This window comes from Fusarium redolens (genome assembly GCF_020744475.1).
Source record: "Fusarium redolens strain MPI-CAGE-AT-0023 chromosome Unknown BKA55scaffold_33, whole genome shotgun sequence".
NCBI lineage: Eukaryota > Fungi > Ascomycota > Sordariomycetes > Hypocreales > Nectriaceae > Fusarium > Fusarium redolens.
In genome coordinates this window covers 5,705-270,897 of record NW_025763696.1, presented here as the reverse complement: position 1 = coordinate 270,897, position 265,193 = coordinate 5,705, and the positions used below count along the sequence as shown (strand labels likewise).

The 265,193-nt window shown below is 46.0% G+C and overlaps 87 protein-coding genes across 87 annotated transcripts; 36 read left to right on the top strand and 51 right to left on the bottom strand.

Annotated features, from left to right (window-relative positions):
• Positions 1-512: 512 nt before the first annotated feature.
• Positions 513-1,265, top strand: BKA55DRAFT_628467 (uncharacterized protein; the record flags this gene model as incomplete). The annotated part of the gene is made up of 1 exon (XM_046196899.1): positions 513-1,265. A coding segment is annotated over exon 1 (675 nt), but the record flags the coding sequence as incomplete, so codon positions are not given.
• Positions 1,266-2,503: 1,238 nt separating this feature from the next.
• BKA55DRAFT_487616 (uncharacterized protein) lies at positions 2,504-2,728 on the top strand (the record flags this gene model as incomplete). The annotated part of the gene is made up of 1 exon (XM_046186235.1): positions 2,504-2,728. A coding segment is annotated over one exon (225 nt), but the record flags the coding sequence as incomplete, so codon positions are not given.
• A 15,026-nt stretch (positions 2,729-17,754) lies between these two features.
• BKA55DRAFT_628459 (uncharacterized protein) lies at positions 17,755-20,885 on the top strand. The gene is made up of 6 exons (XM_046196898.1): positions 17,755-18,220; positions 18,277-18,641; positions 18,736-19,075; positions 19,132-19,451; positions 19,507-19,866; positions 19,931-20,885. The coding sequence occupies exons 1-6, from the start codon at positions 18,047-18,049 to the stop codon at positions 20,556-20,558; spliced, it is 2,187 nt and encodes a 728-aa protein (XP_046041398.1). The 5' UTR covers positions 17,755-18,046; the 3' UTR covers positions 20,559-20,885.
• Positions 20,886-21,204: 319 nt separating this feature from the next.
• Positions 21,205-22,086, bottom strand: BKA55DRAFT_720340 (uncharacterized protein; the record flags this gene model as incomplete). Its single annotated transcript, XM_046200989.1, has 2 exons — positions 21,205-21,913; positions 21,973-22,086. Coding segments are annotated over 2 exons (327 nt in total), but the record flags the coding sequence as incomplete, so codon positions are not given.
• On the bottom strand, positions 21,807-22,592 carry BKA55DRAFT_263070 (uncharacterized protein). Its single transcript, XM_046185432.1, has 2 exons — positions 21,973-22,592; positions 21,807-21,913 (listed from the first exon to the last, which is right to left on the bottom strand). The coding sequence occupies exon 1, from the start codon at positions 22,446-22,448 to the stop codon at positions 22,212-22,214; it is 237 nt and encodes a 78-aa protein (XP_046041396.1). The 5' UTR covers positions 22,449-22,592; the 3' UTR covers positions 21,807-21,913; positions 21,973-22,211.
• A 1,774-nt stretch (positions 22,593-24,366) lies between these two features.
• BKA55DRAFT_487331 (uncharacterized protein) lies at positions 24,367-24,618 on the top strand (the record flags this gene model as incomplete). The annotated part of the gene is made up of 2 exons (XM_046186234.1): positions 24,367-24,426; positions 24,481-24,618. Coding segments are annotated over 2 exons (198 nt in total), but the record flags the coding sequence as incomplete, so codon positions are not given.
• Positions 24,619-25,525: 907 nt separating this feature from the next.
• On the top strand, positions 25,526-28,107 carry BKA55DRAFT_586218 (uncharacterized protein). Its single transcript, XM_046194539.1, is given in 5 exon segments — positions 25,526-25,998; positions 26,009-26,014; positions 26,058-26,473; positions 26,543-27,666; positions 27,720-28,107. 5 exon segments carry the CDS (start codon positions 25,559-25,561, stop codon positions 27,810-27,812), a joined length of 2,079 nt encoding a protein of 692 aa, XP_046041394.1. The 5' UTR covers positions 25,526-25,558; the 3' UTR covers positions 27,813-28,107.
• Positions 28,108-28,134: 27 nt separating this feature from the next.
• On the top strand, positions 28,135-28,376 carry BKA55DRAFT_600083 (uncharacterized protein; the record flags this gene model as incomplete). The annotated part of the gene is made up of 2 exons (XM_046196476.1): positions 28,135-28,139; positions 28,190-28,376. The coding sequence occupies 2 exons, from the start codon at positions 28,135-28,137 to the stop codon at positions 28,374-28,376; spliced, it is 192 nt and encodes a 63-aa protein (XP_046041393.1).
• A 322-nt stretch (positions 28,377-28,698) lies between these two features.
• On the bottom strand, positions 28,699-30,161 carry BKA55DRAFT_546904 (uncharacterized protein; the record flags this gene model as incomplete). Its single annotated transcript, XM_046190969.1, has 2 exons — positions 28,699-29,789; positions 29,873-30,161. 2 exons carry the CDS (start codon positions 30,159-30,161, stop codon positions 28,699-28,701), a joined length of 1,380 nt encoding a protein of 459 aa, XP_046041392.1.
• Positions 30,162-31,148: 987 nt separating this feature from the next.
• On the top strand, positions 31,149-31,307 carry BKA55DRAFT_495045 (uncharacterized protein; the record flags this gene model as incomplete). Its single annotated transcript, XM_046186276.1, has 1 exon — positions 31,149-31,307. A coding segment is annotated over one exon (159 nt), but the record flags the coding sequence as incomplete, so codon positions are not given.
• A 9,614-nt stretch (positions 31,308-40,921) lies between these two features.
• Positions 40,922-42,053, bottom strand: BKA55DRAFT_720314 (uncharacterized protein; the record flags this gene model as incomplete). Its single annotated transcript, XM_046200988.1, has 2 exons — positions 40,922-41,898; positions 41,951-42,053. The coding sequence occupies 2 exons, from the start codon at positions 42,051-42,053 to the stop codon at positions 41,186-41,188; spliced, it is 816 nt and encodes a 271-aa protein (XP_046041390.1). The 3' UTR covers positions 40,922-41,185.
• Positions 42,054-42,399: 346 nt separating this feature from the next.
• BKA55DRAFT_668659 (uncharacterized protein) lies at positions 42,400-43,575 on the top strand. Its single transcript, XM_046197910.1, has 2 exons — positions 42,400-42,655; positions 42,715-43,575. Exons 1-2 carry the CDS (start codon positions 42,568-42,570, stop codon positions 43,488-43,490), a joined length of 864 nt encoding a protein of 287 aa, XP_046041389.1. The 5' UTR covers positions 42,400-42,567; the 3' UTR covers positions 43,491-43,575.
• A 174-nt stretch (positions 43,576-43,749) lies between these two features.
• BKA55DRAFT_529764 (uncharacterized protein) lies at positions 43,750-44,907 on the top strand (the record flags this gene model as incomplete). The annotated part of the gene is made up of 1 exon (XM_046189098.1): positions 43,750-44,907. The coding sequence occupies one exon, from the start codon at positions 43,750-43,752 to the stop codon at positions 44,905-44,907; it is 1,158 nt and encodes a 385-aa protein (XP_046041388.1).
• On the top strand, positions 44,691-46,380 carry BKA55DRAFT_586205 (uncharacterized protein). Its single transcript, XM_046194538.1, has one exon. It carries the CDS (start codon positions 45,123-45,125, stop codon positions 46,143-46,145), a length of 1,023 nt encoding a protein of 340 aa, XP_046041387.1. The 5' UTR covers positions 44,691-45,122; the 3' UTR covers positions 46,146-46,380.
• A 607-nt stretch (positions 46,381-46,987) lies between these two features.
• On the bottom strand, positions 46,988-47,930 carry BKA55DRAFT_529686 (acyl-protein thioesterase 1; the record flags this gene model as incomplete). The annotated part of the gene is made up of 4 exons (XM_046189095.1): positions 46,988-47,105; positions 47,169-47,566; positions 47,627-47,665; positions 47,739-47,930. 4 exons carry the CDS (start codon positions 47,928-47,930, stop codon positions 46,988-46,990), a joined length of 747 nt encoding a protein of 248 aa, XP_046041386.1.
• Positions 47,931-52,689: 4,759 nt separating this feature from the next.
• BKA55DRAFT_668656 (uncharacterized protein) lies at positions 52,690-53,898 on the top strand (the record flags this gene model as incomplete). The annotated part of the gene is made up of 4 exons (XM_046197909.1): positions 52,690-52,852; positions 52,959-53,485; positions 53,552-53,669; positions 53,741-53,898. 3 exons carry the CDS (start codon positions 52,690-52,692, stop codon positions 53,567-53,569), a joined length of 708 nt encoding a protein of 235 aa, XP_046041385.1. The 3' UTR covers positions 53,570-53,669; positions 53,741-53,898.
• A 5,124-nt stretch (positions 53,899-59,022) lies between these two features.
• BKA55DRAFT_628440 (Six-hairpin glycosidase-like protein) lies at positions 59,023-61,831 on the bottom strand. The gene is made up of 2 exons (XM_046196897.1): positions 59,303-61,831; positions 59,023-59,251 (listed from the first exon to the last, which is right to left on the bottom strand). Exons 1-2 carry the CDS (start codon positions 61,637-61,639, stop codon positions 59,180-59,182), a joined length of 2,409 nt encoding a protein of 802 aa, XP_046041384.1. The 5' UTR covers positions 61,640-61,831; the 3' UTR covers positions 59,023-59,179.
• Positions 61,832-62,462: 631 nt separating this feature from the next.
• On the top strand, positions 62,463-63,539 carry BKA55DRAFT_586186 (uncharacterized protein). The gene has a single exon (XM_046194537.1). It carries the CDS (start codon positions 62,804-62,806, stop codon positions 63,353-63,355), a length of 552 nt encoding a protein of 183 aa, XP_046041383.1. The 5' UTR covers positions 62,463-62,803; the 3' UTR covers positions 63,356-63,539.
• Positions 63,540-64,603: 1,064 nt separating this feature from the next.
• Positions 64,604-66,695, top strand: BKA55DRAFT_586184 (uncharacterized protein). The gene is made up of 5 exons (XM_046194536.1): positions 64,604-64,715; positions 64,768-64,950; positions 65,025-65,357; positions 65,408-65,557; positions 65,613-66,695. Exons 1-5 carry the CDS (start codon positions 64,650-64,652, stop codon positions 66,420-66,422), a joined length of 1,542 nt encoding a protein of 513 aa, XP_046041382.1. The 5' UTR covers positions 64,604-64,649; the 3' UTR covers positions 66,423-66,695.
• A 936-nt stretch (positions 66,696-67,631) lies between these two features.
• On the top strand, positions 67,632-68,028 carry BKA55DRAFT_586183 (uncharacterized protein). Its single transcript, XM_046194535.1, has one exon. The coding sequence runs from the start codon at positions 67,735-67,737 to the stop codon at positions 67,942-67,944; it is 210 nt and encodes a 69-aa protein (XP_046041381.1). The 5' UTR covers positions 67,632-67,734; the 3' UTR covers positions 67,945-68,028.
• Positions 68,029-68,316: 288 nt separating this feature from the next.
• BKA55DRAFT_600075 (uncharacterized protein) lies at positions 68,317-69,081 on the bottom strand (the record flags this gene model as incomplete). Its single annotated transcript, XM_046196475.1, has 1 exon — positions 68,317-69,081. One exon carries the CDS (start codon positions 69,079-69,081, stop codon positions 68,317-68,319), a length of 765 nt encoding a protein of 254 aa, XP_046041380.1.
• Positions 69,082-76,029: 6,948 nt separating this feature from the next.
• Positions 76,030-77,484, bottom strand: BKA55DRAFT_529525 (uncharacterized protein; the record flags this gene model as incomplete). The annotated part of the gene is made up of 4 exons (XM_046189084.1): positions 76,030-76,611; positions 76,664-76,794; positions 76,853-77,140; positions 77,205-77,484. 4 exons carry the CDS (start codon positions 77,482-77,484, stop codon positions 76,030-76,032), a joined length of 1,281 nt encoding a protein of 426 aa, XP_046041379.1.
• Positions 77,485-83,982: 6,498 nt separating this feature from the next.
• BKA55DRAFT_586164 (uncharacterized protein) lies at positions 83,983-84,967 on the bottom strand. The gene has a single exon (XM_046194534.1). The coding sequence runs from the start codon at positions 84,920-84,922 to the stop codon at positions 84,065-84,067; it is 858 nt and encodes a 285-aa protein (XP_046041378.1). The 5' UTR covers positions 84,923-84,967; the 3' UTR covers positions 83,983-84,064.
• Positions 84,968-89,929: 4,962 nt separating this feature from the next.
• Positions 89,930-91,206, top strand: BKA55DRAFT_681620 (uncharacterized protein). Its single transcript, XM_046198261.1, has 2 exons — positions 89,930-90,130; positions 90,198-91,206. The coding sequence occupies exons 1-2, from the start codon at positions 90,050-90,052 to the stop codon at positions 91,071-91,073; spliced, it is 957 nt and encodes a 318-aa protein (XP_046041377.1). The 5' UTR covers positions 89,930-90,049; the 3' UTR covers positions 91,074-91,206.
• Positions 91,207-96,249: 5,043 nt separating this feature from the next.
• BKA55DRAFT_494152 (uncharacterized protein) lies at positions 96,250-96,633 on the bottom strand (the record flags this gene model as incomplete). Its single annotated transcript, XM_046186270.1, has 1 exon — positions 96,250-96,633. A coding segment is annotated over one exon (384 nt), but the record flags the coding sequence as incomplete, so codon positions are not given.
• A 1,525-nt stretch (positions 96,634-98,158) lies between these two features.
• Positions 98,159-99,622, bottom strand: BKA55DRAFT_546892 (uncharacterized protein; the record flags this gene model as incomplete). The annotated part of the gene is made up of 4 exons (XM_046190968.1): positions 98,159-98,257; positions 98,501-98,615; positions 98,669-99,426; positions 99,563-99,622. The coding sequence occupies 4 exons, from the start codon at positions 99,620-99,622 to the stop codon at positions 98,159-98,161; spliced, it is 1,032 nt and encodes a 343-aa protein (XP_046041375.1).
• A 561-nt stretch (positions 99,623-100,183) lies between these two features.
• Positions 100,184-100,951, bottom strand: BKA55DRAFT_529604 (thaumatin; the record flags this gene model as incomplete). The annotated part of the gene is made up of 2 exons (XM_046189089.1): positions 100,184-100,563; positions 100,615-100,951. The coding sequence occupies 2 exons, from the start codon at positions 100,949-100,951 to the stop codon at positions 100,184-100,186; spliced, it is 717 nt and encodes a 238-aa protein (XP_046041374.1).
• A 738-nt stretch (positions 100,952-101,689) lies between these two features.
• On the bottom strand, positions 101,690-102,332 carry BKA55DRAFT_586149 (uncharacterized protein). Its single transcript, XM_046194533.1, has 2 exons — positions 102,014-102,332; positions 101,690-101,959 (listed from the first exon to the last, which is right to left on the bottom strand). The coding sequence occupies exons 1-2, from the start codon at positions 102,292-102,294 to the stop codon at positions 101,953-101,955; spliced, it is 288 nt and encodes a 95-aa protein (XP_046041373.1). The 5' UTR covers positions 102,295-102,332; the 3' UTR covers positions 101,690-101,952.
• Positions 102,333-102,929: 597 nt separating this feature from the next.
• On the top strand, positions 102,930-103,223 carry BKA55DRAFT_489117 (uncharacterized protein; the record flags this gene model as incomplete). Its single annotated transcript, XM_046186244.1, has 1 exon — positions 102,930-103,223. A coding segment is annotated over one exon (294 nt), but the record flags the coding sequence as incomplete, so codon positions are not given.
• A 763-nt stretch (positions 103,224-103,986) lies between these two features.
• On the bottom strand, positions 103,987-105,046 carry BKA55DRAFT_681619 (uncharacterized protein; the record flags this gene model as incomplete). Its single annotated transcript, XM_046198260.1, has 3 exons — positions 103,987-104,581; positions 104,636-104,938; positions 104,996-105,046. The coding sequence occupies 3 exons, from the start codon at positions 105,044-105,046 to the stop codon at positions 104,333-104,335; spliced, it is 603 nt and encodes a 200-aa protein (XP_046041371.1). The 3' UTR covers positions 103,987-104,332.
• Positions 105,047-105,897: 851 nt separating this feature from the next.
• BKA55DRAFT_546889 (uncharacterized protein) lies at positions 105,898-106,662 on the bottom strand (the record flags this gene model as incomplete). Its single annotated transcript, XM_046190967.1, has 1 exon — positions 105,898-106,662. The coding sequence occupies one exon, from the start codon at positions 106,660-106,662 to the stop codon at positions 105,898-105,900; it is 765 nt and encodes a 254-aa protein (XP_046041370.1).
• Positions 106,663-114,245: 7,583 nt separating this feature from the next.
• BKA55DRAFT_529536 (DHS-like NAD/FAD-binding domain-containing protein) lies at positions 114,246-115,169 on the top strand (the record flags this gene model as incomplete). The annotated part of the gene is made up of 1 exon (XM_046189085.1): positions 114,246-115,169. One exon carries the CDS (start codon positions 114,246-114,248, stop codon positions 115,167-115,169), a length of 924 nt encoding a protein of 307 aa, XP_046041369.1.
• A 1,719-nt stretch (positions 115,170-116,888) lies between these two features.
• On the top strand, positions 116,889-117,071 carry BKA55DRAFT_529671 (uncharacterized protein; the record flags this gene model as incomplete). The annotated part of the gene is made up of 1 exon (XM_046189094.1): positions 116,889-117,071. A coding segment is annotated over one exon (183 nt), but the record flags the coding sequence as incomplete, so codon positions are not given.
• Positions 117,072-117,946: 875 nt separating this feature from the next.
• Positions 117,947-118,918, top strand: BKA55DRAFT_668648 (glycosyl hydrolase catalytic core-domain-containing protein; the record flags this gene model as incomplete). Its single annotated transcript, XM_046197908.1, has 3 exons — positions 117,947-118,085; positions 118,140-118,723; positions 118,870-118,918. Exons 1-3 carry the CDS (start codon positions 118,023-118,025, stop codon positions 118,916-118,918), a joined length of 696 nt encoding a protein of 231 aa, XP_046041367.1. The 5' UTR covers positions 117,947-118,022.
• An 84-nt stretch (positions 118,919-119,002) lies between these two features.
• On the bottom strand, positions 119,003-119,979 carry BKA55DRAFT_586145 (uncharacterized protein). The gene has a single exon (XM_046194532.1). The coding sequence runs from the start codon at positions 119,961-119,963 to the stop codon at positions 119,025-119,027; it is 939 nt and encodes a 312-aa protein (XP_046041366.1). The 5' UTR covers positions 119,964-119,979; the 3' UTR covers positions 119,003-119,024.
• Positions 119,980-120,810: 831 nt separating this feature from the next.
• BKA55DRAFT_600067 (uncharacterized protein) lies at positions 120,811-121,942 on the bottom strand (the record flags this gene model as incomplete). The annotated part of the gene is made up of 5 exons (XM_046196474.1): positions 120,811-120,852; positions 120,951-121,058; positions 121,130-121,359; positions 121,502-121,561; positions 121,615-121,942. 5 exons carry the CDS (start codon positions 121,940-121,942, stop codon positions 120,811-120,813), a joined length of 768 nt encoding a protein of 255 aa, XP_046041365.1.
• A 1,367-nt stretch (positions 121,943-123,309) lies between these two features.
• On the bottom strand, positions 123,310-123,606 carry BKA55DRAFT_493917 (uncharacterized protein; the record flags this gene model as incomplete). Its single annotated transcript, XM_046186267.1, has 1 exon — positions 123,310-123,606. A coding segment is annotated over one exon (297 nt), but the record flags the coding sequence as incomplete, so codon positions are not given.
• Positions 123,607-124,852: 1,246 nt separating this feature from the next.
• BKA55DRAFT_600066 (uncharacterized protein) lies at positions 124,853-125,806 on the bottom strand (the record flags this gene model as incomplete). The annotated part of the gene is made up of 4 exons (XM_046196473.1): positions 124,853-125,123; positions 125,348-125,370; positions 125,469-125,522; positions 125,627-125,806. The coding sequence occupies 4 exons, from the start codon at positions 125,804-125,806 to the stop codon at positions 124,853-124,855; spliced, it is 528 nt and encodes a 175-aa protein (XP_046041363.1).
• Positions 125,807-126,774: 968 nt separating this feature from the next.
• Positions 126,775-127,677, bottom strand: BKA55DRAFT_529663 (uncharacterized protein; the record flags this gene model as incomplete). The annotated part of the gene is made up of 3 exons (XM_046189093.1): positions 126,775-126,910; positions 126,967-127,469; positions 127,522-127,677. 3 exons carry the CDS (start codon positions 127,675-127,677, stop codon positions 126,775-126,777), a joined length of 795 nt encoding a protein of 264 aa, XP_046041362.1.
• Positions 127,678-127,925: 248 nt separating this feature from the next.
• Positions 127,926-128,789, bottom strand: BKA55DRAFT_529630 (uncharacterized protein; the record flags this gene model as incomplete). Its single annotated transcript, XM_046189090.1, has 1 exon — positions 127,926-128,789. The coding sequence occupies one exon, from the start codon at positions 128,787-128,789 to the stop codon at positions 127,926-127,928; it is 864 nt and encodes a 287-aa protein (XP_046041361.1).
• Positions 128,790-128,963: 174 nt separating this feature from the next.
• BKA55DRAFT_720259 (acyl transferase/acyl hydrolase/lysophospholipase) lies at positions 128,964-130,510 on the bottom strand (the record flags this gene model as incomplete). Its single annotated transcript, XM_046200987.1, has 2 exons — positions 128,964-130,008; positions 130,137-130,510. Coding segments are annotated over 2 exons (1,419 nt in total), but the record flags the coding sequence as incomplete, so codon positions are not given.
• An 885-nt stretch (positions 130,511-131,395) lies between these two features.
• Positions 131,396-134,299, bottom strand: BKA55DRAFT_600065 (uncharacterized protein; the record flags this gene model as incomplete). Its single annotated transcript, XM_046196472.1, has 6 exons — positions 131,396-131,428; positions 131,491-132,312; positions 132,346-132,359; positions 132,570-133,162; positions 133,255-133,703; positions 133,781-134,299. The coding sequence occupies 6 exons, from the start codon at positions 134,297-134,299 to the stop codon at positions 131,396-131,398; spliced, it is 2,430 nt and encodes an 809-aa protein (XP_046041359.1).
• Positions 134,300-134,828: 529 nt separating this feature from the next.
• BKA55DRAFT_600064 (uncharacterized protein) lies at positions 134,829-139,558 on the bottom strand (the record flags this gene model as incomplete). Its single annotated transcript, XM_046196471.1, has 9 exons — positions 134,829-134,923; positions 135,134-135,175; positions 135,227-135,317; positions 135,396-135,577; positions 136,538-137,427; positions 137,490-137,621; positions 138,405-138,586; positions 139,159-139,452; positions 139,535-139,558. The coding sequence occupies 9 exons, from the start codon at positions 139,556-139,558 to the stop codon at positions 134,829-134,831; spliced, it is 1,932 nt and encodes a 643-aa protein (XP_046041358.1).
• A 138-nt stretch (positions 139,559-139,696) lies between these two features.
• On the bottom strand, positions 139,697-140,874 carry BKA55DRAFT_546880 (uncharacterized protein; the record flags this gene model as incomplete). Its single annotated transcript, XM_046190966.1, has 2 exons — positions 139,697-140,698; positions 140,755-140,874. 2 exons carry the CDS (start codon positions 140,872-140,874, stop codon positions 139,697-139,699), a joined length of 1,122 nt encoding a protein of 373 aa, XP_046041357.1.
• Positions 140,875-141,869: 995 nt separating this feature from the next.
• BKA55DRAFT_262568 (uncharacterized protein) lies at positions 141,870-143,118 on the bottom strand. Its single transcript, XM_046185431.1, has 4 exons — positions 143,083-143,118; positions 142,618-142,713; positions 142,373-142,464; positions 141,870-142,310 (listed from the first exon to the last, which is right to left on the bottom strand). Exons 2-4 carry the CDS (start codon positions 142,661-142,663, stop codon positions 142,083-142,085), a joined length of 366 nt encoding a protein of 121 aa, XP_046041356.1. The 5' UTR covers positions 142,664-142,713; positions 143,083-143,118; the 3' UTR covers positions 141,870-142,082.
• Positions 143,119-144,517: 1,399 nt separating this feature from the next.
• Positions 144,518-147,061, bottom strand: BKA55DRAFT_628411 (uncharacterized protein; the record flags this gene model as incomplete). Its single annotated transcript, XM_046196896.1, has 5 exons — positions 144,518-144,789; positions 144,847-145,691; positions 145,910-145,988; positions 146,076-146,411; positions 146,617-147,061. The coding sequence occupies 5 exons, from the start codon at positions 147,059-147,061 to the stop codon at positions 144,695-144,697; spliced, it is 1,800 nt and encodes a 599-aa protein (XP_046041355.1). The 3' UTR covers positions 144,518-144,694.
• A 5,268-nt stretch (positions 147,062-152,329) lies between these two features.
• BKA55DRAFT_668644 (uncharacterized protein) lies at positions 152,330-153,153 on the bottom strand (the record flags this gene model as incomplete). Its single annotated transcript, XM_046197907.1, has 2 exons — positions 152,397-153,153; positions 152,330-152,366 (listed from the first exon to the last, which is right to left on the bottom strand). The coding sequence occupies exons 1-2, from the start codon at positions 153,080-153,082 to the stop codon at positions 152,330-152,332; spliced, it is 723 nt and encodes a 240-aa protein (XP_046041354.1). The 5' UTR covers positions 153,083-153,153.
• A 403-nt stretch (positions 153,154-153,556) lies between these two features.
• BKA55DRAFT_586139 (uncharacterized protein) lies at positions 153,557-154,366 on the bottom strand. Its single transcript, XM_046194531.1, has one exon. The coding sequence runs from the start codon at positions 154,266-154,268 to the stop codon at positions 153,597-153,599; it is 672 nt and encodes a 223-aa protein (XP_046041353.1). The 5' UTR covers positions 154,269-154,366; the 3' UTR covers positions 153,557-153,596.
• Positions 154,367-156,603: 2,237 nt separating this feature from the next.
• Positions 156,604-158,161, bottom strand: BKA55DRAFT_586136 (uncharacterized protein). The gene has a single exon (XM_046194530.1). The coding sequence runs from the start codon at positions 157,912-157,914 to the stop codon at positions 156,721-156,723; it is 1,194 nt and encodes a 397-aa protein (XP_046041352.1). The 5' UTR covers positions 157,915-158,161; the 3' UTR covers positions 156,604-156,720.
• Positions 158,162-159,433: 1,272 nt separating this feature from the next.
• Positions 159,434-160,213, top strand: BKA55DRAFT_720238 (uncharacterized protein; the record flags this gene model as incomplete). The annotated part of the gene is made up of 1 exon (XM_046200986.1): positions 159,434-160,213. The coding sequence occupies one exon, from the start codon at positions 159,434-159,436 to the stop codon at positions 160,211-160,213; it is 780 nt and encodes a 259-aa protein (XP_046041351.1).
• Positions 160,214-161,042: 829 nt separating this feature from the next.
• On the top strand, positions 161,043-162,098 carry BKA55DRAFT_698165 (uncharacterized protein; the record flags this gene model as incomplete). The annotated part of the gene is made up of 1 exon (XM_046200488.1): positions 161,043-162,098. The coding sequence occupies one exon, from the start codon at positions 161,043-161,045 to the stop codon at positions 162,096-162,098; it is 1,056 nt and encodes a 351-aa protein (XP_046041350.1).
• Positions 162,099-162,311: 213 nt separating this feature from the next.
• On the bottom strand, positions 162,312-164,198 carry BKA55DRAFT_668642 (uncharacterized protein). Its single transcript, XM_046197906.1, has 4 exons — positions 163,980-164,198; positions 163,580-163,781; positions 163,340-163,497; positions 162,312-163,277 (listed from the first exon to the last, which is right to left on the bottom strand). Exons 1-4 carry the CDS (start codon positions 164,070-164,072, stop codon positions 162,555-162,557), a joined length of 1,176 nt encoding a protein of 391 aa, XP_046041349.1. The 5' UTR covers positions 164,073-164,198; the 3' UTR covers positions 162,312-162,554.
• A 3,372-nt stretch (positions 164,199-167,570) lies between these two features.
• On the bottom strand, positions 167,571-168,495 carry BKA55DRAFT_262456 (uncharacterized protein). Its single transcript, XM_046185430.1, has 3 exons — positions 168,414-168,495; positions 167,768-168,287; positions 167,571-167,721 (listed from the first exon to the last, which is right to left on the bottom strand). The coding sequence occupies exons 2-3, from the start codon at positions 168,263-168,265 to the stop codon at positions 167,677-167,679; spliced, it is 543 nt and encodes a 180-aa protein (XP_046041348.1). The 5' UTR covers positions 168,266-168,287; positions 168,414-168,495; the 3' UTR covers positions 167,571-167,676.
• Positions 168,496-169,022: 527 nt separating this feature from the next.
• BKA55DRAFT_720223 (uncharacterized protein) lies at positions 169,023-169,975 on the top strand. The gene has a single exon (XM_046200985.1). It carries the CDS (start codon positions 169,357-169,359, stop codon positions 169,915-169,917), a length of 561 nt encoding a protein of 186 aa, XP_046041347.1. The 5' UTR covers positions 169,023-169,356; the 3' UTR covers positions 169,918-169,975.
• A 1,038-nt stretch (positions 169,976-171,013) lies between these two features.
• On the top strand, positions 171,014-173,148 carry BKA55DRAFT_262193 (uncharacterized protein). The gene is made up of 2 exons (XM_046185429.1): positions 171,014-172,279; positions 172,324-173,148. The coding sequence occupies exons 1-2, from the start codon at positions 171,302-171,304 to the stop codon at positions 173,116-173,118; spliced, it is 1,773 nt and encodes a 590-aa protein (XP_046041346.1). The 5' UTR covers positions 171,014-171,301; the 3' UTR covers positions 173,119-173,148.
• A 505-nt stretch (positions 173,149-173,653) lies between these two features.
• On the top strand, positions 173,654-174,876 carry BKA55DRAFT_529765 (uncharacterized protein; the record flags this gene model as incomplete). Its single annotated transcript, XM_046189099.1, has 2 exons — positions 173,654-174,054; positions 174,111-174,876. 2 exons carry the CDS (start codon positions 173,654-173,656, stop codon positions 174,874-174,876), a joined length of 1,167 nt encoding a protein of 388 aa, XP_046041345.1.
• A 2,210-nt stretch (positions 174,877-177,086) lies between these two features.
• BKA55DRAFT_262173 (uncharacterized protein) lies at positions 177,087-178,219 on the top strand. Its single transcript, XM_046185428.1, has 2 exons — positions 177,087-177,726; positions 177,773-178,219. The coding sequence occupies exons 1-2, from the start codon at positions 177,120-177,122 to the stop codon at positions 178,120-178,122; spliced, it is 957 nt and encodes a 318-aa protein (XP_046041344.1). The 5' UTR covers positions 177,087-177,119; the 3' UTR covers positions 178,123-178,219.
• Positions 178,220-179,829: 1,610 nt separating this feature from the next.
• On the bottom strand, positions 179,830-182,910 carry BKA55DRAFT_262159 (uncharacterized protein). Its single transcript, XM_046185427.1, has 2 exons — positions 181,181-182,910; positions 179,830-181,132 (listed from the first exon to the last, which is right to left on the bottom strand). The coding sequence occupies exons 1-2, from the start codon at positions 182,694-182,696 to the stop codon at positions 179,952-179,954; spliced, it is 2,697 nt and encodes an 898-aa protein (XP_046041343.1). The 5' UTR covers positions 182,697-182,910; the 3' UTR covers positions 179,830-179,951.
• Positions 182,911-184,107: 1,197 nt separating this feature from the next.
• On the top strand, positions 184,108-185,714 carry BKA55DRAFT_657168 (uncharacterized protein; the record flags this gene model as incomplete). Its single annotated transcript, XM_046197475.1, has 3 exons — positions 184,108-184,494; positions 185,010-185,441; positions 185,621-185,714. Exons 1-3 carry the CDS (start codon positions 184,406-184,408, stop codon positions 185,712-185,714), a joined length of 615 nt encoding a protein of 204 aa, XP_046041342.1. The 5' UTR covers positions 184,108-184,405.
• A 944-nt stretch (positions 185,715-186,658) lies between these two features.
• BKA55DRAFT_529577 (uncharacterized protein) lies at positions 186,659-187,264 on the bottom strand (the record flags this gene model as incomplete). Its single annotated transcript, XM_046189087.1, has 1 exon — positions 186,659-187,264. The coding sequence occupies one exon, from the start codon at positions 187,262-187,264 to the stop codon at positions 186,659-186,661; it is 606 nt and encodes a 201-aa protein (XP_046041341.1).
• Positions 187,265-188,395: 1,131 nt separating this feature from the next.
• On the bottom strand, positions 188,396-189,531 carry BKA55DRAFT_657166 (uncharacterized protein; the record flags this gene model as incomplete). Its single annotated transcript, XM_046197474.1, has 2 exons — positions 188,396-189,305; positions 189,366-189,531. 2 exons carry the CDS (start codon positions 189,529-189,531, stop codon positions 188,581-188,583), a joined length of 891 nt encoding a protein of 296 aa, XP_046041340.1. The 3' UTR covers positions 188,396-188,580.
• An 828-nt stretch (positions 189,532-190,359) lies between these two features.
• BKA55DRAFT_681603 (uncharacterized protein) lies at positions 190,360-191,635 on the top strand. Its single transcript, XM_046198259.1, has 2 exons — positions 190,360-190,896; positions 190,988-191,635. The coding sequence occupies exons 1-2, from the start codon at positions 190,605-190,607 to the stop codon at positions 191,242-191,244; spliced, it is 549 nt and encodes a 182-aa protein (XP_046041339.1). The 5' UTR covers positions 190,360-190,604; the 3' UTR covers positions 191,245-191,635.
• Positions 191,636-193,080: 1,445 nt separating this feature from the next.
• BKA55DRAFT_586104 (uncharacterized protein) lies at positions 193,081-194,615 on the top strand. Its single transcript, XM_046194529.1, has 2 exons — positions 193,081-193,414; positions 193,464-194,615. Exons 1-2 carry the CDS (start codon positions 193,233-193,235, stop codon positions 194,137-194,139), a joined length of 858 nt encoding a protein of 285 aa, XP_046041338.1. The 5' UTR covers positions 193,081-193,232; the 3' UTR covers positions 194,140-194,615.
• Positions 194,616-196,038: 1,423 nt separating this feature from the next.
• BKA55DRAFT_546862 (uncharacterized protein) lies at positions 196,039-197,718 on the top strand (the record flags this gene model as incomplete). Its single annotated transcript, XM_046190965.1, has 1 exon — positions 196,039-197,718. One exon carries the CDS (start codon positions 196,039-196,041, stop codon positions 197,716-197,718), a length of 1,680 nt encoding a protein of 559 aa, XP_046041337.1.
• A 452-nt stretch (positions 197,719-198,170) lies between these two features.
• BKA55DRAFT_600053 (uncharacterized protein) lies at positions 198,171-199,107 on the bottom strand (the record flags this gene model as incomplete). Its single annotated transcript, XM_046196470.1, has 2 exons — positions 198,171-198,215; positions 198,409-199,107. 2 exons carry the CDS (start codon positions 199,105-199,107, stop codon positions 198,171-198,173), a joined length of 744 nt encoding a protein of 247 aa, XP_046041336.1.
• A 1,379-nt stretch (positions 199,108-200,486) lies between these two features.
• Positions 200,487-201,604, bottom strand: BKA55DRAFT_262080 (uncharacterized protein). Its single transcript, XM_046185426.1, has 5 exons — positions 201,557-201,604; positions 201,422-201,502; positions 201,269-201,358; positions 200,879-201,218; positions 200,487-200,825 (listed from the first exon to the last, which is right to left on the bottom strand). The coding sequence occupies exons 2-5, from the start codon at positions 201,448-201,450 to the stop codon at positions 200,595-200,597; spliced, it is 690 nt and encodes a 229-aa protein (XP_046041335.1). The 5' UTR covers positions 201,451-201,502; positions 201,557-201,604; the 3' UTR covers positions 200,487-200,594.
• BKA55DRAFT_262071 (uncharacterized protein) lies at positions 201,398-202,288 on the bottom strand. Its single transcript, XM_046185425.1, has one exon. It carries the CDS (start codon positions 202,150-202,152, stop codon positions 201,754-201,756), a length of 399 nt encoding a protein of 132 aa, XP_046041334.1. The 5' UTR covers positions 202,153-202,288; the 3' UTR covers positions 201,398-201,753.
• Positions 202,289-203,019: 731 nt separating this feature from the next.
• On the bottom strand, positions 203,020-203,609 carry BKA55DRAFT_586087 (uncharacterized protein). The gene is made up of 2 exons (XM_046194528.1): positions 203,360-203,609; positions 203,020-203,312 (listed from the first exon to the last, which is right to left on the bottom strand). The coding sequence occupies exons 1-2, from the start codon at positions 203,411-203,413 to the stop codon at positions 203,130-203,132; spliced, it is 237 nt and encodes a 78-aa protein (XP_046041333.1). The 5' UTR covers positions 203,414-203,609; the 3' UTR covers positions 203,020-203,129.
• Positions 203,610-204,119: 510 nt separating this feature from the next.
• Positions 204,120-205,992, top strand: BKA55DRAFT_698152 (uncharacterized protein; the record flags this gene model as incomplete). The annotated part of the gene is made up of 3 exons (XM_046200487.1): positions 204,120-204,236; positions 204,284-204,945; positions 204,996-205,992. The coding sequence occupies 3 exons, from the start codon at positions 204,120-204,122 to the stop codon at positions 205,990-205,992; spliced, it is 1,776 nt and encodes a 591-aa protein (XP_046041332.1).
• Positions 205,993-206,081: 89 nt separating this feature from the next.
• On the bottom strand, positions 206,082-206,635 carry BKA55DRAFT_529569 (uncharacterized protein; the record flags this gene model as incomplete). The annotated part of the gene is made up of 2 exons (XM_046189086.1): positions 206,082-206,429; positions 206,480-206,635. 2 exons carry the CDS (start codon positions 206,633-206,635, stop codon positions 206,082-206,084), a joined length of 504 nt encoding a protein of 167 aa, XP_046041331.1.
• A 2,350-nt stretch (positions 206,636-208,985) lies between these two features.
• BKA55DRAFT_529739 (uncharacterized protein) lies at positions 208,986-209,195 on the bottom strand (the record flags this gene model as incomplete). The annotated part of the gene is made up of 1 exon (XM_046189096.1): positions 208,986-209,195. One exon carries the CDS (start codon positions 209,193-209,195, stop codon positions 208,986-208,988), a length of 210 nt encoding a protein of 69 aa, XP_046041330.1.
• A 738-nt stretch (positions 209,196-209,933) lies between these two features.
• Positions 209,934-210,624, bottom strand: BKA55DRAFT_261989 (uncharacterized protein). Its single transcript, XM_046185424.1, has one exon. It carries the CDS (start codon positions 210,429-210,431, stop codon positions 210,057-210,059), a length of 375 nt encoding a protein of 124 aa, XP_046041329.1. The 5' UTR covers positions 210,432-210,624; the 3' UTR covers positions 209,934-210,056.
• Positions 210,625-211,346: 722 nt separating this feature from the next.
• BKA55DRAFT_546857 (uncharacterized protein) lies at positions 211,347-212,134 on the top strand (the record flags this gene model as incomplete). The annotated part of the gene is made up of 2 exons (XM_046190964.1): positions 211,347-211,403; positions 211,541-212,134. 2 exons carry the CDS (start codon positions 211,347-211,349, stop codon positions 212,132-212,134), a joined length of 651 nt encoding a protein of 216 aa, XP_046041328.1.
• Positions 212,135-214,209: 2,075 nt separating this feature from the next.
• On the bottom strand, positions 214,210-215,943 carry BKA55DRAFT_529662 (peptidase family M1-domain-containing protein; the record flags this gene model as incomplete). The annotated part of the gene is made up of 1 exon (XM_046189092.1): positions 214,210-215,943. A coding segment is annotated over one exon (1,734 nt), but the record flags the coding sequence as incomplete, so codon positions are not given.
• Positions 215,944-219,294: 3,351 nt separating this feature from the next.
• Positions 219,295-220,133, top strand: BKA55DRAFT_681596 (uncharacterized protein; the record flags this gene model as incomplete). Its single annotated transcript, XM_046198258.1, has 4 exons — positions 219,295-219,316; positions 219,366-219,416; positions 219,469-219,832; positions 219,967-220,133. Exons 3-4 carry the CDS (start codon positions 219,532-219,534, stop codon positions 220,131-220,133), a joined length of 468 nt encoding a protein of 155 aa, XP_046041326.1. The 5' UTR covers positions 219,295-219,316; positions 219,366-219,416; positions 219,469-219,531.
• A 3,604-nt stretch (positions 220,134-223,737) lies between these two features.
• Positions 223,738-225,331, bottom strand: BKA55DRAFT_681595 (Asparaginase/glutaminase). The gene is made up of 2 exons (XM_046198257.1): positions 225,060-225,331; positions 223,738-225,010 (listed from the first exon to the last, which is right to left on the bottom strand). Exon 2 carries the CDS (start codon positions 224,891-224,893, stop codon positions 223,787-223,789), a length of 1,107 nt encoding a protein of 368 aa, XP_046041325.1. The 5' UTR covers positions 224,894-225,010; positions 225,060-225,331; the 3' UTR covers positions 223,738-223,786.
• A 2,961-nt stretch (positions 225,332-228,292) lies between these two features.
• Positions 228,293-228,895, top strand: BKA55DRAFT_586067 (uncharacterized protein; the record flags this gene model as incomplete). Its single annotated transcript, XM_046194527.1, has 2 exons — positions 228,293-228,602; positions 228,656-228,895. Coding segments are annotated over exons 1-2 (239 nt in total), but the record flags the coding sequence as incomplete, so codon positions are not given.
• BKA55DRAFT_586066 (uncharacterized protein) lies at positions 228,896-230,421 on the bottom strand. Its single transcript, XM_046194526.1, has one exon. The coding sequence runs from the start codon at positions 229,972-229,974 to the stop codon at positions 229,156-229,158; it is 819 nt and encodes a 272-aa protein (XP_046041323.1). The 5' UTR covers positions 229,975-230,421; the 3' UTR covers positions 228,896-229,155.
• A 25-nt stretch (positions 230,422-230,446) lies between these two features.
• Positions 230,447-231,236, bottom strand: BKA55DRAFT_586065 (uncharacterized protein). The gene has a single exon (XM_046194525.1). It carries the CDS (start codon positions 230,801-230,803, stop codon positions 230,507-230,509), a length of 297 nt encoding a protein of 98 aa, XP_046041322.1. The 5' UTR covers positions 230,804-231,236; the 3' UTR covers positions 230,447-230,506.
• Positions 231,237-231,840: 604 nt separating this feature from the next.
• On the bottom strand, positions 231,841-232,263 carry BKA55DRAFT_529752 (uncharacterized protein; the record flags this gene model as incomplete). The annotated part of the gene is made up of 2 exons (XM_046189097.1): positions 231,841-232,032; positions 232,180-232,263. The coding sequence occupies 2 exons, from the start codon at positions 232,261-232,263 to the stop codon at positions 231,841-231,843; spliced, it is 276 nt and encodes a 91-aa protein (XP_046041321.1).
• Positions 232,264-234,230: 1,967 nt separating this feature from the next.
• BKA55DRAFT_586062 (uncharacterized protein) lies at positions 234,231-235,455 on the top strand. Its single transcript, XM_046194524.1, has 3 exons — positions 234,231-234,517; positions 234,567-234,916; positions 234,964-235,455. Exons 1-3 carry the CDS (start codon positions 234,379-234,381, stop codon positions 235,168-235,170), a joined length of 696 nt encoding a protein of 231 aa, XP_046041320.1. The 5' UTR covers positions 234,231-234,378; the 3' UTR covers positions 235,171-235,455.
• A 1,656-nt stretch (positions 235,456-237,111) lies between these two features.
• BKA55DRAFT_586053 (uncharacterized protein) lies at positions 237,112-241,899 on the bottom strand. Its single transcript, XM_046194523.1, has 6 exons — positions 241,824-241,899; positions 241,607-241,718; positions 240,114-241,544; positions 239,558-240,034; positions 237,913-239,503; positions 237,112-237,855 (listed from the first exon to the last, which is right to left on the bottom strand). The coding sequence occupies exons 2-6, from the start codon at positions 241,639-241,641 to the stop codon at positions 237,430-237,432; spliced, it is 3,960 nt and encodes a 1,319-aa protein (XP_046041319.1). The 5' UTR covers positions 241,642-241,718; positions 241,824-241,899; the 3' UTR covers positions 237,112-237,429.
• Positions 241,900-242,130: 231 nt separating this feature from the next.
• Positions 242,131-243,343, top strand: BKA55DRAFT_586051 (uncharacterized protein). Its single transcript, XM_046194522.1, has 2 exons — positions 242,131-242,779; positions 242,840-243,343. Exons 1-2 carry the CDS (start codon positions 242,427-242,429, stop codon positions 242,940-242,942), a joined length of 456 nt encoding a protein of 151 aa, XP_046041318.1. The 5' UTR covers positions 242,131-242,426; the 3' UTR covers positions 242,943-243,343.
• Positions 243,344-246,881: 3,538 nt separating this feature from the next.
• On the top strand, positions 246,882-248,212 carry BKA55DRAFT_261890 (uncharacterized protein). Its single transcript, XM_046185423.1, has 3 exons — positions 246,882-247,506; positions 247,565-247,801; positions 248,059-248,212. Exons 1-3 carry the CDS (start codon positions 247,042-247,044, stop codon positions 248,062-248,064), a joined length of 708 nt encoding a protein of 235 aa, XP_046041317.1. The 5' UTR covers positions 246,882-247,041; the 3' UTR covers positions 248,065-248,212.
• A 3,053-nt stretch (positions 248,213-251,265) lies between these two features.
• On the bottom strand, positions 251,266-251,802 carry BKA55DRAFT_546846 (uncharacterized protein; the record flags this gene model as incomplete). Its single annotated transcript, XM_046190963.1, has 1 exon — positions 251,266-251,802. The coding sequence occupies one exon, from the start codon at positions 251,800-251,802 to the stop codon at positions 251,266-251,268; it is 537 nt and encodes a 178-aa protein (XP_046041316.1).
• A 4,369-nt stretch (positions 251,803-256,171) lies between these two features.
• BKA55DRAFT_600047 (uncharacterized protein) lies at positions 256,172-257,530 on the bottom strand (the record flags this gene model as incomplete). Its single annotated transcript, XM_046196469.1, has 3 exons — positions 256,172-256,357; positions 256,406-256,841; positions 256,893-257,530. The coding sequence occupies 3 exons, from the start codon at positions 257,528-257,530 to the stop codon at positions 256,172-256,174; spliced, it is 1,260 nt and encodes a 419-aa protein (XP_046041315.1).
• Positions 257,531-262,989: 5,459 nt separating this feature from the next.
• On the bottom strand, positions 262,990-263,184 carry BKA55DRAFT_485523 (uncharacterized protein; the record flags this gene model as incomplete). Its single annotated transcript, XM_046186218.1, has 1 exon — positions 262,990-263,184. A coding segment is annotated over one exon (195 nt), but the record flags the coding sequence as incomplete, so codon positions are not given.
• Positions 263,185-265,193: the final 2,009 nt, after the last annotated feature.

The following is a 265,193-nucleotide window of genomic DNA, read 5'->3' as shown; positions in this document are numbered from 1 at the left end:
GACTGTCTATTCGAAAAGCCGCTGCGGCGTTGGATAAGGTTGCGATGGAGGTTATACTAAGGGACCGTGAGATCGAACGCTTGCGGGTGCAACTCGCCCAGGCAAAACCGACTAAACGTCGTAAGATCGTCCAAGATCCGAACGAACGCTTTGCAAGCCTTGCGCAGATACTTGCGCAAGCTAATCGAGAGCCTCAACAACGTGTTCGGAAGGCAAGAAACGCGGTACAAGAGGTCATTATCGTGGAGGGGGAGAGTAGCTCTGAGTCGGAAGAGGAGCCGGCACTGGCTCGACGGTCGGCACGCAATCGGCGACCAACAAAATGCTATATGGAGCGAGATTCAAGTGCAGACGAAGAAAGCGACTAAAGAGCGCCAAATGCGATTTTCCTTGTATTTTTACCATTTAATTTGACTTTGTTGCGACCTAGTTACGTCGATATACCAGTTGTGCGATGTAGGCTAAATAGAGCGGGCCAAAGCCAGGGGTGGGCCAAAACTAGGGTGGGCGACTTACACAATCACCACTACCACCATCACCACCACCACAAGACCCCAAGGCCGACCTAGTCTTACAATTCTGCCTGTTTATGGCAACTGAGGATTTTGCAGATGGAAACTCAAAGTCGACAATGCTTGTTTACTTCAGCGCTGTATGCGGACTTACATTGCCTACAGGGGCCAACTTCCTCCGCCCAGCTCAATTCACTAGCATCCTATCCAGCCTGATCTATTGTACTCGGCTTCTCATCATGGAATCAGTGCTGCCAAGATTCTCACATGACTACATTAGTTTGTCAGAAAGGCCTCGCTATGGGCAACTAGATATACTAAATAATGTCCGTAAGAAGAAGATGTGTGATGGAACGCTATCGCCACTCGGAGAGTTCATCAGTCTTGCTGCCTACGGCCAGTCCCTACGTCGATCGGAGGGCCCGACAATCCAGTTCGAATGGAGCGACGATGGGGAGGAGATATCATGGGATGGGTGCTTTCGAGTTACTATGGATGGGTTTCGGACCCTGGCCCACAGCGCAATCCAGGCAGCAACCCGCCAGTGTGAGCGGTTGATGTATGACTGGGTGCCTCCAACCCGCGATCTCAGAACGCTGCGGGACCGACTCTCGACGGCTACGGCTGGGTATTCCTTTGTCTCTGACCCGGCCAACGGGATATCAAATGCTTATTTAGAGCTCCTTACGAAAGCCTGCCTCTCGCCTGTCAATCTACTTACTCTTATTGGGAAGAATGAATGCAGTTCCTGGGATAAGAAAGCAGTCTGCAGCTATATCGATGCACATAACGATCTCCTCCGGATGATCCTACTATTATGCCACTTATCATCGGGACAATGTGCACGTGCAACAGAGCTTTTAACAATTCAGCATGGCAATACAGCTTCACAGCTCCGTGGCATCTGCCTATATGGTGGGCGACTTTGTCTAGTCACAAGGCATCATAAGACTCGAATCACCACCAATAACGAATTCTATGTTGTCCGTTTTCTGCCTCATCAAGTTACGGATATTATGTATCGGTATCTCGTCTATATACGGCCGTTAACATATATGCTTCTGCGCGTCTGTTTCGTGAACCACACCACAGCTCCATTACTGTTCACTCCGGCTGGAACCAAGTCGGCATGGACCACCTCCGTATTAACCAGAGAGCTTCAGCAGCTTAGCCAAGCAACCCCTGGCATTTCCATTAAAATTGGAGTCCAATTATATCGGCAGCTCTCCATAGCTATTACTGAGAGGCATGTTCGGGATATTTCGGAAAGTTTCAACCGACACAGCAGGCATGCCGTATACGGAGACGCGGATACAGCATATGCGTGGCAGAGCGGTCATATGCAACTACAGAGGTCAATCACATATGGGCTCGATGGCGCGTTTCCGAATCAACTGCAACCCGCTCTCCTGCAGTTATATCTACGTGTCTCGAAAAGGTGGCATGATTTCCTGCGGCTAGGGGATGGATACAATGGTAATGCTGTCATCTTAGATCGGACAAATACCAAGGACCAGCAAGAAATTAACCCAAGAAGGCGCCCACGGTCCCCAAATTCCACTAAAGTACTTGAAATTGCTTCAAAGCGCAATAAAGTGGCTGATTCTTGTGGAAGCTACGCCAACGCAGCTAACATCAGCCCATCTCTTAGCCCTACTATGACTATAGAAAAAGTTGCCAACGAAATGGACCCGGGACATGATAATACCTTGATTCAATGGCCGCCATCTGATAAGGGACCAACTGCAGACCCAGGCCTAGCACTCAGCGCAGACTACTGGGTTAAGGCCATGGCAGACGAGCTGCTTTACTACCCAGAATACCGATATTTAGTCTGCAAGACTCATGGCTATGCTGTATCAAACCTCTACAGTCACTTAAAAGCTCAGCATGCCCATATTGATGCTAAGGCTCGGCGTGCCATCTCGTCCCACTATACCGGGCTTGAACTACAGGGACCATCCAAGGATAGTTTCCCACATAGCCCACTAAACCCAATCCCAGCCATTAAGGGCCTACCTCTACATACCGGCTTTGCATGTATGCAATGTGGATTCCTAACTAAAAGCTGGAAGTATCTAAAGGTACATCACAATCAGGTTCATGGAGTAAAGGAGATAGGACACCGCTTAGGACTCTGGTCTAGCGTCCAAATACAGACCTTCTTCACGGCTCCCAGGTCAGCTATCCATTACTTCTGCGTCACAGCCTCATCTAGAGATGGGGTCTGAAAGGCTGGGGATTGACGGCGAGACGGGGCAACTCCGACCTGCCCACCTATTCACTTACGTACTTGCAGGCCTTGTGTTTACAGGACGGGCGCTACTAGCGGAGTGGGCTATACCTACCCGGGAGCGGGCCGGGATGACGGACCTCGCGCAACGGTCACCTTCCTTTGTCATCACACTTTCTTGGCATACAAGTGTTAAGAAAGTGGCCCTGTCTACACCTAAATCCTTAACAAGTGCACAACAAACATTCCAATCTGCGCTTTGCGCAGTCGCAAACCGCGGCGATGGCCTCGTCTACGACGATCCCGCCCGCTGCCTTGGATCCCTTCGATCTGGGGATCCACACTCCCGTCAACCTGAACCGGGGAGCCCGTGCAGCCCTCTTGCAGAACAGTCCGGCAGCCGTCAACGGCACCATTGGTGTTTCAACCGGTCCCGGCCGGATGGCCCAGACACCATCCTCACCACTCAACCCCGCCACCATCGCCGCAGTTACGGAAGGAGCTGAGCGTGCCAGTCCCGCATCCATTTTTGAACAACGACCAATCTCTATCGTTGAATCAGCCAACGATCTCGCGCGAGAACACGTGGAAGAGTACAACATCAAGCTGGGGGTTTTCCAGGCCTTTTGTGCCAAATTTGAAGAAGCGGCCCAGCAATTCGTCACCGGACCGCAACGACGTTTCGCTCAGCAATTTGCCGATGATTTCCTCGGTTTTTGGAAACGAGAGCTCTCCTGCTCCGGACCTGCGACCCCAAAGCCTACATACAGCAGCGTGGCCGCTGCCGCGCCTCCCACTGACCATGACCATCTGACCCACAGACAACAACAACAACATGGACGCCGACAAACAGATCCACCTCATCGCCAAGGGCAACAGACGACTATCGCCCCACCCCAACAAGACCTCCGTGTCTTCATCCGTCTAGAAGCCGGAGCTCCGGCCAGGGCCCACAGTAGCTATGCCATCCGGACTCTGATCCGGGAAAAACTCGGCGCCGTCTCGGACAAAATTCGACAGGTGTTCCCGGTCAGATCGGGATGGGCCGTCCTGGCCGCCGACTTTGTCACACGCGACCTTCTGGTAGATAAGCAAGCTGAGTGGGCCGCTGAACTGGGAGCTACAGCAGTAGAAACGAACAAGGAATGGTTCACCTATGTGGTCTCAGACGTTCCTGCAAGGCTGACTGACTTTTACGGTAATGAGGTGGATAGTGACACCGTCGTTAGCGACGAGATAGAAATCCAGACTGGGCTCAAGCCCATTGATGTACGTACCGGAAGACAATTCTCGGATAACCCCTTGACCAAGACCCTGCTCGTGTCCTTTCTGAAGCCCACAAAGAGATTCTGGTCTCTTTTCGGCAGCAGCGCAGCCAGGCTTGTTGACAAAACCGACCGACCCAGACAGTGTGAGACGTGCTGGGGCTGCCACTTTGCCCGCAACTGTCACAGACAGCCAGTTTGCCGACGCTGTGGTGAGGCTGGCCATCTTGTAGACGATTGCATCGCACGAGAACAGTGTATCAACTGCTTAGGCCCCCACCAGGCCAACTTCCGTAGGTGCCCAGCTCGGCCGAAGACAGTGCACGGCGTGCTCCGCCGACTCACTAAAGAGCAACGAAAGCATGTCCGGACCGTAGGTGCGGAGACATACCGACAACGACATCGAGAACGGCATCTGGAATCGCACCAGGAAACGCAGCAGGGCATGGCTGAGCGGCGAAGCGTGGATGTCACATCACAAGAACAGCCTAACCATCGTGCTCCCAGCCCAGCTGTATCAGGAGCACCCTCGTGCATCATGGTGGCCACGACCCCTCATGCTGGCTATGAAGCAGAGGAAGAACCCGAACAGCCCAGACCAGGCTCACCGCGAAAGCGCCGAATCGTACTCATCACTCGTCCTCATGACCGGGAATAGATATTCTCAAACACGAAAGAACGACAGGAAGCCGCTCAGGATCTTCCAGGCCAACGTCGGCAAGATCCCTCCGGCCCACGACTGCGCCCTGGCGCTGGCCGACTCGGAACAATATGACGTTGTGCTCTTGCAAGAGCCGTGGACGGCTCACACAGAGACCCGCACTTTAACTAAGACTCACCCTGCATACGACACATTTACGCCGGTCGACATGTGGAACAGCAACGACACTCGGCCTAGAGTGATGACATATGTCCGACGAGACCCAAGACTTCTTGCTGACCAGATTCGGCCTTTTCAGACTCGTGATATCCTTTGGCTCACAATCAACGACCTGACGATCGTCAACTTCTATCGTCAGAACGACGAGAGGGACGCCCTAGACACGCTATTTCAATGGTCTGTCCCGGAACGTTGCCTCGTAGCTGGCGATTTCAATGCCAGACATCGTAGCTGGCAAACAGGCCAAACTACGAACCGGGGCCAAGAGATAGCAGGATGGGTGTCTGAGAATGACCTCAGCCTTCTCAACACTTTAGATATCCCAACAAACCCGTACGGCAACACAATCGATCTTGCCTTTACTAACCTACCACTTGCTGAAGCTATCGTCGAGGACCATCTCGCCACCAGCTCTGACCACTTCACGCTCAGCCTGACTTTCCCAGACGTCAGATCGACTCCGGTGCAGCCAGGCAAGATTCGAGTGACGACGGAAGACGAGCTTAAACGATTCGTCGAGATCGTAGAGCTTGGCGCTACAGGAATACCCCTGACAGATTCGACCCCCGAGGAGCTGGACGAGCTTGCGTCTTCACTTGTGAGTCTACTAACATCAGCAGCAAAAGCGTCTGGGAGGCCCGCACGGAAAGGCGGACGTCCGGCTCCCTGGTGGACGGAGGAGTGCGCCGACGCCGCGGCTGCTTTTCGAGCCATCAGAAGAAGCTACCTGCTTGGCTTCAACCAGGACGTTCAGATCGCCAAAAGAGGCTTTCATCATGTGGTCCGTCGGGCCAAGAGGCGCTATTGGCGGGACCTCATCGATAGCTTCTCCAGCAGTAGCGCTGTTTTCAAAGCTGTCCGGTGGCTGAAATCACCGGGCGCTTTTCAGCCTCCGCCCCTACAATTTCGCGTTGCGATGACTAATCCTTTTGTAGCCAATAGCATTCTGCGACTAGCGTATAGATAGATTCTTTAGCCCAGCACGTCCTGTGCCCCAATAGGGGACTTTCTGGGCCTACGGCCCCCCGGACGAAAATATACATAACATAACATAACATAACTAGGATTCGATTCGATATTCGCAAGGCTTGTCATCGAATTAATTGTTCAATTCGATTTCCCTTCGTAAGATGTCCATCCTTAGTATTAGAGAAGTGACATGGATGATAGTGTTGCATAGGTAGCCACAGGAAACCGTGTTACGATTACGCGTGAATCTTCAGAACAGTGTTACAGGTCTAATGCAGGGTCAGCTGATCTAGTATCATAGCCTCGCTTCTTTACTTATAAAGAGGAGAGCAAGAAGACAACGATTCCGATAATCATTAGATTATGAGTTACCTGGGGAGAGCGCGCTGTCCGACACTTTCAATATTGACTTATAAGTTCATCTTCAAACATTATCACTGATACCCTTACTCGATCACAGACTAGAGCATCACCCGATGATCTGCCCTTCGAATCATCTAGCTTCGACGTCATTTTCCGCACCACTCATCCAGAGAAGGCCAAACTAGGCCCATCCGGAAAACGAAGACGTCTGGTAGTGTTATGTATGAATGCCTTCATTGTCCCCCAAGTAGCCCATGATCAAATGGAAAGCGTGGCAATGCTATTTACTACGCGAAAAGGAAACATGCCTCTATTCTTCAGACGGAGGCCAGTACTGTAGACGAGCACGACTCAGACATTACTACGCGGCCATCAAAGCAGCCTCGGATGGACAGTTTTTTTCACAGTCGGCCATCAGGTACCACTTTATGCCGCGTCTTTAACCGACAGCAATATATAGAATCGATTGTCGGTCTTCTCACACGCTGTCGTTTACCATTCTCCGCGGTGAAATGGGATGAGATGCAGGATATCGTATTGGCATGCAATCCGGCTATTGAGGAACTTCCCCTGATGTCCCGTGATACAGCTATGCGTCGCATTACCACTACTTTCGACTTATACCGATCCCAATTGAAAGCAAAGCTTCAGGCGTCCGTATCGAAGATCCATCTCTCGACCGATCTCTAGACATCGCCTCATCGTCATAGCATTTTAGCAGTATGTGCTAGATAAGTTGATAATAGCTATCAACTTCAAAATGCCCTGCTAGCTAAGTCTGAATGTCGATACAGCCACAGTGGCGAGCGTCAAGCAACTCTAATGGCGGAAGCAAATCGGCTATCATACCGGCGATAATGCTACTTCAAACGATACCTGTTTAAAGCATCTCTCTCAAATGCTACAGGATAAATACAATGCATCTTATTTAGGACGATGATTAATAGGTAGTTGGTTAACTGAGTCTAGGTATTTTTCCATCCCAACCAGCGTCGAATCCGACGCATCGCTCAAATCATAAATCTCTCCCTTTAAGCCTTCCTCCTTGCGTCCTCGAAAGAAGCTTTACGCGCAGCACTTGCCGCTGCTAGCGACGTAACCGGCGCCGAGATGTACGAACAATTCTACTTCACATTATATGATATATCCGCCAATGAGCCAGCATCGCGGTCTGAAGCTTCGGGACAGCAAGAACAGTCCTCTAGTAAGATATGGAAGGGAGAGGCTAAAAAGGCCGCTCGGAAGCCCCCCGATTACAAGGATGTCAAATTCAGAGGTTGGCAAACCATCCCGGCGACGTGTAAACTACATAACATTGCGGTCTGACTTCAAAATTCATCTATCCACAGTGATCTATGGGAGGATCGAGTAGGCTTGCGGCTTGGGATCGATAACGACACCCGATGGAACTCTTGGTATGGGCTGATCGATAATCTTATCCGAAGACAATCACAGATCAAGCAATTCTTGCTTGATTACGATAAGGAGATAAACGATGATATCCTCAACTCATCAGATTGGGATTATCTTAAAAAAACAGATATGTCCACCCATTGGCGTCGGCAACTTTATGGGCTGAGGGTCAGAATTCTACAATGTCACAAATATTGACAATTATGGATGGTTTATTACGCCACTATGAAAAGTACAAGGTTTGCTGTCCCTTGATAGACTCAAAACCCGAAGTTGGTTAATTATCCGATCTAGGGACATTACTCGAAGCCAGAGATGCTTGATCGCCGCATCTTTCATTCAATTGAGATGTTCATTCTCGACAAGTATTATACTATGACCGAAGATGCGCCTGTTTGCGCTGCTGCCCTCCTTCTTGATCCTTGAAAGCGAATCAGGTACATTGAGCTTCACTGGCCAGAGTCATGGCACGAGAACACCATCGCTGGTGACCGTACAATTTGGGAAGAAGAGTACAAAGCTCAGCCTGAGACTGGACCTGCAGAGTCGGTTGATGAGGTATCTGCTTCGAAAATGCGGCAGCCGAACGAGTGGGACGCTTTACTTGAAGAGTTGAAAGTCACCGAGGATCCGGGTGATTGTATGAACGATCTTGAAGACTTTTATCAAGTCAACACCCACCAAAATAAGTGGATCACTACTTCAATGGTGGTGTCATAAGGACCAGCGGAAGACTTATCCTCAGCTAAGTCGAATGGCTATTGATATCCTCCCGATAGTGCCTGAATCAGCTGATCCGGAATCTGCTTTCTCTGGTGGTCGACGTACTCTCTCCTGGGATAAAGAACGAATGACTTGCGAGAATATTGAGAAGGTTGAATGTATAGGTAACTAGCTGCGTGAAGGGCATATCCAGAAGGCTGCTGATGGTGGTATGGGTGTAATTACTGATACGGGTTTTGATAGTGGCGGCGATGAAGACTCTGATGTTAATTTTGATTGATTTGTGGATGTCTGACAGTATAGGTGCTAAAGTGCTATAGTAATATCAATCGTGCAAAACTGCTAGGGCGATATTCTAGCACACTTTTTGCGAATATGTGAATATGAATATGAATATTACTTTACCGCGTGATATCGCAATACGCAAGTCTGCATCCTGGTGCAACTACGAACGAGAATGGCACGGGTCAACAGGTATCTGCACAGGATAGGTGCAGTGGAGATCGAGACATGCGACTGCGGCCAGGAAGAAGAAACGGTCGGCCATTTCCTCTTCCGATGTACACGATGGGACGAGCAACGAGAACACATGCGAAATGTCGACCGGGAAATGATGGGTAATTTATCATTCTTCCTGGGAGGCAAGACGGCAGAAGACGGGCATAAGTGGAGGCCGAACCTGGTAGCAATGCGAGCAGCGATCAAGTTTGCGATAAGCACAGGCCGTCTGGATGCTACATAGACATGAAAACATACAAGGTATACTAACAAACCAAACAACATCAGCGCTGCCCTCAAATCAAACAAATCAAATCCGGGGTCATATTTGAGATATTTGATAACTCTCAAGACTGGATTTGTTGTTTGAAATATTTATTCAAATATTTCAAATATTTCAAATCTTACACTCTATGCTTCCATGCTAACATCTCCAATCTCCCATTGGACCTCGTCCCCCCCACCTATTGTCGCCCCTAGCTTCACCGCACCATGTCTGACCCAGTTCTTAAGGCATTGTAACTTCTCCAGCGTTTCCGTCGTCATCGAAAGCCTCTGCGTCGTCAGCGTTAACTTGGCTAGGCTGAACGACCTCTCGCAATTAGTCGCCATCGCCGGTATCGCGAGTATATCGAGAGCCAATTGGCTGATCATCGGGAATTGTCCCTGATGAGCCATCCACCACTCAATTGGGTCCTCAGTCTCTTGCGGCTCTAGCCGTAGATACCGCTCAAGCTCACTTCCCATCACCGTGGTCTTCGCCGTCCTGCTTTTAATCCATTGCTTGAACACGCTAGCTTCAGTTGTCTTCCTTAGTACGCTTAAGGATGTCGATTTGTCCGTGACCATCTTCTGCTGCTCATCCACCGGCCGGTCGCAGCGGTACCAACGGTCCAAGTAGTCAGACAGCCCAATCTTGGCATCCCTCACCCACACAAGCTGCTCTTCCGATGCCCAGTTCACCTCCAGATAGTTCATGCCGAGTGATGGGTGGAGGATGATGGATGCAGCGAATAACGGTGAGTCTCCAAGCTTGGTGTAGTACTCGTTTAGTTTCTGCCAGGCAGTCATGATGGACAGTCTTAAATAGTGTCGGTGATCCTTTCCCATGTCATCGATTCCTAATGATCCTGATGGCTTGCCTGATCCATCATCGCATTGTCTCGAGCCACGATCTGACAAGGGGCCTTGCCTGGACTTTCGCGGATGGATACCCGTCTCGCAATCCCTAAATCGAGCAGGAAGCTGCCGGTTACGGTCTGGTCGCCCTCGAGCCAGCTCGGCCTGCGAGTTGGTGTCCTGTCCCCCTGCCTCGTCTGGAACGGCATGATGGAATAGCTTCCGATCCTCTAGGTGTTCCAGCAAGTACTCCATACCCGCCATCACTTCCCAGAGCCGTCCGTTACCTCCTTCGCTGCCCCAGCCCTGCGTTCTCATAGTCTGTAGATAGAATGGCTCAAGAATAAGTTTGATTTCTGCCAACAGTCTCCAGTCATCTCCCTTCAGCATGTCGGCCTCCGGTAGCCATTTCTCCACTTCTGGGTGGACCAAGAACGCTCTGATGTCTCCCTGCTTGACGAGCGCTCGAGAGATCATGAGGTAAGTGGAGTTCCATCTCGTATCGTTATTCATTACGACCTCTAGCTCCGCCGTTGACTCACCCGCCAAGAGGTATTCTTGTGCTTCGTCGTTCTCGCGTGAGATCCTTTTGAAGAGCTCACACCTCTGAGGGGAAGACCTGATGAATTTGACAACATTGTGGAGCTTTCCCACCGGCCCTTTCTTTCTCCAGTGTCGTAGGTCATCCTCGCGCCGGCCGAGAAGGTTAAATACCTGCGATTCGGCCTCGAAAGACTCGAAATCTTCGCCGTAGAGAAAGGCGCGAGCAACCAGGTTCAGGATATGCCCATAGCAGCGCATACGTCTGGCCCGAACGTCCGCCAGACTCATCTCTGCGTCGAGATCTCCGTAGAAGTTCACGAGACAGCTATCGTTCGAAGATGCGTTGTCCGAGATCACGGTTCCGACTCGGTCCTCTATCTTCCATTCTCGCACAACTTGCCCGAGCGTCGCCGCAAGACTTTCTCCGCTATGACACCCGAGCTGGCGACGGAGTGCCAATAGGCGCGACTGGTGCTTGCCCTGGCGGTCAAGAAAATGAGCTGTGACTGCCATAACAGCATGCCGATTAGGCGATGTCCACAGGTCGAACCCCAGATGGATTTTAGTAAGGGCATCTGAGAGCTCCTGCTTGATCTCATCTTTCTTAGACTTGTACGTGTCATCCAGCAAACGGCCCATCGATTGCCGGCTCCATGGTATCTGGTCAGATAGGTCAGGGTCAAGCTGCCAAGCGAGCTGCTGAAAGAATGTATCGCTGAAGAAGGAAAAAGGAACATTGGTGTTAATCAGAAGTCCCAGGCTCAATTCTCGGATCGTCTTGACTCTGGCGCGCGGCACAGTACTGTACTGCAAGCGTCGTCGCTTAGGCCGTTCAGATTCATCGGTTGACAGATCTGGATCAGCTGCTTGACTGCTCTCGAAAATCCTGTGAGACCTGGCGTTGGTCAATAGTGCTCAAGCTCGCGACGTCACATTCACATTCACATACTTGCGGAGATGGTCCGCTGCCGAACTCGTAGCAGCAGCGGCGAAGAACTCAGGCTGACCCTTCGCGTCGCACAGACGACAGGCCCAGTAAGGACTCAGCGGACTGTCGTTAGTGTCAATCTCAACAAGAAAAATTCCATGGCGCTTGATCCAGCTCTTCCGACCCTTTGAGCCCTTCCGGGATAAGGACTCTTCCAAAACATATCGTTTGTTCCTCCACACTGCTCGCGGAAGATCTGCAACAGTAGGGTGGTCTGGCAATGCCGACTGCGTCGTCAGCTCGAATTGACTCGCCAAATTCCTCGGTGGTCGAAGAAAAGAAAAGGCAGAGGGTGGAGGCGAAGGAAGCATGATGTCGTCGGATTCCATCGGGTTAGGCGTCGACTCGTGGGAGGAATGGTACGCGTTGAAAGGTAAACAAACTAGCACTGACGCGACTTGATATCGCTAGGACGGGGCGTAAAAGTTAAGGAGCTACTTTCTCCCCCACCAGCCTGACAGTGGTATTGGGGTAGCTCACTAATGGAGGGCTTGATGGATGACTTTGATTGGCTGGGGTTGCTCACCAGCCAGGTTCCGGGTAAGCTGTGAAAGCGCGGTCGACGGTTTGGCAGCATGGAGGCTAGATGGCATGTTGTGTATCAAATCTATCAAATGTTATTTCAAATCGAGGACCTTGTATTTGTTTGATTGAAATAAAATTTTGGCATATTTGATTGATTTGTTTGGCAATTTGTTTGATTGGATTTGACCTGGGGGCTGCGCTGAACAACATAATACAGCAAGAACTAATATAGTACAGCCTCTAGCAGACAGACCAGGGTTCAGCCGCTGAAGATGGGACGCTGAACACTTGGAGAAGTTGGCCTTCAAGCAGGCCTGTCGCAGGGACAAGCGAGGCTGGGAAATGTGGCGGGGAGTAGGGAGTGGTGAGGTTTGAGGGTCTCAGGACCAGAAGTCGGAAAAGAATGTAACGAGATTCTGTGTTGTGGGCCCAGTGAGGCGTATCCTCCGAGGCGAAATAAATTCATTCATTCATTCAAAGAGATAGTGATTCGTCCCTGGCTGGCACGTTATCGCTGTGGAATGACGCGAAGGGGCGAGATGAACCATTGCCACAGGCTTCCGATATTGAGGACGTCCATTGGCCACTCCCACGGACTACCATTCCGAAGGCTGCCATTGGCTACTTCCCCTCCGTCGGCTCCGTGCCCACTTATGTGCAGATTCTCTCCGGACTGCGCGTCAATCACGTTACAGAGCCAGAGCCTAGCCTGAGTGTTGGCGTGAACTGAGGTCAAATGCCTATCGTTGTGATAACAAGCCATGAGGAATCTCACTTTACCTGCAGAATCCCCTAGTCTCAGTCGTCTTGCCCTCAAGGCCTACAAGAAGACCTCTTTCGTTGGTAAGTCAAACTCAGTTCCTTAAGTATTCACAATGTCTAACCGTAACTAAGAAGCGTGTTTCCACCCAGAATCGTCAAGCGCTTTAAATCGTTATTGAACCTTTTGGTGGCGCCATCATGCCATGTTTCAACTGCGAGAAACGGGGTTTGTCCTGTCTCGTGTCTCCCATGTCTTCTGGTCGATGCGACAGTTGTATCAAGGCGGATTATTCGTGCGATAGTGAAGGTTTGTCGGTTGCGGCTGGTAAGTTTCTCTACTCCCGGTGGTTTGCGTACCTTTGTTGAGATGACGTCAGCTCGAAAGGTTGCAAAAGAACAGCGTCGTCTGGAAGAGGCGGAAGAGAAGGTTGAAGGGGAGTTCATGTTGTTGCAAGCAGAATCTACTCGTATCCATAACGAAATGAACGCGAAGCTCGCGCAGATTACTCGGTTGCGCCGTCAGCGACGACAGGTCGAGTCCAAAGGTTTGGACATGTTGCGCAGAGGGCTTAACTCGATCGATGAGTTGGAACAGGCGGAGAAGGACGAGAACGCTGCTTTTGAACAAGCTATTTCTGAGGGTACTTTTCATGACTGGTCAGCGATCGTAGAACAGTCCGAATGGGATTCCCTTGGTCTGGGGCAGTTTATCGATCCACCCTTCGTTGTCGGTGGAAGTTCTTCAGGAGTCGCTGAGCATGGATGAGGTGTTTTGTTGGTTCCTATGTGTTCTCGTTTTCAGGGTAACGTACCCCACAAGCGAGTCGGACAAAATCCCTCAGCTTCCTCTTTTTACATTCAATCAATTATTTCTTAACCACGAAATATGTCACAATCAAATAAAGAGGCGGAAATTATCCTTGCCCTTCAAGCTCTTCAAAATAATCCCAAACTACGTATCAGACCCGCTGCACGGCTTTATAAAGTCCCTCCTAGTACCCTCTATGATCGGTACCATGGGAAACCTTTTCGAGGCGATATTATCCCTAATTCACGAAAGCTATCTAATCTAGAGGAACAAACTATTAGTGACTATATTCTCGACCTAGACTCCCGAGGACTTCCCCCGAGACTTCGTGGTTGCGGGCCAATATCATCTCACCAGCTGGTACCAAGAAAGCAATCTCCCAGGCGATTGGGCTACCGCTACGACCCAAAATGGCTGAACTGACAACAAGACAGACCTTGAGTGGTTAAAGCACTTTGACCGGCATACAAAGACCCGATCAAATGGTCGCCATCGCCTTCTGATCCTCGATGGGCACGAAAGCCGACTTTTCCCCAGCATTTTACGCCGTCTACCAAGCCACGATGACAGAAAATAATATCAAGAGAGGTTTTAGAGGGGCCGGATCTATCCCTTTGGACCCGGAAAGTATCATATCAAAGCTTGATGTGAAGCTACGGACCCCAACGCCTGTTGAGGAGGAAGCCAGCCTACCCGGTCCTTGGGCATCAAAGACCCCAAAGACAGTCCTCGAGGCTAGCTCTCAGTCTGAATACATAGCAAGACGAATCAGAAGGCATCAGAACAGCTCCCCGGCATCGATTCTTGAGGCTCTTAAGTCATTTTCTAAGGGAACCAAGGCAATAATGCATGAGATGGCATTATTGAAGTCTGCGATGCAGATCCATCGACAGTCAAATGAGACCCTTAGCCAGCGGCGAAGAGCAAAAAGAATGCGCCTACAGAATAGAGGGAAGATGGCTGTAGAGGAAGGAAGGGAAGCAATCGATCAGATGGATACCAATACGCAGATACAGGCTGAATCGTCGGGAAGTAGTGGTCGAGGAGGGTCGGCGCGACTGAAGGAAAGGCGCTGTGGAACGTGCGGCAAGGCCGGCTATAACACAAAGACATGTCAGATAGTTGTAAGGGTAAGTGGGGAAGAGTACAGTAATTGATTTTAATAGATGAGATGCTTTGTTGTGTTTTTATCCTACGGTTTGTGTCGAAGTTTAAAAATCTTTTGTCCGACTCGCTTGTGAGTACGTCATTTGTATCCGAACGTCAGCCACAGCCAGCCATTTTCGGCAGTAGTACTCACAATTGAGAGAGCCTCAAGGGCACGACGAGGAAGTGACACATACAAGGTACGACTTCTTGTAAAATCAAAAGATACATCCAGCATGATTCTGTTCCAGGGTCTTTGAAACGATTGTTAGTACCAAGTACGAGGATACGGTCAATCGTCCGATTGGCGTAAGATGGTTATTTATGTGTGGTGAGAACTGTTCCTCGTTAGTTTGGGATGCTTAGACCAGATATTTGCAATTGGAAGCCAATGATCAATACAGGTGGTATCCTAAAACTTTTCATGGCACGTGAAGAAGGGTATTAGAAATCCGACTCCGATTTGTGGGGACTCGTCGCAATATATGAAGCGTGGAACCTACGGTGGCGATGTGTTCGCCTGGGTGACTTCCTTTGGGTCAAGCTGGATGGGTTCTCTACTGTCCTTTTCGGTGAGCCTAAAATCGAAATTGTGGTGTATAGCGATCGAGCAGTATTGTGTGCTCCTTATTGGCCGCGGCCCCCATTTATCTGCGTCATGAGCAAACAAACACCCCGCGATTCAGGATTCCTATAGGACTATCAAAATGGGGCAAATTACTAGTTTGCCATCATGATGGGGAGGTGTCCAAATTTGCGGGGGAACAAAGTGATCGTCAATATCCCTTATCTCTTCAGGCGGCATAAAGCTCCGGCGGGGTCACGACAGGGGTGTAGGACCTATCAAAATGAGCGCTACTTGAAGTACATTCTCACACACCTAAATTTGCGTGTGATAGAAGTACCAGCAGTCAGCCGTGTTACAAATAGCTACATCACATACTTTGCAGCCGTACACGGTCTGCACCCTTCGTTCATTTCCTGATATCGGCTGTAGATAACCTCCTTTTTCCTTCTTCCTTTTAAAGGGTCGGGCCTGACCCTGCCGGAAGCCTTTGCAAGCTAGGCAGCTTGAATGTATGCCCCGATGGACATGATTGATATCTCTTTGTAGGTGAATTTGCCGTGCTTCTGTATCCTCGATGTCTTCTTCCATTCCTGTACGGCCTCTCTTCCTTATGTGACTTTCAGTTGCGTATCTGTTGAAAATGGCATTATAAATGCACTCCTTCCAAGCTTTAAGCGTGCTATAGGGCTTCCAACGAGGCTGCCGTGTTTTCTTCTGTAAAATGAAGCTATTCGCAAGTGCGACTTCAAGGAGGAAAGACCAAAGCAACGCTTGCCAAGGACCGCGCCGGAATCGGTGCTGATATGTTGTATAAGACCGTATCTGATCGCCGCGGTCAACGTGATTCATTTCATCGTTATACTGAGCGGCAACAGTAGGAATAGGGATTATCTTGAAGCTATCACCATTGAAGACCTGCTGCAGGCGCTGTGACTCTGCCTTTGTGCCTCTTTTGGCGGGCTTTTTCCTCTTTTTTGGTGTGCGCTCGTGAGGGGCTCCGCTAAGCACAGTTGAAAGGAAGAGCACGATGCTGCTATCTTTCCAAGCGATTTGGATGACCTAAGGAGAAAGGAAAAGGACAAATTAGTAAGGGAAATACAGGTAAAGCTGTCCATACCTGTTTATCTTGTGTCGGGATCAAATATACCTTATTATATTGCAAAGCTATGCCGTCAGGAGCTTTTCCGGTCTCTTTTATATGCTTCATCTCGGTGGTGATGCCGCAGTTAGGGCGTGCCGTGCCTGTGGCACCGTGGCCAAGCTGCCGAAGAAGGCGGAAGAGCTGCGGCGACGAGAAGAGGTTATCCGTGAAGACGTGATGTGTCTGCGTTGACAGCCTTTTTAGTAGGTGAACCACGACGCTTTGTGTATTGTTGAGAGGAATCTCGGTCCGTAGCTTTCCCTTCTTGCCATACGGCGTTGGTGTAGGTAGCTCGACTATAACAGCCTTATATGGTGATGCCTTCACGTGCCAAAGCCACTGCAGAAAGAAGCCCTGTTGGGCGATAACCCAGACTTTGAACCCCACGGGCGTGGGTTTATTCTTGACGACTGTTGTCTCTTTTGATCTGCCTGTAAAAGGGATCATACACTCATCTACAGTGAAGTTAGTCCCTGGAGAATAGAGCTCGATAGACACGCTTTGTATGTGATTAGACCACTCTTCAGCCGCTTGGAAGGTCTTTGGAAGGTCGCTCTCATCCCTCACATCGAGCTTGGTGTAGTCAAAAGTGCGGAAATACCTCGTGATCAGCTCGAACTTCCGTAACGGCATGAACTTGATGATTGAGTGAAGAGGGCGCTGATCTCCTAGGCTAGGGGTCTTCCAATGGTCTTTGATCGATATTTCCCTATGAATTCCTAGGTAAATAAGGACCCCAAGCCATACATAAGCTGTTGCAGTAGAGATGCCTTCCCACTTGAGAATGCGGGGCTGTTTGGAAAGGGGGGTATTCCAGTTGTCAATAATGCCATTTTCAAGTAAGTGAGTGACCCAGCTGTTGGTGTATTTAATCCATGACTGTACAAGGGAAATAGGTACGAAAAGCTGGAATAATTCAAGTGGTTCCTTGGGTAGAGGGTTGATCTTGAAATCACGATATTCTAGGTTAAAAGGTTGAAAATCATCACCGCAGCCCTCTTCGGGCGGAAAATTAGGCACGCCGGTGGGGTCATCAGCCGCCCTCAAAGGCGGGGTATCAAAGCTGTGATCATCTATATAATCAGGTATCTCTTGGGAGCTCATCGTTTTAATTAAGACGCGTTAGGGTCAATTTGTATGAGGATTTTGATGATTTTGGCTGTGTTGAATGAAGAAGCTGTCTGACGAGAACTTCACGTACCCCGCAGGTACTAGTGTTGTTAGTAAGCAATGTGGGGCGAGTGACCTGCCGGAGCCTTATGCCGCTCAAAGAGATAAATAAGCACCCCGCTTGACAGGCCATCGATGGACCCTCATAGGACAGCAAATCGCCAGTTGTCGCTGGTCATTCAGCCAATGAGACCCCAACGGAGGATCCGAAACTATCGAGCCAATCATTGGGCGTGTACATTTCTCAGAAATCACGATTATCAGGGCCACGTGAATCCCACTCGAGGACAGTACCTGGCAGCCTGGGGCGCAATGTATCTATCCATCATAATTACCTCCTAGTTTTACCTATTCGACGCGATCGAAAGATATCTTGTTCCTCGGCTATAGCCATCCCCAGCTAGTATCTAACCCTCAGCAATGTCTAAGAGATACCGTCAGCTACTCCCTACCCCGGATACAGACGGCGTAGCATCCAACTCGCACCCTTCTGGATCTTCTTCTACTTCCGGATCCTCAAGTAGTGAGCCGTTCAAGCGACAACGGACCGGAACACAGATAGCATGCAACACATGCCGCAAAAGAAAGATTCGAGTAAGCTGCATAAACACCAACTTCATCATTATCTTTATCTCAACATTGGTAACTAGTGCGACGGAAAAAAGCCTCATTGCGAGGCTTGTCGACAACGAGGCGTACAAGAGCTATGTGTCTACGTCGAAAGCCACATCCAAGGCCAGACGAGCAAAGAAACGGAGCAAATTCTTGACCTCTTCGACGTTATGAAGTCAGGACCCGAGAGCCAGGCCATCCACGTCCTACGAATTCTACGATGTCACAGCGATCTTGACACAGTCTTCTCAATAATCCAACCGAGAATAAGTCCAACACGACATATTTCTAGCCAAGAGCGGACTCGTGGGCCTACTCGACATTTAGGTTTAGAGTCTGAGCTTATGGCAAGGCATTCATTATCCTTCCCGTCGCTCCAACCCCTCGAGACTAGTATCTTGAAGTCAGTTAAATCACGCCGAGGCAAACCCCAACATTCAGCCTTTCGTTGTCAAATTTCAACTTCCTTCTTTTCAGTTTCAGCTGACGCCCTGTAGGGCAGTTCTCAGCACTGGCCGCATATCAGCCACCGACAGCGAGAACGCTGGCTCGCCGTTTGACTTCGAATCCAATCCATTTCAAACCCATCATCCTCGGCAATATCCAACACCGATCTTACGCCCTTGTGACGAGCGATTGGAGAAATTGAACATAAGTTTCTGGACTACCGTGCCTATTCCTTCCGATTTGGCTGCCAAGATTATATTGTTATACTTGGAAACAGATCACCCCCTGCTGGGTACCTTTGATCCGGATCTATTTGTGAATGACTTGATTAACTGTGAAACGAGGTTTTGCAGCCCATTTCTACTTAGTGCCGTCATGTACTGGGGTTGTGTAGGTCGCCTGAACTACTCATAGCAGCATCTGCCTCGCTGACACAAATACAACAGCAAATGTATAGTGCGCTCGATCCGACCGTCAAAAATTATACGCCTCAGTTCAGTGACGAGACGGAAAAGCGTTGGGCAGAAGACAAGTCGACAGATTCTCTTTTAACTCTCGCCGGAATACCGTTGCTAGGCTTGGCATATCTGGGCGATGGAAAAGATCATTATGCCTTGACGTATGTGTCAGAAGCAAACTCCATGGGAACACGTATGGGCTTTTTCGGAACCGAACACACTGTTGCAATGCCCAAGGTACGAGAAGTAAACTCTGAACTACATAGTGCAACATCCTATGCCGCCTGGGGCAGCTTCAATTGGGTAGTGTAAGTTGATACGCTGAGAGTAAGCGCCGAATATCCAGAGGCTTAACATCGTCAGGCTTATGGCTCTATTTTACCAACAGCCCGGCCTTTCATACCCTGAACACCCTCCCGTATGGCCCATACCGGGAAATGGCTGGCATGAAACCTCTGAAGGCAGCCCCGAGTCTATCCGCCAAACTTTGCAGTCGACCTACATGGGCGACACATTTCCAGTCCTTTGCCGATTCTGGCGAATAATCCACCAAGTGACTTTGCGATACTATCGCGATCAGCCTTATCCGCGCGAGGGCCTGAGCGATCATATCACACTTGCATTTGCCGAATACAAGTATCGCGAGCTCATAGCTTGGGCAGAAACGCTGCCACCGTCGATGGTGCGCTCAGAACAAAGTCCACATCATGTTCTGATCTTTCAGTATGTTGCAATTCTTTGTTCCTTTCTGAACGAAGTTCTTAAAAGACTTCTAACAGTACGACAGTATCTGGTTTCACGTAGCAATTCTTAGTATCTTGCACCCCTTCACGGTTCGAGCGAGGGACTCTTCGAGGTCTTTACGATTCAAGACATTTCCTTGTAAGAGGAGCTCGCCCGATGCGGCTTATAAAGCGTCTGTAAATCAACTCAAGCGCCTTATAGTGGTATACCGCAAGAATTATATGTCTTCAACTTATACGATGCTATGGCATACAGGCCTGATTCATGTCGCAAACGCTAATCTTGGCGCCACAAAGGACCCTACTTGGCGTTTCTATCTCTTTTTCTGCATTCAATGCTACGGACGTCTACGGCAGGCATACCGCTTTGCAGAAGCCATCGGCCGAAGTTTACTATCGATGGCACTGCAGCAAGGCGATTTACCAGCGAGCGAGGCGCGACACATAATGGAACAGTTCGAGGAAAACCGGTTAATTAACCCATCATATGACATCCGGGCCACATTTATGGCGGACTTGAACCTTGCCATGACGAACCCTTCGGAGGCCAGCGTGGAGAGCCTGGCCGACAGGTTTGATGATATAGCGTTATTCCAAGAGTTTACGAATGCGGGGGGCTCAAGCGAGGACGAGCAGATGGAATCGGATGACAATGCTTGGGATACGCTGTGAAAATCCTTTGCGGTGGAGGCACGCGGTGTGTTACGGTTGATCGTGGTGAACCTTGCAACAACTTTTAGCTTGGGGTTGTTCTCAATAGTCCTGTGTCGTTCCCAGTCAGTCTCTGGATCTGTTGGTATCGCACGATGCCGGATGAGGCGTGTCTCAGAGCTAATGCCGGACACATCCACCCGGGATCGAGCATCGGCGTATCACCATGTTTGTTCTTTGTCTCATCGCACTCGTTTTAGTCAGTCCTTTATCACAACAGACCGTTCAGTGTAGCCTCCTCCTCCTCCTCTTCCTCCTCCTCCTCCTCCTCCTCCTCCTCCTCCTCCTCCTCCTCCTCCTCCTCCTCCTCTTCCTCCTCCTCCTCCTCCTCCTCCTCCTCCTCCTCCTCCTCCTCCTCCTCTTCCTCCTCCTCCTCCTCCTCCTCTTCCTCCTCCTCCTCCTCCTCCTCCTCTTCCTCCTCCTCCTCCTCTTCCTCCTCCTCCTCCTCTTCTTCTAGTAGTAGTGCGATTACATGTAGCAGTTGGTTTGGAAATAAGTTCTCTCGTAGTGCTATCAATCATTCATTCAGCCATGCTCTTGAGAAGGATCAATTGAAACAGAGTTAGAAGAGACAAAGAATGGCATTCTGTTCGATACAGCTAGCACTACAACATGTCGTTCTGACGATGCTATCCGCAAAGCGATGGGCTTAGCTGGGCACGTTGATGGAACATCTGTACCTTGCCGGCTGAACATTATGTCGCCATGCACCTGCAGGTTTGTTGTACCGCCGCCATCCATCACACTGACGAATAAGCAAACATATTCGCGAACAGGAGAGAAGCAAAATTAGATACGCTCTTGCCATTTAACTCCATCAACCATCAAGACCATTCAATCCCTTTTATGGCCGACAGGGTTCTGCCGGTTGCTTTTCGACAGGGGAGCTCTATTCTAATATGAAACACAAATCTTTATACCGTGCCGCCTACTTTCACACTTTCCCTTTTGCTTCCTTGGCCCTGCGCTCCTCGCGCTCACTGAATCGATCCCCAAACAAGTCAAAATGGGGTCTCATGACGATGGTATACTTCACAAGCTCTTCCATGCAATCAACGAGGCGGTCGCGGTTTGAGCTGGCAAGCATACGGCTGCCCTCAGGCTCAGATGTGAACTGCGTGTATGCCTTTGGCACCGAGCTCTGGTTGGGAATGGCAAACATGCGCATCCACCATCCGAGTATCCGAAGCGAGTCGACAGCGTTGAAAGACTGATCCTTCGCTTACTTGGGCAATGGCCAAAGTTCTTCCATGAGTAGGACGCACTGAGCCGGAGCATAATGGGATCCAGTCAATCTGCTGCTTGAAGATGCCCGTCTGTGACGTTGATTAGGTTCATATTTCTGCACATATTAATCACAGCTGAGGGGGCCAACCAAGTTGCCATGCTGCTCAGGGCTAATCCATATATGCCCGTCGCTCCACTTACTTAATTCCCGCAATTCTTGTACTCTGGGATGTTCACCAGATTGTGTCGGTCTTCCGGGTATCTGCGCCACTAATTGTGTATTCCGTGCTCATCTTCTTCGTCACGTTATGGATCAGCTGACAGCTCAGCTTCCGGTTCTCCATGGTGGCTACGCAGAGCTTCACTGCTGCGAGCAACAACTTCGAGTTAGCTATCGCCGTGGCGGTCGCGACCTTTGGCCCCAACAGCGACCAAGCCCTGGCATCGACCGTTGGGCCGCTCATCGAAGTCCCAGTCTTGGTAGGCTTGGTGTATGCCGTTCGCTGGATGGCCAACAGATGGGGTTGGAAGTAAAGGGATGAGCCAGACTTGCATCGACAACGCGGCTTCGGGGATCTGGTGAAAATGCTTCCGAATGTCACTAGATAGACTATTTAGGCTCATGTAATCTTCTTGGCGTGAATTCTCTGAGAATCGAGCAATACTAATATGCTTCCAGTGTTCTCTTAGGTAGCAAAACTCAACATACTCGTCGACGTGCGCCTAGTCGAGATGATCCATGAGCCGAAAGATTTTCGTGTTCTTGACAGAGCAGCTGCTATCTCCATGACACCCCAGGGCCAAACGAGCCCACGATGGATCTGTATGGTTGTGAAGTTCGACGAGCCATTTTCGCCGCTTTGTCGCACGAGGTTTCTAGCGGTTCCGAATGGTTAGAAGAATGGATGATGGAATCTGATGAATCGAAAGAGTCAGAGAGCGGAGAGAGCACGCCTGTTTGGGCTGAGGAACTATCAGCAGTTGTGTTGTCAAGCCTGTTTGCCGCATGCATTTGATGGTGAAATCCTTGTTCCTCTACTTGAAGTATGAAGACTCCTTCATTTTCTTCTCGGGTTGTATCGATTCGATCGATGGCTCGGTAGATGACGGCTGTTTTCGGCCAGGCGCCGGCAGAGTAGGATTTGACAACACCGACGCGAAGATCGGCACCGGGTCTCCAGCCATGCGTAATACAGGCCCAAAGGAGCTCTGGGACGGATCATCCGTCGACAGACTCTCGTTTGCGTTATTCCAAGTAATAAACGTCCACATGTGTTGCATCGGTGTCGAGCATTCAATGCCTGATGATCTTCCTCGGGGGAGGGTAGATATCGCTCAATTTCATCTTCCGAGACCCTGTACACGCCAAGTAAGCTCCTTAGGCGTTGATTCTTGGCGTTGACGGCCTTCAACGCCGGGTACACGAAGAAAAGAAAGCATTTATTTTTCATAAACTCGATATACTATCGGGCTAGCCTGATGCCCTTCTACCACGTGAACTCTTATTTAATTTAGTCGAGTACCGAACTTGGATCGTGCCCTGGGAACGATGAGGAAGGGCGCGCTGGATCTCTGCCCAAGAATGGCCGCCTTGTCTCATCCTGCGCACAGCATCTTCCTCTTCTGACGTCCACTTATCACCAGGCGATCTTGTAGCCGAAAGGGAGGCCTGAGGTGGTCCTCTTCCCTTTTTAGGATACGATATGGACCCATCATCACACAGCTGAATTGAGTCAGGGGTCCATTCAAACTGCAATTGAAACGTCATCTTGCCGCTCTCAGTGATACGCTTCAATGAAACATCTTTGAGAGGCCATTCCTCGAATCGAGCAAGAAACGTGCTAGCGTCGGAGGAGACTGGTCCTGCTTGTGATGGTACTGGACTCTCACTACCGCATACTGATGTTCGACGCCCTCTGGGTAGTGGCGCGGTACGTCTTATCGATCGTCTCTGGCGAGAGCTCCGAGCACTGGCGGGGGTATTGCGAGTCGAGGTTGAGGGGATGGGGACACCCTGCGACGCTTGCGACAATGCAGTTCGTCATCTTCGGAATCGTCTCCAGAATCATATCCTTGAGCCTCTGACAACGAAGGGCAATACTCCTCGTCATCAACAACTGTAATGTTGAGACCATCTACGCTGTCAGACCCAGCGCCGTCTACATCGCTGTCCCCATCTTGCACCGGCGTACCACGACCAATATCGACTTTCCATATCACAGGTTTGCTGCAAGTGCAAGCCGTGTTGACTATATCTTTCGATTCCATCCTAAACGCGACTCTACCATCTTGACTGGGGATGCACCACTACCATCGCAACAAGAACCACAGCAAATACAACCAGACATAGCGCCATGCTTCAACTGGACATTTGACAGGATGCTACAACAGTACCCCCTAGGCATCTCCATCGAAACTAAGCGTCACGGTGGCGACCTAGCCAAAGGCGAACAGCAGCTCGCCATCTGGCACGCAGCCCAATGGGAGTTCCTCCGCTCACGCGCTGGTCCTTCTGCCGTCGATGAACTTGGTTTTCTTCCTGGTAGTGGTACAAGGCCGCTCGTGGTCACTTGTTATCACGACCTGGAATCAAGCTATAACAGTAAGTGTATTGTTTATTTGAATGTGAGGAATGTGTATTGATATTTGTGGATAGACGGTACTACCGAGTGTGGAGTTTGGAAGTACGGATTCGACTGTTGGTGTGCTTCAGGTCATTGCTGGGTTACGGAAACTGAGGGCTTGGTCGATGGATACGCTTTGGCCGTGGTATAAGAGGAATTTGCCCGAGCTACGGAACTCGACTGCTGACAACTTATCTCCCTACCATACATATGACTATAATTGATAATGAAGAGCGATTTTGTGCATGGCAAACCGCTAAAACATAAATAGAGTGGTCTTCTGTTACGACCCTAATCAAGCATGTAGACAAGAAATGCACCGCATTTCCACTTCTGCACCAATCAAAATCTCCATATTCTTGCCCCAAATTTCTCCCCTGGAAATGCGCCCCGTTTCCAGATCACTGTTGAGAGTCAAAATCAGGAACGGGCCCCGTTCTCATGTAGCATAAACCTTGCTAGAATGGAGACATATGATTGGATGAAAACCGGGAACGGCCCCGTTTTTGTATTTAATACTTGAGTAGGATAGGATAGGGGGTGTGTCACGTTGTGTATTTTACATAATGGGGCGTGCGATCGTTATAGCAGTGATACTCCAGTCAGACCCCAGTATAAAGATGTATATGGGACTTAGAGCGGGGAAGCAACTCAACCAAGAACATACACACATCCAATAAGACACATTAGAGAACCAGGACTCGTGACAGGCTCCTGGATTATCATCATTTGTAACAGTCTTGCTAGGTCATGACTTTATTTGCCACGTAATGTCTCGCCGAGGGGTGGGTTACATTGGCTGAAAAGCGCCACGCCTCGCTAAGCTAGGAAGCTTGTGCATTAGCTGCTGCTCATAGAATTCTATCTGTTCTTAGAGTTGTCGAAATGTCGTCAGCGGTTACCGACTCCACTATATAGGCTGCGCTGGTCTCCGTCCACCGGCTGCTGCATCGAAAGTCTTGCCTCATATCGCTGCTGCGCCAATACCCCTCCGCATTATTTCCCTCCGACTCCATGTACACAATCATACCCGTCTCTTTTCCATAGAAAAAGTTCTATAGAATAGGTTGAGCTTCTTTTGACCCCGACCGTACTCCCGAGGTCACCATCATGGATTACACGTCGGGCCTCATACCCTTGAACCAGGTACATAAGCCGCCGTTCACCATCGAAGCTCCCGGATACGCGAAGGTCCCCGGCGAGACCGTCCCGCGTCGCCACCCCCGAGCCAAGGACGGCCTCATCAACCGTCCCGTCAACGACGTCCACACCGTATTCGATATCGTCCGCCGCAGCGCGCGCGTCTACCCCAACCACCGCGCAGTCGGCTCCCGGGAACTCGTAAAGTTACACAAGGAGAGAAGGAAGGTCCAGAAGAACGTCGAAGGGGAGATCCAGGAGCTCGAGAAGGAGTGGCAATTATTCGAGCTCTCCAAATTCTCTTACTTGACATTCAAGGAGTACGAGCAGCTTGTGCTCCAGGTCGGCTATGGCTTGCGCAAACTGGGCCTAACGCCGAAGCACAAGCTTCACCTCTTCGGTGCCACAAGGCATGTTTTTCCTGTGGTTAACCCACGCCGGATTGCGCTCACAACCTCCTTAGCATAAGCTGGATCTCCATATCCCATGGCTGCGCCTCCCAGTCTATCACTATAGTCACCGCCTACGATACACTCGGCGAGAGCGGCCTTGAGCACTCCCTCCTCCAGACTAAGGCCGAAGCTATGTACGTCGACCCTCACCTCCTCCAGACTGCTGCCCGCCCCCTAAAGAAGTCCAACGTCAAGACCATCATTGTCAATGAGCGCTGCATATTCGCGACTGGGGATGAGATCGAAAAGTTCAAGCAGGCCCACCGAGAGTTCAAGATTCTGACTTTCGAGGAGCTGCGAAAGATGGGCGAGGACAACCCGCTCGATCCGGTGCCGGCAAAAGGCCCCGACCTTTGCTGCATTATGTACACCTCCGGCTCTACCGGTCCTCCCAAGGGGGTCTGTATCACGCACGAGGCGCTCGTTGCTGGAGGTATATTCTCAATCCTATCCACACACTACTTGCCCTATGTACAGACTTGACTAACTCCATCGGGTGCAGTTACCGGTCTCTATACCTGTGTTGAGGAATGCGTTAGCGACAAGGAGGACGTGCTTGCCTACTTGCCTTTAGCTCACGTCTTCGAGATGGCACTCGAGAACCTCGTGTTGTTCATTGGCGGAACCCTTGGATACGGTAACCACAGAACACTCGCCGACTCCTCAGTGAAGAACTGCGCTGGTGATATGCGGGAGTTTAAGCCCACTGTCATGGTCGGCGTTCCTCAGATCTGGGAAACCGTCAAGAAGGGAGTCATATCCAAGCTCGACGCCTCTAGTCCTATCATCAAGGCGCTTTTCTGGTGCTCCTTCAACTATAAGACTTTTATGTCTAAAAATAACCTCCCAGGAGCTGGGATATTTGACGGAATCGTCTTCAGTAAGGTTCGAGAACTTACTGGTGGCCGAATTCGATTCACCATGAACGGGGCTAGTGGCATCTCCGATGACACCAGGCACTTCCTGTCCATGGTCCTCGCCCCTATGTTGGCTGGTTATGGTCTCACTGAAACTTGCGCCAACGGCGCCTTGGGTTGCCCACTTGAGTACTCACCCAATTCAATTGGCCCCGTCCCTGCTGCTATTGATGTGAAATTGGTCTCCATTCCTGATATTGGATACTCGACGGACGCAGAGGTCCCTCAGGGTGAGATTTGGCTCAAGGGTGTTCCGATCATAAAAGAGTACTATGACGACCCCGAGGAGACAGAGAAGGCCCTTACTCACGATGGTTGGTTTAAGTCAGGTGATATCGGCGAGTTCGATGAGAACGGCCATCTGCGAGTCATCGACCGAGTCAAGAATCTCGTCAAGACGCAGGGCGGTGAGTATATCGCCCTGGAGAAGCTCGAGTCAGTCTACCGAGGCACCCAAACCATAACCAACATTATGGTACACGCCGACTCTGAACACTCACGCCCCATCGCCGTCATCGTACCCAACCAGACAGTTCTGGTAGAGAAGATTAAGGGCCTAGGCGTAGATGAGCATAGCATGCACTACACCCCTAAGGTCCACAGCCTCATCCTCAAGGATCTCCAGACCGCCGGCAAGCGCTCTGGCCTAGCCGGCATGGAAATTGTGTCCGACATAGTTATCACCGATGAGGAGTGGACCCCACTAAGCGTAAGTCTCAAACACCTAGACCTGTATAGGTGCAGCCATTGACCTATTTCCAGGGACTTGTCACTGCCACGCATAAACTGAACCGGAAAGTCATTCGTGAGAAGTTCAAGAAGGAAATCGACGAGTGTCTGAAGAATTCGCCCTAAAAGAAAAGAGATAAAGCAAAAGGATGGTAGCATGCAAGGGAGAGGAGAACAATGACACCGCTATTATGATTCATACCCTAGCTCGAATGCTTTATGTGCCTGTATGGTAACTTTAAATGTTCACTCGCCCCCAATCACGCATATAACGTAGGTAGACTTTGCATGATAAGGACCAGGGCCCATAAACAATTTGGCTACAAGGATTCGCAAGGTCTACCATCAGAGCATTTAGCGCCGGGCGAGCAGGATGATCTAATAACGTTCTACATCACGCGAATACACTACAAAATACAGAATTTCTCTCCAGTTAGTGAGATTTCCCATGGAGTATGTGGGATAACTACGCTATAACCAGAACTACCATGAGAAGCATCCAGCATCTCTCCGCCTGCATTCATTGCCAGTCTCGGCCTAGAACTTCTGGCCTGCTTGGACAGTCCGGTAGCCGCCATCGACGGCAACTTCACTACAATGGCACAGAATATATACAGCAAGTTTCCCAGCGGTAAAAGGAAAGCCAACGACTCCAAGAATGAAGATGCACCGCCATCAATGAGACGCTGACCCCTCACTCGAGTGGCAACGCCCAGATGTTGAACGGACTCCTCGAAAGACACACCTCAGATCAAGTAATAGTGCAAGTGAGCCGACTACAACAGGAGTCACAATAAAACATGGCCGTCGATACCTCAGACATACTAAAAAAGCTGATTGGCATCACTAACCCTCCGGTCTCGGCACCAGTCTCGCCAAGTCAGGAACCAGAGCCACCGACAGTGCACTGGTCAGCCGGGGCAGGTCCAGCGCGCTTTCTGGGAGAGATCAAAGCTTGGAAACCATCGGACACCTGCGCGGCACTGGCCATGAGATAGGTGACTTTGGTGGCTTATGCACCGGCTCGGACGAGGTGTTGGCCGGCCGAATTGTTCATATAGGAAACGTCCTCGTTCTCGAATCGGGCACGCTTCCAGATCTCAACCTCGCAGCCACCGCGGAGGATACCCACACGCATGGTTAACAGGAGGTTATGGGCGGCGTTGGAATGGTTGTAGACACCGCCGTTGAAGATGGCGGTGGCATCTTTACCAATAGCAGAAGAAATGAGGGCCTTACCGCCGGGGTGGTCCTTGATGAAGTCGGTGACGTTATGGATGACTCCAGCAATGGCAACGAGGGCCTTTCCGTTCTTGGAATCTGCAATGAAGTCGTCCCAGTGGATAACTGGGAGCTGCTCCAAGGGAATACCCCAATCAAGGGTAGCACGTTTCTGGTCGAGCTTCTTTTGCAACTGCTGGACACGACCCTTCTCGATCTCGTTCTGGCGAAACTGCTTCAGGTTATAGGCAAGGCCAAACTGCTTCCAGATCCAGATGGACCACTTCGTGGGGTCATATTGATACCACTTGATGGCATTTCGGTAATCCGAGGGATACTCGTGGTGGAAGTTGTGGTAGCCCTCACCCAGGGTGACGAAAGCGGTAATAACGTGGTCACGGGGAGAGTTTCGGTCGTCGAAGGGCTGCTCACCGAGCCAGTGGGCGAGGGAGTTGACGCAGAAAGTGGCTTGCTGGAGGAAAAAGGTTCGGAGGACGCCAGCATAGACGAAACCGCCGAGCCAATCACCCCAACCGAAACCAGCGACGGTGGTAGGCATGACAAGGGCCATTAAGATGACGCACTTGAAGTAGTTGCGGTGCTGCCAGACAACGATGGGATCCTCGTTAAGGTCGGTGATGTCGGTTCGGCCCTGGCGCTTGGGGTTCCGCTTGAAGATCATCCATCCGATGTGGGAGTAGAGGAGACCTTTGCGGACGGAGTAGGGGTCCTTCTCGGTGTCGGTATATCGGTGGTGAGAACGGTGGCCGTGAGACCACCAGCGGATAGAACCCTGAACAGCACCAGCACCGACGGCAGCTAGGTAGATCTTGAGGGGAGTAGTGGCCTTGTAGGAAGTGTGAGCCCAAAGACGATGGTATCCTGAAAAAGGCAATATTGTCAGTATCAACAATCATTGGAAGGAGTGTACACTTGATTAGAGGACATTTGCACAACAAACTCACCAGCAGTGATTCCAAGACCGGTGTTGAAATAGAGAATGACGGCCCAGATGCCGGTATAGAGGTGGAGAGGAATCCAGTAGGCAGAGATAAATCCAATGATGGGAATAATGACGATGAGAATTGTGTTGAGCCAGTTAATGTGGAGATGAATGTTGGGCCAAGTCATTGGAGTGTCGGCAATGTGAACCCTCCCGGGATCATCCTTGGTGTTACTTCGGAGCGGCTCGTAGTCGGTGGTTCCGTCTGGGAAGGCCGCGGCCTCCTTGCTGGCCCAGGGCGACGATGACATCTTGATCGGTAGTCAGACAAGTAGTGAGACTGCTTGAGAGAGTCGTCCACAACGATGAATTAGCAGGGCTCTTCTCGCAATGCGAAAATCCTCGATGAGAGTGGTATTACGAAAGTGAAATGGGAGGAGGAAGTCAGGATATAGATAGGTAAGGCGGACTAGAGGGAGGAAAAGGATAGATTGGCGGGTCGTCGGTTGGCTGGGGTGGTGCCAAAGGCTTCACGTCAGACTGAACCCAGAGGAGTGGATGGATTACAGGATGTAAATTTTCCCCTAGGCGTTGGATTTACGGTACAACCAGAACGGGGAGTAGTCGAAAAGGGCCACCCGTATTCGTAGTGCTGTTCAAGAATGAAGATGATAGAAAGGAAAGACGAAAGACAGGGGCAGGAAGGGGACTTGAGAGTAAGACGATGCGAGATCGATCGCCCACGGATTTACATGTATGTGAGCAAGCGAGCGAGTGAGTGTTTGAGTAAGTGACGTGTGTCCCTATGATATTCCTATATTTTTCTTCCCAATTGCTCTCTTCAGAAGCCTATCTTGCTGTCAAGGCCGATGGAACACGTTTCGCTCAAACACCCAACAAAGTCGCATCTCCAAACTTTAATGGCCCCACGCTGGGCTGAGCCGGCAGGTCTGGGTGGGAAAAGCTCCCGCTGCTGTGACGAAAGGGTTAAAACCGTAACACACAGCTTAGAAACCGAATCGTCCGCAAATCGTCCGCATTATATATAAGTAGAGGTCGCATGTTCGAGGGCGGGCGATAAACCTGACAGTCCGGTATCTAGGTGGCTAGTGCGGCGCCTGTGTGCAAGAACTTGCAAGAAAGCGGGATTCCTGACCAGAACTCTTTCTCTAGGCCTTTAAGATCAGTGTCGTTTCTGATTATCATCATGTCGGGCGAGTAAGTAGTCAGTCCTGACCAGATGCCGAAGTCAAGATTATTCACCGCGAATGCAACATCTCCAAGACAAGGTACATAGTTCTGCCGCTGGTGCTGATGCTGGTGATTGCTCGTGGATGATGTATACAGTCGACTCAACACTTTTCCCAACCATCCCCAACCATTTCCTCGCCGCTGGTCACATCCCGCCCCAACATTTTTCCACTGATCGCTATCGCACCGGTATCGATGCAATGGATCGATCATGTTGCATTCCGCTCATTATACGCTCCCAGCCTAATAGTAGATAAACAAATAGATCACGTCATGGTGGCGTTGAAAGTTTTTTTACCGGGCTTGCTTATACGGTAGCTTGGGGTAATTGGGGTAGGGTCGGCAACCGCCTATGCATAGGTCTAGGTTGGCATGTGACGATGATTAAGTGGCAAGGTGAAGATAGGCTTTTATTAACTGTTGGAAGATCCGGGAATCCCTCTTCCCTTCAGGATTCAGACTGCTAGTCTTAAAGTCCTAAATTTACAGTTCAAAGTTCTAGATGAAATCTTCTAGATATATAAACCCGAGAAGAACTCTCATCTCAATAATTAACAACCAAATTCAAGCAATATTTTCACTCAGCACTAATGCGCAATATAAGCAACATTAACTGTATCTCGCTTTCGTTCACTTGGCCTTCCGTAGATCTGCTCCAAATGGAGCAGGCGTCGGCGCACATCGGAACTGGTCGAATCCTTCATCCACCCGTTTCACCTACAAGATTGTATGCTGCTTTTCTACCCTTGGTTGACGCTGACTAGGGACAGCCTGCCACGGGGTCTTCAAACTGTCTCTGTGGTTTCTCCCTAAGGACTGAATGCAACCCCCCCGGGATGAACAAGTTCGATGGGTTAGAGCTCACATCTGAGGCTTATTAAAGACACTGTTAACAGGGACGGATGGTTTCCGAGACCTGAGGCCTAACTGGGACGGCAAATGGGCTCTACTCTCCGTAAACGTGGATAGAGGAAATGTGGCTCTCGGCCGACCCTAAATCGCGAGATTGGACCCAGGAGTCAAGGAAGGATCGCCCAGAGTTGGATACTAGGCACCCCTAGCTAATCGGGGATCAGAATTCGCGTCTGGAAATCAAGGCAACAAGCCGACGGAAATGAAGTCTTAGCTGATCCGGCGTCTCTAGGAACCTTGCCCTGCCATTGCCACCGAGAGGAATCAAATCCTGATCATGGGGGAGTTGGTAAGGCGAGAAGGATTTCCAACATCGCGTTGGTGTGACTCGGCAGTTAAGTATGGGCTCAAGAGAAGATAACGGCGTTGTCTGTGCTATTATTGTATGACTCCATACCATGGAAATGAGGAGAACGCTACGAATGGATCGGACAAGCGTCCAAGCAGCTGTGAGGCAGAACTGCTTTCTGGCCGCGCGTGATGAATAGCCACGCAAGAATCCTTCATTACAGCGTATTTCCGAAAATAACAAAACGACGTTTAAGGTGAAGGTTGAGGAGAGCGAAGAGGCAATACGCTGGAGTAGATGGATGGTCCTTGGCCGAGGTGCAAAGCTCCCTTCCACCTTGTTCCGACGGCAGGGTTCAAGTTCCCAATGAGGCTCAAAGATTGACCCGACTGGACGATGGCACCCGAGCTAGCGATCTATTGGGGGTTGTTGATGCGGAACACAAGCGAGCTTTCCCCATACTCGCGGACCCAGATATTCTTCGTAACATGCTAGATGATTGGAATTGTTTATTTCCTGTCACTTTAACTAGGAGTACGTCCCTCACTGAATGTTCTGGCTGTAATCGCTGTTCCGGTTTATAATCCTCTACTTTTGATGAAGTGATTATGACAGGTCTGCTCCACCAGTGCAAGGTTCATTGGGTACGAAGACTGTAATTGCAATTTGGTAGAAGATACTATCACTAGTTATCGTTTTCTCTCGAGGTAAACGTTTTCTTAAACAGAATGGTTCGCAATCTATTTCCTGGTCCTCCCAGCGTCAGACAGTCCTTCGCTGTTTTCTCTTTGGATTGTCTGGACGCCCGGCGCTCTTTATTTTTCTGTGATCCGATTGACCAAACGCTGCTTTGAAGCCTGTACGAGTCTGCCTACTGAGGAGGGCAACCTGCTGTATTGCACGGTTCCGATGCGATTTGCTTTAGGCTTATAGCGAATTTACTATCCGTATTCAATTCCACCTGTTTTCGGAAGTTTCTGTCATTTTCAAAGCTATCGTTATCGACAACCTTAACTTCTGGCCAGCCATTGATCCAGAAATGAGCTGAAGTTCTAGATAGATGATCACAGTGGAGTGAAAAAGCTGGATCCTTGTGCCGTATTGAACACAAGATATGGTTCGTTCTTAAATATTTTTATCAACTCAAGGTTGGGGAAAGTCTTATTCAAAATAGAACAGGGAAGCTATAAAACAACTTGCTATCCTTTTAATCTTTTCGGAAAAGGATCCATCTTCTTCGGGTTTCTACCTTAACTCCAGGATTCTATAAATATTATCTAATCTTGGCTTATTCCTATTAAATTGAATATTAAGGCGGTGATACCTGAGGTGTGCTTGGAAGCCTTGTCTTAACTATTTGTCCTTCATTTTTTCGGGGAAAAAGAACATAAACTGGGCAAATTCTAGAACTTTCAGAATGTTAGTCAGAATCCTGAAGGGAAAGGGGTTCCTCGGATTTTCCAATATTGACAGGGGATGACAGAGTGGTGCCATATGAAAAAACCCTCGCTATTTGCTCAACATTGCTCCACTTCCTAGATGCTCATCCCTGGGAGTGGCTAGGCTCTGCATGGTGCTCATGGCCGCCTTGCAGCTTTTGGCATAATGGTAAGTATCTGCAGCCCATCCGCTTAGAGACAAGCATAGGCCGCTTCTTTGGGCTCTTGTTAGTAGATAACATGCTTAATAAGCGAGCGCCGCACTTTTCTTAGCCTTCAAGCTAGGATTTAATTTAGAACCACTATAAACTATCTAATTAATTAAAACTACTTATTATACTCTTCCCTAAAGGTCTTAATAACTACTTAGTAAGTCCTTGTATTATGCCTAGCATTATTATATATACTATAATATTAAATACCTAATTATATTAACCTTCCTTAGCTATTACTTTTTAATAATTTTACTACTACCTATATATTAATATCTACCTAATTAATTACTTATTATACTTCCTTTACTATTATTACCCCTCCTTTTTATAATTTAATCCTTTTTATACTTTAATACTAGCTAAGTATCTTATTTACTTATTAAAGATCTTAGTTCTTAGCCCTTAATAAGGCTCTTACGATTGGTTACCGTAACAGCGCTGTAAGGCTTCTATAAGGCAGCTGTAGCACACCTATAATTGCTTGCATAGCGATTATGGCCCGATCTTTTGCCCTGTGGTTTAACGGCTTGTGCAACCATTACAAAGGCATTCTTATGTATAATTATATTTATTATTACAACCCTCGCAGCCACGTCACATACACCCTACAAATTCCACCCAATCACGGAAGGATCACCCTGCTACTACAGTGATCCCTCCAGATAGATCACTTAGATCACCATAATCCCTGCTAAATTACTTAAGGCTTATATATAATCCAGAGTAATCCTAACCATAGATTACTCTTTCTCTTTTAGTAATCCCTAGAACCACTTAAATATATAGGATATATTTATTAGTACTTTTATAGATATTAACTTACTAGCTATTAATAAGACTTCCTTATATTAATAAGCCTAATATATATTACTTAATTATCAGGTGACGTAACACTTAACTATTGTGACGGTTGCGGCAAGCATTCCAGGGTAAGAGGTCTAAGCTTCGTTAGTGGGGTCAGATGGATGTCTGTGGTAACAGACATAAAGGGACGGATTCCCCCGAGGACTTTAGCTTTTCATGCTTTTCTTTTCATATATAACTTTTACTCTTTTCCTTCGTATCAGATATCATTGAACTGATCGTTTAATTCTCTATCTTATGACGAAGACCCTGTCTCAATTGAACCTAACTGGCAGTCTACACTTAGCTTGCAGTTGAGAGTATTGGAAGATATCGTCTTGTGCAGTCTTTTCTTTGTTGTTGCTCTTCATCTTCAAACTATTGCTTAGCCTTTGCCCTATAAATCTACTAACATAAACCTAGTACGGACTAGTTTATCCCTTGGGAAACCTAACTATTATACTTATTTCTTTCTTAAAATATTTTATAACTTAAATAATTAACTTTAGGGAGCTATTATAATACTACTTGATTTATTTATTAAGGTATTTTAACTAAGATTAGGCCTTTATTATTATCTTTGGTATCTTTAAAATCTATAGGGTTAAAGGTTTAATATCCTCTTCTAGAGGCATTGGGGTCTTTAGCTGCATATTAAGCTTTAAGATTAGATTTTCTAGATTAAAAGGAGAAAATCTAACAGCTCTAAAACCTCCCTGGATATTCCTTTCTATTATAATAGCTTAAAAAGTAGCATAAAAGGCAGGAAAGAACTTAGTCTTAGAAATATAAGTTATAAAGCATCTAATTAGATACTCTATTTCTTAGCTATATACCTTTTTAAGTACTCTAAAGCACCTAATATTAAGTAGCTAGAGTAGGTAAGATAGATAAGCTGATATATAGAGTATAATAATCTTATTATCCTTATAGTATCTCTTAAAATTAGTAGAGTAGTAGCTTTTATAACTATTAAGGATTAGAAGATAATAAGGACTAGTTAATTAGTTAATTATAAACTAATTAAAATAATTTAGCTACTTAAAACTTAGCTTATTATCTATCTAGCTATTTTAGCTTATTATAATAACCTAATTATCTAAAAGGTTGCATTCTTAGTACTAATTAGCAAGGTAATATTGGCCTATATTAATAATAAATAGCGCGATTAATTAACCTTCTGTATTAATTGCCTAAATAACTGTAATCTATTCCCGGTTTCTAGGCTATACTAATTTTAATCTTCCTTGCCTTTTTAAGCCTATAATAGCTATTCTAGCTATAATAATACCTATTATAAAGCCAGTCTTATTAAAGTTCTAAATATTACCTAATTAGATATTATATTTTATAATTATATTTTATATAACGTGTTTGATAAGCGAGTGACGCAGTCAAGCGAGTGACGCAGTCAAGCGAGCGACGCACTACCCTATACACCTTAAATCCCATTTTTAAAAAACTCTTTAAAAATCCAAACTAAGTCTAAAATAGCAATAATTATAATAACATATAGATAAGTCTTAAAATAAGGTATTTTATCTTTTTAAAAAATTTAAGAAAATCCTATATAGCTATAAACTTTAAAATCTATTTACACTGTAAATTACACTGTATAATTAAGCTTTTCTTTATAAAAGAATTTTTATAAAAGTCTAGTAAAAATATATATTATAGCTATTACTATACTATTACTAAAAATGCTTTTTCTATATTTTTAGCTATTTTATTTAAGGTATAAATTACTATAGGGTAAGCTATTTTTAGCTGTACAGTGTAGTGCGTCGCTCGCTTATCAAACACGATAAGCCTAAACTAATTATAAATAATAATTAAATCTTTATATTTAGCTCTCTAGTATTTATTTCTAAATTAAATACATCTTTAGCTCTAGTTATTACTTTATAAGGTTATAAGTCTAGCACTTACTAATAAGTAATATATTATAGTTAGCTAGCAGAGAATTAGCTAATTCTTTAACAAAATGCAATTATAAGGGAAATCCTTATAAATTTAAATCTAAGATAAATTAGATTATTATCTATTCCTCTAGATTAGATAGTTTCTGCAAATTCAAAATAATATTATATTATAATTAAATACCATTCTAGCAACAATATAATTACTGCTTATTAATCTTATAAGTTATTGTTGAACAGATGCTGGGGTCTCACGTGCAAGCAGGGATATTTTAAGATTACAACCGAAATGGTAAAACCTCTAAGGGGTAGATTTCAACAGAACACAACATGAATAGTTAATATAGAACTAGTTAATTTAAAGTAGACCTTTTAATTAGAGGAGTTATACCTAGCATTTATAAGTTATTAATTCATTATGCAAAGGTTAATATAAGCTCTACTAATAAACTAACTGCAGAGAGTTAATAGGGAAGAACTTGAACACTTAAGCGTGAAACTAATAGCTACATCCCCCAACCGCATGGTCCCCAGCCAAATTGGGAGAGATATACATTACAGGAGGATTGGCAGAAGTGCATTTCAAACGCCTTCTTTAACACATAGATCAAGAAAGCTAAGCAAGAAAGAGATATCAGTCGGGAGCTGAAGAGGACATCGATGATCAGGAAACACGGCAAAAACACATAGATAGGAACATCAACCATGACTATCGTGGTCCAAGGTGCCTAGCTTGTCAAGGCTTCCGGCAAGGGCAGATAAGGTCAAAAGGCCCAAAAAGGCGTGCTTTCGCTGAAATCAGCAGCAACGCAAGAGGAAGGCATCACGGTCGGCAGACTAGATACGGGTAGTAAGATATGTGATGTACCGATTTGTAATAACGAAACCTGCTGATACTTCTAACACCGCGTAATTAAGGAAGCGATAGAAGTACCTCTTGTTCTTTGCATTTTAATTGGCTACAGCCCCTCTCGGTACCGTGTTGCAGCCTTATGACCTCTTAGGCGATAACTACCTTATAACGTGCTTGATAAGCGAGTGAGCCAGACAAGCGAGTGAGCCACATATCTTAACCTTCCAAATTAAATTCGCAATAAAAACACCACAATCTATCTGATCAATTAAAATTAATTGTTATACTATTCCCTATTGACCTCAATTGCCTCCTGACAGGTCCTTGCATTATGCCCGGTCTTTCCGCAAATACTACACTGCCGAACCTTTGCTCCTTGTGACCTTCCGCGACCACCTCTCGAGGATTCAGCTGTTAGCTGCGCATCAATATCTATCTGATCAATTGCTTGTAATGCTTCCCCTATAGTTAAAGGCCCTTCTTTCTGTACCTTAGTCCTTTTTCCCCTCCGGCGTCGCCCTACTGTCTTATTCTCTTGTTCAAGTTGTCGAACCCTATCATCTAGTAAGACCATCTTATGCATAAGAACAGTTGTTGCCTTCTCAAAATGCTTTACGGCTTCAATTATTGACTCAGGGGAGCTGCTCTTATGATTTCTGATCCTTCCTTGCAGATACTTAGAATGCGATTGGGCCTCTAGCACTGTCTTTGGGGTCCTTGCAGTCCAAGGGGTCGATGGTATTATGACCTCTACGGGAGGCGTCGGAGTCCGTAGCTGCACATCAAGCTTCGAGATGACATTTTCTGGGTTAAAGGGAGCAAGCCCAGCTCCTCTGAAACCTCCCTTGATATTGCTTTCTGTAATAGCAGCTTGGTGGGCGGCGTAAAAGGCAGGAAAGAACTCAGTCTTCTTAATATAGGTTATATTGCATCTGATCAGATGCTCTATTTCTCGACCATATGCCTTTTTCAGCGGCCCAAAGCACCCTACGTCAAGAGGCTGAAGTAGATGAGAGGCATGAGCAGGCATACAGAGCGTGATAATCTTGTTCTCTTTGCAATATTTCTCGAATTCGACGGAGTGGTGACTTTCGTGACCATCAAGGATCAAGAGGCGATAGCGACTGTTCGTTCGCTTAGCTGTAGCCCGATCAAAGTGCTTTAGCCACTCGAGACCCAGCTTATTATTAGTCCATCCATTTTCGCTCAATGCAATAACCCAATCGCCGGGGAGGTCGCATTCTTGGTACCAATTGGCAAGGTGATCCTTGCCTGCACCAATGATAAACGGCGGGATCGATTGACCGTCCGCATTGATCCCCTCGATCACAGTAATCCATTCGCGGTTTCCAGGCTGTACTTGCTTTGGTCTTCCTTGCCTGTAAGAGCTTGTGACGACTGTTCCGGGCTCAATTACGCCCATCATAAAGCCGGTCTCATCAAAGTTCCAGATATCATCTGATCGGATACCGTATTTCGCGATTGTATTCTCTACAAGCCGAAACCAGCCACGAATAATAGTCGGATCTTCGCATTTAGCTCTCTGATAGTCATACCTCCGAGATAGACGTGTCTTTAGCTCTGGTTGTCGCTTGACGAAGTTATAAGCCCAGCGCTTGCCGACGTATGGCGCGTTGCGGTTGGCAAGTATAGAATTAGCTATATCTTCCACATATGATAGTCGCGAGGGAAAACCTCGCAAATCTAGGTCTAAAATGAATTGGACTACTATCTGCTCTTCCTGATCAGATAGTTTCCGTGACTTTGTGGGAGTATCACGCGTTGAAAGAATGCCATGCTGGCGGCGACCTAAGGTACTACGGTTGACATTGTAGATATTTGCCGCCCGTCGGACTGTAAGTTTTGGGTTATCTCGAAGGGCCTGAAGGGCAAGAAGGATTCTAGCTTCATTTGAGGACTGTGGCATATTTGTTGGTTGTGAAATAGCTGATTGAATTATAATGTTGTAAGGTGAGGGATTTTTGGCTCACTCGCTTGTCTGGCTCACTCGCTTATCAAGCACGTTAGGTTATAGGGATTATAAGTGGCCTAATTAAGAAAAAATAGGGATTAAGTGTGACAGTTGGGCTAAATGGCACTGGAGCAATGCTACGAATGTGAGCGAGATGATCTCAACCAAGGCCATTTTTAGCTTCTGTCTTTTCGGGAGAAATAGCATATTTGTCTCGCCCGTGCAACGAAGTAAGTCGCCGCGCTGAACGCATGTTTTCATGACTTCTGGCTTGCTTCATTTTTGATTTTTGGTTGCCTGTTTCCCAATTGTAATTAAATGCCTTGCGCCCCATAGACCCCTTGAAAATGATCGGCTCTGTGTATCTAGAAACATTGATAAGGGCAATTCCACTAGGACGACGGTGGTTCGGTGGCTGGGGTCAGCTGGTCGGTTACGTGGAATCTTTAACCAATGCCTTAGTTGCGATTACAAGGCAAGCTTACCTGCCGCTATTTCTACAAAGGGCTGGAAATGCAAACTCTACAAATATCATACATGGTTGGAAGCAAAGAACCAATCAGGCTATGAAGCGCCAGCTCTGTGACTGAAAGTGGAGCTGCGGCTGTTACATTGTCCTCTTTCAAGTGAAACAGGAAAACAGGGGTAATGGCCCAATCAAGACGCGTAAAAGGCCTTTTTCACTTGAATCTAGAGCTGCAATAATAATGTAGCGAGTTTCAGTAGATGGCAATGAATGTTGTTGATTAGGTCTGGAGTAGTCAAGTTGTTGAACTCGACAAGGGTTAGCCGACGGAAACGCGACGCGTTTCGTGTTTTAGGTTTTCTGATTTCATTAGTGCGGTACGAGAAACGCAGTGCGTTTCCTTTGGGGGAAACATGGGGCGAAAATGCTAGACGGTGATTGGTCAAAAACAGGAAACGCAACGCGTTTCTGATAATTTTTGAGTAGGGGAGAGCACGCTTTAGTAGCCACTTACCCTATCTCTTTGAGTGCCACAGCCCTTTAGGAGCGTCACAACAGGGATATATAACCAATCAAAGTATGTAAATCAGCCGCTACAAGCCAACTTGTACTCAAGCCGCTATAGAGGGTTGTCAGCCAATTGAAATTGCTGAATTAGATGGCTATACCGCAAAAGAGGTAGCCCAGTTACAGGAGAAGACAGCCCTTTCAACTGCGCTTGCGGCGGAGCTTTTGTCACCTTCTTGTACGTGGGGTCAAGTGGGTCGAGATACCTACTGAAGGGCTGTGGCACTCAAAGAGATATATTCTTCAAAGTCATCCTTTTGCTCGTTACAGGTCGCCCCAGATAGAAAAAATGTAATTTCTTCAATTAAATTAACTTATGGAAGTTTTCGCTACATTAGGGTATTCTTTTTAGCTCACATACCGCTATGGCTGGGGAGGTGTTGCGTCGGAATTTGTTTTTTGTTCTTTTCGAACGCAAAGGTCAACCTTGACCCCTCCAACCATCATAAATCACCACTTGCATCCGCCATACAATCTCGGCTAACCTAAGTGTTGTTCTGGCAGAACAACGGCTGGACTGGCGACTAGGTTACCAAGATCAAACTAATAACGACAGTAGGATTTTCACGTGTTTTGTCGAAATTCTAATCTCCAAGTAATTAGACCATCCTAATAGGTCAAATACACACACTTCCCTTCCCAGCCACCCTGAACGACGACGTTATCAAACATCCACTTCCCAACATCCTTTCGACTGACAAAATAACCAATCTCGGGACCTGGCTCTTCACATTCACCCTTGCCATCATCAGTGCCCCATTCCCAGCCTACTCTGAGCTGGTTTTCACCTTTCGCCTCTCCATCTGTCAAAATCAATGGCCGCATGATAACGAAATCCCGGATATAATCGTTCTTCCCTGCCATGATCACATTTTCCATGCGTTTCTTATCGGCCAGAGGTCCCCCAAGAAGGTAGTGGTACGGAAGGTAAATTGGTAAGGGAACCCCTCTATTTCGCCCACAGCCTGCCGTACTAATTGCCACTAGAAGAGGTTTCTGGCCGGCACTCGTATTAGTGATAGAAGAGGCAGAAAGGCTGGACAGAGCGGCGTATATGGTGTTCATAGCATCTTCGGTGATGGTAGGATCTGTGAGTGGAAAGGGTCTCATGAGGCTCCATTGGAAAGTTGGATAGGCGCCAACACCACTCAGAATAAAATCGACAACGGAGGCCGTGTGAGTTGGGCTGATAAGAGCTTTTTGGACGATGGCTGGATCCTTGATATCTCCTTCGTAGATCGTAAGATATTGGTTGATGGTGGCCAACGGGATTTTGTGCTCGTCAATTAGGATACTGCGCAGCTTCTCTGGGGTCCTCGCAACTGGACATAGTTAGCTATAAGCCATCCTGGAGGAGTGAAGCTGAGGGCGTACGAGCTGTGCAATAGAAGCCATCTTTCAGTGCGCTTGTTAAGGCCGCGGCTACGCACCCGCCGGTAGCTCCAAAGCATGCAATAGTTGGCTTTTCCTGAGGCATGATTGGTGTTTATTCTAATGAAAGAAGTCGAGATGCTGGATCTGGTATTATAGGAATATGTTGGGTTGTTGAGTCTGGCATGTAAATGTTCAGACTAAAGTAAGGGCTCATTTTCAAGTCGAGAATTTCCGGGTATTATATGTTCTCTTCCTTGAACTCGTACATACGTGGCTTGAGCAAGGTCCCTTGCATCTACTCTATGAGAGTATATATTGAAGATTGGTAATACTACATCGTGTCTCGAATATAACCCTTGCCAATCCGGATTTGTGTTAGCGCGTAACGCACTTGCAGCTGACGACCCCAACCGCAAAGAATAAGCAACCTTCATTTCAGCAACATCTCACTCACAACGTAATCATTTAATTAATGCCTTGAAATCTCTAGCTAATCAGTCCCCAGCCACATCCGCTTCATCGTCGTCCTCGGACCAACTGGACGATTTCTAAGCCAGGGCAAACTCGGTCTTCTTGTTGTCCCGAGCATCAAGCATTGTCAGCACAACCATTTTGGGATGAATTGCAATAAGTATGATTGGAGCGGCATTACTGACGCAGCCGAGAGAAAGAAGAGGCAGAGTCGACTAAGACAGAGAGCATGGCGTAAGTTGGACTCTTCAGCGATAGAGTGAAACATTGGGACACTTCTGATGGACCTTTAGGCGATAGAAAACGAGCTATTGACCGTTTAAACGCCCCTGCAGACTGGAAGAGTCAGAAATGGGAAGGCTATGGGATGCTGGTTAGTTTGAAGCCAGATCAATCAAGTCATCCCAGCTCTTCTTCGAATCATCCACAGAGGGTTGAGGTAATGAGCCCAAGACACCACGATCTACCCTCATTGGATACTGGGGAACTTATACCGCCACTGCTACCTTACTCGACACTCAATGCACCAGGAGAATCACCTCACCCAATTGTATTTCCACTTTCGGCAGACCACTGCCTCATCACACTTGTTCAGTACAATGTTGTCCAAGCCATCATACAAAACATGAGCATTCTTTCAACCTTACACCATCTCCCGCCAGGTTGCCAAAACGCGTTCGGCGTTTCCAAAATCAATTTTGTGGCACAGCACCGAATTCCAGAGGATCTCCAACCAACGCACATACAGCGCGTAATATCCGCTCCTTTCTGGATCAACGCTATCCCATTCCCAGGCCTCCGTGATAATCTCATTCTTATGGCCGATAGATACAATCCTCGTGAGCTTCTCCTTGACCTGGGGCTGAGGGTGTATGAGGGCTTTGATGATACTGAACGATGTGGCTTCTTGGTATGGGATAGTCCATGGAGTGGACACGGATGGGAAGTAAGTGAGGGATTTGTGAGAAAATGGGGTTTCTTGCTGAAGGGGTGTGAAACGGTACTTGAGTCAACGAACCGCTGGAGACAGATGCGTGGAGAGGATAAACTAGTTATCAACCTTAAATGAGGTAATATTCTACTCAAGTATTCTTGATCAAAACGCGCCGCGTTTCGTCTTTTGGGCCAATCAGAGCCTTTAGATTTCTACCCCCATTTGGGGGCTCAAAACGGGGCGCGTTATTGTCTAACGACGTTTAGCTGCAACTTAAAACGCGTCGCGTTTTCTGTCCCGATGTCCCGTGCCATCCCTGTAGAAACCAATTGACCTCTAGCTCATCCGTATCCTCCTTCCTAGCTAGTGCTTCTATATCAACTGGTTGACAACGATGCCAGACGACGAGTATTCTACTTACGCAAGGCTTTACAGCCAACTCTCGTTAGAAAAACTTGCTGAGCTTGATCACATTGGCCTGCTCCTCAACTCGCCCGAGCCTGCTATCATCTGTAAGCAATGTGGCTATGCTATAACGGCAGATAAGGATCGCGTATCTCGACATCTCGGGGAAATCCACAAAGTCGACAAAGCAACTCGCAGGGGTTTGAATAAGCTGATTCGTTCCTTGAATCTTCCCGACCCGAAGAGTCTTCGTTTGCGACCTGATGGTAGCGCACCGCATCCTCACCTGAAAAGTCTGACGGGTGCAAGCTCTTGCAGGCACTGCGGTCTGCGATCGACCAGCGATGTTGTTCTTCAATCACACCTCAGAGAAACGTACCCTGTGGAGATAGAGCTTGCTAGAAAATCAGGGCGACATTGGTTACGAGACCACATTAAGACGGGGCTGACCCTCCAGAGTTGGACGGCTCAAGGCGTCCACAAGTCTTGGATTATCAAAATCGAAGGTGCTCAGACATCTGAAAGGCAGGCGAACGCCAATATTCTGCTACAGGAGACGCCAGATGCTATCAGAGACTTTGCCCAGCAGCTCTTTGCCGAAGAACGGCAAAGATTAGATTTGCGACCTAGGGGGCAAGACCTGCTACATGGCGCTACACAGGCGAACTTGATGACCAACTGGATGCGCCGTACTGGCTGGGAAAATCTGCTTCAAGACGCCCGTCGCGATATTCTCATCGCCATGTCAGATTTACCTGCCCTGACTGGTCGGCCGTTTTGCCTGGGAGTGCACGCGGGGGAGTCGCTTTTTAGCTCAGCCGCAGTTGAACAGCAGTTAGCGTCAATCATGGAAGCAACTGATCGTCTGTTCGATCGATGCGGTGATACCATACGGTGCACCGATGTCTGCGTGCGTAGATGGCTCCGGGGTAGATTTCCAGACCGTCCATATAAGGCTCCTTTCGACCTTGTCTCCAAACATAGCTCTGAGCGTATATATCGGAAGGAGCTGAAGCGCTGCTTATGTCTCTGGCTCCGGCTACTGCAGCTGCCGCACGAAACAACTAAGTCTATCTTGGGTCGAGGTCTGAGAAGAAGTCAACGTAAGGAGTTAAAGCGGCTTGGGAGGATCCTGCTTGGCGTGTGAATCAAGCTGTATGCTCGACTAGTACGTCACTATTGAGTGATATATCCGGGTCAGATGATCGTAGCGATCTAGACCAAGATGAGGATGTAGATGATGATGCAGAGGAGGATGAGGATGAGGACGAGGGTCAAGGAAGCGGCTACGGAAGCGACAATGACTATGCTGACTGGTCGGGAGAAGATATTCATGATGGTTCCGACGGTTATTCCTCCACAATGGATTCTCCGGGACGACGTACTATTGCTCCAATGGATCCCGCTGCCGACCTTGTCCTACGTCTCGCTTACTACATGGTAACCGAAGATTTCGAGGACGGAAGATCTAGTTCCACCATGTTCGTCTTCTTCAGCGCCATCCGGGGACTCTCTGGCACAGACGGGGAAGAATATCTCCGCCCGCATCGATTCACGCCTATTCTATCAAGATTGATTTACTGCGTGCGGCTCATATTTATTGAAGCGACACTACCACAATTCGAACATTCCTACGTTAACATTGCATGTCGACCACGGCACGGTCAGCTAGAAACATTGAATGCCGCTCGCCGAGACAGAATGTGTGATGGAACAATGTCACCGATGGGAGAGTTCTTCAGTCTGCTGGACTATGGTCGTGCCCTGCGCCGATCTGAAGGGCCAGTGTACCACTTCTACTGGAGCGAGGATGGCCAAACACTATCATGGGACGGCCAGAATTATCTGACGATAACCCAATTCCGGAGTCTCGCACATGAGGCGCTCAGACAAGCTTCAGCCCATTGTAAGCGCTTGATGTACGACTGGGATCCTGGTGATGTGGACCTTGCGAACGTTCGGGATCGACTGTCGAACACAACTAATGGCTACTCTTTCGTGTCTGATCCAGCCAACGGATTAGAAGATGCTTATTTGGAGCTCTTCATGAGGGCTTGCGTCTCTCCTGTAGATGGTTTGCTGCGAAAGCAAGGCAGGGATCAAAGTTCATGGGATGCAAGAGCAGCACGAGCATACCTGAGCGCGCATGACGATTTACTGCGATGCTTCATGGTTCTGATCCAGGTAGATTGGGGCCAAGCCTGCCGCATCTCTGAGCTACTGACGCTGGAGTGCTGCAATACGGCCTCAAGGCTGAGGGGTATTTGCAACTATGGAGCGAGACCACGGCCGAAGATGGTGGTACAAAAATCCTGGCATGGGCTGACTTGCTTTGCCCTGACTTTCTTTTGTCCCAACGGCATTGAAGGTCTTAACGTGCCATAATAAACTTAGTTGTAACGTTAACATCCAAGCCGGGCATTAGGCCATCTTTAGAATGTGAGCTGAAAAACATGGTGTTAAATTTTCAGACCGGAGGTCAAGTGTCCCCGACTTCCCCGTCTTGCATTTGGCGCATACATCAGCCTACATACAGAGGTTGCTGACATGCATATGCCACCCCGAGGTTATCATAATATCGCTCGGCAACTAGAGAACTCGTTGCCTTTCTCAAGTTGGGTTCGTGAGGATTCTATGACATGTCAGACTGCCTGAGCATCGTGCCAGGTAGCCAAGGCTTTACTGGTGTCTAGAGTACCATGAGAGCAAATAGCCCTGCCGTCCCGGGAGGACTATACAGGTTGAGGCGTGCGGCTGGGATCCGACATACAGAAGTTTAAGTAATGTTTAAAGCCATCTACTTATCAAGAACTAAAGTGGCACTCAAAACCTTCCTTAAGCCACCGTAACATCATTTATGATATACAGGATGAATACGAAGTGTTGACCAATAGTATATATTGAATCAAAGGTCAGGATTCACGTCATGTATCTCTCTGACAGCATCACATGTTCGATAATTTCGCAAAGTTTCCCCTCGGACTTCCGACAACTGCCCTTCACCACGTAAATTGATTTGCTGAGAACCATGTGAATAATTTACCAAAGTTTACACTCCTACCTCCGAGAACTGCCCCATGCGCCGCCAAGAGCAGGCGAGGTGTCATCGTCATAGAAATTCCCTATCCATCCCGGGACGACGGGCCTGTTCACTTTCATACGATGAACACGAGGTCGGGACACACAAAAATAATACCACGTATATAGACCATACAAATTCCCTTTGTTTAGACTAGGCTCGTCAAAGTTTTCTTATCCTCCTTGCCTGCATTAGGAAGGAGTCGCGCCCTCAAAAAGGCCTCCACATCATCCAACTCCTTTAAGCTAGTAGAGTGACCCATGCCGCTGGATAGAAATGTCAGCTTAATCTGTCACATAGCTCGAGTCTTCTAATTCGTCAGCACTGACGGATATGTCTTCCAGGTCACATTATATCCCAACCGTGTAAGCCTCTCCGCATCACGCTGGGCTCGGTTCGTAGGCACGAAGGGGTCCTGGTCACCGTGTAACATGATGACGGGCGTCTGGCGACTCGCGTGGGTAGGTGAGATCATGTTAGGGAAACTCTGAGAGAGAACAAGCCAGGCGGAGAGGCCGATGATACCGGCAAGTTTGGCCTTAAAGGTCAGACCGGAAAGGAGAGACATGGCACCGCCCTGGGAGAAGCCACCAAGGACGATGCGGTCTGCAGGAATGCCGGAGTCGATCTCCTCTTGTATGAGCTCGTGGAAGTACTTCTGGCTGAGTTTGATACCCTCGGCATCCTCCTGGCGGAGCAGGGTGTTGACATTACCATCAAGAGCGACCTAGTTTCACTGTGTGATTGAAGTTCATGATAGAAAAGCCAGTATTCAGGGTAAACATACCATCATATCAAACCATCCCGACGTCTTCATTCCCTCATGCTAGTTAGTTCCTCTGATGTTAACGCTCAACGTCGAGCTATCCGTCACACCAATGGCAAGGAAGCACACTTACAAGCGTAAAGGGGATTCTAGGAGCATGAGGCAAGATAAACTTGACCCCATCCAACTGTTGCCCTCGCCGCCAGTTCTCAACAGCTAAAGCCCAGCCATGGCCCGTGTCGCCAAGTCCATGGACGAAAATGACAGTGGCCGTGTGCTGTTTAGCGGCCGGGACGACGAGCGGGGCTAAGCGGTTGACGGACATTGTGGCGGACAGGCAAGCGCAGTAGGCGATCGATGATGTACCACTGGCGGAGCTCGGGAGAGATATGGGATATATCAGTGTTCAGCAGCGAGGTTGAAATGTTGAACCGGCCTGATATATTTGGATTGGCGGCCGATGTGAAAGTTTAGGTTGGGGGTAGTCACGGAGATAGGTCCAATATATAATCAATTAGGTGACTGTCCAATTTCGTCAGGACGCAATAGTAGTAGTCAAATTCCGCGGAAAAACCTTGATGCGCGAAGCATTCACGACGGGGCAAAATGGAGACTCGCGGCGGTGTTGACGCAGCTGCAAACGCAGTTAGATACGCGGTACGTATCTTGAGCGCGCGATGGGGTGAATTCAACGGATTATGAAGCAAAAACTGGTGATCTTATTGATTGAAGTCTTGATGATGCCTTGTCTTGCTTCCGTACTCTTCGTGCGGGGGCAAGCTCCCTTCCTAATGTGACTGTAATGCACGTAAGCTCTCAACACCAGCAAGATTCAGAAGTGTGTAAAAGAAATTCAGCCAGCCCACCTTCAGCCTCCACGTGAAGCCGAACCACAACAAGTCTTCTCGTGTTATGGTGCCCCGTCGTGTCAACACTTGCAGGGATAGCCTTGAAGACTGCAAATTCAATTAGACTACCTTTAAACTGCGAGCTCAAACTGCTATTAGGGTTTTAATAATTCAAACCATAGATTCTAGCTGTTTAGCTGGCAGGTGGGGTATACTGCCCTACAAGCAGATGTTACTGACATGTGATGGCCTGGGAATGGGAAGTTCCGCTCACTTTGGTTTACATGCGACCAAAAAGACTGTCTGGTAGTTCAGCAGGAGGCATTGGGCACCCCGTCGATTGCCTTCCTTTACATCTTGGGTTAATCCATTCATGTTTTTTTTTTGGCACAATGAGCCCGAATCTTCCGAACCTGACGCAGAATGGTGCCGCACGCTCGACACTTTAGTCCATCCGGCTTCGGTGCGCCCCCCCAAACGCTAATTATAACGAGCTCTTACCTTACGCAACGCGTACTGGCGTTCCTCGCCTATGACGCGCCTCATTAGATGGCAAGCTTCATGGCCAATTATAAATTCAACTCTACGCCTTGCTTAAATTAACTCTACCCCTGGCAAAAACCAACTCTACCCCCTGCAAAGTGGGGCAAAATAATCAACTCTACTAAAGTTGATTTTGGTATGTAGGACTAGGGAATCAGCACCGGTCCTGCAAAGTTGGAGAGGGCGCACGGGCCAAATATTCTTGTATTCCGACCCAGACCCACATCCCCCAGAAAAACGAAAAGAGGGAGGTGCACGGGCCGCAAAAAATGGTATTGGGTGCCATTACCAGTGGTAATTGGTACAGTAGGACCTGGTTGCACAAGCGGCAGCTTCTATAGTTAAATCCAAAAGCTCTGCCTTTCAGCATCACGAGAGGCCTCAATTTCCCTTAATTCGTGACTTCATAACGACTCTGGACGGCATGAGAACATCAAAGCATAAGAAAGGCGGCAAATCACAGCCAAAATCGGGCCCCGCCAATGTCCCAGGGTCTTGGGGCCAACTTAGCAAGCTAAGTTGGCTCGCCCCGCATGGGTCAATGGCCAATAGCTTTTGTTGAGTAGATAAGCAAAGAACCCTAGCAGCCAGGCTCAAATCATCTGATTTACGGGCTTTGCGGCAATTGGAAGTGGGGCGGGTTTCGCCAACAATACAAGACATATTACCGGTCTGGCCGTTCGAACAGTCTAGAACCAGAAGAGTCGAGGCTTTCCCGGATCGATCGGTCTAGACCTTGCGACCTTTTTTAACTCAGCTAAGAAAGGGTCACTGTCACATGCCATACCAACCAATAGCAGACGGCCGTTGATCAACGCCGGTGAGAGGTTAACATCTGTTGGTTTTCGGCCACCCAAGCTCCCCTAAAAAGTCATGTCATGCCTATCTTGGTGTCCGACATGGTCAGATGAGTGTAGAGATTAATTCTAGGCACGTTTAAACGAGCGATAGCAAGGGCTGAGTCAATGCATAGCCGTCGTCAAGTAGACCGCCAGCATATAATGAAGACTAGAACTGCTGTTGCGTTAGAACCACTCCATACTCTATATCCAGGAACCTTCTTTAACCCGCAAGCTCCTTATACGCTATCAGATCCATCTATAGGATGCTGCAGCAAAGAAACAATCCGTCAATCCCAGGGGTCAACGAAGAAAATAAACAAGAACAAATACCGCTATCCCAAACAAGTTCCCATAGCTCGGCGACGACAATCGGGAGTAATAATACAGCATTGAGTGCCACAATTACTAGCTGTAGCCCAAGGCTCAATTCAGCCAACCTATAGAGAACTCAAAATCGTCCAAGAAGACCATACCATACAGTGGAGTCCTTTCAAATCGTGGAGATGAAAGATGCAACCACAGACATGGCATTACCCTGCATAACGCGCCAATTTTGCCGCAACAACTCTTCTCTCGAATAAGCCAAGTGCAAGCAATAAGTCACTGCGGAACGACTGGAATGGATGGAAACATTTCGACGGCGGTAGTATTACCTCTTGCACTGCTCTTACCAAACCAGAGATTCATACATACAGATGCAGCTAGGCATGAAGACGACTCGGAGATGGAACAGTACTCTATAGGGGATGCGGCTATTGATAAGATCCGTAAAGATTTAGCTCAGCTGGAGGTTAAATTGCAGGAGAATGCCCGGCAGCAGATTGGTTTTGTCGGTGAAGTGGAGTGGCCGGATATTATTGATATTGTTGAGACCGTGTGACTAAGGTGGTCCGATCTGCTGGTGGCTGGGATGTGGACACTACGTAAGGAGCTGTGCTCCTCTCGAATATATGTAACTTAGAACTAACAGCAACACAATCAACCCATTTTGTTTTATCCATAACATCAGCCGGTCTATTGCCCAAGTATATCATCCTCCGTCTCGCCACGGAGGAATGCAAAAGCTATACAAGAGGGTCGTTAGAAAACATCGATTCTAATCATATCGAGGAGCGGCATGCTATGCTTGTTTATCTTGCATGTACGGTCTAGTAATAGCATGTCGGGGTAAGCCGAAAGGGGAGCTAAAGAATCCGGGCGAGCTAACAAAATAGCCGTAATCCAGCCATCTAGGCCGAACTGTATTTAGCTTAAAAGCGTTCCTTATCTAGCGGATTGGCGAGCGTATGGATGGAGCTCTGTCTTTCAGATTTTTCGTCGCGTAGATGCAATATAATGGTAGAACGAAAAGCAGTCCCACGGGTATATGTAAACCTAGTCGTTTCCGCCTCTTCCTGGCTCTGCGTGCATGTCGGGACTTTATAAGGTCGCAAACTAGTCCTGGATTGCAATAAGCGAGGTCCATAAGGCGCCGAGTATTAACCCACCTGGCTCTATATTCTATTAGAGCACAGAAGGGTGTCCGGGACTGGTCAACGGGCTTACCCACCCTCTCCATCGCCTCCTCTTTAACGTCGCGCCATGGCTCGCCCGCTGCTTAGCGCCCGTTACTCAACACCCAGGAGATCACTAATTGGAAATCTTCCACCATGGCTGCGTTCGTCTTATCACCTCCAGCCTCATATCCTTTCGGTCTAGCATGCTACGATTCCAAGCACAAGCTTCGCCTATGTGATACTGACTCGCGCCACACGACGCGCGCCAAAAGTTAAGCTACGTGGTAGTTTAGGTATCTAGTAATCAGCTTGAGGAGGCGTTCGGGGAATTTACCTATTGCAGGCCTAGTTGACCGATGGAAAGAACTTCATCCCCACTTCTCCATATCATATGCCGCCTCCAACATACCCCAGGCAGGTGTCGTCCGATGTTGAGCCGCATTAGGCAGCACTTCTGCTATCTGAGCCCGTTACGCCTCTTATCTCTGCCTCTTACTAGGTTATTCAGTCTCTTATCCCCCCGTGATGAGGAGTCCCGGAGATCGAGCGCCTCTTCGTGACTCGTGCCGCCCGCAATGCAATGATAGACTGCTTTGGGGAGAGCCCCGACCGTATCTACAGATTGGAGTCTCGATCCCATCATTGTCACCTCCATCTTCTTTGTCTCTTACTATAGCTCTAATACCCTAGCATATAAGCAAACTATCGGCAGTCGCAATGATGTCGCGCTATATTAAAGGTACGCTTTGGCCGGTGCTCTTTATTACTTATTCACCTAGGCCTTCCCCACGCCGCCTCCAACTCTCTTCCCTACATTGGTGACTAAGAGACTCCGATTTACATCCCATAAACAGGTGCAGTCGCCTACTTCCCCTTCCAGTAGCAGCCAATCCAGGGTGGTGTGCAGAAGGTGGGCTTGGGTGCTTCCATTGTGCCTGCTTCCACAGCTCTTGGGATGTTGAGAATTTGTAGCCTCTTTACCCCAACTTACCGTTCAATTTAGGTCTGCCTTCGAGTCCATCCTTGTTTTCAGTAGCTTCAGGTTGCATTTACTCTTCCATCGTCCCCCCACATACCCGCCGTCAGGCCCAATACCCCCTATATATAACAACTACCGCTAACCTCCAGCTATTATTGCTAGTCAATTGCAAGCACCTAAAGATAGACAGGCGGAAGAGGACAGACAGAAACGAGACAACGAGACATCAATAGACAGCTCAGGCAGATCCCCAACCCGTCATCTCAATCGTGCCCGGGTCGTCCATCGCCCCATCGTTGGCAGCAACGACAAGTACCATTTCCACGGCGCCTACCTCCTCAATCCCTCTACTTAACCAGCTATAACCACTTTCACAATGTCCATGTTCATGTCACTACCCGCCTACGCGGAAGCTCCTCCTCGCCGACGCTACTCGAGTACCAGTAGTGCATCTGCTGACCCTGATGAGGACTGGACCAAGATCTCTGACACTGCTGAGCGCCGACGGATACAGAACCGCATTGCTCAGCGCAACTACCGTACGTTCTCTCCGCTAACTCGGAGAGGCTGACTTCCACCGGACTGGGCTCCCGAGGATTCCAAAGTTGATTCCCAACCATAGCTGACATAAATACCCGCTTATAGGCAAGAAGCTCAAGCGACGCCTCGAGGACCTCGAGCGCCGTGCTAGCTCTTCTGAACCTGCCGGGTCCGATAAGCAGGCCCAGGAGTCCACCAAGTCGAAGCAATCCTTCAAGTCCCAAAAGTCACAGCCCGCTACCTCCACCAAGCTAGTCGTCTCTCAGAGCCAGTTTATTCCTCACAGGGAGCCAACTAACAATTTCTTCTTCCTTAGCACCCACAACAACCAGGCTCGCTCCAACAGCCTTTCCCAGTTCACATACTCGACTTATCCGACTCCTGATGAGATATTTGTCACTCCCTACGATTCCCCTGAGACCTCCTTGGCCATAGCTACTGGTGACGCACACCCCAACTACCTGAATACTTCCGCCGTGCCCATGATACTTTCCCCAATGACGCATTTTAGCGATACCACCAAGCAGGAGTCATGCCCCAGTGACGACAAGTGGACCCCTTATACGACATATGGTTACATGCCGCCCATAGACTTCAACACTTCAAGCCCCTACGACCAGTCTGACCCTCATGTAAGTTGCGCCAGCCAAACGCCCCGCAGGGTAACTCGAGATCCATGTTGCTGATATGGTTTGTAGACTCCTCCGCTCTCGTAATTTTGGGACAACTAAGCCAACTACTTAGAGGGCGAATAGGAATATCCCATTACATGTCGGTCAATGCCCGATTCGCCAAGACTGATTCAGCTTTAATAGAGTAAGTGAAAGACTACGTCTATATTCTTACCCGCCTAAATTAAGATAATTAATAGTTATCTTTTTCTCTAGGTGCTAGGGACGGTCCAACACAGTCTGTGAAAAGTAGCTACCGAGGCACGATTGGGCGACCATAAGCTACTTTGCAGCTGGTTTAGGCCCTAGAATCAGCTCTAAGTGGCATAGCATGGCGGGATTGATTTTTGGACTTTTTATTCTCTACTTCTTGGATACAATGAAAGTCTGAGACATTATTTAGTTTTATTTCGTCTGCTTTCGTTTTAACCACCAACCGGCCAAAGGGTTTGACTTGGTTAGGTGACCTCCTCGGAGTCGAGCGATGGGAATCTACCTTGCCAAGGATGGGGTCGCTGAAGGCCCAAGATTGGAATGGATGAGAGTCCAGGCGGACAAATATTTCTCTTGATCAGTACTGATATAGGTCACTGTAGCTATCTTGATCACTTTTTCGTCCCGCCCGAACTAGGGACTTACCTGAGATAGCCATCAATTCGTTCGATACTACCATAAGTAAGCAGTGGGTGCTCAACCAGGCTCGCACGAGCACTGTAAGACTTGGATAGCCGTTTGCGTACGATTAACTTACTATGCATTGTTTGCGACAAAGAATTGTTCGAGAAGAATGGCCTATTATCCGAAGCTTAAGTCGTCAGCAGCTCGTTATATATCCAACGAGCGTGCTACATGACATGAAGGCGAGCATTTTGTGTTTTCTCAGAGCTTACTCAACAGCGTAGATGCGCGATCCTGCCACTGCCTACGATGCTGTCCTTGAAAACGTTTTGAAGCATGAGGCCGATCGGCTTCTCAGATCCGGCTACGCACCTACATCCAAAATCTCAACCGAGGTACTCGAACGGAGACAATCCGGTCATGAGCCCTTTCACCTAGCAGACTCACATGAACACGAATAAGTGTTGAACAAGACCTTTGATACAGGATTGAACTTTCCATTTGTGAAGAGGCTGCCACAACAACTAGTCTGTACTTTTCCTACTCGGGTTTGCTAAGGGAACTTGGTGTTGTTTACTTACTCTTGCCATTTTGTAGATCGATACTTAGACTGTCAAGGTTGTAGAAGGTTAACGAACGAAGCCAGCCGCCCAGGCGTCAAGAGTGGCACGACTTAATAAGATGTCCTATAGTTATATTTTGCCTTGTTGTAGTGTGAAATGAGATTATGGATGATAGGTTGCTCTCTAACAATTCTATTTGTTCGGAGCCATGGCACTTGACCGCTGACCAAGAGAAAAGCCTGTCATCTCCATCGCATGGCTCCCTTTCGCTTCTGCAAACAATGGCAATGAAAGCTAGAACCCCCTAAAAGAGGGCTAGCCAAGGGTTGCGTTTCTAACAATGAAGAGTGAAAGAATACAAGGCCCATGCATCTCGAAGATGGAGCAAGTGATCCTCTCACTTTCCTCTTCAGCCGTGTTAAGGTGTGAGCGTTCCCATCATTGAGCTAGTCAAGCCTGGAAGAAGCCATTTGACATGTCCGCAATTCGAGGCCACGACGAATCCACATTCATGCTTGGATCCACCCTGAGAAGAGGCAACGAATGCTGGAGGCAAGCCCGAGTAGGTATATAGTGAAATCGCCAGTCATTTTAGGACACTTGACAATGAGGCAAAAGGATAGACTACGTATTTTTTTGTGGGACGGTGTAAATTGGACTTTCGCAGACCCTGCATTCTCTTTCCAGGCGATGGACTAAATCGGCCCTCGGCCGGCTTGTCTAAATCAGCCGCCGTGCTGAGATTGCGATGGGCCACCACCCAGTCCGTTTGCTCCAAATAAACTTCTATTTTTCTCTCTGCGTTCGCTGGAAAAACCGTGTCCTTCGGCCCTTCCTAGGCTGTATCAGTAATCATATAACGGACACACCACCCTGACATTAGCCGCAATTGCGAAACTGCTACAGTACTGTCGATAAGCGTCATATAAAAAATTTAGCATTCTTCTCTATAACGACCCTATATCAAACCTTGCTCCTCAAGGTTCATTTGGCAAACAGTTTGCGGCTCCTGTAGAGTTACTTAACTTTACCTAATATAAACTCTAAAGGTTGGCACGGGCTCTCGTGTAAGGAGCGCGCTGCATTTTGGGTTTCCGTTAAACATGCCCAAACTGGAAGTGCGATGCATTTCCACTCTATAAGCTTGGGTAGGTGCACAAGCCTCCCTCAGGCCGTAAGATATTGGAAATGCACCGCACCGACCCTTCAGATGACTTACTGTCGATAAGCGCGCTTTATCAATAGCAAGAGCCATTCACTAAACCAGGTAGAGAGGATAGAGAGGATAGAGAGGATAGAGAGGATGAAAGGGATATCCCGCCCCCAGCGACTGGTCTATGGCCTGTCCAATGTCTAGGCTGTGACTCGGAACTTCTCCCCGGAAACCCGGACCCACAGCCCCCTTTATCAGCGCTCAAACAAACCTACTGACACAACCGTTTTTAGAAGGTAGGTGTAGGTAACCTTATCGTAGCTCCAAACGCCAATTCTTATCACGAATGCTCGCCGGATGCTGCTTCAAGCACATCTGAGGGTCCCCATGCTTTAGTTATTAGTACTGGTAATAAAATAGATGTCTTCCAGGGTTAAGCAATATTTCAGGTAGTTCTGGGTTAGGTCTCTCGGGTCTGTTGGTTCTTGCAGTCTTTAAAGCTAGGTACAGTAGTTTGTATGCATAGTTAGCCTAGCACACAAATTAGCAACGCGGCTAGCGTACCGTTGTGTCGGGATGGTGTGGTAGCCGTTGTCCAGTAGAATAAGCAGCTTATACTGGTCTCGTTTAAGATTTTGCAAAAGGTTCCATGTCTTAAATTACTCTGTGATAAACATCAGAATGCATCGGGTTTATTATCCCGATCTGTGGCTAGCTGTGTGCGAACTCCATCATGTAATACCAGCCTGTTACGCATGACAGTGTCGAAAGCACCTTGTATATCCATTGTGACCAGTGTGGCCACTTTCTTGCGTGCAAATGCCTCTTCGATATCGTGGATCAGGGCGGCTACCAGGTCTGTTGCCGACCTTTTAGGGAGTGCCCCAGCCTGTTGAGGGTGAAGGGCGCTGTAGTGGATAGCTGCCCACGCTAGAAGGCGTGCGATCAGCCGTTCTAGTCCCTTACCGAGGAAACAGAGCAGAGAGACAGGTCGCCAAGCTCGTGGCGACGCGAGATCATGGCGTCCGGGCTTGGCGATCATGACCACTTCTGCCTCCTTGAACGGTTTTGGGTGGTGGCCTGTAGAGGCATCTTTCGAACAGACGGCGAACGTGTGTCCCGATGATGTGTCATACGGCTTTCAGGAGATCGACAGTAATGTTATCTGATCCACGTATAAACACCCTTCCTCGTTACAACCTAACTTATCGTTTGTTAGCGGTTAGATATATGGGATCGGATCCGTTGTAGGTGGCGGCTTTTGCCATAATAATAATCCCCTTTAATTTATAATAATATTAGGTATGCCCTGAACTTGCTTTGCAATCTCCATCCTTACTGCTGCTTTGATACCCTTATAATATTTCTTTAAATATAACGTGTTTGATAAGCGAGCGACGCAGTCAAGCGAGCGACGCACTACCCTATACACCTTAAATCCGGTTCTTAAAAAACTCTTTAAAAATCCAAGCTAAGCCTAAAATAGCTATAATTTTAATAGCATAAGTTACCCCTCTTTCCGAACACTTACGCATCCTTAAGTGGGAAGGCCTCTCTTCTGCAACGGCTTATGTATGGCTTGGAGTTGTTATTTACCTAGGAATTCATAGGGAAATCTCAATAAAGGACCATTGGAAGGCACCTAGCCTAGGAGATTAGCGCCCTCTTTACTTAATTATCAAGTTCATGCCTTTACGGAAGTTTTAGCTGATTAGCCGGTATTTTTGCACTTTTGACTACACCAAAGTCGATGTAAGGGATAAGATCGATCTTCCAAAGACCTTCTAAGCGGCTGAAGAGTGGTCTGACCTTATACAGAAGGTGTTAAATGAGCTCTATCTTCCAGGGACTAATCTGATTATAGATGAGTGTATGGTGCCGTTTATAGGCAGATCGAAAGAGATAACGCTTATTAAGGGAAAGCCTACGCTAGTAGGCTTTAAAGTCTAGGTTATCGCCTAACAGGGCTTCTTTCTGCGGTGGCTTTAGCACATGAAGTCATTACTATATAACGCTATTATCATCAACCTACCTATGCTGAAGCTGCATGGCAAGAGAGGAAAGCTACGGACTGAGATCCCTCTCAGCAATACTCAGAGCGTCGTTGTTCACCTAGTAAAAAGGCTAATACCTTAGACATATTACGTCTTTATAGATAACCTCTTCTCATTACCGCAGCTCTTCTGCCTTTTTTGGCAGCTTGGCTTTGGTGCCATAGGCATAGCATGCCCTAACTGCGGCATTACCACCGAGATGAGGCGGATAAAAGAGACCAGGAAGGCTTCTGACGGCATGCCTTTGAAGTATAACGAGGTCATACTGATCCCGACGGAAGACCAACAGGTATAGACAACCTTTAGCTGTATTTCCCTTACTAATTTATCCCTTTTCATTCCCCCTAGGTTATCTAAATCGCTTGGAAGGATAGCGGAGTGGTGCTCTTCCTTTCAACTGTATATAGCGGCGCCTCTCACGACTGCACACTAAAAAAGAGGAAGCTGCCGGCTAAGAGAGGCACGAAGGCAGAGGCACAACAGCTGCAGCAGATTTTTAACGGGGATAGCTTTAAGATGATCCCTATACCTACTGTTGCCGCTCAGTATAACGATGAAATGAATCACGTTGACCGCGGTGATCAGATAAGGTCCTATATAACGTAAGAGCATCGATTCCGCCGCGGTCCGTGGCAGGCGTTGCTTTGGAGCTTCCTCCTTGAAGTCGCACTTGCGAATAGCTTCATTTTGCAGAAGAAGACCCGGCACCCTCGTTGGAAGCCCTACAGCACGCTGCAAGCTTGGAAGGAGTGCATTTGCAACGCCATTTTTAACCGCTATGCAGCTGAAAGCGGCACAAGGAAGAGATACCGATCAGGGAAGGAAGAAGACATCGAAGATATAGAAGCACGGCAAATTCACCTACAAAGAGATATTAATCATGTCAATCGAGGCCGCCTTTCCCCCTGCCTAGCCTGTAAAGGCTTAAGGCAAGGGCAGCCTCGGCCGGCTAAAAAAAACAGGGCAAAAGGAGGTTATCTATAGCCTATATCAGGAAATGCACGAGGCCCGCAGAGCAGGTACGGTTGTAAAGTATGTGATGTAGCGATATGTAACAATGCTGACTGTTGGTACTTCTATCACACGCTAATTTAGGTGTGTGTGGAGGTACCGGTCGTCGCGCTCATTTTGATTGGCCCTACACCCCGGTCGTGACCGTCTTGAAGTCTTATGCCACTCAAAGAGATAACTATCACACCGGTATATGTGGCCAATCACAGAAAGGAAATCAGCCTAAGTTTCGCATTCAAATGATACACGCTCATAGTCACTTCGGACACCCTTCCGCAACGGCTGGCAGGATGCTCCATAAGTGATCTTTGGTACCGCTATCGTCGAACTGAACGACATTAGCACTATTGGCAGTCGACATGCGGTCAATACCGGCTACCTTTTGACTATTTTTATTCCGAATCAAGAACAAGCCATCTCCCTTGGACTCCAATCTCCATAGATGATCTTCAGTACTATTATCTGCGTATTGTTGTAAATTTGCGCTGTTGGCAGTTGAGGCGTCTTGAACGGCAAGCAACAGTCCACTATTCAGATTCTGAATCTTCCACCACCCACCAGGACTCGGAATGAACCGCCAAAAGTGATCTTTTGAGTCGTTGTCCTCATACTGTTGTATGTTGGCGCTATTTGCAGTCGACATGTTCTCCACGCCCATAAGCTTACCGCTATTCTCGTTGCGGATGTGGAAGATGGCTGGTGTCCAAATTTCGAACTTGGAAAGCCCCCAGCCTACGCCAGCTCCAGCATTAGGTGCCACAACACGAATTTGAGATGCGGATATCGCAGGAAAGGTAATCTTGGTCTCAGAATTTGAAGTGGTTGGCATTGGGCTGCGGGTCTGTCCAGGGATAGTCTTCCAAGTGTTTCCCGACAAGTATTGAAGATTAAACGTTGAAGGGATACGAACACCGCCGGCGTCGTCATAAAAGAACAGATGCACATTGCATACAACTTGATTCCTGCGTAGATTGACACCAAAGTGGTCTGATGGGTTTGGACTATTGTATGAAGTCCAGCGACTATTCTGTGGAATTCCAGTTCGCCAAACGATACCATCGATTGCTCGCACTGCGTCGTCAACAGAAAAAGTATAGGAAGCGAAATCAGTGGTAAGCTGAGGAAATCGCTGACCATTGGCCGCGATGTTGACCGAAAAAGAGGTGACTGATTGAGACGGCGGACCGACATCAATTTTGAGGGATCCTACGGTGTCACGACTGCCAGCCAATTTCCCATCGACATAAACTCGTAAGCCTTTGCCTTGGTTGTAGAACGATCCAGTCTTGTCCCAGAGTACAGTGATTGAATGACCATGATACGCTGCGTTCTCAACAGCAAAATGGTCCCAAGATGCAGGGACCAGAGGATTAACGACAAGTGTGTCATCAGACTGTGCTCGAAGACCTATAAAACCAGCCAAAACATTATCAACAAACGTTGAGTGATTGTAGTCCTCGCTGTGGTTTGCTCCATCATAGATCCATGCGTCCGTGTCCGGATGATGTGCTTCAGCGACATAAGGCTTGCCATGTTTGTATTGTGTTCTCGCGTATCCCTGAAGCATGCTGAAATAGTCTGACGAGGTGATGTAGCTCTGCGCAGGATAATCGTGGAGTACATTTTCGACGGCAGTTAGAGTTTGCGCAGTAGCAAATGGCCACGATGGTCCATCCCAGCGACAGCAGTTTTCTGCCTCGTGCATGAACCACTTGCTCCGTCGCTCGGCTGTAGTAGGACCATAGTTGGCAGAGAAGCCTTGAGGGTCCATGAGCTGTGAAAATGCGGCCATCTTGGAATCGCCACTGGGCATGCTGAACGTCCAAGGAAGATATCCCATGATTTCTCGGGTGCCCAGCAAGGTACCGGACGGGTTACTGTCGCGAGCCCGATGCTTGTAGAATTTGCTGTTGTTGTCCCAAAGATATTTTTGCATGGTAACTCGCAGACTTTCAGCACGATTTCGGTATTCCTCCTCCAGATTGGAGTCGCCCCTCAAAGCAGCGATTCGCGATATCGCTACAGCATCACCATACTGGTAAGAATTGATGGTGGGTCGAAAGCCAGCTCCACCATGGTAGGGATCACTGGACTCATAGGACGCGGCCGTATATTCTGTTGCATCCCAAACGGGAACCTGCCAGTAAAGACCAAGAGCATCGTTGAAGTGGTTGTCCCAGCCTCGATATTGCTTCACGAGATTTTCGAGCTGGCCAACGATGAAGTCACGGTCTCCTGTTACCAAGTACTGCTTCCATAAGGAACTGGCAGCCCAAAAGCTGTACTCGTGCGCCCAGTCTGACGTATCTTTATTGACTTCGTCCCTCATTGGTTTGGGGAATTGGCCAGGCCCTGACAACCAATAATTTGCGATGTCCTGTCCGTACTTGGTATCACGCAGCCAGCGACCTTCAGTGATGTGATGACCAGCGGCAGCCACGATACCACCATAAGTAGCGCCGTAGCTGACAGGGCTCAAGAACTCGCTGGCCATATAACTATATTGGGCTCCAGTGTAAACAAGATGCTCTTTGTAGACTTGCCAGCGGTAGTAGTAGACTTCCTGTATTTGCTTATCAGGGACATCCAGGATAGGTATGTTTTTGTCAAACCAATCACGATCTTCCAAGTCTTTGAGCAGTTGGTCATGATTGAGGAAATTGGTCGCTACTGCTGAAGAAGCCATGGTGGTGAAGAGAACTGAAGGGAGGAACATGATGACAGCCTTGGAAGGGGTTGAAAAGTGGAGTGAGACTTGTGATTAGCCAATTGGGAGGCCAGATGTTCAACAGCAAGCGAGCCACTGCGAGTGGAATGCGCAAAGCTCATCAGGGGTTTGACAAAGACGAACGGTATTAGAAATGAGACTCGACAAATATTAACCTCATACTCAGTGCTAAGCTTTGATTAGGGATTTTTGAAAAATTCCTGCGGAACAAAAGAGGCTGCCCATCATGACTTGATTACAACAAGGTCGACAACCAGATATTGCGCTACTCCAGAACCAGAAGGTGTACTCTCCAGCGGAGTCTTAACGCCTGAATGGTGCGATATACACAAAAAGCTCTCATTTTACTAGGTTTTAATTTAGTGATCATACGTCGGACATGAAGAAGGTTTACTACGAGGGCATGTGATGCTTGAATGCAACAGAGCACTTTGCTCCAAAGGCCCCTTTGTGGGTGAATTTGCAAGGGAAATTTAGCCTCCAAAGGCCCCTTTGTGGGTGAATTTGCAAGGGAAATTTAGCCCCCAAAGGGTCCGATGTGACCATATAATGCAACTTCGCACTCCCTTCCCAATTAGGCAATAGACTATAAATAGACTATGGGCACAGACTTCTGCCTGTAATTTAACCGCGATGCATCAAAGTGGCATCGTGAACTAGTCACCTTCCCAATGAGTAGAACCTGGAGCCGCCAGCTACCTGAATGGAAGGCACTTTTGACTGACTAAGTTCTGGAGGATCTCTGCAAGCAAGGTATAAACCATCTTTCTCTACGGATATGCTTGGAGTTCCACATATCTCTTCTGCTTGACAACACAGCTGGGCAAGATACGGCATGCTGCCGAGGCACGGAGAGTATCATTTTGAAGGCATAGAAAAGAGTGCCGACATAGCAATGTGCCAACGAATAGGATGAGCAAACGATACTTGTGTTCACCCTGGTCAGAGAATTACCATAGTGTACAATTGAGGCATATGTCTACATCAGGATGAAGGCAGCGAACATGCCTTTGAGTTTCTAGCGCAGTAATATATGCTTGGGAGAACTATAAAGAGGCGTCTACATTCTGCATCAATCTATCCCAACTCACCCACTCCATCAACCTCTCATCTCACACAAACCCTTCACCAACAACTACCCCACTCAGCAACATGCAGTTCAAACTTCTGCCTCTCCTCGCCCTCGCCGGCTTCACCACTGCCACCACTGGCTCTTGGCTCGGCATGGAAAATCTCCCTGATGGTCCCTACATGGGCGTCAACCATGACGATGGCTCTACTACCGTCACCAACCTGAAGACTGGCGAGTCCTATGAATTCGGACTCGGCAACGAATCTGCTGCCAATGAAAAGCGATCTGTTGTCTCCATTGAGAAGCGTGAAACCTCATGCTGGGGCTACGAGCTCGACCACAGTGGTGTGGACTCAGCTGTTGTGCAACTCAAGAACTGGGCTGGTACAGGCCATGATTGGGGTGCCGGCGACAAGCCCGACTACTTCGGCTACAACGCCCGAGGCGTTTACGTCTACTACTGCATCAACGCTCCTTTCAGTGTGGGCAATGTTGATGTTGCTGATATCGACTTTGCTCTTAGCCAGATGGATGGACAGTGCAAGCGATATGAGGCTGGTTACTACCGATGGGACGGCTCGCCTGAGCTTATTGGCAAGGTCCGTTCTGGTACTGCTGTCTGCTTGGGTTAAGTCGGCGTTTCGACAGATGGATTATTGGAGGAAATCAACAATTTACTGTACATAGTTATACGCAGGCGGTGAGGACTATGAATGCCAGACCCCACGCCCATTATTTCCATTCTCGTCGCCTCTTTTGACAAGGAGTGTATCTCAAATTAGCCAGTTACTCTGGGAAATACATTCAGTTTCTGCCAATTACTTCTCTCGAGTGACATGTCATATAGCATGCGAATCAAAAGTCTTTGCAGCAGAGCGAATATGGATAGTAAGTGCTTATTCAGCCGCATAAGCTTTTTGACTCTATTAACATCCGCCTGTCACACATCGGTATGTATTGTACAGGGTTTCGAAGGGCAACTCTATTGGTCAATACTTAACCACAATCTTGAAATCGTCGTAGGGAGACAAGTAGATATGTCCATATCCAAGCATATGTAAATAGGTGCCAGTGTATTCCAATGAAAGATTTCTCGCTATCTTTCCATCCCCCAGTCGAGAGCATCAAATGATCGACAGTGCCCACCGAAGGAATGCCGCAAATGCCGCCCTGCACTTGCGGCCATAGCACCAGGTGGATTACAAGGTAAGGCTAGTTATAAATACAGAATAACCTTAGGCTAAATTTAGCCTTGAGATGGTCTAATATTTCTATCACTATAGCTCTAGAATGCCGGTCATTTTGCTACCTACCTAAGCACCGACTGTTAGCCCAATCTACAACAAGGCTTGCTGGTCTTTGAAAGGCCGTCGAGGCGGGACAGAAGACGGATATACGGTTATAACAGAGGAAAGGAGGATACTGTTACGCCGACGGAGGTGAATTATGGGTTCATTTGCATATCCCCTCCAATCAGGTTAAAGCTGATTGAAACTTTCGTATTATTTCCGTAAATCCTGGCAAAACTGCCGTAAAAAGACCCAATGAGCTGGGTGGGTGGCCTTGGCTGTTTCCACCAAGCTAGTGCCTTATCCTCCAAGATAAGCGGTTAGATCAAGGAAACCCTTGTCATTTTAGATCTCACCGCGTCAATATGAAAGGTCAAGGGGCTGACTGTCAGGGTTTATATGCAGGTCGGCCGCTCCTAGTTCGATTTGATAGGTGACATCGTAATGTTCATCGTCATGTTTCGCCGGATCAACGAGGTTTAGCATAGCTTACGGATCCACGAAGTGCCGTGCTACGCCCCTCATCCCGCTTGCCACGAAGCTTAGTTGGCTTCCCGCGGCAGAGCAGGGTTATCAATAAAAACCCGATCAAATCCTTTGATTGCTCGCACGCATTGCCTAATCCGATATTGAGACAATGGCAATCAGATCGAGAGGCTTACCGAGTGCTGGCTGCAGCCGTTGCCGCAGCAAGAAGATCAGAGTTTGCACCACTTTTACTTGTCGATCGTAGGGCTAAGGCTGATTTGATGTAGTGCGACGAAACGAAGCCAATTTGCGGGCAATGTGCCAAAATTCGGTCCGTGGATTGCAAGTATCGTGATGAGTTTGAGCGGACATGGCGATGGCAGACTGAACTGGTAGTCGAAAAGGCCAAAGCGAAAGCGTTAACTACTAAGAATGTTGCGATGCCCACAGCAGACACGAACTGCGATATGGTAAGGCATTGAGTCCGCCATACACACTATACTTGTTCACCCCCACAAACTCGTAGGGCTGACCCATTATTCAGCAGCTAAATCCTCCAAATCCCCATATCTTGGAAAGATTCTTCTTTGATTGGGTCGTTAAATCGGATGGCGGCTCCGAGAGTATCATCTCTTGGTTCAACTCACTTCCTTGGATGTATGCCAAGTCTAGTGTGAATAGCCTCTTGCATAACTCTATCAACGCCTTGGCCAATGCAGGCTATGCGCAAAGATTTAATTGCTCTAAAGCACTGACAGAAGCAGCTGAATGGTACGGAGAGTCTATACACATGTTGAAAAACACACTGAGTAGCAATGTGGGACTGGCATCGAACCAAGATGTTATGGCCTCGATCGTACTCCTCTGCATGTATGAGGTAAGTGAATGAAACTGGTCATCGAAAGTTCTCACTAACTTCTATACTAGCTGTTGATAGATGAATCTGTTGCCTTGGAAGGCTGCTGGGTTTCTCACCTGGGCGGTGCAACCCTCCTTTTGAAGATGCAGGGGCAAGAGACGACAGAAGAGTCTTCTGCAGCCTTGGAGGAGGTTTCAATGGTTATATACTTACAAATGGTATACCCCAAAATTCTCCTTTCCCATTAAAAATGCGACACTAATATCAGTCAAGATCCATAATAGTCTCTTGACTGGCCAAGCGCCTTCTGTCCCGGTTAATGAACTCAAGCTCCGAAAGCTACCGCATATCGACGACCACATGGAGCTAATCTACAAAACTGCATGTTTGTGCGCGGAATGGAGAACCGCACTCTTCCTCCCTCAATCAGAGCATGGATGGAAGCAATTATCCATCATTGCAGGTAAAGCCATGTCACTGGACAAGCAGCTTGAAGAGTGGTCTTGGAGTTTGCCTTCATCATTGAGATGCACAGTCGAGGCAATATCTATTAATTCTCAACCTGAGTGGTTGAAACCTTTACTCATCGGTACATGGACTCCTCTCAACACTCACAACAACCCATCTCTCACTGTCAAGATCATATGGAGATTTTATTGGCAAGTTCGATTGATTCTCAACCAAGCGCTTTTGTTTACCAACAGCATCCTCGAAAGAAGTGAAACCATAATCAACCCCATCTCATCTCATCAAAAGAACATTGAGTCTCGAATTGTGTCGTTCGTCGATCGTTTATGCGAATCTTGTCTTTCAACCTTTGTCGTTGACACCACAAAGCATTCGCGACATTACCGAACGGAGGATATTCCTGGTATTCTAGGATACCTCCTCATGCAAGGCTTACCAACTATTGGTCTGTGCCTGGAACAGGTTGTTCTTGTTGATTTTGATCTTTCAAGTCGAAAAGATTGGCTGGCCAAGATGAAGCGATTTCTACGAAATACTCTTGGTGTCGGAAAAGGTGCGGCAGCAAAAGAACCCTCTCAATATGGAAAAATTCCGATCCAGATTTGGGGCCTTTAAGAAAGAGCCTAAAATCATGTGCCTGGGTTCAAAGGATGGAATGATATTGTGCGGCTATTCAAGTGAGGATATCGTGTCCTCTCTCACACACGCCGGAGTTAGCGTCATATTTAGTTAGCCACGAATGAGAATTGTGCGCTATGTGCGAGGGACTCGAGCAAAGTTCCATTGTCATACAATTGGACAATTAATTCGCTGTATGCTGCAGTGCTACGTATAGAGTCAGCTGAAAACCTGGATATGGCTGGCTGTGATGGGGTATATACTAACTGCTTTAATCTATCACATGATGTCTCAAAATAAAAGACATGGACTGAAATTGGCGGATGATTTGGTAGAAACTCGTCCGAACTTGCTGGCTGATACCCCACAATCACCCAACGCCGGGCCAGAATGATCTATCTACGCCATGACCAGTCATCTCTGCAGAGCGTAGGACAGACCATCATGTGAGTTTCCGTAAGGCGTCACATCGGGGCCACCAGACGACGAATCCTACTGTACCAATTACCTCCCGTATCAGGTCCTAATACACGAAATCGTGGCCCGTGCACGCAACGCAGCCCTGTCACGGCAGATCAGATGGTTTAATAACAGTAATTTCCCCCTAGTTATGTATAGGTTATCTCCTTTCGAATCTTCTTTCTTACTACTTTGCGCTTAAGCAATAAAGTTCTAAATATGGATGGTTGATGATAATATCTTTTCCCGCCCCCAGTTCTTAATCGATCCAAGGTAATCATTCGCAGGCGATTTAAGTCAAATCCTCCATCAAATTGGGCATGCGGGTCAAGGCGCTAGGCCATGTATTGCCTCAACCGTGATTCTGTAAGTGCATCTTGTAAGAGTATCCTTTGTCTGACTAGGTCATATGCCGCGAAATTCCATGCTTAAAAGTGCATGAGACTTGTGACGTATTTAGGACGGCAGGAGTCGCGGTAAATGGCGGTGGTTGATGCGGCTGTGGTGTGCTTTTGTCTGCCGAACCTGGGCCAATCTACCCCTCACGCGTGCAATCCGGCTTCCTATCTATTCCCTCTCCTCGCTTCCTCGTCTTTCTTAATTGCTCTAATAGAAGATCATTGACAGTTAACTAACTTATTAGCGATTCCCGGTGACTAGGCTCCTCAAAGGACCACTAAACCGCCTACCATGTCTACTCTACTGGAAAGGATTGTGCTGCTAAAGCCCGAGATCTGCCTCGCATAAGTGATCAAACAGTTCGAAATAGACCTCTTTGATAAGCAAAAGGCCGCCTTCTACTCAAATAAGCGCCAATTATGTCACTCCTCCCCCGAATATCCATGATATTATGCGGCTGATGGCCGAAATTGATCGTCGTGTTGCAGGAAATGTCAGTGGTGGCTGTTGTTTTGGAACCCGTCTCGTCAACATCTTAGAGGCTGTCCAAGCCGCCACCTTGAATTTATTTCTAAAACCTCCTGAATTAGGCATTAGAAGCAAGATATTAGCTATTAGTGAAGATGGTTTGCGTGGCGAGATTAGCAGAGCAGGTATATGAGCCGAAGGCTGTCTAGACGTAACCCACACATCTAACTTGTTGTAAATAGAGAATTCCTGTATACTCGCTTACTGTACCGGCACACAATACCCTATACTACAATCACGTATAGCTCGAAATGTGTTTCCTAAAAGGAGATTACATCGAGTGATTGATTAAGCGTAGTATTTAAAGCCCGAATAGTCGTTTGAGAACTTATGTCATAGGCGCAAAAGATGAGCACATGATCCAGTTAAGTGCAAGCAAAGAGTCAAAGAAAGTCGAGTACATGCAAGAAATTATTTATGTTAATAACCGCTAAGAAACAGGAGCAAATCCGAACAAAGGAACTTTCTGGCTACATGATACCTATCATATCGAAGGAAATTTCAACTACCATCCATGCCTGAAAGTGAGCTCCATTACTCGTATCTCTTTCTTCCCAATCACCATCCATTTATCCCCATCCTTCATCTGTTGGCCTCTTCCCATTGCATAGCGCTTGTAGTAGTCTGTCCCGCTACAATCTTCCAACGCGCACACTCCGCCAGCCCAATCAATGGGGGGCATTTTTTCAGCGTACATAAACACAGTCAGCTCAAGAAGCTCGGGAAACATATGTTTAACAAGCATTCTAATCGTATCCCCAGCTCCTTGATGATACGTCCAGCTAGCGCTGACAGCCAATCTCTGCAAACCTTTTCCCTTCGGATCACGAAGACTCAAGCCAGATAGTAGTCGCGACATTCTGCGGTAGTCCAGATCACCAAGTACAACGAGGGTATCAACCGCAGGATTAATATACAACACACGATTCAAGTCGTTTATGCTATCGCCAGCATGCTCATATGGCGCAACAGTCGCAAGGGGGAGCTTGACGGGATAACAATCCAATGCGGCGGATCTCGCCTCGGAATTTACTGACAGCGCAACAGGATTTTTACATCGGCTTTGCCATTTTGGCACACCTCCATGTTGGAAGTCATCGGCGTAATGCGACCTGCGGGCGTGAATTTCGACGCAACGGGGAACGAAAGAGTAGCGCCAGATTTTTAGCCGGAGCTCGACAGGGAGGTAGGGAAAGACGTGAAAGGACAAGGATGGCACAGAGGCTGGAGGCGCTGGCTCCACTATTAATTGCAATCTGCCGCTGGCCATAGTCAGCGCCCTTAAGGAAAGTCTGACACGGGTCAACAAGATAGAGCAAGAATTAAATAAATAACGCAGGTAGAAGAGAAGCGGGGAAGTCGGCGATGTGATTCCTAGAATCGATCTGCTTACGAATGAAATGTGGAGACAAAAGTCATAAGCGCAGGATAATTAAACAGGCTAAAATTAGTGTCTAAAAGAATCTGAACACTTCACCCAACACCACCATAAGCCATTAGATTGAGACAACTTCACTTCTAAAGAAGACAACGAAATAAAGTTTAATTTTAATATTTTATATATAAAGGTTAAGCCCTACTACTTGTTGTAATGGCGAATTGGTTAATTCACCTTTTATTTGCACGGGGCACTAACGTGGCGCTATTAGGTCATTGGTCAATTTATCTTTTTGGGAAAACAGCCTTCCCGCGGGTTAAGTTCAAATCAAAGTATGTACTGTATCTGGTCAAGTAATTAAAGCTTCCTTTACACGTTTATTTCACCAGCTGCAACAATGTTCAGTTAACCCTGAGATTTATCTGATTCTTATTACAATAGACCCTAGTTATAGCTTTACTGTGTTTAGTCTAGCTAAAGCTTTATAATTAGCTAATAATTAAAGGCCAGAAGATCTCTATAATAGAGCCGATTGCCAGATACAGTCATGGAGTTTGGGATTTGTGTTTGGAGAAGGATAAGGGGCCAAAAACCTAAAAAAACAGCCAAAATGGCAGAAAGCCATGGGTCAACATGAGACGTTTAATGATAATGGCCTTCCCAAGCATCCCTGCTGCCATTGAGTCTTTGATACTTTAGACTTCGAGCCAATAATGAAAGCTTGCATAGTTATTTACGCAGGGGCTGGTTATTCTACGGGAGACTTCGATCAAAGGTAACTTGGTTGTATATTGAATCTCAAACGGAACGGAGAGGAAGTGTGAAAAATGGGTTAGAAAGAATGATACCGAGGATCCGGAGGGCCAGGGTATAGATTCTTCTTGATACAGCTCCCAACGCAACACAGCTGCAAGGATAAAACATCATTTATAAACAAATCAACGACCCAACACCTGTAGCGTACGTCATTCTGATAACAAAACTCGCCAGCTCGTACCGCCGTGGTTGCAACCAGTTTGGCTGTATGAGTTATGCAATTCTTGCGTTTAATTGGCGGGTAGCCATTTACGCTAAACGTGGATATTGGTTCAAGAGCTGCCTTATGTTTTGTTCGCAGGGTAGTAAAAAACCTACTCTAGTAATTAATAACTAAATTAACTCTAGTAGAGTTGATTTTATTAACCTACTTTAACCCTAGTAGGGTTGATTATTACCATAATATAGAGTTAATTTGATATTCTTCTATATATAGGAAAGTAGTGCTAATTAGAATAGGGGTTTACCCCAGAACGCGATGCATCTTTTTATATAAAGTGCTATAGGTATAATATACTACCGGTACTGCAAGCCATAATACAACATGACGATATCCGGCATCACGCAGCTGAGTCTCGACTTAGAGTACATTGCGGAACTCGGGGCGATCACTGCACCGGTCGGTTAGTGGGGCTCAACTGAGAGCTGTATGCTCCCTTGCTCTGTGATCTTCATCATCCACTCGGTACCTGGCCGGGACGAGGAGTTACCCATGTTCCCTTGCTCAGATCATGTTTTTCCATCTCCAATTTCTTACAGGGATGTTGCATTGTTTCAATATACTTTTGCGTAACAGTACGACTCTAATTGCCTATGCCACTAATATTTTAGTATTGTAGGACGAAGTCCTCTCGTAAATTTTCACGGATAGCCCCGTTATCTTGATTAGCGCCCGTATTATGGGGATTCAGAGCATTCAGGTCCAATTTCAGGGCTTGAAGTACTAAGAATAGTATGAGCTTCAATTGAGCTTCAATAAAGCCGTAAAACAAGATAATAACATACCGGAACAATCCCGGGACATTCGCTCCGTGACAAGACGTGGCATCGTCATGGATGCACCTCCCCTTGCGGTTCCGCGAATTCCGCGGTTAACTGCAGTGATCCACGAGGCCCAAAAGTACTACTCTGCATGAGAAATGACACTCTTAAAGCTGCAAGCCTGAAAATGCACAGCATAAACGTTGAGTGTAGTGGATTGCTCGTGTGTGACACAAGGATCTCGGGATAGCCACGTCGTCAAAGAACCACCCGCATCAAGCGCCCTCATTTATCTCTCCTCCCGGTCCTGGCTGGAGCTTAGTTATGGGTCAAGTCAATGGGGCCACAGCCATCATGGGGTTAACCCGCAGTAAACTTGGCATAATTACTTTTTTTCATGTACGACCCGCTAACAATGTCCTAGACCGAGACAGCCACGACAACCACGCGTTCCTGGTTCAATTCTCTTAGCTGCCCGTTATTGGATTATGTAGTGATCGGCAAAGGGCTAGTCTAGCCTCAAAGTTACAGCACAATGCCTTATTGCCGGTAGCCCGGAGGGAGGCTGAGAGTGAGTTTTTATTGGACTCAATTGCCGTAGGTCTCAGCCCAGTGGCTTGACCCCGATGATCATTGCTTCTAATTGCAATTTTATGGGACGGAAATATTAAAGGGCAGAATTAGCTGAAGATATTATGCGGAGAAAACGCACGGGCCAGAAAGAGGGCAAAGAACGTTACATCTGGCGTCTGACTTCAAGACCTACTGACGCTATTTTCTGCGTCTACTTTTTGAGTTGAAAATCCCTCCTCAACTTAGTAAAGCGTCCTCGTAAATGCTTACAGGGAGACCCAAACAGGCTTTGTCGGTCGAGAAGAGAAGTGGATAGATGCATGTGCCGCAACAATACCTCAATTTAGCCCCCCCCCCCCCCCCCCAAAAAAAAAAAAAAAAAAACTAGGACATTTCTATCAAAACGTTAACTACTAAATGTGGCAATACTGACATGCGGCTATACCCCTGTCATGGATAGCCAAAGCCCATTGAATGTCTTAGAGGCCCTTGATCACCGTGGGCTCGATTTACGAAAGGTTAATTGCTAAGGGAGGTAAAAACAAGAGTGATCTGCATTTCACCTACTCTGATAAGAAGTTCCGTGTTTTCACGGAGGTTGATTACACTTCAAAAAGTCCAACCAGCCTCACGATGTGACAATTAGGCTGGGACTCGGTCTGATAGTCTGCATTTCGATATCCCTACTACTCATCTAACCAACGGTCACAACAAGGGGATCCAATAGGGTAACAGCACCTGTTCAGCCACTTTTTTTTTGACTATTGAATACCTCGAGGATCACTACCTAAACAATTATCGCGTGCATATTTTAGTAGATAGTCCAAGATCTACAATATGCAATATGGTTTTCATCGGCGTACAAAAATCGATATCAAGAATCTTTTCCATAGTACAAGGTCGTATTGAACGAAATGATCGTCGATCGCCACAACCTTGTTGCATCGGGTTTGTGTAATGGAGTGACAAACAGCAAGGCAAACTATGGATCGGTATGATGGACGGTGATGCAGCAGTAGTTCTTTTGGAGATAGAAGGCCTTATTTTCAAGCCTCAGATCAGATCACCGACTTCATCGACTTCAACAAGATGCAGAATCTTGTTTTTCCTCTGCCACATTCCAATTCGTCATGGTCTCGTGATGGTGTTGGGCTCTGGATATAAATCATGATTATGCATCGTGGTCTGATGCCTGGATTTCTATGCCAAGAGCATGTACTCTTTTCAGATCCAGCCTAGTCCTACATACCAAAATCAACTTTAGTAGAGTTGATTATTTGTTAGATACGCACGAATACGATAGGGTGAGTGTATCCAAGTGTGGACCAGAATGGGGTGATGTTATTGCTTGTCGACTTAATTCTTTGATCAGTCTGTCTGTGAGGGGTTTCACCGCTCTTTTGGATACTAATATTGCAATAAGAGAAGTGGAGCTCATTCCCAGCCGCCAATCTAACAGTAACGGGGCCCGTTACGAGTTTTGGAAATCCCTGTTGATTTCTAGACCGTTAATTGGCGTAAAACCCGTAACGGGCCCCGTTACCGACTTGAATACTAGAGTAGAAGCCTCTTTCAAGTGAAAGTGGAATGCGGGGTAAGTACAGGGATTATCAGCCAATGACAATGCGAAACGTCCACTTTCAGTGAAAGTGGGAGGATCAATAGAGATGTAGAAGATTGGTGTAATTAGGGCTACTTTCTTAACATCTGCATGCCAAGAAAGTAAGATGACAAAGGAAGGATGTGCTCACCGCCGAATAGCTGTTCTGACATGCGGGTCTAGGGTAACCTAGTCTTGCGCTGTGACACTGGTAAGAAAATTTAGAGCCTGGTGCTCTAATAATTTCCCTCTAAATATTACTAGGTTAACTAATCTAATAGCTAGATAAATTCTTAGCCGTTATTTAATCCTCTATTAAAATCATTATTAATAAGCCTATTTCTATATTACTCCCTTTAGTATAAAATCAGTACTGTTTATTTATTTGGTATATATATTAATGCTATCTATGCTTAGGTTAATGTTATTAATCCTATTCCCTTTCTACTAATTTTACTAGCTCAAGTGAGAAAATTTGGGTAGATATAGATATTTATAATGCCATCCGGGATCACCTAATGGATAACCAAAATTTCGCTCCGTCCATACAAAATCCAAATTTTCAATTACACCGTATTCGGCCAGGAATAAAGATACTTGCAAAGTAAGACCTGTACTATATTGCTTTTTTCGTAGAATTTTACGTTGGTTTAAATTTTCCTCGTTCCGCCCCGTGGCCTGGTTCCATAGTCGTTTGAATTCTTTTGCATTTCACCTCATGTACCCTATGCGGCGCCATGTACTCAAGCCGAGTTTTCACCTAATTTACTCAACGGAACTCCCTCCGCAATGGTTCGTCGTAACTATACCGAAGATGACGTAGCTGAGGCTATATTAGATATCACTTATAGAGGCCTCTCAGAGAATGAGGCGTCTCAGAAACGTGGAGTGCCTCAGGCGACCCTTTCTGGGACGACCTTCTGGTCAAGCGAGCAGGAATGAACATATCCGGGCCCACCAGCGTATTTCTAAGACCCAGGAGGAGACCCTCATTCGTTGGGTGTTGCGACAAGAGTCCCTGGGCTATGCTCTCTCGCACAGCCAGATCCGTGCCTGTGTCGAGGCCATCCTTCAACAACAAGGCGATAACAAACCTTTGAGCAAGCACTGGACCACCAGGTTCGTCAAGCGTCACCTACAACTATCTACCAAGCTTGGAAAACGCCAGGAATCCGCCAGATTTGAGGGATTTACTCCGAAGGCGGTCAATTGGTACATCGATATCTGGGAGAACGAGTACGGCTGGATCAAGCCTGAGAACACAGATAACGTGGACAAGGGCGGTATAATGGCGGGTTTCGGTAAGTCTTCTACAAGTACTCTATGGGTTTTTATAGGGCATAGCTAATTGGTTATCCATGAGGCCTGGACAGCCTCATAATCGGGAGCTCTGACCCAAAGAAGAAGGCGATGTTGAAAGGCGTTCAGTCGCGCACGTGGACCTCGGTTATTGAGGCTGTTACTGTAACTGGCCGCTCTTTAAAACCGGGAATTGTCTTGAAAGGAAAAGAGCTTTAGAAGCAGTGGTTTCTGAATGAATTCGAATTGATAGCGGACTGGCACTACATCACATCCCTGAACGACTGGACCGACAACCATATAGCTCTCGAGTGGTTGAAGGACGTTTATCTACTTCAAACGGAGCCTCGTGATGCACCGGATGCGAGACTCATTATCCTTGACGGTCACGGGAGCCATGCACAGGTGAGTCTTTCGGAGTTTTCGCCGCGGAGTCACCCGCTATAGGGTCGTTAACGAGCAGTCAGGACGAGTGGATAGCGACGTGCTTTCTGAACAACGTCTACTGCTGTTACCTACCAGCGCATTGTTCCCCTGGTTTGCAGCCGTTCGATAATGGAATTTTTAATGCCATCAAAGGTGCGTATTGGAAAGAACTCTAAAAGCTGGCTAGTTTGACCGATTCTGCGCCGGTTGACAAAGTCACCTTTATTCGGGCATATGCGAAAGCCAGAGTGGCGGGCGAGAGGGAGGAGATTATCTTATCCGGCTGGAGGTTTGCTGGAAATTGGCCAATAAATCGTTACAAAGCTCTAACACATCCGGAAATTCAGCCGGACAAAGAAAAACTGCTGGAAGAGCCCTCCTCCACTGCACTCAGATGATACGCCGAAAACGAGTCTGCAAGTGAGGGAAATGGCCAAACACCGAAGTCACCCGACCAGGCAGAAGTACAGTAAGATCGCAAAGGGGCTGGAAGCTTTAGAGATGAAGGTGGCCGTTCAGAATGCGCGGATTACTGGCCTCGAGGAGCAGATGGCCCAGCTGCGGCGAGGGAAGAAAAGAAAGGCGGTACCAATCCCAAATAGACGATTCATAGCTCTGGCGGCGAATCTAGTGGCTGGAGAAGCTTTTCCTGACTCAAAAGAGGTAGTAATAGAGATGGTTGTGGATGAGGAGGTCGAGTCGGTAATTGAAGTGGGCGTCAGGTCAGAGGATGAAAGTGATGACTTTATGGTCGTAGCAAAGCGCTGCCAGTGCACACGGAGCGGTCGGGAGGTCAAAAAACCACGCAGACAGTAAAACTTGAGCAATTTTCTAGAAACTTTCTCCAAAGCCTCATTTATTAATTGAGAATCGGGCCTGTTTTTGTGGACATGAAAATTTGGATTTTGTATGAGAGGAGCGAAATTTTGGTTATGCATTAGGTGGAGTTATGCGTTAGGTGGTCCTGGATGGTATCGAGAAGGCAACTTGGTCGAGCTGGTGATATTGCAGGTGTGAGTTTCCCACAAGCCACGTAGGGAGCCAAACAACTAGCCTACGCAATCTCAAATTTCACCTTCGAAAGCACAATGGGTCTGCTCACCTGAACAGATCCAGTGTAGTTATGGGGTCCCTTACTTGAGTAGTCATTCGATACCAGTGCCGCATATCAGACAGTAGGCCTTCTCCGTCCAGGACTTCTCGACACCCGTTATATTTTCGCGTAAGTCACGAATCTCCCACGCTGTAGGCCCTTCTTGCATCTTGAGGTTAGCCTCAAAGAGTCCTGCGTACGGCTTATAATCCCCAGTCTTCTTCTTGCGGCCCTGCTTGGCTGATCCCTTGGCTGGTGCGGCAGTGATAGATCTCGATGGCGTTGGTCTAGGCGTTGAGTTTTTGGTCTCTAGAGGTGTTTCTCGAACAACCTCCTTTACGTGTACATTATCTTGAGTCTCTCCAGAGCGGACATCGATCGTGGGCTGGGTCTCTTTCTCCTCGGCATCAGTTGGTGATAGAGGACGGGTAGCTTCTTTGGCCTTTTCCTCATTCAAAATCGCACCCTCGGTTCGATGAGGCTTGTCGGTGCCTAGTCGTTCATAAACTTGCATGAGAACATCATGAGTCAAACATTCGTGATGCATCCATTGCCCACACTCCGAGCTCGTGCATCCTATGAGCGTCTTATCGGGGTTCGCGGGGGTTTCACATTTGCATATGATGCTAACGGACTGTACATATATTAGTGAACGCGAAGGTAAGGGGAGCTATCGCGCAACATACCGAAAGTTGTGGTTTGCGGCAGTCGTATGCTTGACGCCAATAAAGCGCGTCTTGGATTTCTTCGTCATCTGACTCAATCCATTGGTTGACGATTGCGGGTGCTGATACACTGACGACGTTGATGATATCCACTGAAGTAATCGGTTAGTTGCGTTGCAGGACGATATTGCTAAGCATTCTAGAACGTACTGTGGTTGGAGGCGATCAGTTCGTTAGTACCATGATACGGTTGGCGGCCTTGAACTGTCTTCTTGCGGTCGATGGTACCAGGAGGCAGTTCGTCGGGCCAGTACATCCAGTAAACGCGTGCATAAACATGGTGCTCATCGGAAGCGCGAATCTCGAGGATGCGCGCAACCCACTCATCATTAGACTTTTTGTAACCACCTTTGCCATCATTTGTGGCCTTTTGGTGCTCGACGGTTGATTCATTGGCGACATAGACGAAGCCCTCGCTGTAGTACTTGATGCTGTTAACTGCCAAGAATTAGCCATAAGCCCCTCACAGTTTGGAAGACGCCGGGATTCATCGGATACTTACGGACGAAGCTGTTGTAGCGCGTCATATCTTGCCATCGCTTTCCAGGTTCGACTGTATAATACAGGTCCATAGTGTCGTGGGTTTTGAAGCTGCCTGTGGGAGAGAAGGGAGAGATTTGAATCTGAACTCGTTTATTGTCATCTTGACCGTCGCGCTTCCGCTTCTTGTTCTTATGACGTTCCTGATCTGCGCGCGATGGGTCAGGCGCGTAAGAAATTGTAAAAGGACACTCTGCGCGATTCTCCTCCCCGACGGAGCGCGATCGCTTTCGATTGCTCATTGTGGCGTTTTGATGCGGTTGGGTATGCCCGTGTCGGGAGTGGAGAGAAGGAGGGGTTTCCAGAGGCAAACAACGAGTCGCACGATGAAAGGGCGAAGAAAAAGAATGAGAGATAATGGAAGGATGAAGAGATGATGGGTTTGTGTTTAGTATAGTAAATTTGCGATGTCGCGTTATGGCTGAGCCTAGCCCCTGTTGTCTTTGAGTAACAAGCCGTGGGCCCTGCGATGTCGTGTGCGCGCTTATCCTTATGTCATCAAATCACGATCTACGATTGGTCGAGCACAGCCCTGAAGTGGGGTTTGTTCATGTTAGATTGGCGGCTGGGAATGGGCCCCACTTTCCTTTATCACGATATTATTCTTGTATCCAGAAAAGGAGGGGAACTGAACCAACCCCTCCCTGACAGACTGATCAAAGAATCAAGTCGACAATCAATAACATCTGTCACGAGCCCTGATTCTCTCATGTGTCTCATTGGATATGTGTATGTTCTTGGTTGTGTTTCTTCCCTGCTCTGGGTCCCATATACATCTTTATACCTGGGTCCGACTGGAGTATCACTGCTATAACGATCGCACGCCCCATTATGTACACTACGTGACAGCAGTGTTCTTGCTTGTTCTGTTCGTGCGGGTACGGCGGTCTTCTGACACGTTCGGACAACAAACCGCTAGTATCCTTATAACCGGGAGGCATTCAATCTAGCGCCTCCTGCAATGCATATTGACGTCAACCTAATATCATCACGCTTCACAGCATGTAACTCCAAAGTTGGGGGATAAAGAGTGACGCAGAGATTGTGGTGAAGTGGTTGTATTAGGGCTTACAGTGGAGGGCGGGTTATAGCCATCGATCTGTCAAACAACGGACCTCAACACTGACCCGCAACCCCCCGACTCAGTGACTCCAACGCGTCTAAGTACGCGTCTATTTTTCCCTCCTGATCACTTTCCATTGAGCACCCATCGCTCTCTATATTGTACACAATGGTTCCACGAGCACCCTAGGTATTATCCGCAAGCGATTTGAGTCAAATCCTCCACCAAAATGGGGTTGCGGGGTCAACAAATTGCGCCCTTATCGCTTTAGTCGAAGCCGAGTCGCTGATTGGTGCTTGGGGTTAGCTAGCGCCGACTTGGGGTGTGGTTATGCAGCATACAGTGGCTCATGAGTAGGAACGTAAGCATAATAACTGTTGCACATTACGTGTATTCGGTCCTTTGATGCAGATTTGTGTATTCATCTTGTGATGTGTTAAAATCTGTCCCTGACTGTTTCCATACGCAATCTTGAAATCCCTGACCTGCACGTGACATCCCAGCTATGCCTTCCATTCAACAGTAACATCTACTATTTTATTATATCTAGTCGCAGAGAATAACCATATGAGATAAATTAATCAGTAATAATATGGAGGGTGATATTCAATTGAACGAGCAATACCAGATGCTGCTCTGGCGGCTTTATAAGGCAGCTATTCAACCCGGCGCCGGCATTGAATCCGACTTTCGGTATCAACGTCAGCTGAAAGGTAACCTGTCGAGGGACATCAGAGACTACTATAACGCGATGGAGCTAGCTCGCCTAAAACTCTCTGCATTACCGGCCGGTTTGGACAGTTTCTGTAGCTCTTAGGGGAAAGAGAAAACAACCTCGGTCTAACGTACATGATAAGCGAGTGGATCAGATAAGCGAGCGGATCATCCCACTTTTCACCTTAAAGGCTAATTTTAAAAAATCTATATAAAATTCAGACTAAGCCTAAAATAGCTATAATTATAATATAAGACACTTAAGTATATGAACTTTTTATAACCTTAACATTAAAATTTTAATTAAATTCCTCAGGGTTTTATTAAAGAAAGTTTATTTACACTGTGTATATTAAAGCTTTCTAAACCAAAAAAACAGCTAAAATTCCTATATAAATATATGAAGATAAAGCTAAGTATACTATTATTAAATGTCATTATTTTACGTTTTTAGCTATTTTATTTAAGCTTTAAAGTGTTATAGGGTAAGCTATTTTTAGCTGCACAGTATGCTGATCCACTCGCTTGTCTGATCCACTCGCTTATCATGTACGTTATTGCAGTTTTCGGTTTTGATCCAAGCCCTGTCGAAGGCTTAAATACAGCTTGCTTGACCCAACAGCCCTCTCGATGGGGTAAGCAAGGCAGACTTCGACACATGCGCTTCCGTACACAAGGCTTAATAGCGGGCAGCTGACCACGTAGCTAATGCACAGGGCCATCGGGCGTGCAATGGCACTTGTCACAAACTAACTAACAAATACAGGCGGGCAATTCGAAAACAGGGGCTTGAATGGGCAATCATTGGCTGGCAAGTTCCAGGCTGGCGATCAATTCAATTCAATCACACATCTGGTGGACAAAAGATGCACCAGTGAACCGTGCGAGCGTGCACGTCCCATAAAACACACCGTGCCACCCCTGCTTCAACTCAATCAACACCCCAGATTGAGTTGATCGCCACCCTGGTCAATGGCTCAAGTCGTTGTTGGGCAAACCGGCCCGCTCCGCGGAGATCGGTGAGTCCTGACTAGGTGATCTGTATTACCGATTCGCCTTCAAAGAAGAAACGTCCTGCTGAATTACAGGTGTTGGCCGTAACCGAGCTTTCTCTCTCGCCTTATGATAAATACCGACGAGTCGCTTTAAGTATGGCGACAGATAAGGTGGATGAAACCGGCAAGATACGGCAGTTTTTTAACTTAGATTTCTCAAAGGTTATTAAACTATTGCTGCCTGGAACTTAAAACTGCGGCAACGCTAACGCAGCTATGCACTTTGCCAGCCATATTGCGCATTGCCTCTGTCGAGCTGAGGTGGCTAACTGCAAGTTTGCAGGGGCATCCCAACAATTGCCATACGCTCGAAGGAGGCCCGAGCGTTGATCGTTGACCAAATGATCTTCTTTATGTTTCAAGAGACATAATCCGACGTGACGTTGGGTCCGGGGAAGGGAGGTGATTCCGTCGTTACAGCCTGATGGATCTTGACATTGTTGATCAGACCATTGCTAAGTGGGACTCTGATCGCAACAGCGTGTCCGCGATTACTATCTCCTAAGAGCTCAAGGGGCTCCAATCCGTACCCCGCCCCACCTTATCCCTGTCATCACAGAAGTACAAGCGGGGTACCAAAAGCTTCAATTTCCAACCTTTCACAGCTAAATTACTATACAATCTATGGCAATTCAAACAATGAATATATCTTCAGATCCCGATCAAATACAAGAGGTCGATTCCTATGATGACAAGAGCTTCTATAAGCAACACAAGGGACCCCGCATGGGCTCCAAGGAGCCGGTCGGAGCTAATGATTTTCCGGCCGATGAATCTCGCGGCTTCAATTTCAGCCCTTTCATCGTGCAACCTCGCAATTATCACATTAGTTATTTACCCAATACACCACTTGATTTTTTCCAGCTTTTTGTGCCTAAATCATTGCTTTGGCGATGGATTGAATACACCAATAGCTGGGTTTATTACCTACTTGAAAATAGCGTGGTTGACAGCTGGAATAACCCTCTTCACGAACGGTCACAGCTCCTAGCATGGAAAGGGGTCTCCACTGCACAGATCTATATATGGCTTGGTATGCTGATTTATATAGGAATTCATAAGGAAAGGAAGCTCAGAAGCCATTGGAAGACCCCCCGGCTAGGAGAACAAGCCCCTCTACACTCAGTTATTAAGTTCATGCCCTACTGGAGGTTTCAGTTAATCCATGGCTACCTTCGTCCCTTTGACCATACCAAGATTGATGAGAATGCCCCCCTGCCGAAGGTATTCCAAGCTGCTGAAGAGTGGTCTAACCACATACAGAGAGTGTCAGCTGCACTCTTTCAACCAGGCTCTCATCTCGCTGTAGATGAGTGTATGGTCCGCTATACAGGCAGATCAACAGCGACAACCGTTGTCAAAGGAAAGCCAACCCCGCTAGGCTTCGAAATCTGGGTTATCGCCCAAGAAGGCTTCTTTATTCGGTGGCTTTGGCATTTTAAAGGCTCAAATTATGATGCCCTAAGAACGGGGCCAAGGCGAAAGAGAGGTCGCCCTAGCACACAAGAGAGAGAGGCAGCTAGCAAAGAGGCAGCTGCTCTCACACAACTAGGTAATACGCAGGGCGTCGTTATTTCCCTATGTAATATGCTGCCAAAGCAGACATATCACGTCTTTGTGGATAACCTCTTCTCAACACCACCTCTTTTCCGCAAGCTTCGTGATCACGGCTACGGGGCTACAGGCACAGCCCGCCCTAACTGCGGCATACATAAGGACCTAAAGAGGGATAAGGCACTTGATAAATTAGGGCGCTGTGGCTATGCCGTCAATGAAGTCAGGGCTATCCCGACGAGGGATAATAAGGTGAGAAGCTATGACACTTTTCTATATATTTCCTTTACTAATCTGTCTTCTCCTCTCCTTCCTAGGTCAATCAAATAGCTTGGAAGGATAACAGCCTTGTGCTCTTTATTACGACTGTCTTCCGAGGCGATGAGCGTACTGAGAAGAAGAGGAAAAAGCCGTCCGTAGAGCACCCACGGGCCCGGCCAATACAGCAGTTTTTTGGTGACGAGACCGCTAAAGTCGTTCCAATACCGACAGCAGCTGCTGCTTATAACGATGAAATGAACCACGTAGACCGAGGTGACCAATTGAGGTCATATACAAGCTATGATCACCCCTTTCGCCGGGGGGCTTGGCAGGCTCTGACCTGGACCTTCCTTCTTGATGTTGCACTTACTAATAGCTATATCCTTCAACTACATGATCCCCAGCCAAATTGGGAGAGATATAAGTCACAGGAGGATTGGCGGAAGTGTATTTCAAACGCCCTATTCAACACATATCATCAAGAAAGTCAAGCAACAAAGCTCTATCAGTCAGGGGCTGAAGAGGACATCAATGATCAAGAAACACGGCAAAAACACATAGACAGGAGCATCAACCATGTCTATCGTGGCCGTTATTCAAGGTGCCTAGCTTGTCAGGGTTTTCGGCAAGGGCAGATAAGGTCAAAAGGCCCAAATAGGCATGCTTTCGCTGAAATCAGCGGTAACGCAAGAGGAAGGCATCACAGCCGGCAGACTAGGTACGTGTTACGATTCGTGCCCGTAACAGCGCTGTAAGGCTTCTATAAGGCAGCTGTAGCACACCCATAATTGCTTGCATAGCGATTATGGCCCGATCTTTTGCCCTGTGGCTTAACGGCTTGTGCAACCGTTACATATCTGACCTATGGGAAAGAGCCGATATCCTTATAAAGGAAGCTATTATGACCTTAGTGGCTAGGAGCCCAGCTGAGCATCCTGAAGAGCCTGATCCCTATCTCTTATCTCTTCCTGTAAGGGAAGGAGGTCTAGGGCTTCCTTTGCATAAGGAATTAGCCCAAGGCCTATATCAGGCAGCTAAGGAAACAGCTAAGAAGATCCTAAAGGATATTACTAGCTATTTTACTTCTTATCCCTCTCTACATACCTCTCAAGTCCAAATCCCTAGTCAAGACCAAGGGAAATCAGCTAAAGACGTTTTTAAAGAGGTAAATGAAGCTAAGCTGGAAACCTTCCTCCAAGACCTCCCTATAGCCTATAAGCAAGCTAGGCTAGAAAATGCTAGCTATTTAGGCCGAAAGTGGCTTAGAGTCTTACCTACACAAAAACCTCTCTCTTTTACAGACTCTGAGACTACTGAAGCCCTTAGAAGCAGGCTTTTCTATCCTATCAAGCCTCTAGACCTGCCTTGTAGCGCCTGTGGAGCTATAGCCAGCCTAGGTCATGAGGATACCTGTAAGGGAGCTAGCAGAAGGTGGATTGCAAGGCATAACGCTGTTAATAGGGCCTTTGTGAAAGCCCTTGGCAGCCGGCCTGACTTAGAGGTTGAGATTGAACCCCTAGTCCAGCAAGACTCCTCCCTCCGGGCCGACTTTGCAGTCACTATTGGAAACAGCCGCTACTTCTATGACATCCAAATCGTAGCTATCTCCAAGGACTCTGCAAGAGATGACCCTTATAGCACCCTAAAGGAAGCTGCTGATGAGAAACGGCGGAAATATCAGTCTCTTGGAGCCTTTTTCCACTCTCTTATCTTCTCAGCAGGTGGCCTTATGGATCAGGAGACCTCTCAGACCTATAAGAAGCTCCAAGAGCTCTTAGGTCCCTTTGCAGCCTCACAGCTAGACTCAACTATAGGCCTAGCCCTAACTAAGACTAGGGCCATCTCAGCAGCTTCTATAGCCCGAGATCTGCCTAGGAGAACTCATTCCTAGATAGCCTCTTCCTATCCTCTCTATCTCTCTTCTATTCTTATCTCTCTTTTATCTCTATCCCTTCCTTATCCCTATCTCTTTCTTTTATATCTATCTCTTTCCTATCTCTCTCCTTCTATCTATCTTTTATCTCTTTTTATTTCTCTATCTTTTTTCCTTATTATCTCTCCTATCTCTTTCCTATTTCCTTTATCTATCTCTCCTTTATAGTCTTCGTAAATCCTTATATAGATAGCATTCGAGCAAGATAGCTTTCCATAGCTTAATATAACCCTATCCTAACCCTAACCCTTGCCTTTACGGCTAAACGGCACGCCGCTCGGGGTCATTGATGTAATGCTGCCAAGCCACTGCAACGTCTCGGTCGGCACGCTATCGAGCCGCCAGCAGCAACGGTCCACCTCACGATCAAAGCTCTGTCCGAGTCGGCTAAGCAATAGTCGTTCACGGGCTGCTTCCTCGTCTTCTTGCTTCCCAGCTAACCTGCCTGTTGCTGCCCTCGCCCGTAGCCACTCGGCTGCGTCGTGAATACTGATCAAGTCCCGGGAGCCAAAGTGTCGTACCCAGCCTAGCCTCTTGACCCACGGCGAATCACGGTCGATATCTTCCTTCAAGTCACCCTTCCGTAGTCGTGCGGCATCTTCCTCTTTCAATCGAGCCTGACTCGCAGCAATAACCTCATCCATAGCGCTCTGACTGCTAGTATTAGCTGCATCAGACAGACCGTTACTATCGCTATCATCCCGAATAATCCAGTAGCGCGCGTGACTCCTTCCTCGCATCCACGTCTGTAGCCGCACTTTAGTCCATCGTTCCTCTACTGCACCATGCCCTGCCTCTCGCCAATGACGGACAATATTATCCCGTGCAATAGTAAGATATCGGCATGCATAACAGCTATATCCATCTGAAATAGCAAGATGTTCAATTGCCGGGCTGTTATCTTCGGGTACTGCAATGAGTTTCGGGTCAGCTAGTTCCAATATGCCAAAATAGTCCTTGATATCCTTAAGCACTTGGCCCTTCAGCTGATGCTCATGTCGGAAGTGTGACTCGATGCCAGCGCCCGGCCGAACGGCTGCTTGACATAGCCTGCAGATCAGTATCTGATAGTCGTGATTAAGCTGTATGATGTCCTCCATTGCTGCTTGATATTGCCTCTTTCTTCGGTAATAGAAAGAGAAGAGATTTGTTTTTTCTGTTAATTGAAGTCCCCTTTCCTCTGCATTACTCTAACCCCAAGCTCACGCTAGCTAACCCCAAGTGTGGAGTTGGGGTTATTTTTAACCAATCAGCGACTCGGCTTCGCTCCAAACGATATGACTCCAAAACGCAAGCGAAATGACCTATTTTGGTGGCCGATTTGAGTCAAATCGCCTCTTAATAGTACCTAGGCTCGGGTAGGTTTTCTGCTGCGTCTCCTCTAGCCACCATGCAAGGGCGCTTGTAAAGCCATAAACCCGTTCAGAATTGCAATATCGCTCGTATCCGTCCATGGCGAGTGACGGCTGCAGATGCTTGTTCCTCCAATTCAAGAACTCGTTCGTGGTTGTCGATGGGACCTCGCAGAGAGGAAGCGGTGATTCCGCAGGTTTATATTCGTTCCACAGCGTCTGAATCAACTTCTTTGATGACTCAGCCCACTCCTTTCTCCAGTTCTCTTGGATGCAGTGCCATTTGTGCGAAGGGTGGAGCACAATGGCTGCAACATACGCAGGCGATTCTTCAGTAAGGCGATAGTACTTATCCAACTTGGCCCAGCCCGAGTTATACATCGGTGCCATCACCGGATCGTCGATAGCTGCCTCCTTGCCGGCTTCGAATTGTGCCAATACGAAATCCATCGCCAAGAGGACATTATCGAGTGTTGCAAACGATGACTCGGGAGCCTTGGTCGTCATCTTCAGCTTCTCCAAGAAGGACTTGATCTTCTCCAAGATGATCCAGTCCTCTAGAGAGAGCTCGTCTCCAGCGCAATCTGCGTCCATCCATTTATTAAAATAGCCGTCAATTGCATCTCTAAGATTCAATGCCGCCCTCAACATAGTATACCACGAGCTCCATCTTGTGTCATTGTCTCGCGCAAGCCTACGGTTGTGGCTGATAGCAAGAAACTTTTGGCTGCGCTGAACACTCCGTTGGATGTAAATGACGAAGTTGTGAAGCCTGCCAAGAGGACCCTTCTTCCGCCACGCTTCAATATGCTTTAGTGCCACATTATGCAGGCCAGCATCGTCGCGTTCGAGCTTCTCATTGTCGGTGACGAAGAGGAAAGCTTTGGCGGCGAGGTTGATGATATGACCTTGGCAGCGGAGTCGGTGAACTTTGGGATCGTATTGAATGTCATATCGGCGTAGGAGGCCTGTGGGATGTTAGGGACAACCATTAGAAATAGTAAGTTGTACTGACCAAGCGAAAGGGATCTCATCATTGTATCGTTATTGCCAGCATTGTCCATCACGAAATACCCAAGCTTCGAAGCAAAGCCCCATTCGTCAACCACTTCCAAAATTGCCGCAGCGAGGTGAGAACCGCCATGCTCACTGTCGATGTCTTTCAACGCCAAAATATGGTGCTCCAGCTGACCATCTTCCGTGATATAGTGGCCAACTACGCCTAGCATGGCCAAAGAGTTGGGAGAAGTCCAGAGGTCGCAGCTGATGTGAATTCTTGACTTCGCCGACTGTATGCGCTGCTTGACCTTCTCCTTCTGATCTTCATACTGCCGCATGATCCATTTCCTGATGGTCTCGTGCGTGGCTGGAAGCCAAGTATCGATATCGTTATTGATGACGCCAAGAGTGCTCGGAACTCTGGATATTCCACGAGCTGAAAGGAGAGAGAACAGGCCGTAATAAACCTCACATATAACACTTCGAGCTGGTCAGGGTCGATCGAATGTCCGGATTGATCGTTGAGCCGACGGCGTTTGCGGGGATTTTCTTCTGCTGCAGCACGAGCTTGTTCGAGAATCGTTCGTATCGTTGCCACTTTAGCTGTGCGCGGGGCTCCTTTTGGCAGACCATGGCCGTCAGGAGGAGGGTCCATAAGATGTTTTGCGGGAGCTGCAGTACCCCCGGAACAGGCATATGCTCTGTCACAATGTTTGCAGCGCCACTCTTCTTTTCCGGTCCGCTGATTGTAGTACCTCGTCTCTATCTCCTCGTTTGGCATATGAGAGAAGACCCATGATGTTCTGGGCTTGGTGGAGGAGGTTGTAGAGGCTGTGCAAGGTCGAGATTTGGACGTTTGGCCTTCGTCTAAGCCATGTAACTGCTGGCTGGAAAACTCCGAAAAGTCGACTGAAATTGACGACTCTCTTCGTTGTGACGATTTTACAAACGGGAGGCGTTGTTGAGGCATGACGATACGGTTAGTCAGTAGGCTCGATAGTGATAAAGAAAATGGGCAGAGGTGACGATGGCCAATATCGACAGGCAACCACTGGTAGGCCCAGCCCAACATGGTCCGTACCAATCGTACCTCCCCTGACGCGTGAAGGAAACGCGTGGTCGCATGTTAGTAGTATTTATTATGCCCGGGAGAACGGACCTCATAGGGCCTGTGGCTACGCTAAGCTATTCACGTATTCCCCACTTTTCGTCCATTCTACACAAAAGAAAGCCCTACTGCTCTTCCTGTTCTTACTTTTCTAGCCCCGTTTGCTTGACACTGCTTGACAGACCTGCTTGAAGGCCAACCAATACCATCTCCAAGTGTTCAGCATCCTATCTTCAGCAGCTGAAGCATGGTCTGTCAACTTGAGGCTGTTTGTTGTTAGTAATCAGCTGTGATGTTAATATTAGTAGTCATTTGTTTTCTCCTTCTCAAACTCCTTCCTGGCTCAATCTTCCTGTCGCCATCGCAAATTTGACTGTCGCTCGCACCGCCTCCAGGTTAGGTCTCCACTTTGCTCCGTCTGACGCCGACTTTCCACCTAGAAAGAAGGAAAGGTTGCCCATCATGTTTTGTCCTACTCGACGCATGGCATCACGCTCTGCTTCCCATCTTGTGCATCGGAACAGAAAATGCTCCATTGTCTCTGGTCCACATCCACATTCACACATGTCCGACTCTGCGGCCCCGATCTTGTTGAGGTAGCTGTTGGTCTTCGCCATTCCCGTGCGGAGCTGCGAGAGCACTCCGGCTTCTCGTCTCTTGCAAATGTCGTATAGTGCTTGCGTATGTTTGCCTGGTAGGGCCCGATCTATCCGTTTGGAGTAGTTGCCTACATTGTTGGGTAGTTTCCGTTGCTGATGCAGCTGCGACACTGCCAGCCTGAGCCGCGTGGAGCGGGCCTGGTACGGTAGCGATTGCGGCGTGCATCCCGCTCTGGTAGCCTTCTTGGCTTGTCTCTTTGCTTCACGACTCATGCTGAGGTCATCGTCTCTGGATGGTACCCAGATCATCTTGACTCTATTGTTTCCCTTTCTCAGTCGCTCGATGTGCTCGTAGATCTGACGGATGGAGGTCTGGCCTGATTGCTGTTGCGGTCGGGCAATCGCCTTGAGTGACGACTGGCTACTTGACAGCACCGTAAGCTCTCGACATTGTAGACCATCCGGCATGCATCGCAATGCCATCGCTATCGCCTCCAGCTCGGCGGTGTACGGGTTCTGATCGTCTCGTGACCCGAGCGTGGCCGAGTACCTGGCCACTATCCTGTCTGTTTGACCAGGCGATCTTTGGGCCACGATGCCGCCCATACCCACTAGACCTCCCCTGTCGGAAGCACTGGTCGCGATGACAATGTCGTTGACGTTCTTTGCAGCTATTTTCGCCGCTTCACGATCGGCCTCGCGTACAAGCGGCACCCGGTTGTACCACGGTGGTACCGCATAGGCCTCAATCGTTTCCATCCGCTCCGTTCCGCTGCCTTCATACGCAAGCGCCAGCTTCTTCAACGGTGACATGTATCTTCGACTCGCCGACACCTTGAGGGCTGCTAGCGGGTGCGTCTTTGGCACCGTCTTGATGTTGATGTACATCCGCATGCCTGCTTGAGCATGTCGCTCGCATACCGTCTGTATGTTGGCTTCTGCCTCCATCACTGCTGTCGCGACTGTCCGGAAAGCACCCGTGATGGCTCGTGCTCCTATCTTCTGAGCCCTGTTGAACCAGCTCAGTGCTCTTTCGTTTCGTGCATGCGACCACACGACCGAAGCGTAGTCCATCGCCGGAGCGACGGTCGCCGTAAACAGCTGCCTAGCCGTGCGTGGAGATAGCATCCTCAGGGTCGCATGTTATGTCTGGTTGTCAATAAAGACGCGTGTTGAGGTGAACGCTCGCCAATAAAATGCCAAGCATCCTTGTCGCTGGTGTAGGGTAAAGCGTGCCTGGCTACTGTCAAGAGGCAATTTCGCCCCAGGACCAACAACCCAATAAAGTAATATATTGACAATATGGACACCCTCATATTATATTGTCACAATATCGAAATCTTCATATCATATTGTCACGATATGAGAGAGCCCATACCATATGGGTTATATTGTAATATACTACTTTATTGCCATATTATTAGCAACACTGACCGTGGTTTCAATCGTGGAGGAAGGAGGGCGTCTTCGGGGCTTATTGATATTGCGGGCATCTCTGTTAACGCGAGGCAGAATGTCTTGGGAAAACATACCAACTAAGAATAAGTTTGTGATCCATCTGAGGAGTCGTAGTGTTCGGACTAGAGCAAATAAGAAAAGCCATGTACGGCGGGGTCGACGCCATGTTTTAACTCCGCCGAATATAGGGGATGTCCAAGTCCATCTCGACCGCACACGGCATCCACACATTAATGTCCTCATACTTAAGAGGAGTCAAGGAATTTGTACTACTCAAACACGCCCGGGATACGATGCGTCTTCTTTTTTTTCCGGCCAAGATTGGCTGACGTGGCACGCTGTGATTGTCATGTCTCAGCCCCCAAGAGTGTTATCTTAAGACAAAAGGAGCACATGAGCTGAACAGCCCACTACAGCCAATCGCAAACGCCAGTTGAGTATTGAGGAACAGTCTGGGCCCTGCAGTGGCTTCGAGACTTACGCCAGCACTAACCACAAAGTGCGATTTTGTGATGGAAGGGGCTTGAGCGGAGCTGTGCGGCCAGCCACCTGGGAAAAATTCCCCCTTTTATTGAACTGGCTGGATAGAGGAGCTGAATTGCCTCATATTAAACGGGCAAACCTTTCCCTTGAAAATTATTTCACTCATGTCGCTTGAGGAGACGGTCTTAAAGTCAGACGTAACACAGGCATTGCCATTGCCGTTTCGAAATGAAGTTATACGCAAGACTCGCTGTCGCGCTTACGGTTATACGTTTTGTAAAACCTAAACTCGTATTACCCTCTTGTGCAGTAAGTCATTTAGCATCCATCGTTCGAGACAGTACATTGGCTAGAACACTCTAACCACTTCTTCTAGCAAGCATGTTTAACAACCAACGCAGACGTCTTCACCGATGGTACGAGTGTGTGCAGCCTTCTTGATAGAGACTGTCAATGTACCAACGAGGAGTACCTCAGCACCGCGCACTGCTGTTTGCACGAGCAGTGCTCCGACTCGGACCGCAAAAAGGCAGAAGAGTACTCAAGGTCGTATTGTAGGCATGCTGGCCACTCAATGCCATCCGGCATCGTGTGCTCCACTGTTGCCAGCTCGTCTGCCGACCTGCAGTCTTCTGAGACGTCTGCTCCCGAACAAAGCAGCATGACGGAAATTGGCAGCATTGCGACAGCGGAGAGCACAACTGAAGAGAATAGCGGCTCAGAGACGGCGACCAAGTCTGCCTCAGAGCCTTCAAGTTTGCCAACATCTGACGGAACCGCTGGCTCTTCGAGTACCTCCTCGGAAACGACCAAGGACAACCACGCCCTGACTCTTCAGCTTGGACTGGGTCTGGGCATCGGCCTGGGAGTGCCACTGGTTATCGCAGTCATCTATCTCGCGCTTCTCCAGAGGAAGAAGCTCAAACAGCAGGGAACACTAAACAACCAGGAACCTCAAGTATCTTTTTACCAAGCCCCTCCGCCTCAGGGATTCTCTCCTCTTGGCTATCCACCCTCAAGCCATCTACCACAGGGTTCTCAAGTCTCGAGTCCTCAGGTCCAGGCCCATCAAGAGCAATTCGAGCCTCACAAGTACGAGCATGAAAGTAGCGGAGGTGTCGAAGGTTTAAACAGGAATCAATATGAAATGATGGGAAATATACCCCCGCCAAGGCATGAACTGCCTTCTAACAACCCAGAGACATGTGGCGAGCTTCCTCCAGATACTCGGCCACACAATGAGCTTCCTTAGGTCGTTGGTAGAATTAAGAAATCACTTCATGGAGTCGTTACAACGTATATTACTGGAGCATGAAAAAGCTGTATAATACAATACAATACAATACAATTTATTACGCCCGGCGGCCTGTTCTGACCGAAAGGGCACTAGTCGCTAATGCTTACATACAACGCCTGCTTTTCGTCCTCGTTTCCCCAAGCCCATGCTGTGCCACACATTGCTTAATTTGTATCCGCATTTTCCTAAAGCCCATACTGAACCTTGGTTTTACACCATCAATCTGAAATTCGTGTCCTCAAGCCCATACAGCGCCTGCTCCTTGATTGTTCTTTTCCTTCTACCCTGTTGCTCCCTGCGTTTTCCCCTGATTTACTAGCATAGCCAGCGAACTAGCTTGAAGGCTATTCTTCAAGTGTTCAACGTCCTATCTACGGCGGCTGAAGCGACGTCCGCTTTTATAAGACGGGGTATTTGGTGTTTAGTGTAAGTAGGTTAGTAAGAGTAAGTAGGTGTGATTCTTGCAATCTGGTTTCAGTATTGTGTGTCAAGTCGGCCTGTGGCCATTGCAAATCGTATAGTTGCATAGACTGCCTGCATGTTTGGCGTCCACTTTGCGTCATCTGATGGTGATTTTCCTCCTAGGTAGAACGAGAGGTTTCCTCTCAATGTCTCCGTGCACTGCAACATTTCAGTCCTATACGCTGTCCATTTCGTGCATCGAAAGAGAAAGTGCTCTACTGTCCCTATCGCTTGCCCGCATACGCATTGCTATGATGCTGCTACTCTGATCCGGAAGAGGTACCCGTTCAGTCTGGCCATGCCTATCCTAAGCTGTGATAGCACGCTGGCTTCTCTCCTTGATAAGTCATCATAGAGCAGTCGGGTGTGCTTGCCTGGGAGTGCAGCATCGACCTTCTTTGAAAACCTCCCGACGTTATCTGGTAGCTGTTTCCTAGTACGCTGACTCGATCGGGCTATGTTCAGGGTCGTCGATCGCATTCGGGGAAACTTCCGAGCCGGGACGGCACCGTCGCGGCTCGCACTTCGCGCCTCTTTCTTAGCCATCTCCAGGAGCCTGTGTTCAGCACTGGTGGGTATCCATATGATGGCCACCACGTTTCCTTTGTTCCTCAATGCATTGATGGAATCATATATGCACCCAACATACTCTTGGCCGGACTGCTGGCGAGGGTTTCGGACCGTAAGCACGGCGGCTTTGTTGCTCGCCAATAGTGCCATACTTCGGTATTCGAGGTCAGGCAAGTGCCTCAAAGCATATGCCATCGCCGCCAGTTGCCCAGAGAACGGATTCTGCTCCGTTCTCATGCCGAGTGTGAAGGAGAAGCGCTCAAGCTTCGGCCCTCCTCGCACCGATGCAGGAATCTCGATGACCCCGCCGACTCCGACCACCCCGTTCCGCGCCGAACTGCTCACTGCGGTACGTACCGCCCATCCTAGATCTGCTTGTGTCACTGCCGAATTGTCCCCATCATCCACTATAGTCTGCACTCGTTCTACCCAAGGTGCCAATGTGAAAGGGTTGATCGTTTCTAGTTCCTCTATCGGAAACTCATTGAGTGCCACTGCTACCTCGTAAAATGGAGAGCGATTGTATCTTCTGAACTTTCGGATGCGAGACGTGGCACTTCGGAGTGGGTTAGTTGTTGGCAGGGTGTGTAGATCAGTCCACATCTTGATGGCCCGTCTCCAGAACCGCTCATGTGCACTGGCGATGTGTGCCTCTGCTTCTGCTACGCTTGTTGCCATTGTGAGGAACGTCCCCACGATTGCATTTGCCCCAATCCTCTGAACCCGGTTGATAGGGCTGGCTCTTCTATACCTGCATGCGTGCATCCATACGTTTGAGGCGTAATCCACGACCGGGGCCACCGTGGCTGTGAATAGCTGCCTCGCTGTCCTCGGAGTAAGACCCCTGAGCCTCTGCAGCTCCATTGCAGCCTTCAAACCTTTTGTCGCTGCCCGTGCAATGTGCTCTTTGTATTTGAGGCCAGCATCCATAATCATGCCGAGAACCTTGACCTGGGTCTTGGGCCGAACAAGCTGTCCCCTGATTGCAAAAGGCTCTGAGTCGGACTTGTATGCCTTCCGGGTGAAGTGTATAATCGCCGTCTTTTCTGCCTCGAAGGTCGCGCCACTTCTCCTTTCCCAGTCCAGCGCCTTTTTGATAATCTCATTGATTCCATCGCGGTTGCTCTCTGCCATCGGACCTGTCACCCACGCCGTGAAATCATCCACGAACGCTATCGCTCCTCCGTAACAGTCAATGTGCTGCTGCACAAGGTCTGCATTGAAGAAGAGAAACAGAATCGGAGACAGAGGTGAGCCTTGTGGGAGCCCAGCTTGTGGTAGACTTCGCATCTCGGATGTCTGTCCGTTGATCTGAATAGTCGCTGTGCGATCCGAGCAAAAGGCTTCGATCCAGCGAAGCAGGTCCTCTGGTATACCCCTTGCTCTCAGTCTTTGGATGAGCCTCTCCTTACATACTCCGTTGTAGGCTCCTTTGACGTCAAAGCTTACCAAGCTAAGGATCCGTCGGCCTCGCCAAGCAGCGAAGATCTGCTCCTGCAGCAACATCAAGGCCTGCTCGGCGGACCGCTGTTTGCGAGCTCCGAAGTGGTTTGTTGGCAGCAATCCGTATGTCTCAACCGCGTGTGAGATCCGTTCTGCGACGACTGCCTCTAGTATTTTGCCTAGGGTAGATAGGAGCGATATGGGCCTCCACGCCTTTGCGATCGAGTAGTTTTCTTTATTTGGCTTCTTCAGTGGAACAATCTTGGCATGCCTCCATTGATTCGGCAGCATTCCTTCTTCTAGCGATGCACGAAACAGCGAGAAGACTCGGTGCTTAACAGAGGGCCAGATCTCTTTCCAGACTACGGCGGGTAGTCCGTCCTCGCCAGGTGCTTTCCACGACTTTGCGGCGAAAAGCTGTCGTTCTACCTCCTCCATAGTAATGTCCGGCATGACGATGGCGGCTCCGCGCTGAGGTCGCTCCCCTTCCTCTTCGATGTGCTCCGGCAATGGGGTGAAAAAGGTGGCCAGCGTCTCATCAGCCTGTTCGATGTTGTTGGTTGTGCATGTGCCGTCGGCCCTTGCAAGTTGGGGTACTTTGCTAAATGCTGTATCATCTCCAGATTTGAGGTACTTTGCTGCCTTCCAGATGTTGTCGTTGTCAGCTAGAAACTCATTCCAGTGCGTCTTCTTCTGCTGTCTGATGGCATCGTGGTATTGCTTTGCTGCTCCTCTGGCCGTCTCCTCAAGCTCTTGACATGCCCATCCTGCTCGCCTCAATGCTCTAGCGCGATTTCTCCAGTGTGTGTATATGTGCCGGAGTTGCGTGAGGTCTGAGGTCCACCAGCGTTTTGCATAAGGTGACGGCTTAGCTCTGGGTGTCAGAGCGCGAACCGCCTCTAGCACCACTGTCATAAGCCTGTCAGTCTTCTGCTGTACAGTACCTTCCTCCAGGGTAGACTCTAATGCTGCGGCAATTCGAACGTTGATTTCCTTCCATGGTGCGTTTTTGAGCAAGAGCCGTTCTTGAGCTTGCGGTACCGGGACCGAGACGTCGAACTCTGTCTCAATGGCACAATGATCAGATCCGTGCTCTGTACCGTGTATCATACACTTGATATTCGAGGATGCTAGGTCCGCGGAAGCAAGGACCAGGTCGACTGTTGTCTCAAAATCCCCACCACTCCATGTCTTCGTTCCTCTCGGGAGCAGGCTTATAAGGTCAAACTCATTCATAAGGTTGATCATCTGATCTGCTTCGCCTTGCCTCGTCAAGGATATGTCGTCTCCTCCCCATAGCTGGTCGTGCCGGTTAAAGTCTCCGACAACTACCACGTCCACCAGTCTACCAGCCTGTCCTCTTACATCTGAGATGACCTGGTGCAAAGCGTTGCAAGTGCCTTGTAAAGCTTGGGTGTCTCCTCCTGGCACATAAACCGAAACAACCAGAACCAGCCGCTCAGGGAGTCGCAAGATGGCTGCCGTCATATCCGCTGTCTCAATCGGTATCTGCTCTGCCTCCACATCCTTGTTTACCCATAACATGCTTCGGATCGGCCATCGGCCCTCTCTCCAAATCGTGGGGGCTATCTTAACCCATCTCGGGTGCCCCATAGGGACCGTTAGTAGCTTGCCGTCCTTTTGGTGTGCCTGGGGCTCTTGGATTGCTATTGCTTTGTATTCTTGTAGTTGCTCATCGTTCATGAGGCTCTCATGTACCATATCCTGCTTTCTCACATTCAGTTGAATCACCTGCAGCGGCTTACTCATGCCGCCTAGGGTGAAGTTTTAGGCAATTTCTGCTGAATGACTCATGCGGACCGCTACAGAGAGCGCACTTGAGTATCAGTGCCTGGCACTCACTGTGATGGTGGCCTATGGTAGCGCACCTTGCACATACTCGAGTCTTGCTGCACGAGAAAGCCTTGTGACCAAGCTGTTGGCAGTTATAGCATTGTTCCGGTCCAGTAGTCTGCTCAAATACACTCGTATATGCCGATTCACCTGCGACGAGAAAGTAGTGTTCCTGCAGTAGCCTCTTGGCATCGCTGCTCTTAGTTAAGTAGACTACCATGGATCCACATGACTTGGGGTTGACCTTCCGGCTCAGCCAGGCTACCTTGGCAATCTGGACTTCATTCTCCTGGTTTAAGGCTTCTATTGCTCCGGGGATGATGTTAAACTCCTGGTCAAAGACGGCCATACGATTCATGCTATCAACTTTGATAGGATATAGTTGGTCCCGAAGGACTCTTGCACCTGGAGCTTTCCTGGTTTCGAGGATGGTCTTGATCTTTTGTATTTCTTCTTCGTTCCTACCTATAATCCTAAGGCGGTTGGCATTCCCACCATCTCTGGTCACTGCGACGCATCGCCAGTGAGGTTGGTCACTCGACTGTCGCATCTCCTGCTCCACGGTCTTACGAATCATTGTTGGTGTAGCCTCTCTAAGATGGTCTTCAGGAACTCTGGATGTGTCGACTGTGCAGAACACCGGTTCTGGAGTTGCCGATCGGGCTGCAGACGAAGATTGACTGGACATGCTGGTGGATGTCATCCTGGCTGCGTCTGCATACGATTGAACCGACGACCGTGGTGTTTCAGACTTATTCAGCATGTCTAGCTGTAGCCGAGTCTGCTCCAGCTCGCCGCAAACCTGGGTGAGCTGGTCTCGGACTTGCGATAATTCTTGTGCCATCTGGGCCATGGCCCTGGCGACTTCCTCGGCTATGCGATCACTGAGCTTGGTGAACTCGAGCTGAAATTCGGCCTTCATCGCTTCGATTTTCTTGTTTAAGTCCTGCTCTAGTAGTTGCTTCAAGCGCTGGACTGCGCCTGCCTCGACCATACCGCCAGCTGACTTGGGGGCAGCTTGCTTCCGAGCTCGGTTTTGTCCCAGAGCTCCCTCACTGGTCTCACCTTCCTCCTGCCATTCCATATCGCCATTTTGCTGCTCCATCTCCAATACCTTCGTCGTCCTGACCCTCTTTCGCTGAGGGCGATGATATCCCCCGCCCGAACCATCCGGATCGTCTCCCATGACGATGATGACGTCTGATGCGGGGTTCGCAACACCAGACATCCACCAAGGGCCTGAATCTCCGCCAGGCAGTCCTCAGGATTTTTGAAAGTGATAAATAGGATAAATAAAAGTTATTTTAAAAAGAAGATTGTTTTTTTTTTCCGAAATGCTCTCAGATTCAATATCTGTTCACAGGTCTTTACAAATGTGGTCTCGTCGTCCGGTGATGGATACAGCGTTGGCCATGGTTATCGTGATCAGAAACTAACCCAGTCAGGACCACGCGACTTGAGAGATAAGATTAGATCACGTTGGACTGGACAGCGGAATTACCACAGCTTCGGAACCATTCCGCTTCGGCTATCGCCGCTAAGCCTTCTCTTGACCCCGTTGACGATGTTGCAAATATCAATGTTGGCAAATTTGTGGTCGTTGGAAAAGGATGCGGATAGCATCGATATGCAGCCTTAAAAGACAAAAGGATTTGTGCTGTTGTGTTTACGGTCGTGATGAAATGGGGGTTGTTTGCTGATGGTGATTTTACCGTTAATCAACGATCGAATTGCGGAGTGCAACTATTGGACTGGTTCGTTGATCTGACGACAAGTCGGTAGAACTATTAGCGTACTAACAGCTTTGCCGGTTGTGACAAGTGGATACAGATATCAATCTAACTCGTCCCGGAAACGGATTAGCCAATGTTTCAATGGTAACTGACGCCAAACCTGTTTGGTCCTCACGACCAACTACCCAGTCCAATTCCCTATTGCCAGAGGTTTTGCTGCTACCCGACACTAAATAAACCGCATCCTGGTACTGCTAATGATGGTAGCTCTTTTATTATCAAAGTCTTCCCCATATTTCGCGCAACATGTCCCATCCACAAACCATTTCATTTGAGTCCAAAAGCTCGTCACTCCCGTTGCCGGACCTTTCCTTCCGACTACAATAACAATCTCAGAACGTCCATATATCTACCATCCTGGATCGCCGTGGCACTTTATCAGGTTTAAAGAACTTGATTAGGTCTATCATGTCCAGATCCCACCATTGCCAAAGAAAGTTCTTTGAAAGAAGAACTCAAACACGCCGTAGGGCGCTCGCACAATGCAGCTCTTTCGAGACACTGCGCTAAGTGAGATTTCAACAGCGAGGTCGCTAGGTTTTGGGAGGCCACGCGTCGAGTAATCCTCCAGGAAGGACTGAAGGAAAAGGCTGACACTGTGGAACCCGGATGTGCAGAGCCAATCCGGGAATTGAGGGTAGAGTTTCAAACGCTATCTATGAATAAGGACTCAACCCACTTAGATCACATCAATTTCAGACGATCCACAGAGCTTTTAACTCGTTAATTAAGTCATATTCTCGCAGTATACACCCTCGCCACATTCGAAGAACACCTTCCGTGGTCCAAAGTGGATTGTTCAGCATGATAAGAGCCTCTCTTGCATAACCCAAGCTCGTTTGCTGAGCGTAACATGTTCCACTTCCTTATCGAAATCAGTTTATCCATAGACACATAGATATGTTGCCCTGAACCTTTTTAAACGTAGACATTGATGGCGCCTGGCTTGACAAATCTCGCATTCGAATCGACACTCGATGCTGCAGTGAGGGTGCAGTAGCCTCCGTCCGATCCTTGCTAGATACAGAGCCAGTCCAGAGGTAATGAACCTTCGACTCTCTGACCTTAATCAGGAGTGCTGTAATCAAATTCTGAAATGCTTTGAGGCGTAAGCAAAGGTGTTTGACCAGAAGGTCTCTGGTAACGAGGATCTTCGATATACGATAACCAATAGCTGAGTGAACAGTTCATGTCCGATGGCAAGCTGCCGTTCGGAAGGCATTGTATCCTGAGAATTTGACCTTCCGGATGACCACGCACTAGTATCCTGTGAACGGTGGTAGATATCTCTTCCAACTCCTTCTTCCAATCTGCATAGCACCATCCGACATCCTGTACGAACTGGTTGAGGTGTTTCAAGTCAATTTTGGTGATGCTGTAGACCTTCAGTAACTAGATGACAAGGCAAGGTTTAAATCTCAAACGTACTCATCATTCGTCAACTGAAATCCAGGGACGAGCATCGCCCCCCAGCCCATTTCTTTCACCAATGCCAGGATCAGTCGGCCCGCATGAATCCAACATTCTATTTGCTTTTTCTTTCTGTCCTGTGGATTAAACTTGTAATGTGTATCAAGAGCGTGTAACTCCCGCGTCATTTCATCAATAATCATGTCCTTGAGAGGCCAGTGTGATTGACCATCTTCTTGTGCAACATCAAGATGCATCCAAGCACTTGTTGTACTTGGGGCGTGTCCTGTGCTGTGGCTGGCAATACGTTTCTCGTATTCCTCAGCTAATGCAACCATATGGCCACGACTGAGGAAGTTCCGTGAGTCGAGCCGACCCTGATCACATTGCATGGCGCCGTGAATAGTTTCCAGATCCCATACAAGTGGTTTCTGAGCCCTAAATGGACTGCAATAATCAACCCCGCTGGGTTCTAAACCACTTATGGCAAGCGACCAATTCCATACCCTCTGGAATACAGCTGCTCGATCTGGCTGCAAGCTTGTTTTCAATAGGAGTGTGTGATAAGGTGGTAACTCTGGACTGCGTGCTAGGCTCTCATCAATGCTGTATGAATGTAGCTGTTGATATGGGAAATCTGATGGCAGTTGAGCCGAAGACGCGACAGACGGTTCATAGCCGGTTGGTGAATTGGAATGGTAGAGCGGCGTGACGACCCAAGTCCCGCAGGCTTGCTCTGATCCATCAGAGGAAGGCCCAACGGAGAAGAACTGGTGCTGATGAGACCCGAGTCAGCGATGTGATCTGAGGCAGGCGAATATGTTTTCCAAGGATTGAAAAGAGTGCGATCAGGCACTTAACCCAGATGAATGTAAATCAGGTCCTGGAACCTTATAGGTAGGAGAAGCATACCTCTCCCGGACTGCCTAGATCAGATTTGATAGTATGGAGATATGATCCTTCGTTATCCATGGCTAGCGGCCCCCCGTGAGTAGTCATACATCTAAGTAAATGCCCTGACAGACTCAATAGCGTGAGAACATAATAGTTGTTATTACACCTATATATGTGAAATTGGCTCTCAGATAGCTTCTTGAGTACCAGGGTTCATATAATTAGAGGGCCGCATAGTGAACCCTGTAAACCTAATGCAACACTATCATCAGGCCATATGTCAGTTATAAACCTTAAAGTTCTTATTACAATTTCCTATCCTAACTGTAAGTAGTATTTAAGTAACGTGGGTAAGTAATGTAACAGCAGTGAGTTATAATCTGCATTTATGTAATAAAGCTAAAATAATACTAACTACTTACAATGTCACTACTTTGCTTACGTCTCCTGTGTTTTATACAACATCTACGCCACGGCTTTCAACTTCTTCCTGTCAAAGTATCTGAAACAAAACAAGGGTCTGTTCTCTTATTCACGGCCCGTCCACAAACATCCCAAGAGCAGTAAATCCGCTCTCGCTTCTATCAAGTAGTTAACTGACCAGTTTAACGTAGAAGCAAGCAACATACCAAATTGGCTCTACTTCTTCTTACAGCTAAATACAATCGTAACATCAGACAGTTCACAGCTATTTAACGCTGTATCATCATACGGGTAGCTATATGCATCAGGGCATGCCTCTTTGAACCATGTGCTGCTGGCAGGACACTTCTTCGGATCATTCCACGAGTTCTGACAACAATATTCGTCTGTGCCATAAAGAGAGCAGTCCGAAAGACAACCATCAACTTGGTCCAGGCTCTTGAAGGGTTCGTCAGGATTTGACAATTTGAGGTTGGTTGCGGGGCAGAGCGTGTTGGAGAGTCCATGGCCTCCTAAGAATGGGGGCACATCACAGGTCAGGCCTTTACAGCCCTTCTTGTCCGGAACTACAGATATGCCCATAGTATAACCGTCCACTGATGATTGTAAGAACTTGAAGGCACGTCTTCTTGAAAATTCCTACTTACCAAGACTTAGATTATACCATAGTTTATCTGGCTCTGCTGTAACCTCAAACAGAGTAACAGCCTTGGTTGACTTGCCCCAACAGCTAGAAGCCCCGCAATCGCCTAAACGACAGTTAGTTCCATCGCCCTTACAGTGTTGACGAGCCCAAATTCTGCCTGACCAGGGTACTGGAAAGGGTGAAGTTGTAAAGGATTTAAATGGTTCCAAAGCCAAGCCAGCAGGAATCGGGTCATTAATTGTATTTCCATTAACCTCCAGGCTGCCCTGTATAGCAGGCCAAATAATTTGGTTACTGCATTGATTGTTTAATGTAAAGGTTATTGTGTTTAATGGCATAATAGCTATAATTTAAATTCAGTAATAATATATATATATACTTACTAATATTTTATTTTATATATATTTAATTAATTAATATCTATAAATATATTTTCTAATAATATATAATAATAATTATTTATATAATTAATAAAAAGGTTTATATATATATATAAAAGGAAGTCTTTTCCTCTTTTATATTAATAAATTATTAATGCCAAAGTTCTGTAATTGGCAGAGACTATTAAAGTTCTCTGCTCAGCATGGGTACTGGCGTAAACTCCCCTCACAAAAACACGACTTAAGTTTCGCAGAGTCTTACCAACAAGATTACAACTGGTACCTCAGAGACCTTGCTCATTGCTGGAAAACTGACCTCCGGGAGCAGTTTGAAGACAAGTTTAAATTTGATTCAGAGATTGTGAGAAATTCAATTAAATGCCGCTATGAGAGCCATTCTAGCAAGCAAAAGACAAAGGGAAAGAGCAAAGCACGGCCTGCAAAGGCACCTACCAAGAAACAAATAGAGTCGCATATTAGGACCTTTAAATACACAACTGGGAAAGTCACATGCACTACAGAAGATCTTCAAGAGGTGTTTAATGCAAATGGCATTGAGAGATGTTTATCGGATAAGTTCGAGGATATGGTAATCCATTTCTATAATAATTTATATCCTATACTTAATAATACAACAAAGAAACAACAGAAACAAGGTAGACAATATCAGCTTAGATCTAAAAAGAAATAATAATATAAAAATAATTGTTTTCTAATTTTATTATCAAATTAAGGCAATTGATAGGGACGCATCAAGAATTGATAGGGGCGCATCTGCCTTAGGGACGCTCCAGCTTTTATAGCATCTGATTGGACCAAACTTTCCAGACCCATAAATACTTCCCCATGAAGGCGGTGAAGCCAGCTCTCTTAACAAGCCTAGTTCTTCTCAGCCCAGAAGCAACTACGTCGGGCCAATCCTCTCTTAAAACAGGTTGCGTAAAGGTGTCAACACGGTATTATTTACTATATAGAATCAGAACGATTCAGTTTAGAACAGTTATCTAAGTTTTCTCTTACCGTGATTGAAGGAAGAATCTCTTCGTCGCTGTTTCGTAGCTCCATTGACTTCTTCGTCTCCGAATACTCGGTTGCGTCTTCCGTCCACTAGCACGTACTCCTGTCGTTCTCCCCACTCCAAGAACAGACAACTGGCTGCGTATCTGATGCCGATTTGGGGTACTGGCTTGTCGACTGTGTCGCTGTCGTTTTCGGGAACTCGATTCGCAGCCAGGACTGGGGCTTTGAGCGCGATATCTTGAATTGCTCTCTGAGCTAGATGATGACTCCGACTGGAGCATGACGAGAGACCTAATGATTAATGGTTGAGAGACTGATGTTGGATTATCCGCTCATTTAGATTAAAGAGAGTCAAGCTCAGGTACTTCGGGAGCGTGGGCAGAATTCTGCCTGCACTAACAAAAAAGTGGGTAACGAATCAGAGGCTGCAAAACTGGAGCGTCCCTAAGGCAGATGCGCCCCTATCAATTCTTGATGCGTCCCTATCAATTGCCCAAATTAAATATAAAAAGAAATAATAATATAAAAATAATTATTTTCTAATTTTATTATTAAATTAAGTATAAATATAAATCCTATTTATAAAATAAATTAAATTTAAAATACTTTTTATTTAATAATTATTAATTTATATTATATAATATATAAAATATATAAAGTAATAAATTATAAGCTTAATAATATGCAATTCATTCTTTTATTATATTTTATTACTTCTTTTCTTATAACAAGTACAAAACAGTACTGCACTAAACTATGTTGTCAAAACCAGACTCCTCTAGGTACGAGCTCTGCTCCACTAACTACATGGACTTCAGAGCCTTCATCAAATACTCAGCATAGTCCTGTCATTCCAAGCGCAACCAAGGGCACATTTACCGAGAACCAGGAGGGCCCGCCTAGGAGCACAGATCATCACTATGGAGACTTAACCTTCTTTAATCTTGGGTTAGGTGCTTGTGGAAAGGATTATAGTGGCCAGGATGAAACTGCAAGCGTTGTCGCCTTGTCTCACCTCTTAATGGGAGATCTAAGTAATAATAATCTCTTTTGTGGGAAAGGTGTTGTTATTAAAGTAGGTGGGCGTGAAGTTAAGGCAGTAGTACAAGATAAATGTATGGGCTGTGAGATTAACGATATTGATGTTAGTAAGAAAGTATTTCAGGAGGTGTTTGGATCCCTAACAGTAGGCCGAGAGAAGGTTGAGTGGTGGCTAGAGGCCTGAGTTCTTGTATTTCTCGATCTGATAATAGCTTTAAAAAATACTTAGTTAACTGTATTATAGAAAGACAATAAGTGTTATGGGATAAATGTCTTGCCTGCTGTTTCAAGGCACAACGTTATGGTTGTATTCTCTGGTTAGGTGTAAATGCAACTCTTGGGAACAGATAACTTAAAGCTCACTTCAAGGTTTTTCCTACATCACGACAAGATGAGATCAAGATCATATAATGCAATGAGCAGATCGTCATTTTGTGCCTGTCCACCGTAATAATGGGCAGCCAATTAATACTGAAGCAGGCCCTGCCAAGGAAATCGCGCTGTTAGCAAGAATTAAGCCGCAAGACATAAATTGAACAGTACTGTCAAGATTGTCTGACTTTTGAAACATGCATGCATGAGTGGACCGCAGACACTTTTCGGTAGACAGAAAACTGAACACGTTATTACATACAAGCTCGGGGTCAGCACCGGTCAACTTTTCTGACCGTAGTTGGCTCGCTTACGACCAAGTTTAGTGCATGTTTCAAAACGTCAGGCGAAACTCAATTGAACTGGTGGCTGTTACAGAGCAATTGGGGGGCATTCTTTTTATGGGTCTCGTCACGGAGTCTTCAGATACCGAAGTAGCGCTTGTTTTAGTGCGATTGTCGCTTTTCCCTCCCTTTTTGGGCTATGGAAGAAACTGGTTCCGCTGTGAAGATAAGATAAGATAACGGGTCTGTCTGTTTTTAACCGGTTCTACGGCGGGTCATTAGTCCGGGCCGCTGACGGGAGAGCCCACCATATTCTAGCGCCATTACAAGGTACCAGCGTCTTCAATCAGACTAGCCCATCCTGAACAGCAGTAGAGTTCCCATCCCTTGTCATTCTCAGAATGGCTTTCAGAACAACAATGAATCTCAACGAAGTAGATTTTCTACTCTCATAATTGAATTCTTATCGGCCATCTCAGACCTCGTTGAAACTCCCCCCCGCATTCTAATTCCCCCACTTGCCCTTTGTCGTTTTGTTGGCTGGTTTTCACGAGTAGGCTCGTTGCTTATCGTGCGGCTCCAATCGTGTCAGTTGAATGGGGCTCGATAGGAGAGACATTGCTTACTTCGTACCGCGCGGTAATATCAACCCAAGACCTGGGGGAGTCGGTGCACATTGTGGAAGGAAGCTCTCAGTGATGAAAGGCGGGTTGCCTGCAACTGGGAGTTGCGAGAGAGTAGGTAACGGCACTGGAGGCGAAAGGAACCTTGGGCAGTAGTCGCCAGGCGGAGTAAAGATGCAGTCTTTCTTTCTTTCCCAGCATCTCTGGCATTTACCATGGAGACTGAACATTGATGTCTGACATCGGACCTGTATATGTATTAGAATCTAGACGAGATCCCCAACACAAGGTGTCTCACTAACCTTCCGCTTGCGACATTCAGTACAGGCAATAATTGCACGATGTCTCGTATTGTTCTCGAATATTAGAGCGCTCAGGCAAGTCTGGTAGAACTGGACCTGAATCATGGGGTCCCAATTGCCTGAGGTAACATTGCTGCCACCTGGTACCATAGCCGATGGGTATGAGACTGTTGACAGCGGACTGGTCACAAGCGGCTCCGATGGAGGAGAAACTGGGTCAGTTTGCTCTATCAGTCGTGGGTGATTTGACGACATCAACACCGGTTCCCTGGGTACCGGTACCATCTGAGGGTAGATCGCAACCTACACGCATGTAAGAAGATGAGTCCATGCCGCGCTGACAAGCAATATGGGGGATACCTCTTCGTGCTTTGCCTTAGGCAAGAGGGCGCCTTCATTTTGCTTGTCCATGCTTCAGAAGAGCCCGACGGCCGACGCGACAGACAGACAAATTGTGACAGATAGATGCTTGAGGCTAGCGCAGAAACACAAACCCTTCATACAGAAATTGGGAAGAATAACCCCTCGGATTTGAGGAAAGTGAACAGATATCGTGTTATCGATGGGATCTGGCAAGTGCAGACCTCAATGGGCTTGCGGATCGGCCGCTGAAATAACCCTAGTCCTTTGATGTTGACAGGCATGATATTACAGGAATTCTCTGTATTCCATCTCTGATCTGTAATTGAGCCATGCATATTACATGACAGGGGCAACTATGACGAAAACCAACAAGTGTTTGTGAGACGATCGCTGGTACAATAGCGTAACACTCATTGCTTCCCTCCCCCAGGCAACGCACTGGCCTCTAGTCTCGGGACATCGTCCGGTCCCAGCGGAGTGGTTATGGTGGAGTGGACTGCTTGATCATTGGGTCAAGTAGACGGCGGCCCACTAATGGTAACGGTGTTGAGAAACTTTGTTTCTTCCCAACCCCTCAACTCTTGATCATATGAAGCCCCAGGTTTCGGATCCTGCAAGAATTGTTATCCTAAAGGTGTTGGTGATTCGTAACAACCAACTGCAGGAGGCCAATTTCCTGCCAGGACGTATGTTATACGAGGTACGTTTGATTCCTTATCGGACGAAGGGAGTCATAAGACGTAATACCTGGGAAGAGTCCTCCTTCGCTACTCAGGATTCCGACATTGGCAGGTTAGATGAGGTGTTAATGGGAGTAGTACAAGCACAAGAACTTACAGAACTTTGCTCAGGCACATCTTTCTTCATAGTTAAACATGAAAACATAAGTATTGCTATCCCTAAGAGTTCTGATTGTAATTTTCGGCGCCATAAATGGCACCGTGCGAGTCCACACTTGATATACCATGGTTTCCGTGATCCGAGTAACATTTGATGGGCATACTAGAGCTCTCGTTATTAAACAGTTCTTGGACATTCGGGTTGGTTGATCGAAGCCTCGAAAGGCGCATTTTCAACGCCATCTTGGTCACATCCCCAAATATACACTTGAAATCCGTGTGAATCGTGTCCCAAGGCTGGCGCTCCATTCTGCGGCTGATGAGGAATTTGAGCTCATTTGGCAATTCATCCAACGTTTTCACTCTCTTGCTGTTTGAATGGTCATGCTGATTGTTCCGAGGCATAGAAAGTGTCAACGGGACCCTGTTATCGTTCATGAAAGGGGAACAGGTGCTGTTCAGACTCGGCATGGTTGCCTCAGATCCAGATGATGAAGGACCGTTGAGCAATTGCTGATCAAGCGATTGAATGATGGTAGACGTATCGAGCCAAGGCGTCGCATAATCTGCGGGAGAAGGCACCGTACTGCTGAGAATGGAGTATTCCGTCAAGAAGTCGGCTTCCGGATCTGCGATGAATCGTTGATCATCAGCAAAGGGGATCCAGGGATTGTTCTCAACGCCAGTTTGGCTAAGTTGGAGACTAGAGTCGGGGTCACCTGTGGTGTCCCACTCGAATCCAATGCGTGCGTCGGATTCTGGAAATAGCAGGTAGTCAACGTCGACTACCTCAGAATAGTTCATTTCGCTATTTGCTTCTGGCATCGTTGTAAGAACAAGTTCAGATCAGGTGGGAAGAGACACTGTCGATGAGTCTAGTTGATGGATGTTGGTCACGGGAAAGTAATTAGCATATTACAGCATGATGTTTGGAAAGACGCAGCTCTGATGCGACTGCTCTTTTGGATCAGTTAAGAGACCAAGCACTGGTAAAGCTAACCCTGCTCGATCCTGATGCAGACGTTCGTCTTTTGCGCAATGGCATCCAATTTTGGCGCCTAAGCGCGCTCTGATTCTGCGAAAGGCTCTTGGCGGCGCTTGGGCCGCCATCACTACAGATAAAACCCCTGTACAAGTAGGAAAAAGAATGCCGAGTAAGTATGCACATCATGGCAGAATTTAGCAGCTTGCCTGCCGAGCTTAGGCGCCTGATTTGGAACTTGAGTCTGCCGCGGCGCGCTTTGACCCTAGATGTTCTGCTTGAATCTCAGTCTCATAGTTGGGATACTGGACTTCCCATCAGAGCGCTTGTTTACTTCGAGCGCTCGCGCCAACCAGAGGTCTTTAATGCACAGCAACAGCAGGTAGAACTTGTCAGTGCCATATGTACAGACTCTCGATCAGTAGTTTTGTCGCGTTATGTGAACCAGATACAGCTATATGACAGAACGCAGCCAGGTGCCCAGCGATCGAAATGGATTAGATGCAATTTGAAACATGATACATTTATTGCTGGCCAGTTTTCAAGCACATCACACCGGAACTTCAGTCATTACACAATACCACAGGGGTCACTGGGATCGATGACAAGTGACTTGGCCCAACAGCTGCAATGTATCAGAACCCTGGTAATTGATCAGAACCAACAAGAGACAGATATCATCGGAATGGTTAGAGCCGATGGCGACACCCTGGGCAAGATTGCTCCGGAGTTGGCCGGTTGCATCCATGTGATGAAGAATCTCCGCGTGTTGGTTGTTACAGAAGGACTTTGTAGCATGCTTCGTATAACAAAAGTAAAAACAAAAGCATTGAGTGTCGCTACAAGAAGAGCAATAATGACTGAAAAGGTCAGGCAGAGTCTGGGTTTACGATATAATCATGGTCTATTCATAGTCTGCTTGGACACATGATCCGTAATGACAAAATTCTAATAATCATTAAGTTATCACCCGATGACCATTACTCTGTTGCCTGACAAATTGTTATTCATGATGCAGGAGTGTTGGTGATCACTGGGAAGGTTAGGGTACGAAATTGCTTAAGGTACGGAGTACTTCTGTTGTAAATGCCGAGGACCTTTATGACAAATGAGAGCCTGGTGTTGTTGTAAGCGGCTTGAGCGGCTAATCGAAAGCGCTTAAGGTGGAACCAGGATTAGACTTATTGTAAGGGGGATGGCAGAGAAAAGAGGGGTCACCGGGGGCAAGGGATTTCAATTCCGGAGTAACCTGGGTAGGATTTAATTCGGAATCATGTCATGTGGTACCAACTTACGATACACCCCTTGAATGTTTGTCAGTGGAGCAGCTAGTAGGGATGGTGAGAGGCTCTCTAAGCCAATCAGATAGCCTAAATTCTGAGGCTTTATAGTATTTAATTGGCCGGTGTTGTTATTGATAAGATCGAGCGAATAGCCAATAAGGATCAGGCATAGCAGGGATTAAGTATCCACTGACAAACATTCAGGGGTTGTATTGTACAACCAACAGAGTCAAAGCAATGTCGGACAAGCAATGTCGGACACCCTCAATATGCCCGGAGACTTCGGAGTCTTGAATCAACGACCAACAAACATTATTCTACTCTGTACGGAGTACACACCATGGCATCAGGGGTGCAGGGGCCAAAAACTCTCTAAGTGAGGTACTCCCATGTTTATGTTGAAATCGAGCCTGTTGCACGGCGTAAGCACTGGGGATCGAAATCCTTTGGGAGACGGGGTAATTGATCGACAACGATTTACCTACTCGATTGAGAGGAGATCTTGGCATTGTAAGATCCAGGAAGACGAACTGTTCCCCAAAATAAATTGGAAAGCTAACTTGTTCCAGCGAGCGGTTCACGGGGTAAGTTTCTCGATTTGCAGGGATAACGATAACGGTGATCTATCGCTTATGCATGCACAATTCGATCGTACAGCCCAAGTGCATTAATGCACGTCAGGCACAGAGAATCTTTTGTCAGTATTTCCAGGTGCAGTTCGCCAGAAATAGCATACAACGGTGTAAGCATTATTAACGAAATATACCATCAAGTAGCAGTAGGGAAGAACTTATTATATTGGTGACCTAAAAGTATAAATTCCTCAATCGCAAAACTTCAGCATAGGCCATCTATATTGTATTAGCATTTCAAGATCATGACGGATAATGCAGAGACTCCCGCCTTATGCCTCCCGGGTAAAGAAACACGCGCAGTTATGGATCCAAACCCAACTTCTGCATCACGTGAGAGTCATCAGCAATTTCCAATCATATTCCCGAGTAAGTTAGTTAACATAAGCCGAGTCATAAATACTTCTGTCCACTCCTCAACCTCATCGCCCTACTGTGGCTAACATGTCGAAGGCAAGGAATGCGCGACATGTGCTTGCGCGCAGTTTGGAGATCAGCTGACTTATTCCAATGTTTCGGCTCACTGCAAGTTTTTAGGAGAAGACGGCGATATCATCTTCCCCACCAGAGAAGAACTTGATGATATGTCGAAAGAGGACTGGGAGCACTTCAAATACGTTCTGGAGCATACCGATGAAGGACTATGGGATATTTGAAGCGAACATGTAGCTTTTTCAATTTTTCTTCCACTTACCCTGGCTGTTGAATGAATGAATAAATGAATTCATTACGGATTGCGTCCGGGAGAACGATTCTCCGACCAGTGGCTACGCTTAAATGTGTACACTCTCCCGGTGCCATCCAGACCACCTAAGAAGCTCCACTTCTTTGCACGCATCATTTCCTTTCTAGCCTCGCTTGGCTCTCTTTGGCGGGCCCGCTTAAAGGCCAAGTTAATTCTCCAAGTATTCAGCATCCTATTTTCAGCAGCTGAAGCATGGTCTGTCAACATAGGGCTGTTTTCTGTTAATGTGTTATGTGTCATGCTTTCCCCTCTCCATGCTCCTTTCAATTTCCCTCTCGACTTAATCTTCCTGTCGCCATTGCAGATCAGACTGCTGCTTGCACCGCCTCTAGGTTAGGTGCCTATTTTGGTCTATCCGACGCCGCTTTTCTACCTAGAAAGAAGGAAGGATGACATATCATGCCTTGTCCTGCTTGTCGCATAGCTTGATGTTCCGTCTCCTATGTCGCAAACCAGAAGAGGAAATGCTCTATCGTCTCTGGCGCACGTCTATAGTCACAAATGTCCGACTCTGCAGCCCTTGTCTTGGTGAAATAGCATCGCCATTCCAGTCCGAAGATGTAATAGCACGTCGGCTTCTTGTCTCTTGAGTTTATAGTACAACGTTTGTGTGTGCTTGCTAGGCAAGGCTTGATTGATCCGCTTGGAGTAGCCACTAGCTCTGTCGGGCAGCCTCCATTACTAACATAATTGCACTGCCGCCAGTCTGATCTGAGTGGATTGAGCCTGATATGGTAATGATTGTGGCATGCATTCTGCTCTGGTGGCTCTCTAGGCTTGCCTCTTCGCTTTGCGACCTAAGGTGAAGTTATTATCTTAGGATGGTATCTATATTATCTTATCCCTGTTATTTCCTCTTCCTAGCTGCTCGATGTGTTTATGATCTATCGGATAGTGACTTGGCCTGACTGCTGTTGCGGTCGTGCAGTCGCTTTGAGTGCCAACTGACTGCTCGACAAGACTGTAAGTTTGCGACCTTGGAGACCATCGGGAATGCATCGCAACGCCATCGCAATCGCCTCCAGCTCGACCGTGTATGGGTTCTGGTCATGCCGCGACCTGAGAGTGACCGAATATCGGGCCACTGCCTTGTCTCTCTGACCAGGAGGCCTGTGAACTTCGACGTCGCCGATGCTGACGAGCCCTCGTCTGTCGGATGCGCTAGTTGCAATAATAATATCGTTGGCATCTTTGGCCGCTGCTGTCGCTACCTTCTTCAGCCTCACAGACCGTCGACATCTGGCTGTACCATGGTGGTACCGCGTAGGCCTGGATCGTCTCCATTCCCTCAATCCCGCCCCCTTTGTGTGCAAGCGCCAACTTCCTCAACGGTGACATGTATCTTGGGCTCCTCGACACCTTGAGTGCTATCAGTGGATGTTTCTTAGGCAGTGTCTTGATGTTGACGTATAGTCTCAAGCCCGCCTGAGCATGTCGCTCGCATACCGTCTAAATGCTAGCTTCCGCTTCTGCCACTGCCGTCGCAATGGTCCGAAAGGCGCCCGTGATAGCTCCTGTCCCCATCTTCTGAGCTCTGTTAAACTAGGTCGGTTCCCGTTCACCGCGTGCATGCGACTATACGACAGAGGCGTAGTCTATTATCGGCGCCACCGTCGCCATGAAGAGCTGTCTGGCGGTACGTTGAGACAGCATCTTGAGGCCCCTCAGACACATGGCCGCCGAGAGACCTGTGGCGGCAGCCTCAGTCATGTGCTTCTTGGACTTTAGCTTCGCATCTATGATCACTCCTAAGAGCTTGACCTTTTGTTTCGGCTTGACCACTTTTCCCTTTACCGTAATGGTCGCTGTGCGGTTCGCGCAAAAAGTATCAATCTACTTGACTAGCCTCTTAGGGATGCCTCTCGCTCAAGTCTCTATAGCAGCCTATCCTTAGATATACCATTATAGGCGCCCTTAACATTAAAGCTAACTAGATTAACCACTTTATAGTTATACTATATTTTATAGACCTATTCTTAGAAGAGTAGTAAAGCCTACTATATCAGCTGCCGCTTTATCGCTTTAAAGTGATTTATAGGTAAGAGTATATATCTTAATAGTATATAAGATATAATCTGCTACTACTACTTCTAGAGTCTTACTTAGTATTAATAGAAGTAAGATAGGCTTTTATACTTTAGCTTTCTTATAGTTATCTTTACCTAGCTTCTTAAGCAGGATAACCTTAGCTATCCTCTACTAGTCTGGTAGTTATCCTTTGCTTAGTAATACATAGAACAGATGCAGCATCTGCTCTTTCACCACCAGCCACAGCTGTTTCCTACCATAGCTGGAAGCCCGTCTTGTCCATCGTGGCCCTTCATCTTCAATATCTGCCGGTAATGGCGGGAAGGAAGGTGGCAAGCAGTCCATTTACTTACTCGGTCTTGTCCTGCGTTATTGTCCTATCTGCTCTTTTTAGCAGAGGCACCTTATTACTATTTATATCATCCCCGGGTTTAAGGTACTTAGCAGCTTGCCAGATGTTAGTCTTATTAAAGGGAAGGTCTTTCTAATTAGCTTTCTTTTGCCTTTTAATGGCATTATAATACACTTTGGTTACTTCCTTGGCTTAATCTTCCAGGTTATTAACTAATTAGCCCGCTAAATACTAAGCCCTTAGTAGGTTTTACTAAAATATATATATTTTATAAACCTTAGTAAGATCTATTATTTATTATCTCTTAATATAAGGTAATAGTTTTATTTATTAGACTAGCTTATAAATTATTTGAAGAACTATTTTTATTACCTTATTTATTTATATTTATATATAATAATACTATAATAATAATATAAGTTTATTTCTTACTCTTATCCTAATTATATTTTATAGTATACTCTTAAATAATAGCCCTAAGACTACTATTCTCTTAGGAGTTATAAGATTAAGCTTATTTTAGATTATAAAGTAATCTAATTTATACTTAATAAGATAAATGCCGCAGTAGATTATCTCTTTAGCCAGTTTAGATAATACTAGCATAAGGTCGAAAGGACTCTTGCTGCCTAGTCCTTCCTATATCTTCGTCCCTCGCAGGAGCAGACTGATTAGGTTATTCTAGTCTATCGGGTTAATAATCAGGCTTGCCTTGCCTTGTCTCCTGCCTGTCATATTATTACCCCCGCGCCCGACAGTTTCGACTAAGCGACTAATGCGGTCCTCCGCATAGGATTTACTTGGGCTTGGCCGCCCGACAGTCTCGGTAACAATGCCCAATCTCTGCACAATTGCTACATCGTTGAGCTTTGCTGCAAGCGAAACCCTTATGCCCTATCTCCCAGCAGTCGTAGCACTGAGCGGGGCCTAGATGTCCCTCGAAAATGTTGGTGCTGGCCGACTGTCCGGCTAGGTGGAAGTACCTCTCCTCAAGTAGTCGTTGCGCATCGCTCGCCTTGGTGAGGTAGATCAACATCGAGCCATACCGTTCTCTTTGTTGCTGGTCCAGTGCATTCTGGCGATGGTCACTTTGTTCTCTCTTCCTAGTACCTTTGCTGCATCTGCCAGCACGTTGCCGGATGAGTCCAGAACGGCCGCCCTGTCTGCGCCGTTGATCTTGACGAGATACAGCTGGACCCTAGCACTCTCGCACCCTTGACTGCTGTTTCCAAGCCGCCTCTCGGATAAGCTGCATCTTCGCCTCATCTCGGCACAACACTTTGATGCGGTCTGGGTTGCTCGCATCTTTCACCACCGACTGCGCATCGCCAGCTTTGTTGGCCATCTTCAGTCGCCCGTACCTTCTCTTCAATTGCCTGACGCACTCCTCCGACTTGCGCCTTGTCTCTGTCCTCTCGGCTAACCCGCGAGGTGTCGATGGTGCAGAACAATGCGTCTGTGAATGAGGACGGCGTCGTGCGCAGGGAGGAGAGTGTGCGGACGTTACTTGGCTGGCTTGCGGCCTTCGTCTGCATACGATGGCTGCGGGCTCGTCTGTGGACTGCTGGAGGCAGTACTGGCTACCATATCCAGTTATACCTTCACCCGTTGGATCTCCTCTTTCGACTTTCTTATCTACTCTTCCGTTTAGATGCGCGTTCTTTCCAGCTCCATTGCGACTTGATGTCGCATGTGCTCAAAATCCCTCGCAGCCCGTTCATGCATGTTCGTGAGCTGTTCGTTGGTCTGGTCCTGCATGTTTCTAATCTGCTCGCTTGTCTGCTCCTGCATGCTACTAATCCGTTCATTCACCTGTCCTCGCATCACCCTTAGCTGCCTTGTGGTCTGTTCGTGCAGGCGTCTGAGCTCATCCACCTTCTTCGACTCCTCGGCCGCCTGGACTTCCTGCTGGAGTTGTCAGAACATCTCGAGCTGTTCGCCCATCATCCGCGTTGCTGTTTGCTGGTTTCCCACCAACGCGTCCCAGAATCTCTCGAGCATCAGCTTCTGCTCGTTTATGAAATGGCCTAAAGGCCTCAGACCATTACCGTCGGCGATCGGGAAACCTGATAGTCCGGATTAAGATCGTCTTCGCTTGATTTACAAAGCACTGTTATAAAGCAATAAGCAAGTAAAGAAAATAAACAACATATCAGACTAGCAGCTTAAATATAACTACATTCATCCTAACTGTAACTATTATAGAACTTATATAGCAACTACATATAGCTTATTTGCAGAACTACCCCTTGAGACTTATATATCTTTGGCTTTAATTACTTTCTATTTTATTACACATAACTGCTCTTTCTCTAAGCTTGAGCAAGACCTGTACAGCTTTGTACTTGCCATGTCTCCAAGGTATATTGATTTGCTCAACTGGAAAATGTCTGAAAGTCATCAAAGCAATGATGACCTTCAGTTGCTCTTCCAAGAGTTGCGCAAGAAGACAAAGATCGTCATTGTTGCTGGAGCTGGGATATCGGAGGCTGCTGGGATTCCAGAATTTCGTACCCGCCTAAATGCCGCTGAGGGTAAAGACAATCTAGAGAGATGCAAGTACATTACCAAGGATATGCTCGATGCCTTCGCCTTCTCAGATGACCAAAAGACAAAGCAGTTCATGGTAATGACTCGGGAATTATCTCAAACATTCTCTTCTGCCAGGCCTACAGCCTTTCATCACTTCATAGCCCATCTCGCAAAGCGAGGGCAAATCCGGCGACTTTATATACAGAATATCGACGACATTGACATCAAAATCCATCCCCTGGCTACGGAAGTTCCACTGAGTCTCAAAGGCCCCTGGCCAAATACAATACAGCTTCACGGTAGTCTGAGTAAAGTGTGCTGTAGTAAATGCTCACATATTGATGACTTCAGACAAACAGACTTTCAAGGGCATCAAATGCCCTCCTGCAATCAATGCCAAGCGTATAGCGAGGCGCGATCGTCCAGAGGGATGCGAAGCCTTAGTATCGGTAAGCTCCGGCCACGGATATCACTCTACTCAGAGCAACCTTGGGATGCAGATGCTGTTGGGCGGGTCTCTGTGGCCGATGTCAGGGCCTCCCCAGATGCTGTGGTAGTCGTCGGAACAGCTTTGAAAGTACATGGAACGGCTAAGCTTGTTCAGGAGTTATGTAGAGCGACCCATAGCCGCCGACAGGGCATTTGCATATGGCTCAACATTGACTGCCCACCGACTGGAAGTAATATGAAGAAATGCTGGGACTTTGTTGTACTTTCCAGATGTGATACCTTTGCTCGTCTCTATGGTATTAAAGAGGAACCAGTAATAACTTTCTAAAAGTAAAGCCTTGGTATTAAACCTAATAATAAGATAAATAAACTATTTATAAAAGACGATATTATTAATAAAATGCCTAGAATTAAAAGTATTATAATCCTCCCCTCTTAAGATATTTTTATAATGAAAATTCCTAATGCTATAAAGTACTCCCTTTATGGGATCCTCTTTCTCTTTGAGATTGCGACTCTCCTCATTGTCTTCGTTGGGTTTCCAGCAGTCCCTATTGCCTTTACATGGGTTATACAGAAGAAGATTATAGAAACTGCGGACAAGGCATTCTTGCCCCATTTAACCATAGTGCAAGTATGCCTTGGTCTTCACACGCCCTTCCTCCTTATTGTTCTCTGGGGATTGTTGCCCTACTATAGTATACGAAACGAGTTACCCTCATTAGTTAGAGGGGTGATATTTACTGTCTTCTGCTTTGTTATGGAAGCTTTGACTATTTATTCTATTTATACAGCCTATATTGTCTGGGACTGGTCCTTTAGTCTCTATGGCTTAGGATATCTCAGTCTTTCGGCATATTGTCGTGCTCTGGTTATATTTCTAGGGGTTACTTGGTCATTGGGCTGGGCTGCCTTCTTGACATTAGTTGGTTGTGCTTTAGAGTTTGGAATGCCAGTTGTTATCCAACAAATGGTCTTGGAGATGAGAATACTGTTAGCAATATGCAAGGTTGCATCATTCCCTAATAAGGAAAGTAAATGTAATTCGAGTTGCTAAGTACTTTAAAGTATAATAAAAAATATTATATTAATTATAAACTTATTAAAACTTAACCTTTAAGTAATATTAACTAGTCAGAAGTATATATAAGACAACAGAGATTTTCATACATTGGCAACCCACTATCTCCATTTTACAAACAACAAACCCTTCACCATGCCTCAACAACCAGTCCACCACACATGCTCCATTTGCCTACGGAGGCGGTCTCGAGACTTTCGACGTCGTCATCCAGTCAACTCAGACAGCCAGCAACTGCCAGGAATATGTCGACGCTGCGCTCCCTCAAAGCATCTTGAAGTAGTGCATATTCACCACCACTACTATTACTATTGTCCTTGGACTGGTAGAATGAACGGGACAATACACGAGCTCCCAGGGTCATCTGCTGAGATGCCTGAGGAACCACCTGTCGTCGGGCCCAAGCCGAGTTGGTTCCAACGATGAGGAATCATTGTTATCTTGTTGGGAACTAAATAAAACAATAAATGATCGCTCGCTTGCAGAATTAGATTTGACCTTAACCCTCTGCACCTAATTACTGTCGCTGTACTATTTAGAGCAGACACCTCAACTATGGACACGTAAACCCGAAGTTCGAAAGGCCCAATGGCTCAATGGATGCTCCCTTACCCAAACGAGTGATTGCTCGCCTCGTCGGCGTTGTCACGCTCACGAGTCACGACATCTAGTTATGCTTTGAGATAGAGATCATCTGACGAAGTGCGATTCGTTCGAGTGTAATAGCGTATGCCCAGAAATTGATAGACAGCTTGTGTAAGGTACCACGTTGCTGTTGTCAAGGGCATGAAAGCATGCGCTCATGTCGATCAACACTCATTCTATGTTTAGGGACAATGGTTTTGGTTGACAGCATCCAATAGTTAGTCACAGAGTGTTACGACCATTGTAAAAGCGTTATTAAAATGCCTTATCAGTCCCAGATTTGGGAGCAATAGTCAACTGAGGTAGTTGCATCTGTTATTCATGGGAAGAAGACGAATTGAGATCAAGAAGATCATTGACCAGCGGGCCCGCAGAGCTACATTTGGCAAGCGAAAGTCAGGTCTCTTTAAGAAAGCGTGGGAGTTTGGAGTTCTTACTGGAAGCAAAGTATTTGTGGTCATCGAAGATGAAAGAAAGACACAGTACTCATTCACGACAAATAAGGAGGATCTATATCTAAAATATCACGATATCGATCCTGAAAATCGAATGGTGCCTCAAGACTTTGGGCAGTCAGCTGAATCCCCAAAGATGCTCTCACCAGCAGCTGGAGAGGCTGTATGTGCTACACGAGGGCACCCGCAGACGCAAGTGAGCAACATTAGCGACGTCGAAGAGTTGCCTGACGTGTTCCCATCAGACAGCCTTGTAATGGATGTTAGGAAACTTTACACGCCATTGGCTGACGCTTTGGCACCTGAGAGCTTTCCATCCACCTGTTTTTCACCAACAGACATGCAATGTTACATGCCGACTTCGAGTTCATTCATCGACCCAAACATGCTTAGTATTGGTGGAGATGCGCTCGATGGAGACCAAGTGGACATTTTTTCACTCAACGTTCCAGGGTTAGTCTCCCCAGTAATCTCTGGTTTGGGTTTTCAGCCATTGTCTGATTCAATATTTTCGCACGATTACAGTACTAGCTTGGGATGTATAGAAGGGTTACCGTCCTTGGCAATGTCACCGAGATCAATTCCCCCACGCAATTGGCTGATGTAATAATTATACCAACAATGAGTTCGTGGATACTAAATATCCAAAGTACCCTGGACTACATATAACAGGTTACGAGAAAATACAAGACAGTATACCAATTAAAAGAATGCTTTGTGGTGTGAGCTCTTTTTAGGCATAGTCCTAACCCTCAATGCGGTTAGTTGTCTAACAACCCTTTACTTACCGAACCTTAACATAACATAAGTACGCCGCTGCGTGGTCTCAAAATGGGGGGACGCCGCACTATCTTGGATGACTATATTTGAATCACTTGCATTCATATGAAGATTAGATAATCTGCTCTCATCTCATCGCAGTATGGACAATCTCCTTAGAACATCCCTTGTTCTTATATGTGTCACCCCTCTGTTTACTAAACATGAGACACCATACAATATGCTATCTATAGCAGAACACTGTGAGAATACCGATTGGGCAACTCTTTATCCTGTTCATTACGTTAGTAACAGAATGATCACGGATTATAATGCAATATCTTCTACCCATCACAAGCAAATGTCACCAGCCCAAGCAACAGTCCTCGGCACAGATGATTACAAAGCTGGGCTGATTGCTGATTCGGAGCTGGTGACAATCACTAAGCGGGGAACGGCTTTCGACCACTTTTCTCGCTGCTATCAAGCCTGCAACTGGGTTTCTGGCACTGAGTACCTTTCCACAGACTTGAGATTCTTTCCTCTGCTGTGGGAAGTCTCAGGAGATGGCACAACGAACTGGGCCTTAAATATGCCCAAGGCGCTTTCAGGAAGCTTCAAAGAGAGGATTAGCTTCAACAAGCCAGACAACGCGGGCCAGGCCAACATGACACCAGAAGATGCAGTCTTGGGCCATATTCAATATCTCAACGCTTACAGTGGGGAAATCAACATTGGCGCACCAAGCGTCTCAAACATTATCCTGGAAGGCGAGGGCTTATGGTGGTCATCTGACTTTTTTGAAGTCTACTCTCGACTAAATCCAATTTGCAAGGTCAACTCCTGTCCTGCTCACTGGTACTCATCGAATGTCCAGTGCAGATATCAGTGGCTGTCTGACCTACTGGACTATTTTCAGAAAGCTTATGAGGCTTGCGGAGGGTCCTCAATGTGGCTTCTCGAGTTCGCGGTTCTGGGAAATGATGAAATCACTCAATCATTCCTAAGATAGTTCCTAAGCGAGAGGAATTGGGATATATTGGTACATTATTTCACTTCTATGTAACAATTGGGAATCTTGTGCTCAGTGACGCATCTCTCTGCCCTGCTTGTGAGACATGTGCATATCTTGTTTGAGCCAGAATTTCCTAAGGCTGGAGGAACACGGAGTATGGTAATAACAGAATGGATAACAAGACGAGAACATCACGAACATGTTGCACTGTACCTAAAACATAGCCTGCTACATTGAACCTATTATAGCTGAAACGTGCCCTTTCCCTTTCTTTGACCTTTGTTTCTTCTTCGTTGATTGAACCCTCTTCTGCGACTGTTCACAGGCCCTCACGTGATGCGCGAAAAGTCCCGCGACGGCCTTGTTTCGCTGTTTGAGTCTTTGAAATCTTACGGTTAGTGTCGCTTTCTGAACGTCGTCACCCATTTTGTTGACCTCTTTCGTGATATCTTGCCAGGTCCAATCTTGCAGCTTGAGACGAACAACACAGCGCTCTATTTCTGTCAGCGAATCCAATCCATCTCCCCCAACTGCCTCATCAGAATCTGGAAGCGTCTGCAAGGTGTCTCCCGATGATGCTGCAGACACTGGTTTCGGGTATGTCTCATCCTCTTGAATATCACTTTTACTTTGAGTCGGGGAATGGCTTTGCGATATAGAGGCTGGGCTTGGGATCTCCTGATTAGCGCTTACGGGCCAATCAGCTTGTGGTTGTATTGGCAAATCGCCCATGTCCGGAACATTGTTTGGCATGACCGGATAGGGCATATATGGCGTCTGAATGGGGTCGCCTGCCGACAAAGAGGGGGTGTTGAAAAACTGAGCGAGGTCGCCCATAGGTTCAAGAACTTCATTGAGAGGTTGGAAAACCCCAGTTTGTTGACTGGATTGCAGAGGCTGAATGACTTCGTTGTTTGGTTGGCCGAAATTCAAGGGTTGAAGGACTTCGCTAAGGGGCGGAAACATAAAATCTGAGTAGCCAGAGTCTAGTTGACTTGGCATATACGTCGTTGGGCGAAACAGATTGGGGGATGGCACAACAGGGACAACCCTCCATGCACCACAAAAGGAACAGCATACTGCGACCCCGGGTGCATTACTCGAGCTGGCAATTCCCCATTGGTCTCGGGGAATGGTCAGTGGTGAAGGTTGACCAGGGTTGGTCATGCCGCTGGAGTAGTAGTTCATTGGTAGCGTGACTTGGCTTGTAACGCCACTGATCTAGCCACTTAGGTTATTCGCAACCAAAGAGATCCATTGTTGCAGAAATGGACAAATTCGGGGCGGATTACCATCTGCTTTATCCTCATGTTATCTATTACTTGTTGGTTTTCCCTTCCATCAAGCTCCCATTTTTGGCACAGAAACTCAAATCCGGCATCTTAAGAAGCGAAAGGTCTTCTACCCCGCTTCCGTCTTGGCAGTTACCCTCTAACTGAATTCGGCAAAAGAGTAACAGTACCAGGGTTTCTGACTGTTGGCTGCAGGTTCATCACATGCGGGGTTAATGGAGCCATTGTTACTTTGTTGTTACATTACAGAGAAGCTAAACCTTGAAGAGCGAGCCCATGGCGGCAGACTTCACCTTGATTTACATTGCATGCAGCTGGCAAAGGGGTTTGAGAATTGTTCCAGCTTTGAAAGCCTAAATCACAAGGGCTAACATTTGTCTTATCGCTGCAGGATCCTAGGGGGGGGGCGCATGACGGGAGAGTGGTCTGAGTTGACGAAAGGGGTGATGGGTGACCAACAGCTGCTCATCGACATCGAAGGTTCTTTAACACGGTGGTGATCGTCGCGCGCTTTGTGAGTTGATAACAAAGTCTCGAGCAGTTGGAGCCAGTGGCTGTACTACCAGGATGTACTAACAATTCTTGGGGTCAATGCTGGAAACAGTGATTTATTGGTGGAATAAATAACAGTTAGGTTTGTGGCTGCTGACGCCACAACTGGCTTATCTAATTGAAGTCAGACCAGACTCAGAGGCCCCAATGAAATTAAGAAGTGACCTCTTCTAATTCGCATCACAATTCAAGGCACCATTGAGACTTTTCATCTGTTGTTATGTCTAGCTGGCGAGTTCTGGCGGATCTATGGAACGAAACTTTGCGGAGTTTCGACCCGTGGCTGATATAGATATTCAGTTTTGTTGACCTGGTTAAGCCCGTAGCTAGGTGTTTGGCATCGTTTGTCGCTCGTCTTATCGGGGTGCAATCGCCTCTCAGATGGATGCCTTGGAGGCAACCCAAGCGGAACTTGATGCTTTCCTGATGGTGTGTAGGTTAGATTCAGAGTCCGTTGTAATATTTTGCTCGAACAAATAAGAAGCTTACAGATAGCTTGACCCTCTGGTACCGTCTGAAGTGCGGGTTACCAAGGTGTACTGGGAGGCCCAGAAATTCCAACGAGGGACACGCTTGGACAATACCTTCCAACTCACGAATGCCAAGCTTGAATGCCGTTTCAGGTACTGCGATGTTCTGTCTTACGTCTATGACTAGAACCCGTAATGACGGAGAATACTTGAAGTAAGGAGCTAGATTAATAGGTCGGTATATGTTGCCTACTCGCAAGCACATCTCCTGTAAGAATGGAGCTTTGGACAGATGAAAGAGTAGGATTTGCAGAAGTTCAGGCGTTAGATGCCCAGCTAAACGGAAGACCTGAAGATGCCTGAATTGTTTATTCAACATCATCTGCTTGACAAACCCGCTGGATCCTGGACATAGTCTCAAATCCAGAAGTTGAAGCCTCCACTTCGGTTGCTTTATCCAATTATAAAGAGGAACACAATCGAGTGAAAGCTTTCTTACATGACTGAGAGTAGTGATGTCGAAGCAATCATTGGCGGGCCTTGGACCGTATGGAGGAAAGCTAAGACGTAACTCTGTGAGGCGTGAACAGTTCTGGAGATGCCAACGGACCCACGCAGCCTCAGTATCTGTGTGTATTCCCAGATAGGTTAGCGAGGTGAGGTTTCGAAACACAGTTTCACGAGGAACCCAGTGAACCGCCGTTGAGAATGAGAGAATATTGCTTGGATACTGCATGACGCTTGAAAGAGCGATGTCTAACAAGTTGGACTGTCCGTCTGACCACGATCCATACTCCTGATCTATGATTTCTATGTTTCTGATGAGTGACATTAAGTACGGTCTTTGGTGCATGACTCTCAGTATATGAAGGCTCTTCTTATTTTCGACGCCATGTCGAAAGTTGATTTGCAAGTGACGATATAAAAATGGAAGTACTTTAAAGTGCAGAGACTTGCAGGTTGCTGAGAGTCTGGAGATATCGCAAGAAGAGAGTGAGTCGAGTAGAAGCCATAGAACTTCGAGAGGCAGGCTGTCCATGAAGTGAATTAATTTGTGCCCTCGATGTGGTATAAAGTATACAATCTCTAAACACTCCAGGGTATACATTGGCTTGATATCTCCATGTTTGTATGACAATTATTAAGAGTTCGGTGTAAGCAGTCTTACTCAAACATGAGCAATGAGTCCAGTTCTATGTTTACTTTAAGATTAGTTTAGGCTATATATGGGATACTTTCGGTACTGCCAGAGATTTAAAGTATAAATTTGTTACAGTAATTACCTCATTGTAGACCAGAGCTTAGACTAATTATAATTCAAGATGCTCTTCTAAATTCAGCCTTTTTCAGTGATGCTGTAGAGTACTTAAAGCTATCATTCTCACAAGGATATTCCTCCCACTGTAATAATGCTTAAACTCTCAGTTGCTTTCGTCACACAATTACTCTTGCTGTTAGTCGTAGCCATTGAAACCAGAGATGTCCAATGTTTATGGGTTGTGCAGCCAACAGAGAAGCCTCGGGACGTGATGAGCGCTTTGAACTGCGACCCGATAGACATGCTTATTGTTTACCCAGAGCTAAATGTTAACGAGGAACCGAATTGGAAAACAATAAAAGTTCCATGTGTATCACGCCTAAAGGCGCCGGCAGAGTGGGTGCCTGCTTCGGCGCATACATATTACCTCCGATTAAATGGATACAAAGCCCCTAAATACCATTGGTGGGAACCAAACCCAAGCAGTCCAGCCTCAGTTGTCCCAACTCCAGTTGTAACACCATCAAAGAAATAGAATAGTATATATAATATTAGATAGAATTTAAATCTTTAGACTAAAGTTAATTATTAACCTTTTATACCATAATGCGATGCCAAATATAAAAAGCAATTGAAATATAAGTAAGAAGAAAGATTAACATTAAGTAAAAAGCAAGTTTCCCATTACTGACGTAAAACAACGAGACCTTCTTTAGTCCTTTATTAATAAAGTAAATTGCCACTAAGCTTATAATTTGCGAGATAAAATTTATAATAAATACCATTGCTTCAGTAACTAATAAATACAGTGAGTACTTCTGAAAGAGCTTAGAAGGGCAAAGAAAAACAAGTACAATTAGTATGCAGTAAAACGAAAGGCTGATAATTGTGGCAATTATGCAAGATTGGATCTTTATTTGAATCCAACTCCGAGAAATATTAGGCTTGTCTGAAAGATGTGAGATTAATTGCATGACTGGCCTTGGAAACCACGAATTGAAGTCTGATGGTATTGGCCGACACTGGACGTCTCTGTATTGTATACACAGCTTCTGAGAACCTAGGGTTATTTCCTTTGGCAGTTCTTCTAATAAGCCGGTTATTGATGTCGCTTTCGAAGCAGCCTCGGAAACAACTTTGGTAGCTACATCCTTTACTGTCGAAAGTACCTCTGACGCTTTGCCTTTGACGTCGGAAAGGTCAAGCCTTGGTTGGAGACGTGGCTTCACAAACTGTATCTTGGCGATGCCTTCTTGCTTAATTGCCATATTTTTGGCAATGTATATTGCCAAACACATTGCAGGGATGAAGACTATCATTGCGCAAATCAGACGTTTGGATTGTTGACAGTGAGCATGAAGTGTCATTGTTGTCACCCAGAATCAGCAATGTTTAAAGCAGTGCTTTAAGAAGTAGCTGTTGTTATAAGAGACTGATTTTAAAAGACAATTTAGCAATGTACTCAGAATAGTGCATTCTATATTCGTGCTGCATGTAAATCCTTTTACATAATATATTTATATGGACCATCCCACTCTGCTCTCTAATTACCTACCTACAGGCCTTGCCCCCAAAGTGCCTGGGCATGAACTCTAGACCTGCAACCCCGCGCTATAACAATCTCATCCGTGCACAGGGTTGTATATTAACATGGTTTATTCTAATTATCATTGTTTCTCTCTTAGTTCCGCCAAATCATTTTGATAGCCAGCATTGCTCATTTTTAAATGTAAGCATAAGGCCCTAATCTCAGTGAATCCATAACCAAGGCTTGTGGTACCTTCGCAAGCTACATCAAGCTAACACAATGAAAATTCCCGACTAATTAAGTCTTTATCACTGAATGTTCTCATATCTACAGATCACTGCAAACACAAATCAACTGGCAAAGTCCAACAACGGGTCGGCGACTTCAGAGCCAGGGAACGCGTGGGGCTTGTGTATCCATACTGACGCTACTTGCATCTACATTGACAAAAACACAACGTCGCACGTTTCACTATCCGACATGTCGTCGTCTCAGATCTTGACAAGCTCTGATTTTGGGCGCACTGCAACGCGGACTCTCGTGTCAAAATGGCTGTTTGTTGCGTTGATCACGACAGCCACGATCTGGTGGCATATTTGGTGGATCACGTCCTGGACTGCCATTGCTTGGGCCATTTGGCTTCTCGCAATAGCGGAAACAGCTGGTATAATTATTATAATTGCTACTACACGCTCTGAAATTAAGGGGTTCTCGGATATAGACAAAGAAACGCTAATATCCTATGGTACAACCTTTTTTACATGCCTCTTAATGTTATCTCTTTTTTTTAGTACAGCATTTTATCACCTCTTTTATTATCATTATAAAGAGTATTGGGCTTATTTTAAGTCCATACCGTATATATCATATAAATAGTTTATTATTCTTTAATAAAGTAAATATGTCTCTCGTAAAACCTAAGCATCTTGTGGATATTAGCTGTAAATGTAATACTACTAAAAACAAGAATGTCTTACCTTCTGTGGACATTTCTGATAAATCCGCTCAATATCAAAAGTCTCCTCCTGATCAGTGCTTCGTGACACAATTGTCACAATTAGCTTTCTTGAGTTAGAACCGTCTATGTATGATACGCCAACAATATCAACTTCGTTTTCCCAATCCCCACTGCGAGAATTCTCGTGAAGCCCAGTATTGGGCAATGCGCTTGTGTCAAAGTCGGGTGGATATTGTGTGGTGTTAGAAGTAGCCTCCCTTCGCTGAGATCTGGTTAAGACCATGATTTAACGCAGACTGGGAGTTTCGCCCGATAATACTGGTGCCGTGCAAAGCAGCTGGGAAGCTAGACCCAGTCCTTGGTGGACAGATGTAGCACTTATAATTATATCAGGGCAACAAGAGGTGTCTATCAACGAATCAAGTATAAACATGTTATAATGGGGATGCAGGAAAAGGTCATACAATGTGCTGTCCTTTCCTCCTCGCCCGACCTGGATACAACGGCTGCCAGCTGCTACCAAATCATTCTATTAAAAGGTAATAAATAAATACTTTATTGTAATTAGTAAGGTTGTTGTGCTATGGACGAAAGGGGTGGCTAGCCTAACATACTACAAATACCACAGTAGAAACACAACAAAAGTAATAGAGATATACATATAGTTCCTAGCTACTTCAAGCCCATTACATATGCCATACAGGGAGCCTTGGTGTTAATTATGTCTCCGTTCATATCTATTCAATGTTTCTTGTTCCGGAGTAGATTCAACCAAGTCTTGACTGAACTCTTCACCGGCCTTCGCATCGGCCCTTTTCAACGCCGGCGGTTCATAATTGGTGCGCATCAGAGAGAAAATGCGGTTCCGTGAATCAACGGTTTCTCCAAAATTGGCCTTGAGCACATTGAACTGTAACTCTGACACATTTAAATCCCAATCTAGTGCCTTCATTAGGAAGAATTCGCAACTATCAAGGTCCTGTGTAGTAATATGAAAGGCTCGAGACAGAATAGTAAACAGATGCATCCGAGCGTAAGAGAAATCGCAAACAAATTTGTGAGCAACCCTCAAGGTCGCAAGAAACACTAAAGGCTTAGTGTAGCCGTGGAGGGCTGTTGGAGCGCCTTGGAGACATATTAATAGTCTCTGCAGATATACGACAGCAACATGGATGTCAACAGAGTCTAGCGCAAGTCTGCGGATAATCTCAAATATCATCCCCTCTACCATTGGTGTTGGTTCTGGGTAAAGGTAAGAGTCTAGTCGTTGTAGTAAATAAGTAAGATGTTGTAAGAGGCCAAATGTGAGCATCCTGAGATACCAAGGAGGAGAAAGTCCCACAGTCAAAGCGAAAGCTTTATCCATTTCAAGACGGTGATTTAGTTCATTTTATTAAGTTTTAAACGTTCTATAAAATCATTCTCTTATGTCCTTTGAGTTCACCATTGTGTCACATTAATTTAGCGTTCTGATGTTGAGGTTGAGTATAAGTAATGGCATTCCCAAAATACTACATTAGCTCTATATAGCGAGCACCTTGTTAGATTTGTGAACCAAGGGACAGGGATCTCTCGCTCTATATCACTGAACCTTGACATCACTTTCCAGCGCAATCCGCCAAGAAGTCATGGTAGTCCATCAGTTCATCTGATAACTGCTCCCTAGTGCAGGTCACTCGATTGGACACTCCAATCCCCTGGGCAGGTGGTCCGAAGTCTGTAGAGTGACCCCTTCCACCATTAACTATAGTGGTGGTGCCTGGATACAGTCTTAATCGAATAGGTGACATGCTGGGTCGCCTTGCTTTTCGATTTACACTCATCCTGACAGCCAGGGCTAAGCTGGCAGCCGAGCCGCCAAAAATACCAAGGCAAGGCTCCACGATTGAAAGAATAGCCAAGTTACTATGATCTTCAATGTTAATACAAAGATAAAGGGTCGTGGGAGTTGAGTAGCTCCTGTGAGTTCATGACTAACATGCTCGAGTATAAAAAGTCACTGGTCAAGGCCACTGACTTAATTTGAGGGATACGAACAATCATTGCTATCCCGGCGCTAAGGGATAGATATATGAGCGAATGCCATACAGGCTTAGGAGGAATACTACTTACAAAATACCAAGGCTGATTAGACCAGTACCTGTTATCTTTGAGCTCGTTGCAGTTCGAGTTTTCCAGAGACATGTTGCGGGTAACAATGTCATGATCCAGTCGCTCAACGCGGCAACGATACTATGAGCAATCGCTGTGGTACGTACAAGTTGAGTATTTGAACAGGTTCCATGGTTATCAGATGATGAGAACCGTCCCCAGTAGAAGCGAACTGGGGAACACTGGAAAATAGTTGCCAATAAGAAGCATAGGGTTGTAATAAGAACAACTGCTAAACAGCCAGAAAGGACCCATATGTGGCTCGGTTGTCTCAGAAGTTGGAAGAGGAAAAGGGTAATTGAAAGACGGATGCACAGAGACAAGAGTCCATAAAGGATTTCTCCAAAGTACCAGGTTTGTAAACCGGTAGATATTTTCTGCAAAGTCAATTGGCTAGCATCCTGCCCAATTCCTCCCAGAGCAATGCCACGCATAATAAGCGCACTCATTGTAGTAAACAGAGCCTTGGACCGTTAGCTTGAGCTCCTATATAGAGTCTTGATATCGTTTACTAACAGCTGCAGTAAACATCCAAGTGTCGTCCCAGGTTCGTTGCCGTTTCAGTGCCAGCTTTATTCCAAACCGGACAAGTGTTACGGCCCATACAACGACTAGACAGGTGATTTGAGTAGCGAATAGGGCCCTCACTCTTGGGTTACCATTCAAATCCATCTTCAATTATAAATCACAGGCTCATTAGTGGGAGTGAGATAATATAAATCTAATAACTAGGTTTAAAGTGTAAAGGGAGGAAGGAAGTTTATATAAATACTATAGTTTATTACAGATAGCTTTACTATTTAATATTCTAGCAAGAGCTATTACAGTAATGCTTTGTGTATGACTGTTACAATATTAATAATCTCTTATATATCTTACTTCATGTAGTCGTCACTCTCACGCCGAGCTTCCCAAGAAGGTTAAGCGCAAGTACATCCGGTATCTGCGGATGCTTTGTCCGAGCCCTGAGCAGGTGCTTGTGTTCCGGTAGTTAAGGCCGCATTTTCCGGACTGGGAGTCACTGTGGGATTGGTGATATCTGTCTCTGTTGGCTGTGTTGTTCCCGTGTCCTGATCCACGGGCTGTGAAGGCTGACTCGTGTCAGATGGAACAGCATCTGTCGCAACCCCTGTTGGATCAATCTGAGTGACCTCTCCAGTATAGAGCTCAGTGCCAGACTGTGTGGGTTCTGGCATACTCACCCCATTCACAGGTGTATTACTGTTCATGTACGGAGTAGCGGTTGATGCATGTCCATCTGGTCGAGTTCCAGGAGAGTCTCCCGTTGCTGATGGCCCTGGCTGCTGGTCTTGGGATAATAACGAAGTTGACCCCGAACCATCGGCGGTATCAGTTTGAGGGAAGATACCATTTCCGGAAGAGGGACACTCCAGAGTCATGGCAATGTCTGACACTGAAGCCTTTGCAGCTGGAGATGCAGGCTGAACAAACATCAGTTGGCATGGGTTAGGCTTCTCATTATCGCACAGCCAGGTTATCTTGGCGGTGCCAACCGGCGTATCAGTTGGAATTGAGATATGTATTAGTGGATAAGCCTCACAGGTTGCATCACCTTGTTGCACAGGGACAGTCTCGCTGGTATCTACTTCGAGGAAAGATATAAGAGCATGCTCGCAGGTTGCGTTAGCATTAGGCGTTGTGAAATTCCCATATTCACCAGCCTTTATATATAAAGCTGGCTGGCAATTATCATTTTGATCGGATTGTGCAGCACATTGATATATATTGCCAACTAGTAGGAGGATAAGTAAGTGTGCCTTCATATCTTAATAAAAGAGGAAATAGATTTATAGATATATTAAATAATTTATATAATAAAGGGTATAGTAATTCTCTTCTAACCTATTTATAATATTTTATAATATTTACTATTATACTTTATTATAAGAATAACTATTAATATCTTATTATATTTTTAAGATCCCTCCAAGCTTCTATCACATTCGCACTTTTTTAGACCGTCGAAGTCTCAGGTCGTCAACCCCTGGGAAGTCAGTTCCCCTTCTTCTCTTCTTTGCCACTACTGACCGTTCTATAAAGGGACAGTCCCATCCTTGAACAGTCATAACTCCCTTCAAGTCTAATGGTGACCTACTGATTGGGCAACTGACTTTCCCTGACGGCTGTGATTGAATAAGTGATACTGTGAACGGAGTTGTAAATTCAGTGACCGTCCCATTCACGTGAAGCTCAAAGTCCATTGTAATCGCCTCATCGTTGCTCATCTCAGCAAGCGGAAACAGCCGCCCGCAGACTTCAAACACAGACCTGTGATCTAAGAGAACTGACAGAAGTCGTTGAAGCTGTCGTCCGGGACTAACATCACATAGAATGCGGCCCTGAAAGCTAATATAGGTCTCATGGCGACAAGGGCGCTCCGTTAGCTCTAGGAAAAATAGACTTGAAATGAGTAGTTCTGCAATCTTTTGAATATCCGAGTTCCTGGAGAACTGCTTTATTGCCTCTTGCCTGACGTCCTGCATTGAGTTTAGGTCATCCATCCTTGGACACTCCACAGGAAAGTCAACATTGACCCGAAATGTGCGTTCACGAGCTTGGTGCTCTGTAAGACCATGACGAGTTATATAGCGCTGGCACTTATCGCTATCCATAGCAGGGCTATCCATGAGAGAAAGCAAGAGACGAAGGATTGAAGCGAAGAAACATATCTTCCAAAGAAAGTTGATGATAACATGATCGCTGGTATTGGCCAGTTCGTTTCCGTCAGATAATGTGCGCCTAGGATCTAAGTCCTCTAGCCTTGCAGCATCGCCCGCAGTTGAGCTTTCAACGCCTTTATGAAAGCCTGTGCCAATGGAAAGAGCAACATCGGGTATGTTCGCCGACGGCCACAAGTCTCTAGCTTCAGATAAGGCCACTGCAAGAGGGTTGTTCTGCCAGAGCCCACCATCCTGAAATGTGCCTACACCTGGAATACTATGAGGCGTGAACATCACTGGAGCGGCGCTTGTTGCGCGTGCCCTATAAAACGAGGTCAGTACAACTCCCAACTTGCACCTTGCGAGGTACGTCAATGCAGTCAAAGATTATCATGTGGATTGCAATGCATGCGAGGATGCATCAAGAGGAGGCTGTGTAACTTAACATACGCTTCCCAAACTTGAATACCCCCATTTTCTTTATCTGGTAACGCATGTTGGTAGTCGTTGTGAGCCTTGTTACTGCCTGGTGCCATAAAGTTGGTAATAATATAATCTCTACATGGCGTTCCCTTTGCTGTCACAAAGAGCTTGGCACCTCTAGATACAGCTGGTGAGTAATTAGATAGTGTGCTTGTGCCGTAGTGTTGTTCTAAAGGCCTATTAATAGCACTATTGCAATAAATAGACCCATGAAGTAATAAATTCATTGCCCGTCTCCAGAATGGTTGTTTCTTAAATACCGAAGCACTTAGTTGTAAGAAAGACTGTATTGCCTCGGTGATTGGGAGTCTTTTGTGAGCCAAAGTAAGAATACAAATACCTCCTAGTGTTAACAGTTAGTAATTAACACCATTAGCCACCACTTGGCTTGGTCAGAAAGAGCTTTATTACCAGCGCTTGTACCAGCGCACATATCAAACATGTCAATCAGTGGGCAGTTTGGAATGTATAGCTGAATCTTGGACTCGAGTAGCTTGAGACATTCCAGAAGTATAATGCCTCGAATACCTCCTCCATCGAGGGCAAGCACTCTGATGCCACGGGTATCTGGCCTAAACCGAAATTGGACTGGCTTCTTGAGTTTCTGACATACCACGCACTGCTTTACTATGAAAGTGTTTCTTTGCACCTGATGACCGATCAAACGGATATCATCGGTGCAATACGAGTGACCACATGGAAGCGGGATCTCTGGAGGTCTAATAATGCAAATTGGACAGTATTTTAAGTCTTTGCGTACCTCAGACTGCTTATACATCTTGGAAGTGAGTATAAGATGTTGTCGGGCGACGCTGGTAGGATTAGTAGATTGGCTTGCTGAGGCTAGAAGGAGCTCGTTTTCCAAATATGATTGAGAGCTAACACACAGGTTACAGGCTTGAGCCGCATTACGCCAAATATGTCTATAAAGAACTTTAAAAACGTCTTGGAATGAGAAACCTGTAAAAGTTAGAAGATATAGCCTTTCTGTCACTTGCAATGACTATTTTAGGGGGCGGAGAAGAATGAATCTCATCTGTGCATTAGATAAAGCCTTACTATGTGCTCCCGCAGGGTATGCATGCCTCTTCATTGCAGATAATAAGAATTCCAACGCTTTGCCTTTCGTATTGACTAAATCCCTTTTGAAATTAGTTAGAAATGCGACAATTCTTTTATCAGACTCCGTCGGGATTGTATTATATCTACGTGACGCCGATATTGGGTCAAACACGGCGTCTTTCATAAGACAATCGTAGCTGGCCTCAAACGTATATATCAGGTTACGTGGATCCATTGCCGTATTCTTGTTACGTTTGACCTTTCTGGAAACTGAGCATTGATTTAAGAGTATGCTCCTGAGTGTTGGACATTGCCGTTTCCTTTGCATTACTCCTTTCGACGAGAGATTCTCTATAAAGAGCTCAGAAAACACCCTATTGAGACAAACTCCTGTTTTATCCAGGATACCGGATTCAATCTGATGCTGAATCTCTTTCGGTGATTTCGGTCTAATGTTGTTTTCAGACTTGGCTGCTGCTTCCACCTCGCCATCAACTACAACAACAAGACGTGGTAGGATATTGACACCAGGATCACTGTTTGTTGATGCATGTGCTAAAATCCACACAGACAGATACTCTGTTAAATGCTCAACAGATGGGAAGCTTGAAAGCATGATACATACAACATCAAAGAAATGACTAAGTAGTCGACTGTAAACAGATGCAAGTGGGTAGGGCTTTTGGTATCCTTTGAGCCACCCGATACTCTCTCCACTATTATGATTATCCAATCCTATACGCTTAGGATTGATCGGACCATGTGCAAGAATCACTTGCGATTGTGCACGCTTACTCGACAACTCCGTTCCGCGGCATAAGTGCAAAGTCACGCCATACTCATCCAATGGAGGGAGTTGGAGTGACCCTACACCTTCCCCCATATTCATGTCTGCTACACTACCAATGACGAACAGCATGGTCGGGGTAGTCTTCTTATTTTGGCAGTCCAAGATCTCTGCTAGGAGTGGAGTGACGTGGATGGTGAGAGCGTCACCTTGTTGTTTGAATGTAATCCATCTGTTTTGATTCATTGAGATATAGCTAAAAACCTTAGACAGTAGCTGCCTTGAATGTATATTCTTAAAAATTTAATAACCGGCAAGAGATATAACATAGCTTATAAACTCTATTATACCATTTAAGTAAGACTATATATAGCTTGATAACTAAGAACATCTTCTGGGTCCAATTTAGAAGGTCTCTGAGGATTGGCGTTCCCAACGGATAGCTAAAATACCAATACATTCTTTCCTCATCCAGTATACTTAGCTTTTGGCAACTGTGGTGGGAACCCAGCGCTTTGACTTTCGTGGCCCTGTCTGATTCATCATGAGACTGGACTGTTCAAGAGTCAAGCACCTCGCTTCAGGGACAAATATATAGGCAAAGCCAAGACTCAGGACACATAAAGAACCCCACAGGAAGAAGGCACAGGACTGTTGGTGCCCATGATTCTTTCCCGTGACATACGGGGACGTAGCCGTGATAATAAGCTTGAAGAACCACTGACCAGCGATGCCGTAGCCAACTGCATGAGACCTATCCATCGGGTGGAAGATCTCTCCAACAATCACCCAAGACGTAGGCCCCCAACTGGATGCATAGAAGAAAACAAACATTGCCATCATTGCGATTTGTGCGTTGATAGCCCGGCTGTTATTTGGCATCCATCCAGTACTCTCATGACGTCCTTCATCAATACCAACAGTAACGCCAACAATAGCAATGATAAAGTGCGATGCAATCATACCGCAGGTGCCAACCAATAGAACGTAGCGTCTGCCAAAGTGGTCGACTGTCCAGAGAGATAAAGGCGTTGAGCAGACATTGACGATTGCCAGAATCAGAGTAATAAGGAGTGGGTTGTGAATAGATTCAGACGACTCAAGAAATCTGTTCGTAGAGAGTAAGATGAAGGTGATTCCTGACCTGAGATACAGAGTGTTAGACTATTTGTCGGTCTAGTATAGAGCAGCCTTCCCAGGTGAGATGTGACAAGAACCGGGGTAGGGGTCAGTTACCATTCATGGACCATATGCATCGAAATGCCTAAAAACCATCGAGGAACAGGAGGCTCACTGCAGGACCGAGCGAGGGCCTTTACCCAACGCGATACCCATTGCTGGAACGAAATGATCCACGGTTTCGGTCTTTGCCTCTCTAAAACCACTTCAGAAAGTTCAACCTGAAGGCTCGGTGAATCAATCGACAGTCCACGTAATCGCTCCAAGCTTCGGCAAGCTTCATCCAGTGAGTCGATATGGACAAGATAGCGAGGTGACTCCGGCATGAGATAGAATTCTAGTACTACCAGACAGGACCAAAGAAACTGGATTCCAATAAGGATTCTGTAAGCGGCAGGTTCATGGTAGTCATCGATTGCGTAGACAATGATTGTCGCTGCCAGGTAACCGATCGTGATGCACCACTGGAAACCAGCGATACAGCCTCCCCGAACCTTGTGGTGGCACTAGAATGACAAGTTAGTAATCTATAAAAGTCGCAACTAGACATCTGCCAAGTGTGCGTGAGTCATTGACTACTAACAGATTCTGACATGTACAATATTGTGCCTGTTGTCAAGATTCCCATTCCACATCCAGCAATAAAACGTCCTGCGACGAATGCGCCGAGAGCATCGCTTGATCCAACACCAACCATCATCTGCACGATGACGCCAACCGAGTAAATAGCGGACCCAACAATAACAGTCCTGCGGCGTCCAAAGGATTCTGCACCGTATCCACCGGCAACAGATCCCAGTAGTGCGCCACAGAAAAGAATCGGGAGGATAAGACTGATATAGTCGTCTCTAAGGACCAAGATTGTTGAGCTTTCGACGATGTCAATGAAGGCTCTAGAACGAACTATTCCATTGATGCTGCCATATTCATACCCCAATAAAAGACCGGTAACGCTGGCGAAAGACGTAACAAGGATGCTTTGGGGGTTGGATGAGCAGTCAAGATCGGCAGGATCCAAGGCTAGCTTCAAGTAACGCGTGGTTTGGCCAGGGTATATGGTTATGGTTCCCGTTGTCTGTGAGATTCTTCCACTTTCAGACATATTGAAGGTTGGGCGTGATGATTGTTCGTCGTATAGTGGTACTGATAGAGACAAATAATTTTGTTCTGCAGTGGAAACGGGCCCTACCACTTTCATATATACTGATCATTCATCCAAGGGTATCACTTTGTTTGTATCCTGACCGCATTGCTTTAGTGTCCCGTGAGTCATTGCTGTAGGTCTAAAGCTAGAGTCTTGGGCTTGTAACGGCAGTGATACAGAGAGTAATACATAACACGAACTTAAACGACCGTATAACTGAGTACGGTATAGAGGATCGTTAAGGTAAGCGAAATATGTAATATTGCAAGATTTGTAACATTTTGTATTCTCGTGATGCAACTGTTCAGGCTGCAGAAGAACATCTATACGTAGAATTGCGTCATACAACAAGTAAGATTAGCTTGCAAAAGCGCATGGTATAAAAAACATAGTAATATAAGCAGCGATTAGCGAATTTATCGGTTTCAACTCAGGTTTTACATAGCTTAGAATAATAGAGGGATCCAGCTTTACTATTTAACACTATCTAGACACTTCCATATCGTTTTGATCTATTTTCAGTAGTATCTGCTAACATAACTCCGCTTGCCTTCCTGGCTGCCAAAGCTAAACCTCGGGGCCCTTGAGATCTTTCAAGCAGCCAGAGATGCTTTGGGACTTAGCATTCCATTGTGACTAATATAGGAAGGATAATACTGACATTTGACGGTGGAATCCTTTCGCCTGTTGCTGCTTGGTAGAACAAATGGCCCTTGAAAGTTAGTTTTTTTGGCTTCAAAGGGCAGATAAAAGCAGTAAATTCACGACACCAGTAGTCTGCGGCTCTTTGACTTGGCCAGTGCGTTGATGGGAAGCTGTAACCAAGATCCATTACTGTCCCTCTGGTTAGTAGTGATCTTAGCGAACGGTTCCTAAACAGTATACCTAATTTGACCGTTCCAGTCAGAGAGACACGAGTCTCCTCAATTCGTAAACCTGAGCGCTCTCCAGAAAGATATCTATAGGCGCCAATGACCTAGTTCCATTATTAGAGTTGGCCTGTTAGATGGTAGAAAAGAGGACAAAACTCGAAAATTGTAGGTCACATTCATACCTGTGAGATCGAACTGGCAAGTTCGGTTTCACTTAGAGGCCCAAGTTGAAGGAGGTTGAGTTCTAGGTACTCTTGGATGAGAATCTTGTCTTGAATATTATCAAATATGCAGAGTATTGCTGCAATTCCTTTATGCGTAGCCTGCATTATGTCGATAAACTGCGCCGACACGCTTGCACGAGCTGCAACAAGGGCTTTGTTGCGTTTGCTTTCCATTAGTGTCCCTTTCGTCCCAGGTAGCTCCTTAATAGTGGTATAGAATTCTGTTGGCAGCTGCCCGTAATACGCGGTAAAACATACAGAAATTCGTCCTGTAGGTGGTCTGGTTTGACGCTGTATGTTGACAACAGTAGGTGCGAGGCGCGGGGAATTCATATTGGGATACAAAGATGATTTTGAAAGCCACTTTGCTCAGTTTTAGATAATTAATTAATATGTCTTTGACTTGAGACTGTATCGTAATTTGACATAGCTGTTATACTATTACTGCTGGGCGTCCAGCATAAAGGGAAGGTTTAGTAAACTGTTGCAACGCGCGTATATTTTGTTTTATTAGAACAGGCCTCGTGGCCAACACCATTTATAGTATATAAGTGTTAGTTTCACTTAGAAAGCTTTCAATTACAATAACCTAAGCTTAGGGCATGACTGTAAGAACATCGCGTTCTCTTCAGCGAGATACTGCCACTCTCTAGATCCCCTACACACGATATCGAAACCGCCTGTGGCTTTCCGCTGAAAAAAGATCTGGCTATCCAGCTGGTCAAATGATGGAGAATGATCCCCTACAGCCATGATTTGGAGGGATCTTATCCCCTTCTCACCAAAAGCCCACTCAACAAAAGAACAAAACTCTTCTTTCAGGCTAAAGGTTTCTCTTTCACAGCAGTAGTGGTTGAAGATCACATGTCGGATTTCATGATTGGATTGGGCATTGAATCTCCGGGGCTTTTGTGCTTTTGCTCCTGTCTTTTGCCATACCCATACTTGCTGATGCCATGGCAGTACATAACCTTGGCGAATGTGAATGAAACTAAGACTCGATTTTGATGCAAATGGGAGAAGCATGTTCTTCTTTGTTTCAGGCACAGATGTTAGTGACGTTACTGACTCAATTAAAGGAGTACCTTATCGGCACATACGTACCAGTGTGTGAGGGTCATTGATCAGTCCAACAGCCTCCAGATCCAGTATCCCCAGAAATTCTTCCCCGAATGGCGCAGCCAACACTCTCCTTTCGGGTTCTTCAGGAATGTTTTCCCATAGTCCATCCAGAACGCACTGTCGTAAGGTTGCACGATGGTTTGCAATTGCACTACTGAACTGGCCGCCAGGAAACCACGGCGCTGACACCAGCAAGTAGAGTTCTTGAAGTCCTGTAAAGGATGCAAGAAATTCTTCAATCGTATCATCTCGAATTCCCACCTCTGGTGATTTATCTCCGGCTGCAATTAGCTCGAATGTAGTGATCTCCAGTTTCACCCTCGATGCTGTAAGATGTTCCAAGAATTCACACCATCCGTAGCAACCCCGAAGTTTCAATACTCTCAGCACACTGAAATCGATGGCCAGGGCCAATTTCGGTCCGATAGCTGCTTCGGATAAACCCAATTCCCGGAGTTCTGGGAAAATAGCGCCCCCAGCAATCGGACTCAGATGGAGGACATCACCGAGCAAGGGGCAGACGTCAGGCGTCCCGTTTCCATAGCGGAAGGAACGTCCGGCAGAAGTATCCCATTCAATGAAGTCTAGCTCCAGGGCCTCAAGATGCTTCTTGTTGATGTCTACAACGCAGGACAAGGCGAATAAATCTTCTTCGTGAGGTGCTTTCCAGGAGAGCCTTCTGAGACTCTTGAGCCCCTGCAGGCTTAACTCTGATCTTTGCTCGCAACCCGAAGTCAACCAGAAAGGGTCGCTACGATAGCATTGCCAGTCTGTGATTAGATTTAAGTTTCTGAGATTGCTCTGGCATTTGTTGATTATGCCTTCAGGTCCCAGCACACTCGCCGGGATGCAAGTTCCCATGTCCCAACTATAGAAAACGTAAGTATAACATGAACTTTCACCCTATTCCTCACAAATTGATACCCATACCTGAATGTGATTAGCTGGTTGTTATGGAGTGATGCCAGGATTGTCTCAGCAGCATTGGCGAGAATCTCAAAGCTTTCAGTATGTCGAATTATTGGGGATTCAATGGAGCTAGTAGATTCATCGCTAGACCAGCTGGAATCATCGAAAAAGTCAGGTTCGTGATACAGGTCTTGGTATCTATCTTCGCTGAAGTGTGGACATCTGTGTAGTTGATGGAGGTCGAAATCTGCCCGGAAATGAAGATACTTAGTCAATTGCAATGAGGTCTTGGCCGTGTTAAATGATGGCAATTCGTGAATTGTATATAGATGTCCAGACCTAATCTCGGGTTTTATCACTACAGATGACCAAAAGGTAGGCAAGGCCGCATCTCTGATACGTTTGGACACCTCAGTAAGTGACTTAAGATCTCGGATAGATGTGATCTGCCGTTGTCAACGAACCGTTTGTAGGAAAGAATTTGGCTTAAGAACCCAACATTCTCAAATATAATACCCAGTACTTCAAGAGGTAGCTCAGAGAGATATAGGTTCCTCTCCTCCTGCAATATTGGAATATTGTGCTCCATGGCGAACTGATAAAATTACTCTACCACTGCGGGATAAGACACGGAATCGTAATCAGGGAGAGCTAGTCAAGGAGGACTAAATCTTAACTTCACTTCTATAGGCAAGCATCTAAATAAATAAGTAAAGATATTATTAGTAGAAATACAGTATTATTTTAAATTTCAAGAAGTATTATTAACATTTTACAATTTCTCCTTCCCAATTCTTTATTTTTCCTTATTTAGCTGCCTTAACACTTTCCTTTCCCACTGTAAATCATCCATTATACTCTGGCATTACATTCGAATATTACATCGAGGTCAGAGTACCTAGGTATTGTGCAAGCATCCTGACTATGAGCTCAAACTGATATGACAAGATTACGGAAATCTTGATACATTGCCGTTCTAAAAAGGGAGATGCTTCAATAACTCCAATAGTCTCATATCCAAGATCAAGGCGGGCTTCTTTCAAACGGCGCTTGATGGCACTGAAAGCTAATTGCCCGGCATTAAACACCAGCTCATAGCTTGTTCCAGATAGAATATCCTCTTTAGATATTATAAGAATTGGACCGTGAGTCATGCACGATGTATGATATCCTATATAGGGTTGCTTGGGAGCATCCATACTGCTAATAATACTGCTGTCAGTTTGGCTTATCTGTATGCATGTCGAGGTTCCAAACCTGTTTCATTAACCCTGTGTCTCTAACTAATTGTTAGGCTGTGGTAAATTGCAGGAGCCTACCAGGATGATAGTAGAGCATGTAAATTTATTTGTAGTAGGGCTCTGCTAAGGGAAGTCTGAGTCCACAGTCACTCACATATGTAAATACATTTGTGCTCTTTTTATTAAGTCTATTGCAGTACCAGCTACGTAATAACAGTTCAGTAAAACAACATATAACAAGCTCAGTTGTTTTCGTCGAATTAAAGCGAAAGAGCATTATATGTCATCTAGGGTGCGTTTGCCTCCTTGCCCGTGCCATAAATGATGTTTTTGACTTCGAGGCCGAGAGGGGTTGACACTCCAAGCCCGCTTGGGCATTGCGCTTGGTTGCTGACAGTAATATCAAGTTGACATATTTCATCAACACCGTATTTACAGGTTGGGTCCACAATGTTGTATAGAACATGGTGCGTAGCTACCCAGCTGTTTGGGGATTGCAGACAATTGGCTAGGTAGTTCATGCTATTCGCTGCAGCTAAAGGTAGTCTCCCATCTTGAAGTAAAGGGACACAATAGGAAGGATCGACCACTTCATATGTCATCAAGACTGCTCCTCCCATAGAAGGCGCTTCCAAAGCTGATTTGCCAGTTACTAAAAAGTTCCAGGCGTCATATGAAATATCGTAAGCGCCTCCCGATGAATCGATTTTAAATAAATATACTTCACGTCTCTCCTTAGTTACCTTGATGCATATGTCATCACATCCAACAGAGGGCAGGCCAATATGCAACGCGATTGGTGTTGATCTTACACCCAAAGAACACCAACAGAGCTTGAAAACTGGTCATGTGGAGTAATGGGTTTCTTAGCAGGAGTAATAAAACTATATCTATTAGAGGCCATAATAAAAATAAATTTTAATTAATTAAAGTATTAAACAAGGGAGAAATACTATAGCTTTGTATTTTAATATATTCTTAAAATAGCTATTCATCGTAGCTATAAGTCTTAAGAGCGTTTTTTATAAGCATTAAATGCTCTTCCCATCTTTTCTTAATAATAGGATACTCTTTAATATCTTTCTCAATCTTACTATACTCTTCGAGAGTTTTCATTTCTAACTCCCCAAGAAACTCTTTTGCAATGTGATCAAACTCCAGAGGATGGTCCTCAAATTGCCTGTTGCCCGGCAGAGACTTATCCTGCTTCCTAAGGAAACGGAGACTGTTCTCTGCAGTATCATTTAATTCCACAGTAATTCCGCCTGATAGTCCAGATTCCCTGTGCGTTATAAGGTTCCTTTCCTTCTCATTCTTAGGCGCCCCAGATAGCTTCTTTAGTTTCGGGAGAATAAAATCATCTAAGACAAAATAGTTCTTCTTATTATTCTTCTCAATAAAGCCATAGCATGACAGCAAATCGTCATTAGTATATTGCTCGTTATAATTCCAACAGACCTCGTCCCCAGTGTTATAATTTCGGGTTGCTCTGAACTCATAGTAGTCTTCAGAAAGCTCCATATGGCAACCGTCGGATGCATGATTGAACATTTCTGCCAATGGCAGCATGACCTGGATTACTTCCTCGTTAATGCCTCTGCACATAAGCATTCTAGTCTGAGCAACTATCCATGCCTTCTTGAACTCCTCTTCCTTGATGTCAATATTCTTTTTCTTCTGACTCAATTTGGTCTTCGTCCAGTCGCCAGTATACATGGCTTTAACATCGGCCGCCAAGTCGTTGGTTTGGCGGGGCAAAGCTTTGATAACATTATCTGGCCATGTCAAAACACTATCTCTTAGAAGCTCATCAGGGACTTGATCAAGGAAGCACCACGCGTTCTTCTCCTTCTTTCGAATACTCTTGGCGATCTCTAAAGCGTAGTAAGATTGAGCTTCGCAGCCCGGATATTCATCTTTAATTTCTGCTGATATATCGCTACTTGTATATGCTGATTTACAAGGAACTTTAAGAACTACATCACCTTTCTGTCCTTATTAGATAAACGCCGTAAACATTAAGATACTACGTTATGGTTACATACCTTAATATTCCCTGTTGCAACAAAGCCTGTCTTGTTATTGTTAGTCATATAAGGTTTAACCTTTGTTAAGATAAAGCCTTCTGCCATTGCCCAATTAACAAGATCTTGAAGGGTTTTCATACTTAGTAAATTTTAAGTAATAAAATATAACCTTGAAAATTAATTATAAATTTAAAGGTTTAAATACTTATAAGATATTAAGAAAGTAAAAAAAGAATTTTTAAAATATATATTTTAAGAATATATATATAATTTAAGTCTTATATAAATAATTATTTAATTATAAATATTAAAAATAAACGTAATTGCTTTTTATAAGTCTCTAAATACAGAATATTACTAAATCACACACTAAACTCTCTGTAATAGGGCCATGCAGACGTTCCCTCCCAGGCGTCATATCCAAACCTCACTGCCCTCTAATAATTGCAAGTTACAGAGTATCCATAGATGCCATTCTGCGTCACAGCACAATAATGGTCAAGATGCCGTTACTTGTGTCCATGAATGGCATAGCCAAGATCTTTGCTACACTTTCTAGAAGCCCCCAGAAGCCCACGAACGGATGATGTCCACTAGAGTGTTGTGGCACATTTTTAACATGCTTGTCTTAATCGAAAATGAGCCACACTGCAAGTCTAGGCGTCCCCTTTCTTGCCACTGATAGTCGGACCAATGATCCGAAGTATCAAGGCGCTGGATAATCGTCATTACCCATGCACCTAATGCTCAAGAGATGAAAGAGATGCATCAAAGGGCCAGGCGTCCCCAGCGCTCTGATGTATTTTTCGTCTACGTATCTGAAGACAAGCAATACTTATCGGAGTGCTTTTGTCCACATATGCACCAGTGTGGACAAGAGCTCCCCCCAACATTGAGACCTTTCGCTAATCAAAAGAATTGCAACATAGTTGCTTGAGCCCCCGGTAGTACCAAAGATATCTGCAACTGACACGAGAGCCATAGTGGACACATCCCCAGTACCCTCACAAACCAGCAAAGGTCACTGAACAGGGGCCTTCAGATGGTGTAAACCCCCAGATCGAAACATGTCGAGTTGATACGGTGCCCGAATGCGATTGAAGCATGTCGATCGTGGAGCTGAACAGAGATATATAACAAAATGAAAGGAGTTGGTGGCATCGTTCAACCTCAGTGGCCATGATGCTGAAGAGGGAAGTGGTGATTATGATGAAGAGGATTACAAATGAAAGCGGTTGACTATTGCCTCTCGGATGCAACATTGGGATGTTCAAGTACACGAGAGTCGCATCTGGAGTAGCGGTGTTCTTTCCTGTGCACCAGTCTGCCTATGACGGCAGGAGGGCTTATCTGCTGCACGGTAGGTGCCACCATAAACGTATCGGTGCTTCATTTCCAATTGGATCTGGAGCGAGGCGAGGTACCGCCAGTATTGTGTCGCGCTGCTGTATATCGGATGTCGGATGGGGCGGTCTCGGGGACGTTGGGGATAAAAACGTATTACGACTTCGTAGGGAAGTTGGACTCGACTGGAAGTGGTTGTCAGAGGAATGGTTTCGAAGGAACTGGCTCATCTAGTGTTTTTTTCATCAGCGTCGACGGCACAATGGACCAGTAACTTTCTGTCGTAACTCACCGGCGTATAGAAACGATGGTTCGGCTGGCTTATGGGTCTTGGTGGAGGGAAAGGGCCTCCCTGATGACGAGGTTGAACATGCCGATGATGGACTATCGAAGGCGTCATGGCTCATCGGTGAGCAAGCTTGAAGGCCTACACAAGAGTAAGCTGATGAACCGTTGTTTAGAAGCCATTGTTTGAATGGTCTTTGGGACAATTTGAACCGCCGTGAACTGACATGATCTCTCGACTGATCCACGTACTTGCCAACGCAATGCGCAATGAGATGTAAGAGACAGTTTGTTGCATGAAGTGGCTGCGGGCTCGGCTCGGCTCGGCTCGGCTCGGCTCGGTCAAGTCTAGTAGAGAAAGGTTTGAGGGGGTTAGAAGAGGTATAGAAGTGCGCAGAAAGGAATGTTCATTCAATCAAGGAAAGGCTTGAAGAACCTCGCGTGTAAAGCAAATGTGACGAGTGGTGACGCAGGTTCTCGGGTCAATCTCAACGTTGACATGATCTTGGAAACAAAACAGGGTAGAAAGACTACTTCGATGCCGCTCCCCACCAACACACAGACTCATCCGGCCGGCCTGAACTGTGTGCTGTGACCATGTCTATCCACCGGGCCAGCCAGCGTGGACATAGAGAAGCAGCATAAAATGGGAGTGCGGGGGCGGAAGGGACAACATTGGGAAACACGGAACATTCGACAAAATGGAATCTCACGTACCATTGCTTCCGCTTCACGACTGTGAAGTGACAGATTAAGATTGATGCAAAGCCTTTCAGGCTAGAGACAGGGTGTGTTGAGATGGCATATCAGTCCTCGGCATGAGGCACGACCGACTTCAATGCCGCTCGATGCATCGACAGACTACCAGGCTAAGAGCAAGCTCAATCAGCCTCGAGTCACAGTATCCACGACGAGCAACATATCAGTCTCGGTGCCATTGCCAGGGAAAGATAAGCCTCAGTCTGACGATCTTGGGTCAGGCCTACGAAGCGAGTTTTGACGGTTGCTGTAGTGGCGGGGATTTCGGACCATCTTTATGTTGGAGCCAACAAATGGTGACAGTTGTTGGTTGTAAGTGTGATATCCACAACTTACGGACTAGCTTGCGAGGCAATACGGAGTGATCGGCATTATTACTGGGAGCGCAGAAATTCCATTCGTCATCGGACGAGCGGAGTAATTGTGAGACTGCCTGACCGTGTCATACGACCTTGTTGAAACCATGATTTTTACCGCATTACGAGGATATTTCTGTTGGTTCTGGGGTTCAAGATATTATGTTATCATGGAAAGTGGTGTCATGCTTTATTACAGGGCGTACAGGTTCAGGGGCTTCACATACACACCCAATTGAACCCAGCCCGTGCCTGCCGATGTAGATCTTTGCTATTCACAGCTATAGTATCACTCTAGCGACCTTTCCGCAAACCGCTAGCGTCTGGAGCTAACTGTCACACAAAGCGGGGTAGCGAAAAGATCTCCTGATCTCCCTACAAACTCGGTCTCGTAGATTCTTCCCGTTCCCCGGGGAAACGGAAACCAAAGTGGTGTACTCCGTAGCTACTAGCTAAAAATAAGCGTGCGTGTGTCAAAAATATGAGGGTGGCGATACTAAAGACGCCGCCAATCTGCTCCTTGTGAAAGAACCTTTGGTCAAAACGAAGGTACAAGACGAAGACCTACAACAACGCTATTATTGGGAAGTTTCTAATTTCGTTCATAGATTCATATCTCATTTTTAGCACCTGGGTCTTACATTCATCGAGTAAGTTCAACGCAAGGTTTCTGCTCTGGCATCCCTGCCCGCTGATGATAAGCGAGACCCGTTCTTGCCATTGTGTAGTAGACACTGGTGCCTAAATTATACATGTCGCTTGGATGCAGTACTCAAGTATGGATACATAACATCATGTTTGCAATTGTTTCACAATTTCGGGGCTGTAATAAAGTCAAATTTAGCTAATGCAACCTATGTAAAGATTTTTAGAGCAGCCCGCAATCAGGCCCTTGATCCCTGCTATGACAAGTCGGGAGCTTGTTGCTTGCAACCAATGGGAAGAATTAAAAAAAAAGTCAACGATAACATCGCAACAGCGTAGTGCATGCATCCACATTGAAGTCGCGAGACTACGAGACAAACTGTATCAATTTTCTCTAACCATACTTAGCGGCACTCTATAGAAGAGCGTAGCAATACGAGTAACTCTATATGCTAGTCAAGTTTATACGCGTAAATCCAGAGCAGGCACTGCTATAATTAACTTGGCTCTGACAACCTCGGCAATTTCTTTATTGACGTTGATTTGCGGGGGGGGCTGGGGTGAGAAACTCAGAGTCCCTTGGTACTGATGCTGTCAAGAGCCTCAACGTCAGTGTCGAGACAGCTTGGTTTCTCACTGTATGATCGCAAGTTTTCTCCAACAACTGGGACGCCCGGGTTAGTACATAGACATCAGCAGATTGCTCCAGAATTTGACTTACTGTACTGTTCAGTGCTGTAACTCAGCATATCTTTTAAAAGTTCGCTTAGAGATGCCACCTCAGCCTGGAACTCTAAATTAGCCACACCAATTTTGCCAACAATACGTTCAGCCTCATTTATCTCAGCCTCAGCCTCAGCTTCGCTGATATTATTTTTTGGGTCTACAAAGTAGATAACTGTAATTAAAGCAGAGCATGACATTACGTGAAAATGCTCTAGCATCAGTGTCACAAACTCTAGATCAGCGCTTAACCAGATAAGATTGGTGGTACTTGAGGTTGTAGTGAGAAACCTTTGCCTCCAACGGAAGCAGGAATAGGCTTCAAGAATGCCACTATCTGTTGCAAATATATGGAGCTGCGCTGGCCCGTTAACATATGGGCTCATAGGCATATTATACGGTCCTTCAACATCGATTGTCTCCATCTTTGGTTCCGCAGGGACTAGTAATACAGCATTGTATGATTCGTTGGAGTTATAAATACGCTCTGTCCACGCAACTCGGACCGGCCTGCCATTGACTTTAAAGTAGACATTAGTTTGGTTATTTGCAACAGTACGCCTGAATTTAAGCCAGCCATTGTATCGAATCGACCCTGATATTACTTTTGGACTGTTGCGGGACTGGAGACAGGTCTGTGGATTCACTGTTTCTCGCGGTTTCACTTTTAGGTTCGCAGCAAGGAGCCAAAGCCCAAGAACAACAAGAATCATGCCAAAAGGTGCCGATATGTTAAACCCTATGCAATGCACCATGAGAAAAGCCGTACATGCCACACCCAGCGCGCAGTGACGCGACGGAGAATCCATTGACTTTCGCTCAACTGGAGTTACCATCAGGGAGCTTAGCACAAGGTATGACTGCAACCACTTGTTAGCTCATTGCTGGCAGCGAGATTGGGTCTTTCATACAAAGTATCCAATGAATATCAGTGTTAAGTCTACCCAAGTACCTGGTATCACCCATTTCAGTACCAACTACAGCCGAATCGGTAGGGGACCCTCATACTTATCTGTGATGTTGTAAACAGCGATAGCCATACATGCAATACTGCTTCATACCATACTAGCCAAGCGTAGAGTTCGTGAAGCCATGATGTCTGTTGCCTACTGTGGCGTAATATGTGAACAAGAAGGACGTCTGGGGCAACAGAAATCAACAGTGGCAGCATATTAAGAAGCGACAGCTGCCCAGCTCGATAGCTCATACTTTTGAGTGGCAAGTCACCCTTATTCGCCTGCAGTATGGCAATAAGGTTCTCGATTATAATGACATTTGAAATGAGGAGCCGCGTTACTCTTGGTGGCGCAAACCCCGAGTAGTTTATGTTGTCTGACTCTAATAGTGCGGCGTGATGTGATCGGATACTTTTCTTGCATTGCTCAATCCATGAGATCAGTAGTCTCGAAATAGCCCCCTGGTCTTGAGAAGCCTTTCGGTCATTATGAAGCCTCTCATTGTTTGATTCCCTTACCTCTTCCACAGAAGGCTCGCTTCGAGGAATGTTAATCTTGTCAACATAAATTCGCAGACAGTGTGACCGAGACAATAGCAAACCAGTAACTATATTAATAAATAGTATTATAAGCCAAACAAATGCAAATCTCATCCTGTAGTGACTGTTTTGAGGATGGTGACGTGCTTATATACTCATCCCGCCCACCGCGAAATAACCCAACAGAGTCTTGCGCACAAATAGACCTCAAAATAGACTTCATGTGCAGGATCTAAATCGGAACCTGTGACGCATCATGCCTTGATTTCTGACGATTGAACTTCGACATTGGTACTAGTGGAGTTACCATAGAATTGTTGACTAAAACAGCTGGTTCGACCATTTCTTGAAACATATGATCAATGACTGAACTCTTGAGCTGCCGAACGAGAAATCCCCGGTTATAAAGGAATGTTGTTGCAGAGATAGTAAACAATTCTTCACTGAAGTGTACAGGATGGACGTCTAGGGTCAGGACATGAGGTGAGCAGCATTCGCCTAGGCTGACCCTTTCTCGGAAGTTCTCATCATGTTCATCGATCTGATGAGGTGGACTGGGAGTAACGAACCCTGTCAGAAAGCGCACAGTCTTTTCCAAGCTCTTGTGAAGGCCGTCGGGCGCATATAAGAACAGGGTAACCTGGCTATCGGGATGAGAGAAGAACTGGATGTATTGAAATTTCATGCTACAGGTGAATGTGTGGAACACATAGGACATGTCATGGATGTTAAATATTATCGAGACTCCTTCAGTAGTCAGAGGATACCTTGAATCTTTAAAACTGAGTTTATATATGTTATTCCTTAGTACTACCTTGAAGTTTTCTTTTCGCGTTCTCTATGTATTTCGCTCGCCTCTTTTCGAATTTAGTAACATACTCCTCTCCCATTAGAGCCGCAGCTCTATAGCCCCAGCTAAGCAACTTGCTGTCTTTCATACCGTCGTTGTGCTGTGTAGTCCTGTCGTGTTTCCTATTGAAGCCAACCCGAAATACTCCACGAGATATTGCTTCTATTGTGACGAAGGCCAATGAATCAGGCAACGGGAATTGATTATTTGCAATATACCACCCTAGTAAGTGCAACGTGTTCTTCTCGCATGTTTCCTTAGTTCCAAGAGAAAGAACTTGTAATAGAGTTAGACCACGCTCTATTCCTTGATCGCCTGCTAAGATAACACGAGGCGTAATAGTAGTAGGGTTTTCGATTCTACAAATAGGCCAGTTCTGGTTATCAAGTCTAACAATGAAGTCTTCGTCCGGTACCTTGGATAGTAAAGAATCTTCTTCTGTTTTGCCGCTCACTGTTGCTTTAGCCCCCTTTCCCTGCCCCGCCTTCTTTGGTTTCGCTTTGTTGCTCTTTATTACTGATTTCGTGGTTGGCTGTTTTGTACCCGACGAAACATTCTTTTTCCGACGGGGGCGTTTACATGCCTGAATTACCTCTTCATCAGAGTCGGATGATTCAGGAGTCTTCCTTTTGTTTGTGTCTTTGGTTGACAACTGTTTTGGACTTGTAACCCTCTCCTCATCAGAGTCAGATGATTCAGAAGTCACCCTTCTGTTTGTGTCTTGATTTGACAACTGTTTCAGACTTGTAACCTCCCCGCCTAAAAAGTGCACCTGTTGAATTATGGTCTCTAGTAGACCTTCAATTTTGGTAGAAGGATTCCAGTGCCAGGGGCTTGTGGAATGCTCCTCAAATGGAATGCGGTCTGTATTGGACTGATCAAGATAGCTCTCTAACCTTTGGTGCGTGCTCATGTTAATCCCAGGTGAGTGCCTTACGAGCAGCTTACCGGCCTTGATGCTGGTTGCATTGCTTTGGGAATCTCTGCCTTGTGAAGCTCTTTTCCCTTCAAGGTTGAAAGAAGATCGTAATGGTTGAAATACACCCTCTGCTGGTTTAGAAACAGACCCAAGGTCATTTGTAAGTGTTCTAGATTGCATCATGGTATTTCGCTTATTGCCTGTGCTATCTGCAAGATTTTGGGCATTTGCACTATCTAGTAGTTTCTTGACGTCTGGGTTCATCTTCACTCCTTGTGGATCTAATCCTGGCTGTCTTGTGTGTTGTTTCGCCGGACAAGGCGTTGTTGGCGATGGAGGGCCTGAGTCATGCGGAGAAAAGTCACCTGACGGATCTGAGGAATTCCGCGAAATGAAAGATGAAGGAGAGTCAGTGGGCGAACTAGAATCAGATGAAATTGTCAACGATGAGAGAGGGGTGGACGGCTTTTGTAGTGAATGACTCTGACCTCCTCCTTGCCCTTTTGGACTGATACAAACTACAGTATCGCACGATGAGGGAGACGATATATATATTGGCGAGTGTCGGGGATTCTTCTTTGGATTGACTAGCCCTCCAACATTGTCCGATTCACTGCTACCTTTGGTTTGTAAATAAACCAGCCTGCTTGGTGCTTGCCCTGATGTCTGTTGCTGGCTAGCCTGGGACTGGGCGTTGACGGACTGGGCTATTGCTTCTGTCAAATCCTTTCTAAGCTCATCAGCCTCAAACCTGAGATTAGTAATTTCTCTCTCGAGTGCCTCTTGCTCAGCTTCCCCTTCCTTCAGCTGTTGACAATGGGACTCTGCAACTGCTTGAGACTTAGCCTCTTCATCCCGAAGCTTCTTTTGGGCCTCTTTGAGTTTCTTGCGCAGTTCACCCAAAGGTTCGAGCTCATATTTCCTTTTAACCTCTCCTAGAGTATATTTATCAAATGCTTCTTGTTTCTCCTTCTTAACTTGCTTCAGCTGCTCCTGAAGTCGGCATACGCTTGAATTCATCTCATTGTATTGCTTTTTCAACGTATCGACCTGAACCTCTGCATCACTTATCTTGTTCCTAAGGCTTTCATTTTGTTCCTTCACCCTTACTACCTCCGTCTTGCTCTGGTCTATTTGGGCCTCCAGATGGGTTTTATCATCTGAACCTTGCTCGTGATTGCGCTTCATTGAACTAAGCTCCTGTTGAACTTTTATCTTTGCACTGATCTGTTCTTGGCACTCTGACTGTGCATTGTTGAGTTGTTTCTCTAATCCCAAAACCTTCTCTTTCATATCCTCTATGGCCTTGGAGAACTTGGAGTCCTTACCCTCGATTTCCGTCACATTCATCAAGCCCCTTTCCTCAGCCTTAGCTAGTTTTTCTTTAAGCTCTTTGGTATCATTCAAGCTCTTTTGCAAATATTTCGAAACCTCATTTATGGCAGTGGAGATGTCCAGGTTATGTTCCGTTCCAACGGTTTTTTCTTCGGGGCCCTTGATTTCATTTAAGACGCTGGACAACTGAGCTTTCAGTTTCTCTTCAATCTTAATATGCTCCCTCTCTTTCTCTTTAGCTTCCTTAATAAGCCTATCTTTCTCCTTGTTTCTTATTTCAGCTGCCTTATTGTCATTCTCAATATTGCTTTGTAGAATCTTAAGTTCCTTTTCAAGCTCTTGCTGATTTGCAAGTAATTTGTCTCTTTCTTTACTGAGATTTGTAAACTCAATCTGGAGTTTGTTGAACTTTTCACTGTTTGTGTTTCCTGTACTCAATAGCTCAGCCTCTAGGTGCTTGGTCTTTTCTTCCAGTTTGTTGACCTGCTTCAGAAGACCTTCAACCTCCTGCTCTTTATTACTTAATTTTTCCTGGTAATTCTTGACTTCAACCTCTCTCTGAGAATGCATCTTGTTGATATCTTCAAGGTCTTTCTTTTGCTTCTCAACCGTCTTTAGAACAGTATTATACTTCTCTTCTATTTTACCAACCCGCTCCTGACAGACTTGACGTTCCTTCTCTCCATCGTCGAGCTTTCTTTGAATAGCTTTGACTTCCTCGTCTTTCCTACAAAGGTCTCTGGCTAGATCATTCTCTTTCTGCTTTACATCCTCTATATTCTTAATTGCCCCTTTTCGTTCTTTTTCTGCGTTGTTGACTTTATCTTGTTTCTCCTGGAGCTGCCTCTCAAGTTCTTCAATCTTTTGGTCCCGGAGTTTTAGCTGCGTACCGTGATCTATGTTATTGAGATTGGTGTTATGGATCTCGGTCATTTCTGCTTTTCTCTTATCCTCTTTATCGAGTAACTGTGTATTAGTGCGTTTTAGAAAGTCCAACTGCTCTTTTAAGACATCTGTATCAACTGTAATCTTAGCCACTTCAGCTTTCAGGCTCTTATTGGTGGCCATGAGAGATTCCTTTTCCATTCGTTGCTCATCCTCGAGCTGAGAAAGCTTCGTCTGCAGACCAGAGATTATGGCTTGCTTTTGTGCCATAAGCGTATCGCTGTCTGCCCTTTCCACATCGTGTTCCCTTTCTAGTTTCTTCATTCTGTCCAGTTCCAGTTCAGCTTTCTGTATGTTCTCATCTCTTTCCGCAACTACCCTTTTCCACTGAACCTCAGAGGTTTGTAATGACTTCCGTAATTCATCCATCTGTTGTTTTTGTGTTCTAACTTCCCTCTCCCACATATTTTTATTACTGGTTATCGCATCAATTCTAGCTTGCATGCCATCTGCGTACCTTGATGCCTTTTCCTTTTCTTCCCTCAAGTCGTTTTCCTTTTGTTCTATAATGGCCTTATCCTTTGCAGCTATATCCTCTTGAATTTGAGATTTCGCTTCTTGATCCTCTAAAATACCCTTGATTCTTGTGTCCTTGTCTTTAATCTCCTTCTGGAGGACCTCAACCTTGGCTTGGAGATCGGAGAGCTCCTTTTCAGATTCGACTTTGTAAGTCTGCTTCCAGCTACTCTGATGCCCACCTGTTCTTTCTCGACCAGCAGCAGCAAATACGCTGTGAGATATCTCTTGAAGCCAGTTCTCCTCCTTCTTGACAAGATCAGGATGAGCGACAGCAAAGAAGTTATAAGCCTGGAACTTTAAATGAGACCTGTTGGATCTAGGATTATACGTGGGCTGAACAGACACATCATCGGGCTTGCTTCCTGTTGCTGTTCCATTCTTTTTCATCGCTCTGTCAACTCCACGAACCATCAAAGACCATTGCTCCCAGCCTAGCCCTTGCTCATCTGTCTCAGAGGTTGGGTATTTCGTGCAAATGTTCTTTTCTTCTCTTTTAATTTTTCTCAACAGGTCGTCACTTATTATGTCACTGAGCACCTCTTTTGATAGATCTGGCAACTGCGCGGATAGGTACTCAGCCTTCTCCACATCTTCGCTTATTTCTGCTAGGAGACCCAATGTATAAAGATGATACATCTCCATCCTCTTTGCAGCTAGAGACTCTTTCATGAGTATTACCAGATATTCGAGGTGAGGCTTCGATTGTAGAATCGTTCCTATATCAACTAAATGCGTACTCCTTTTCCTTTTCGAAGACGAACCCTGTTCTTGTGTAATAATTGTCTCCTCCACTGTATTACCTTGGGTTATAGAGCCCTTTTCTGATACGCTATTTTCAGTCCTTTCACTGTTCAAATGGATGACCTGATGGTTTGGACTGTTAGCATGTAAATCCCACTCATGATCACCGACTAAGACCGGGTTGTCATTCTGATTGATGTCGAGATCTCTTTCTTTACTCTTTCTTAGCTTCTTCTTTCTTCTTCCTTCATCAGCGCCCTCCTCTGTAGCAATCGCCTTAGGAGTGCCAGTCGTCACGTTACCTCTGCGTCGTGCTCGTACACTCGTTCTTCTCAAATTGTACCGTTCTTGAGACGTAAACTGTCCGAGAGCTTGTGAAGACCCAGTCCTCATCTCTAATGTCAAGCCAGCACTAGACGGGATGATGGAGCTTAGTTGTGGATGGATCTGACTTAAATAGCCGCTGACACTTGAATGACGGGCTCTATATTGAGAGCTACACTATTATGACCTATTGAGCTACTTTGTATGCACTGAACGCTGCTCTGAATTAAGGTATGATAAATATACTTATATACACTCCAAGGCTTCTTCACCCTCATTCAACTCATCCGTCTCCCTCCTTGCAGTATGTCATAACCTAACATTCTCACAATGAACATTTGCATTCAAGTCCATCATGCTCGTGACTTCCCCCTTGCCTTATCCGATAATCTACATGAGGAGAAAGCAGGCCCAGGATACTCAACACAACGTCCATGATGTAATGCCTGACAATTCTCACAAAAGATAAGCAATACAGGTCGACTCTTTTGGCGACGAGTGTTTGGTCGGTTTGGGTCAACTTGATTGCTTCCACAGAAACATCTAATTTTATCCTTCACACTGGTATCCCTCTTTAACTCTTTGGCGACAGCGTCGGCAACAAGATGTGCTAGTTCCTTATCATCAGACTGATCTTTCTGGATACCAAGAGAAAGCTGTGATTTGATTTGGTCTGTCAAGCCTTTTAAATGACTCACAAGCTCGTCTAACCCGGGATGGCTGAATTCCAGAGGTGATGTCTTGTTATTAGTGCTGTCGTCGATGCTGGAAATGGTCGTGATCTTGTCGCTTAGCTCTTGAATTTGCAAGGATAATCTGTCAATACAACTGCCTCCGTTATCCAATCTCGACGTCAATTGAGCTGTTTTCTCCTTCAACGAGGACAGCTCATGTAGAATTTGCTGGGGGACCTCTCCGTTGATCGTTTTGACACCTCCCAGAACTTGAGCTAACACATCCTTCATTAAGAACTCTCGATTTTGACCGTACCAGAGATTCATTGTGTTGTAGTAAAGTTGCATCATCTTCTCTTCTGAAGGTTGAAGCTGTATTGGATGCATTTGCTTCGGCAGCTGCTGGTAGGCAGCATAAGTGGTCTGGTCCATGCTGCAGGGTGACTGGATGGGCACAAGCAAAGGAGCACAAGGTAGAAGTAAATGCCCAGGCGTTGGAAAATCGGATTTGATCTGGCGGGAACCCTACGTAGCTCTACGGAGATGGGGTATAACATATTTATTCAACAGCATAATCAGCGACGTGCATTCTGGTCTTGTCAAATGCTAACAAGTCAATCAGAATTGAACCAACAAAACTACCAACACGCGCTTCAGTATCTCTTGACCCCGAAAAGTCGTTTCCCAGAATATCATCACGTTGGTGACCGTTACTACATTGTTATCATTTCTCCACTTATTACATGGCCAATTGTGATCATTGAAGGGATAACCCTTGATTGGGGCCAATCGATAGCATGAGCTTACCATTCTTGGATTAGACGTTGATCACGTGACATTGATACCCCGCTTTTGTAATATTATAAGCCATGTAATGTAAGGTCTGATACCGATGTTTGGTATCCTGTTGGTTCTAAAGTTGGACCAACAAGGGCATCATTGCCTCTCAAAAGTACCAGAAGCAAAGCTTTTTTGGTCCGAGGTCCGAAATATCTCGGTCGTCCTCATCTGATTCTTTTGGCCCCCAGTACTCAACATCCTCTCCAACGCCATGTAGTTCCTCCTTACCCATGTCATCAGACTCCGAGGCAGAGCACTGATCGTCATCGACCCTGGTCGAATGGGAGCGGCGGATCACCGGAACCCAACTCCTTCTAACATCCATGTGCTCTGGTGATTGATCCAATATCATGCATATCGTCTCTGCACCCTCCAACACTTCATTGGCGAACTCGTGCAACCATTCGTCTCGGTCGAACGATGCGCTCGGCCAACCATTTCCCATTCGTACTGCGGCTATATCTGGTTGGCTCTGATACCTCCGGTACATTGTTGCCCAAGCGATCTGCTCCTGTAACTCTTGATTCAGCAAGTCAATAATGCATTGGCGTGGCTTGACGCTGGCGCATGCGACCAACAACTGAACGGAACTCTGCAGCCGCACTCGCTCGCACGAAGTTGCATGATGTAATAGCTGACTGGTTACTTCAATTAATTCCCGTAATTTTGTATCTTTTTCCATGATCAAACACTCGGGGGCGCTATCTGTTCTGAACATGTTGTCTTGCGCGACTCTTTTATGGTTACAACGCACAAAGAAAGAGCAGTAACCTAACATGAACGGTGCTACTCAAGGTAACACCTAATGCAAAGCATTGTTTTCCCTAAAATTGGATACAATAATAATAACATTTACTGATAAGTGACAACCTGGTCCGTTTCAACGGTGATAAGATAGAGGCAGCCAATCAATCGTCATAGCCAAGACGTCCATGCCAATGCCAATTCCGACAGTATCTCACTATCCTGATGCAGGGTAAGTAGATTTGTCTCCTTATCACACCCCTGCAGCCGATAAAGGCAAGTCAGTACTGTGACTGGCTGTAACTCATGATTCCCCACTAGAATTCGCAGTTGAGTAAGGATGCGACTAAACCCGCCACTAAATCCGGGAGGAACTTGGTTCACACTGTGTTTGACCAGACGATCAGTGTTGTTGATACCATCGTACATGGCGACTAAGTCCAAGTAATTTATGTCTTCCTTACATTCGGTGCTGGTATGGGCTTCGGCCAGTATGGTGACCCACGCGAAATGCGCACGGGATCGAAGATGCATTAAATCGAGTCTGAGTATAAAGACAGAATCGAAATTGTGTGCAGTCATAATTCGTAGTACTTTGCTCCAGTAAGGGAACGTGAGGCTATTGTCTGTGTCTCTTTCAAGACGAGGAATTACGCGAGTGCTCGGTATTTCCTGATCCATACATCCCCCGTGCACAACAAGAAAACGGTTAATAGTCAGCTTCATGTCGGCGATTAGGGATTGGGCGCAAACAGCTGATGGTTGAGCCAACCGCTGATGGCCAGGCCTTGGTCGGCGGGTTGATTTGCCTCGTTGGTAAGGAACCGGTGGAAGAGCCTTTTTTCTGAGTACATCAGTGGTCGAAAGAGGTTCGCTTCTGGGGATCATGGGGTGGTTTTTGGCATTTGGACGAATAAAGGACGGGGGCGGAAAGGTTGTTTCATTACCAGCCTGATGCCCCTGGCTTGGCTGTGAGTCATGATCGTACAGCTTGAGCAACATAATTATCGATGTAGAGAACGGGTCGGTAGCTAAAGAAAAGGGAGCCCCCGAAAACGAGAGATGGGGGGTTCAACAGTAATAGTGGTAGTATCAGTCTTGCCAGGTCATTTATAGGACCATTATCGTAGCAATTATAGTAAAGAAATACCGCCAGTGAGTTTAAAGTTTAGATGGAAAATGGTTATGTATGAAGGACTTGAAAGCTCTCTGTACGAGATGGAGTAAATATAGATGACTAAGGCTTCGAATCCCGGGACTGTCGCAATCTTCAGGGAAGTATTATGGGTCAATCTTGTCATTTGTTGTATTACCAGACGTCAGAATATTACAGACTGTTACAGTAACACACTGCCTGCCTTGGACTACAAAGTGAAGTTAGGGAATGTTGATCACAGAGCACAATACGGATGCAGAAGTCTAATGATCTAGGTTTGGCACTATCAGATTCGATGTTCATGTACGGGCACCAAATCGTATTCAAGGCATGTCTGTCGACAACTGGGACGTCAAGAAGAATAAAGCATAGTAAACAGATCTAAGGGTATGAACTCGATGATTAAGTTATGTAAGAATCTGATGATCACATTCACCATATGTCCTTACAACGGATAGAAGATGATGCTAAGAGCTAGCAAAGTAACAGCTCGTCACATCTAAGGTGTCTCTACAGATAGAAGAGTGTCATCGTCATTGTCAGAAGACTCATCATCCTTGATAGACGAGCTTTTGACCCCACGAGATCTGCGATCATCCGCAAGTTCTTGTCGGCACCGTTGCAGCCATTCGACCGGATTCTTTGAGAAAAGGCGTATGATTTCAGGCCTCAGTTCCAAAGTAGTAGCGCCAGTTTTGTTGTCCATTCTCGCCCTCGTTATTGTAACCGGATGTCTAGTGAGCGCTTTAGTAGCTTGACGTCTATTAGCAAGAAACCTTGAGTGGTGTTTGGGGAACTGGGACGGGTTACAATATTGTTTTGTTGGAGAAATACTCTTGGGCAAGGCGTCGTCGGCTGTTGGTGTTCCTTGAGAACAGGTTACGTGTGTGCTTTGTTTTGATCGGCTGTGGTTTGAAGGGGAGATATTATATGCCGCACCGATTCCAGGAGCACTAACACCATACTGGGAGTCGCAACCAACTGAATCGTGTATTTAAAAATAGAAGCAAAAGCCGTAGCGCAGCAACTGTAAGTCCGTGCTTATTATATTTATAGCCAAAGACAACTGCTTCGAGATAATGAAACTAAGAGCCTTATTAAGCCACGAGACGATCTCTGATAGACTTGGATTTCAATTGGAGATGACAAAGAACGTGCCGAAAGGCCAGAAAGGATCAAAAGGATCGTGTATTCATATTAATATCCTAACTTGACGTCCTATAGCGAGTGATAAGTAAAATTACAAAGGCGAGCTCAAAACATCGGGGTGACAGAAGATAAAGTCGTACATGAGAAAGGCTTCCCAGGTCTGGAGAGGCTTTTCTCATGGCTAATTACTAGCACGTCGTGAACCACTCTTATGGCTTGCGGTGCGTTGCCTAAGACTACGTCTCGGCTCTGACGCGCGTGGTTCTACAAGCCGTCGAGGTGGCCTCGATTTGCGAGTACTCCGTCGCTGTGGCCGCGGGGAGATGGGAGAAGGTGACTGCTCTCGGGCCCTTGAAGTGATTATTGACGGTTCGGTGACCTGACTCGGCTCCAAACTGTTGCTGGCTTGGCGTGCGATCTCGACTGCACGGTTTGTTTTCTCGTTTTCATGGTTGACTCTAGGATCTGACATTGAAGGTAAGACGGCATTCTCCGGTGGCGGAGCTGCAGACATGGGAATGTGTTTCTCCTGCTGTGTCGAAGCCGGGACACCCATGTCGGCGTAAGGAGCACGGATTTCCGTCGTGGTAGGGGGCGGTACGTGAACGCAAGTGTCCAGTGAAGAATCTTCCTTTTGGCGTTCATGCTTCCATGCATATCCAGGTAAATCTCCCCAGCTCTCATCCCAGATGCCCCTTTGCTGCCATGTATGCTTGACTGTTTCGAAAGCTGCGGTACCAATGCGGTCAATGGATTGAATCGACTCCTCCTTCTTACTATATTTCATCAAGGGACTCAGATCAAAGCCCGTCCCAGCGCCTGACTGGCGCCAATGAACCTTCTGAGCATTTTCCTCCAAAGTCTTGGAAACCAGCTTACCCAGTTGATGCAGAAATCGGGATATCGGTCGCGTTGGTTGTTTCAGGCTATCGGATGGGAGATCTAACATAACCCCTGACCGTCTTTCCATGTCATCTCTTTCATGCCTCCATCTCCAAGTCGACCCATCATCACCCTCCCATGCATCATCCCAAATACCCTCCTCTTTCCATCGGGCTACGACGATCTTCCTGGCCTCTTCATCTATGGATGCGGGATCCAATTGTGGACGATTCACCGGGTGATCATTCATGAGCTTCTCAAGTCGCCCCCTCTCTTCTTCTTGCTCGCTTTTGAACTGCGAAAATGGAAGAGACGGTATGTTCTCGTATTGGTCTTCCCACCGGACTACCTTATGTTTCCCGTTCTTTCCATTGCTCCCAAACGGAAGCGAAGCTCGAGTGAAAGAATGGAAGGTCGGAAGGGAAAGTCGTGATGGAGATCGATTGAATCGAATACTCGTGCCAGTTGGTTGATTGCCGTGCTTGGTAGACATTGCCTTTGTGTATCTTTGTTATAGACGTTTTTCTTTCCAGCTTATCAAGAAATTTTACGGCCTTGCGAATATCGTACCGCAGATGCATTTCAGCCTCGCAAGAAAGAGGTACTTCTAAGCGTCTTTCAATGGCCAGGTAAAGGCCCTCCCTGTCCTTCGGTCGTTGGGTAGAGACCGGCTGCAGGGCTTGTTGGTTGCATGTTGATGTGTTACATGTTAGATTACCTGTGTAATGGACCGTGTCCAGCATCCACGAATAACAATGTTGGTGCCGTTGTAAGTCCGTGCGCCAACGTGTGTACCTCCTTCACTCTACATACCTGGCCCTGTTGCGATTACTTTCAACCCCCATGAAAACAACCCCTATAGAAACGCCACATTGCAACCCCTCAGAGGACGAACAACCCCCGTCGCAAATTCTTATCGCCTCAGCGGTGTCGCCCGCAGATCAACATATTTAACCTGGACAATACCCGCATTACCATCTTTCTTGTAGATACTTGTAAGCTACTTGTAATTTCGCCCATTCAACTTTTGTTATTCCTAACACAGCATGCCTCACTCAACAAAGACAACCACCGAAGCGGCGCAGTCGAGCTTTGATTACCAAGCTTTCATCCGAGAATTCCGTTCCGTTTTGCAACACTATGGGTCAAAGGTATCAGCAACGAAGCAAAAGTACTGAAATTATTGAAACTGACATTGGGCTAGGAACCTTGTCTAGTGGTTGATTCCATTGACTTGAGCGAGGTCGACACGGCTGAACCTGGTAGCGAGATACCCTGGTGTACATTTCATGATCGGAAATTTGAGATTTGCGTTACCGCGCTTATTGAGGAAGTAGATGCATCAAAAGTTGTCGCGCAAGAATAACCCAGTATCAATTGAAAACCCATTCAGAGCATTTCAAATCGATGTTGTTACACAATAATTAGAGCCATGTTATTCTTTGTCAATTTCTGCCACTGCTTTTATACTGGCTAATTCATTATGCTGGCCTTGCAGTTGCTCAACTGCCAGATAAACCGTAATAGAAGAACACTAATCATTGGCAACATGCTTGATGCTGAAATGAGAGGCTGCCTGGCATATATGACAAAGTCGAGAAGCAAAGGCCAGGGCCTGGACGGTGTTGCTGGTGCAGTGCATAATATCAAAGTCAACAAGCGAATGCTGACATTGAGGCTTGTTGATTCCATTACACAGGTCCAGTGCTGTAGTGGTTATCACGCTTGGTGGTCATTTCAATTCAGCCGCCGGAAAATGTCAAACAATATCCTGCAACGGATCGTCTATTACAGTAACCTTTCATTGAAACTTTGCCCAAAGGGCCTAAAACCAGCTTTGGCGTGGTGCAGGTTGGGGATTTCTGAACGCGCGTAAGCCTTCCCTACTAGCTAGTTTGTAGATTATAAATAGCCAAAAGGTCAGATTACAAGCTGCCTCCAATTCAGCCCTTCCCGTTAATCCACACAACCCATTCTATTAATGTTCTATGCCCCTGCGTTTTGAGAATAATATGCATCCTAACAAGATATCCTGCGCACCTATCTACCTTACGCCTCAAGAAGTAAAACGCTCTGCCTTGATAAAGCTCGAGGCATTGGAAACCCTCAACCTGCATCGACAATGGGTTGATAATTCCGCAATATTTTTAAATAAGGATGGCTCTTATTCGCATAAAGTGGTTGACAAAGGGTCCCTTCAAATGCATATACAGACAGCATATTTTTCCATGGCCAGTTTCATTTACTCGCCAGGATGCAAAGTCTCGCCAGAAGAAGAGAGACTACAAAATGCTCGTCGTCACCTCCTAGTCTCGATTCTTGCGCACGCATGGCTCTGGGGAAGGCCTAAAGTATTAGATAATCAAGGCAATTTCGTCGCTTTTGAAAAAAGACAAGTAATTGCACCTCAAGATATCCTTGATTTCTTTGGCAAAGTTCGGGCTCATGAGGCAAATTATACCTATGAAGAAATACAAAAGTTTCTAGTAAATGCACAAGAAGTGCCTTTGCATTTAGATAAGTCAAAGTGGAATTTAACGGGGTTTATTGCATGTTTGAGGTGGGATAACTTGCATAATCTATATCATAATGGAGGCCCGTGGTGCTCTTGTCGGCTTGAGAAGGATCGCTACCCACCACCTTACTATGAGACTTTCCCAACAAAAGGTGCATATTTTGGCATAGCCCGCCGATTTAGACATTGGCTCTTTCGTGGCAACAATGAGAGGGGGAGAGCAGGTTGTGAGGTGGGGATGACTAAAGCTGAATACTTAGAGAAAGATCAATTATAGCTCCTCAACCGCAGAAGTTACTTAATTACATAAAAGACCAAATCAGAGCAAGAGTCTGCCTTGCTGTTTGTAATGTCATCAGGGACAAGTAATTAGTTACAAAGGTTGATATCTTCCTTCGAATGTGAAAGTCACAGTAGCTACAGCTGTGATCTGTGCCAAAGCTTATTTTACATTGATTAAATTTGGCAAGTAGCCTCTAATTCCGGCCGAGACAGTATCAGCACAATCAAACAACAACCAGATTGGGGACAGCAGATCAAATTCCCATACAGTAATTCTTCTTTATAAGCTGTATTAACAAAGTAATACAAGTAGTAGCTAGTATTAAGTGACTATCAGCAGGTAGAGCTAACAGATTGTAATCGACGCAATTGCTCAACTACATATTAGACTCAGCGGAGTTCATAACGTCTTATCCAAGTAAATATACTTAATTCCCTTGCGACACGAAGTTCCAGGGCGTATTTACTATGACTTGTGAGGAACGCGCACAGAACAGAACTAAATACCAAACCATTCTTGGTTTACAGGAAGAGGAACGATATAAAACGATATAATGCCACCGGTCCAAGATATAAATCCAACAACTCCTGCTTCTTCTGAAGCATTCAGTACGACTCATATTCTCTTCATAGGAGTCCCCCAATTTGCAGACATAGCTGTCAATGACATATTGACGGTAAGTTTGGATATTGAAGACGAGAGAATCCTGAATACAGCTGTATATAACATCGTTACGAGTAAAGCCGTGCAAGAGTTAAAGGAACAGCTAGGACGATCCTTTGTTAGCTAAAGAAACAACAAGCTGGTAATTCATCAAGGAGTCATGACGGTACTGTTCGCGGGTCAGGACCCTTATGTTACGATCGAGTTTAGGACGTCGAATTGGTTGGCAGAACAGCTAGAAGGCAACCGGCTAACCGATTACATTTGCAATCTCCATGATAAAAGGCTTGTCGTTTATGTCTCCTGTACTGTCAGCAGTTGGAGCCCTGTAAGCATGGACGAGTTCTATTATCAAATGAGGGTGATGAAGGCAATCCATGGGAACATGCGTGTCTACCCAAGAGAATCAGAGGCCTTATGGGATGAGCTGAAGATCGGAGACGTACGTGCCTTCGATGAAATAGCGGCGTCAGGGATCAACTTTATTTATCGGCCAAAAACCTGTTTCGGAGTGGGTAAATGTTCCCTGCCTCTTCCAGAGGGCGAGCACGTTGTGAAGAAGAGTTATAGCTGTAGTGGCAACGACGTCAAGGTTCTTCATGCCCCAGCACGACACAAGCTCAGTTGCCATATACCTCGATCAGAAGAGATACCCAATACAGACAAACTCAAGAGTCGACATAGAAGGCCTGCAAAGAAGAAGCATGAGAAGCCTGATTCACACAAGAACCTCTGGTTTCACCAAGAGTACCTGTCGTCATTTGGTGTATTGGGAGAGTTTAGGGTATTCCTTTGTCAGGGCAAGGTTATCAATTCCGCCATAACAAAATTTAGCGCTGGATTTAGGGCTGAGGATGAACTCTCAGGCCGAGTCTTTGCAGCCAAGGCTGTTGATGAGAACGCATTTTGGTGGTATTCGGACGTTCGGGAACAACAGAGAAAGAAGTGGGAGGAGCTCTACACATTTGCTGAATTTGTTTGTGATGCTCTTAGTCGGAGGCACGATGCTCAAGAGCACTACGAATCCTTGGAAATTGGCTTGCGCCTTGACATTGGGGTGTCGGAGTTGACGTCCAATGGTGTATTCTTCGTCAATGAGGCTACCCGGTTTCACTGCGCCGACTACATGTCCGATATCATCTCAATGCCAAGTTACAGGACCTCTGAGGTACTGGGCAAAGCAATAGCTGAAGTGTATAAGTCAGGGCGATGGTAGACTGGCACTACGGTGACCCGCGAAGGTTCTTTAGAGCATGCTTAGATGGTAGAGATGTAATTTTAACACTGATATTCTTGTTAAGAATTCCATCTATACAAGATGGCAGGATTACTAAACAATGCGGACGGCTGACTGTTGACAGAGTGGTTTACTTGAACTTGTTGGAAGAAGATCCATGAAGATTCAAGACAAATCCAGGACACCAGAACAGTCAGACAACGCGTAGTACAAACCACTTCGAACAGGCTCACAAATAACCAATTGATACAGTAAATATAGCCAATGAAATTCTTACAGTAGCCCCTCGTAACAGATTGAGGTAAGGCGTGCGGTTTGCATCAGGTCTTGGCCAGATTCACCTCTGATCAGGAGAAGACAGAAACCTACAAGCCTCTGAGGTTGGAGTTTCCGAGTCCTGGTTTTGAACTTTCATCTCAACGGTCCCCACGCGTCTTAAAGAGAATTTTGTACTGCCATCGGTCGGGTAGCTCGTGAGAGGTTGACGAGCAACTCAATATCCTCCAGTGGAACATTGTATTGCCAGGGGCTATTAGTGCAGGAGCCCTCCTGTTGCGAGGGTGGAATCGATGGGAATGTGCTCTCCAGTCTCGACTTTTGCGGTCTTTGGGTGCTTATCATCGACTGTATACTCATCTTCCCGCCATTTGAGCCCTCTTTGGATTCGCAAACTCTGAAAGATCCTGTTTCAAGTGGATGATGATTCGCATGTTCGACGCCTTCTTGACTGGGATGGAACGAAGTGTTTGTGATAAAGCTTGCATCATATCGAGGCCAAGCAGAAAGAAATGTCTGGCCGTATGGCGGTTGTTGTTGTGCGTAGGTCATGCCATTGTTTAACGCCCTTGCCTGGAAAGGTATAGAATCTATGTGTTGCATTTGATGAACTGCACGAGGAGTGGTGGCCGTTGGCGAGGAGCCCAGTAGTTTCTCTGTCTGGCTCCTGTGACTTGTAGCTTCGAGTGCTCTCTCTGTTGCGGCTGTGCTTTCCTTCGTGTTGATAAGACCCCTCAATTTGTACCAATTTTCAATGGTCTCAGCAATGACCTTTGCCGGCTCTTCAAGTGATTTCGAGAAATCTTCTAGCCCATTGCTTGCCAGATTAGACATATATTCATCAAAGGCGTTGGCTGCAAAGGGCCTTTGTAATCTTGAATCCTGGTTAAAAGATAGTCTTTCTGCTGCGAACTTCTGGGATACTTACTCTACCCTCTTCAAACCGTCGTAAAACAGTGACCCAAGGCCAAATTTCTCTCCGAGACTGTAATAAGCCTGGCCTTCTCTAACCCAGTATATGTTCCTTCGTTTAGGTGGTGAGTCATCGGCGTTGTGGAAGATTTCATCAAACCTAGCCTTCTGGCTGAAAGGGCAGTCTTTTCTGGATATAAAAAGTTGCCTGAGAATGAACCGAAGTATTTCGACCTCTCCCCGGCGCCCTGCCAACTGTAGGACATATTTACCTATGCTTTCAGCCTCGTGGAATCCTGAAGACTTGGGATCAAGAAACGAGAGGGGCGACAGGGCCAACTGTTCAACCTTTTGAAGAAGTTGGGCGGAGACTCGGATGGTATTTCTTTTGGAGTCTTGTGCGATATCCCTCTCATCTCGCACGCAGTGAGTGACCTCCGGAGATGCATCGGGTAGATTCCTAATCTCTAATGGCTGAGTTCCATAAGGAGTTGTATTAAGCCATGACTGGATGAAAGGTTCTCGCATGTAGCTATTGGTAGGTGCTGGAAAAGGTTCTTTAGGTAGAGCTTGATGATTATTCCGCGAGGTTTCTTTGCAAAGTCGTTCAACAAAGAGTTTGACCTACTGAGACCTGAGCTGAGTGCCTGCTATCCCATCAAAACATCATACCTCTTCTTGTTGCCTGTCTGTCAAAGTGATCGAGTCTGTGGTGTATAAATATAAAAGTCTTTCGAGCCGAGAAGCGATTTCAGGGTCCGCCATGGCTGTTTGCCTATGCGCCTGCAGGGTGAAGATTGGTTGTGAAGCGACATGCAGTGTTATGTAGATTGTGGTTTTGCTTTAAGACCTTTTTCTATTGACGCTGAAGTCATACCAACAAGTTCTGCGTCGACCGCCCATTACAGATCATTGCTGCAAGGGAGGGTAACAATGGAGTAAGAATATACTCAGTAGTAATGTGATCAAACATATTGTGACGTGGTTGTTATGTGAACCCTGAGTAAGGGGATTCACCATTACAACAGTAATACGGAAAAAGTCATGTGACATTAGCAAAGTACATAGTTGCCCGCATTCGCTGTACTGATTCCAGCGCTTGAGGCCATTTTACCGCCTCGGAATTACTTCCCCAGTAGAGGCAAAGTATTGACTTGTTGGCTATCAGTGCTGCTCTTTGCATGGCCTAGATTGCTCTTTTTTTACCCTATCTTCCACTATCGAAAGCAAGCTCGAGTAGCTTGGCACTCGAAACCTTCTTATCTCGCCTGATCACCAACATGATGTTCCTTTTCATTACTGTGTCCTTTCTTATATGCCTAGTTGCTTCGAAAAAGGACCAGCATGAAGTTTGATGCCACTTATTCGCTAGAAGAATAGCTAAAACGAGAGTCCCAGACCCCAGCATCCTCTAGTCCAGGCCTTCCAATCCATCAACCACATTTCCATCACCACTATCATACAACTGCTACAATGTCTAGCAAATATAGCGCACGTTCTAACCAAGGCTGGAGGAATTTCAAGGTCCGTGATTTATTGGTTAACAGGTCCAACTTAACTCTAGTCAACACGGATCACGACTTTGCAGTTCTGATGAGAGACAACATCGACGAGTCGATGTTCCACCTTTATCCACGCTTTGCGCCCCTGATATCTCAGCAATCGTCCAGCGATTAGTGAATGGGTATCGAGTGTTCTGTTCTATTCTGTTCTCAAGAGTACATCTGCATTGAAGAATGCTTTCGTTGGTAACCCTTGCGGACTGCATGAGTGAAAGCTGGTTGGGTTCGCGCAAGTCAAGCAGGAGAGAATGACCTCAACCAGGAAGAGTCTATACACGAGTCTTGCATGAGAATCTCTAATTTTCTATCTGGTTTCTCGCAGATTCCCTTTAGCTATCACCTCTGATCTCGAAGTGTCCAGGCCTTCAAGCTGTCATCTACCCCGAATCTCCATCGCCATGTGAGTGAGCCTCCTGCAACCATCCAGTCAGGCCTTGGCAATCTCAACCGATTAAGATTCTTCAGCGTCCCTCTGAGTGTTTGTTTTGTCTGGAGCGAGACTGACTCCCCTACGCAAATATATGACTGATCGGCGCAAACTCAATGTATGTGAGACTCCGGCAATCATGGGTCACCCAAGACTCTCTTCAGGTTCCTGGATCAGTTGAGCTCGAAATTGCTGAAAATACCTCTGCGTCTCGAGAATCAGAGCATTCAACTCGTTGGGGTTGTTGGAAGCGGAAAGGTTGCACCACCTGACGCTTAGGCTGTCATGTCTTTGGGTCAAAGTAGCATCCTCGTTTGAAGTAGACTGGTCCTCTTCCCCGATATCTAGAGGATAGGATTCTCTTGTCATGGAAAAATTCCCTCGGTCTGATTCTTCATGGACGCAAAGTTCTGCATAGTAGTTTGGACCATGCGGCGGCGGCACTGGGTGATCAACGTGACTTTGACAATGACGAGTGGCCTGCCTTCTCAAGAATGGCTTTAGGTGTGGGGGCAGTGTAGAGGTATCGCTTATATGCTGGCTGCATGGCATTTTGGGTTTCATGGACACCGCGCCGCTGGTGTCATTGTGAGATACAGAATTCTGGTATAGAATATCTCTTCGGATGATATGCGGCTTTTCGTCATTTCTTAGCTGTGCCAAATGAGTCTCTTTCATGTTGAACGTCGGGTGATATTGCCCTAGGGAGACATTTTGCTCTCCCTTGATGGCAGAGCACTTGTGGTTTCTAGTTCATAGTGTCAATCCATTAGGCCCAAGTTGATACAAGCTGAGGAGGTCCTGACCTAAGTTCCGGCTCTGTCCCGTAGCGCTGTTATGTCAGTTTGATATGTAGCCAGGAGTGGTAGTTGCTCACATCACGAGAGTTCTAGCTGTCAAGCCCATAGACCGACATGACGATAAGTCACAGAAAGTCGCCAGATATTTTCAGTCTATCAAAGTTAGAACAAGAGGGAGAAAGTGCAATAGGGTACTAGGTTGTAAAAGATCTGCCGTTGTCCTGTTGGCTTAAGTATGCGTAAAGTTTGGGCATGCAATTTGCCCTTGTCTCTGCATTAGCCTACAGCTGCAACTCGAGACTCGGTCAGGCTACCAAGTTGGGTTCCGTAGTCACTATCCTTGCCAGTCTCAACGCCACAATGAACGATATCTGTATGACTCCAGAATTCGGCATCCGCTACCCTCTCATTTCCATGCGGAAGAGTCAAGTACCATGCACGACGCGCAATATAGGGGCGGAGGAGGGACAAGGGGGGGGGGGGGGTGGCGTCAGTCATGGTGATTCCGATACAGGCCGCATGAAGAGCCAAGAAGCTCTAAAGATCAACAGGCCAATAGGCTACTGCACCCGCCCATGTTTTGTTCCCATCCTGTCGGACATGCCGCGAGAACGTAGACTTAGAATGTCGGGAATCTAATTTTACATTGGTATGGCATGGAAGTGTCCCTGCAGTGGCCTCTCGTATGCAGTTGTGAACCAAGTCAGGGACTTTCCGTTATCCCTGACCTTGTGTCACGGCTGTCACCTGGCACGACCGTCGATCATGGCCTATCAGCCTTAGTATGACCAGAAAGCAGGGAAAGGCCCTGAGTTGAGCTTCTTAGCCCTGTCCCTCCTTATTTTTGGGTCGTTTGGCTCAAGCCTGTGCCGCGTTTGGGTGACGCAACCACCAGCAGGCTGTCGACCTCGAACCTCCCTAGCGAGGTCGTTTAACCGTCATGAGTTGGAGATCTACGCCGTCCGCACGATCACAGCTAGAACTTACAGCCAGCCTTGCGGACGACACTCCGCGCTTTTTGCCAGTCTCTCCCGACGACCTTCATAGAATTGCATGAAATGCTGCATCACTCTTCCATCACTAAGTACCGCGTTGGCCTCGCTGGAGGATACAAAGAAGATAATCGAAGCGCTCGGCTGCTTTTATCAAGAGGACTACGACATAGGACAGAGAATCGATGCAATCTTCCGTGATGATGACTACTATTTCCTGATCTTACATTCGCCAAAGTCAGCACATTCAAAGATGAGGTACGCGTCCCCTCTAATGTCCATTCTAGTGCATATTGAAGAGTGTAGGATATTTAGTCCTGTTATCGTGTCCTTTTTGTCTCAGAATGCTCCCTATATACCGGATTCGATCATATGATCTTCTGCGACGCGCCTGGAAATGTGTCAATTCGCGCGTAGCCTCACGCTACGACATCAGTATTAGACCGTCGAGGGCTTTGCCAGAGATGTGGCTTTCTTATGGTGATCAATGATATGGCACAAATATAGGGGTCCATGCGAATTCGAGCAGGTGCGATGTGCCACAACAGCTTATTCAAACTATATTGAGAGATTCAATTCTGTAGTATCTTATGGGTTTCGTTTAAGATACAGCTCGACTCGATGATACTCCAGCTGCAATAGGGTTAGCTTTACTAGATGTTGGCGAAGAATTACTTACAATTTCTTCACGGGATAGTTTCACTACTGTGCCTCTCGGTTCTGTATTACCCATAACTATCTGACAAATTTGTTGCATTTCTTGCATTGGAGTCCCATTATATTCAAAGGTCTTAACCCTTATCAGTCTAAGACTCTTGAGGTAACGCTTTGGGATGACGTAGCTCGATGAGATCTTTAGACTCTGAAGGCTTTTGCAACAACGGAGAAGGTTAAGCGCAAGAGTCCAATTCTCGCCCCAACTGTAATGCAATTTGACTTTGCGAACAATATCAAGTGTATTCTCTCTTGCATATGAAATAAAATAAGGCAGGTCGTTTGTTGGAAGATTGAACAAAAGCTCATGTGTGTTGTAAAGCCAGGAAATAGTGCAATTGCTGATGCATTTATTGGCATAAAGCAAATTGCGGATATCCCGGTATGGTAAGGGTTTTGCTAGGGTGTAATTGATTTGAATTGACATTGGATTAGCAGTGTCATGAAGGTAGTCAAATATCATATAAAGAAGCTCTGTTGGCAGGCTGTATAAATTAGCCATTGTTGGTTGTGACGGGTGATCAGAGGCACATGAGAAAGAAATAAAAACTGGAAAAGGTTGATTTTTGCCTGGAGGGAAATTGATGTTCGCTGGAAGCAAACCCCTGTACCTTAATCAGCATCTGCACCTTCAGGGTGTTGCTGTCGGCACAGCCGGCTGTGCGGATGGCCCACGCCGACCTTTTGGGGTGAGCAAAGTATCATGCAATAGTCCGAAGCCCTTCTCCAGACCTACAAAGCATCAGTCACGGCCTTGGCATTCCCAAAAGCAGCCAAAGCGCGCCCAGGTTGCAACATCTACTCTGGCATCGCACGTAAGGGTAAGGTAGAAGATCCTCCGACATACAACGCAAGCACGTCAGATAAGTGCATTTTGCGGAGGGAATTCGCCGGGTCCGTACAACTGTGGCCTGTGCGGCGCTTCTCCATTATCAGAGAGATGATAATAAGAAGGTTTATAAGAGCGTCTGTGCAAGATGTCAAGGATATGAATAGGGGTTCATACATTCTCAATGCATCGACACTGAGTCATTATTCCGTAGTCCGTGAATAATTAGCCCTGTCATTATTCCCTGCGACTTGCCTAGCCTCGCGGCGATCGAATCCCGAACGTGCGTACTGCAAGTATGGCGAGTTAGCCTAAACCTGATTAGGAAACGTATCGCGCTTGATAACTATTGGTAGATGCACTTAGTACCTCGATGTAAAAAGATTACAGAGTCTGTGGGATGTATTACTGTTAGTGTTTGTTCTGATGTCTCTGAAAAGACTGGGGCAGAGGCCAATCAGACTACCTAGCCCATGGTTCAGCAATCCAGTTCGTCGACGTTACATTGTTGCAGCTCTTACAACAGTGCCTTAAACCTCCTCAGTTCAAACCCTCTTGTTATATCTTACACCAAATCAGCATCTCTTTGGTTTTATTTATTTATTTATTTATTTTCTTTTCATATTATAAAAATCAATATTGAGTTTGTTTCCTGAACATCCCCCATTTCTATTGATGTCACTTATGACAGTGCTTACTCTGTTCCTCGAGGTTTTGATGACAACATGGAAACTCTTCCACCTCTTTCAGAATTTCTAGCAATGACCTTCAACACACCGCCTCCATTAGATCCCGGTGTTGGGCCTCAGTCGGCCACTCCGGCTACTCATCATGCTTACGGTACGGACTTCTCAGAACCTCTTAACTCTCACATTCCTGTCGAGCATACTCCGACCGTCGCTTCAGCAGCTCTGCTCAACAGAAGCACAAATACCAGCTCTCCGGTTACCCAACAGTGCTGGATATCTGGAACAACAATGGCCAGCTCCCCTCACCAGTATGAAGTTCAGACAACAAACAGGAAACCCCATATTGCCTGCTCTATATCTGGCCCTCTCCCTTCACAACATGTTGAGCAAAAGAAACCCAGGATCCAGTCATTTAAAGGCTATAGGTGGCGGCGTCCTTATCGAGGGCGCCCTGGATCGTGGTCAAACCGAGTCTGTCGGTATTCAAAGTGTGGCAGAACCGAAACGATCCAAGGGAGGTCTAATTTGGAGGACGGAAAGGCCTATACTAGGCGTGGTTCGGTGTATATCAAGATACCGCAGGAGAAACACGCGTAACAGCAGCGGTTATATTTATGGATTCATTCAACTCGAACTACTTAGTAACGCTTCCTAAATATAATTCCTGTTTGAACTGACCACTTGGATTATATAAAGCCTGGAGATGTGCCTAGGAGGTTGTCCATTGTGGAATTCTGCCAGCATTAATTCTTCGACTACAGTATCTATATTGTAGAGTATGTTGTATTCGCCTTGCTTTGTGATTTGAGGACTCCATGCTCATTTGACCGAGTAACTGCGCCAGTTCTCGGTGGTGAGGTCTCCATTGGCTTCTGCTCATACTTTGAAAGTGGCTGCCTATGGTAGCTAAGGAACATGAAGAATCCTTGCTCTGTCGATGTAGGACGCAAGTTTTCGGCAGTGGCCAAGTTTCGCGTGGCTCTGAAAGCCACTGGTCCATAGAGGCCGAGATAAGTCCTTGGTGATGAATCGTTGTCTGTTGCGACTATAGTCTCTGCTCGCAATTTCGGAGTTTGACCTTGCTGATGGTCAGGCGAAGCTCGTAGCTCGTAGCGCAGTTGGGATCGGAGTGGAAAGGCGGGTTGGGAAGAAGACGAGGGACTTGTCGAATGCTAATCCCAGATTCCCAAAGGTTCTTGCGAATGTAGTATACGCGGTAATGCGCGTAGGATAAATTCGGCCGGTCGGTTTCGTCGTGTTCCTTGGTGTTGTCAAGAACGATCAGTTATGCTTGTTTTAATAGCAAAGCTGAGCAAATGGTGTTTTGGGGGATATTGCTATAGCTGAAGTGTTGATAGTCATAACCTGTTGGCCCGTTCCTCGACTTCTTCGTCTCGACTTGCTCATCTGCTTGCTGCTATTCCCCAAGAGCGCGTGCAGCAGCTTTCACGTTGTCGTTGGTTGTCTTCATGAAGGCGGTGGGCTCTTATTCGTTCTCGCAGCCTCTCAATTTCGCCCATGGAGGCAGATGGATTGACGCGAGATGAGGCTGGAGATCTGCATCAAGAGCGCGTTAGTTGTGAGACGTATAATGTCTGAACACTGAGCGAGATGTGTTATTTGCAGTTGACAATTGTAGCTGAAAGCCAAGAAATTATAAATAATTAAATGAAAATATTACCTTGTCGCGATAACTTATAAATTCAATTATTTAAATATTAATGAAATATAATTGTTTTCGTGTTATTTTCGCGTGTCTGTTGGTCCTGCTGCCTACTTCCTATTGGTGGTGCGCTGCTGCAGACCGTGTTTTATTGTGCAATGAACAGTAAGTGAGGAGTTAAACCCCAAAACAGTCATCGCGCTCTGTGCGAAACATCAACCCAAACGTTTCCTTTTGCAGGGTCAAACCTAACTGGCCGCGGTTCGTTCAAGCAGCCAAGGTTACGGGTCAACTCGCCCTTAGGATCTTCATACCGTCATGCGTGCGCAGAAAACACGCAGGACAGCGCCAAAAGACCAGGGCCATCAACCTTCTCGACCTGTAAATGCGGAAGATGCAACAACCGATGATGTCGAGAAGCCCTCAGCTGAATCCTGGGACTCAGACAGCACTGATGAAGCGCGTAGTAGCGACCTTCACAAGAAACCAACCACATGGAAGAGACGAAGAACGGATGAGGAAAAGCAGCCTGGATGGTGGCCGCAGCAGTATGCGCCACGTAACAAAAATAACCGGACTCTCCTTGCAGGAATGAGAAGAATGATTCGAATATACAAGGAGGCGGGTCGCGACCCGAGAGATATGTGGGATGAGAACAGCAAAGACGGGTGTATGGTGAAGGCAGCCAAACAAACAAGGTTCGGAAGGCTTACGGCAGCCGTATTCCAAACCGTTAAACCTCCCTTCCCTATCACAAACCCCAATAAGAAGGGAGCGGTAGGTGCTGCTAAGCGACAAGCGATGTTAGAAGACAGGAGCGTCGCTGAAAGCAACTACTCTCCATCTTATCAAGACGAGAGTGATGACAACGTTGACCCCCGTTCGCCATCCAGTGTTATTGATGTCGACGACGATGCGGCATCTTTTCAGGCTGAAATATTAGCAGACTCCGTAAGGGGGACTATAGCTCGCCTGAATGACGATTCTATGCTTCGGAGTGACGATATATCACGATGTACAAAACTTCTTGATCTTACTGATGAATGGCATATTTTTGACCCTGGGTATCCGTCCGAGGGTTCAGTCCTCCAGCGCCTAGAGACCCGCGCAAACAACTTCGTTTTCTTTCTCATTGCGAAATGTCATTGGTCGCTTTGTCATCTGGAAAGAAAAAGCGGGCAACTGAATCATTTCAACTCGATGAGACACACTGAGATGCCGGTTAGTGGCCTTGTATCGTGGGTATCAGAACACCCGTCAATCAAGCCTGCTTGTTCCGTCACCATTCATGAGAAGGTATGTTCATATTTCACTTCGATGGGTTTATCTAACACGTACAGGACTGTCCTCAACAAGACGATGGTTTTAATTGTGGAATCTTTGCACTGGCTTTCTTACAGTCACTAGTCAATGGTGAAGAAATCCCGGCGCAAGTCAATGCCCGAGAACTTCGCACCTTTTTCGCTACGCATATTGAAGCTACTGGGCCATCGGAACGCGAGATTCCTGTCCAAAAGCTGTCATCCCCAAATCGTCAAATATCACTTGAACAGATCAACCCTGTAACCCGCAGCGTCAGCCTGCCCGCGGATTCCAGCATTCCATCATCCTTCTTGACCGAGTCTCACAAGTTCTTGAAGACCTGGAAAAAGGAAAAAAGCCGATTGGCAACAGCAACAACGACATTTGAGCAGAAAGCCATGGAGTTATCAACCTTGGAGGAAAATCTCACCTTTTATCAACAAAGACTTCAGAATGGCAAAGAAACAGTACAGGAACTACAAGAACAGATCAAAGAGTCTGAGAATACCGAGATCCTTCATAAGGACATCCAGGATTTAATAGCAAAACTTCCCCCTGCTGAGGGTAATAATTTTCAGAGCAAATGGCTAACTAAGCTGAGATCAAGTGCTGAGATCACAAATGACTTGATGTTGGCAGAAAGCAAGTCGCTGCCGAAGAAACTGAGCGACGCTGAAAGAGAGTACGATGAAACTCGCGCGAAGATAACGCAGCTAGAGAAACAAATTCAACTACACAGAAAGGGCTTGGAGGTAATAGGTAAGGAGATTGAGAAGACAAAGCAGGACTTGACCTACGTAAGTGAGGAGTGTGCTCAGATTGGGAGATTATAAGGTGTCATAGGATAAGAATAGCGATAGTAATTGAAGTAGAGGAGACTTGATGTAATTAATCAGGATGACACTTGAGTGATGACACTTGAGTGATGACACTTGAATGTTGACACTTTGAATGTTGACAATTGAATGTTGACAATTGAATGTTGACAATTGAATATTGACATTTTGAATGTCTGCATAATAGTTAACATCCTAGCATCCACGCCTCCTCTTTTTCGGGAACATGCGGGGTAGGACATACATCGTCCGCGGTCGACCGCGGCAGAACGTATGATGCTTACGCGTCATCAAGCGGCGGCCGCCACCTTGCACACAAAAAATCCAGCTGACCAATTAAACCATACCAAGTGGCTCTTCCCTTGGTCCGCGGGCTATCTCGATCGCGCGTCTTGCTTGGGTGCGTGATAATTCTTAATCCAACGATAACCGCGGGCTGACCGCGAGCGATGCCCTGCGCTTTCTCGTGCCTGTCGGTTATCTCTTCTCTGCCAACAATTCTCGAGTGCCAATGGACCCAATTTCTGGTGAAATGACTGGCCAGGCTCCCATTCAAGCGGGGTCCGGCGTCAGCATTCTCGAGCCAAACCAGACCATCAACGATATCACCCAAAAACTCTCAGGTTACCTTACGGCCACACACAGCCCGCCGTTCACAGCACCAGTTGGATTTGATGATGCCTTAAATGACCTCGGCTCACCAGACCCCATCGCGCAAGTCTTCCAAAGTCGAGGGTTTTGGTCTTGGCTAGCATATTTCCTGGCGACCAAAGATCCCAAGACTCAGCCGCCTCTATCCTTGTCTGGCATTCCATACGACACCCTCTCTGTTATTGCTTGCCATGTATCAGAGGTGCCAGTAGAAAAGACTCTTCTTAAGCGTATTCAGATCACGCTCTGGGTTGCTAGGCGAGGGGCATCGCGCCGTTGTGAGTAGCCGTGACTTGCTCGTTTGCGCACTTCTCTAATCGTGTAGCTGAACTGCGAAGGGCAGGGATTTCTGGCTTCCCTTCCTGTCCTTCAACCATGCCTATGCCATCCCCCGAACCAAACCCCCGCAAGCGACCGCGTGGCCAGTTCCTCGAGGATCCCGATGACCCAGCGCACGTCGCTCAGCGACCCAGATCGAACAACACGATCTCCGGTACCCCACGGACAGATACAACGAACTCGGTATATCACCCAGCTGCGGGCCAGCCGACCGAAGAGCTTCATACATTCGATCACCTAAGCCAACCGATGTTGAACGTTGACCCGCCAGATGGATACGCGTACCCCGACGCTCGCAGAATACCATCGGTCTTTCGCCCAGAGCTCGGTGACATGATTGCTCGGAACGGTCATAAAGCCTCAATATTTGCATCATTCCCACCCGATGCAGCCAAATGCCGTCTCCTCCTGAACATAGAGGCTGCAGAGGTGTCGCCCCTCGTAATGAGGCTCTACGGCATACAGATTGTTGAGATAGAACAGCAGAGGGCTTTCTCCCTTCCGGGCGGAGTAAACGCGGCAATATCCGGCTCGGTGCAATTCACAAAGACTAAACTCAGTCTCTTGGATGAATTATTTGGAGACTTGATTATTCAGGGAGTGCGAAATAGCCGACGGTATCTGGACGAAGTGGCGCAAGGTATCATGCTATCAAAATGCGTAAGGATGGAAGTTCCTGGCGCGGCTGATTGTCCGGCCCAAATCACCGTGACGATAAATGAGTTCGCTTTGAATAATATAATTACCAAACTCTGGCTATCTTGAGATCAGTCGCACTCTTTGTAGTTACTTCTTCCGAATCTCTCCTCCTGTTAAATAAGCCCACCAACCATCCGGTATTTCCCATTGCCCGGTGCTCTTCATCGGCTGCCAATCTTTCACCGGAGGCCCCTTGAATAAAGCTGTACTATTTCTCCAAAGCAACGTTTCTTGAGTATAAATTTTTGGCCCGACTTTGGTTGCGGAATCCCACATGTCGTCATTGATCGTATCACTAGGATCAGGGTCGTCAGGGTGCTGGTAAGATTAGTACTAAAATGCAGAAAAGGTAAGCGGAATTGATTGCGTGGACTTGCCTTTTTGGGAGCTTCCATTTTGCGTAGAGGACGAGGTCGCTCGCTTGTCTTTGGTTGCGAATGTAACAAGAAATGACCGTCTTGAAGGCCGTTTGTGATGGAAGAAGAGCTGTAACCTGGCGTCTTAGCTGACTGGGGTAGTCTGGCTGGGCATCAACATGGGCAGCAAGGTAATTGTCACGATTGCAGCCCGATCATCTTTGATGGCGAAGGAGGAACATGTTAGGCGAATCGACGGAATCGATACTGTGGCTGTGTGGCACAAGCTGGTCCCGCGCAAAAGTATTCCAGCCTTTGCTCTGCCCGCGGTGACTCCAAAGTGGAGACTTCTTGGTCCCGCTCCGCCCGCGGTCGCTCTCTGATGAAGATCTCGGACCCTTGCTCTGACCGCGGTCACTCGGTAGTGGAGATCTTGGCCCGGGCAGATGAGTGGGGTGCAGCTCAACTTGCAGGGATCTAGGCGTCACCTACGTTAAGTCGTCACCGTATAGGAGATGATATCACAGACAATTGTCAATTCAACGGCACCTCTATAGCGTCAATCACGGAATGCCTTCATGGATTCACAAAGGAGGCATCTAATGAGTTTGAAGCTCTTTCTGGCTAATTTTGAGTGCTCAAGTGACCCCAATGCCGCAGATTTGAAGTTACGCCTCTAACTCCCTTAATTGCTATGAGAATGGACTGTGGTATAGCTGAGCTTGTTGGAACTTCTCGGCTGGGGTAATAGTTGCTACATGCTAGGATCAAGCGGGCAGGGGTTTTGATATCACAGCACCCCATTCACGGGCCTGCTTTCAGGGGCATCCAGGCCGAGACACTCAGTCATGCGCGTTGGTCTGTAGGATGGACTGCATGGCAGTAGAGGGCCTCAAGATACAAATATCAGGTCCCCTTCCTATCTACCACTAAAATCTGCACATCTAAAGCAGCTCACGGTTGCCTTGGTTGCCTTGGTTGCCTTCTTTGCTTCCATTGACTGCTTACCGGTATCGATTGTCCTCCCTATCCACATTGGGCTCTTACATTTATCCCTTGTATCCGATTTGCACTTTTGATCCTTGGCTTAAGTCGAACCCCTGATCTTTTCGCCTTTGAGCAAACGTCGCAAATGAAGACCACCATCACCAGTAACCATAATGCAGAACTTCCCGAGATCTGCATTAACGATGGTGTCATTTATGTCACGACGGTAATAACAATAGTATGCCCTGCAGCCTGATTCTTAAGCTATCCGCTGATATCGATTAGACTGATCACGACACACATCCCAACAAAGTCTGTAGCGCAATACAGCGTACCGGTAACCAGGATGAGGCAGAGACCTCAAAAGCCCAGGGCGAAGGTTTCGGCCCGAGCCCGACTATAGGCTCAAAAACACCTAGTTGCATAGGAGGGCCAGATGAATAAATAAATCTCTCTAATTTCTAGTTGAAGAATCCAATGCCTAGTATTGATGTTGGTTTCGAAGAGTTTGTGGCCGTGATCAGTCTTTCCTCGGTTAATTTACATTCCATCCAGTAGTTACAAACGACAGAGCAACGCCAGCGGGATACCGTAAGCCCCCCCTGAGGTAGTAGTTGTCACATTGTAAAGGTGTACAAGTAGATCAATCAATGAAGAACAACATGGGTTATGGACGAATCGGAGCAAGAGCGAGTCGGCCGCCGTCCCAGTGATGTAGCCACCACGATTCTTTTGGCTTGCAGCTGTGAGAACAGCACTAGACACATGCAGGTGTTTGCAGGCCTTTCAGGCCGACCTACCATGAATCCCGATGCTCCAATAGATCCACTCCTCTCAGTTCTGGGTCACTCGGATAGGCTTTTGACGCTTAGTCGCTGCTGTACATTATCGAAATGCAGTGATAAGCATGGTGCATAGCGTTCAAGCTGCGCGGTTCGTTCTGGCCAGCCAGCTCGTAGTTGAGACATGCTGCAAGAACCTGCAGCTCGCTCTGGCATCACGGATATAGTTGGTATCCCCCTACCCCCCTCGCAAACAAGGCGAGCCATCATCTCCTCAAGCTGCCTTCATGTTTGGTTCGCAATGAGCTGGCACGACATTCTTGATCTTCTGATGTTCTTGCTGCCGCTGGCACAGCGCCATCGAAGATTTAACGATCTTCTGCTGATCTCGCTGCCTTTTACACAGTATCACGCAAAGATCCTCAACATCCTGTGGACATTACTACCTGCAAAGACAAAATTAACCTCTGGCTATATCTTACCCTGGTTCAAACTTAGCCTGGAGCCCCAGAATCCACTACTTGCTCTCCTGTACAGGCATTCCAGCGTTCGACTTATTTTCAAACCTGACGGTGTACTGATCAGGGTTGAAATTAAAGTCTTTCGGTACACAGTAATGATATGGTGGAACCTTTTCAACATAATTGCAACTATCCGCAGTTTCTCCTTATACCCCCTCATCCATCTGTCAGCATGGACCATGGACGGACTGGTAAGGGCTTTGTCTCTTTTGGCTTTTGACAGCTGGAAGGTCAAGAGCCCAACATCTAAACAATGGAATCCGATGAAAGGTTTGAGACTCGATCACCGCTCGGTACTATAGCTCATACATACTAGTCAAGAAGAAGAAGGCCAAAGGAGAGAAAGACGTCATCAACACCAGCGACGACGAAAGCCTGCCTCTTCATTGTCAGGCGAACCAAACTGGTCCTGGAATTGGGAGAGCTAGCAGAGCCATCTCACGGTGGTCCCTTGAAGTCCGACAGCTTCCTGGTTACTTTATAAAGGCGTGCAAGCGATTTTCAGTCAACGACAAGACATTCCCTGACGAGCACCAGGCTCGTCGGCCCGGAGTTCTGGTGAATCCCTTGACAAGTCGTGGAAAGGCCCACGAAGCTACTTATAAGGGCTTGCCTATTCCACAGCAGGACCAAGGATCCAGTGCAGGTGGCACTATAACATTATAAAGGATTACTTAGTAGGACGGAGGCCAGAAATATGCAAATATACACGTTGCCATGGCTTGCATTGTTTTATCAGGCCACAATGGCTGTGTAGGTCTTGGAAGAAGTTCTTGTAGTAAGGTTAGTTTGCACCTGCGTTGGCGTGACAGGTACAAGAACACACAGACTTATGGCTACAATCCCTTGAAAGGATGTGATGCGGCTGAAGAACGATCTTTTCCTAGGATTTATGATTGCAGAGCCTGATGATGGTCATACTCAAGCTGCGAAAGAAAGAGAGATGTATGGTATTCAGAAAACCTTCTATGGTATCCTTCTAGGCTTTTGGTTTCCAATCCATATAGTATATTGCCTTTTGTCTTCCCGGACCGTTGTAGAATCAAGTGCTCCCTATAGCAGCTTCCTTTATCTTCAAGACCTGTATGCCTGGTCTGAAGTTGCTTCAAGTCTTTCACGATCTTCAGCTTGATACCACGTAAAATTGTTAGCTGTTCGTCCAAGCGCTGGTATTGAGTGCTTTAGGTAAATGTCTCTTCGCCGGGGAGACTTCCGATTCGATATATAAGCAATCTCACGGAGACGATCACCTGGGTGAAGACGATCGTATCTCCCCTGTAACACTACGTGGGTCTATGATCTGTCAATTTGAGGAAAATTAGTTCTATAATATAAGGGTGTGAAGGTGTCTTGAATCCAGGGTACGGAAGAAAGTGACTTCGGTTAATTGGAGGTGGGGCACGGAAGGAATGGAGGGGCCGCAAGCCCTGAAGGCTCAAAGGTCTACACTGCATTTGTCCCGTAACCCACTTTTTCTTTCCAGCGAAACCAATTCTGATCACAGCGCTAACCTTTGCACCCCGCTCACTCAACCCTGCACTAAACTGAGGTCACTTTCTTCCGTACCTCGGAAAGTGTACCTAAGCTCATATTAGTCAACTGGCAGGTGGTAGGAACTAGATATTGATATCTGGCAATTACTGCTATAAATTGAATGTGCAACCGTAGAAGGCAATCGCTTGTAGGTCTCACCGACACTCGGTCGCAAAGCACTCAAAAATCCAAGCCTGCTCTCTTTCATACACACGGCATCAGTACCATTTCAAAACCCCTGCAAACCTGAGATCAAGCGAGGATGACCACTGACAGCCTCACGATCCTCCTCTGGGTTGTTACTCTCATTTTCGTTCTCGTCATCATTTTCGTTCTCATTTTCATTCTCGTTGCCCTACGTGGATTCCCCAAAGGCTCTGAACCTCCAAAAATTCGCATGTTGGATAAAGTTTCTCCGATCTCTATCAATACAAGGACTCCATCCATTGCCGTTATTGGGCAAAAACAAGCAGCTTCTTCCTTCATGAAAGAAGGAAATTACGACGAGCATGGTGCCACTTCCGCATTCGGTTCGTTTTCCATCAAGCTCAATCCATGTTGGTGGGAACAAGTCGATGGCATCATTATCCTGGACAATGCCAACTTCTGGAAGAGATTCTTTTGGGGAAAATTACCAAGAACACCTGTTGTGTCAGATCGCCATAGACCTGTCCACAGACTACAGGCAGAGATTTGGCGAAGACGCGGGGTTGTATGAAGGTCGCTTGTTATTTATATGTATACAAGACCAATGATACTAATTAGACACCACAATGCTAAGATCTGTGTGGTGATCATAAGCTCTTAACCACAGGTATCAACTGCAAATAACAGACACCAGAATGCAATTGTAACGTGCGCCACTTCGTCTGGTTGAGTTTCTCAGTTTATAAATCATTTAGAACATCATCATACAATTGAATAAGTGAAATAGCTTACATTATGTTATCCAAGTTTGACGCTTAGCCTGTGTGGCTTTCCCAAGTCGCCAGCACTTGTTGGACAGCAACGCTTGCTGGTACAAAAGCTTTCATCGCCCGGCCAAAACGTGTAAGTTTTCCACCATCCAAAGCGAGAGTCTCATATCGACCACATCTCAGGTCTTCGCACTGCTTTTCAGCCATGGTCTGCTCCAGCTTCTTCAACTGCTCCGTCGGGGTTTTCAGATCGATACCGTCGACCATCTGGTCAGACCATTCCAGTGAGAAGGGTTGAGGAATTGACTTTTGGACGGGTTCGTATGCCTCTAAAAGCGACTTCAATGCGGTTTTGAGACGTACGAGGTTTCGAAGGTTCAAATCAATATCATCAAAGTGATGACAATTGAGATCTTCCAAGTGCTTGTCTGTCAGGTCTTTGTCCAGTTCCTTCAACTTCTCTACCGGGGTTTGCAGGTCAATACTACTGATAAAACGATCATGTCTGTGTTCTTCTTTCGACCCTTGGATGTATCTATTGTGCTGGTTGCTGGAGTTTTCCGAATCACCCTGTCTTTCGTCATCGTCGTCGTCGTCATCGTCAATGCTCTCTTCTGCTTGACTCGCTTCTCTACAATGATAAAAGCCACCGTCAGACAAGTTTTCACTTTCCGCTTGGCCAAGGTCACTTCTTGAAGCTACCGCGCTTGACATGGCGTCGTCCTCATTGCTATGAGCTTCCATTCCGTTGATAGAATCTGTATCCTCGTCGGAAAGTATTTCAACGACTGGCGCAGGTTTAGAAGCAGTTCCAGCTTCATAACTCTGGCTTTGGACATGAATCGCATCCCCTTGTGCGTTCTCCATCGTGGAGCTGTCAAATCTTTGGTAACCGTGGGCTTCCGTCGATTGTGGTGGAGTGATAGACAGTTCCCACTCAGGATGATAACGCGGCTCAAGGCTTTGAAGTATATCGACACCACAATCTCCCACTACTTTCGGGATCTCCAGTTCTTCTTGCATACCATAAATATTCCGAGTCAGATCTTTAAGGAAAAAGCTCTGCTCCTCCAGAGCTATGTTGAATATAAAGTTCAAGGTTTTGGATGTTTTGTTTTTGACTTTCGTCTTTCCCATAAGGTTCTGAAGAACTAAACGGGGGCTTTCCTTCTTTTCTCGGGACCGAATGACCCACCGTAATAGCACGCATAAAGGATAGATTAAATCTGTACACTGTCAGTATGTAAGAGACTACTAAGAGAATTTGCACTGACCTTGTTTTGTAGGTTTCTTGATTTCCAGACGTGATTCGAGGTACTTTCTGAATTCTGAACATACCGGGCTTTTCAAATCAACCCAAGCGGACAGCAATTCTCTCAATGTATCGAGATTGATTTCCATGAATTTCAGCCAGTACGCCATGAAAAGGTCTCGCGTGCCAAATCGCACTTCCCGCGAGGTGACTCTGCATTCATGGTCGCGAGAGTATATGTTCAACTCCTCTCCGCATATCAGACACTGATAGAATTCTGGGTTCTTTTTTTCTGGGTGGCTGGATATATTATGCGACAAGTAATGGCCTACCACCAATGTGGCAAAACGGCATGGCTTGCAAAACAGGTAATCTTTCGCCCGGGCAACAGGCTTCCTTGGATCCATTGTGAGTTTTATTCGCTCTTTCTTGTGTTCCCCCCACGAGACTGAAAATAGTCTACTGAGAACTTCCTCGAAGCAGTAGCCACGGCCGCCCTGCGGTACTATGGCGTTAGGAAACTTTGTCTTTTCTTCAATCTTGATCTTGAATGTCTTCGGGTCGAATATGAAGTGGTCAACTGCAAGATATCGCTTGGCCCGACGCGTTGATAGAGATTGAGAATTACTCTCAGCGAGTCTTTGCAACTTCTTTAGAAGCTCACTCCAGGCCGGGGTAAAGCCCCAATCGTCTCTATGCTCGGACAGGATGTTCTGCCGAGCATGTGGAGTTTTCAATATCGAAACCGCGGCTTCGACATTTTGCTCATGTTGATCAACGTTCGGCTTCAATCTCGCATAAGACTCATTCAGATATCCCAAGTTCCATTGACATACCAGCTTTTCAAGAGCACTCTCGGGCATGTATCTGAAGCACATTTTGAAATAGTCGTCAACTGCGCAGGGGTTATGGGTGTCGATAAACCTTTCTTTAGTTCCGCACAAGGTGTGATTTGTGTTTTTTGAGCAGATTCCACACACAGGTAGCTCATCGGAATGACAGTTGGAACATTGCTGTTCAAAAAGTATTCTTGTTTCCGTCGCTGCGTAGTTGCAGACTGGGCACCGAATCCAACGAATTTCCGACATACGGCGCAAGTCTTCTGCTGACCTTCCTGGAAATAGACAGAGTCTGTTTTCAGGAGCACCATCCCATATATATAATAGCTTGACCGTTTGAATCTCCGAATGGCACCATTCTCCTTTTAGGAGGTCATCTCCTGTATCGGATTTGAAGCAACCGTGAGATGTCGCTTCGTATCGATCTTTGCACAATCTCCTACATGCGCATTTTACATGGCGATTAGGGCATTTATCCTCGTGCCCTTTCAATCTGTCTCCTCTTATACCATACTTGAAACATAGAACACAATCAAATTCCGGCCTAGCCGTCTTTTTCGATTTCTTTGCTTGGGAGCCAGTTTGATTCGATGCCTTTCGTTTTGTCGAAGGTTTATTTGACGTCTTATTTGTCGCTAGTTTATATGGTTGACCTTTACCAAGTGGAACCTTTCCTGAGCTTCGCAATTGGGGTGTCATCGTGAATGTAGCTAAAAAGTAGCCCTCGATGAGGGGGGTCCAATAAAGGGGAGAGAGGATAACAAAGTATAGAAAACGAACAGTAAGTAGTAAAATAAACTCTAAGGGGGAAATAGGGTAGAAAGAAGACTCCCCCAAGGTTAAAGGGCTGATATAAAGGGCTGATTGATCGACAAGTCATGAAGAGTGAACAGAACCCGGATACTTCTTTGAGTACAGTCCGGGAGTGTGTCATGGGTCTGCGCCCCGTCAAAGTGCAAGGATGACCAGTATCAATGACTAAGGGATTGTGACCGATTATGTGTGGCAGTTGGTCTGGGGCTGAACTGGATGTTCCGCTATTGGCTCTGATTATATGACCCACCATTACTGATGGAATCCATGGCAGCGATAGGGGGTTTGAAAATCTCCACGGCCAGGCCAGTCTAGATGCTCGGCACAATTATTTACAAAGATGTATACACCCTAATTGCAAATCAACCCCATGTCGTAAGTATGGGTAGTCATTGGGCATGCTTATTTGATACCGCAGAGGCCTTGCTTCGATTCCCGGTGTAACCGATGCAAAGATGCTAATATGTTCGATAATTTAATTTAAAATAGATAAGCAATACCAGTAGAGTTCCTTGAAGTGAGACCGTTAACCATAACTAAGGTCTCTGTATTAACTGTAAGCTTTCAGCCACAAGTCTGACTTTTAACCATAAAGGCATACCTATTCGCTGGAAAAGCAATGTTAAATAATAGAAGCGACTAGATTTTGTTGCTTATAATCGTCCGCCATATGCAATACACTTGACGCATCTCTATAGAACCTGAGAAGACCCCTGACAACTAGATCTAATAAGATGACTCTGCACAGAACTGAATCGGCGGGGATAGAAACCTATGGACAGAGTATAAGATTTATTGGTCATCGTGGAAGCTTTTAGGTGCAAGTTTGTGTTGTGAAGAGGGGGGAAAGATATTATACCACAATCACTCATATCAGCACCCTAAAGTTTAACCTTCTGGCCAGCAAGTAGTTGTATAGCTATGGACAGCAATCATCATATACGGCAGAGGAATTCCTCAGCCTTGTTTTCGTGTGTACAAGTTGGTTTAATTGTAAATGATGAGCCAGTCTATTTGATCGACCATGAGCCATCGTATGGTGCCTTTGTAGTGCCAGACTCATCTTTATTGTTGATATGAACTTGTTATGAGTGATCTGCATTACATTGAAGATGGTGCAGTGAGAACCAACAGGGGCAGGAAAGGGGAAGCCGAAAACTGATTGGCGACGAGTTGCGGCTGATGCCAGACCGCTCTTTCCGAAAACCCTGCAAAGCTCAGTGAAGTACTACGAATTGAGTTTAAAAGCCGTGAGATGTAATCTAACAACTTCATATATTCGTTTAATCTACATTCATCTTTACGTATTTGTCAAGCGAAAGGCCTCAGCCTGTTCCCAGTGCAGCTGACCATATATTTCAGACTGCAATCAGCTCTTGAAATCAAAGCTTTTACGAAAGCACCTCAGCCTTGTCGTTTAGGCGGGTATTGAGTTCAGCAGAGCCTCATTCTAGCGAGGCAACTAATGTGGCAACCGCAGCAGGGTTCCACTACAAAGGACGCTAAATACGCACTTCTCGACGCAGTCACACATAACACCCTGTATTTTGCAGAAAATCAACAACAACGATACAACTGCCGATGTCACTCTCGCCATGGCATTGCCCTGTCATATCTTTGAGTCCCTTGCTAGCACCATCCTCCAAATACAAGGTTGGGTAAAGTGTGGGCGGCTACCGGATCAGTGAGCCAGAGCTCACAAGATGTTTCCTTGAGCTGTAAACCTGGCGGGTATCTAAGAATTGTTTCTCTTCAGCTACTTTATCTCTAGTATCTCCATTTCTACGGGTAGTTCTTAGCATTCTAAATAGTAGCAGGAGCTCACATTGATAAATAATGAATCCGAAGTACTAGGTGCCGTAATATGTCCGTCAGCAAAAGGTAGGAATTGGTACCTGGCTCGCAGGTTTGACTGCATGTTCACATCGAAACAACAAGCCACAAGGCTCAAGCTGTAGCCTTTTCTATATAGGGCTTTCCAGACATGCAGGGGCTGCATGGTACTGTCTCAGAAACCGCCGACCGAGTTGGCAATATCTACGGTTGCAGAATATGTAGTCTCCATCTCACAGCAAGATAAAAAAAACTTTTTTAATCATTTTCATCAGTGCGGATCTCACCAACACATTAAAACGTTCTTAAAGTCATCTTCTCTGGACCAAGGGCACTCTCAACAGTAACTTTCATGAAGATTGTCAGAATGCAGTTACCACGTACGCCTGCTTTTATTGAGAATATGATGAAGTATTTCCAGGAACGAGATTTCCCAATACTAAGTCTGGACCAGGAATTGGTCTGCACTTACAGGCAGAGATATTACAACTCCAGCTTTACGGAAGAAATCAACGACGAAAGACTATTGCAGCTTCCGTATGCCGCAAGTCTTTATATCACGAGGTCTATGTGTAAACCACTATTTATCTTGGAACCTGAGGGGAATGATCTAGGTGACATCCGATCTTCAAAAAAATGGATGACCGATACATACAAGGCAATTTTGTGCCGCAAACCATCCACTCATCTAATCCGCGCCCTACTGCTTGCTGTACTCTGTTTTCAGCGTGAGGACAACTTTGCCCAGGCTTTGGAGGCCTTTGAGGAAGCGACATCTATGTTTCGTGCTATTTCGTCGTAAGTCTTTGCTTCTCAATCAGAGAGTTTAACTGATATTTATCATAGGGGCTGGGATAAGCTCACGATTGAGGAGAGGCAAGAACTCATTGTGATCGCCTGGGAGTTTTCTGAGTATGTACGGAAGTGGGCCATTTCTGGTGACAAAGCAACTAATTGTTTACCTTGGCCCTGCGTAGGTTTTTGGAGCTAGATAAGCTTGGTTTCGACCCGCCTCTGCTTAACACATGCGACTTGCGAACAGCGACACAAGACTTCTTGTCTAGCCTCTGACGTAATCCCAATGACTATGAGCTCGGCTCCAGCACCATAAAGGTAAGTTCTTGGATCTCGCTTACTGATTTCACGTCATCGGCTTATAGAGGGTACTCGTTTTAAGCTTTATAGGCTCACGATATATAACGCGGTTGACAACTCAGTGTTCCAAACACAAGTTCACTTTCAATCATGTGGTCTAGCTCTGAGCTAGTTTGTCGAGGCAGATTACAGTATCGGTATGGTACCCTCTTGATTCTGAAGCGTATCTATAGTGCTTCCGGCTAACAGAAAACGGGGAAACGGGAATGGGAGTTCTGACTATGTGAGGCCTGACGAATAGATGGAGGATGCCCTCACGAACGCGCACGTTTCGATCTCCTTTCAAATCTACAGCATGATTTTACCGATCTCAGAGTCCAACATCGTCTAGCAGGGACCAAAAGCTTTGAATTTGTCAACATACGAATTTAGGAGACCCTCAATGCTCCCTCCCCAAACTCCACCTATAAACTTGGATCGCGACCTGATGGCAAGTTGCTAGTTGCATATAGATTCGAACAGGCCACAGCGTCTTGCCATCGGTCATCAATCTCCAAAAAGAATGCCTCTATCGACTGTGACAACGGTTTCTCGCGCGAAGTGGTTGCTACTTAATTTGTCAAACCTGCCCAGCAGCCCACCAATCTAATCCCGGCGCTAGATTGACACTTGAGAAGTAGTCTCGAAGCTCATAATTAAGTGTTGTTGTTTGCTAAGATGTGGTGGATCCGGCTCCCTAAGCCCGAGCTTTTCGATGGTTAGACGGCGATGCCGAAAGTACATTTCACTCTCCCCCAAAACTTATTGCCGAGAGGGGTAGACATCCTTGCTTTTCCTTCAATCTTATGTTCTACCTGCAAGTCAGGTTGAATATCCGATCGCGTCAAATATAGCCGCCGTAGACAGTACGCGAGACATCCTCACGCGGAGTTCCTATTCCACGCAGGATAATCGCAGCGCATAAGATCAAATTCAAGTTGATTGGGGTCAAACGATTGTGAAAGATCGCCATCAAATTGGTCTCCGTGATGCTCAGAGGGCTGAAAACAGTCGAGCGTGGAGAATTGTGGCATTGTTTCCAGTTCTGCTTCTTGAGATACCATTGAGGAGAATTCTTCAGGTAGGGTTAAGTATGATTGTGAAGGTCCGACAGAATTTGGAGATTGGTATCTTGCTTCTGAATGTGGTTTGCTTGTATGAGTGGTTGTGGTTGAGTTGCCCTCCAGATCAGAAGTTCTCGATAGCCTAAGCTGGAGCAAACAGTCCCTTTCCTTGGCTACCTCCTCTCTCCCCTTGATTACCCGATCTCTCTCCTTAATCGCGTGGTCTCGCTCTTTGGACACCCGGCCAAGTAATTTCCAAAGGTCGGCAATTTGTTCATTGGGGCACTCTCCAGACAAAATGCGAACCTTCTCCTCTAAATCTACAATTCGCTCTTTTTGCTTCTGTCGGAATTTCTTCGAGGACATGCGACATGACTTTCGCTTCTTTTCTCGACGGTCCTCGTCATTCGTTGGACCGTGCATAACGATCGTGTTCAGAGGTGAGACTGATAAAAATAATAAATGGCAAATCTTGAGAATCAGTATATAGTTATATTCCAGAAGGGAGAGGAAAGGGGAAGGGAATGGTTGCAGAACTAAAGCTGGACAAGCGGAGGAAAGGAACTTCACATATGCTGGATAATGTATGCCTCAAGCCAGGACAGGCGAGATTCAGGGTTGGCAACACAGAAACAGGGCTTTAGTACTTATATATTAAGGCACGCTATGTTAGCGATTGCCAATCAGTTGTCTCCCCGAAAGTTAAGGGGCTAAATGCCTGTAACCTATGTGACGGCTGCTCCACCCCGCCATCGTTTACGGTGGGGAAGCTAAATCATGCTAGTAATCCGGACTGTGCCGACTACTGGAAGCCCAAACGCTAACCTAACGAAGATCAAAGCAAGGGGCGGTGATCTCGTCAGACCACCGGACGTTTATGGGTCTCAATGGCTTGGCAACCATTGAACCAATCAAATTGTTTGAGCTAAGCCATTTGCTTGAAGTCTTAGGTGGCATCTGGATGTCTCACACTTAACCATAGACCTACAAGCACCCTCTTCATACGACGCTAGCATCCGGCGCATAAGCCTTATTTCCCTTTGTCTGCACGTGATGTGGAATGATCAGGCACGTACAATTGTCAGTATCATTATTTATATACTAGCTGTAAGAGGTTAGCGAAGGGAGAACCTCTGCCTAGTTATTTTCCCTTGCCCCAGCGTCAACTGAAAATCAACATTCCATGACCTTTAATTTATTTTCTTTTTTCTCGTTTTTAAAGAGGCTCCTATAATCATGAATCACTCTCAACGCGCTGTTAACATAAAATCACGAGAATACCTAAGTGTACAGGATTGCATCGTTAGCAAAATGTTACATTGATGGTGTGGATTTCTGAAAGAATTGTGCTCTAGTTCGTTGGTGAGATGGGGAGAATGAAATGCACTTAACATTACAAAAGTTTAAGTTCCTAACTACATATAGCAGACAGCTTTTATACAGAGGATGGGTTTCAACTTCTGGTCTTTATGTGACTTTCAGCTAGTAGTATATGTATAGTATACTGAAGAAACAGAGAAGAAAGAGGGTTTCTTGCCATTCTTCGCCAGCACCAGTCATGGAAATACAGGACCACTGATATTCGCCTCCGACACCTGTCGCCCAAAGGAAAAGAGGGTAGGACGCGCAATATAAAGTGGTTTTCAGCCCTTACGTCTGTTTGAAAAGCCATTACTCTTGGTAACTATGTCCTGAACTCCCAGAGACTGAATTCTCTCAGTGCATTCAAGTACTGCCAATCATGGGTTCAGCGTGTGCTCGACACCTCGATCGCCTTGGACTCCATCCAAAACAGCCGAATGTCGTGGATATTCGACTGCACTGCACCTGGGATTGTGTTTGAACTTGCGAATCATTGGTGCTGAACTGCAGACAATAACAATATTGCTTTCAATGGACAAAAGGAATATGCCATTTGCCAACAAGGGTGTTGGGTCGTTGTTTTTGAGCCCGATAACCAGAATGACGAACCGGACCACAACAGCCCCTAGCGGGAATATGCCGCTGCCGACAGAAACAACTACTCTCATTCTATCCTTCCGCGACTGCGTATTGCGAAGGGTGCAGACTAGCATGGTAAACATAAGTATCATGTCTGCCATAACCCCGATAACGGCTTGTGCCACATAGAAAGCATATACTCTGCGACAGTGGAGTGAGCATGGAACCTGAGACTGTTCACACCCGCTAACTTCAAGCAAGAGAACTACCCACAGAGCGGCGAAGGGACAGATTATCAAAGAAACCACAGCCCGGATGGCAAAGGCGGGGTACCGAAACCAAAGGTTTTCCAACGCCGAGTAGTAGATGACACAGATCACCAATTTTGCAAGAACAGTGCCTGGGATTACCACGAGGTTGGCAACAAGAATCTCCCAAATAGCATCGTTCACGGTGCCATTGTGTATGGAAGCGAGGGTTATGGCCCCGGCTATCGTGAACATCCAGGCAAGAAGGATCATATCTTTGATATGAATCAGCGGCTTCCACTAACAGAACACACCCTGTAGCGGAAATCACTTACAATGCTGAAAGCGCCACTCGTGGAGAATGAAATATGTTGTGCAGAGACATGCCGCCAGGAAGAGTGTAGAAACGGTGCATGCGATGCCAGAAGTGCAGTACATCGCATTGATATTGATCATACCCTTCTGCGGTGTCTCATCGCCACCGATCTGAGGGTACTCCATCATTGGCTGCACGATGAATAAGGTGAAAAACAGCAGCTAGGTGGTGAATGGGAGCTCTGGCATAGGTACCTATTCAGATATCGAGGTTCAGTTGACAATTACCACCTCAAGTCTTTATTTCGCAACGTTTTATTGCTTTTATACAATCCTCATCCCTGATACTGTTTTTTATCATCTCTGTCCAGGAAGGCAGGGTCATTACTCATTCTCAAGATTGTTTTCTCTTCCCTCGGCAACCATTCACGCCGGAGATCGTTTCCCGATAGAATCAAGATCACGAAACTTTGTTCGTTGGCTCAAGTCACCCATGTCAGATATATAAGAAGTACTTAGACACCTGTTGGTAAGCTAGGGTTGGTACCTATCGGCTTGTCCGGATCCTATGGAGACCCCAGCTACCTAGGGTCTTTGGTCTTGCCAAATGATAACACCAACACTTCAATCGTGGGAAAATGGTTTCACTAGACAGAGATGATCCCCGATCAGATAGCCAACCTGGCCGGGGGTGGCGGCGGGATATGGGGTCACCCTTGACTGGCCCTGCAGGTCTTCATTCCGGTACCCCACCAACACCGCCGCCACAGTCAAGCTACGTACAGTAACAGCACGGACAGGAGCTGAGTTTTGAGGGCTGTTCTTCTTTCCATTCGATACCCGCCTCATTGTGTCCCGTGCAGGCGGCGTCGCAGCTACCGCGTTCTAAATCCAACATTGGGACTGCAGGCGTCAAGTGCGTTGGGCCGCGCGCCCTAAGGGGAAGTGGAAAATGAAAATAAGAACGAGAAGAATAGCAAAAAGGATTAATAGGGTTTTCTATATTTGACTCCTGTATTATAAATAGTCCCACGTAATATCTTAAACCAGATATTATAATGCAATTATTAGCTTGTTTTTATTAGCAACCCTCTCATCTCTTCATCAAAAATCCTCAACTTCTTGGGCTGATGACTGCCATCTTCACGGGCATCCAAGTGTTAGATCATGCAAACATTTGAAACGCACAACTACTCCTCTCTCTTCCATAACTGCAACTTTCTCCTCAACTCTATACCGATTCAGTAGATCAGACAGCCATGCAGACATACACTCAAGGGAATGTTCCCCTTATCTCTGAGGGTCAGTGTGATGAGGAGGGCTTCGATCCAAACCAATCGTTCTGCATATCGGATAAAATGCCTGATGAATCAACTGATCCATCTTCTTGGGGAGCGTCACAAGTTAGACTTCAACAAAGCGATTCACTTCAACATCAACATTTTCTATTGCCTGAAACAATTCAGACTAAAAGGACTCCAGCGACAACAAAGCAGGTTCAGCGTAAAAGAGGAGTGAAGCATGCCTCTCGCATTGGAAAAAAACAACAAGGTTAGTCTCATGCCACAGGGCGCGTCGTGTTTAGAACAAGGCACCTTGAGCCATTTTGCTAAACTAATGGCACTGACCCAGAGTAAAACAGACAAAGCAAATCTCTGGCCATCTAAGGTCAACGATATCGATTCATATGGGTCTCCAAGACAACCACCGTCCCTTGACGCGGAGCACAACTTTGCCTCCCCAAAGGAAGCCAGAACCGCTTCAAGAAGAAACCGATATCAGCGTTATTGGGGAACGGTTTGCAGAAAAAAAGAGATCTATCAACAGGCAAAATACGCCCCGAGTTTACTGCAGCAACTAGGAAGTACTCCACAGAATCTACCAGCTCAGCAGATCTAAACTTCGCGAACATTGATCTTATCTTAGGTGGAGTCTTAAGACCATTGAGACTCCAAACACGCCAGATGAAGCAAGGTGGTTCAGTGCAGATTTCCAAGCCTTAAAGGGAGAGGTGATTTTCTAAGCCGGTCTCGAAGAACTCATGTTATTGACAACACTGTCGATGATGATGGGGCTTCTGATGGTGCGGAAGACAATTGGATTCATTGCGGTGGCTACTTGGCTCTTTTTATACTCTTTTCTTGTCATATTGGGGATTTATTTCGTTCAGAAACTTAATACCGTTGTTAGTTACCTTACTTAGCCGTGCGCGCTGTAGCTATACAGGCGATATGGCACGTTGTGCCGACCAGGTAATGGTCGACATCTGCGCTTCCACATAGACGTTGGCGTTTAATCTTCCTTTTACATCCCAGCGAAAGAGACGCCATTGTATAAGCTATTCTTGTTGTGCTGAGGCTGCTGATACAGCTTGGTTTGGTTACAGAGGGGCCAAGCTTTCGTTGCTTTAGTCAGCATCTGCCCAATGAGTAATCCTTATTGTCTTATTCTGCCCAGTCAATCCATCTTTAACCGCAGTTACCCGATGTAAGTACGCTGTAAATAATCGGGGCTAGTACAAACATAATTATGGAGTCCATTATAAGCCATGAGGAGACGTTGAACGGGATATAAGTTAAAGTTCACGAACAGATTGCGTGATAAGCCTAAGTAACTAGATAAATTCTAGCTTAGAGTCTCTATGTAGATAGAGATAATAATTCAGCCTGCTGCTTGTCCTGCCTAGCTCCCCTGCTTGGCTTCACGTTTGTCCTAATAATTAAATCACGTAGCCTGTTTGTGGGCCCAATCGTTTGTTAATCACGCCTTACCCTACACACTCGGTATATTATTATATCATCATTCAACAGCCAATGGAGCCCCATAAAGCAGCCACTGTCTTACTTCTTAATTACTTAAGATTTATTACTTAACACACGTGTTTGAGGTTGAGACGACTGCAGATATTACCATGATGGGCCGAGGTTTGGATGTCAGCTGTACAGCGGACGAGATAATCAAGGATGAGCGGCCAGGATTGTCGAGAAGAAAGCGCAGCTGAAGCCAATATCAAAGAGCATGAAGTTTAGTGCCGCTAGTGATTCATGTCACAAAGAAGCCCATCTTTCTAGTCCCTTTCTCCTTACAACAGTCAGAGTCCTGTTTATCCCACAACTGCATTTACTACAATTTGGCGACTAAAATTCTAGATAAAAAGAATTGTTAGGGGGAAGCAGGGTAGTAGGTTGCCTTTTATTACTGCCGAGGTTATAACCCCTTGTGACGTCAGAGTCGACAATTGGCCGGAACTACAAGGTATGAGGGAATTTGCGCCACCAGCGAGATAAATGTTCCTGCAACAAAGGTAGGCTAGGGCCACACAAGAGGGCGCAAATGCGTGTTATACATGCATGTGCTCAAAGGATCGCCTGTCAGAGTCAACGCACGATCGCTCGTGCCGACCCGCAAGCGCATCTCGAACGCCACTGCGCCAGAAGTACTCTAGCCCCATTATTCATCTTCCTACTCGTATAGACATGTAATGCGACTCATAGTAACAACCGCAGACCTGAAAAGCCTACCCCACGACGAGACGGTATGTCTTTTCCACTGTAGGAAACACATATCCGAGCGAAATTTTTTGGAATAGAGCTTGGAGTTTGAGTCGCCTGACCCTGTTAAAGATATGCTAAACGTGACCAAAGGGATATCTCGTGATGCTAGGAACGTGTAAAGCTTTTGTGTCGTAAGAACTTGCATCACCCTTCCACAGACGTTGTTAGTCGAGGTGTCGCGACTGTGACGGTCATTGGTTGGCATGACGTCATGGCCCATAATTGCCCGGCACTGCGGGGTATGAGGGAATTACTGTTCGGTCACATTGACAATCACATGCTCGAGTATCCGTAGATCAACAGTTTCTGCAAGCAATTGAATTGGGCCACCATATGCAAGAAATCCCAAGCTGCCCAGGGATTTATATCGCCAGATGTACCAGCGAGCTTAATTGCTGGCTTCTGATTTCCAACGACATGGATATCGACATGGATACCGATAGTGTATGGGTTAATCTTGTTCCAGGCCTTGAGCGGGAGCTTCAGGTTGGTGACGTATGTCGAAGCCGCACTCTGTATGTTATGTGATGCTCTTCCCTGTAACATGATTTCTTACTTCTACAGACAGAATAAGCTTTCGAAAGACTCCGATATACAACCCATCGACGAAAAGCATATAGCCTATCTTGGTAGGCTGATTGAGGAATGCAATGCCAAGGAAGTTTTTGGAATACATCTCGGACATAAACATTTCGACTTGCGAGAAGGGACATACCTGGCCGGCGGGCTTGATACTGATGATAACCGACAATATTATTGGACCAGAGCCGTTGAAAACGACGGCTTTGACCCTAGCAAACTTTGTGGTCATATATTCATATATGATAGAGAGGAAGGATTTGGCCCTTCAGAATTTCATCAAGGGTCGCTGCCTGATTTGTCCACAGTGGATCGAAGACTGTTCCCGACGTTTGGCAGGTACCTTACCAAGCATATGCTTGAGCATAACATTGCGCTGGAGTACCTGATTCCCGAACTCCGCGGAAGGGACATGTTCGAGTTGGTTCTCCACGAGCAGCAGCACATACTACTATGCGAACCGGAAATAGTATTACCTAGTCTGGGGGATTCAGTTGTGACGGCATACTCGTACGTTGAATCAGGGGTTGCATTTGGACCAGGTACAAGATATATTACTCCCCCAGGAACCAACAAACATATAACATTTAATCCGGACGACCTAATCGAGCTTAAGGAGGTTATAGATGTATTCAGAAAGCTTGAGTTCTTGGGCATCTGAATCCGACTCGGGTTCCAGGTTGTCGGATCAAGTAGTCCCCTGCTTCTCCTTTCACGCATAACATAACAAAGCAATCCCCTCCATGAATAGGTACTGTCACGTCTATAGCAGGGACAATCAAATCTAGCTGCATGTTCACTAGACCCTTGATGGCGCTGGGGTGCACCGTATAGATATCTGCCTCCGGACGTGCTAACCATGATGATCCTTGAAATCTGTTAGCACACGAAGTTTATGAATGGGCTCATACGACCTGCGACAGCGGAAATGTCGGCCGTTTGTGGCTCGGGAATGTCAGTCGTCTGAGGCTCGGTAGTGTCGTTAGATTTATATTTCCGCTTTTTTCTTTGGCTCTTGGCTATAGCTGTCTTGCTGCAAGCAGCCTCGAACTTAGACATTTCTTCTAAATCATTATTGGTAATCGTTCGCATGTGCGATATGATGATAGCCTACCTATTCCCCAGAATTTGATTCCTGCTTCGTGATTCTGATCTGAATGTAAAACCTGGCAAAATGGTAGATAATTAAAGTGAGGATGGAGTTTGCGCTGTTGTATAAATATATCGCAGTATTTGATTATATATTCGACTGAGGTCTTGCTGAAGCTTTTAATGCTTTTGGTCTCACTTGCCGTTGCAACGAGGAGGTTCATAAAGAGACTGCCCTTACAGAGATCAGCAAAGGGCTTTCTCTCCTTTTCAGGACGATTATTCTCTTTAACCAGTATCTTCATATATTCGGTAAGCCTCTTCGTTCGATAATTCTTGCGTTCTTCTCGCCGAAACTCGTTTACCAAGCAGGTCCAGTCTCTCATTATCACCAGTCGGTTTAGTAGCCCTGATGTTATTCCAATCAGATCATCAAGCTTCTGTTCATCGCCATCATAGTAGTCCAGTCCTGAATTCAGACGACTCAAAAAGCCGGTATAATCATCTAACGAAAGTTGCGTCATGACTCAAGGATCCAATGGTCTGGGATGGGAGTCAGAAGGGAAGAAATATCGATCAAGTGTTAAACCCAAGGTCAGGAAGTGACTTGAAAAAATGGGAGTCAGCAGCTGACTTGAAAAAATGAGAGTCAGCAGCTGAGTGGGAAAAATAAGAGTTAGCAGCTAAGTGGGAAAAATGAGAGTCAGCAGCTGACTTGAAAAAATGAGAGTCAGCAGCTGACTTGAAAAAATGAGAGTCAGCAGCTGAGTCGGAAAAATGAGAGTCAGCAGTTGAGTCGGCAAAAGTGAAGGAGCAGGGGTGTGAGAAACCCTTGCAGATAACCAACTGTTGTAACTTGGGCCGCTAATCCCGTAATGTATCTCCGATCAACTTCACGCAAATCTACGACTAACGCGCCCTCACACTAACTTTCAATAACATGAAGTTCTAAGAGCTCTAGATGCTGTCTATTGTAGAAATAATAAGGCCAGAAGCGTATTGTATGTAATTCAAGAGCCCCTCTCAAGCAAGGCTTGTGCACAGTAGCATGCGCGACCTTTGCAGGCGTTCTCCTACAAACGTTAAGTACAATACAGGTTCAAGAAGGTGGGGTATTACAGGTGGTGCAGGATAATCTAACAGCCTCATATGAGCAAACTGCTAGGGACTACAGACAGTTACCAACACTATCCCTGTATCAGTAATCCCTCTATAATCATACCAATTTCACAGCAATTTTTCAGCAATCTTTCAGCAATTTCTCAGCAATTTCTCAGCAATTTCTCAGCAATTTCTCAGCAATTTTTCAGCAATTTCTCAGCAATTTCTTCTATACAGCCTGAAATCTACAGTTACTATGGAGCTAAATATCGCCAGAGAGAAGCCTCATAGGAACCACTGCCTTTCAGATGCTGAGGCGTGGTTGAAACTCAACCCAAAAAACCGTGTTTTGTGTCGTCGTGAACAAAAGATGCTCCAAGGACTTCTTGATGGGCTATGCAAGCCAGAAGTCCTTCGTGGGTTACTGAACGCACAAGGTCAGCGTTACGCCAAAGTCTTGCTTCCTATGCAACAGATCATTGAAATATCACATGGTGCGGCAGTCCTTTGTGCGGCGAGGCTTGGAGTATCCGCACTCCTCAACATGAGAAAGGAGCATATCTGTTCATTGATACAAATGATTAAAGAGAATTCTTCCTTCTTTTCATCCCCTGAACTCGAGAATCTTTTTCGAGAATACGATTTTCAACGTCTAAGCGCAGATCCTTCAAGATCAGTTCCGAGTGAGCCGCAACTATTTACATCAACGGCCCATGTCGCGGCGGAGAAAAGTCATGATAGAATTCGTGCTCAAGGCACCCAAGACCTTGGAAGTTCAGGACCGAAAATCTCCACAAAGATGCAAGGGTGTTCAGAGTCAATTTTCCTGCTCTGTATTGGCACACCCGCTGATCAAAACATTGTCAAAGGCGATATGCTAGGAGTCCGCCTGAACTTGCTTGATATCGAAACACTCCACAAAGATGTAGCAGCCATCTTGGACAAAAAAGAACTAGATCAGATGAGACGGACCTTCGGCAAAACCTTTATCAAGCGAGATAATGAGTATGAAGTAATCCATCAAGCGATTCTAACCATGCTATTCGCTCGTGCCAAGGACCATGTTGAAGCTGAGTTCAAGTCGTGGAAATGGCTGGTATTCAATGTACAAGAAAATACTTTGCTGAACCACATTATGGAAAAGAAAACATCAAGCGTCTTGATTCTGCTGGCAAACACGCAGCATGATTGGGAAGAGTTGTCGATGGCCGACCTTTACAGCCATCTTCAAATGCTGTCAGCAGGCCATGGGAGCCTTTCTATCTGTCCAAGTGAGACGGAGAGCCGGTCGGCAGCTTGCAAAATTGCAGATATACGCATTCTGGATATGATTGCTCGAGATGCTGATTGGAAGTACTCTTACCGTCCAAGGACTTGCTTCGGCATGGGGAAATGTACTTTGCCTAGTACACTCGTCAAGCGGATGGTGACCAAACGTGGCTATAGTTGTGGTGGTGCTGATGTTAAAATCGTTGAAAGCACGACGCGTGACAACCTTCAATGTATTGAAACTCCACGATCCGACTCAGAGCCCTCCGACCTCCCGCCCGACATAAGACAGCCAAGGTTTTTTCATCAGGAGTATATCGAATCGTTGCAAAAGTTAGGCGAGTATCGCGTCTTTATCTCACGACGCCAGGTTCTTGAGATCGCGTTTACAACAGTCAATCATGACATGGAGCCTCCACATTTCGCCGCTGAAAAGGCGACACCAAATCACTTCAAATGGTTCTCGGATGATCCTGAGAAGCGAAGACAAAAGCTGGAAGAATTAAAGGACTTTGCATTGTATCAAAACTCCCGTCTCCTGGACCATCCCGACAATATGGAGAAGTTCGGATCCGTTCACGTCGGGATACGCCTGGATATCGGAGTTTCCGAACTAAACGGCGATGGAAGGTTTTTTGTCTCTGAACCTACAAGATTTCCTATGGCAGACCAGCTATCTAACCTTATTCTTGATCGGCCACATGTTTCTATTGCAAAAGACTGGGGGGAATCAATGATCGAGCAACATAGACGCCGCATTAGGGGCAAAAAGCAGATATAATTAAATGACCATGAGTCTTAGAGGCCCTGGTCGAGCTATGCAATAAAAATAACGAGATCAGATCTGTAGCATGTGTTCCTCCAGGTATCTCTGGGTGGGCTGCTTCCAACGTTTGCGTGATTTCGAAACCTCAAACTCTTCCCAATCCGATTTTCCTACCAGTTGAACTCTCAATAAAGTTTCCCCCCCTGCCAACCTATGGCCCAGAATCTTGAAGCACCGTTCTGGAACGTAAGGTTTCTCACCGCTCTCCTCCTCGCGCAATCCCGGGTGACTTTGCCAGTAAGTCTCGAGAGCCGCAGGATATTTCTTCTGGACGTCTACCTCGCTGATCCATTTTCCCTTACAAATGTCATAAAGGATACAGAATTCGAACTCTGCTTTTCCATAGTCCCTATCCTTGCGATGGCTAAATATCATCACCGGAACTGGTTTCGGTTCACCAGAAGCTGTCATTTTCCAACACACATGCTGTGCATGCGGATATAGTGCTCTTGCTTTCGCTAAAGTCATACCCTTGGGCGACCTGAATTGAGCCTTATGGACCCTCTTGAGCTCCGTTAAATATGATTTCATTGCGCGGTTGAGCCTGAAACGGGGGTCTCCAACCAGCTGGACGACACAGTATCCCTCATCTTCCCCTTTGGCTTTGGGCTGCTGAGATATAATTCTGAAGGCTTTCTTGCAAACCTTGTCGTGCGGGCGACCTGCAACGTCTTCTCGTGACTCCCAGAATGTGTTGAAAGTAAATTCGTCCTCAGTCTGAACCCTTTCTTCTGGTACCCAGCCAAAACGGCCGTCTCGTAAATAGCAGAAGAGGTAAAGTTCACCGCGAAGTAAGTGCTTGGCGATGTAATCAAGATCCCTGGCAAGGTCTACTCCTGTGAGATCTAGTAGACCATCAGGGACCTTTGATGCCTTGTCTTGGTTTGACATTGGGGTATCTGTCCCGTTATCGGCACCGCTAGTGGTTGCTTGAGAAACCACAGCCTCGTCAAGATCGGGCCCAGAAGCACAAGAGTTAGAGGTGTCAGGCTCTTGGATCATAAGCTCTTCTGGGATTATATCTTGGCTTGCCGTAGGTGCATCTATCTCATTTTCTAGATCGCTCGCAGTTGCTTCGGAAGTCATAGTCTTGTCAAGATTGAGGGCAGGACCAGAGGCATGGGAGGTATCGGGGTCTTGGTCAACATGCTCCTCTGCTGTTGTGTCTTCGTTTGCCACTGGGGCATCCGTCTTGTCGTTTGGACTCTCTGCAGTTGCGTGGGGAGGCACAGCCTTGTCAGGATCGGCGATGGGGTCAGAATTCTGTCCAGGCAAAGATAAGCCTCCTCGTCTCCGCTTATTGTATTTGAACTTTTCGTCATCGCGTGGGTTTTTCCGACTCATGATGAATAAAGATATACCTGCAGAGGTTTACTGTCGCGAGGGCGATGGAGGAGGGGGGCTTGGTCTTCTTTTATGTTATGCAGAACCGTCTTTCATTGCCGTGTTCTCACTGACCGGACTTTTTGGTGGCTGTATTTCTTGCGATTAATTGGCTGTAGCCAGCAACGAAAAAGACTGGTCGGAGAGGGTGTTGGGAGACACTCCTAAACACCCCCGCACGGAGTCCAACCTTGGAGCTGAAATGGCACACCCACGGTTTGTGGGGTTTGAAAGTCGCCTCGTTATATCAGGCAAAAGGGTGTGAGGTTGGAAGCTGGATAGGCAACTGGCAGCACGCAGCATGGATATTCCCAGGGCACCGGAAGAAAGATAAAAGTCCAACCCTTGGCTCTGCAGCTTGCCGATCGCAACTTTTCGATTTCCTTGGGCTGGGATTTGGGACGCGCCAATCAGCAGGCAACCAGAAAGTGGGCCAAAGCCCGCTGCATAACAGTGAGGCCGCGGAAAATAACAGGGTATGTAATATTAAGTATATGTCTATTAGAATATAACTTGAAGGGATATTTGTAAAATTGAAGAAGCCTCACATCTGGCAATAATTTAATTTCATGCTATTATACTCAAATCAGGGTATCTAGCCTGGGTACTTACGTCTGGTGTTTTTATACCCCCCTGGGGTTGAGGTGTATGAGCTTGGACTTTAACTGCGGTACAAACCAACAAGGGGAGTCCGGTGGTTGCCTACAACACACCCCCTCTCCAAACTCCACAAGTTCTCAGCCTGATTTCGAAAGGGACAGCTTCCATTATTTGTCTGCCACAATATCGCGCCATTGACGCATTGTCACCATTGCTTCCGTCGCCACCATGGCCAACACGTGTACCCATCAGTTTCAGATAATTAACTAAGCCAAGAGCAAAAGTAATAAGGGATGATTCACTGACCCATTTCCATGATGGGAGACGAATGTGCTTTCTATTCATATACAAAGCCATCCTGATATTTATCAGCAGTGGCGACGCGTGACATTGGCAGTGGGGCATCCAGGTGCATCTCGCTCCATTCTAGAAAGGATCGATCGAGGATATGGGCCTCGTTCCTTCCAGCCCTCACTAATGAGCCTCCGCCTGATACACACAGAGTGACGCATTAGTGCATGCACAAGGATGCCATTTGCTAATGCTAAGCTCCTGTTGCTTTCCGTGCTGGACTTAAGCAGAAAGACAGGGCAGGCGAGTCTTTGATGTATGAGTACTGTTTCTTGATTCATGGTTGTTGCTACCGTTGGTACTGTTTCCTTCTACGCCTTTATCACTTTGAAACCACGGGGTGCAGGGCAGAGACATACTAGACGGATACATGACGTGTGCAGAGCTGTGTAGTGCTAGAACCTTGTATTTCTCCGGACTAGTCAAGGTCTGAAAATGCAATGCGAAGGGCAAAAAGCATCTTATGATTCTTGAGCGAGTCAGTGGAGGCATCAAGTCTATGGTTTCTTGCAAACAACTACAAGACGTGTCATATAAGGTTTGACTGTTGTCATCTTCAACTCATTGCGCAAATCTGCAGCGAACAGCTGACATTTCTCCTTGCTCCATCCCAGATTCTCAATGGCTGGACGAAAGATGGTCCCTTCTATGTCATAAACAAATGCCAGCCAAGCTAGCCATTCCGACATCTCCTGCTGCTGCGATTTATGCCGAGGTTCAATCGGTACCTGTAAACCCATCCTTAGCTGTTGTTTAGGTTCTCTGCATACCATAGACTTACCTTGTACTTATATTCCTTGACCTCACTAAAGCCAGCAGCCCGTAGCGAACCAAGCAGTTGTCCGGACTCGATAATATTGAATTCCGCCCCCCGCCTTGCACCAGCCTCTAGGAATAGGTTTCCCCATTGCTTCATATAGCTATGCTCCGGTAGCTCCGCCTCTCCATTGAACTCAATGGTCTCTTCGTGGAACTCTGCAACCCCTCCGGGTTTCAATACGTTGAAGACCTCTTTTGAAAACTCGCCCCAGTTACTAATTCTCCCTTTGAGGTCGCGGAGATGTACAAAGTCTTGTGAAGATATCTCAAAGTCTTGAAGATCCAGGCGTTCCACAACTTGACTGCACAAGTGTTAGCGCTGATCAGCTGTCAGACGTCTATGTAGCCTCACAAAGACAGATTAGGCGCAACCCATTCAGGCACTAAGTCTGACAGGTCAATACTGATAACTTTAAGGTAAGGATGTTCATCTGCAAAGTCCCTTGGAATGAGTTAGTTAAATACCATTTAAATCGGACCAAAAGAACATACAAGGCCCAACTACCTAGATAACTGTGTTGGCGTACTTATCATATCACGGAGAGGGTCATACAATACCACTTGCTGTTCCAATATCAAGCGCGCGCTTGTGACTTTTATTAACTAGGACACCGGCTGAAGTGGTAGGAGGCAAACTAACCCGGTAGGTAGCAGGAATCGGTGTCTTGCAAATGCCGAATAATTTAGAATAAAGCTCGTGACTTTCATACCAAGTTAACATAGGATGTTTCATCAGGATGTGGGCTAACCTTAGTTCCCAAGTCTCGGTCCTTTTCGGATCATGTGGCTGCCTGGACCGCCGGCTTAGCAAAGGTCGCTAAGTGTACAGCACTTCCCTTACCATTCATTGATCGGATATTCTCGGTCCCATAGGGTTTTGAGTTGGATGTCTCCAGATTTGATCGTCTTCGTGGAACATGTGCTCTCGTCGTCTCCAATACCTTCATCTGTGAGACCTTCATTTCTGAGACCTTCATCTATGAGACTGTTGCCTTCGGTGCTGTGGTTGGTTGCGAGGTCGCCGTGGGCGATGTTGTCATTTGAAAACGCATTATCGAGCATCCCTTCAGGCTTGTTCTTCTTGACTCTGATATCGAGGATTCTACATACGTCATTCGAGATGCTGTCAGACGGATGAGCTGTCAAAAGGTCGCAATGAGGTCGTAGTTTTTCGTATCCCAGCGCGTCTGAATGAGATCGTTTACGACTGAGGCCGTGGGCAACTGGTTTGAGCATCGTGGCGAGGGGAGAGAAAAGAATGTCGATGAACAAGACCAAAAAAGCGAATAACAAAAGTCAGTTGTTGGAGAGACTTTCGAAATGAGATAGTACAGAAGTTGACATTGACTGATGTTTTTATGCTTCCCATGGCTGAGGATGGTAAGAGAAACTAAAATGTCAGGTAATGTTCTAGGCGAACAACAGCGCGACATACCGATCGCCCATGAACACCGTGATTCAGGCAGACTAACGCCAATAGCGTCGGCCGCTTGAACTGCGATTAGGTTCGGCAATTCCGATTCCGGCATCGTGTATGACAATTCTACCTGACCCTGGCCAACTGGTCTCAACCGAACAGATGGGGAGCCGGCCGGACCATGCAAGGGAGTGCCTCTCGAGAGCATCATCGTGGAGAAGAGATCCACAAGGTTGTTCAGCTGACTAGCTCTGACCATTCTCAATATCCTGAAAAAAGACTTCTTGGAGTCCAAAGGTGGCGGATGGAGAGGGAAAGACCCATCACAGAGTTCAGGCCACAGCACCGAGACAGCTTCTGTGAGGACGAGGGCTGTTGCTTGGTGGGGCTCGGACAACCAGTCAGAAAAGAAGTCTCTTGCCCTCCGTTTCACTCTCTGCCGTGGGGTCAGTCCTCTCGGAGGTTTTGCCCCATTCACTTTCAACTTCATGGTCTCGATACTGGTGGCCAACAAGCAAAGGGACAATAATACAGAGGAATCTGAGGTTTTCAATGTTTTTAAGGGGGCTTTGAGTCGATGCAATTGTAAACCTCCCATGCATACATGGGGATGTAAAATCACACCGATATTCACAACTCAAGGATCTGTTTACATTTACATCCAAGCATCGAAGTGCCTGGCAAAGCATCGACTCTCAAGCCCAGACCCAAGGGGTATGTACATAATAGTGACAAAAGAAATACATATGCCAATCTTATCAGCCTTGAAGCAAGCCCTGTTTCTCCTCATCCAATACTAGTTTAGACCTGCATAAGCCCCTTGATTTAGAAACCAAGCCTGGATGACGACCAGGATGTCGCGCAACAGCTTGGAGATTGAGCTTTTTCTGGTCTTAAAGGCCGGAGTGTTGCTCGTAATGTACACTTCGACTTTTGGTTTACGCGCAGAAATCTGAGTTCCCAAAGAAACTTTCTCAGCCTGACACAATCAGTATACGGCGACAGGAAGGACAAGAATCTACGCACTGTGACTCTAAGCTCTGTAGTGACGCGTACTTCTAGCTTGGTTTGTTTTTCCATGGTTCAAAATGCTCTAAATAAGGCAGAAGGCTCAATGCACCGCTGGTTTGCATGTAGAGAGCGGCCTGGGTATAAGACCGAGCTAAATTTGTACTGAGAACCCAAGGTATGGGCTGCAGAGAGAAGGCTAAGTGTAAAAACCAGGTTGCCTAAGTAGAGGTACTTTATGCAGGGGGGTCGGGGGGGAGTAGAGGAGGCAGCCAGGTGATGGTGCAGCAGTGGAGTTTTGCTCGAGGTTATGAGGGTATTTGTATTTTGAGGCCATCAACTATCTCTCTCTCTATGTATCTACGTACCATCAAGGATGGGTTTACCCCCAACTTGTCAAATATTCCAATCCATCAGGGAACCAGGGCTCATTTCCAAGCTGCCATCCCGAAAACTCAATATACATGAGAACACATTCCATGGGAAGCCCACAGCTGTCGATATGCATAGATCCCTGCAAAAGATGAGGCGGGACAGGAACAAGGATGCGTCGTCGTCTACTGTAGCTTACGGGCGAGGGCTCCCCGGCTCCTTCCCCGTGAATTAATCAGGGGTGAGCCCATAAACGTGAACCCCAATCAGGAAAGCGGACCCACAGAAATGTTCCGCTGTGATATATTTTTATGGGTCCGCCTACCTTTTTGAGCTTCACTGCACTCGGAGCAGCCGTGGCATTCAAACTCAATGTGTTTCTTACTCTTCTCCAAACCGCGGAGCCATGGATACTGACCGCCCCTTTCACGGTCAACTCCATACTCTGGGAATCTATCTCATTACCGTTACTGAAGCACAATCCCCTCAGTTCCTCGTTGATGACGATCGATGGCGACGCATTGTAAGTCACACTCTTCTCTCTTAACCTCCAGTCGCTGATGAGATGAGATCTTGGATGGCTGCAAGATCATCGAACAGGTCATTCCCGAGGCCGTAAGGAACGAACTCTACCGGCTTGCGAGTGAAATGCAAGCGGAATTTCGCAAGGCGCCACATCAACAGATATCACCAGATGTTTCCCGTTCCCCAGTTACAACCTCAGCACCGATTTTGCAAGGCTGTTCCCTCAATAGGCCAGGCAAAAAGCATCTCGAGACCGATCCTCATGATAGAGCCCTCCAGGTTTCAAAGCAGATCCCGATAGCTATAAGGAAATCTCCCAAGAGCCAGTCCTTCACGAGAAAGAAATATTTCCGTGGGGATTATGAACAACCTATCCCACTTGATACTCTGAAGTCTTGGGCCGCATCACCAGAGACTTTACTCAACTCTGCGGCAATTTCCATCCGCGATCTGGGCGTATCAGACTACATTCAAGCCCTTGATAAATCATCCCAAACAACCAAGATTGCACGGCGTTTTGCTTTGGTACAACTTTGGGTATCAAGAGAGGTCTGGTGGCCTTGGCGCCTAGATGCTTTCAAACGACGTCTGGGCAAGGTCCCTAAGGGAACCTTTGACCGGTGGCTTAGAGAAGGAAGGACTTTATTCCTGCTAAAAGCACACAGTGGTGCAGCAGTCTTGTTCTCAAAGCTTAAGCCTCAAAACGAGTAAGTAGTACATCATTTGGATATAGTACAGATATTCACATTACTCTTAGCCTCGTGGACATGGCACCCAGGTGGAAACCTCGTCCCGAAGATAACACCAACGCAGGTTTCGACGGCAAATACCAGAACCTGGAGCCGATTCTACAATCTCACTATGCTAAGGAAACCAGAGAACTAGCTTCTCGTTTTAATGTAGAGGAATTGGAGATTCCAATGAGTCGCGACAATGATATTACATATTCCAAACTGTACAGAGATGCCGCAAGGAGTATCTCGTTATGCTTGGGGAAGTTGCATGAGAAGCTACTATTTAGCGACATGTCACAACCAACACATGACCCCGAAGCCCCTCAGGATGAACCAGTTGCGAAAAGGATTTGTCGATCATCTGGGCCACTCATGGACTGTCCGTCAAACCTAAGAGTGAGCCAGCATCAATTCAGTCACGACACAACACGCAATGTACACAATGGCAATCAAAGATTGCCTTGCGTCACAGAAAGCACTACTGCTGCCATAGGAGACAGCAGTTATGAAGTCCGATGCGCATCTAGTGATGAGAGAATGCCTATGTCAAGCTCGCTTGAGGGTGCCAGCTCCCAGTCGGTGACTTTCGTCATGCCTGGTAGTGATTCCTACGCGATTGCTACACCTCCTTTGAAGGCTGCCGTGGGTAGGTATAAAACAAAACCATCAACAGATAGGACAACGCCAGTCGAAAGCATCGGAGCTGATATGGGGCCTTTCCAAGTTCATAAGTCCACTGTTTGTCGGAACACAAACACAGATCAATTGAGCGAAGGTCATCTCGACCGCCCATGCGCTGACAGGGCTGAGGAACTTCATGACTGTCGTGGGAACATTTCACAGACCTCCGGCTTATATTTCGAACCATACGAGGCCCCGAGTCAAATATTGGGTATCCATGCAGCCTTCGCATTAAACCGTCTCGGCTGTTATTCTACCATTCCCGTCGACGATGACCCTTATTTCAACTTCGAAACAAACTCGTTTATGCCACTCGATGTCACTTTCAACAACTGCTAGGCCGGGGGGGAGTGGACAATAGTGTTTAGTATTTTCTTTGGTAATTCCCAACCTCAATTTCATCACCAGATTGTTACGGCTCGCTTCAGCTATTCATCCTTGCTCTCTTGGTCCTGAGCTGGCTCCCAATCGTATTGGACCATGTCAAAGCATACTGGCCCTTCTTCTACAACGATTCGACTGTTTCCTGGGATTTGAATATGGTTTCCAATTTGCCAAGTCAAGGGTTGCCTGTACTCGGCTTTGTGCTTGTTGGGTTGGTACAGGACTCTAGGATGCCTTTGCGTATCCGTAGTTTGTATCGCTAGCGGTATGAAGACGGTTACAGTACGCTCAGGGGACGCAATCGTCCCTTTGTCAAGTTCACGAGGTCCGTAATTTCGGGCTTTACTGACAATTTTCCCTTCATGCAGCGCTTGTTGTCGAATATTGGGGGCCTGAATGGAGTACTTAGTAGGGCAGTTTAATTCAGATCATTTGTTCTTACATGTTCCCTCTCGAATTTACAGAGAATCTTGGTATCTGTTGTGGTGGCTTTATATTCACGCAGCGGACCACGCTTACTCTGGATCTCCCTTTCCCGTTGCTGTTGACATAGCTGTTGCATTGATTCCGTAGCAGGAAGGAATATAGGGTTGCTCATTTCTCTCATATCGCGCGTTGGATAATAGGTTTGATGCTTGATGATCTCGAAGAATCGCGATGTTGCTCTTCATATACACTTACTACGGATACTAAGTGGCTGTAAATCATTCATTGACTACTGGTCTAACGTGTTGCGATAAACGCTCGGTGGGGAAGGGATGCTTCTTTTCCCTCAAGGACCACTTGATTCGTCCAACAAGTTAGTCATGTGGATGCTGCAGGTCACGAGCACCTTGCGCCCCGGTAATTACATAATGAGGCCAGAAAGGTTAACGTGCTTGATAAGCGAGTGAGCCAGACAAGCGAGTGAGCCACATATCTTAACCTTCCAAATTAAATTCGCAATAAAAACACCACAATCTATCTGATCAATTAAAATTAATTGTTATACTATTCCCTATTGACCTCAATTGCCTCCTGACAGGTCCTTGCATTATGCCCGGTCTTTCCGCAAATACTACACTGCCGAACCTTTGCTCCTTGTGACCTTCCGCGACCACCTCTCGAGGATTCAGCTGTTAGCTGCGCATCAATATCTATCTGATCAATTGCTTGTAATGCTTCCCCTATAGTTAAAGGCCCTTCTTTCTGTACCTTAGTCCTTTTTCCCCTCCGGCGTCGCCCTACTGTCTTATTCTCTTGTTCAAGTTGTCGAACCCTATCATCTAGTAAGACCATCTTATGCATAAGAACAGTTGTTGCCTTCTCAAAATGCTTTACGGCTTCAATTATTGACTCAGGGGAGCTGCTCTTATGATTTCTGATCCTTCCTTGCAGATACTTAGAATGCGATTGGGCCTCTAGCACTGTCTTTGGGGTCCTTGCAGTCCAAGGGGTCGATGGTATTATGACCTCTACGGGAGGCGTCGGAGTCCGTAGCTGCACATCAAGCTTCGAGATGACATTTTCTGGGTTAAAGGGAGCAAGCCCAGCTCCTCTGAAACCTCCCTTGATATTGCTTTCTGTAATAGCAGCTTGGTGGGCGGCGTAAAAGGCAGGAAAGAACTCAGTCTTCTTAATATAGGTTATATTGCATCTGATCAGATGCTCTATTTCTCGACCATATGCCTTTTTCAGCGGCCCAAAGCACCCTACGTCAAGAGGCTGAAGTAGATGAGAGGCATGAGCAGGCATACAGAGCGTGATAATCTTGTTCTCTTTGCAATATTTCTCGAATTCGACGGAGTGGTGACTTTCGTGACCATCAAGGATCAAGAGGCGATAGCGACTGTTCGTTCGCTTAGCTGTAGCCCGATCAAAGTGCTTTAGCCACTCGAGACCCAGCTTATTATTAGTCCATCCATTTTCGCTCAATGCAATAACCCAATCGCCGGGGAGGTCGCATTCTTGGTACCAATTGGCAAGGTGATCCTTGCCTGCACCAATGATAAACGGCGGGATCGATTGACCGTCCGCATTGATCCCCTCGATCACAGTAATCCATTCGCGGTTTCCAGGCTGTACTTGCTTTGGTCTTCCTTGCCTGTAAGAGCTTGTGACGACTGTTCCGGGCTCAATTACGCCCATCATAAAGCCGGTCTCATCAAAGTTCCAGATATCATCTGATCGGATACCGTATTTCGCGATTGTATTCTCTACAAGCCGAAACCAGCCACGAATAATAGTCGGATCTTCGCATTTAGCTCTCTGATAGTCATACCTCCGAGATAGACGTGTCTTTAGCTCTGGTTGTCGCTTGACGAAGTTATAAGCCCAGCGCTTGCCGACGTATGGCGCGTTGCGGTTGGCAAGTATAGAATTAGCTATATCTTCCACATATGATAGTCGCGAGGGAAAACCTCGCAAATCTAGGTCTAAAATGAATTGGACTACTATCTGCTCTTCCTGATCAGATAGTTTCCGTGACTTTGTGGGAGTATCACGCGTTGAAAGAATGCCATGCTGGCGGCGACCTAAGGTACTACGGTTGACATTGTAGATATTTGCCGCCCGTCGGACTGTAAGTTTAGGGTTATCTTGAAGGGCCTGAAGGGCAAGAAGGATTCTAGCTTCATTTGAGGACTGTGGCATATTTGTTGGTTGAGATATAGCTGATTGAATTATAATGTTGTAAGGTGAGGGATTTTTGGCTCACTTGCTTGTCTGGCTCACTCGCTTATCATACACGTTATTAATAGCTCAGGTAAACAGAAAATCATCACTAGAGAATATAATGCAGTAATAAGATTAAGAAATAGAGAATATTCTTAACTCAATACTTACTGTAAAAAACTAATTTCTATTTTCTATTTTACTATCTTACTTTATTTATTTAATAAACTCTAGCCTGCTAAAAGCGCGTTTATATAAGCTGACTATACTATAGACTACAAACTATTATTCTAGACCTAAGACTGTTTTTCCTTATTGTCGGGAATAACGTCAATAGGTGTAAAGTCATCGGTATTAAAGTTGCCATCTGATCTTTCGGTTGAGCTGGTGTCGTCCCCGTTAACCGGGTCGGTAGTCGCGGGTTGATTATCGCGAGGAGTGCTGTCAGATTGTCTTGAGCCGCTTGAATACGTAGGGCTATTGATTTCCTCCTTAGTATTAGTCATTGCGGGAAGAACGACTTTAGTCATAGATGAGTATTCTAGTTATTTAAACTTGTCAGAATATCAGAGATCTAAGTTGTGCATAACAAGACAAGCCAAGATATAATAGAGTGGCCAAATGAACGGCTTGCTACTTACCGAGGTGATTAAATCAGATAAGTCTCTGGAAAGGTGCTCGATATGTTCCTAGATGCAATTTTCGGTCCGAAATCTTGGCTTTATTCAAGAGGGAACAGAGCATTCTTATATTCTTTAACAGTTAACTATTCAAGCAGCAAAAGCGCCTCCTGCAGGAGCAAAGTCACATCAACACAGCCGACCAAGGTGAAAACCGTCTCTCCTACGTGGTTATTTCCCTGCTATTTCACACGAGAAGATCTTAACTTAGTTGCATGCAGGTTGGTTGCAACCCTGTTCGAGTTGCGTTGACCTGCAACGACTTTTCAACTGTACCGGTCGAGCTAGTTCAGATAAGAGCAGCAAGTAACAACCAGGCCATTAGCGATGCAGAATTGATCCATGAAACGGAGGAGCTAGTTAGAGTTTGGCAATACCCCTTGACCATCTATGGGCGAAGTGAGGCGGCCAAAGCAAAGCGGCTGAATAAACAGGCCTGAGGTCGTCCCTGTCTTATGAGACCAGTTCTATATACTATAAATAATAATTAGATCACTAGCAGTAATGATCTAAAACTCATTCTATTAGCATGAAATTATAGTAAAACATTCCTTTCCTGTCTTAATTGTAATACATATCTACTTAAACTGGTTCTAATAATTATCAGTAAGCAAAGGTAATCCTCAGGCTTTACCCCACAGCTTAACCTTTCTGCACTGCCTTAACCTACCTTCTCCACATCATAACCTACCTTCTCCATACCTTAAAACTTGTGCCTTGAGCTGCTGGCTGTAATAAATGGTGCATAACAACGACAGTCCATGTGAGTCGGTGTTGTGTCCCTCCTCTTGTCAGGGAGAGCAGACAGAAGCATATTAAAGCTGTGAGGGGAACGACAGTATTCTCTTTATCACCACGTGACAGATCTCGTAGGCATACAATGATAAGTTCCGCACAGTTCGTCGCCAGGAGTATTACCACTGACGTGACATAAAGTAAGCCATGAGGTCTCTTCCGCACAATGCCTTCATTGCAAATGCAATAAAAGGAAGCGAACGAAAGAACTAGCAATGAAATTCCGTTGAGTAATGCGGCAAATCCCGATGGATTTGGGTTGGCCATGGCAACTTGTTTGCAATAGACACCAGAATCATGTTCTTGAACAACACGATAAGTAAATATAATGCCTAGAAACCGGCGGCTGTATTTCTAACAGTAAAGACTGCCTTGGAATGGGATATCTTTTTTCATATGCTATTGAACTATAGCCCAGCTTTTAGCCAGAGCCCAAGTGTAATCGAGTCATTTGTACCCCGCATTTGAGCCTCAACACAAACCGGACCTCGACGCCCTCAGATGTGAGGGACACGAGTCGGGCTTGACATTTTAACCCTGCTCGATGAGGGGTTTTCCAAACTTTTGACCACACGAATCCAACTTTGGGGGCCAACGTGCGTCGATCTGTCACATATCTTTCTTCAGACCCTTGAACGGGCCTGACGGGCTAGTTAGGGGCCGTCAAGGAACATATGAATCGTGAAGGTGGCAAGATCAGGTAGTACGCTAACGTTTGAACCCTTGAAGGTGTAGAAGACCATCGAAATTAGGACATCGATGTGCGCCCGGAACGAGATCCCGCCGCCAGCGGCCGGAAGCTCATACTTATCATCCATGCGGCTGGTGAGCGTGTCGAATGTGTCAAACCTGTAATGTTCGAACGGTGGGTCATCATGCATGTGATACGAATTGTAGATCTTTGCCTCGGACTACACCGTGGCACACCTTGGTAGGTTCACAGGCTAGACAAGAAGCCCTAGCTAACGTGCAAGCCATGTTAAGTCTTACCAGCGACGGGGCAAGACCCGTTATTCCGCGCGTCTAGCGAAACAAGGACTGCATACCTTTCATTGCACGAGCCCATCTATGGATTCCTAGCAGTGAAGGCTGCTGGGGGGTTGAAAAGTGGCGCAACAATGAACCTGGACCGTTGCGCACAGAGACTCACCAGCAATTAGAAGGGTGGGTCTCAGCCTGAGCATGCCCACCACCCCCGTCCAAAATGCCAACACAGACACTGCTGCAGAAGTGTACATAGTAGGCATATTAACGCCTTGTATCAGCACTTTATCCCGTCAAAATCATCAAGACCATGCATCTCAGTGATTACAAACACGTACACTCGAACTTGGCCAACAACAGACATTCATTTTGCTTTTTCAATAACATTACAGCGCCACTGCTCGGTACACATTCTTCCTTTTTTGGCAATGGGGCGACGAAACAAAAATCCTCAGAGAGATGTCACTTCTGCGGAAAGTCACAGAAAGGAAGTTGACTGCAGGGCCCTATACATATTGACGGACACTCTGCAGACTTGTTTGACCGACACCTCTGACGACCAACTGGGGAGCTCAACATTGCCCAAAAGTACATCTCATGCGAGGTTTCTTGAGATTTATGTCAACGCCGAAAAGCTCAATGCCGCCCGTCATCGAAGAAACTCGCATCCAGACCTTTCAAAACTGTCAAAGGACCATATATCAATCGAAGAACATTATACTATTATCGACAAGTTCCAGGAGTACTTTACGGAGCTCTTATCTTTCCAGCAGCGCAAGAATAACTCGATTATCAACGGCATTAGAGAAGCCCTATTGCAAGTTGAAGAAGTTGGCCGCAAAATGGAAGCTGATCAAAGAGATAAGCATATGATGCATAGTAAAGTTAAAGATCAGTCTAAACAACTGCAGAAAGCTGAGGCGGAAAAAAACGCAGAAGTTAAGCGGAGATTGGAGGAAGAAAGAGACAGAAAGAAGAGGACCTAGTTGGGGATCCTGTGACTTGGAGCCCCAAAAATGTTAAAAAGTTCTTTGATAAATGGGAGTCTATGTTAGAGATCAACGAACGTCGAAGAAAGGTATTAACACTTCTATCAGTAGTTGCCTGTCTTAATGCGGAAAATGTGCTTGCTTCATCAGTCGATGAGGTCAGACTATTACTCAATGAAGCTGGCTGGGGGTGGAAAGAGCTTGAGGATGCCTACCGAAAGCTAACGACGCCACGACAAAAGACCAACAAGGGATCGAAGGAGTGAGGGAAGCTGTGGCATCACGGAGTTCAGCCCCACTAGAGAAGGACGTTTAGCGGCCTCAGTTCATATCAGCCATTGTTGTTCTAGACCGTCTGTCACCTATCGGGCAGGGTAGAGGGTCTTGATGCCCCCTGAGAGCTTTTTTGTAATATAGAAGGATCGTTCAGTGTCGAAGCTAAGGTGAAAACTCAGTCTCGATCAGCGTCACGTTTTGTTCAAGGCCGAAGGTTCGCCTTTTAGGCCGCCATAGATGTGATGTAGAGCTTCCTTCCCAGTACTTCGATTCAAGCCATCAACACCATCCTTTGAGCACCTGTATTTAAAACCACTGCACCTTACCATTCTGTAGACTCAGGGTAAACGACAGAATCCTCCCAAGTAAAGTTATCTTGCGCAAGGCCGTTTCAAGCTCCCTAGTCATATGCGCAATCAATTCTTGAACACCCAGTTCAATTCTGGCGAGGTCTGCTCTTTTATACTAAGAAGGGATGTGTTTGAAACAGTCGCGTCGTGGATCTCGGTAGCAAATTCACTCGGGCAAAGAACTAGCTCGTGCTATGTAACTAGTACTCAAAGATATGAGCCGGCTTGTTACATGCAACCTGTCGATGACTCACAAATCACGTTGCATATTGCTGTTCAATACGTGCCATAGTATCTACAACCTCCAGTACCTTCTTCTCTGCAATGTACCCTGCCAAGCTCCAATCCTAGAAGCTTGTAAAGCTACCTATACTTGCAGTTCCTAAAGCTATGCCGGTCGCTTAAAAAAGGGATACTAGTAGTAATACATTGACTTCATAGCAAGCTTGAAAGTCTGGTAGTTTTCGTACTCTTACCTGGCGTAATATATGCACTAAATCTTACGTGCTTCCTTTCTCTGACATTGAGATGCAGTTCATTTGAGACGGAAATTGTGCTTTTGTCATCTTTAGACGAGGTTACAGACTTCAATTTGTTGTTGCAGTGTAGCAATAGTGCTCAGGATATTAAGAGGCAAGGGAAAATAGTAGTGGTCTCAGTGAGACCGGGCATAAAGTGCCTCGAATCCAAAGGCGAGATAATTTATTCATCCTAGTCTGGGATGAAAGGCATTCAAAGGTGGCTCAGGCAGTAGAGTGTTATCAAGATCGCCAATACAGAGGATGCAGAAGTGAATTAGAGAGCTATTCCATATATCCATGCGCCTGCAGCCATTCCCTCACGACCGCTCTATCTCTCTGAACCCAATGATACTTACACTTTGCCTCTATAAGGCCATCGCTGAAATACTTGCCAAACCCATATTCTACCTTGCTTCTTGCAAGGTCTTCAGCACACAATATATCACTACTCTGGGTAACGCACTCTCTGGAAAGCTTTGTGATTGCCCCAAAGAGACCTTGATCATCAGACAGACGTTCAAATAGAAAGTCCCAATTCTTTTGTAGCCATTCCCACCGGGCATGAATCCCTTCGGAGTAAAGGCTTTGTCCCTCCAGAACTTCCCGTATATAGTCTGTTCTTCCATTAGCCAACTCCTCCAATACATATGCCAATGTCCTTTTAATATGGTCTGCTTTTGTTGCATAGCCCAATGACTGGTGAGCTATAAGCCTGTCGTCATTTGTCTAGAGCCCCTTGCATTCTTCTAGAACGGCAGCATAATGCGCATCTTTTCTATCAATTGGTAGGCTTTAAAATACTTTAAATTAGCTCCTAACCCTAAAGGTATTATAATTATTATCCTTAAACCTCTTTAATATTATAATATTCTTAGCTCTGGTTATTTACTTTCCCCTAATAGACTTTAAGTCTTCCTTAAAGCTTTTAAGATCTCTTTTTTATCTTGGGGTTTAAATATCTAAGCTTTATAGATCTCCTGAAGATATTAATATCTAATTCTATTATAGATTTATTAATATGGTTGAGAGATTTGATGAATGATAATAAGGTTCTTGAACTTTGGTACCCAGCAGTGGTCAGGATAGTAGTCTCAGCAAGTAGGCCCAACATGCCATTGGTGTCTATTAGACCATTTCCGAACTGCCTTGCAAGCTCTAAAAGCCTCTCTTCTGTATACAGAGTGTAGTAGGGGGCGACGTTATTGAGGTTGAGTTTGTAAAAGAGCAAGTCCACCTCGTACTCGTGATCATCCTCCCATTGAATGAGATGATGCTGAACTTCGTTTCTTGTTTTAATCGTCATAAACATAGGGCGAATGATCTGGTTCTTTGTCATATCGGTGGTCCGACGGAATAGACTTTGTTTGACTCGTATAGCACCTTTGTTATCATCTTCGGTGACCTCAATAACAGAGTAGCCGTCAGTTTCGGCCCAGAAACTCGCAACGTTTCCAATTTGTGTATGGCCAAGTTGTGCCAGTACTTTCCAGAGGTGATTCGCGCAAACGTTTCCAAATTGATGCTTCTCAATGAAATCCCGAATTCCTTGCCGGAATATTGAATCAGTAACATAGTTTTGGACCATGTTCAGTATATACTGACTTCTCTGATAGGATTTATAAGTAATGGTGGTTTCATAGAAGTCGTTTGGGGACGTAACAGGGACCTTGACTGGATGAGTCCAGTCGGGAAGACCATGGCGTAGATCAGGCGTCAGACGGAAAGCAGAAGCTCCAGTGAGGCCCGACTCTCGAAAGAGTTGAGCACAGCGTTGATTGGCGATCAGGGCTACGAGACCCTCCTTTAACCACCAGTCATCCCACCAAGCCCATGTAACAAGATTGCCAAGCCACTGGTGAACTATCTCATGCACAAGTACCCCAATAATGGTAACCTTTATGTTAGGAGTGTGGCTTTCCTTGTCCCAAAGCAAATTTTCATCTTTGGCGATAATAAGACCCCAACTCTCTGCTGCTCCATACGCGAAGTTGGAAACAGCAACCACGTCCAACTTTGATAGAGGGTACTTGCATGAAAACTCTTCTTCAAAATACTCCAGACTTTGAGCAGCTATTTGTCCCGCGAGGCTGGCGTGGGAAAGGTTCTGGTCTGGAGTGAGCCAGATACGAACTGGGGCGCTGAAGTTTGTGTTTGTATGACATCTGAGGTCCCCGAAAACGAAGGCCAAGAGGTACGTAGACATAGGAGGGGTCTGATCGAATTCAAGGGTTGTGTCGTCCAACCTCCTGGAATCCGTGTTACTGAGGCAAACTAGGTTGTCGTTTGTCTTGAGAGTGACGATGAATTTGGCCTTGAGCGCAGGCTCGTCGAAGCAGGGAAATGCCCGCCGAGCGTAAGCGAGCTCAAATTGAGTCGTCACAATATACTCGGTTTGGCCTTGGCTATTCGTAAATGGCGAACGGTAGAGGCCTTTTGGATCATCATTGATCGTTCCGTTAAACTCTAATGTCAGTGCTGCCCTTTTTCCTGCAGACAGAGTTTCATCAAGCGTGGCTGTCAAGGTCTCGGCATTGATATCACGAGTAGCTGACGGCTTATAAATTTTATCAGAGTCTTTAGCTTGCAGGTAAATAAGAGATTTATAAATTATAAGATTTTTAGCAGTATTTAAGATAATTAATATAATATCTTTAATAATTTAAAATTAAATAATAACTTTATTATAATACTTTAACTTAATAAAGTTTATCTTTATACTTAGGTAATATTAAATAGGCTTAATATTTCTAGGAAAAGCATATATTAGTTAATATTATAAATTTAAACTTATATTATTAGAGATCTTATCATATTTCTAAGATAAAGGTTGAATAGCATAGCTAATAAGATTAGAAGATAAAAGTCTAGTTATAAATAAAGGTAATATAAAGAAGAATAATTATATTTTATTAGAATTAGTAATTAAGAATTACTATGGTATAATTACTAGTGCTATATATTTATTAGGTATTGCTAGTTACTATATAAACTAACCTAGTACTTTAGGCCTTTAGAATCGTGAAAAGAGACGTAGTGCCACTTGATAAGAGTCCCATTGCAGGTAACTACACTAGGCAGCACAACCACCACATAACAGATATCGGCTTTTCACTCCTGTTTCTCTATGAGGGGGCCCAGTAGCTCAGCAGCGCCTTGCTATACAGAACAGCTATGACCTTCCTGTGCACTTCTTGAAGGTCCGGCTCGGCCTGCGAGTAATTGATCCTTGTAGGTTATGACTCATACCTGATCGCAATGGCCATCTATACACACTTTGCAGGCATCTTGACCCCCTTGAACTATCTGTAAACAGCCATGGGTACTGTGATGAGCGTAAAAGCCGTTGGCATTATCGACGGGCTCTTATTGAGACTGAACAGGTGTGTACATAATCTCAGTTCCTGGTCACATTGGCCGCTTACATCCCTGAATATGATACAACCCCTGCAAGACGAGCCGGGGAAGTGATGTAAATTGGCCCGGGCCGTGAGTGTTTTTAAGCGTGGGGAAGTAGGGCTGGCGTTGATACAGGGTTGAGGCAGGTTTGAGGCTTAATGAGGCCGGTCCATGCCATGTCTAGAGAAATTACTTTAAGCACCTTCTTATCGTGTTTTAGGGCATAAATAAGCGAGGCGGTGAAGAAGGCGACAACAGAAGTGTTTTATATCTCCACCTTTCCCCGGTTCTCTATCATTCGCAGCTTAGACAGGCTCAGTGCCATCAAAGACACAACCAACCTTCGAACTAAAAACTCGCGTATGGTTGAGACTACTCATCACTATCCCTGAAAGATACCTGTCTTATTTCCCCTCGACTTATGATGTAAGCCGTCGGAAAGTCCTGTTTCCCCCAACCATCGCTTGATCTCACTAGCCATTCAATCCCGCGCTCCAGATATATCTAGCATGTCAGAACTGCCATGGCATGCAGTGACGTTTTATGTAGCTTTTCACCAAGTTTACGGCGGTTAGTTCTTTTCCGTTAGCGACAGATGATCCGCTCTGCAAAGGGAACCAGGTATCACTGTGATGAGGCCCAACACGGCCGCATGGCTGGTCTGCATACCGAGACGTCGTATTTCGAAGTACTCTCCAGGAGTTAATACCGGATATGTTGAGCCTTGTAACCATGGGACAGCCTCATACTTGATAGTGTACGTTGATCATTTAATTGGTCTCTGTGCTGGCCATTTGTGCAGCGGTATGGTTCTTGCTATCGGAAGGATCACCCATCAACCTTAAGCGACTCAGCTTCAGAAGCGGTGTGCGATAGTCACACCGTAAGGCCAGCGGTACTGAAAGATTCGCAAGCAACTAGATATTACATGAGTCTCGGATGCGGCTAAGCTTTGCTGTATGTTGCGGTTCGCAATGATCTGATGATACACGGACCTTTTATAAGATTTGCAAGCCCAGGGCTGCCGGACGAAGCCCACCCACGGTTCGTCGCTTCTGATATTGTCAGACCAAGTATACACAAGAACCTGTTTACTTTCAGGCCCCGACCCGAAGCACAGCATTGATCAACATGTTATGAACTGGGCCAAGGCCAAAAGGCGGCCAAACAAAACATCCACGAAAAGTTTTGTAAATATGCTGATAATACAATGATCGCATTTTATGGGCCCCAGAAACAACATCTTATTCTTAATATATTGAGGTTACTTTATACTATGTGCGAAGTCGTAGAATCCCATTCCGATATGTGATAACGTCAGGCGCAGTCAGCTTCGGCTGAGCAGATGACAAGTCATCGTGAGCCAGTCAATTATCCTTGAAAGCCCTCAAACAACTGCTTTCCTTTCCTTTCCGTAGTACATTGCGAGTACTGGTACCCTGGCGAGGCTGTGAGTAGCAAGGAAGACCAAGGAAGCAGGGGCAAGGACAGGCAAAAGAGAAATTAGATTTGGTGCCCCACTATCAGTGCCTGGATGTAGCTTCTGGTTACAGGCCCCATTTTGCTCGGGTTATACTCGAAAACCAGCTGCAGCACAGCATAAAGCAGCACAACGACCCATGCTTTGCGCACATCCGGACTTTTCGACTCAACAGTAACTTTTATCAGGAAGTCCCGACTCATCGCTCCACCATAGCAACCGTTTCATCAGTTTATCTCTCTGACCCCTTACGTCAATTTGAAACAGAAAACCTATTACTCGGCAGATAAAGCTTCATATCCGGCCTGATCACCTTTAAAGTCTGTCCGCGGCATTGGACATCTCCCCAGGGGCAACCCATATGGCATAGATATTTCACTCAAAGCAACAACCTATGTATGACAAACACGTGCAAAGTCACAGATAGATCCGCTTGGAACTAATTCCTGCTGACTATGTGCTTCAGTTCTGTTTAACAAACACTCCCTGTAACAGAATCGTCTTATTACTCGGGCATTGAACAAGTAAGTCGCTCATAGATCCTGAGACGGCCCAAGCCAGTTTCCAGCTAATAGACACAGAATCATTATGCGCTTGTACCCCAAATCCGGGATAATCCCGATTGATCCTGCACTCAAATGGTCAGACTATGGCAGGGCGAATCCAGTGCAGACTTCTATTCAATCAAAGTTCGAACGGGAACAATATGTTGAGACAAATATGCAGCATGCCTCATCAGTTGCTTTCCCCTTAACCAGAGGCGAAGATGGTAAGTGCTACACAACCCTGCATTCGCGCAAAAGAATATGTGATTACAGCAAGCCATCAGTCGCACCTACTCACTTACACTTGAATTCTAGGCAATGGGGAGGTCCAATATGACAATCTTGGCCATGAAACAGCTCCAACCCACATACAGCAGCCAATTTTCCAGCAGCCGTATCCTCCGAGACCACTTCTCACTTCCAACAGCCTTTCAGTCCAAGACTTCATACAGCCTGTGGAAACCGAATCCGAAAAAACATCGAATAACAATATAAATGGAAGTAATCTTCTGTCAAAATCGGGAATTGATAAGCGAACCATTCTTCGAAGTTGTGATGGATGTCGGAAACGGAAAATAAAGTGTGACAGACAATGTCCTTGCAAAGGTTGTGTTAGTATGTATAGAACAATAACGACACAGCCTATTACTAACCCGACAGAATCTCAAATTAGTTGTATCTACGCAATACAAAGTCAGACGAAGAATAATTGTACAGCAGTGAGCACCGGAACATCTCCCAGTGTCCATAACTAACATATAAGCGATCCCCCAAACGTTCAAGTCAAGCCGAACCTCCCTCAACCTCTGATACGTCGTCTGTTGCGATGAACGTAAGCCCAGATATAACAGCAACTCGAGCAAAACTGAACAGAGAGGAAACAGGGGATATGTTACACGTAGGCTCGTGGTCAAAAGACCGCCATAAACGACCAATTGCGCCGGTGGAGAAGCCTCCCGATCAATGTCAAACCCCGTTTGACCGATTGCGTGTCTCAGTAATACACGAGCCGGGTTTGCAGGAGTCTAGAGGCCCTGTCGAGCATCTGAGTAAAGATAAGAATAATCTTTGGATTTGCTATGAATGTAAGAAGTCTTTCCAGCGTATCTCCGTTCTAGAAGTCTCCGGTAAGTAACGACCCTTATTAAACTATTAGAGAATATTGACATTTCCTTCAAAGCAACTCAAAGGAGGCAATACGCATGTCCTCACTGCCTCATTATCTTTGTCCGAAGTCAGTGTTAAACTTCAATAGTTCCAGAAAGGGTGCTGGCGCTGTCGATTCGTGTGAATCCAGCGCGCGAAGATCACTCGGAGAAAATCTGGTCTTGGTTCGCCGTTCCACGCACATCGTTTGCCAGCATGTTTCAACACAAAGACAAGAGTCGAGGCGATGCAGGTTTAGACAGCGCCCCCAGTGGGAACTAGTTGCAATTGCCTTCCTCCTCGGATACAGGATGAAGTTATGCAAGAACGGATTCAGCACTAAAGACAGCATCGGAGAGTGCAAGAATATGACTAGAGGGGAGAGCGTGATGAAAGAGGCCAGAAGGAAAGAGACATTTACAAGAATGCTAGGGGCTATTATTTATAAGCGCCATGAATGACGTCTCAATTGATTCGGTAGAGATAAGGAATACTATATGGCAGCAGATGGCACGGCTCAGTCATGAAGGAAGGATTTCAGGTGATAGTCCACAACTAGTGATATCGTGCAAAGGAGAGACCCAGACGCCTGTTCCCAGATTGGGCATGGATGTATTCAGGCAGAACGGCAGAATAAAGTTTACATTCGGACACTAAGAACTAACATCATCAATGAAGTCACCCTTTACTTCTGTACTGAGCTGCGCCTTGTTTATAAGCAGATCGAACAGAAGGAATAAGCTTGGATCTAGGTCTCTGGGGCCTCACGTTCATCTAAGGCCGATCCCAATAAGTTGACGGCGACGGAGTCACTTATGTACTCATTGCTGAAGTCAAGAGAGGGAGTAGCAAAGGGACAGCCGAGAGCGGAATAGCTAAAGGAAGAAGGTAACATGACCGCCGTCATGAGTGCATCAGTGACAAGAAGGGTGAAGCAATAGAGAAGCAATCAACTACATCGACGTCAATCAGGCATAAGACGAGTTGAGGGTCCTGGCCATGGTACCGTATATCGTATCGGAGCAAAATGTTAACATACCGATTTGGGCTTATCAGATGAAATTAGGGAAGATCGGCTTTTGAAGAAGACAACCCTAAGGCAGTTCATAAAGCAGTACCAACCGAAGCCAAAGGAAAGATGCATTGTATTGAAGGTCTGATTGACTCGCAAGATACGACGGGCAATAGCGCAGCCAAAGTCACAGTACTCGTCGGTGAGGCAGTCGTGGCACCGCACGCCAAGCTCTGGGTGAGCTTATTGATACGGAGGAGAGTAGAGACAGTGACGAGGATGCGAACGAAGATGCGTCAGCGACGAGATTTATAAAGATGCAACAACAGAAACGAACGAGCTTCATACTCAGGTTTCTTCAGATGATAGATCACCGGTGCTTGATCTGGCGCTTCCCTTTGCTACAGTCATAAAGTGATATATTTGTTAAAACACATTCTTGGTGTGTAATGTTACAACCTGCACCTGGAATCTTCAAAGTTGACTTAGAAACACACAAACCAACAGTGTTGCGATGCCATTCACTATCGAATACAACATGATATAAAGCGTAATTCCCAATCCCACCACAGAGTCTATTTCGCCTATCATTTCTGTGACCAACCTCAGTGGTGATTCGAGTTCTTCACCTCGAGCATATCAATGGTGACAGGCTCAAAAGAGCCATAGGCCTAGAGATTGTGCGTAGCAGAGTAGCACTCGGAGAACTGGAAGCTTGACACTGTGGACCTTTAGAAGGATTGCATAGAGAACATGAGTACGAAAGCGCTGTTTGAAGAAATAGAGGCAAGGGTGACACATCACCAAGACCCGCGCTTGAAGTCACCTCCGGACTCTTCTTACGGGCTATTCAAGTGTAATCAAGAATATAATGAGCACAAATCTTATTTGCCTCAACATAATGCCTGCCTGAAGCTGCACCATTACGTTCACTCTATTACACTTAGTTTTCATTTCATTCAGCTAATCGACTTTCATCACTCAACAAGTGATGCCTCATAGCGCGTGATCTGGACGGCATGAATTGTTAAGGAAGGACATTTAACCTTATTAAAGCATTCTGTGTATTTGCAAGCGAGGTATGCTCACTGCTCCTGGTAGTACCTAACCTAGCGCACCACGCCCGCACCCAAGGTTTTGATCCAACATGCAAGCCATCAATACCTCAGATTATGTCAATCTCGGTTGCCGTGGTAGTTGCTTATGGCTGTTGTGAAACTGAGTAGCCGCCGTGCTGTGTGACATGTATTACCCCCCTGAGCAGTCTCCACGGTCAACCCTGTGCTGTGTATGGCTGGTCATGGCCGGCAACTAGCGATGTCTTATACGTAGCCGCATTGGTTGCTTTTGCAGCTTTTGCAAGTCCCATCGACCTCTGTAGCCGGTTGGTAATATTCATGAACAGGGTAATGGGAGCAAACGCCGTGGGCGTTGTCAACAAGGTCTAGCCCCTCAGGATCGACTTTGGCGTTGGTGTTTGACGGCATTGCCACAGTTTCAAATCAGCCAATTGTCTGGTATTAAACTCTTTGCGGTTTGTCAAAAGTTGCACCGTCGTGGGCCTCTTGATAGGGTAACTTTCGGCCTATAAGATGCGCATGACAATTTGGTTGGAGGCAATAGATTTTGAGGTAGAGATGAAGATAGAGCTGGAGTGTTGCCCCGGATTGCGCTGAACAATGATAATTTATAGTTAAATCCTGACTTAACAGTAGACTTGTCTACTATGTAGCTGATATTCACGTTAGTGTAGTGGGTATTGATGCGAGTGCTGGTCATCCAATATGCATCTTCATGACGTGTCATAGGGTGTCCCAGTCTCGTATGAGCATCTGCCACTTGGAAGTGGCGGCCCTCTTCGCCTGCAAGCCCGGTGTTTGTTAGCCTCCAGAAATATTGTACTTTTTACGGCCCGAAGATATCATTATAAGACATATTAGCCACATGCGTTTCGGTGCCTCTTATTACGGCCGATCGGGACCACGGCAAGTCCAACATCATCAGATCAACAATAGGACCACTGCCAGATGTGCACAACGATAGGTGACAACACCAGCTCAAGAGGTTTTAGGCGTTTCAGCCGGCATGTCAGTATCTACAGGATCTACAAATCGCAAAGAAAGACACGAGGCGAAGTCGTAAGGACGAATGTGTCTAGAAGTCGCAAGGTAACAGTTACATTGGTCCAGCATGCAGCAGAGCTCAACCGGATAACTGTACAATCTGAGGCCAGAGTTAGCACGCCCCGTCGTCAGCCGATGGGGATGGGTTCCGGTATGCAGGTTGAGCGTCGATATGCTTAATCTTGGTCCAAGGCTCTTAGCTCCACCTTTCCGCTTGCTTCCATCTTTCAAAGACGAGACAGCCTCCGTGCTGCCGAAAGTACAACTGACCATCGACCTGACCTCACACTCGCCTGACATGACTCTTGAAATATTGATGTATTATGCCCCCGTACTGCGGACTGTACCTGTCAATCTAGTTACTACTATACTCTCGGTATACCTAGATGTTCATGTCATGTGTGCCTCCTTGGCAGTTGTTTGGGGGCCACCCAATCTCAATCGGCGAGTGGGTGCGAGCAAGAAAGCCAGAAAGCTACCTCCACGTGTCAGATCTTTTGTAACTTGTCACCGCTAAGTTCAGTTTCATCCAACATAGCCTTGGCTAATAACTGCCTGGAACATTTGCCGGCATAGTATACCTCAGCTGTATTCATGATTGTAGTTGCAGCATGTTGATAGGCAACACCTGATTTACTGATATCGGGAGACGAATTGAGACAGAGTCTTAGTTGATTATAGCAAGTAATAGTCACAATAGATACAAAAGTCATGATAGAGATCGTATCGCGATACCCTTTGTTGATAACTTCATCGATTCTGCGGGTTCTGAATTGCTGAATTAAAGAACATTCCCAGACTCAGATTTCATTGTAAGGAGTCTCGATAAAATCTAAAATCTCTTCCCTACTCATATTTGACGCCAGGAGGAATGGCATAATCATCATAAGATCCCGATCAGTCCAGTCACCTGCTGGTACTACTCCATCAATTCTTCCTTTCATGTTGAAAGAGAAGCCATAAGGGACTGCAGCCACAATAACATCCGGCTGGTTCATCAGCTTGTTAAGTCCTCGCATCAATGGTTGTGGCCAATATCCATCCTCAAATACCCCTAAAACCGCACCCTTGACCCCTTCTTTCGTAGCGATATCGAAATCCCTCTCTTCACTCATAGAGGGAAAATACTTGGACTTAGTCTTAGTCTTGTTATATACCTGATCCTCGTCAAACTGGAACGTCTTGGGGCTGTTGCTTGGCCGATGTATCATCTCGGGTCCAAAGTCAACGATCCTCCCCAAGAGTGACCTGTCCCCTGAGAATAGCACATTGTTTTGTTTGTAGCTACGCCTTGCGAGCGTGATAAGATCATTAAAAACGATGAGAATTCGGTTGTCATGAGATGCCACCGACACCTTTGTGGCCGAGAGTATGCTACCAGGCCCTTCTGCGCCATGCGCCGTAAGTGGCTTTGGAGCAGCAGTCAGACAAACGGACTTATTGAAGTAGTCAAGCGCTATTGTATGCTCTAAGAACCTAGCCACGAGAGTTAACTTGCTGGATCCGAGAACGAGAACCACTCCGGATATTTCTGGCCGTCGGAGGTATTTCATAACAGTATGTAGGATGATGATTAGTTGTTCCGTGCCAATGTCGATGCTATCGATAGAAAGGATTTGTTCTGTGACAATATGCGCAATTCCTTCCAGATCTGGCAGAATAGAAACAACCGCATCGTTGATGTTATAAGCGCCGGATACGTAATGCGAGGTATCGGTTGGGGAGTTCCCCTTCCCTAAAGCAGGCCCTCCGGTAGCTATAATGGCAACGGTGGGTAGCGGAAGAGTACTTGGCCCCGGAGATGTAACAGTTGGTGGTCTTGTCAGAACATCATAGGGCCCAATGAAGAATGTCAAAACGAGGATCGCCGCGACGATGACCAGCTTCCAGCCTGCTAAAGAATTCATGTCGATGCTGGAAGTGCGAATGTTCTCCTGACTGGATCTAATGCGTTCGATGGGGTTCGGTATTGGTCTGGCGAGCAACGTGAGAATCCGTACGAGTTAGAGAACGTGAAGCCTCGCCTGGACATGACAGTTAGTTAGATTCGGTTTTAGACAACTCTCAACTTACGCAGTATCCCGAAGGCTGTTTAAACAACTGAGAATTGGAGCAAGTGCTGGCTGAGAAGTGCAAAGAATCCTGGGAGGAGATGCCAACCGACACGATCAGTCAGGGCGGGAACCATGGGGGGTAATTGGTGGCCAAGGAGAACAACACTGGCTGTCTCAACTTCCTGGTGCTTCAATTGTTCCAACCATTGCTGCCACACATAAATCCCATTATCTTTGTGCAACCTTACAGCAAGTAACGCTGGTAGACTACTGCCTGCAATGCGACTCAGTTTGTGTCTCCACAGAAAGTGGAGATGAGAAGCCGCACCAGGGATGTCCTACGCTAACCTTTTTAAGGTACATTATCTGTTGATATCTGTTTCGGGTCATGGCCCCTCTCGGAAATGCTTTTCAGGTCCAATAAAAAGTCACGCCTCAGAAGCGCTACAGCACGGTCTTGACGTAGGTGCCATTGTACTTCCTTTCACAATGCACAGCTTACTATCGTACAAGGCGCCAAATTGAGCCTCATGCAGTGTGATATTGGGTAAGGATATGCCTGTCTGGGGACAATGTGACTTTTGGTGTTGGCCAGCCTTAATTTCATGTTTATCTTGTGATGCGTGCTATTGGCTTATTGTTTGACGCTATGCTAGAAGCGTGCCGAATTTCTATTAAGCCCTTATCTGGGTAAGGCATGCCGGAGAGGCCGATTAATAGAACATATACAGAGAACCTTACTACTTATCCCCCTGCTCTTATAAAAATATACTAATTTCTTTTATATAAGAGTAAGAATAATATAAGATTAACTATCTAATTATAAGTAAATAGCCTTTAATATAGCTAGAGTAAGGACTTTATAGCTAGTTCTAGGTTATAATAAGCTAACCTAGGCCCCTTATAGCTATAATAAAGATATCTTAGTAAAGCTATAAGAATTAATTCCCTAGAATAAGACTTAGTAGTAATAGGCCTAATATCTTTATAGTTATACAGTATTGTACATGTGTACCTTCCTCTTCGCAATAACATCCTCTTTATCTCTTTGAGCGGCATAAGACTGCCACGGGGTCACGACCAGGGTGGGGAGCCAATCAAAATGACCGTGACAGCCGGTACTTCTACCCACACCTAAAATGGCGTGTGATATAAGTACCAACAGTCAGCATTGTTACAAATAGCTACATCACATACTTTGCAGCCGTACCTAGTCTGTGACCGCTGCTGATTTCCTGATATTGGCTGTAGATAGCCTCCTTTTCTTCGCTTTTTTGGCCGAGGCTGCCCCTGCCGGAGGCCTTTGCAAGCCAAGCAAGGAGAGGAGCTTTTTCTGCCTCTGTAGACATGATTGATATCTCTTTGTAGGTGAATTTGCCGTGCTTCAAGATCCTCGCTGTCTTCTTCCTTCCCTGTACGGTATCTCTTCCTTATGCCACTATCGGTGCCGTACTTGTTGAAAATGGCGTTATAAATAGCCTCTTTCCAGTCTCGAAGCGTGCTATAGGGCTTCCAATGAGGGTGCCGGGTCTTCTTCTGCAAAATGAAGCTATTCGCAAGTGTAACATCAAGGAGGAAAGACCAAAGCAACGCCTGCCAAGGACCGCGCCGGAAACGATGCTGATATGAGGAATAGGATCTTATCTGATCACCGCGATCCACGTGATTCATTTCATCGTTATACTGAGCGGCAACAGAAGGAATAGGGATTATCCTAGCCTGATCTCCATTGAAGACCTCCTTTAGGCGCCGTGCCTCTGCCTTTGTGCCTCTTTTAGCGGGCAATTTCCTCTCTTTTGGTGTGCGGTTAAGAGGGGCTGCGCTGTGCATAGTTGAAAGGAAGAGCACCACAGAGCTATCTTTCCAAGCGATTTGAAGGACCTAGAGGGAAGGAAAAGAGACAGGTTAGTAAGGGAAATACAGCTAAAAGTTATCTGTACCTGTTTATCCTTTGTCGGGATTAAATATACCTCATTAAATAACAACGGCTTGCCATCAGGAAGCTTCCCGGTCTCTTTTATCTGCTTTATCTCGGTGGTGATGCCGCAATTAGGGCGTGCCGTGCCTGTAGCCCCGTATCCAAGCTGCCGAAGTAGGCGGAAGAGCTGCGGTGACGAGAAGAGGTTATCTGTAAAGACGTGATGTGTCTGTATTAATAGCCTTTTTAGTAGGTGAACTACGACGCTCTGTGTATTGCTAAGAGGGATCTCGGTCCGTAGCTTCCCCTTCTTGCCGTACGGCATCGGTGCATCTTCTACCTTGACCGTTACAGCCGTAATTGGTGATGCCTTCACATGCCAAAGCCACTGCAGAAAGTAGCCCTGTTGCGCAATAACCCAGATTTTGAAGCCTACCGGCGTGGGCTTTCCCTTGACGAGCGTTGTCTCTTTTGATCTGCCTGTAAAAGGGACCATGCACTCATCTACAGTCAGATTAGTCCCTGGACGATAGAGCTCGATAGACACCCTTTGTATGTGTTCAGACCACTCTTCAGCCGCTTGGAAGGTCTTTGGAAGATCCTTCTCGTCGCTCACATCGAGATTGGTGTGATCAAAAGTGCGGAAATACCGTGTGATCAGCTCGAACTTCCGTAACGGCATGAACTTCGTAAATGGATGAAGGGGGCGCTGATCTCCTAGGCTAGGGGCCTTCCAATGGTCTGCAAGGGATATTTCCCTATGAATTCCTAGGTAAATAAGGATACCAAGCCATACATAAGCCGTTGAAGTGGAGATGCCTTCCCAAGCATGCAAGCGCGAGTGGTCGGAAAGGGGGGTATTCCAGCTATCTTTGATGCCGTTATTAGCGCAGAAAAAAGCCCAGTCTTCGGTATATCCGACCCATGACTGTACAAGGGAAATAGGTATGAAAAGCTGGAATAATTCAAGTGGTAGCTGGGGCAGAGGGTTGATCTGAAAATCACGATATTCTATATTGAAAGGTTGAAAATCATCACCGCGGCCCTCTTCGGGCGGAATATTAGTTGCGCCGGTGGGGTCATTAGTAGCTGCCGTAAAAGGCGGGCTATCAAAGCTATGATCATCTAATATATGTATCTCTTGGGAGCTCATTGTTTTAATCGAGACTCGTTAAGGTCAATTTGTATGAGGATTTTGATGATTTTGGTGGTGTTGAAAGAAGAAGCTGTCTGACGGGAACTTTACGTACCCTGCAGGTACCTGCAAAAAAGCGGGGTAAGTGACCTGTGGCAGTCTTATGCCGCTCAAAGAGATAAGCAAAGTTCAACCCATCGCCCAGAAGAATGATGTTTGTGCGCCGAATCGTTCTTGAGTCATTTCCGGTCAATTCGAAATTTACCACAAACTTGGAACGACCACACAGTAAAGTAAAACTTGTTCCCATTGTTCACTTTCAGCACCAATGTGTCATTTTCACATTAATAAATGCAACGAATGCAACGTCGATGTTGTTGAATGTGACACAGAATGTCGTGCCTCAGAGGAACGGAAACAGCTTTGCTCTGTGAACGAGGCTACTTCCACAACTAAAAGGAAAACAAGGCGCTGCACGGATTGTGTCGAGATTACATCGCCCGCAGCCTGCAAGTTTCTCAACTTACTGCATAGAAGGTTCATGCGGCTGACCACGTAATAGCGGAGTTAAACGACAGCGAAAGCGGAAGCGATAACTACAGCACCAGCGATATAATTAGTTGAGTGACATTTGTGTCATTGCAGAGGAAATGGTCATTACAATGGAGAAGCTAGCAGAGAAAGCTATCTTAGGCACAAACAGCAGGCTCCAGAACGCAGGAAATATTATTAGACGTCACCTCAGATTACCAACACCCATAAGATCCATGCAAAGTGTAACATTACAGTATTAATTACAAGAGCTTCAAGCATATTCAAAAGATCTAGACTATTACTGGTATTACAGGAATTGAAATAATGTCTCCTTTCCCTCCGCGTCAATTTACACACAAGGAGCTTCGCTCCACTGTCCTTTTCTAATTTCATCATCCCCCCTTCAGTTCCGCATCAGTCTCTCTTCTCTGAGCCGTCCGAGCTTGTGACATAAATAGAGTGACCAAGGTTGAATCCTCCGATAAAAGAGTGTCAATTTGCAAATTCGATAGGCCGATATGAAGTTTGCTAGGTGGATTGATGTACGTAGTCTTTGGTGATCCCATCTGAGTCGTTCTCGATGTTCTTGTCACCACAGTACTCGGTGGACGCTTCCGAACAGTCGTCGGTGAATGGCTCTGAGGCCTCTGATTGGTCGACAGAATATTGATTATCAAGTTCACCTTGCTTGTCTTGAGGTCTTTGTATTTTAAGGCGTTTTCCGGAAGATCGCTCTCCGTGTCTTGTTCGTCTCTTTGTGCGGAGGATGGCACGCGGCGTATGTGGTTCAATCTCGTCTGGTTGAGAACTGGGGAGCTGTGCAGGCTGGAAGGATTCATTTTTGGCATTCGAGAGATCAGGGATAATTCTCTGAGTGAAACCCCACATCAACTTGTTTCCGTCAGCTTCTGGTGTAGTGGACTCGCTGATATGATCGAGATCGGTGGTCGTGTGTTCAGTAGCCAACTGGGTGTCATCCTTTGACGGCGTGGTATCTTCTGCCAGTTGATTCATGCCTATGGATTTGTTGAGCCACTCTTGACTAAGGCTAGGGCCAAGGTTTTGACACAACTGGATGAAGAGCATTTTATCCATGTTCTCAAGTCTTTCTGCACAAGCAGTAGCAGCTCGTCGTTCTTCCGCCTGCTGGAGCATCTTATCAAGTACGGTTATGTTCAAGGGTTCCGCTTTACATTCGGACAGTATAGCCTTAAATGCATTTCGAAGATCGGTAAATTCTTGAGTCGATGAAAGGTCAACGTCCGCATTGCTGGTCATCCACACATTGATAGAGGCCTTGATTTTGTAATGTCGACGCGAAATTGCCTCTGAATTCTTGGTAGACATATCTAAGAGCTAGCGGAGTGTTGGCGATAAGATGCTTGGGAAGTTATGAATGAGAAAATGCTATCCGGGAAGAAGTTGAAGAAGGAGGAAATTGAAGAGTTGACCCACCCGTTAAAGGTTTGTCTTTCAATTCCTGAGGGCCTGGGTTACACCTGAATTTAGGCAGCCTGATTAGATAGGTAGTGACCAAATTGAAAAGGGGGCTTCTGCCTAATTCATCATGAAACCAAGACCTATTGCCTTCTCAATCAATTTTAATGGATTCGAGGGTTGCTGATGGATGAGGTGCACGGAACGTCCAATGTTAATTAAAACCTCATTAAACGCCTGTCGCCAGAGACAAAGTGTTGGTGGCTGTTCACCGCCCGCCACTGCTGCCTTGGTAGTGGTGCGCTGTGTCGCTACCAACCAACAGAGAGGATACGCGACCAAGGAAACAAATGCCCCAGTACTGCGTGACCTCCCAAGACATTGCATTCAATACATGACTCACCAAGCCACACTCACAGACTACCCTTGCAAATCTTATATATCACACTGAAAGTTGCGCCCAGTTCCAGGTCAAGTCCAATGTACGCACAGAAACACCCCAAGGTACTGGCATCATGCCGCCGAACCATTCAAGCACGGAACGACTCTGCCAATCGGAAGGTCTGGTACAGCTTCCAAAACCGGGATACTGCGTTAAGAATAGGGCAGCCATGTGTGACGTGGTCGCGGTAAGCTTGGACCGAGGGGGGAAACTGCACCTTGAGCACGAGCTTTTGAAGGGCGACACCAATAGCACGAACCATGTGGCCCAGACCACGGCAAAGACACGACGAAACATAGTGGCCTACCCAGGGCGATAGAAGGGAGAAGTCAGAGCTCAGATATCGCGAATACGCTGACTTATGCCAAGCCAAGAGATGTGGAGGTCGCAAGGAGGTACCGGGTGACGAGTTCACTGCGGGGTGAAGAATAGGGTGTGGCTCAGAGAATGGCCGGCATTCCCGAACCTCAAGTTAGGAAAGTCTGAGCGTCTAAATATACCCGTGCCCCTGTGGCACAACGTTCGCTCAGAGCTTCACCGACTTCGGGTACTCCGATTGTGAGGAGTTGGTAAGCAAAGAGATTCGCTTTCGGTATTTGCAAGGTTCCGAAATATCACATGTGAAAGTTGACACCTGCAATGCTCAAATTACATGTCACCAGGTTCCTCAGAAACCAGTCGCTCGACTCTTTCAGCCTTTGCCTGCTGGCAATCGATCCATTGATACTGGGGAAATCTTTAAATAGAATCACCCTGAAGCCCTGATTCCGGCATGTCGGGCCGGATGATATGGCGGGCGCCGATGATCATTGCGTAGCCATTGAAGCAGTCGAAGACCACCTCGGGGACCAATTTTGGAAGTACCGCTTCTCTTTTCCAGCCGCACCAGCCTGGACGGGAGCCTAATGGACTGTTCAAGCCCAAGGTGAATTAGCAAGCTTTCAATATACACTGGGGGAGACCATGATGAGTGTAGAGCAATTTCGCATTGCCAGAAGGATTAACCCGGCTCGATGAAACTTGAAGCTCATCTCTCTGATACGCCCAATCCGTGCGTATTAGACTCCACGGACACATTAACCTCGCCCTCACGGCAGGGTGGGAATAAATCAAAGGGTTCGGAAAGCAGCGAGATATTCTTCGTTAGGACAAGGCCCTCGTACTTACAAGTGGATTCTCCGTTTGCCTAGTATTGCACATGAAGCTCAGAGGGTGATAATCGGTACCCAGTATATTATAAGAATGGTTCTATGAAAAATACGGTATCTGGTGCCATACGTGGAAGCGGACATCCAGGAAGTTTTGATTACCTCCTATCAACAAGAGAATTTGAGCTAGTGTGGGAACATCAACTTGATCTCTTCTTGAGAGTACAACCCTTTCCCTGGCAAATTGAACCACATACGCTTGGAGTATGTTTTCCATCCTCCATCTTTTCCTTTTCCATTAACCCATTCGCCCTCTTCATTTACGGTCTCCCAGCCATATTCTGAAATCATATTATTAATATATATCTCCCCGTGTGCCTGAACTGGTATGCCAGTGACTTCTGCGTTACACCTAGGTTTATCACAGTTGGAGCCAGGCTTGCGGCTGTCCACAATATGTTTATGCGAAGACTTGTTCTACTTAGCAGATGAAGTCTGTGAGCAAATAGGCTGAGTAGGACTTACGCAAGCATATCCAACTTTCTTAAAATCGCGTTGGAAGCGATCGAGCGCTTCTTGAATTTCTTTGGGATATTCTTCACGACTCATTGTCTCATACAAAGAATGGTTGCTCGAGAGTTGTTAAAAAAGTAGAATGATCTAAAAGAATCGTGTCATAACCACGTACCCGCCTCTCTACCTCAGCTGAAGTTCTGATGCCTTTTATACGTGGAATGGTTCTGGGTGAAAGGTGGCATCGATAAGAAGATTATATTAGTCAAGCAAAATAAGCGCGGAGTCATACCGCCTTGTTTCATAGCCAGTCATATAACCCTCCCTGATTCTCGAATGGCCAAGTTTTGTCAAGGTTATGTTGGTTGATGTCGAGGATCCACTCGTTTCTGTGTCAAGATTCGTCACCAACTGTTTCTTCTCACTGCAGCTAGAGTCAGCTAATTCCTGACGGTGGCACCGAAAATAGAGATACAATCAGTCGGTGAACTGAGACTTTGAATGCCCCTGGAACGCCCCTGGCTCTTGGCCAGCAGGGATGGAGCTTTAGTCCAGTAGTCAGGCGGCCGAACCTCGTGGGGAGGGCTGCATATCGCTGTGAAGTGCGAACACACCCAAGTGATAAGGCTGGCGGAAGGGAGCTGGCGTGTGCATCCACGGGCCCCACGCATAAGAACGTAACCTAATAATTGTGGTACCCTCTGCTGGTGGCTGAAGTAGGCGCATTATCACCTGCGCGTACATCATGACCTGTCAGTTGCAAACGGGAGGCTGGCCAATAACGAATGACTGTGCGCACGAAGTTTGCTGCTTGATCCTCCGGTCAAGGCGAAGCGCAAGCCACGGTGAGTCTCCACCAGTAGCCCATATGATTTACGAAGTACGCGCTGCGTGATAGGCAATCATGTACACAAGTTCTGAGACATGGTGGTCAGTGATTTGTACCGCTGAACAAGGAGAGTCAGAGGCTGTCAGGGGTTGCGTACGGCTGAAATCTATGCCGTTATTCGGATAAGGGGGGAAGAGATATCAGAGAAGATTGAGCCCCTCATACAGGGGTGCATGGTATTTGCGAACTCCAGAGTGGTGCGGCTTGACCCAGCTGGTACTGCGGTCAGACATTTTGTGAACTTTGGGGCCCGATACTGAGCTGTGACTATCTTTACAGGCGCATACGCGAGACCTGAACCCTTGCTGGAAACTTCCATATCTATACAACGCATCATACAAGCGCCTTCTTGTATGTGATTGAGGCGAGAGTCCAGGATCGCGGCGTGTACCACACAATGAGCCTCGGTAGTCACTACGTCTGGCTACTACGCTAAGCTTTGTCAAATCAGCTTGGTTGTCCTTGAAGTCAGGCCGGTTTTCCATACCAAGTTGCTCGTCATAGGCCAAAAGGGGCTTCGAAAAGAAATAGGTAGGAAACTCAATGACCCGGTGCGAACTTAGGCCAAACAATACTTGAGTTACCATTCCGTTCACTAAGGTCAGTGCTGCGCTCTGAGACGCAATGTTGTGTTTGCTGTCTTACGCGAAACAAAGCTAGATTCAGGTTGGGATAGTAGCCAACCGGTGAACAATATCCAATCAAATGATAGCTTGAATCAGCCGTTCAGTTTATGTCCAGATCGACCGGGAGTTGGCAGGACGATCTTTCTGTACCTCGCAATACAGACATCAGCTCGCCGAGGTACTCCTTGGAAGAGGCGGTGTGATAGAATGTATTGATGACAAGAATGGAGTTGACGGCATCCTCATTTGCTCTCCTGATAACGGCAATAGCCCATGTGCTGTGCATGTCGGTTGGATAGGGGAGACGCATGCGTCGAAGGGAATTCAGCCACGTTTCCAAAGTTCCGAATCAACATGGATTCAGCAACTGGCCTCATCGCTCACCCGCAACCACCAGATATCACCGTCAGAGCGTGCGGTCAGATCTTGGCTCACCGCTTGTAGATGCGGGCTTCCTTTGAAATGTCCAGTCTGAGTTTGAATAGCTATCCATATAGCACGTGTCGCACCGCTTTGTAAGTGGTTGACACGGCTGCCTGGCGGACGTAGTGATAACGAGTTGGCGGTCAATTCCATGTGGCAGAAAGTATAAAAGACAGCTAAAGCCTATGATATCTTGTAGGTGCCTTATACTGCCCTCCGAATACAGCACCATTCATCTCACTCTTCGATCACAAGTCTCGAGTAACTGCAAAAATGGAAACTCGTCTCCTTCTTCCTGATGGCCGTGGAATGAAGCCACAAATATTTGGTGAGGGCGGCTCCATATTGGGCTCCATGGCATTTGGTCCTACTCATATAAATTATGGAAAAGAAGTGGTTCAAAAGGGTGATAGTATGAGTCGATGAACAGAAATTTAGGTCTATTCACTAAGATCTACCAGAAATGGTTGTTTGCAGGGGATCGAACCAAAGCACCAGGGGAGCTCCCCAGTCTAACTACCTTTGTATAAATGGAAAGGCAGTGGCGATGAACCTCAACATACCAAAAGGTTTTGCATCAGTTCTTTCTGTTTACACCGGCTATTTTCACCTAGCGATTTGGTGTGTGGTTGATGCACCTGTTTGCGTTGCCGTATTCAAGATTACACATGGCGACCCAAGCAGTCAGAATTCTATAGAACATCGTCGTCCTACATTGACCTATAACGTCGAGCTGGAAGAAGCTTGTTCTGCAGATGACGCTAAGAAACGTCAAGTGGTCACTCACAAGGTCGACCCCAGCCAAGAAAAGGTTTGTGTTGTGACATATCGTTCTTCTACCCTCGCTTACCTATGTAGATTACACTGGTCTCCGAAGTTGTTGGCAGGCATACTGAAGAGACTTTGGATGGTACAATCTTCCAGTCAGCTGGAGGATGCTACGTATGGATCCACAACGATAACCTGGAGCGATTCGATACATGTCTATCGGAGGACATAATGGTTGATCTCGACATCCAGCACATGGAAGAGCGAGTACGCACTTTGGCCAATATCTTCAAATGAACCCAAGTAGCTATGACAGTGGCATTCATGTACTGCCCTCTTTGTGAAGGTTCGTTGTTCAGGAATTTATCAAGAACAGTTGACGGTGACGGATTGGAAACATATTGTACTAAGCTGGGAGCTGTTCAGTTTACTCAAGGCATTAAAGGAAGCCCTTAATGGCAATCACTCAACTCCGATCAAGACATCAACATCCAGTTTACTGGCTTTCTGTGAAATCTTCAGGATCCCTACGCCTCAGTGATGTCAAATCCACGTTTACAAGTCGTTGACCTACAATTCGAGATAGCTTGGGATGTAGTGGGCTGCCGAATTGAGCCGCATGTCAACTCCAGATACTGCTTTGCAACCCGGCCTGCTCGTGAAACCGTGCTTAGGGGTCACTGCAGCACTTCTCCATCGTTGCAAAACATCTCTCCTGAGCAACGATTGAGAGGACGTCAGAGATTGCCGCAATTAACGGCTCGTATTGAACGAGTTAGCGCCCATAGTGCATCCTTACTGACTGCTAAAAGCGTCGATTTCGGCTCATAGAAAGAAAATGGCGGTACGACCAAGACCATAATTCGGAGACAAACCTCTTTATTGACTTCATTCTCGGTCTAGTTTCATGCCATACAATTACATCAATAAAACAACGAGATTTTTCGCGGCCGATACCTACTTCTATATATGAAAGCTAGTCAAGCCTATTACATACCGGCCTGTTACAGTGGGGCTATTGACATCAAGCTCTATTGATGCAGTGAATCTTCGGGTCTGCATAGGAAGGGGGGGAGACCAAAGATAGGATGTCAGATACCGTATATGTGCATATACGCGCCTAGATATCTTATTTCAGCTGCTTAGTGACTTAGCACAACAGACAGAGGATAACGCTCACAGCTCATTTTGGCTTGTATTGGAGTGCCAAGAATAAGAGTCTATGTTAGTCCTTATTAAGGTACCGGGACGGATGGAGGATAAAAGTTGGCTAAAAGTGGTCAGTCTTGAATAAGTTCGGTTGGTTGCCTACAGTTGAACTTGTAGTCCCTTTAAGTCATAGGATGGACTTTTCATTGTCTCGCCGAGTCCTAGCATAAGCTTGTCAGTGCGTACATTGATCGCTCGTCCCAAGTGAATGTGTTGCTTCCCCCTCGACATCCTCGCGTCATCGGGCGGACAAAATGAGCACAGGTACACTACAACAACCGATAATGTACATCTCTCGGAGAACGCGGAATATGTCGCCAAGTCTAGACTGTACGTCGCGAGATTCTAGTTATCCCAGTCCGCTGTGCCGATGCGGAACCAAGGTATCATACCCAGTAGGCATACACACTCTGGCGTCCTCTACATATCGGTGGTTCACACTTCACCATAAGAGTGATATGACCTAGGCCACCGGGAAACGAACATAGAAGCAAGCACCCTCACCTCTTAACGTGGCAGGACCGCGGGACGAAGGCTGAGCAAACCAACCGCTTGTCTGACGAATCAATGAGTACCTTGCTGACCCCGATCTCTTCAAGCCCAATGTAAGGATCAAATGCAGGTGTTGTATTTTCCCTCTCCCGGATCGCTGGTAAAAGCCGATTTCTGGGTTACATCATCTTGCTCCCATTACCCCGCATGGCCCCGCGTCATGTCTTTTGTTGGAACAAGGTTCTGAGATGCAGCAGTGATCCTTTCGAAGCAGAAGACGAAAAGTCGTGGGTACGAGTGTCTAGCATACAGCTTGAGAAATCTTTAAAATAAAGCTGATCCAAGCGACGGAGCGTAGCATTTCATGGCGGCGTTTCTCTTCAGCTTGACGGACATTGACCAGTATACACATTTTGCAGTTGCGTTTTAGGTGTAAACTCGTGAGGCTGAATAAGTAAATGGGGCTCTGCGTGGTGCGATTCCTAATCCTGTTTCTTGCTAACTTTAATAGGGATTAATAAACTGCACTATAGTATAGATGGCCTGTTTGTTTCGAAGGATGCCTAAAGGTTGAAGGTTTCTACAAAATCTGGTTCTAGTTCTAGTATTAAATAACAGTAATGCCTATTCCTAAACAAATGGTTGATTTAGTTGCTGTGCAGTGTGATACAATAGGCTTATAAATGTATCATGTAGGAACAGCGTTACATTAAACAGTATTCGTAAGAATTTCCTATGCCTCTCTCCCAAGCACGAACCACGAAAACACAGACCTTGTCGCTGACTCGGCGTCTCCATTGCTAAGGCGTTCCCAGGTGTCCTCGTCGTCATCACTGTTCATGGCCCTCGGCCGCGCTAGGACCTTACTCCATCTCTCCAGAGCTCGATAGCCTTGAAACGGTTCTGCACTCTTGGCAAATTGTCGAGCATCTCCTTGCTCAGCTGAACCGTGGCCTGCGGTTCAGTGGCTGTCTTTTCGGCGACTACTGTGGAGGCTACGGCTGTGTCCGGATCTGTGTTGCTGCCCTTTGTATCTTTCGAGTCTTTCACGCCCCGCATTGGGAGCACCGCCTCCACCTTGGTCTCAGTATGCTCAGTCCCATGGATACTCAATAGCTCATCAGCAGCTGTGGTGGATGTCCCAAAACGGGTGGCCGTATCCAGCTGCGTATTGAGAGCCGAAATCAGATCACTATCGCCGTCGTCTGATACCATGACGGATGCCACAGCCGTGGCGTCTGGTGCCTCGTGGCTGATCGGCTTCTCGGAGTGTGCAAGTTGCTGTTCAGTCGCGTCAGTAGTTAAGCTCGCTTCAGGGATGTTTTTGGCTGTAATGACCATTTCCGCATCGCCCTCGGCCTTCTCGTGGACATATGTAATTGTGAACACGTCCGTATTAGTCTTGGCTTCCTCCTTTTCTTTCTGCCTCCTCTTTTCCCTTGCTATTCTCTTCATCTCCCTCTCTATCTCGGCAGCATGGAAGGACGGATGGACATAAACGACTCTGGCGCCCCCGTCTCGCTCGATGATTTCCGGCATCTTCTTGTTTGGGTCAGGCTTTGGTATGGATGAGGCTCCAGGAACGCCGGTCCAATGACGTCCCTCCTCGTCGATTTCAAAGACAAAGAAGTGCCCTTTCAGCTGATAAGCTAAGCACAAAATCTGGATTGATCGATCGTAATGCATCTCGGCGCTTTGGACATAGTTGTGAACCTGCATTTCGTGGTAGTCGTATTTCGAGTTCTTGAACCAGTCTCCGAGGAAGAGAGGGGGGTCACGAAGCCGCCCTTCCAAGTTTCTCACTTCTGCCTCTTCAGCTTCTTTCTTCTTCCTCGCCTCTTCTGCAAGTCGCGCCTTCTCGGCTTCTCTCGGCTTCTGCTTGGCTCCCTCTTCTGCCTTCTTGGCTTCTACCTCTTTGGTCAGGGCGTCTTGCTGTCGCGTATCCTCGTTTTGGCTCTCCTTCCTCTCCACTTCTTCCAGTGATACATCCACTGCTTCTGCCTCCTTCACTTGAACTTCTGCTGGCGGTGCCTCTAATGCTTTTCTCTTCATCTGCCTACCCTTTTGTGCTTTGCCCTCCGACTCAGGGACCGCCAGAAATTCATGTTCCCTTTCATTGTCTGGCTCAGAATATGTTCGAGATACCTTATGAGCTTGATCAACGATTGTTTCTTCGACAGCCTGTACGGTCGCTGGGGTGGGTTCGGGGGCTGGTGGGCAGGCAACGGCTAAGGCGTTTTCGGTGGGGTTCTCCTGGGATTTGTCACGGGGTTCAAGCCCAGCCTGTCTGGCAAAGAAGTGGCCGACAAGCAAGTTGTGTTCCGGCAGTACGTTGGCGTACCCCCGTTCCGAGTCTCTATCATGTGTGGTGTCAATGGCCATAGCCTCTTCCACGGTGGTCTCTCCGCCCGGGGCCGTACACTCCTCTTTTGCGCACAAGAACTTTTTGATGCTGTCTTCGGTACTGAATCCGTACTTGTCCGGCTTTTTTCTCTCGTTAAGCGGCGACCAAATTGTAACGAGTTCCGAATGGGATGCGCTCTTTGAGGCAGCGTCGCCGCGAGTCTCGTCTTCACGCAAAAGCATGTTGAGGAAGGATGCCAGAACGTGCGGATGGAATGCCGAGCCGAGCCATTCCAGCAAACTGGGTCGTGTCTTCATGGAGCGCATGAAGACCAGGATTACGTAGATGAATCCCCACACCTTTAAGTCACGCGTATCTACATCCTCCAAGAGGCAAGGAATCATGGTGTGGATCAGCTCGACCGTAACATCGTGAACATCCCTCGCGTTGGCCATTGCGTCAGAATCAGCGCGGTCCTCGGCCGTCACAAGGCCGGGGGCCCACGCCGTCATCATGGGGCTCCATCTTTGATCGACAAGTGGGATTCCCAGAAGCAACTGGCACAGCAAGAGGCCGAGTTGGGGGCTTGAAGTGATTAATTAGAGACGGAGCAAATTTAGCCATAGGGCCAGCACATACCTTGGAGAAATTCTGGATGTCTTGGCCGTTGCACCAATCTTGATATTCTCTAGTGCCGTATATACAGCCTGGACATGATCGTTCCTCCTCTCCTTATAGCCATTTCCTCTGAGAGTCTCGGGTTCCAGAGAAGCGAGAATCAGGTGAGAAACAGCGGTAAGGAAGTGGTCTTTGTCGGTCTGGGGGACGCCCTCCTCATTTCGGGTAACAATCGGTTGGATAACGCTCAACAGAGATCGTCGCCCGGCGAAATACGGAGTTTTTACCATGAGGGACTTGGTGTGGTAGAAAAGCTGTGACACAGCGGCATCGAAGGCTTCGTCAGGTGAAAGCCGAATCTGGGGCCGCGCCATCATGGCCAGCTGGTAGTAGATACGACCGTCCACGGGGTTCTCGCTCTGGACCTGAGTGTAATGCTCTTTAGGAATGTCGTGCCAGTGCTGGGTAGCTTGACGGTCATCACTTTGGGTGACCATTCTACGCCCGAGGTATCAGTGTCTGTAAGCACATCTGTCTATAGACAAATAGACCTAGCAGGGGCAGCGAGCCTACTTACCCATATCGGGCCAAATCCGCCTTGCATTCGACCCAAGTGTTATGGAAGCGCGGGACAGTCTCTTGCAGTAATGACATCATACTGTATGCCTCGATGATATAACCATCCATAAATTCCTTAGACTCGACAAGTCGTGTGCAAAAGATCTCGAGAAGGGGGCATACGGCGTGCCTCCACATTCTTGCCGGCATGGCATACTTCGCTGCGAGCATTTTAAGCTCTTCCGTCGCGCTGGGGTGCTGAGATACTAGGAAAAAGGCATAGTATTCGTGTAATAGTGTGCGATGAACCGCAAAGAGAGCTGACATCTTCTCCCCATTGAGACTGCGGATCCATTGGCTACCAGCGAACACATAGTAATCCCTGCCAAACCTTTTGTACAAACTCTGGTCACTCAGCCGCCTAAACTCAACTAAGGTTGGCAGTTCGGTCTTGGGTCTCTTATCTGGAGCCGAAGAAGACGATAAGGACTCTAACCCCGAACTTGAGGCGACGCCGATCACTGTGGATGCGGCCTTCTTCTCTGCTTTCTCCTTGGCGAACTGGAGGTCTCTTAAGATTTGCTCGACCAACTCGTGTCCGATGATGAGGAAGCGTTTTTCTTCTATCACCTTCTGGCGTCCTTCTTCGCCAATTTCTGCCGTCGTGACCGCAGCTATTCCCTCATACTCAGACCATCCATGCTTCATGGCACACTGCTCTAGAGCCACCATGAATCCATGCAGAAGATCCTCGGAGCTGCCAACTTGAGAAGCAGTCTTTTCTGACACGTGGGGATGGTCACGGGCCTCCTCCGAGGCCGCGGGGCTGTCTGTAGTGTTCATAGACCGGGTATCTGCGGCCGTGGACGAGTCATCGCAAGTCGCAGGGAAATTCCTGGTCGATTCAATAGTCAACGGCTTCTTATCTCCATCTGTCGCATCTTTGTGAGCCTTGATGTACCAAGTGCGAATTGTATCATCTAGCCTCGTTTGGATATTCTGAAGCAGCATCAACATGGAATTCGGAAGTATCGAAAGGTACCTAGTGATATCCAGCAGGCCATCCCTTGGGTGCATCTCAGCTAAGTCCAGTTCTTCGCATTGGTCTTGGACGACCGATAGCTTGGCGTAGATGTCCTTCAATTTGGCCAGAAGTTGATCGTTGGAAGGCGTAAGGGCGTTGACCTGCTTGATGGGTTCGACCATCGCTTGCGATTCAAGCGGTAGGTCCTGGTTGTTGGCTTTTACGGACTGGGCATCCGGCTTGGCAGTATCGTTGGTATCATGTTCGCGGTCGGTGGAAGTAGCTGTCCCATCATCCGATTCATCTGCTTTGGTGCCCTCGTGGCTTTCACTACGCCCATTGTCACGCAGCAATGATGGACCGTCGAGTTGTGTTGCGACCGCCACCTCAGAATTGCCTTGAACCATGGAGTCGGTCGTAAGGTAGCTATTGTGTTACACCTCGTCAGCGTAACGCCTGTCGCGTTGATGAAATCAATATGGACGTACTAAGCAGGAGGATTTTTGGATGCATCAGAACCCATGGTACAGATGAAAGGATCCTACCGGAAGAGCGATAAAGCTGCTGTGGCTGAGGTCAAAATCGGAGATAAAGACTTGACTGGTAAGTGGTCAGAGGGGACTAAATGAGTAGTGGGAATGCACAAAAAGAGAAACAAGTCGAGAACAGTCAGGAAAAATAAGAAAGAGCACGTAGGGAACATACCAAGGGTCATATAGGGTGCAAAAAATGAAAAAAAGTCTGGAAAACGGGGTCATACGCGCTCATGCCGTCGCCCATTCGCTTTTATGCTATAAACAAATACGGAATGCAGTCGAATTTTAGGACCCTTCCGATAAACATGTCAGCATATCAGTTACCTCAGCAGCTGGCCTCCACAACCGTCTTGCAGGGGGGTTGAAAGCTGACAAGACCGGGGTCTGAACTAACGCAGGGGCGCCCAATATAAGCCGATCTCTCATGATTGATCGACACTTACTCATTTAGCTTATCTATACCCCTTAATTCCCGTCTCAGCCACTGCTGGCGGCGCTAAGCTGGGTCTACAACAGTCCCTTTTCTCTTCTTTTCTTCTCATTTCTACAAATTCCTTTTCTCTTCTTTTCTTCTTAATTCTACAAATTTGCTACACCTTCAAGACAAAATTATTTTATCTTCCTCAACCTCCAATTCTTTAATCGACGCTGCATATGTACCAAATCATAATACTCAACACTTTACCCAAATTGTTTTAAAATCTCAACACTTGACATTGTCGCCATAGCAGAGATACAGCTCAGAGCGTAACGTTTACAACCAGGTTCTGAGATGAGCAGGAGGGGGAAATATCTCTGTCTAGAGACTCAATCGTCATCGACGTCTCACTTTTTCGCCGGGCAGGTACAAGACAATGCCGGGTCCTTTAGTCACCTGCCGCCTGAGATTCGTCAATACATCTATGAAGAGCTTTTTGGCAACCAACAGGTTCATGTCCTGTACTACAACCCAGGGGGGATAGGAAAATCGCTCTCAGGCGCTGAAAAGATGCGTAAGGGCAAGATTCCACGCTGGGGCCATTTCATTTGTTGTTCCACGCCGCATAAAGGACCACATGACCATGATGAGTATACGCATAAGTGGTGCCATCTCTCTGCTTCTCTTATCTTTACCTGTAAGAAAATGTAAATTTCAGACCCATGGGACTTAACGAAATGCTCCTTCTAACTTAGAGATGGCCGCAGCTTCATCGAAGGAGTCCCTGTACTATACAACTCCAACAGATTTATGTTCGATGCCCCAAAACATTTTCTATCTTTTCGATTAGTCACTACGGACGCTATCTAAGAAAGCTGAGCCTGGTCGTTGCTGTACGGCAATTCCCCGAAATACATGAAGAAATCCTTATGCTAGCTGAAGAGCAACCGAAATTGGATATCGAAATCATGCTATTAGAGCAAAAAATGTCCAGGAAAGAATTTCGCCACGCTATCATTAAACCGCTTCGGGACATTGACGAGGAATTGAATCCTGAGAATATGGAGGATGGTCAAGTTCGAGTAATCAATCTAAAGTTCTTCCTTGGAAACAAGACCTTTCCCTATAGAGGTAGTCCCCAATCGAAGCGCGCTGCTTCAATCATCTCAGTCTCTATGGCGCCAGAGTCAGAGACGGCCAGTCATTCATAGAGCACATATGGTTTAAGCGAAGGCGAGCCGAATTGTTCTGGGGAGATGGACTTTGCGACGGCGGTGCATGCATAAACTGCATTTCGATTGATTGATGTGAAACTGCAAGCCTGAAAGTCAAAGCGAGGACACCCAGCCCGACCCCAGCCAACTCTCTCCTAGTTCGAGGTGCTGAGCTCGACTCTTGGATGTGAAGAGAGTTATAGACTAACAAAACAATATATAGAGTAACAGGTGTCTCTGAAGACTTATGATACTATACACCGCCATATACCTGAAGATACTTCACAGTCATAGGTGCTCGCATGTCCAATGGCCTTGGCTACCCTGCAGCTTAGTATCAACCTCCGAAAACCCCAAACCCCAACACCCCAAGGATCGATCATGCATTGAATCTGAACCCCAGCCTATTGTAATCCAGCACATAAAGCGATGTGTGAACCATCTATCTCATGGTATGACCATCAAGAGTCTGATATTGTTGCCAGATGATAAGCCGGCCGACCTAGACGGCCTCTAGGAGCAAATGTAGCTGCTACAGTGGACTGGAAAGCTCAATGCCGTCTGCTTTGATTCCAAGATGACAAGATCGGGCTTGCCAGTCAGCAACATGAGCCAAAAGGGCAACTTACTCTGTTTTTCTTGGTCTTGACGGTTGTTTGTGCAAAGTCAAAGTTTGACAGCTTGACGTAGCGCTGTACCTTATGTAGTTGACCTTGACGGTTACTTAGTGTGCATGATCCATGTTACGTGTGAGGCGCCAAGCTGGATCAGGTCGATGATATGCTTAAGAATAAGCACCAGACCCTGAAGTAGGTAAGAAGCAGTACTCAACGACGAACCGCATTACGGAGTTCCTGGGAACCAGACGCAGATATGCGAACCGTCGGTCTCCCACCACCAAAGAGCTTCATGCTCTTCTGTAGACTGACTGTCATGATATTGAAGTTTCAGTCTCTCCAAAATACAATTCTTGGAGGTCCCAAAGTACACATAGATGTATCATCTGTAAGCCATCTATCTCAACTTCCGACCTTCAAAGAGATATGCATCACTAAGTCGTGTCTGCGGATTGACTGCGGAAGTAGGCATATCAGGGCAACAGAAGGAAGAAACCTTTTGGTCTCGGAAGCGACGCTCATCCATATGAATTTTGCAGCAAATAGTAAAGTTATATCACGGCGCTGCGATGTAGGTAGCCGATACAACAACAGGGTCCTTTTTTCTCAAGCGAAGGAATCTAGTTGCAGCTCCCTTGCTATGCAGGGACAGCTAGATATTACTATCCAGTCTATCTGGGATCTATTAGAAAGAGAATAGACCACTGACAAAGGAAATACTCTTGTTACTGAGAGGTTAGGACGGGAAGATAATTAATACAGTCAGGCCTATGTCACCAAGGTTGTTTGCTATACTTGGGAGGTTGGCATTAATGATATTCTATTTACTTGGAGAAAGAATAACGAAGCTTTCAAGCTTTCGATGAGGATCAAATCAATCTGTAATATGACATGATAGATCGCTGGCAGCTTTGACTCCTTTTACCATGCGTATGACTTTTGTCCTAAAATGCAGCACCGAGTCCTTTTATTTGTTGTCTGGTGTAGCTCGCTGACCTCATAGCTACCTATTTGGGTATAGTTCATCCGATAAGATCGATCTTGATGTGATAGCGCGCATCAGCAGGGGTTAGCCCTCTGAAAGCCCACTGGAGCCCACTGGAGCCCACTGAGCGGCCATCACAATGGAATAGAATTGATGGTTACAACTTCAAATTAAAGTCATCTTTTGTAATTAAAATTCAAGTCAAAGCCTTTCTCTTTCTCTTCATTTTGATGCGTGATGCACGGTGGTGCGATGACCCTGCTCAATTCAATCGATGAAAGTCCCCGATGGCTCGGAGTTTGCGCCGGATTCATGAGAAGTGGGGCCGATCCGTCGAGATCACGGCGGTCTGTTGTATATGTCTCTCTCCTCTCAAATCATCACTGATCGTATCATTTCCTGGAACCTTTTGACCTTTAAAGTCTGATCGACTATAAGAGCACCCTGTCGCAGCCGGATACGGTACCATGATGCGCATCGCAAACTCCATTCTGTCAAGTTGAAGGGACAGATGTTAATGATGCACACCTCGGCCAATTCAAGCTCATTCCATAGCTAAGGGTTTTGAATGAATTCTGGTATCGATTTGCTATATAGCAATGTCTTGTGAGATATGCAGTCACAATCCGCGCTAGGTCCATGTCTCTCAACAACATGTTCGCTCACAAGCTCTGGGATGCGCCCAGTCCAAAAGCTTCATATGGGCAAAGGTCAACAAGATCCGCGTCAATAAATCGCGCAACTTGACGCAAAGCAATGGAGTCCAGTTTCATCATGATTTTCATGGTTATATAATTTATGCGCGACATGTAAGAATCGTTGATCTCAATGCCCATCCAAGACCATCCCGAAACATCATCACCATGTTCTCCCAGGCTAAAAGGCATCTCTACAAAGAAGTCGCCAGATTGAAAGCAAACTCAATTCCATTCCCATGTGTCAGTTCCTTTCACGCGACAAATTAATGGCGTGCGCGCATCCCATTATGCTCTCCATACTAGACTTGTCAATGGTGTGGCTGCCGACTGACATGGAGGCTGAGTCCCAGTGGCTGTGCGCGCAATCACAATGCTAGAGGGGAAGGTGGCAGGGTACAGTCCTCTCATTGGCCCGTACCCTCTTTACCAATACGGAAGGGGACAAAGTACAGACCAGTTTTTGGTCTGTACCCTGTCGCCTTCCCTTTTTGAGAGCGATCTTGGCCCCAACAAGACTCTTATCAGCTTATCGCACTTTCAATCACGTCGTCGTCTGCTACCATGTCAGTTTCACGATCCTCGCTCTTTTGTGAATTGCACAATGGCCTCCTCCGATAGCGAGGAGCCAACCAAGGCTCCGCCAATTGGCGAAACCACCAAACCTTTCGTATGTCGCACATGTGCCGCTGCGTGTTGTGATTGCTCATTGAAATTCTTTTACAGTCCCAGCATCTCCTTCACAACGTCCTCGAGAATGCGCCGGCGCCCGGTCCCCCGTTGAGCAGATTTGTTCAGACAACACTACGACAGTACCCCCGACAAGGCCGCCAACAAGCCATGACTGAATTGGTAGAGCAAAGCCCTTCTATTCGATCATCGATATCGCAGCTCCGCCGTATGCAGCGCTCATCGCAGAGGAACTATCGGGCAGACAATCAGACTCGCACCGACGTTGCGATAGCCTACCTTGATGAGCAATGGGGTGGTCGACGCAATTGGTTACCGCCATGGCCAAAGGGCCCAAGCGACAACAATCTCACTTTCCAAGAACTCGCGGCGCCAGACATATTCTACCTCGCATCAATCTCCAAGATTGCCGTCACAAACTCGGTTGACCTCCCGTCGCTCTACTAGCCCAATGGACTCATCTACAATGCTGCCATGAAGCATATTGGTCAAGGCCAAACTCTGCGATAGCGTCGTCAAGTTGGCAAAGAAGCATTGGCCTCAGCAAATCGGGCTTGGCCACCCATTCAACAACCTCCTCCTCAGAACAAAGAGCCTGGCTCTGGCGTTGAATCACCTGAGCCCTTTCGCCATGACCATCATGGCCTATCCTTCCTGGATGACGACGCTGGTTACTACCCTGAAGATCGATCGTCACCTGTCCCTGGCTCAGACCTTGGGCAAGTCGAATTACCTACCCTGAGTCCTGGAGACGAAGAACAAGTTGCCATGGCGTGTTCGCTCAAGCGCAAGGCTGAAGACAGCCTTGGTCCAATTCAACTTGGCTCCTCGCCCGCCCGTCAGCCCTGGTACGATGAGGCAATCAAAGCCCGTGGTCAATTGAACGAGAACGCATGGTTGAGCGATGACAGCATGGATTTGCTCATCAAGCTTATCGTGAGCGAAGCTCCCGACGCAAACCGCAATAGCTGTCATATCGTCGATACCCAGCTTATCAAGGTCGGCGAACCTCTTCCTCCATTCCCAGCAAATAAGGCAGCTGGCGTCGATGTGGTGTTGATACCACTGTATTTCCCTCGTCACTGGACCCTTGCCGCTGTGGACTTGACGTCTTCCACGGTCTTGTTCTACGATCCCATGGCTAAAGATGGAGGAGATGAACGCCTCCCACATGTCCATCGGCTCTGCCATTGGGTTAGTCCCCAAGGAGAGGCATTTGGATTTCGCACAATGGTAGGTTCAATTGCCGCAATGCTTGTCTCACCCAGATACAACTAACATGGTGCTTTAGGATGGACCTCAACAAGTTAACAGCCACAGCTGTGGTTACTTCGTTCTCAACGCTATCCGATGGTTACTGGGGTCTCCGCTCCCAGCTTCCCTACCAGCTCACTTCGACCAGCCAAAAGAACAGCTGTTGTCGCTCCTCGATACTGCACGCAAGGCGCCAGCCGCTTCTCCTATCGCCCAGACCTCTGGTCACCAGCCCAGCTCTCGTCAGACTGGCGTCGCTTTGCTGAATGCCAAAGCCCGTGAGATCAGAGAGTGCCTCGCCCGTCAACTCGCCGAGTTCCCCCGTGAGAATCTCGATAGCCTCAAATCCCGTCTTATACAAGCACAAGACTCCCTCCGACTGTACGAAGAGGAGTTGGCGGGTATTGCACGCCGGTTGGAGAATGCTCGGCGATGCTCAGCATTGCAGAAGTGGCTTTCCGCGACGTTGAACAGCAACCCTTCACATCCGGCTTTGCCTGACGATGAACAGCTCGCTGAGGCTGCCCAAAGCTTTAAATATATGTGCGAAAGCACCCTATCACGATACCCCGATGACAAAGATGAGCATAGCTTGATGGAAAGGCAGGAGGAGTTAACTGGTTTGGTACACGAGGGACAGAAGGTAGTGGATGGCTTGGTGGAGAGAGTTGAGAATGAGCAAGGGATGATGGAGTTTGACTATGAGATGGCAGAGATCAATCGGCTTCGAGCTGGCGACTGATGGTGGTATTCGGCAATTGTCTGAAATGATTTATCGCGGAGGAAACGGGTAGTGCTAAAGACACGCAGGTGGCCAGCCTGCGTCTCCAGTTCAGGGCGGAAAGGCTGGGATATAGAATGTGGAAAAACGACAAGGGCTTGTTGAGGGGTGCAAGGTTAGACGTCCTGTGGAAATACAAGATACAATAATCAACTCTCCTCCTTTCTTCGTCTTGTCCTTCAACCTATCCATATATGTGGAAATGGGACGGTTGCAACTCAATTTCGTTGTTTGAAATGGTAGTGCGAGACCAGTCTGCTGATCGATAAGGCATGGTAGTCGTGCACAGCCTCATGATAAATCCCAATACTTAGGAGACGATGGGTTTTTATCTGTAAGAGCTAGTCTTTCTCTCGGACTTCTAGTGACTTATATCGGACGCCAGCATCATGGCTTCGAGGTGTTGATATCTCAATCAGGTTGGGGCTGATAAAAGACGCAGCGGTACATCATTGTCCCGGCATGCTTGTATCATTATCGTAGTGTCTCCAGATACCCGGCAGCTATTGACATTGCAAGTGTTTACCGAGAGTGTTGAGAGTGGTATAATGTGTTGAGTGGCTGTCTATAGCTGGAGACTGGCTTCGCATGGAAATCTGCGTTGTGGAGGAAGAGTGTTTCTTTCTGATGTTGCATGCATGCTTGAAAAACAATAGTGTCAAGACAAGCTTCACGGGGTATGGGTCGGCCCTTTTTGTATATTGGTCTGTTGTCGGGCCATGTACTTCCGTCCTCAAGCTCAGGAATGTCTTGTAGGTTTGTTGCAGTCGGTCAGATATTGCAGTTTTCTTTTGAGTCAATGTCTTTTTCAACCGGAATTGTGGCTAATACAATCTGTTTCTGAGACAAACTGCTTGGTAATCGATGGTAGTTCAATGTGAAGGCTGTACTGCGCGGCTCTTGATGAAGATGCCTTGAGGCCGAGAACAAGAGACAGCAAATCGCGATGATAATCTTGAAAGGTGTTAGAAACTGGCGTTGGACTTGGACAATCAGAAAGGACTTGCCAGCTTATTTGATGTGTAGTCTCTCAATGATGGGAGTGGTAGCTCAGAACCTTCCAAAGAAGTGGCCATCGTTGAGGAGGCGTTCCACCTGGTCCAGATACCATACAGACATGATGCGAATGAAAAAGCATATTATTAAAAGCTTGAGTGAAGATGCTATGTGAGAAGTTTGAGGAAGGTGAAAGAGAAACAGAGTTTAGGATAGAATTGGCGGATGAGATGGGCTACCTACCTCTTCAGATCCCATTCGCAATAAGACGACTTTAGAAAGCTCTAGCTTGAGGCCATCCTCAAGACTGATGTAAAGCACATGCAGTTTGCTTAAGAGCCACGCCAGCACTCGGCTGGACGTCAGATCTACGGACATGCACGCATTCTATTACAAAAAGTCGGTTGGTTACGATACAAGCGCATGTTTCTAATCTCGTCTATTAAATGTAACAGAAGCATCAACTGCTGTCTTCATCATGGCTGTATTAAGCCCTGGCACCTCGGTTCGAACCTAAAATGATCCCAGATCCCATCGGATCGAAACTTTGAAAGATGATGGCAGAACAAACCACGTCTCGTTTTCTTGAAAAGGCGGTAAGATGGGTGTTGATCTTCAAGCTGATCCCAGAAATCAAGCCAATGTCGGAGGATGTCAGCCCGGAACTATCACATCCCAGGGCCACTATCGTTTTGCCATATTCAAATTCTTTGATACACGATGTTGCATTCATGGTTTTATGTTTTCGCTCTCTCTCATATCATTATAGGGCTTCACAGTGGTACCCCTTGATGCTCTCTGTGAAGACACCTTTGCCGGCCTTGATGCTGATCCCGTTGTCCTTGATGACCCTGCTCCCTCTCACCGGGTCAATATGATCAGCTATAGACTTGGGGTCAAGTTACTTGATACTTTGGCCGTCAAGACCTTTGAATACTACAGCCCCTGGCAGCAAGGATCTGCTGGATCTACCGGGAAACCTTCTGACCTGATCGATAGTCTCACCGGCAGCACCAACCGCAACAAACACAAATTTAGCAATCCAAACCAAGCGGCATCTGCAAGCAAAAGGAATAAAGATAATCCAGAAGAACGCGAATCAAAGTCCAGGTTTGTCGGAAGCTAAGGGACCATATCCTGAGTCGCAGGCGGTCCCAGATGGTTTTATTTACTAGACGAATATTTCAAGGTGCACAATTCTATAGGCACTAGCTTAACGTGGGGTAAAACACATGGCTCAGCCATTGCTTTAGTATCGGTTTGGTGTATGCTTGTTAATAGGGGTGTGGTTAAGACAGCGAGAAGCCAACAAGAGAAGAATACTCCCTGATAGCCTTTATAGGATATGTGACGAAGGGAAGCGTTTATGTCTCTTGATGGATATGGGTTGACTTGAATTGTTTTGAGAGACGACTCCGTACTTCACAAACACCAAGCGAATAAGTAGAGAAATAATACAGACATCTAGTCATTTTTGCACCTGCTCTATTGGTATCGGTTATCCCCGTTAATCCCCAAGCGTATCAAACTAGATCAAATCCCGCAATCACTGAAAATCGTATAAAAGCCATTCTCAAGACTTCAGACAAGCCTCACTAGCACTGCCCCAAACTATCACATCTTTCGTAAAGGCTTGTGATACACCCTGTACCATTCATACCACTCCTGCGGAGGCTTTGAACGTCTACCTCGATTATATGAAGCCTATGTTTACGGAGATTGTGTCTAGTTGGTCCCGTAGGCTCTCCATGCGTACCAGCATCAATCTGCGTTGATGGAGAAATATCAGCGGGAGCGGGAATGCTCGAATTTACATCGAAAGAGGTCGAGAAATTGCTCTTCAGACTTGTGCCTGAACTCTAGGGGAGCTTGCTGGCATTCGCGGATGGTATTGGAGATAAAGTCGGCACTGAGGCGCCCTAGATTGTGGTATTAACAGTAGGCGGCGTATTGATGGGTTGCTATGCAGATGCCGCAATGTCTGGCCCAGGATGAACTCTCTGATCTGTTCCTGGTACTAAGGATGTCAGAGACTCTGGTGCGGTAGAAAGCACTCCGCTCAAGCGCTCGGTGATGTGAGAAATTGAGATCTCACTGACTGCTGGGGCTGGAGATAGATCAAAGGACTGGTGGTCTTTGGGCGTTGGTGCTGTAGACATATTAACAGAATCCGATAACTTATAAAGAGCAGTTAATGATTTGGGACGATGATTAATAAGTATATCTTGAGAGTCTCCCGTGCTGATAGAAGAGGGAGACTGGTCTATGTCCGCCTGAGCGTCTACAGTTTGGTGGGGCAATGCTTGGAAATAATTGCGCGCTTCCTCCCACTCTGTGAGAAGTTTGTTCAACTCGGGGCTCTCTATCGTGGCGGGATCTCTGTTGTTGAGATATCGGAGCGTCGGCTGGTGAGCGTAGTCTGTGGCGGCGCGGCTTGGACTCATCGGAGGAGGGGAGAGCATGATATGGCGACGGGACGGAGTAGCAGTGGTTGGCATATGAGAGACTGAGACTAGGGATAGCGTTTGGCAGACCTGTCATAGGGTGGACATCGGCAGCGGTAGACGTGGCACTGTTCTCTGCAAGCGCAGTGTTGAAGGAATCTCCTCCTGCTGCTGCTCTTGATATTGAAGTTGAGTTGAGATACAATTACTTGCGCTCTGCCAGGTCTTGAATATCTAGTGGTAAGCACCTCAAGCCAGCTGCGTAGACACGTCAGACAGCATATATATCAGCCCGTTGGCTCAGAAGCGCTGTGGACGAGACGACGGAGCTCTTATCACCAGCGACGGCTGTCTGTGCAATATCAGGGTATTTATCGACCAGCACTTTGATCGAGGCTTGGCGCTCACTGCTCAGGTCTTTCCAGTCAATCCCATCCATGATGAGGTTGAGAGACCTTTGTTCATCTTCAGTGAGGGGGTAACAGCTCGACCACATTTTGCCAGATACAAATAACTAGTTATTGATGGTTATTGTTTTGTAAATGAATGATAAGAAGAGACATTTTTTGGCAAGAAATGAAAGTAGAAAAGAGAAATTGACACCACCTGCGATTAATCAGTGGGCAGGGGATTGTGGAGTTTGTGTTACAATAACAAAGAGTCAAAGCTGATAAGTAATATGCCAAGTTGTTGCGCACTGAGAATTTCAGAAGCATGTCCAACTCTACGACAGAGGCGAGAAAGTTCCAAATAGCATGGCAGTTGTTTAACCCAGCTCTTGTGCAGTTTTTTTGTTCTCCGTATCTGTGGTTTGAACACCGCCGACCTAGGCATCGTCTAATGATAACTACGAGCCTCCAGCGGCGTTTCTCTTAGGACCAGGAAGCGCAAGGTGTGAATGCATTTTCGGCCAACTTCATCAATCCAACATGTTCTCTGCTAATTTATGTCTTTCCAGGCCCATCGTAGCCGCCCAAATGCTTCGCCCTCTTCCCGTTCATCCGAAAAGTCCCTGTCCGAAGCAATCTTGCCCATCGCAAGACACGCTCCCCAAGATAATACAGGTGCTGAGGATGAGACAATCCCTGATAATAGGGCTGAAACGACCGTCCCCGTCCTTGGAGACATACAGCTATACTTATAACAACTATACATCATCTGCCGGATCTGGATCTGGATCTGGATCTGGCGGTAGATGGAGAAACCCCCTGTTTTACCTTTCTTCCTATGCTGCGGCCCTCCCCTGATCATCACGCTGCTTCTGATCGTGATCTTTGTTGCGGCGGCACTTCAAGGCCTGACAAGGGCATATAATAACGTGGTGAGCGCTGTCCAATGTGGATTGACCAGCGTAGAGTCCATTGTAAGCTTCGGTTACTTATTCTCACAACAACCCTTGAATCAACAGCCCAAGTTGCCCACATCTTCTGTCACCATCGTCCCAACCACGATCGAGATAAAGCCGTCTTCCATTGTGTCCACTCCTAATGGTATCACCAAGGCTTTCCAAGATACCAACGCCTAGATAGATCTGCTGAAGGCCCATCCTAGAGTTGCCGTCTACCACAACAACACGAGCTTTTTGGTTGATGGGAGAGAAAACTTGGGTCAGTTGTGGACAATCGTCTCTGAGGACATAGCCCACGTTGAAAAGGAGCTGCGCCGCACCTTTGGACCTCTCCACCAGGAAGCAGTACACGGATCAGCCCAGCGGGTGGGAGGCTGTTTGGTGTTGGCTCACTTGGTCTCGGCCTTGAAAGCCCATTCAAGTAGCCCACGATAGTTTGGAGATTCTAGGGGCGCTCCTTTCCCACGCCGAGAAAGCCCAACATGTCATTCCCGTCAGTGACCTCAAGGGTCTCAACAAACGTCTAGGAGCGCTCGCTGATAAATCATGCCAGCTACGCAACTTGATTGAGGGCGCGAGTGCAGAGATGGCGCGTAGGGAAGAGTTCAGCAGTGACATGGCCAACGCGGTGAGCCGGGCCAACGTGCTATGCAAGACGCTTCTGCGTATTAATACAGTCCATTCTCTCCTCCTCCTCCTCCCCCCCCCCTCCGTGATCGAGAACAGCCGAGAGGTTGTCGACAAACCGACCCATACAGGAACGAGTACCTGTCGTGGATATATCCGGTGATGAAGAAGATTTTGCGCCCATCGAGGGCCGCATGGACTGGCAGGTTGATCATGGGATACAGCTGGACCCCCAGCGACAAGACGTGAATGAAGATGGCTTTTATAAGCAGGATATCAATGAGGCTGTTCAAAGAAGCCTCCAGGATCGATGGCCTAAGCGTTCAACCTGGCAGCAGCCGCAGCAACAACAACATCGTCCAGTGTCACTGACCATAATACCTTTTCCCACCATGAACAGCTGGGGGCAGCCCTGGTCGACTCCAGATCCTGAACCTGAGATGCAACCAAACCCGCAGTCACAGTTGCATCCCCAGATGTAGATGCAGATGCAGATGCAGATGCAGACTCAGACGCACCAACAAACATAATCAGACGAAATGACAGTCGTCTAGATGCCAAACCCCGTCCAGATCGCTTTAAACATATCAAGCGAGATCCAAACCGCCATAGCCGATGTCAATGGACGCAAGCACCTCGAATTCATCGAGAAAAGCCTAGCCACAGCGCAAAGGGATCTCAACAACAGCATGCAAAGCCACCAGCAGCACATAAGGGAATTCGACATACAGCTACAAGCAGTGGGGGAAAAGCGGCAGACAGACAAGACATGAGCGGATGCGAAGCGGCAGGTACTTGGGGATCGTGAAACCGCTTTGGGGGTGTCTGAAGAGAAAGTAAATATCAAGGCCAGGCTGCTTTCTAAAGAGAAGCAGACTTGATGTAAGAGAGGAAGCTATCAAGATGGCAGAGAAAAATCTTCAGAACAAAGAGATGGGGGAGAGACAGAGACCAATGGAGCTTGAAGCGTCGATGCAGCGGATACAGGTCATGCAGCAGCATCTGGTAGACCTTCAACAGCAGCAAGAGCCCTAAAGGAGATTCCGAGTCCCTTGTAAAAGCGAGTTCGATCTGTAGTCGGAGCATGACTGGCCCGGAGACGAGGATAGAGTACTCCACGTCAGCTATCAGCCACTCGGGTCCAGGAATGGGTTGAGTTGGAGTCCGAGCCTTTCCTACAGCCCCAAAAGCCTACTCAACGACGTCTCTTCACCTCACGACAACATAGCCCACCAGCAGCTATCATCAATCCGACCGACACTTATACGCGAACGCACAGAATGCGACAACCGGTGGATATTGCCATGGAGTGTCTCCGGGGTTGTGATCTTGCACCTGATTGGCGTGAAAGAAGGATAGCAGATCTAGCTTGTATGAGCCACCGAGTTGGGCTCGCCTTCGATCCAAAGGCTGGAGTACTGGAGTTGTTGATTCATGGATATTTGCCGTGTGTGTAGGTAAGCAGAGAAGGAGGATGGTTAGCGATTGTCGAGCAGTTAATGTGGAAGGAGGTCAGGAAAGGAAAAGAGAGAAGAAGAAGAGGAAAATGGGGGTAGCACCGAGAGGGTAACACGGTTTGGTTGTGAAGCAGTTGTGTGTCTCGGGACTCTGGAGCAGGGTTCACAAGGGAGCGTGCATAACGAAAGGTAGCAACATTGGTATTTGGTCACACAATATTGCCTGGCCTGGTACAAAAGCACTGACACGCTACTGAGGCGCTTCGTCCACAGTCTTACCATCGTTGATCTGGGATGTGTCGATATTCTTCCTGACGATCCGCGCTTTCTGGCGCTCCTCGAGGAACACATTCACCGTGAAGATAAAGAGGACATTAAGCGCCGTCGAAAGCAACACGAGCATCATCATTTTTCATTCTCATCACAAATACTCAGTGTGCCCTCTCCAAGGTTTCACCCCTGTCATCTACGTTTACACCACTACACAGTCAGCCCCATCATCGCCGCCTCCACTCAACGACGACCAAAAATCCAGGACCATGTCTCGGAGGTTGAAGATGATCTGACTACCATGAGTAGAGCAAATGCTTTCCAGGTGCCACTGCGTGCCAAATATGAGTCGTTGTCGATGTAAAAGTCATATCAGCGCTTTTTTAGGCATTCTCCCAGGGTCGCATAGCAATACAATAACTTGAAGCTCTGACGGGACATCTGTAGGCGGGTTGGTCAGGACTTCATATTCAAAGTTGCACAAGATAAACAACCTACCTTCAACATCCAGTACCAGACTGTTATACCTCATACCATTGAACTGCTGTGGCAGAGCACTGAGGGTCCCAGCGTCTTTGTGCTGGGTCGGGCAGATTCATCTGTGCTTAATGTTGGCTTATAAATAATATTCGCCTCAAACGTGGTGCCGATACCCTGGTGACAAGACGAATGATCATGATGGGGATTTTGGCCTCTCTTCTTATTTATGCATGACATTTCGCTACTCTATCACTACTGTCTGTGGAAGAGAGCTGACAGTTGAGTTCTTGAGCTCAGGCAAATTCCTCTTATACCAAGGCCAAAGCATCTCCAGTGTCCAAGCCCTCAGTTTCTGCAACCCAGCAATAACCTGAAATACACCAATAGTTGAATCCGTCCTTCCAAATTCAATACTTGGCAAGACCGTCTATAACAAAATCAGCTGATATTCTTCAAACTCGGATAAGAAACTTACAGTTGTAGCTTGACTTCTCGTTGTGATGACAAGTGACCATGAATGTCCCTGAACCACTATGCCAGGGAGAAATCCGAGTTGGGAGACTGATGCATCACCCGCTCGGGCTATGAGGAATTCCCACTGGGCGGCGTGCCAGATTGCCAGTTGTTGTTCTCCTTTAGCTATGTCGCCGCCGTGACGCTTAGTCTCAATGCTTATGCCTAGAGGATACTGCTGTAGTATTTTGTCACTTGTCCAGTTGAAGCATAGCGCTGCATATTGTACTGCTTGTTGTGTCTGCAAAATTTGCTGAGGTCGTTGTTGTGGTTGAGCTATTAATATGTTCTCAGTGTTCACAGTTGGGTCGCGTTTAGGACGAATTCGGAAGATGTAGTCAACACGACTTGAACTCTCAGCAAATCTGTGGTATGTCGAGTCGATGTTCGTCGTAGTACTGTATTTGTCAACATCGTATAAGAGTGAGTGATGAAAGTATTTGACTTACCAGGGCATAAAGTCCAAAATAGCATACGCCGGGATATCTCCCATCTCAGAGACTAGTATCTCCAATAATGGTGTATGCACCAGATTATTCCAAGCTGCCTCATCGCTAAGCATGCTAGCACAATCACCAGACCGTTCGGCAATGCGAGACGCCCGACGAACCAGTTCCTCAGCACGAGCTCTATCTGTCAATTCCTTGCCTTCAATGCTGCCATCATCGTAGAACATGTAATCCAACAATGGCTCAACTGAATAAACCACCTCGGGAAGCTTCTCAATTTGTGATTTGCACCTCCTTGGCATGATTTCATGCTGTAGAAATACGCGTTTCATCTGTCGAATGAGATGCCGAAGTGTTGCAGATGAAGCACCTTGGTTTATCATACTGTTCAGTGAACCTCGCGTCAGACGACGTCCTTCGGGTCCATACAAGGGAAAGTTCTTTGTTGGTGATTGAGATCGTTTCGAACGTTTGCTGGTCCGTGACGAGGTCTCGCTTTGACTCTCAGAGTGAAAACTGGCTGCGTTGCTCCGAAGGTCTTTTCCGCTTGTTGTGCTGGCTCGTGGTGTTTCGTCATTGTCGGTTGCGTCATGTGCTGTTCTCTTGACTGGTGATTTACTTGGTGTAGAGGGTTGCATGACTTGAGATTTAGATGATACAGATACTGTTGATGACGACTTCGAATGTCCTGCTCCTGACTTTGGGGGAGAAATGGGACGATGTCGTTTGCGAGAGTCGTCGAGTTTGGATGATCTTTGTCGCTTGAGATTGCGCTGGTAAGAGTCTGCACAAGGAAATGCGGTAGAGTCGAATGGGAGCGTGTCAAGCCAGCATATGACCTGACCTTGGGACATGTCAAAGGCGATAGATGGCATTTGTCTCGACTATGGATGTACACCAGCTCAATAGTGAATGACCTCTTTGATAATGTTGTTGTTGATGGTCTTGCATTTACGACCATGGTCCAAGCATGGTTAGGGTAATGGTTGGCGGGGTGAGACACGGAAAATAATTACTGCGGAGTTGTCTGTCAGCCAAATCCAGCCAATCATTTGAGCCGCACTGTCCATACACATATCTTATCAGCCTTATCGTTATCTCGGTAGCCGTCGCTCCATCTCAATTTTCCATTTCCTTTTTCAGCATTCATTCTCTTACCCTACGTTTTCATGGAAAAGACAACAGAAGATAGCAATGCATTATTTGGAGCTAATCTTGGCTGAGAGCTGGACCTTATCGCGTCATCTAGATAATAAGAAACGTGATATAAGTGAGCAATAATTGCCATTATTTACTTATATTTATTTGACATTGCAATATGCAGTGTGGTTTCCGAATGGAGAAACGGTACTGCTGTGTATTAAAAAGAACCAAATCTGTTTCCAAACATCAACGCACCACGGTCTCAGCACACAACAAAAGACAAAAACCCTTAGAATATTCTAGCTCAGCCCTAAAATGTAGTCTTTCATCACCAAGCGTCAACCAGACTGCCTAAACCCTGTAATATATCATATTATTAAGGGTGAATAAACACGTACCTTGGTCCTAACCATGCTACTAATTCTGAGCCCTGTTCTTACTGTCTAGTGTCTTTGGCTGCATTATTAGCGTATATCACTACAAAGCCATGAGAAAATTGACTCAGAAACTGAGTCACCATCACTGATGGCTGGAATTCGTGCAGAATCCGACCCTGGAGACAAAGACAAGACTGCCTCACGTTGACCGCTACGACAAGTAACAGGGATCTTACAACATCTTCTACGTTGCGAAAAGAGCACTTCTTTGTGCGCTGTACGTTGAAGCGTGGGTCTCTATTGCAATAGTAATGTTTTTATAGTGTCTTCTTTGTTGCCGTATGTCACAAACAGTGAAAAGGTTGAGTATACTAAGATGGAATCACAACATATAAGCCGTCGTGTTTCTCGCTATTGAGAATGCTCATACAGACATCTTGGTCATTGTCGCAGAAACCGCTAATTGCGCTGGTCACCGTATCTCTCATATTGCTCGTATTGCCAGGGCTGCTACCTTTACTGTAAGTTGCCCATCTGACAAAGAACCGTTACTGTTCCTTACGCTCTTAACAGCAGGATTCCGATCTACTTCAAGGTCTTTGACCCTCCAGGCATACAATATGGAGCCAGAATTTAACCCGTTGCGCTACGTGCTCCAAGCATCCCTCGCGTTCCACCAAATTATCATAGAACGTCTTCCCAACGATCATCAACTCATCACCAGGCTTTACGCAACAGACTATCTCATAAATCTTGAGATTGAGGCTCAAACATCTACTCCCAGCAACGCTGAACACAAGCGTACCAAGGATGGAGGTGCACCGCCGCCTGAGAATCTCCCCCTATCAACTCTGTCGCTGCAATCTCAAAGTCGCGGAGACAATCTTGAAGGTTCACTTTTCGTTTCTTCACCCGTGCGAGAGACCGCCATGTCAAAGGATGCGCGCTGGAACGAGAACAAGAAGAGAAAGGCTCCTGAACTGGAACCTAAGGCGCTGAAAAAGAGAAAGGTTGAAAAGCCTACTTAAATAGTATAGAAGTTTAGAATAAAATGTTAAGAGAATAATAAAAGACCTAGAGGATTTTTAAATACTTATATTAGTTTATATTAATATTAAATAGATATATTTATAATTATTAAAGTTATTAGTTTTTATGTAATAAAATATAATTTTTATTATTATAAATTTAAATAAAATTTAAAATAAAATTATTAAATTTATAATAATTAAAATATAAAGTTTAAATTTTCTTTAAATTATATAAAATAATATTATATTTACTTATTAATTATATTATTTTATTTAATATTATATTATATTTTACTTATTTATTTAATAATTAAGGTTTTTTTGATTTTTTTATTAATATATTTAATTAGCTTTTTTAATTTATATATTAATTTTTAATTTATATTAATTATTTTATTAATTATTTTATTATATTATATGTATTTTTTTTAAAAAAGAACATTTAATTTAAAATTATATAATTAATTATATAATTTATTTAAATTATCTAAAAAACATTTAAAATATATATTAATTAAACTTTTATATATAAAATATAATATTTATTTTTAAATTAAATTAATTTTAATTTAATAAATTTTTTAATTTAAAAGTTTTTATAAAATATAATAAATTAGGTTTTAAATAAGTAAATTAATTTATATTAAGTTTATATTTATAGAGTTAAAATAAAAAATTAAGTAAGTTATAAAATAAATTACAAAATTAATTAAATAAAACAATTATATACCAATATATTATTAATATAAATAAAAAATTATAAACTTATATATTTTTTTATTCTTTTAAAATTATAAATAATTACTTATTACATATTAATAAAACTTTATTAAGTTAAATTATTATAATTAGCTATTTTAATTGCAACTTAAACCTAATTATATATATATTAGTTAAAAAGCCTTACTTATTAACTAGCTTAACCTTCTTCTTATAACTTATTTAAAAGGTTTTTTATTTACTTTTATGATATATTATACTTTAATGATTTATTATATAATAAGTTATTTAAATTAACTTTTTATTATAATTATTAATAATATTTATTTGATAAAGCCTATAACTACCTAAGCCTAATAAGCCTTATATTATATAAAAATATAATATAATCCGTATAGTAAAAAAGGTTTTTTTAAAAAGCTAAATAAAATAATTATAATATACTTTATATAATAGCTATTAAAATTATAAAAGCCTAGGAAATAAAAAATAATTATTATTATATTAAATAAGCTTTTTTTAATTATAAGGTCGTTTATTTTATATAATATTTTATTAATAACCCTTTAATTAATAAAGCTGCCCTTAATACTAGGAAATAAAGATTTTAAATTTTAAGATAAGTATTAAATAGAAGGTAGTTAAAAAGGAGGTAAAATAACTTCCTTAAGGCCTTTTATAATAGCTTATATGATAAATAGCTTTATAATATTAGGAAGTGGGTCATAAAGGTATTATTATTATAATAAAGAATTAATAACTTATAAAATATAAATTAGGCTAATTATAATTTTAAATTATAAGAGTATAAATATAAAAAAATAATATATTATAATTTAAGATAAAAGTAAGGTAATTATAAGGTTTAAAGGAAAATATACTAAGTTTTATATAAGTTTAAGTTACTTAAAGTTAAAAACCTAAAGTTATAAATTTAATACTAATAATAAAAAGAGGATTAAAAAGTTATAAAATAAATTATATAATTATATAAGTAAATTAATTATAATATTATTATATTATTTATATAAATAGATAAGAAAAAAAGTAATATATATTATATATAATAATTAAAGTTATTAAAATAAACTTTTTATTTAAAAGAATTTTAATTTAATAAAAATTACTTTTTTTTAATTATTATTTAATTTAATTAATTACATATATTAAAAAAAAGTAATGTAATAATTATATATAAAGTAATATAATAATATTTTTTTTTAATATAAATATAATATAAGGTATTATATATTATAATAAAAAATATTAGTTTATTATAAGTCCTTATTTTTTTTAATACCTTCTTAGCCTATTATTAAATATCTTTAAGCTACTTATTATATAAGCTGCCTAGGCTAAGAGCCTTAAGGAACTTTTTTTTTTACTTAGCTATAACCCTTTATAAAGCTTTCTTTTTAAATCCTTAAGGCTTTAATTCTTAATATTTAAAAGGCTTTATTAATTAAAAGGTTTTTTATATAAAAAAAATATATAAATAAGGGGATCTTATAATTAAAAATTATTAAATTCATATAATTAATATTTTTTTGTTTTATTAAATTAGGCCTGTTTAATATTTATAATTATTATATAAAATATATTATTTTTACTTTTTTTATTTTACTTAAGAGCTTTTTTAATTTTAGGGATTATATTATAGCCTTTAGTTAAATAAAGCTTATTAGACCTAGGTGATTATAGGCTTTTTTAAAGTATTATAATAATATAATTATAATACTATTAGTAGCTATAGCTAGAAGTTAAGTTAAATAATTTATTATAAAAGTATAATAAATAATTAAAGTATAATTATAAGAATTAATAAAAAACCTTTAAAATAAATTAAAAGAAAAAGATTAAGGCTAGTTAATAAGTAGGGCTTTTAATATTGTAATCCTAATAGTTATATTATATATATCTTATAAAATTCTATTAATTATATATAATTATTATAAATTAAATTATTTTACTTATAAGTATTAAGATTTAATTATAATAAATAAACCTAAGTTATTAATAATTAATATAAATCATTAATAATTCTCAGAATTATAATATAATTATATTATATATATAAATTATATTTATTAGCACTTTTATTAAACTTAGCTTATTAGCTACTAATATAATACTTTTATATTAATAAGCCTTATATATATTACTTAATTATTAAAAAATATAATAATAAAATAACTATTTAATATAATATTTTATATTTTTATAAATATAAATTTAATATAAATTAGTTTATTTATTTAAAAACCTAGTTATTATATATTAATAGTATTTATTTAAAATATATTATATAATACTAAGTAATACTGATATAATAATACTTATCCCCTGTTTATATTAATAGTGTACTAATATTATAGCTAATTTGCTTATTTGGTCACATGATCTATCTTATAACTCATTTAATCTTCTTTTCACCGCTAACGCCAAATGTCTTTAACTTTAGGCAATTAAATTTACATAAAACTTAATATATTTCTTTTATTTTCCTAGTCTGACCCTGCGATTACCCCGCTTCCATCCCAGACATCGCAGTACGCCGTCCCCCCTATCTTCGCGCTCTCTTAGTCCAAGACCATAACCAGCCTATCACAGGTCCTTGGTCTTCTTTAATACCTCCTTAGCCTGCCACCAGATATCTTTAAGCTACTTATTATATAAGCCGCCGCTAAGGGCCCTAAGGAACTTCCTCTTCCTCCTACTTAGCTATAACCCTCTATATAGCTTCCCTGCTAGGTCCTTAAGGCTTTATATCTCGGCATTAAGAAAGGCTTTATTAATCAGAGGGTCCTTTATATAAAAAAGATATATAAGTAAGAGGATCTTATAACTAAAGATTACTAGCCTAATATAGCTAGTATAATCCTTATTAAACCAGGCCTCTCTAATATCTATAGCTATTATATAAAGCATATTACCCTTACCCTTCTTATCTCGCCTAAGAGCTTTTTCAATCTTAGGGATTACATTATAGCCTTTAGTCAGATAAGGCTTATTAGGCCTGGGTAGCTATAGGCTTCTTTAGAGCATTATAACAATGCAGCTGTAATGCTATTAGGAGTTGCAGCCAGAAGGGAAAGTCAGGTCAGATAACTTACTGCATAATAGATAATTAAAGCATAATATCCTTTAAAGTAGGTTAAAGGAAGAAGGTTAGGGCCAGCTAATGGGCAGGTAAGGCTTTCTAGCTGGCATATATGCAGCTAGGTTCAGGCTATAATTAAGGCAGCTAATTATAATAATTTAACTTAATAAAGCTTTACTAGCTATAAGGGCAATAAATATTTAAACTATATCAGACTCTAGAGATACTTAGATATACCTTTTAAGACTAACTTATAAACTTAAAAAAAAAAATAAAAAAAAAAAGAATTAATAATGCTGATAACTTTAAGTTAAGCCTTAACTTTTAGTTATAGCAAATAATTAGCCTAACTTAAAATACCTCATAAAATTAAAAAGATTCTTATAAATAATAATAAACAAAAGTAAAAAATATTATCTTAGCTTATTTAAATACTTATAAAAATAAAATAAAGAAACTTAAATAAAAGGTTAAGGACTTAATTAAGTATATAATATAATATATTATTAGAAGGTATTAAACAATATACTAAGGCTAACGTGTTTGATAAGCGAGCGACGCAGTCAAGCGAGCGACGCACTGCACGGTACAGCTAAAAATATAGAAAAAGCATTTTTAGTAATAGTATAGTAATAGCTATATTATATATTTTTCCTAGATTTTTAAAGAAATTCCTTTATAAAGAAAAGCTTAATTATACAGTGTACTTTACAGTGTAAATAGATTTTAAAGTTTATAGCTATATAGGATTTTCTTAGATTTTTTAAAAACATAAAATATCTTATTTTAAGACTTATATATATGCTATTAAGATTATAGCTATTTTAGGCTTAGCTTGGAGTTTTAAAGAGTTTTTTAAGAACCGGATTTAAGGTGCATAGGGTAGTGCGTCGCTCGCTTGACTGCGTCGCTCGCTTATCAAACACGTTATATAAATTAAAATTAAAAAATTAAAAAAAATAAGTAAAAAGGCTTTTAATTTATATTAAAGAAATTAATTATGAAACAAAGAAAAATTAAATATTTTACTAAGAATATATTAAATATATATGTTTACTTATTATAATTAAAAGGAATTTAAAAGAAATCCTTAAGTTATATTAGCTAAACCCTTATAATAAGGATTTTGATAAGCTATAAAAATTCTTAATTAGCTTATAAAGTTATTATTTATATAACTTAACTTAATTTATTATAAATAAACTTAAAATATAATATATAATAAAATACCTCTTATTTATCTTAATAATATATTAATATTATAGCTATTTTACTTATTTAATTATATAATTTATTTTATAACTTATTTAATCCTCTTTTTACTATTAATATTAAATATCTGTAATTTTAAATAACTTAAACTTATATAAAACTTAATATATTTTCCTTTATAAAACCTTACTTTTATTCTAATTATATTCTTTTAATTTAAGATTATAACTAGCCTAATCTTTATAAGTCCTTAATCTTCTTTAATACCTTCTTAGCCTATTACTAGACATCTTTAAACTACTTATTATATAAGCTACTACTAAGGGCCCTAAGGAACTTTCTTTTTTATTTATTTATTTATAATTCTTTATATAATTTCCCTTTTAAATCCTGAAAGCTTTATATCTTAATATTAAAAAAGGCTTTATTAATTAAAAAGTCTTTTATATAAATAAAATATATAAATAAAAGAATCTTATAATTAAAAATTATTAACTTAATATAGCTAATATTATTCTTATTAAATTAGGCTTTTTTAATATTTATAATTATTATATAAAATATATTACTTTTATTTTTCTTATTTTACTTAAATGCTTTTTTAATTTTAAGGATTATATTATAACTTTTAATTAAATAAGGCTTATTAGGCCTAGGTAGCTATAGGCTCTTTCAAATAATAAGTATTATAATAATATAACTATAATACTATTAGTAA

Bases quoted from the DNA above. Each gene is read 5' to 3' on its own strand.
- BKA55DRAFT_628459 (XM_046196898.1), top strand. From the start codon at position 18,047: ATGTCTAAGAGATACCGTCAGCTACTCCCTACCCCGGATACAGACGGC. The intron at 19,076-19,131 runs GTAGGTCGCCTG...CAAATACAACAG, and splicing joins CCGTCATGTACTGGGGTTGT to CAAATGTATAGTGCGCTCGA. The intron at 19,452-19,506 runs GTAAGTTGATAC...TAACATCGTCAG, and splicing joins GGCAGCTTCAATTGGGTAGT to GCTTATGGCTCTATTTTACC.
- BKA55DRAFT_668659 (XM_046197910.1), top strand. From the start codon at position 42,568: ATGAATTGCAATAAGTATGATTGGAGCGGCATTACTGACGCAGCCGAG. The intron at 42,656-42,714 runs GTAAGTTGGACT...ATGGACCTTTAG, and splicing joins ACTAAGACAGAGAGCATGGC to GCGATAGAAAACGAGCTATT.
- BKA55DRAFT_720223 (XM_046200985.1), top strand. From the start codon at position 169,357: ATGGAAACTCTTCCACCTCTTTCAGAATTTCTAGCAATGACCTTCAAC.
- BKA55DRAFT_262071 (XM_046185425.1), bottom strand. From the start codon at position 202,152: ATGCTCAAACCAGTTGCCCACGGCCTCAGTCGTAAACGATCTCATTCA.
- BKA55DRAFT_668642 (XM_046197906.1), bottom strand. From the start codon at position 164,072: ATGGCGGACCCTGAAATCGCTTCTCGGCTCGAAAGACTTTTATATTTA. The intron at 163,782-163,979 runs GTATGATGTTTT...TATGGAACTCAG, and splicing joins CAGACAGGCAACAAGAAGAG to CCATTAGAGATTAGGAATCT. The intron at 163,498-163,579 runs GTAAATATGTCC...TTTTATATCCAG, and splicing joins CCACGAGGCTGAAAGCATAG to AAAAGACTGCCCTTTCAGCC.
- BKA55DRAFT_586051 (XM_046194522.1), top strand. From the start codon at position 242,427: ATGAGCAGGAGGGGGAAATATCTCTGTCTAGAGACTCAATCGTCATCG. The intron at 242,780-242,839 runs GTAAATTTCAGA...AGATGGCCGCAG, and splicing joins ATCTTTACCTGTAAGAAAAT to CTTCATCGAAGGAGTCCCTG.
- BKA55DRAFT_261890 (XM_046185423.1), top strand. From the start codon at position 247,042: ATGGCGTGTTCGCTCAAGCGCAAGGCTGAAGACAGCCTTGGTCCAATT. The intron at 247,507-247,564 runs GTAGGTTCAATT...ATGGTGCTTTAG, and splicing joins CATTTGGATTTCGCACAATG to GATGGACCTCAACAAGTTAA.
- BKA55DRAFT_262568 (XM_046185431.1), bottom strand. From the start codon at position 142,663: ATGCAACAAACTGTCTCTTACATCTCATTGCGCATTGCGTTGGCAA. The intron at 142,465-142,617 runs GTACGTGGATCA...CGCCTTCGATAG, and splicing joins ATTGCGCATTGCGTTGGCAA to TCCATCATCGGCATGTTCAA. The intron at 142,311-142,372 runs GTGAGTTACGAC...AAAAAACACTAG, and splicing joins ACCATCGTTTCTATACGCCG to ATGAGCCAGTTCCTTCGAAA.
- BKA55DRAFT_262159 (XM_046185427.1), bottom strand. From the start codon at position 182,696: ATGACACCCCAATTGCGAAGCTCAGGAAAGGTTCCACTTGGTAAAGGT. The intron at 181,133-181,180 runs GTCAGTGCAAAT...GACAGTGTACAG, and splicing joins CAAGAAACCTACAAAACAAG to ATTTAATCTATCCTTTATGC.
- BKA55DRAFT_263070 (XM_046185432.1), bottom strand. From the start codon at position 22,448: ATGAGCCTAAATAGTCTATCTAGTGACATTCGGAAGCATTTTCACCAG.
- BKA55DRAFT_681603 (XM_046198259.1), top strand. From the start codon at position 190,605: ATGCAGACATACACTCAAGGGAATGTTCCCCTTATCTCTGAGGGTCAG. The intron at 190,897-190,987 runs GTTAGTCTCATG...AGAGTAAAACAG, and splicing joins CATTGGAAAAAAACAACAAG to ACAAAGCAAATCTCTGGCCA.
- BKA55DRAFT_262456 (XM_046185430.1), bottom strand. From the start codon at position 168,265: ATGATATTTGACTACCTTCATGACACTGCTAATCCAATGTCAATTCAA. The intron at 167,722-167,767 runs GTAAGTAATTCT...ACCCTATTGCAG, and splicing joins AACTATCCCGTGAAGAAATT to CTGGAGTATCATCGAGTCGA.
- BKA55DRAFT_262080 (XM_046185426.1), bottom strand. From the start codon at position 201,450: ATGATAAGTACGCCAACACAGTTATCTAG. The intron at 201,219-201,268 runs GTGAGGCTACAT...ACACTTGTGCAG, and splicing joins GTTGCGCCTAATCTGTCTTT to TCAAGTTGTGGAACGCCTGG. The intron at 200,826-200,878 runs GTAAGTCTATGG...ATGGGTTTACAG, and splicing joins TCAAGGAATATAAGTACAAG to GTACCGATTGAACCTCGGCA.
- BKA55DRAFT_262173 (XM_046185428.1), top strand. From the start codon at position 177,120: ATGCTGCAAGAACCTGCAGCTCGCTCTGGCATCACGGATATAGTTGGT. The intron at 177,727-177,772 runs GTTTGAGACTCG...CATACATACTAG, and splicing joins ACAATGGAATCCGATGAAAG to TCAAGAAGAAGAAGGCCAAA.
- BKA55DRAFT_586104 (XM_046194529.1), top strand. From the start codon at position 193,233: ATGCAAGAAATCCCAAGCTGCCCAGGGATTTATATCGCCAGATGTACC. The intron at 193,415-193,463 runs GTATGTTATGTG...TTACTTCTACAG, and splicing joins GTATGTCGAAGCCGCACTCT to ACAGAATAAGCTTTCGAAAG.
- BKA55DRAFT_586087 (XM_046194528.1), bottom strand. From the start codon at position 203,413: ATGGAAAAACAAACCAAGCTAGAAGTACGCGTCACTACAGAGCTTAGA. The intron at 203,313-203,359 runs GTGCGTAGATTC...TGATTGTGTCAG, and splicing joins CTACAGAGCTTAGAGTCACA to GCTGAGAAAGTTTCTTTGGG.
- BKA55DRAFT_586139 (XM_046194531.1), bottom strand. From the start codon at position 154,268: ATGTTAGGTTACTGCTCTTTCTTTGTGCGTTGTAACCATAAAAGAGTC.
- BKA55DRAFT_586186 (XM_046194537.1), top strand. From the start codon at position 62,804: ATGCAGTTCAAACTTCTGCCTCTCCTCGCCCTCGCCGGCTTCACCACT.
- BKA55DRAFT_586149 (XM_046194533.1), bottom strand. From the start codon at position 102,294: ATGCTCCAGTCGGAGTCATCATCTAGCTCAGAGAGCAATTCAAGATAT.
- BKA55DRAFT_586164 (XM_046194534.1), bottom strand. From the start codon at position 84,922: ATGGAGGACATCATACAGCTTAATCACGACTATCAGATACTGATCTGC.
- BKA55DRAFT_586065 (XM_046194525.1), bottom strand. From the start codon at position 230,803: ATGTTTCGTCGTGTCTTTGCCGTGGTCTGGGCCACATGGTTCGTGCTA.
- BKA55DRAFT_586062 (XM_046194524.1), top strand. From the start codon at position 234,379: ATGGAAACTCGTCTCCTTCTTCCTGATGGCCGTGGAATGAAGCCACAA. The intron at 234,518-234,566 runs GTATGAGTCGAT...AAGATCTACCAG, and splicing joins AGTGGTTCAAAAGGGTGATA to AAATGGTTGTTTGCAGGGGA. The intron at 234,917-234,963 runs GTTTGTGTTGTG...TTACCTATGTAG, and splicing joins TCGACCCCAGCCAAGAAAAG to ATTACACTGGTCTCCGAAGT.
- BKA55DRAFT_586053 (XM_046194523.1), bottom strand. From the start codon at position 241,641: ATGGGTTCTGATGCATCCAAAAATCCTCCTGCTTA. The intron at 241,545-241,606 runs GTACGTCCATAT...GTAACACAATAG, and splicing joins TCCAAAAATCCTCCTGCTTA to CTACCTTACGACCGACTCCA. The intron at 240,035-240,113 runs GTAAGTAGGCTC...CCTCGGGCGTAG, and splicing joins GCGGATTTGGCCCGATATGG to AATGGTCACCCAAAGTGATG.
- BKA55DRAFT_586205 (XM_046194538.1), top strand. From the start codon at position 45,123: ATGGATTCTCCGGGACGACGTACTATTGCTCCAATGGATCCCGCTGCC.
- BKA55DRAFT_261989 (XM_046185424.1), bottom strand. From the start codon at position 210,431: ATGGCCAACCCAAATCCATCGGGATTTGCCGCATTACTCAACGGAATT.
- BKA55DRAFT_586218 (XM_046194539.1), top strand. From the start codon at position 25,559: ATGGATTACACGTCGGGCCTCATACCCTTGAACCAGGTACATAAGCCG. The intron at 26,474-26,542 runs GTATATTCTCAA...CATCGGGTGCAG, and splicing joins CGAGGCGCTCGTTGCTGGAG to TTACCGGTCTCTATACCTGT. The intron at 27,667-27,719 runs GTAAGTCTCAAA...ACCTATTTCCAG, and splicing joins AGGAGTGGACCCCACTAAGC to GGACTTGTCACTGCCACGCA.
- BKA55DRAFT_586145 (XM_046194532.1), bottom strand. From the start codon at position 119,963: ATGACCAACCCTGGTCAACCTTCACCACTGACCATTCCCCGAGACCAA.
- BKA55DRAFT_586183 (XM_046194535.1), top strand. From the start codon at position 67,735: ATGCGGCTGATGGCCGAAATTGATCGTCGTGTTGCAGGAAATGTCAGT.
- BKA55DRAFT_681595 (XM_046198257.1), bottom strand. From the start codon at position 224,893: ATGAATTCTTTAGCAGGCTGGAAGCTGGTCATCGTCGCGGCGATCCTC.
- BKA55DRAFT_586136 (XM_046194530.1), bottom strand. From the start codon at position 157,914: ATGTCTACCAAGCACGGCAATCAACCAACTGGCACGAGTATTCGATTC.
- BKA55DRAFT_681620 (XM_046198261.1), top strand. From the start codon at position 90,050: ATGAAGTTATACGCAAGACTCGCTGTCGCGCTTACGGTTATACGTTTT. The intron at 90,131-90,197 runs GTAAGTCATTTA...CACTTCTTCTAG, and splicing joins TCGTATTACCCTCTTGTGCA to CAAGCATGTTTAACAACCAA.
- BKA55DRAFT_586184 (XM_046194536.1), top strand. From the start codon at position 64,650: ATGGCAATCAGATCGAGAGGCTTACCGAGTGCTGGCTGCAGCCGTTGC. The intron at 64,716-64,767 runs GTTTGCACCACT...GATTTGATGTAG, and splicing joins GCCGCAGCAAGAAGATCAGA to TGCGACGAAACGAAGCCAAT. The intron at 65,358-65,407 runs GTAAGTGAATGA...CTTCTATACTAG, and splicing joins TACTCCTCTGCATGTATGAG to CTGTTGATAGATGAATCTGT.
- BKA55DRAFT_628440 (XM_046196897.1), bottom strand. From the start codon at position 61,639: ATGTTCCTCCCTTCAGTTCTCTTCACCACCATGGCTTCTTCAGCAGTA. The intron at 59,252-59,302 runs GTAGCCGGTATT...AATGTCGTTCAG, and splicing joins GGAATAAAAATAGTCAAAAG to TTCGACGATAGCGGTACCAA.
- BKA55DRAFT_262193 (XM_046185429.1), top strand. From the start codon at position 171,302: ATGCGTGCGCAGAAAACACGCAGGACAGCGCCAAAAGACCAGGGCCAT. The intron at 172,280-172,323 runs GTATGTTCATAT...TAACACGTACAG, and splicing joins CCGTCACCATTCATGAGAAG to GACTGTCCTCAACAAGACGA.
- BKA55DRAFT_586066 (XM_046194526.1), bottom strand. From the start codon at position 229,974: ATGTCTACCAAGAATTCAGAGGCAATTTCGCGTCGACATTACAAAATC.